The 288,358-nt window shown below is 35.9% G+C and overlaps 2 protein-coding genes and 1 long non-coding RNA gene across 8 annotated transcripts; 1 reads left to right on the top strand and 2 right to left on the bottom strand.

Moving 5' to 3' along the window:
• The first annotated feature begins 2,857 nt into the window (after window positions 1-2,857).
• On the top strand, window positions 2,858-191,349 carry LOC149530858 (uncharacterized). Of its 6 annotated transcripts, none has more exons than XM_089809043.1 (10): window positions 2,858-3,124; window positions 3,201-3,235; window positions 84,813-84,929; window positions 85,389-85,526; window positions 85,745-85,861; window positions 105,185-105,262; window positions 189,183-189,290; window positions 189,377-189,488; window positions 189,593-189,686; window positions 189,835-191,349. In XM_089809043.1, exons 1-10 carry the CDS (start codon window positions 3,081-3,083, stop codon window positions 191,095-191,097), a joined length of 2,106 nt encoding a protein of 701 aa, XP_089665169.1. In that variant the 5' UTR covers window positions 2,858-3,080; the 3' UTR covers window positions 191,098-191,349. The 6 variants fall into 6 exon arrangements, with proteins under 6 accessions (XP_089665169.1, XP_089665173.1, XP_089665172.1 ...); XM_089809042.1 differs by having other exon boundaries at window positions 2,912-3,124; window positions 84,801-84,929; XM_089809044.1 differs by having other exon boundaries at window positions 2,912-3,124; window positions 84,873-84,929.
• LOC149530859 (uncharacterized) lies at window positions 38,511-39,423 on the bottom strand. The gene is made up of 2 exons (XR_016359102.1): window positions 38,748-39,423; window positions 38,511-38,622 (listed from the first exon to the last, which is right to left on the bottom strand). It is a non-coding gene; the product is annotated as an uncharacterized LOC149530859 (long non-coding RNA).
• Window positions 149,366-150,131, bottom strand: LOC149530860 (uncharacterized). Its single transcript, XM_089811154.1, has 2 exons — window positions 149,880-150,131; window positions 149,366-149,746 (listed from the first exon to the last, which is right to left on the bottom strand). The coding sequence occupies exons 1-2, from the start codon at window positions 150,129-150,131 to the stop codon at window positions 149,366-149,368; spliced, it is 633 nt and encodes a 210-aa protein (XP_089667280.1).
• Window positions 191,350-288,358: the final 97,009 nt, after the last annotated feature.

Genomic DNA, 288,358 nt, shown 5'->3' on the forward strand with positions numbered 1-288,358 from the left:
ACCCAAGTTTCCAATTACAATATGGAATTGCTATTCAACTGTTCAAGATGATCTTCCAAAAACCAATGATACTATTGAGGAATGACATAGATGATTTGGTGTATTTCTTCAATCATTGCATAACTTAGTTTGGAAATCTATCAAACCATAAAAAAGAGAACAAGGTTACTAACAAAATAAAATAGAGAAATATATGGCCAGATACATTGGGCAACTAAGCAGGAAAAAATACCATGAACTCAAAGGAAGACTACAAAGTTAGTTTATGGCTATGACAACTATGATATTTTAGATTATATAAGGGGCATTGCTTGTAATGTCCCCTTTTTAGCATTCATAGCATGATGTTGTTGTTAGCCTATTTCCTCACGGTCCCGTAACCAGGACATTAAAGGGGCTTAGAGGCCATTTGGCCTAGATAGTTTCAGTTGCAGGTCTTTCTGAGGGGTTTCAAGGCAACTTTAGGCATACTTACTATTTATAGTAAGTCATCTTGGATATGGTCGGACATCCAGTGGCAGCGATATGTCGATGGTAATTGTTTAAGATCAACAAGAAGACTTGTTTATCATTGATAAGATTTGTTATGCATTGATAAAGCTATTTTATAAAGTTAAAATTTAAATATTTAACTTTATTAATGCATAGACTATAGTTTGTGGGAAATATTTAAATTAAAAGAGTCCCCTTTATTTTATAACACATTGGAGAGATAAGTTACATAAAGGGAGTGATGTTTTATCTCACATTGAGAAAACGAAGGATTGAGCTCTTGTGAGAACACTATAAAAGAAAGGGAAGAGCTTCTTTTTATTATGCTTGGAAATATCAAAGAAATTGGAATTTTTTTTGGAGATTATGTCTCAATAGTTTGAAGGACGAAATCCCTTCAAGCTAGAAATTTTGACGCCATTGAAAGATATGGTCTTGAGATTCAACATAGTAGCAATCCGAAAAAGCAGATACAAAAAAGCAGTCCGAAAAAGTGAAACCGAAAAAGCAAGCTGAAAAAGTGGGTAAGAAAAAGCAGGCCGAAAAAGCAGTTCGAAAAAAGCAAAGCAGAAGGGGCAACATTGAAGGAAATTATTACAGCCATCTACAACCAGGTTCTTTTGTTAGTATTGCTTTTTAGGGTGTTATAAGCTTTCAGCTGTAAGTGTGCATTATACCAGCATTATCATTTTGTAATCCATGTAAATGCCAAAGCCTTGGCCATATTTCATGAGTATTGTATTTTTCATTGCAATTAAGAAGATAATAGTTGCTGGTATCATTTAAGCAATTTAATATCATTATTTATCAGCTAGTTAGTTTGCATACCAACTGTTTGTAAAAATGCCAGTTGGCTGTAGGTGTTCATTTCTCATGCTTAGATCATATATATGCACTGAATATTGTCAAAATTAGTAGCACACTCATGTTAGGTCATTGTGTAGTCCATTGTAGTCTTCTAGCACAAGATTCTCATTGATGCAAATTGAAGAAAAAGTCATTTGAAGCTAGTTGAAATACTATATCAGTCATACGTCCCTTGCATGTGAATTGTTTGATGAAATTCCTTGAGCTTTCATCAACATTTTTTGGAGGCAGATTTGAGGAGGGTTACTACATTGCTCATATTTTGTCACTTTAACTGAAAATTTGAACAATATTTTTGTAGGAACAATATGTAATTTATAAATTCTATTTTCCTTTCTCTATATTCTTACAGGGATATTATGTCCATGGGTTATTTTGGCTTGGGTTATTATGATTCTGGGTTATTTTGTCCTTGGGGTATTGTGGTAGGGTCATTTTGGTTGGGTTATTATGTCTTGTAACCGCCCAAAACCTCTAATGCTAGCTTTCTCACACCAACCAATCAAGGTTCACACTAGCACACACAATCACATACATCCCTACAATCCTAATTACCCAACACCAACACATTTGAGTTGACAACTATGAACAACTAGCATAGAGGAATCATTATGCATCTAATTGGCTATATAACTCTAGCAATCTACTCCCATATTTCCTGCACCAAATAACAGATGAGACAGTGCCTAAACAAGAAAAATATTTTACCAAAATACTTTATTCACTTCTCGAGAAGATTCATGCCAATATATGAAGGTGGTGGCGACTAAAGTATGCACCCAAATATCTCTTTATCAAGGTGATACATTCATGCCTCCATTGACACAATAATGTCACCCAACACAAAATAATCCAATCTCCCACACTTTGTCTTTCATTTTACCGTGATATCTATATTCTCTAGGAAAATATGGAATCTTAAAGCTTAAAAATCTAGCTTGGAATAAGACTTCACAAATTTTGTAATCTTTACTTGTTAAATCTAAATGTGAAAATGAGTTGCTCCACCTACAACTAGTGAGGAAAGGGAAGCACAATTGAAACTAATTTTCCTTAAATTTTTTTGTGAAGATTTTGCTCTACATGAAGCTCTCAAAAGCTATAACAAAGAAAATAGAACCAAACATAGACAAACAAACTTCAAATTGTGCTTTTATCTTTTTTTTAAAAAACTTTCTCAAAAGTCTTTTCATATTCATGTTTAAAACATTCCATCTGAACTTCAATTTTAGAATGACATATATATATATATATATATGAAATTAAAATTAAAGATATCTCTAAAATATTATTTTTATTAAATAATTTTAAATAATCAAATTAATGTATTTTTTTATATATTAAAATTAATCTTATGAAATTAAATAAGCTAATTGATTAGGAAGAAGGAAAGAAGGAATATTAATGACATTTGTAAGACCAAGCAATCTAAAGAACTTAAAGTAAAAGCCACAGCTTTAACAAGTTTACAAAATCTCTTTCCATGTAAACTCATCTTAATGAATCTTGATCTAGAAACTCCCTAATTTGTGAAACCTTGTCTCTCTAAAATTTGAACTAAACCACATTTACTTTAAATGAGGAGTATCCTCAACGCGGGAAAACAAAATATTGGAAAGTGAAGCCGAACTGCTCGACATAAATAATTTGTGGTTTTAAACAAGAAAAAGCCCGAGAAGAGATCTGTCAGGGTCTGGAATCCATCTGGCCAGTGCAGGTTGATGTCATATGATTGGAAATCAAAATTGACCTCTCAGATGAAAAGGTAGGCTATTCTATATCAATGATGATTTGAATTTGTACAATTTCTCTTCATTTATTTATCAGCATTTTCATTTCAGAAAAATGCGACGAAAAGCGGAAGATTCTTCTAAAGGTACTACCTCAAATTCAAAGCGTGTTCATTTATTCCTGTGAATTGCACACGCCACTGAAAATTATACGTTAATGAAAGAATCTATCAGTTTGAAAATTTATGATGCCCAGTCACGGTTGAAGTTTACTAGTGAACTTGGTCAAGATATCATAGCCCAGGAGTATTAACTCGACCAAGTTGGTTTTTGGTTTGGATTTTAACTCAAAAGTACCTTTGCCTTTTATGCAAGATTCCTGACGAAACTTGAATGGTGTGGATTCCAGAATGTAAACTTAGGAGGAAAATAACATGTTCCCATAGGAGACAAACGTCATGCTTAGAATATCCCATAATTGAGGTTAATAAGAACGCTTATTCCTCACTATACTTACGGAGAACTGGAATGCAACGAATTTTTTAAATTCTGGGAAACTCCTTATTTTCGGGTGTAAAGCTTGGCTTGGTAACCATGGCCTACGGGTTTTATATTATATCAAATTCATCGAGAATATGTGCTGGACAGTGTTGCTTGGGAATGCCGCACCCAGCTAGTTGGATGTGATATTTTGCTACAAGACTCTATCTTTCTTCAAGGGATTACAATTGTACCTTTTATTGTTAAACTTCGATTCTTTTACAACTTAAAAGCTTGTCCAATTGAAAAGGTATTTAATGTAAACTTCCAAGTTGAGAGAGTTGGATGTGGTGTTTTACCCGACTTGAACTCTTTATCATGTCTCCCTAGATTTGAATAAGGGCTCTCATGTTGAATTCCCAATGCTTTAACCTCCTAGGCACACTGATCTCATCTTACTTGACATTTAAGAATATGAATTTCTGTACCTAGCGAGTTAGATGCCATATTTTACCAATTTGAAAAACTTATCACATCTTCTTGGGTTTGAACTTGAGGCTTCATAATGGGAGTTCCTACTTTTACCACTAAGCCAATCCTATTTAAGATGGTAGAGTGTAATTTTTATCACTTGTATCAAACAAAAATATTATGTTTAATAGTGGGAAAATAGGGCACACCATGCATATTCTTTAAGGACTACAAACAAACAAATGAGTTTGAAGGAATGTGATTTTGCAATAAAAGATCATTATGTAATGTTGTTCATGGTAATTTAAATGAAGCTAAGTTGCTGGTCCTAGCATGGGAATGGGTTTTGGTATGATAGTTTCTTTTCCTTGGGTGTGGTTTGTTAAGCATGAATGCTTGATGTTGCTAGAAGTATGACCATATGGGAGAGATTGTCAGTATGTTAGAGAGATGATTGAGTGCTTGTGTTGTATTCATGACTTTGTTTGTCAGTGATGTCAACATATTAGTTTTCTGGATAGTTTAGTTAGAGTTGCAGAGGAAGATTCATTCGACGAGATTCGTGGTTAGAGAGTTATGTTCTGCGCACTTAGAGGAGAATTCAGGAACTTGTTCTGATGTTGTGTCTATGTTCGGGGAAAGAGATTTGTTGATTTGCGTGAGTAACAAAAGATTTTGTGGAGACTGCTCTCATAGTGAATTTCTAGAAAGCGAATATTGGTAATTGTGCTGTATCTTTTTTGTGAGGTTGAAGATTGTTTAGCGGGCTTGGATTATGGTTGAAGACATGTTTAGGATGCTTTGGTTAACATGGCGGGATTAAATGTTCATTTTGTAAAGATTTGTGATGTTTGTTCATTATATTGTTCCTAGGAGGCCGACTTGTTAATATCATTATGTGAAGTGTTATTTGTAATGTAGCGTGTAATGTAATATCTTAGTGTGGTCTTGTACTATTAATTGTAAATTGAGAAAGCCTCAAGGCCGACTCAATGCTTGTTTTAGGACTTGGTATAAAGGAAAGTTTGTTTCCTTGGTAGTAATCATCAATGAGATCATATGTTATGTTATGCGAGCTTTGGATGCAAATTGTGTAAGATCAAAGCAAAGATTGATGTACTATGAGCTTCAAAGGAACTATATTGGCAAAGGAGTTGTTTAGTCGGTTCATATACTTGGATATGTTATCTTGAAGATTGTTTAGTAAAGACAGTCTTGAACTAATTTGGACAGTGGGTTTAGTTGTCTTCCTATCAACTCCTAACAAGGTTGGCATAGCTCCTAACAGGGTTGGAATCTCTTGATAGGGATTCAAAGTCTCCTAGCAAGGACTCACATGTATTGATTGTATTTCATTGGCTCCTAACAGAGTCTATCCATTCACAAGGAACTTCTATATTAGTACATCATCTTGTGAGCATCATTCCCACTGGAGTTTTCCCTCTTATCAAGCATTTCCCTAGTTAACAAATTTGGTGTTATTGTGCATAGTTATCTTTCTATGATTGTTGCATCTTTTGATTACATGTTTTAGATTTGATAAAGTTATTAAAAGTTGTTTTAAGCACATAACTAATTCAGCCCCCTATCCCTACTCTCAGTTGTCTTGGTGGACTTTACTTTCTAACAATTGGTATCAATGCTTCAGGTCCTTGAAGGAAAATTCTAACAACTTAAGGAGATCCATGGCTTCTTATTTCAGGAAAGAAAATTCGAAGTTTGATGGAGTGAATTATGATAGATGGAAGGAAAAGATGAAGACAAACTTGATGTGCATGGGTCTAGAATTTTGGTTGGTCACATTCAAGAAGAAGGATGCAATAGATGAAGATAAGCTTGATTCATGCGAACAAGATGCTAAAGACCTATTCATGCAAAACATGCTTGCTAAAGAAGCACTATGTTAGCTCTTCTAGAGTTTGAATATGCAAAGGTAAAATTCTTAAAGCTTGCACATGAAATTTGGATTACATTGCAGAATTTATTTGAAGGTGATGAATATGCAAAGAAGTCTAGATTAAAGAGTTGGATATGTATGTTTCAAAGTGTTAAAATGTAGGAAGATGAAACTATAAGGGGATATTTTAGTAGGATATCTGAGATTGTTGTAGGAATTAGAAGTTGTGGTGGAAGCAAAACAAAAGATGAGATTGTGTGGAAGATTTTAAAAACTGACACCTTATCATCAGAAGGCACAAATGATTGAAGAAGTTATTCCTCGCACACCTAGCTTTTCTAGAGAAATTCTTCTTGAAAAGTTGCAGGCATTTGAATTATGATGAAACATAATGAAGGATTACGTAAGGTTGAGAATGCTTTCAGTGTATAGAGAGACAAACCTACACTTACAAGGCATGCGAGTAGAAGTGGAATTGTGCTAGAGAATGGATGATAGAACAAGAAGAAGACAAGAAGATTGATGGACTTACAAATCTTATAAAGAGGGAACCAAAAGGTAAGAAAATCCTTGTTTGTTGGACATGTAAGGAACTTGGTCATTATTCATCTAATAGTCCTAAGAAAGAAAAGAAGATAAAGCTTAAATCTAGAATTCCAAAAGATTGCTTCTTTGTTACTGAAGATGATGAACTTGATTTTAAGATGGTAAATTTCCTAGATGATAGTGATGATGAGATAAGATTTGTTGCTATTAAGGAACAAAGTTCTGAAATGAAGAAGCAAAGGAAGAAAAAGCCTTAGTATCACATGTTGAAAAGAAAAAGTCTAATTGGATTATAGATAGTGGATGTTCTCATCATATGACTGGAGATATGAATAAGTTTGTTGAATTGAATAGTTATGATGGAGGAATAGTTATAGTTGGAAATAATGCACCATGTTAGATTAAAGGAAAAGGATCAGTTACTCTTGATGGAAAGACTAACATTGAAGTTGTTTACTTTGTAGATGGATTGAAACATAATCTCTTAAGTGTTGGACAACTTGTTGATGAGGGATATCAATTGTAATTTACAAAGAAGACTTGCATAATAAAAGACAAAGATGGCACACAAATTGGTACATGTACAAGGACTAAAGGAAATGTTTTTTGGTTGAATCCCATTGAGATGACATGTTTGGTTGCTAAAGTGGATGATAATTGGTTATGCTATAAGAGATTTTGTCACATTAACTTTGACAACACTGTGAAGATATGTACAACACATGCAGTTATAGATTTGCCTAAGATTGTAAAACCTTCTAACATGATTTGCACAGAATGAGTGATGGCAAAGTAGAAGAAAAGTTCATTTCCAAGCAAAATATTTACAACTACAACAAAGTTGGAGATTGTGCACACAGATTTGAGTGGTACTACGAGAACAAGAGCATTTCTTGGTGAAAGGTACTTTATGCTTCTTATTGATGATTTTACTAGGATGATGTGGGTAATATTTCTTAGAGAGAAATCTAAAGCTTTTGAGAAATTCAAGATATTTAAGAGTAGAGTTGAGAATGAATTTGGCTTGAAGATTAAGTGTTTGAGAGCAGATAGAGGAGGAAAATTTATTTCAAATGAATTTAACATATTTTGTGAGGACAATGTTAGAAAGAGACAACTTTCAGCTCCTAAGACACCACAATAGAATGGGATAGCAGAAAGAAGGAACAAATCAATAACTGAAGCAACTAGAGCAATGATGTTTGAGAACGATATCTCATATATCTTTTGGGGAGAAGCAATGAACATTGCAATATACACAATGAATAGAGTACATATTAGACAAGGCATTGGTAAGACACCTTATGAACTTTGGTATGGTAATACTTTAGAATCTTTGGAAGTAAGTGTTATATTAAAAGGGATAATGATATTGGGAAGTTTGATTATAGAAGTGATGAAGGAATGTTTCTTGGATATTCATTAAAGAGCAAAGCATATAGATGTTTTAATCAAAGATTGAAGACTATTGTTGAGAATGCTAATGTGAGAGTTGATGAAAAGTTTAGAACTCAAGAGAGGATACTTGATTATGATTATGATGGAGAGACTAATCAAAGGACTAACAATTAGAATGTTGAGTAGGAATTGTTTTATGAAATTGACCATGATATGTAGACTGAATTATAAAGGGAAGAACAGAGAAAAGAACAGGGAACTGAACCTATATCGGAACGAAGAGCAGAAATCAGAATTGAGTAGGGAACACCTAACATAAACGTTGCAAAGAATCACCCTATAAACCAAATCATTGGGAGTGTAAACAAAGGAATTATGACAAGAAACAAGCTGAGTGAAGAATTATGTTTAATATCACAAGTTGAACTTAAGAGTGCTGATGAAGCTTGTAAAGATGAGTTTTGGACAAAGGCTATGAAAGAAGAGCTTGAGCAGATAGAAAAGAACAAAACTTGGGAATTAGTTCTTAGACCTAAAGACGAACATAATTGGAACAAAGTGGGTATTCAAAACAAGATGAATGAGCAAGGTGAAGTAGTGAGAGACAAAACAAGGTTAGTATGCAAATGTTATTCACAAAAAGAATGAATTGACTTTGAGAAAACTTTTGCACCTGTTGCTAGATTGGAGGCAGTTAGAACGTTTTTGGCTTATGCAGCTAATGAGAATTTTAAGGTTTATCAGATGGATTTTAAGTCAACTTTTCTTAATGGAGAACATTGAACAACTTGATGACTTTCTTTTGATAGAAGAAAAGGATATGGCTTACAGATTGAAGAAAACATTATATGAACTAAAGCAAGCACCAAGAGATTGGTATGCAAGGTTGGACACGCATTTGATTAGTTTGGGATTTGAGAAAGGTAATGCAAACAATAATTTGTATTTAAGGAAGAATGGAGGCAGTTTATTGATTATTGTAGTATTTGTGGCTGACATCATTTTTGGAGGAAATGATAAAACTAGTAAGACATTTTTAGAAGAGATGAAAGAATTTGAGATGAGTATGATTGGTGAGATGAAATATTTCTTGGGATTGCAAATTGTTCAGAATAAGGATAACATTTTCATATCACAAACCAAGTATGATTGGTGAGATGAAATATTTCTTGAGATTGCAAATTGTTCAGAATAAGGATGATATTTTCATATCACAACCTAAGTATCTTAAGGACTTGTTGACAAGATTTGGATTGGGAAATTGTAAACTTGTTGGAACACCTATGGTGACAGGATCTAAGTTCTCAGGGAAAGATGAATCTCCTAGTGCATTGCAAACAAGATACAAATCAATGGTTGGAGGATTGCAATATTTGACACATACTTGACCTAATATAGCTAATGTAGTTTGAATTGTTGCAAGATTTCAAGCAAATCCTAAAGAAAGACATCTGTAATAGTAATTTTTTTTCTAGATACTTGAAAGGAACTTCAGATTATGGGCTATGGTATGACAAATTACGTGATTTCACATTATGTGTAGACATTGATGCAGATTGGGCAGGAAGAGTAGATGACAGAAAGAACACTAGTGCCAGAGCATTTTTCCTTGGAGGTGGATTGGTTTCTTGGCTAAGCAAGAAACGAGATTGCATTTCACAAAGTACAACAAAGACATAATATGTAGCAACAACAAACAATTGTAATGAGCTAATTTGGATGAAGCAAATGTTGAAAGATATTAGAATTGAGTTTATTGAGCCTATTATCATACATTGTGATAACACAAGTATAGTTAGCATGTCAAAGAATCTAGTGTTACATTCAAAGACAAAACACATTTGAATTAAGTATCATTTTTTGAGAGAAAAGGTAGCAAAGGAAGGAATCAGAATAGAGTATGTACGAAGGAGCAAATAGCATACATATTTACAAATTCTTTAGCTAAGGATATATTTGAGTATCTAAGAGGAATGCTTGGGGTTATGTCCCAACCTTCTTCAGAGTAGTTGATTCAAAGATTGCATTGGTCTAGTATGAATTAGAGCACTATTCTTTTATCTTGATTAAATGCTTGATACTTCTCCTATTGTGGAGTATCTGTGTTCAAGCTAAGTCATTAAGGACTCTTGGTAATCATGTTCAATAGTGTCTTTGGACACTTGAGCTTTTGCAGATTAGTTCAGAGATGATTTAGAGAATTGACATAATGACACCTTTTGTAATTGATGTTAATGGGGGAGAGTATTACATGAAAAACACCTTTTAGAGCTAATGGGGGAGAGATATACATTATTGGGGAGATTAGACAAGAAAAACTCTTTACATCTTGTTTGTAAGAGAGAGATATGCTTATACATTCATGGGCAACATGAATGGGGGAGTATAGGAAGATGAGGAAGAAATATACTTCGGTATTCATGGTTCTTTGATGTTTTTCATCATATGTTGCCACTAATGCCAAAGTGGGAGATTCTTAAACATGAATGCTTGACGTTTCTAGGAGTATGACTGTATGGAGGAGATTGGCAATATGTCAGAGAGATGATTGAGTGCATATGTGTTGCATTCATGACTGTGTTTGTCATTGGTGTCAACATATTAGTTTTGTGGACAGTTTAGTTAGAGTTGCAGAGGAAGATTTGTTTGGCGAGGCCCATGATTAGAGAGTTATGTTCTGCGCACTTAGAGGAGAATTCAAGAACATGTTACAGTGTTGTGTCTATGTCTGCAGAAAGAGGTATGCGGATTTGCGTGAGTTATCGAAGATTCTGTGGAGATTGGTCTCATAGTGAGTTTCTGGAAAGTGAGTATTGGTAATTATGCTATATATTTTTGGCGAGGTTGAAGATAGTTCAGTGGGCCTGGATTATGGTTGAAGACATGTCTAGGATGCTTTGGTTAACGTCGGGGAATCAAATGTTTATTTTGTAAAGATTTGTGATGATTGTTCAATGTATTGTTCCCAGGAGGCCGACTATTGTTAATATCATTATGGGAAGTGTTATTTGTAATATAACGTGCAATGTAATATCTTAGTGTTGTCCTATACCATTCATTGTAAATTGAGAAAGCCTCAAGGCTAACTCAATACTTGTTCTAGGATTAGTATAAAGGAAAGTTTGTTTCCTTGGTTGTAATCATCAATAAGATCAAATGTTATGTTATGTGAACTTTGGATGCGAATTGTGTAAGAACAGAGCAAAGATTGATGTACTGTGAGCTTCAAAGGAAGTGTATTGGCACATGAGTTGTTAACTCAATTCGTATACTTGGATATGTTATCTTGAAGATTTTTTTGTGAAGATAGTCTTGAAGCAATTTGGACAATGGGTTCAGTTGTCTTCCTATCAACTCCTAACAAGGTTGGCACAACTCCTAACAGGGTTGGAATCTCTTGACAGGGATTTAAAGTCTCCTAACAGGGACTCATATGTACTGATTGTATTTCATTGGCTCTTAAAAGAGTCTATCCTTTTACAAGGAACTTCTATATTAGTACATCATCTTGTGGGCATCATTCCCACTGGGGTTTTCCCTTTGATCAAGGGTTTCCCTAGTTAACAAATCTGGTGTTGTTGTGCATGGTCATCTTTCTATGGTTGTTGCATCTTTTGATTACATGTTTTAGATTTGATAAAGCTGTTTTAAGCACATAATTGATTCGCCCCCCTTTCTTGGTTATCTTGGTGGACTTTACCTTCCTAACATGGGTCTTGGTCCATCCATTCATTCATTGATGCATAAGAGTTCTTCTAGAATGAAAAACTTAGTAGAGTGATTTTTGGTTAGTCTAGGTGCAACCCGGGAAGATCTTAACCTATTTGGAGCAGCCAAGAAAAAATTCAAGTAGATACAAAAGCATTGAGTGTATGAAGGAATTGCACAACATTTCGTTGAAGTTCGGGAACTGCTACCAAACATTTAGTTGGGCATGAATGCAAAAAATCACTGTATAGATAGCTTGCAATCACCTTATGAGACAATATGGCTCCTTCTATGGTTTTCGTCCTAGAAGGCCTCTTGTGCATACATAACATAAATCAAAACTTGCATGTCTTCCATACATTAGCCACCCGTATAAATACATGTTCTCCTAAGGGTTGGGTTAGGGGAAAATAACTACTCAAAACAAAACCAAGTCGACCACAAGAAAGGAACTCATGAAAACATGTCAGCTTCTTGAGTTGAGTTATTCAAAATCATTAATAATTACATTTATTTGTAATTTTAATTAATTATTTATTTAAAAATTCATTTACCTATTATTAAAGTATTCAAGCAAAAAAATATGAAACATCATGCGCCACCCGTCCCAGATGTTGCTTGAACTCAAGCAACTCTAGACTTGGATGTCTTGCTTCTACTCCTTCCTATGTTGCTTCTTTAGTAACCTCAGTGGAGATCCCCTCAATATAATGTATCTAGATTTCCCAAACCCCTGTGACCTGGTTGCCATGATTGCCTGTATGCGAAACTTGCTTTTTTTTCTTCACAACTCACTCTTAGACATCTTGACTAAAGTTTTCTTATGAAGTATCATGTTTTTCTAAGGACATTACTTTAGTAGCATAGGAGATGCTTTCTTGGAACTCAACATTTCCTTGGTCATTGAATCTTTGAAACTTAAAACCTACTCAATATCATCTTGCACAGAGCTTGGATTAAACACTCTTCCTATAAGGGGTCTAGCTAGGTCTTTCACAAAGAAAGATACAAGCCTTATTTATAATACACCTAAAATCATCATTGTAAGTCTTTGAAATTTTGCAACATAATCTTCCACCTTACCCTCTTGCTTTACTAGTTCCAATTCTCTAAAATGAGTCTTAGAATCATTCCTATTGAACCTCTCTACCAATCTTCGACTGAAGACGTCCAAGGTGGTAACAAAATCATGTCCTAGGGTTATCATGCCATGGATGCAATGTTGTGACTTTGATGGCTTCTTGTTCAAGCTTTGGGCTCAATGAGAGATATGTATCTAGTTTATGCAACCAAGCCCTTGTTGATGAACTTCTAGATACATTGAAAGTTGGGATGGCAATCTTCGCTAATCAGTGTTGAATGTCCTTCCTTCCTTTATACCCTTTCCTCCCATGCCAAGTTGCTTCATCTCATAATTGTCCTTGAAAGTTGGATCTGCATGAATGACAAGGCTAAGATATAGTATGCGTCATGAAATCTTGTTGTGTCTTCCTTAGCCCTAAAGGTAATTGTACCATCACTAGTTGAAACTTTTGCTCCACTATAATCGTTGTTATCAGCACTATTGATACGTTTGTCTTGGCTGTAAGTAGAACAAACACAAGTTATGGTCATATGACGATGAGATAGCAAAGAGCACCAGGGTGGTGTGATTTTCATCAAGCTTGCTTGCCTCCATCTCCTCAAAACACTTAATCTTCCAAGTGTGCTCACTGCAGAGAGTGCCGAGCATGAGCGTCATGGAGTCAATAAAGAGGTGTAGACAATACCCCAAAGAGTCCCGTGTCGTCGGTAAATATTGTGTAGCCTATAGCCGACAGGTTGATGTCGTCAGTAATTGTTATGTAGCTGACGGACCCCTTCGGGAAGGTTATTGTTATGTAGCCGACGAACCCCTTCGAGAAGGTTCTTCGGAAAGTATATGTACACCATCGAAGAGCATTGTAATTATCATTGTAAGCATTATGTAATCTCTTTGGCATATGTGAATAATAAAAGGAGTACTGTTGTTCTTGTCTATTGTTTGTATGCATTAATCTATTTACCCCATATGGTAAACATAGGAAAACCCTTTTTCACCAAGCAATGCGACTGTTGGAAATAAGACGACTGTCTAGAATAGTGCAGGTGTGCAGAACAACGCGAGTGTGCATAACAACGTGGGTGTGTGAAACAACGCGGGTGTGCATAATAGCGCGAGTACACACCAAGTACCTCCAACTTGAATAGTAATGGCTAGACCAAGGGAAAAATTGCCAAAGTTTGATGGTGATGGAATAATCGATCCAATCAGACATTGTAAGACATGTGAAACAATTTGGATGGCAAATGGCATAGTCGACACAAATGAATGGGTCTGACAATTTTCAGCAACCCTAAGCGGTATAGTAGTTGACCGGTTTGTCGATGCCGATCCCAAAAAATTAAACACATGGACTGGAGTTAAAAAAGAGTTTATCACCGAATTTCAATTGCTGCGAGATGACAATGAGATCGTAGCAAAAATATACACCACAAAGCAAGGGAAAAATGAAACCATCTGTGTCTTTACTAGAAAGCTAAAAGAATTAATAAATAAAATGGAAAGTAAGTCGACAAATGGGCTGAAAAAGAGATGGTTCATAGAAGGACTACGCTCGGAGTTGAGGAAGAAAATGAAGATTGTGCCGCCATCATCATACACCGAAGCATATAGTTGGACGATGGACTTAGAGAGTGAACAAAAAATGAAAAAGAAGCAGAAAAGTAGCTCATCCAACTCAGATGACGCGTCTTCGAAAGAAGATAGCAGTGATGACAAAAAGGGCAGCAAGAAGGTCTGAGCTCTCCAGAAGGATATGATTAGAATGATGAAGGAATTTAAGAATATGTAAAAAGAGACGAAGGGAAACGAGCTATGGTGCACAAAATGCAAGACAAAAGGTCACACGAAGGGATCCTGTCCGAAGAACCAGTTCTGTGAGATCTGCCAAATTATGGGACATTCCTTAAAAGAATGCCCCTTCAATATGAAAACAAGAGGACATCAGCAAGTGCTCCTGACACAAAACACGTCAGGAGGGAACGAAAACACAAACAATGATGGTGCCACTTCGTGTGGGTATAAAATTATTAGCAGAGGGCAAAACAACAATACCAACAATAATACCAACAATAATAATGGGGGCCGTAGCCGAATTCAGTATGATGCGAATGGTCGCCCGATGGTTCAATGTCGAGCATGCAATTTGTGGGGCCACTTTGCACGGAATTGTACATCAACCAACGCACCAAAGTTGTTATGTAGATGGTGTGGTCCTAGAGATCATGAAGATGACAAGTGCCCGAAATCCTTAATAAATTTGATCAACATCCGGACGGACAAAGAGGAAGTTTTGACAATCACACGGAAATAGGCAAAACTGTACCCAGACCCTATGGAGGAAAATAAGAGATTGGAAGAAGCACGGGCGGAAATTGAGAAAGCAATGTAGGCAAAGAAATCACAATTGAAGGACACTACCGGTACCTCAACATGGAACTGCACAGAACAAAACATCATACGACAGATATTACAAACTGAAATACCAGTGAAGTTACATGATCTGATCCTCACAATGCCTCAACTACGGACAACACTCACAAACATAGCCCCAACTACTAAACTAACAGGAGAACATGGAAGGGAAAAGGAAAGCGGAGCAAGTGCAACGGACCCAATATTGTTAGCCCTCACATTCGGACAGCATTCGACAGTCGTTGAAATGGGTATATTAGGAACGGTCCTTTCAGACACAATTGTAGACGGAGGTTCAGGGGTAAACGTTCTACCAGAAGATACCTGGAAGAAGTTGGGACAGCCAATGTTGTAGCCACCTACATTCCAGTTGCTCACGATGGACCAACACGGCATTAAACCTCTCGGCGTCTTGATGGCACAACTAGTGACTATTGGAACACAATCGTTCCTACTCGATTCCGTTGTCATTCTGTTGAAGAGGAGAGGATATGATGCCATTCTGGGCCGTGGATGACTCGTACAAGCAAAGGTTAAGCATGATTGGAAGAAGAATACACTATCACTAGAAAGCAAAGGGCAAAAATTCGTTATTAATTTACGCACACAAATGGCGGGCGAAGAAGCCGTATCATCTGATTCCAAAGCAGAGGATGAAGGAAAGCAACGATTGGAACCCAATAAGGAAGGAGTCCTATGGTTGGAAGGTGGATTGACGGACACGATGATTTGGATTCAGTGAACGGCCTTTTCCACTGGTAGATGGAGGATTACGAGCTCTTTCCGAGTTGTAATATGTGAAGGGTCAACAAAGGTGAGAAAGAAGAGGGAAACGAATATCCAAAGGAATACAAAGAAGAGGAAGAAGGAAAGTTGGTTACGACAAAAGCTTAAGGGAAAAACATACAGTACGAACCCAAAAAAAGGAAAGATTCCACTGTATGGTGCACAATAAACAGATTGCGTGGGAAAAAAAGTTACGTTGAACCACAGATATAGTAGAAAGGTGCCGGCAGCAAGAAAAACACATCATACGGTCTACATAGGAAACAAAGAGTAAGGGTTTAATAAAAGTTTCAGCAATACGGAGTGAAAGTTCTAAAATCAAGAATACAGTTATTGACGGCAAGGAGTGGCAGCCGACGGAATTCATGGTACCGAGCTTCGGGAACAAACTGGGCAATATGAAAAACTTGAGGGAGAGATCGTGTAACTTAAATAAACATGATGAGCGACGATTGCAGGCACAATGGGCCATGGGCGTGACACAGAACAGGTGCAAAGCGTGACATGATAAACACCTAAAACTAAACAAGTTTCAACTGAGACAACTGGTGTTGAAATATAACGGGCAGAATGAAATCAAACTTGGCAAGTTTAGAGTAGGAACATGCAAGATACGGGAAGTTGGTGATAACGGGGTGATGAAGTTATGGACACTCGACGGGAAGGAAGTACCAGACACGGTGAATAGGTCAAAGTTAAAAATCTATCATGAAGGGAATAGTCCCTCGTTGACGAACAATTATTTAAAATATATATACATAAAAGAAAAAAAAAGAGAGTGAAAAAAAAAGAAAAAAAGAAGGAAAAAAAGTGAAGTATTTAAAGCCACTGTACGGTGGCTTCAACAAGACATTGGTCGTCGTATGGCTTTTTTAAGAGCCTCATAGCCGTACAGATAACACAGCAAAGATTTTATTATTTCACCCTACGGATTTTTTGTTATTCCACTGAGAGGCAATCAGAGGTTGAAGAGTGACAGTATTTGGCAGGCACCGTACGCTCATCTTTTTATTTCATCGTACGACCTTTTAAAGAGAGTTTCATTGCCGTATGACAAATTATAATCTTGCATTGGCATCCTACGACAATTTAATACAGGCATCGTATGACGATGTAACTTAGCCACCGTACGGCAAATTGGGAGAAAGATAGGTGATAGACGAAGTAATCTGTACAGTAACTTGAAGCATAGCATGTGTTGGTAAAACCATCAAGCGGCGTATTATGTGGTGTGCTCGTACAGTGTACGACTCTTGCAGGTAGCACTTTCAACGCATTCATGGCAACGCCTTCCTCCATCCAACCACAACACGACCATGTTTAGGGGTGTGCGGGTACAAACGTCGAAACTCATCCAATGCAGAACGAATTAACGCCTTTGAGGGATGGGCACGGAAATGAGACTTCTTACCATTGGGCTATTTACCACGAACTCTTGCAAGCATTCACAGTGATTTGTCTGAATTGTTTAACCATATAAGAGAAGCTCACAGATCAACAGAAGGAAGCAGTCAGAAGAGAAGGCAGAAGGAAGCAGTCAGAAGAAAAGGAGCAAAAAAAAAAAAGACGACAAATAAAAAATGTTTAGAATGAATAATGTGTGATGCCGAAAGGGAAGGGAAAGACATAAACAAGTAGAAAACACAAGCAATTGCCAGAAAGAGTGTGGAATTAGAAAAAAATCACAAAAATGGTGTGTTCCATGGAGTTTTGTGTGGGTTTGAGAGTGCTAATTTGGTCTTGGTGGCGGGGGCACTGCTCCTCGACCTTGTCTTGTATCGCGACTGGGGCTCTGCCCGAGGACCTCGTGAGGGCATTGCCCCTCGACCTCGCTAGGGGCAATGCCTTGTAGACCCACAGTCGGTTTAGTTATCAGTTGTGGGAAGTGTGACCAGTTGAGGAGACTTGGCGCTACTGCAGGCATAGTATGCCAGAGGTAGAAAGATCAACGGAGCAAGCCTAGTGGTGAGTATTCCTGCCTATCACACGGGTGACCTGGGTTCGGTCCCTAGCAACGGTGCCAAATGTTTACCGTATGGGGTAAATCGTTTAATGCATACAGACAATAGACAAGAACATGTAACACAAAAGTATTCCTTTTCTTATTCACATATATGCCGAAGAGATTACATAGTGCTTCCAATGATGATTACAATGCTCTTGGATGGTGTACATATACTTTCCGAAGAACCTTCCCGAAGGGGTCCGTTGGCTACATAACAAGAATCTTCTCGAAGGGGTTTGTTGGCTACATAACAATAACCTTCCCGAAGGGGTTCGTCGGCTACATAACAATTACCGATGACATCAACCTATCGGCTAAAGGCTAGACAATATTTGCCGACGACATCCTGCCAGTGCAACACATGGCAGCGCAACAAAGTTCTAGCATCTCCACGTAAATTTTCCTCTCCCCAATTTTCGTCATGCCAACACATGACCAGGCCATGGTCACGTAATGAAAAGCATGGTAGGACCCACACTCTACAAGAAAATTGCTGCTTCTTCAATTAGTGGCAGATCCTGACATGGTTTTCAGATCACTGGAACATCTTCCCCATCATGATGGCGAGAATTACAAATAGGCGTAGGTGGCATTCATGTCGTGCACTGGAAAGAAAAGTATTGATTTAAAAGGTAGTGTATCTAAATGGTTGTAACGACAAGCTAAAACCACAATGATTTCCCCACATAGCACAATTATAGGCCTCTCCTTTCAATGTCTTCGAGATTCAATTCAAAGATTTCTTTCTATAGAAGGCTTGCATGCACTTTGTAATAAGGGAGACTTTTGGAGAGCTTAGTTAGAGCTAAGGTTTCCGCTCTAGGAGTTTTTTTCACTAGCAAAACATTCAAACATAACTGCATTTGCATTCTTCTGACCCTAGTCTTGTAAGTCTCTGCATATTCAATAGAAGAAATATATTGGACTAAGCCTAGCATTTCTTGTTCTGTATGTTTTTCTCTGTTTTGTGGATGGTTTTAAGGTTCCGTGGCATTTCTAAACAAATATAGCCATCATTTGTTACTTTTAGGATCTTATATTCTACTTTGGGTTGTTAAGCTGTTTGATAATGTATGCTTACTCTTTCAATGCTTGAGGCCTAGGATTATACCATGCCATTATTGTGAGCAATATTTTCTAAGGATAGTCATTTTGGTGGGGTAGTAGGGTGCTTCCTTGTGAGCCTTGACAAGTGCTTCTTATGGGAAGATATAAATGCCTTGGCCTGTGTCGAGGATCTTTCCATGGTGTTCTCCTCCCAACGATGAAGATTTTGTGGTGTCTTGTGCTCATTTCTAGGGCCTAGCATCTTCGTTATTACTGATGGGAGTGTGGAGTGTTTCACAATCACTAGCGCTTGGCCTTAGTTTTTGTTTAATTTTCTTCCCCTTTTCTCAAGAACCAAGAGAAGAGACGACTTCTATAAAACCTTGGAGGTTGTTTCGCTTGGTGCACTTTGTCGCAACTTTGCGAAACTTTCGGACTCCCCTCATTTGGGCGGGAGGCTATCCTAGATCAACAAGCACCATTTCAAACGAGCCTCCATGTACTTGTTGCTTCTTATTCCTCTTAAAAGTTGAATCATTTCCCCCATACCATCCCTTATGCTTGCATGAATTTCTCTCCCTAATGAACTCTTGGGGGTTTGCCTCATCTCTATCACCCATTGCCTTCTTTTCTCTTCGCTTATATCTTTTATACCTATCACTGATCAATCCGCAGACTGGCGGAACACCCAGTTCTGATACCACTGAAACCAATTTAAAAATGTTTTTGCAAATCTTATTGTTAATTTCTAGGATCATTTCTGCAAATGTAGAATCATAGCCATTATTGATGATCTCCATATGCAGATTTGGATCTCATATAAATATGAGAGGAGACATGTCTCTATGGTGTAATCATCTTTTAAATAATATTATATTAACATGAAGAATAATAATATATATATATATATAGGAAATGATGATTACCAATAACAATAATGTATATCAAATCGAATCAGTATGACTGAAGCTACAACTTTAACACTCCCTCTTAGTTAGGGAGGATTGGTATAGAACACATTATGCTCTCAAGTATATCAAGAGATATCATCTCACCTTTTATAACACACAATTGAAATAAATTCCATAACTTTAATATAAACTTAAACACCACCTTAAGTGTGGTCTATAATAGTAACTATGTCATGGTGTTTGACAAGATCCGGCCCAAAGAACCATAACACATTGGTTATCATGGTGTCCGGAAAAATCCGGTCCAAAGAACCATGATGAGTTTGTTATCATAGTGTCTGACAAAATCCGGCCCAAAGAACCATGATAATAGGTCTACCATGTATAAGATCGCCACCCTAGAATGGTTACCTTCTATCTGTTCATTATCATGACTTCCAACACTCTGGGACAACAAATTAATGAAGTCTGTCACGATAACAAGTCTACCATTTATAAGATTGTCATCTTAAAATGATTACCTTCTGTTTATATAAGTCAATGAAAGATCATCACCTTTCATTACATATCATATGTGAAATAGTAACCAACATGAACCCAGTCAGAGGATGGTACTGTTGTTCATTTTTCACACATGTTCAAATGAAGGAAAATACATATTACTTTCAAGTAATTTTCAGAAATGCATCAAAGAAAAAGTATTTTATTCGTTTTGAAATAATATACAATGTTCGTATGATGGAACAAATCATGATGGAAATAAAATGCTGAAAGTAAATTTCTCCCACACATCTGACTGTGAAAGTGGTCCCTACGTACTGATATACACCTATACTATACTGAAATCAGTAACGTAAAAGAGGGGAAAAGGGAGAAAAAGGTCTTGGGCACCAGTCATTGCCTGTAATGACTGGTGAAGTGGCGTCCATTTGCATCCACCGTCTTGCTGTTCCGGATCTCGCCCTTCCCGTGCTTCCAATCCCTGCATCTATAAAAGAGAATGGGTTAGATCCAATGGATCTAAGCAATGCTGATAGCTCACTTTATCTCACTTTCATCATCCTACACGCTATTCATCTCAGTAAAATACAGACATACATCAGCAGATAGAGAGGTCGATCATGAAGTGCAAAAGTATTAAAGGGACAATTCATTTTCGTTTTGAAACCTTTTACTTATAAAATTTGGTGAAAACAGGATAGACATAGCAGATGGAATTGGTATGCATACAAGTAACAGCAAATGAAACATTAAAGGGACGAACTTTCAAAGTTTTGAAACTTTTTGTTTCGCTCATATAGCAAGAATGAAAGCTACAGCAGGAGGTCTTCAAAGGAAAACAAAAGATAACCATTTTCAGTCAGTGAAAAGAATGCATCATACAGGTCAGATTGCAAACAGAAGCAAGATAATACTCATAAACTTACAACACCACCAGTGTAGGCACAACGTTTAGAACAGAGATAAATGTGGCAAGTGTTACAACTTTCAGCATTCAGCAACTCTCATGAAATCACAGGTCTGAATAATAAAAAGAATGCTATTTAATATCAGAAGGAAAAAAGGGAGAAGTACGTTACAGCAAGATACTATTGATACAATGTGATGCTCAGAATCTCTACTAAAATCTTTTATGGCGTAAAAAATTCATACACAGCAAAGAGAGAAAACATCAAATCTGGTATGAACGATTATTTTCAGCAAAGGAAAAACACAGTCTCCAGCAGTTTAAGCAAATACAATCAGTACACAACTTCATGAATCTTTTGCAAAATACATCAGTAGACAGGCAGAAAAAGAATTCATTATGAAAGAAAATGTAGCCCAGATTTCATGACATTAATTCATCAAGAAAAGGTTGCTGTAGTTGAATGCTTGTTGTGCCAAGGTCTGGATAGTGAGCTCATAGATTGGGAGGCCATAGCTGATTAATCTTTGATGCAGTCAAGTTCTTCACAAGTGACTATGGAGATATCACAACTTTCTTTAGAGAATCGATCTCAAACTCCTAAACAGCATGGAAGGGGAGCATTCACTTATGGACAGCATGCTCTTTATAGTGATGAAACTAATGAAATCATAAACAAAGAAAGCGCCCCAAGACCTAAGACATCTGAAAAAACGGCACAAAGGATAATTATGGGAGCTCTGCAAAGCCAAGGACTTGTGCAAAAATCACACATCAGATCCAGTTATAGTGATATAAAAAGCAGGAGGAAAGAAGGAATAGGATACTCATGAGACAGAAGTTGAGAGATGAAGCTTGGGGTCCAGATGATTAGGAATAATATGTGAAGGGATTCTATTCTCATTTCAAGGAATGAAAATAAAAGTTGCGCAACACATCTTCTTTTCCAAATGACATGGGATCCGTTATATATCACTATATCAGGTATTGAAATACAAAAAAAAATTGGCGCCCAGTGATTACAAATTAACTTCCAGAAAAGAGGCAAGACAAGTAGAAGATTTCATTACAAAACCATAGAAATTTGCATAAAATGGCATCTATTTAATAGCTTTCAGCAAAGCAACCATTATCTGCAGAAAATCTTGCGCACATCTTCATGGAAATTTCGTGTACAGCAAGAGGAAAAAAGGAAAAAGCTGGAGTCGTTTTCATGCTTACCCATATAGCAAAATAAAAGTGAAATGATGGAAACCCGACAAGCAATAAGAAAGCCGCAATAAAAAACGCAGGCCTAGCTTTGAATGACAACAGACACCAGTCAGCTCGCCTTAAAAGCCATGCGTTTTTACCATAAGTCTCAAAAAAACTCCATGGTGTCCAAGAAACAACAAACTCTCGGTCGGCAGCCAAAGAATTCATGTATTTTCATGCCAGTGTTCACGGATATGCCATAATAGAGATCAGCAAAGAGCAGGGTAAAGAAAAATGATGTCTACAGCAAAAATAAAAAGGGAAGCACAGGTTTGAGACGTGCATGGTGGCTAGGGTTTCAAAACGACCTTGCTCTGTTTTGTCTCCCATAAAATGCATTCGAATGATAAACTAAACCCTCGCTTTCCTTTTTATCAAATCTTGAGTTGATTTGAATTTAATTTCGGGTCCATACATTATGCATGTTTATGGAGTCTTTTTTTTTGTTCTTTTTCATATATCATAAAATAAATTTATCAAAATAATAATAAAGACTCTATATCTTAAGTGTCTCTATTGTTATTTTAATAAATTTATTTTATTTTATTTTTTGATTTTATTATTCATTGCATTCAAAAATTAAATGTTATTATTTTTGTCTTTAGTTGATATTTTATAAATCAACTATTAGATAAATATAATCATAAATGCAATAAGTAATAAATTAAAGGGAGAGTTTGATTTTTAGAGAGAGGACTTTGCATTGTAATTTCAAGTTCAACTAGGTGTGTCCGGCAGTTGAAAAATGGTTATTAGTATTTAAATGCCAAAATTCAAGGGGGCAACTTCAGTTGATATATTTAGAGGCATAGTTCAGACTGAAGACTTTAGAGTGCATTATGGAGTGATTTATGGTAGTTTGGGGGATTTTTTTACACTTTTCTTATGCATGGTTGGTGGAACCTCAGTTAGAGATATTTTGAGCATGTTTTTGGGCTTTTTAGAGGTTCTTAATAATGAGTTAACTCATTATTTCGACCCAGCTCTCCTGTTTTGGGACAGTTGTATTGTTGATATATACTCCTCTTATTTTTGAGGAAGGGGTTCGGATTTTGGGAGAGGATGCTTATGTGATTTTGTCCTTAGTGCCTTTTTCTCCATCATTCTGATCCATTATGCAGATGTACTGTTTTGGGGCCTTTGATCTAAATAAAGTTTTCATTAGAACCAGTTTTGGAGTTGACCGATTTAGTTGTATGCGTTAAGGTGATTGATATTGTTCAAATTGTGTTTTAATAATAGACCTTTCTGAATGATGTCTTATCTTGTATCTTCTTTATCTAAAATGCTGTTCATAGGTTTTGAGTTGTGTTTTCATTATTGATGTATTCGATTGTGATCAAATTCCTTTCGTATATTTTCAAGTTCATAAACCTTTTCTTAAATTATTGATATGAATTAGCGGATCTTCAAATAAGGTTTCTTGTGATTGTCTTGTCAAAAACTTTCATTGTGTCTCAGGTATAGCAGTGCTTTGTGTTATCAATCTTGGTGTATCACCTTATTTCTTTAAGTTTTTCGTGTTTAAGGTTCTCTTTTTACCCTTTTCCGTCTAAATTTTTCATTTTTCCATTAGTACAAGTAAGGTATAAGATATATCATACAGGAACCGGCCTAGAATCCAGAGGTTCAGCCAAGTTATAAGTTACCCACAACTTTTGGCTGATCTCATGTTTCTCCAAAATCGCTGCAAGTTTTAGAACTTAAGGCAAATTTTCAGGGTGCAGATTTTGGAGATAACAGGTACAAAGGCTTTCACCTTAATTTTCTCTCACAGAGAAGAATGCATTACAAGGGGTTTCACTTAGAATTTCTCCTCATAGAGAAGATATCATTGACAAAGGATTGCAGTTCAAAAAAATCCCCCTTTAAACAATGATCCTGGGAAGTCAGGTCCGGTAGTTACTCCCTTAGAGACTCTCTTCCCCAAGGATTCTTGTCAGACTCACTTTGAATTTGATATCGAATTTTCTGGTGATAAGTCATCACTTCCTCACGATATACATAGGAGTGGGCCCATTAAAATCATGCAGTTACACAAATGTATTTCTAGACTCCCTCTAAGTATCAATCTTCTAAGTTCCTACGTTGCCTTAGAAGAAGTGTCATATTCCCTCTTAATGTAGAAGAATCTCATAATCTCAATCATCAAAGATGTTTGCTTCAATAGCCTCACTTTATCTATCTTGATCATCAAGGTCTTTGGAGCTACTATCATTAGATTGAGTCTGCACAATATTTGGTAGCATATGTAAAGTACTAACCTTCTTTTCCTGTATGAATATCCTCAACATAAAGGAAAAGATCGAAGAAAATAACCCTTATAGTATGTATAGAATTACAAATAAGAGAAAGACTACAAAGAGTAGATAACTATAAAAGATAAAAATACTTATCTGCACATGAAGATTCATAAATTGTTTTTTTAGATTATTTGAGAATGAAACATCTCCCCTCTACATAAGGTTCAAGTGGGAATGGAACATTGACTATTATTCCCCCAACAATGTAAAATTTCCATTCATTCTTAGATTGTTGAACAATTTTGTATCAGATATGACAACTCCTTTCTAAGTTCCAACTTGCTCTTTTCGTCCATAGAAGGTCCAAACATTCATTTATGTAATGTCCCTTGTGTAGGAGTTGATGAAATCCAACTCCGTAGTCGCCAAGATCACCTACATGCAAAATAACCCGTCGAAGGGAAACCAAGAAGGAAGAGGTGAAACTTGAAAAAATCCTAAACAGACATGATAGAGAAATAATGCAAAACCATGAAATTGTATTTACAATGAGAATGCGTTGTGAGATACAATGAGAGAGCCTAATTATAAAGGCCTCATGGAAGCTTGTAGAACAAGCCGGAAGGTGGTAGAAGATAAGGTTGACAACCAAGCATCTACAAAAAGGTGGAACATGCTAGAAGGGAACAAACTCCTGTGTTGTCAACAACTCATCACTACATGCATTAAATACTAAATATTAAATAAATACATTAACCTAAGTAAGCTTAAGTAAATAGAATAAATAATTAATTATTTACTCTAACACCCCCCCTTAAGTGCAACTTAGGGGAATGCCTTAAGCTCACAAAACTAAGATGAAAATGCAGAATGGGTCCCGACAGTGAGGCCATGTTAGGTACCCATGTACAATGCAAAGAGATGCAACCTCTGTAAATGGAGAAAGAGAGAAAACCACGTGGGAAAAACCCTCCCCTCAAAAAGAGGTAAAAACCTAGTGAAGAACTGAAGAAGCCTCCAACTAGGAAAATGTCTCCTAAAACAAGAATAGGGAGTGATCATGAAGAGCATCACTGAAGCATGAAGAAGTTGCAAAATCTGCCATCAGAAAGAAACTGCTGATCTGAAGAACCTCCATGGAAGAAGAAGGCACAAATCAAGCGTGTCTATATGGTAGACGATCCATCTCACCGAAATGCATAGGTAGCCAGCCACTGCAATTACCTCGTTTATAAGATCAATCACTGAATACATAGCTCACATATCGAACCATCGAACCAAGGATGCATTAGAACAATAGCATAACCCTCCTTTAATGCAGATGGGGTGAGATGATAGGCAACTGAGAAGGTGGGCCAAAAATCTCTTGTAGACGAACCAAGAATGATGAGAGAGGAAGAGGTCCAAACACCTATAAAGACACGGTCACAACGATGCTGCATGGGGCTACTGTCGTGGAAGGGACACTCACTTGACAAATGGAGAAGGCCTAAAACAACAAACTATCCCCCCCATGGTGCTTTATAAAAAGAGTGTAAGTACAACTGACTCAAAAAACAACGTTCATGAACCCGAATGCAAAAGTGGCACTTTATCTCAGTGCATACACAAAAGAGCTTACAAATGATGTCTACAATGATCAGAACAAAGAAAAAGCTGACACAAAAGAAAGTATAGCCTAAAACAAAAGAAACCATGCTAGGAAAACGATCCTCGGACCTAAAAAACCCAAGATATCCACCATATAGCAAAAACACCAAAAACATGATAGAAAGAGCATGGGCCAGAATCTAAGGAAAAAGACTACATTTCTAAAAAGGTGACAAAACCATCTTTCCAAAAATATAACATTTTCAAAAAACTGACATGGGACGCAAAAGATATGCATGCAGGAGTCAAAAAACAGAACTTTGGACTTCAATTGAAAAAACGGGCAACAAAACTGCATCAAAACCTAAAAATACCTGCACCAATGTCTCCGTCTCGGAACCAACTTTCCGATGCTTCTTTCAGATTGGAAAAATACCTCCGTATGCTCAAGTTATGGCCAAAAAACCAAAGGTAGGTCAAAATGACCTTGGAGAGGTGCAAGAGGGTGATGCAGGATGACGTATGCAAAACACGGGCCTAAATTTGACGGCCCAGTAGCCGTCGGCGCAACAAAGGAAGCCACGTGGCACGCCACATGGCATATGGCTGACGTGGCAAGGTCCACGTGGCACCCCTGCCACGTGTCACACGGAAAGTGGCTGCAGAAACCCACGCGGATTGGACAGGTCAGATGCTGACTAGGCTGGACAGTGTACAAAGCTGCGGTTGAGTTGGTAGAAAACTTTCACGCGGTTGGTGCAGTGAGTGACACGTAGGCTGGAGCGCAGAACAGAGGTGGAGTGGAGGGATAAGGTGGCGCTGTGACAGGGACCACCAGCAGATGTTGCGACAGAGGGTGGCGTTGCCTGTCTACGGTGGCTTGCCGACAGCGGCCGGGCTCGAGCTGCTCTGTTGCGGCACGGTGGCTTGTGAGTGGCGCCCGAGTGGTGCGCTGGCGGCGGCGGCCCCTATTTATATTTTTTTAAAAATGCCGGTTGTCCGTACAATCGTATGGAAGCCCCCCAAACTAATTTTTTTTTGCCTCTTGGAGCCCTGTCTCCAAAATCGGAAAGTTTTATATGAATCCTGACTGCAAACGGCCTTCTGGATCCAATGGCAGCGTCCGTTTGGGCCCAATGTGCTCCGAAAAAATGCTCTTCCCCCGGATTGAAGAAAAATGCACAAACAAACTAGGGTTTGTGTCTCCGAATCACGGCTTGAAAAAACCTTCGACGAAGTAGCAGCAGGGAGGCTTTGATACCATGTAGGAGTTGATGAAATCCAACTCTGCAGTTGCCAAGATCACCTACATGCAAAATAACTTGTCGAAGGGAAACCAAGAAGGAAGAGGTGGAGCTTGAAAAAACCCTAAACGGACATGATAGAGAAATAATGCAAAACCATGAAATGGTATTTACAATGAGAATGCATTGTGAGATACAATGAGAGAGCCCGAATAAAAAGGCCTCATGGAAGCCTGTAGAACAAGCTGGAAAGTGGTAGAAGATAAGGTTGACAACCAAGCATCCACAAAAAGGTGGAACATGCTAGAAGGGAACAAACTCGTGTGTTGTCAACAACTCATCGTTACATGCATTAAATATTAAATATTAAATAAATGCATTAACCTAAGTAAGCTTAAGTAAATAGAATAAATAATTAATAATTAATTAATTATTTACTCTAACACCTTGTCCGGCTAGTATGTTATGTCAAGATACTCTACTTAAAGTTGAAGTATAAGTATATAAATTGGCACTCAATTATCTATTAGAAATTGTAATGTTGGCATATGTACTCTTATAAGGATTGAATAAGTTTTCTCAAGCTCAAGGGTTTTTCTTTGTTTCCACCATTTATTTGATTCTAATGTATGCATTTAACATGACTTGATAATATGTATAGTAACAAATCTTAGTGCGAGGTGTATGCACTATTAATTCTAATATAATTATAAGTGAAATAAAATCAATCAGAACGTATACGGAGTTCCAATGTTTGATACCAATCTAATTATGATAGTAATTGTTGGTATAAATATTGATCTTCCTTATAAGGATTGTATTGATCTTAGGTTAAGAGATATAACTATAAAATATTGATCCAATATAAGATTGATCTTAAACAATGTAAGAGTGCTTATAGCTTGTTCTATATGACAATGTAATTGTCATTGGCTAGTTTAGTAGACAATAAAAGTGTTTTATATTAGCTTACTTGATCAAAACTTGTTAAGTGTCTATGATCTAATGATCACTTGAGGCTAAGGAATATAGAGTAATATAATAAGAACGAATTATTGATCTTCCTAAATCTAAAGAACTTATTGAGCAATGTCGATATGGGTGATTTCCTGATTGGATATTGACTATTGACTGTTCAGGATAGATATAGAAATGTGATTTGATCATTGTATGAATGCTATCCGACTTAAAATGAATCATTCGTGACACTATTATTTTAGGCCATGGAACTTGATTTCCTAATTGTTAATGGGATGGTTATTGAATCCTTTGTATGAATTGTTTATATATATATATATATTCTTTATATTCTTTTCTATTTATATTAGTTTTATATCGAAGATATTCTCTCCATGTTTTGATGCCTTCTATGAATGGAAAATATCATCTATTTTGCATATATGATTTGTGGTTGTTTACCAGTTATGAACAATGCTATGTGTCTCCTCTATTGGTTCTTAGTATTTTTCAATATCCTTGTGTGGATATATACAGGCCTAGCAGGCTGAATGTGCCCATCAGATGTCTATGTTAGATATGGTCCTTTTTTATGATGATTGTCAAGATGTCTTTCCAGGTCACTGGGCTACCCATCCTACTTGGAATGTTCCTTATATCTGTTAAATGTTTTCTCATTGGTCCCCTTGCCGTGTGGGTGCTACGTGGCAATGGCTTTATTTTTGTCTTATTATAATTTCTCTTGTTACGTTTGGAATGTGAAGTCGGTAAGTCCTCTTATTTTTCCTCCTCCTATGTGATGCTTCATGTTCCTCTCACTTACTCTCCTGCTGTTGAATATTCTGCTACCCATGATGCTGGAGCATATACGTTGGCTTATTCTAATCGTTCTCCAAGCTTTGGTGAATGGCTCTATTTCTTATGGGTTACACGTCACTAATGTCTTGACTCTCCTTTGGATGTTATGCCTTAGTGTTTGATGTTTGACGTGCTTCCTCTACTGTTCAACATCTGCGCTCAGACAATGTCAAATTCTGATGCGGATTATATGAGTTTTTGCGACCACCGAATATGCTTCATCACATCATTAATTCTTTGTTGGTATTATGCGGAATGCCTAACCGTAGATGTAAACCCTTTCCTTATATTGTATAATTGCCAAGTTCATGCCCCTTCGTCTGTCTGGTCCATTTTGTCCCCATTTTTGTATGCTCTCTCGTCTTTCCCTCTCTCTCCTCCGTCAATTCTCTTGGATGTCTTTGTCGGTACGTAGATACTTCTTTCAGAGTCCCTGTGCTTTCCCCCCTCCATTGCCCGGCTGACTGAAAACTCTTATACCATTCTGATAGCTTGGATGAGTCGCAACTCTTCCCATAGTTATCTTCATGAAGATCAGTTACATCCAATCGTTGTCTCTGGTTGAATATCCGACTAAATATTATTGCGAATGGTTATTGATGTGCATACTTAGGAATCAATGAAGGATAGGATAATAGGGATTTCTATATTATTTAGGGTATGAAAATTTAATTAATAGATTTAACATATCTTATTATTATTATTATCATTTCTTTCTTTATTTATTTCATAATGTTTTATGGATTGGATATAATATAATATTATATCAATTTGATATAATGTAACAATAAATGATATATATTTAATATTTGTTAACTTATTTATTTCTTATTATTTTTATTTTAATATTGTTTATTAAATTCAATCAGGTATTATTGTTTATTTACTTTTATCAAATGCAATCATAATTATATTATATTTATTGATTTATTTATCTCATATGAAATTTATTAATGTTATTATCAAAATTGATTTTGGAAATGGGGACATTACAATTTAGTTGAACACATCCTTCCATTTTATCAAACTTGATCATACTGCACTAATATCTTGATTAAGTATGATTGTGCCACATGAATGACTTTACAACTCATATGTCAAGTTTCATTCATCAAGGAGAGACTTGTAGATGGTTCAAATGAATTCTTAAAAACTTCATTAACGTCTCACAACAACTCAAATTTCCTTTCAATAACTTATGCAAATATAAGTTACATCATTTAGAAGTCATCACTTCTTCATGATGTACATAGGGGATGAGCCCATTAAAATCACATAGTCACGATGTATGAATTATGGTCCTCTTGATAGTGGCAATTTATTGATCACTAGGGAAATCAATCTCAACACTGTTTACTCCCTTTTAATCAATAAGACCGAGATCATTGAAGGTTAACTAGATCATATCCTTTGTCTACTCCCTCTCTTTCAAGGTTGCCTCTAATGTAATGTCAGGCTCCCTCTAAATCTCGATCTCCTACTTCTAGCAATAACATTCTCGGAGGAAAAGATCAAGGCACATAGCTCTTATAGTATTTATAGAAATACTAATAAGAATACTAACATTAGTTAGGATGTTAGTAATTTAATTCATGCTTATTACTAACAATAACATAAATAACTCTTTATTTTATCTTTCCAATAATAGAAACATAATACTTAATCTTTGCCTTTCATACTCTCATAATGGACCTCTTTATATTTAACAAACATTATGTCAAATTATTAAATATCATTTTGAAAGAATGCGTATAACTCAAATACAATTATACATATAAATGAATACATGTATGCAAATCTATATATATATACACACACACATATGTATCTATCTGTACACTATCATTTAATATTATTAGTGACATTGAATGAGGCTATTTCTTCTTTTGTATCAAATTATGTAATAGGTGGTAGAATCTATAACATGAAAATTAATGTTGAGAATGTAACTTGGATAATGCTACAGGTCTGTTAGTACGAGTTGTACATTCTTCTATGGATAATATATCCAATGATTGACAATTAACACATTTGTACCTTCCCTAGAGAAGCTAACGATTTCCAAAAGGTGTTCTTGTTTTGCATTTAACTTAACTAATGCTTAGTTTTTTTAATTATATTTAGACTCCTTGAAATCGGCGATTTAGGGATAATCTTGTGTTATTGTCAAAACTAATAGTCATGCCATTTGAGGGACATACCCTCTAGATGGGATATATGTAGGGTTGAGAATGTAGTTTGGAGAACACACATTACAAAACAGTCTGATCTACAAGCATTCTCCTTCCCACGGATACCTAGCAAAGATTTTTTTTTTAATCACACAAGTTTGAGCATAGAGGACTGGACCTGCAGTAAGCACAAAAGATATCTGCCTCACAAATCTGAATATACATTTGCAGAAGATCCATGTAATTAACATGGTATCAGAGCCATGGTATCAGCCATGGTCAGTTCAAATGATTTGGTGCTCTATTTGAAGGGTCATGGTTCGATCTTCACTCATTGGAAGCAGATCTATCTTGCTGCCAGATCAAGGTTACACCCGTTCACTATTCTGAGCTTATCGAATTGCCTTTAGAGGCTCGAACTTGACTAAAATGTTGAGGAATGAATTTCTTCATTATATTGCACATGGACTTGGAATTTGGTGTTGAAATAGCCATAATGTTCACCAGACTTCCGTAGGCGGATCACAGAGAATATTCTGGAAATATACCATCATGTGTGAAGACACTTTGCAGCCAGATCTCAACACCACCTGTGATCTTAATCTTCCCACATCGAGTCAAGTAAGCAGGATGAAAGGAAAACCAACCTGGACAAGATTGTCAAAGATTAGATTTGAATCCTGGTGGAACTTGTTTGATATCATCAATTTTGTGCATATACAAATGAGGAATAACAAACGGCAATTTTAGGAGAGAATGCATGTTTAGTTTGCCACCATTAAAATAGAGGACCACAGGTTCATTCAGGAAGGACTTGGAGCTTGGTTCCTTCTTGTTTCATAAGTTGATATGGGAAAGTGGCAATATGCATGGCATGAGAGCTCACGAGTTGTGTCACGTTACAAAAAAGGGTACAGAAACTCTATAACTCCTGACGCACTCACTCTCTAGCAGTTGTTAAATTTGTTAAAATTTCATGGCAGCCAGATCGTTAAACTTCATCTCCATGAAATTAGTCTCATTGAACTTTTGAAGGCAGTTGAAAATGAAATCTGCAAATGCAGGAGAATTATCTCCCTGTTTTAGTGTTTTTGCCTTGTAACCAAAATCGAAATCGAATAGCAGTTATTTGAAAGGAAGTGGCATATATGATTTAGATACGTCGATCAAGAATAATGAATCAAACAATGGGGCTCACAAGTTGTTTTCAAGAAGAGGGCTGTTGACAAATAATATAGAGAGATTTGTAGCAGATTGACTTAGTTTCAGCAGTCACAAGGCTCACAATTCAGATCACAGACACTCATTGGGACCCGGAGGTAGATCGCAAGCCTGCAACCTAGGTTGGTGTGCAACTTCAGACACCTATCTGGGTCGTGCATGGTTTGGAGATGACTAGACAACTAGGCAGCTATATTTGAGAAATCATTAGTCAAGCCAAATATTGCTTGTGGTTGATAAGGAACAATTTCTGGTTTCCCTATCTTGATCTAGTCTGGATTCAAATTAACCTCGAAGTTGAATTCATTTGGATGGAAGGATTCCTTTGGCTTATGAAATATTAGAAACTCTTGAAGCAGCTAACGTAAAACCCTTTGACCCATATGTTTTGATTGTTACATTTGTAAATTCACAAACAATCTCAGAATAGCAGCAGTTTGCAAGTTTTGAGTGTCAACAGGCAGCAGGGGTCACAAATGAGGGGTACCTTCGATATCCTTGGAAGTCTCAGTACTCTGACTAGCAACACTTTACATTTTAATAAAGACATAATGAACTGAGATGGGTTTGCACTTGAAATTACTTCAAGATCAAAGGATTTCAGAATATACCATGGACTGGAGCTTGTGATCTAGTCTGACTTTTATGTTGTTGAATGCTTATATCTGTTGACTGCGGATGGACCAAGAAGTACAAAGAGATAAGTATTCTTTATGGTTGAATAATGCTCATCAATCCTTCATGTTGTTATTAATTCATGCTATATTATTTGGATAATGAATCATGAATGATTCAAGCATTGATATTTCTCTTGGACTGTTATTAATCTCTGTGAGAAGCTGTCAGGATGGCACCAAGGTTAGAGTACCAGATGTATCTAAGTATTCTTCTACCAAGGAGCAATTACTTTTCATAAGAGGAATGCAATGGGAAGATGAGAGATATGTAGATTGCTTCATTGATACATTTAGTTGTATCTTGCACCATCTGTGGGCAATGCTAGGTAGATCCATCCTTTGCGAGTATGCAAGATGGAATCATAGAAAGTCCATAATGTTCAATATCACCCTCTGAGAATGCCATAGTGATTATTTGAATATTTTGAATGTTTTGAATCCTCCCTAGCTAAGAGGGAGTATTGAAATTAGCTAAATCGGATTCTAGCATATTTAATTCTATTGTATTGGCCAGAAATGAAGGTTGTGATCTCTAGATGGGAGATACATTTGATAAGGCTTTGTCAGGTCGGAAATATTAAAGGAGGATACATTAGGCTGCTGGAAACTATAGTCAAGCATAAAATTCATTGTAATATTTGGTGACTATCTACCATTCTGGAAGGCCATTACTCAAAGAGTATTTGGTGAATATCGTTGATATTCTAGGAGGCCAATACTCATGATATCAGATGCAATATCAAAACATTTTACTCAAGACATTTCTGATCTTTCCTCAAGTCCAAGAGGGAGTGTTAATGATTGTGGACTTAGAAAAGATGAATTCTATATAACCTTATGACTATTCAGATTATTAGTATTGGTTCTCTTAGAAAGAAGGGAATAAAGTGACATCATGTTGTGACACTAAGATCATTAGCATGGTATGCCTTCTTGACAAAAGGAGAAGCTAAATGATCTGCAATGATGAATCTTGACTCAGAGGGAATAGACCATGCTTTATTTATTCCCGAGTAATAAAGAATTTGTAGCAAAAAATCTAAGTATCATCTTATAAGAAGGTTATATGTCAGAGAAAGTACTTAGAAGATCGAGTTGACTCCCCAAGTTTCAGGTTATACAAACTCAGACCGAGTGTATCATGTCAAGATGGTGTATACTCACAAAGTACAAAAGCTTTCATCAAGGTTATGATGGAAAGATAAGTATCTATTGTACTTGAGCTCGTCTTTTGCCTTTTGTTTATAATATTTTTCATTTGTATTTCTTATAAGAAGAGTATCTGCCTTGATTTTGTTTTCTGAAGAATGTTCTTGTAGGAAAGAAGTTTGGATTCAGAGGGAGTCCGACATCTAATCAAGGCAACCTTGAATAAGGAGCAATCATCTGATGGGACTACCTTTATAAACATCATGGTGTGGAAGCATTTTTCAGCAAGCAGTCTTGCAACATCAGTTTGCAATAATAGAAAAGAATCTTCCAGCACAAATTTGATTTGATAGCAAATGATCTTATGGTGTTTTTTTCAGTAGAGGACTACTGGCAAATCTTGAATAAATTCAAGATTGTGTTGTGAAAGAGACATTTCGATGTCTATGAATCACAACTTGGATAACGAGAGAATTTAATTATTCTCTAGACTTCATCCTTAATTAGAAAGCAAATATTCTTATTAAACCTCTCTGAGAGTGATCATCTCAGGAAAGATCCAGGTATGATTGAATTATTTTGTATTCTTATGGCTATTGACTGTTATGGTCTCCACCATGTGTAATCATTATTTAAGAGGTGACGATCTCTGAAATAATGAATACTTGTGTAAAAGGCATTATGAGAGATGAAGATCTCTTAGATAATGTACTAAACAGTAGATTTTACTGTAAGATCCAGATGAGTTTTAGATCGTCTTGTGACATTGACATTGCTACGTTCATGGTTCACAAATTGGATTAAGGAAGAATTTTAGAAATTCTCCGGGTTTATCCTGTATTCTGGTAGATCTTAAACTCAAGATCTCATTGTGATATAGAAATACCAGTTTCTATGAGTCGCAACATGTATCTTATCACTAGTAGCAGTGATTTGTCATATCACAGGTTTAGTAATATGACTTTGTATCATGTGTTCTATGATACTACATACTAAGAAGAGACAAACAGATATAGAGTATTAATTCTTGCTTAACATCTGTATTGATGTTGCTAGATATGATATATCTTTGTAGGATTATTAGGTTAAGAGCGAGTGTTGAGAACGTAACCTGGATAATGCTACAGGTCTGTTAGTACGGGCTGTACATTCTTCTATGGATAATATATATCCAATGATTGACAATTGACACATTTATACCTTCCCTAGAGAAGCTAGCGATTTCCAAAAGGTGTTCTTGTTTTGCATTTAACTTAACTAATGCTTAGTTTTGTTAATTATATTTAGACTCCTTGAAATCGGCGATTTAGGGATAATCTTGTGTTATTGTCAAAACCATTGATGTAAAAATCGCCTGAGGAGATTAATCGCCTAGAGCTGAAAAAGTTTAATCGAGAAAAATCAGGAAAAAATCGGGAACTAAAAAACCACTAAATTTTAATAAAAAAATGCGATTTTTTTACAGAATTCAATGTTTTTTTGCATCTAATGACTTAATTACTAACAATACATAAGAAACAATCATGTTTAGATATATATCAATGCAAAAAGAGTTATTAATCGGTAAATTACTAACAAGTAAGTAGTGACAAGTTGTAAATTACTAACAACTAACAAGTTCACAACACATGAGAAGTATTCTCATAAATAAAGTGTCAAATGTAAAGAGTTCAAATAAGCACATCAACATGACTACAAATAAGTACAAATGTCAAATACAGGACTACATCTTCCTCTTCCCTGTCGCTTTACTAGCGAGTGCGGGAGAGGGTAAAGCTCTAGAACTAGAACCCCATAGGGTTTGTGCCCGTGTCTGTGTCTGTGCCAATGCAGGAGATGGTGTAGCTATAGAACTAGATGTCGGTAGCTCCACATTCGCTGCGCGCAAGATGTCAAGGTCCTCTGCAGTAAGCTCAATGTCTGTAATGTCCCCTCTTTAGTTCGACATGGCATTGATCATGGATTTGCCTATTCCAGACTCTCGTAGGCAAATGGTGTGGAGAGAGAGTCAATTCTGCGGATCAGATGGTCATATCTTGCTCTTGAAGAAGTGTTAAGAGGTTATATTTTATTATTATGTGTTATTGGGGCCTACATGTTATAATTTTAAGTTGAGTTGCACTTTTTATTTTATAAAATTACTTTATTATATAAAGTGCATTATAATGAGATTTTATAAAGGATGTTTCTAGAAGTTCTAGCAACTTCTTAGAAAAGTGAATAAATAGAGGGCTGGGCCTCTCATTTGGACATGCTTGGATTTGAGATTTCTTCTACTTCTTCCATTGTGGAGTAAATTTGTAGTCTCTTGGGTCTGCAAATTATTATTTGATCTTTGGGAACGAATCATTCCCTTGGATTGGCGACTTTGAGGGTGTGAAATATCACCTGAATTGTTGCATTTGAGGAGTTGGTAATGCAGCCATCTCATTCGGACTTCATTGAGATTCAGTTATAAGGGTTTACTTTGGTTGGAATAAAGGTTTCAGTTGTGCCCTAGCATTTGTGGATTGATTAACAGGGTTTGAAGACACAGTTGTGCATTATTTTCAGACTGCCAGTCCAGGGTTTGGACCGACGTTTTTGCTCATAACTCCTAATTAGCTTGACGGATGAATTTCATATTTTAGGGGGTTATTCAGCAACCCTAGGCGCCCAGATTTATTGCTTTTGGAGTGACAAAAAACGCTGCAATATTTTTATCTAGCAGCCGTACCAGGCCGTACCTGTACGGCCCTGTCAGTTAGGCAGCAGCAGCAATTTTGTGAGTCGGTTTGGGGCAGATTGTGAGGTCTTCGCGTGGCATTAATCCAGCATTCATATCCAGCAAAATTGGAGCTATTCCAGGTGCACAAAATATTGATTGCCAAAATATTGCATGTTAAGGATTAGAACAGTCAGCACTGTCATTGCATAAATAGTTATTTCCAGTCATTAATAACTGTTGTAAAAGTTTCGTCATTTGCATTCCAAATCTGAACTGGGTTATTGTTCATGTCATAACATTGCATTGTCAAGAGCTTGATGTATTAGAAGTGCATAGTTGTGACAGTCTCTCATTGTAATCAGTTCTATTTGCTGTCATAAAATCAAAATTGCATTGGACTTCATATTTGAGTTTCATATTGTCATCTATCTCTTAGATTGGTAGTGTTATAATCTGGAATTGTTGTTAATACATTATTGGCATCATATATTGAGGTTTCGTTGTACAACAATTAGTAATATTGCAGCCTTATTCGGTTACATGCCAACTGTTTGACAAAATTCCTAAGTCCAGTTTGAGGGTTTCAGTGGCCTTTATAGTAAGGGTCATTACAATGTCATCATCCTCATCATCGCCCTCCTCGATGTCATCCAAATCGATGTCATATCCAGTTCCACCCCCTTCCTCCTCCGCAGCCTCCTCCGCGGCCTCCCTCTCCAAATTGGAGATGTCCACCTGTGTAAATAAGGGAGCCTGCTCTTGTGCCGTCCAATCATAATAAGGATCTATCTCATCCAAATCGATTGGCCCAGGAGGATGTTGTTGTGCCTTTTTCATGCGCAATTTAAGATTATATTGCACATAGACCATGTCATTCATCCTCTTTTGGGACAACCTATTTCTCTTTTTTGTGTGGATGGCCTCAAACAAACTCCAGTTGCGCTCACAATGTGATGCACTGCAAGGCTATGATAGGATTCTGAGAGCAAATTTTGCAAGATTTGGAGTGCTTGCACCCCAAGTGGTCCATCGTACAAGTTAGAAAATACTAATAGACAACAAAAAGTGAAACATAAATGTTAATTTAGCATTTGAGATTCAGAAGTTTGCAAATGTATTACCTAGGGTTTGTGCAAGCCTTGCTCTCTTGCAGAGAGAAGTGGAGAACACCTTGCCCCCCGCTGAAGTGAAGATCTCCTACTCAGCGATGATTTTATCTCTTGTTTCCTCGCTAGTTACTATCTTTTCGACGCACTCACTTAGGCCTCTGATGACCTCTCCATCAGGATCTGCATATGTACCATCAGCCCTAAAACCAAAAACCAAAAACAAATAAGTCTTGCAATTTTAGTACACACCCAACACCCTACAAAAGCAAAATGAACTCAAGTCTTCGTTAACTTAAATTTGAGTAATAATAAGCTTACGGTATACCTAAAACGTGGGTTGAGGAAATATCCTGCTGCATGAATGGGTTGGTGGAGCTGATTATTCCACCTTCTATCAATGATCTGCCAAATGGGTTCATATTTGATGCTTTCCCCCTTGTAGTAATTTTTGACAGATTCTTTGGCCTTGTCCATGGCCTCATATAGTTCACCCATTGGCGTTTGGTCTCCATCAACCAAATGCAAAACTCTGACTAAAGGCTCAGACACCTGCAATATAAATTTGAAATTAGTTGACAAGTTACAAAATTATTATTTACTTGAGTTACAAACTTAGTATGTTATAAAGTTGTAAAGTGTAAACTAAAACTTAAAGTTTTGTAGCTACCTTTACTATTTCATCAGCCTTATCTTCGAAATATTTATCAAACACAATCCACACAACATTCTCTCCTTCACTCTTCTTTGAAAATGTGGAAGCAAGCCATTTTTTGGAAACAAACATTTGCTTCAAAGAAGCCAAATTATCGAGAATGCTTTGCAATGTCAAAAAAATCATTGCAAACCTTGTGACGGCAGGCCTGACAATTTCTTTGCCATCAGTGTGCTCTCTCATCAGGCTAAGGACCCATGGGTGATTGTATATGTATTTTGTCACCCGCCTTGCATCCTCCACAATTGGAGTGACCCAGTCAAGTTTGCCCATGTCCTCCAAAAGAAGGTCAAGGACATGTGCTGCACACGGGGTCCAAGAGAGAGTGGGGTGCCTCTGTTGTAGGAGTTTTCCTGCCAATTGTAAAAGAAAATACTAATTAGTTTCCAACTTTTCAAAAATATCAAACTATTAAAAATTCTTCTTGTGAAATTCACAATGCACATGCAACATAAAATTACGGTTTACTTGCTAATACATATGCAGCAGCATTGTCTGTGATGATTTGCACCACATTTTCAATACTAATCTCTAAGACCATGTTCTCTAACATCAATGCCAATGTCTGAGCATTTTTTACCTTGTTGGAGGCATCGATTGATTTCAGGAACACCAATTATCATTACAGCAGGCCAAAAAATTAATTATGGTCCTGCTCTTCCCATGCGTCCACCTGTCAGAAAGAATGGTGCAACCAAATTTTGTCCATTCTTGTTTCTGTTCCTCAACAAATGCTTTGGCCCTCTCAACAGCATTTCCAATAAGCCTACAAAAACAAAATTTAGTTATGTCTTAGATTCTTAGTAATTTAAAATTGATATAGACTTTAGTAATCAACATTCTAATTTCTAGATAAATTAATTAAAATTTAGAACTAAGTAAAAAGTTCAAAATTAAAAAGAAATCGAGTGTAATAAAATTATTTGCTTACTTGCCACCCAACACAAAACGAGAAGGGGACTTGTACCCCTTTCTTGCAACTGTCAGCCCTGTGGCCAAAGCCTCCCAATAGGGACTGTCAACAACACTAATAGGAAGGTTGTTGAAAACCTAGAAATCTGCTAGTGCATTGTCCAACTGGTCATGGACCTCCTTATTCCATCTAGTGGCCTCTAATGAAGGTTGTGCACCAGGTGTGTGCCTCGGCACAAAATAGCTCCCTATCCTAGAAGCACTTGCTGATCTTGATGGTGCGGAAGTGCTAGGAGGTGTAGGAGTGGGAGTGGGAGCAGAACTCGTGAAAGAAAAACCACCCTGTTTGCGGACACGCGGCCCACGATAAGAGCCGGCCATGCTCTCAATGGCTGCCTCCTCCTCCTGAACATCAACGAAACTGCCTTGGGTCTCTGCTATGGCTGCCCTGACATGCAATTTATTCCGCTCTCTTTGCAATTTTTTTTGCTCTCCAGCTGCGAGCAAGGCATTTGCAAACCTTTTTATTTCTTCTGTTGTACTCTCACAAGGATTCGTATCATGTTTTGAGATCCCTGCGATGTGATATTTGAACCGATAAATGCCCCCGGATATTACTTTTTCACATCGAATGCAAATCACTTTGGTTGGTTCATCGGGTGCTTCATAGGCATATTTCCATGCCTGATCTCTTGCATTCTTTGGCCTGGTGCTAATGTAGCCTGAGGGGCATGGAGTCAATGGCCATTTGTCTACCATTTAAAATTGCTGCGGGCTGCCTACACATACAAATTTAAAAAAAAAACTATAAATAAATTATAACAAGATCAAAGTTAACAGTTAAACAAAGAATTCAAGCAACATTCCAATAACAGCGCCAATAAATTGAAATCCAAATAACATTCAAACAAACTAGCTGCTAGGGTCTCAAATTTTTCAAAAAACTGCAAATTTCTAGCATAAATTCGATCTAGAATGGAAAAAAATGCAAATGAATGCATTTAATCTTGCTTACATTCATCAAATGTATTCCTAACTAATTAGGAATGTATTTTTATCCATTTACATGCAAGAAAAAAAATACAATCTCTTGCAAAAATAAAAAACATAGATTCAAATCACTTACCTAGAAACGAAGAAATCGAATCAGAAGGCCTCCAAATGCACTCGATTCCGCTTGTTTCTTGCCAAGAACTCCTCCTCTATCCTCTCCTCTCCAAAACGCCCTAAGCAATGTAAAAACAGAATGAAAAAAATGTGTTTTTTTGTCACTTTATGTGACTGCCGGGCGCGGGCAATTTTTTTGCAACAAATCACGATTTTTAGGCGATTAATTTGCGATTTTTTGGAAAATATCTGCAAAAAAAAATCGAGATTTTTGGGGTGACTAAATTGCCGGCCCCAAAAAATCGCGATTTTATCTCGTATCGCCGATTAATCGGCGATACTCACATCTATGGTCAAAACTAATAGTCATGTCCCTTGAGGGACATACCCTCTAGATGGGATATTTGTAGGGTTGAGAATGTAGTTTGGAGAACACACATTACAAAGCAGTCTGATCTACAAGGATTCTCCTTCCCATAGATACCTAGCAAAGATTTTTTTTTTTTAATCACACAAGTTTGAGCATAGAGGACTGGACCTGCAGTAAGCACAAAAGATATCTGCCTCAAAAATCTGAATATACATTTGCAGAAGATCCATGTAATTAACAATTAATCCAAAACTTTGTACTAATTGTATTTATATAATTGAATATGAATATATATTTATAATATTAGAAATCTTATTTCAAAATAATATTAAAATAAAATTTGAGATTGGTTCTTTCCCAAAGACAATATTGGTGTCGTTAAAATTTGAACATAGTATCATTTAAGTTTAAACCAATAAAACATATATCTAATGTTTGAAATATATAAACTAGCATCACATTTAGATTCATAATATCCATCTCTATATATAAATGAAATCACAAATGTAAATAACACATACCTTATCCGTTGTCCTTTAACATACCTTCCTAAACTCACGAGGTATCCCCAATCATAAATATTATTATAGGTCATTCACATGGCTATGTATTTTGGTGGAGTGGTACATTATTGCATTGGCGATGTATGTGTTAGGGTGCCGTTCATACATTCACTTTGGTGTAGCTAATAATCCCCTTTATCAAACTTTCTTTAGTATTCTTTGTCTCTCGATTTATGTCGGGTCCCTTGCTAATGTGATGTATCACTTGATTGCATAATGGTCGTTGTGTTGTTTTTTACCAAATTCATCCCATGCCAGTTAATACTTGGTTCCATTAGAAAGTATTGAACACAAGTTTCTAAATGAAACCCAAAGTGATTTCAACAATGTAAATAATGACACATATTTACTTGTCCAACAATCTCAGAAACATTTTATTTCAAAATTCAATTAACTCACCACGTTTTCTCATTTTCAGAATAACAGATTTATATATTAGTTGTAAAAGAAATACGATTACAAACATATAAATCTCACATGAACCAGTATATATTCCGTAGGATTTGAGTGCATACTGCTGCTTCAGATGCACATAAATCACTGCTTTGCTTACTTTATACTGTTGATAGACACAGTAAAGTAGAAGCAATCACAGTGTCTCAGCAGGTGACTGCAAGCTGTCCAGACTCGGATATTTCTATATTCACACCCAGCTACAACTTCGGTGGCGGCTCCAGGACTTGAACAGAATGTTGTGTGATTCCTCCTGATGTTCAATGCTTCCATATCTTCTTGAAATTATTCTTGGCTGCTTGAAATCAGTTAAGGACTTTCAGGATTGTGTCTGGACCGACCTCAAATAGTTCCTCTACGGTTTTTGTCTTAGGGGACTCTTGTGCATATGCAACATAAATCAAAACCACATGCTTTCCATACAATAACCGCCTTTTAAAATGTTTTTCACTTGGGGGAAAATAACTGCTCAAAACAAAAATTCCTCCTAATGTTCAATGCTTCCATATCTTCTTGAAATTATTCTTGGCTGCTTGAAATCAGTTAAGGCCTTTCAGGATTGTGTCTGGACTGACCTCAAATAGTTCCTCTATGGTTTTTGTCTTAGGGGACTCTTGTGCATATGCAACATAAATCAAAACCACATGCTTTCCATACAATAACCGCCTTTTTAAATTTTTTTCTCTTGGGGGAAAATAACCGCTCAAAACAAAACTGAACCAATCTCAAGAAAGGAGCCTTCCAAAACAAAACTCCAGTCTTAGGAGCCGACTTAATCAAAATGATCGGTAGTTACATTTATTTATAATTTTGATTTACTTATTTATCTAAAACTTTCTTTATTTGTTATTAGAGAACTTAATCTAAAAAGAGTAGTGGACTTGTCCCTAATTGGAAAACATCTCAGTTTATGTATAGGCTTTATAAAATTACATGATGCCTATATACCTCTTAAATATAAGAAATCTAATATTGAACTGAGAGACTTGAACTAGATTAAGAGATAAATCCATTTGCAATCATATAGTATAACATCTCATATTATGATATTGTTTACCAATTATTTCATATTTAGTTATAAGTAGAAAGAGCAAACATTTCATCTTTCATGAACTAGACTATCTTAATAGTATTGGATTTCTCCAAATGACAAATAATATTAAGAGCTTAAGAACATATTATTATTATTAGATGTATATCTTTGATGTCAATCCAATAAATATGGTGTTGCATACCATTTGGAGTTGACTTATGTGTCAACCGCACATAGAGTAAGTATATAACTATTGTGCTATGTTATCGAAAATTCAAACATTGTTTGTATGGCTTTTTTGAGGCATGGCATGTTCTAATGATGATTGATGTAATAAATTAGTAGGATCATGATGCTTGATCATGTTAGAATAACATAAGAGCCACATTGGGGGTTCACATGATTGTTACATTATTATTAGATCTTGAGTATTCCTATCCTTACTGTTAGTAAATTTTATTGTAATTGTGACATTTATTCCACTTGGTTATCTCATATTGTTGAACATTTTGTCATTGGTGTCAAAGGTAAGAAGATTACTTGTCACTAATGTCAAGGGCATATGGATGATATTATCATTGATGTCAAAGAACAAGTCGTGGTGAAATTGATGGAGGTTAGCTTTTGCGAGGTTTATGGCATTATATTCAAGACATCATCATGCAAGGAGAGGACAAGTAAATTGCATATTGCTTGCTGAGTTTAGATCTGCAAAATATTTAGAAAAAAAATCGGAGGACCCTTTCATGGTGGCAACCCAATTCATGGAGATTAAAATATCAAAAAAAATGATTGATTAAAGAATCTGATCTCTCTTATTTTGGCATGCCTAGGTCGACTTCCTTGCTATGAGTGCCCACCTTGGGGAAGCAAAATTAATAATAAAAATAATTTATATGCTGTTTGGGCTGTCCAAGTTGGAATGTTGCATCTCTTGGTTGGAGGGACATTTTGCAAGGTATAAATTTATAAATAGTAAAGGTTTATTAGTCAAACACTAACAAGTATCTCTATTCATAGCAAAGTTAAGAAGCGATGTTAGCGAGATTTATGAACAGATCCAAAGGGATTTTGTGAGCTGATCCTTCAAGCATATTAGAGCAGATCTGAGCAGACCTTCAAGGCAGATCTATAGTAGATTTTGAAAGGATTTAAGGGATATTTTTTGAAGGGTTAATGAGCAGATATATAAGAAGAATTAGGAGCAGATGTGAGGCAGATTTAAGGCTGAATTCTGAAACATTTTGGAGCAGATTTATGAAATATTTTATAGCATACGTATGAACCATGTTGGAGCAGATCTGAATCAGAATAATTAGCAGATCTACAGGAGACTTATGAGCAGTGTTTGTAGCAAATTTGTGAGAAGAATTCAAGAGCAAGAAGAGTTTGTGAAGGCAAATTAGATGTCCACCATCTGTTCTAATTTGGAAGTTGGTGCTTTCCATAGGAAGAGATTAGTGTCTCTTGCTGAGTTGGTGCTCAGTGGTTGGGATTGATATCTCTAGTGGGATGGTGCTTACGAATCATCAAGAGGGGATTATTGTCTCTTGTGGGTTGGCACCTACAATGTTTGTAAGAAGAATGTTATAGAAGCAACAGTTTGTCATGTTTTCTCCTACAAGGGTTTCCACGTAAATCGCATGTTTGGCTTATTCCTTATTGCTAGCTCTTGCATGTGTGTTATTGCTATGGATGATTTAAGTTGTATAGTATTACAATTGTGGTTGATTAAATTTTGAATGTAAAAAGGTTTGTTGTCATATTGATTCACCCACCCGCCCCCCAACATAACTAAGTGCTCTTCAGTTGGTGTCAAAGCAAGTTACTTTGGATACAGCGTTATTGCTCAAAGGAAAATCTAGAAGTGCACATATGGATGGGCAAGATGGATATGGTTTCTCATAAAAAAGGGCAACAATGTTTGATGGAAAAAATTATGCCTTTTGGAGGATAAGGATGGAAACCTCTTTGAATTCCGTAGGGTTTGATATTTGGTAATCAGTTGTAAATGATTACATGGACCTTGCAACTCTTCGCAATGGATTAGGCAGGAAAGAAGGAAGGTGAAAGCAATGTGATGATTTTGTGTGGATTACCCATATTGGAGTTTATAAAAGTTTTTCTTTGCAAATCAGCTAAGGACATGTTGGATAAGTTGAAGAATATCTATCAAGGAGATGACAAAGTGAAAATAGAAAAGCTTCAAACCCATTGAAGACTATTTGAAAGCCTTAAGATTAAAGAAGAAGAGAACATAGCCTCCTATTTGCTTCTCATTGATGCGATCGTGAACACAATAAGATGTCTTCGTGGAGAGGTTGAAGAAGTGATGATTTTACAAATGATTTTAAGGTCCTTGCCTTTAAAATTTCCATCCAAAATTTTAGTGATTGAAGAATTGAGAGATATAGCAAATCGACAAAGGATAAGTTGCTTGCGATTTTTACTGTGCATGAAATGAGTATTGAAAGCAAGCCATCAAAAAGGGAGGCAACTTTGAATGCATCAAGAAAGGAAAAGAATAAAGCATATGAACCAAGTTATAAGTCAAGCATTGAAACATATGATGAAGACGATCAATATGAGAAAGCTATAGAAAAGGATCTAACAAGTGCCAAGGTAAATTACCATTTAGATGTTTTAATTGTGGTAGAATAGGTCATTATGCTTCTATTTGTTTGAAGGGTTAGAGTTAAAGCAACAAGGATGAAGAGGATCACTATATAAATAAAGGGAGAAGATATCAACAAAAGGAGGGCTACAACCAAGGTCAATATGAAAAGAAAAAGAAGGATTTCTGCAAGTACAAAAAGGTACATATTCAAGGGAAGAAAATCGTTTATTCAAGGAAAACGGTAAAGAAATTTGAATTGCTAATAAAGAAGAAATGCCTCATTCAAGGAAAACGGAAAAGAAAACTGAAACACTGATAAAGAAGAAATGCTTTTTGTCCAAGAAAAGATTTAAAGTAAGTGCATAGAGAAAACAAAGAGGAAGTGGAACTTGAGGAAGATCTCCATTATGCCTACATAGTGATCAAGAAACTTAAGAAAAGCAATCGGAGACAAAGATTATGAATTTAAGAGGATAGTAATGACAAAGAAAAATTAACACAAAATCTTGAAGAATCAGAAATATTGATTGCAGATTTGAAAGTCCAAGTAAAGGAGGCAAAAAGGAATTGAAGAGGAAATAAAACCAATTAAAGGTAAAGGAAGAAAATTGCGAAAGTTTGGAATTTGAGATTGTTTTCATAAGAAAAGAATCGAAAAGGACAATGGTTCAATTAAACAGAAACTTGAAGAACAGGAAGAGATTAGAAGTTTTGGATGACAACATTATTTCTCAACAACACTTGCTGGATAAGATTGGTGTTGCCTATAAAAGACAATGCTCTAAATAATTGAAGAAATCCAATGAAGAAAGGAAGTATGCTGGTGTCTTTAAAATAGTCACTTCTCTGCAGACACATATCATCGTTGCCCAATAAAAATATTATCAGCCCCTTGCAACAATTGCCCTCTGTTTTCCATGGATCGAGCCTCCATAATCCTCTTCAGGGGACACTCAAAGCGAACTCATTGTGCCCCTATTGGTGTGTCTTTCACGTTGGCCTATGTTGGATGTGAGCACTTCTACAAATCGACCCCCTTAATCAGTTGCTCAAACATTGAGCCTCTCCTAACACCCACGTAAGAAGTTAGTACATCTCCCCACACTCTCATATCAGATCTTGCAAATACTTCATGGGAATCGGGCAAATTGGCGAGCTGCCTTGATGTATATAGTGAGGACATTTAAAATAATGCATTTGTTTCCCTGTATTTTGGTGAGCAGATTGGAAAGAGAAATGCAATATTGGAGCGTCTTAACTTTAGGTACATTCATGGCAAGATGCACAATTGCCCTCTGGATCGGGTTCTAACTCACTGGTGAAGAGTTCTTAACACATTATCTCACGAGAATGGTTTTAGAAAGCAGTTTCACATGAAGGGTCAATGCTGAAGTAAATCTCAGCAAGAGTGAACTGTGGGACTCCCTTGTTATGCTCAATTCCCTCCTTTATTTTTTACTCTGTGTATAATCCCACACACCCAATTGATCTCGATTATGTCAACAAATGAAAATCCATTTGTCACTTACGACTTGATTCAACAATTATACTTATTATTTAAAATCAGAATAATTTAAATAATAAGATGCAATATTCTTCGTAAGGGGCAGTATTCTTATAAGTCAAGTTGGGTCACAAGGTGGCCCGTTTAATTTTTTTTTCAAACTCGAACACCTGTACCCTAGAAAAAATCTTTGAATACTTCCTTGCATTGACTGAATTCAAAATGGACAATTGGTTGATCACTTAAAATCCATTTTTCACCTCTTCTGAAAACTCTCACCTCTGCTGATAGGCCCCAAAACTGGTTTTAAAAATTAACAAAACCACTTGATTTGACCCTGATATTCAACACACCTATTGTCTGGTCCACAAAGATCTTGCCTGTAAAAATTTGGCTCCTGATAATTATCTGGTGAAAAGATTTTAATCTCTGAAGTTTTTCATTTAAAATTGTCTGGCAACTGAACGTGTCAAAAACAGATAATTGCATTTGGATTTGGCTTTGAAATATAGTGAAACAGTCAATTGAAACTTTGGACATAGATTCACTTTGATATGGAGAGTATGGAGGAAAAATTTGGGCTCATGACAAATAACTGGGCACATTATACAGGCGGGCAAATTTGGCTTTTGGGATTTGTAGAACTGGATAAAACAAAGATTATTGCAAATGAAATGCACCTAGAAAAGTGTGCAGATGGATTCGTGGAAAATTGTAAACTGGCATGGGGCTAGTATTTTTAGTGTAGATTGCAGGGGTATAATCAGTTTAGGCTCATCTATTGTAGGTTCCAATTTTTAGCAACACAAACATGCCTCCTGATAATTCTGTGAAACTGATCTGCATCAAAATGTTTAGAAATTGCATACAGAATCTCGTTTAAAAACTGATCAAACAGATTTGTCAAGAGCTTAAACTTGGAACATAACATATCACTGACCTTTTCAATGCAGTGGAAAAAGAATTTTATTAGTAGGGTCAATTGGGTCAAAATTATTCAAAGTCAAATAGTGCTTCTTGGATTTTTGAATAGAGTTTGATAGTAGGACAACATTTAGCAGCCAACTTTGGGAAATTCAAAACCCTATCAAAACATGTTGAAATGACTTGAAATTTGAAACATATGTTCTTTGAAATAGACTGAACAAATGACAATCACCATCATGCCAACTCTGCATTGCCAAAAATTGCAACTGACCAAAAATAGACTTACTAAAAGTAGCAATTCTATAACTGAGACCCTCAAATCCAATTGTCAACTCACGAGGGTTGCGATGCTGAGCTGACCAACCCTGGCTCTTGGAAATTGCTAATTTGGGGACTTTAGAGTCTTGCCTCCCCAAGATTGCTTGTCCCCAAGCAATTGCAATCTGGGGTGTTGAAGAATATCTTCAAGCTTCCAAGTAGCATCCTCATTAGGTAGGTCGTGCCACTTGACTAGAAACTTTCTGACAAACCTTGTCCGCAATTGTCTCTCCCTGGTATCAAGAATCATCTCAAGGATCAACTCAAGTCTCCCCTCATCATCTAATGGTGGCAACATAGGAGATGGGACCACATCTCTGCCTAATGCCTTCTTGAGGCATGAAACATGGTAACGCATTATGTACCTTGCTACCATCTGGCGAATCCAGCTCATAAGCCACCTCACAAACACGCCTCACCACACGGAATGGTCCATAATATTGGGGCTCGAGCTTCTCAGCTACACTCTTCTTGATGGAAGATTGTGTGTACAACTACAACATCAAATAAACCATATTACCCACCTGAAAGTAGCTAGTTTTCCTTTTTTGATCACCATACTGCTTCTGCTGATTTCGTAGCCTATGAATATTATTTCTCAATGACCTCATAATGTCTTGACTATCTTGTAACATATCACCTGCGTTGGGCACTTTGCTGTTGTTGCACATCAAATCCATGAAGCTTTGGAGATCATATCCGTACAAACTTTGAAGGGTGTCATATGTATAGTCATATGGTGAGTGGAGTTGTAAGAATACTCGCACAAATGAATCCACTTCACCCAAGCTCTTTGTTGAGAAGAAACATAGTTCTGTAGATAGCTCTCTACCCACTAATTCAGATCGTAGTTTTACTGAGGTTTGGTGGTGGTAATTGGTAGTCGGAGTCAACTCCGTCCCACACAATCTTAGAACCTTCTGCCAAAAGTGACTCATAAACTTGCTATCATGGTTGCTCACTATAGTCTAGGGTAAACCATGCAACCTAAACACCTCCGGAAGATCAACTCAACTATCTGCACAGTTGAATATGTAGTAGTGATAGGGAAAGGTGAGCATACTTAGTCGGTCCACTACCACATAAATGTAATCCCTTTCTGGGCTTGAGGCAAGCCCACAATGAAGTCCATGGATATACTCTTCCACTTCTGCTAAAAAATGGGAAGTGGTTGCAGCAACCTTGTTGGGTAAGTATGCTCCTATTTGTTCTGATGACAAATATAACACTCTTGAACATAACGTTGCACATCTGTCTTCAAGCCTTTCCAAGTAAACCTCTTCCACACCTGCCTGCATGGCTTAAAGAACTTGGGATGACCAGCCATAGGAGAATCTTGAAAGGCTTGAAGAATGATCTCACGGACACCTGATCTTGGAATCAAATAAATTCTTCCCTTGTAAATGATCAACTCTCGGCAAGGGTATCACCGCTGTCCTGAATATTGCCACCAAAACTACCAGCTACCCATTGATCCCTGACATAGCTATGATCATGTGCCTCTAATCCTCAACAATCTTAGTAACCAAGCATAAGTGGGGTCGCCTACAAAGGGCATCAACAACAACATTCGGTGTCCCCTTAATATAGGAAATGTCGAAATCATAAGACTATAATTTACTGATCCATGTTTGCTGCCTCTCATTCATATCTCGTTGTCCTAGGAAATGCTTCAGGCTATTATGTTTTGTCTTAATACAAAATTTTCTTTGTACTAGGCACTGCTTGAACTTGGCCAAAGCATGCATAACGGCCAACATTTCCTTATCATAAACATTGAATGATCTCTCAGGATCTCATAGCATCCTGCTCTCAAAAGTTATGGGATGACAATCTTGGGACAATATTGCTTAAATACGTTCTGTTGAGGCATCACCATGCAAATCAAATGACCTTGAAAAATCCAACAAAGCTAAAATAGGCACAAAGTCATGATAACCTTGAACTTCTCAAAGCACTCCCATGCCTGAGGAGTCCATTGAAAGGCACCCTTACAAGTCAAATCCTTAAGGGGAGCTGCATGTCTGGAGAAACCTACCACAAACTTGCAGTAGAAAGCACAAAGTCCAATGAATTGTCTCAACATAGTGTCAGGTTCTTAGGTGTAGGCCACTCTAAGATAGCACAGATCTTATTAGGATCCATGAGAACACCCTTTGCATTGATAATATGTCCCAAATAAAGCAATTGTGTCATATCAAGTGCACACTTGGACTCCCTGGCGCACAAGGAAGCCTTATCCAAAATATCCAGAACTGTATCATGCTGAGCAACATGGTCATCTCAAGTCTTACTATAAATCAAGATTTTGTCAAAGAACACCAACACAAATCTTTTAAGCTGACTGCAAAACCCCTTGTTCATCGTAGACAAAAAAATGACTAGAGCATTCGTCAAGCCAAATGGCATGGCTAGGAACTCAAAATGTCTGTAATGGCACCTAAAAACATTCTCCTCTATTTTCTACTCTCTAACACGGATCTAATGATAACCCAATCTCAAATCTATCTTAGAGAAATACTTTGCTCCATGTAACTCATCAATCTAAGGGATTGGATAGCAGTTCTTAATAGTCCTCTTATTAAGCATTCGATAATCTATACACATCCGCAATGTGCCATCCTTCTTCACCAACAAAACTAAAGAAGCAAAGGAGACTTATTCCAGCCTAATGTGTCCCATATCCAACAACTCTTGTAAAGTCTTCTCAATCTCATTGTTAAGCCGCTTTGAGTGCCGGTAAGGTGTAATCATGATGGGTTTAGTGTCCTCCTCCAGCTCAATTATATGCTTAATCTCTCTGTCAGGTGGCCTGCTAAGTGGTAAGTCACTAAACACTTTCGAGTGTGTAGTCCTCAATTGCTGAATATCGGGATGATATGCTGGCTTAGTTGCATTATCTAAAGTAGGCATCATCTTGCATTCAACGATCCAATCAATCACATCCTCATGGCGTACTAAGTGCTACATGTGTCTAAGAGAAATTTGCTTAAGATCATCATTCCTAATAGCCTTAAGGACCTGTGGTTTACCATCCTTAACAAATCTCATCTCCATCCTCTCTGTGCTGATATAAATGTCCTTAAGGGTATATTACCATGCCATGCCAAGAACTATATAACTGTTGCTCATATCAACCACATCAAAATGTGCCTTGAAAGCATAGATATTCAACTTAATTGACAGATCCGAAATCATCTTGTTACATTGAAGGGTGTAACCATCAGCCACTTAAACCCATAGTCCCTCAAAATCCTCACTCTGAATCCCTCGTTTAGTGACCAAACGAGCATCAATAAAATTATGTGTGGCATCTATATCAAATAGAGAAGTCACATGTTGCCGTGCTAAAAGCCCATGCATCCTAAAAGCTCCTTTCTTTCTCATGCTAGAAAGGTAGGCAACCTTGAGGTTGGAATCATCCACCTCATCACCATCATCTACTGTAGCTCTATAAGAATCATGATCATAATCAACTAGCTACTTTGTAGGATCAGAACTATCCTCATCATCGTAAAACCTCTCCATCTTATTCTTGCCCTTAGGATTCATGGGATAATCATGAGTAACATCATACATACCTCAACAATAGAAACATAACTTCTTCCTCCTCAAATCATTAATTTTCTCCCGATCCAAAGGTGCTGCTATAGGACACTTAGAATATGATTTCTCTTCCCTCTTAGGTGTTGTCTTATCATAAGAACAACTAGAAGGCTTTGAGACAAACTTGCCTCTAGATGTAGATGACTCCAAATTCCTAGCCTTTTTCATAGCCTCTTGTAGTTAATGTGGGTCTAAGGATTTAACTCAACCTCTAAGTGGATTAGCTAGGCCCTTTGTAAATAACATGACTCTCCTCTCCGATATATCATACACCATCATAGAAAGTCTTTGAAACTCATTGATAAATGCCTCCAAACTAGCTGTTTGTCATAATTGAGTTAACTCTCGAGAGTAGACCTCATGATCCTTCCTATCAAAGTGATCTATCAACCTATCAATGAACTCCTGTTACAATGTGATTTGATCATGGTGGAGGGATACCAAACCATGATATCACCAATCATGTGCAACTTTGTCAAGGTGTAGTACTGCAAATCTAATAGCATCCTCCTTAGTCATAGGACACAAGGCTAGGTAGGTGTCGAGTTCGTGAACCCAAGCTCTAGCAGTCACTCTACCACTCCCATAAAAATGCGCCAATGTCATCTTATTGGCCATCTCCCATAATTCAGAATGCCTAGGTCTTTGTCTATTAGGAGTAGACTTACCTCTGGAATGCTTGCGCTTTTGAGTTAAATATCTATCAAAATTCAAGTTCTACTTTATGGCCTGTGGTAGAACATCCCACTTAGTGAAATGAGCAACTACATCATCTGCAAAGGGTGTTACCTCAGTCTTAATACTGGCTACATCCATGTCTAGTCTCAAGAAGGTGGGTCTTTGTGGTGTACCATAGGCTCCAATGTATCTTGTCCTGTCCACCATATCATCAATCCTAACTCAATCCTCGGCTTTATATCTAACACCAGCCCTGGACCTGTCCTCAACTGGAGATTGATGAGAACCAACATAATCATCTCGAACGCTCTCCCTACTCCATCCTTGAGGGAGTGCTATCTGCTGCAGAGTGTTAGAAAATTGCTACAACACACCTACCACTTGGTGTTGTCCTGCTACCAAGTCCTTGAGTGTCTGTCTGGCTTCTTTGTTGACCTTGGAACCAGTGCCAACATCTCTAAATCTTGTACTGGCTGAGCCACCCGAACTACAAGCACCCTTGTCGCCTACATAACCAAACTATATCTCAGGCTCTCATCCCTGTGGAGAGCTACGACCTCTACAGGCATAATGCATAACCAACACAAATCCCCCGTCACCATCCATGATCATAGAATACAAAACACTGAATCCATTGCTGTCAATCTCAAAACATTGATCAACTGACAACTCAGCCCAATTCTACAGGTTGGTAGGAATCCACTTTGATAGCACTGTAAAGATCGTCAACCCTAACTGCTAGTATGCTGATGATGCTATGATGTGATTTTTTGTGTTTTTCTCTGCTTTTTGCTTTCTTTTTGTAATTTTTGAATGTAATTTTTTTTTTGTTTTTTTGAAATATAAATGCTTCAAACTAAAATGCTGAAAAAAAATATTGAACTGAACTATTGCTTCCAAGATTCCAATTGTGCAATTAAATTATGCATCTAAAGAACTAGAAATTACATGAATTCAATGAGGAACCTGGAACTATGCAAAATAAAAAATTTGCCTTGGCTTTCACTGCTGGCCAATTGATCACAGCTCTTTGGAGATTAATCAGGTCTCCTATATTCCAATGCAGGCCTGAAATAACATATCTGCAAGCTTTCCTTGCAGATGCAGGGCCTCAATAAGCAATCATAGCCCCAAAATATTAAAATCGTAGGCTTTGCGAATTAATTATAGGTAAAGTAGCAGATCGCAGGGCTTTGGCAAGTCGATCACATGCCTTGAATAGGTAAAACAGACCCTTAGAATTCACCTGCAACCTTTCTATAGTCATAAACGACCCTCTACATATCACACCATTGCCTTAATAGGTATCGACACTCTCTCAGTGTGCACAAATGACTTCCAGAATAAAACATAGCTATTGAAATAAGCTCCAACACTGCTACCAATGGATTTTGCCGCCCTCCAGCAGTACACTATTCCTTCGATCATATTGTAGGAGTAATAGATTGATTGCAACAACAATTCTGTCCAGACACAAGCAATTCCCTTCAGCATAAACCACTTCTCAGGTACAGTATAAACCATTAGAGAAGCAATGGCAAATTATCATACCTCAGCAGTAATTTACAACTCAATTCTCAGACTTCAAAGCCCTCAGCTATGATCAAAAGCAAATAAAATTCGTTAGTTGAAAATTCTCAAAATAAGAATCAGTTATAATCTTTTTTGTGCAACTTGCTTCAACATTACACCTTTCACTAAAGAGGCTTTAACTATACAACATCACTTCATAACATAAAGTGCATTATTAATTATAAGTACTTTAATAATTATAAAGCCTCATAACTAATGTAATAAATATGACTCCCCATTAAATAATTGTTACTAAAATTTTGCACACTTTGAAATTTTAGTATGAAGGCAAAATGCATGAGTGTTATTCATTGTGTGCGCAAAGAATATAAATGTCCTTGTATTCTTTATTTTCAAGAAATACAACTGATATTTACATAGAATGAAGTGAATATAAATGCTGGAAATGGAAATCTCACACAAGCCGTGAGTCTGACTACTGCTTCTATACATACTGAAAATAAGAAAAATATAGCATAAGGAAGTAGAGTCAGAGGTAACCAGTCATTGCCTTTCAGCCTTTGACTGGTTATGTGTCTGTTGTTGCCACTCCTGGTCCAGCTCTCGATCTAATGGCTCCGTGATGTTCGTCCTCCTGCATGGGAAAAAATGGGGTTAGATCTTAAACGATCTAAGCAATAACTGGTTATTACCAACTATGTACCCACACATGCTATATATTTCCTATTCTGAATATATATAAAAATAGCAGAATGAATTCTAAAGTGCTTTAATGCAAAAAGCGAAAAAGATGATGTTAAAGGGACATATTAACTCTAGTATGAAACCTTCCATTATAGTCAAGAGTATATGCAGATCACAGAAGGGTAATTTATGGGAGTCAAGAGCCCGTGCTCGAACCTCATAAAGTATTCTTTCAAATATAACAGAATGGGATAGTCCAGCAGAATGTTAGTTACTCCAGAAATGATGAAGATTTTGCATAGCTTGCTGTAGTGCTTTTCATGTCAAAGAAAATCAGAGGTCTGAAATAAAAGGTGCTCAAGATTCATATTCAGCAAGAACCAATAATCAAATCTGGTATGAATGACACTTTCAGCATTTAACAACCCTCATAAAATCACAGTCTGCAATCATTCTAACAGGCAGAACCCATCGTGGAGGAAGTACAACGGCATTCCAACAAGTAAATGATGTGAAAGAATAGTACTATTGTGGTATCTATTTCATTCCGACAAAAAGATAGGAACATTAAAGGGACATGTATTTCATTACATGAAACCTTTTGTTTCATTTCCATCAGCTACATAATGTTATGAATACAAATCAGCAACATGCTAAAAAACAGAGAGAACTGTACATATGTCTTCTACATTATTGAAGTATAACGAAGCAGAGCATGGCTATGGGTGTTACAAGACAATATAGATCACAAAAGCACTCCAAGTTATGCATGCTACAGTTGTCAAAACGTACAGTGTCATTGTTAATACAAGTCTGAATTACAAGAAACATTAAAGAGACTGAAACTTTCTGACACCTTTTGTTTCAATCAAAGATACAATGTCAAGGAGGGCTATAATTTCCACAGTGGCCACTGAGATATGAATCCATAACAGCATTAAGGAAGACTTTGTTACAAAAGAAAGTGGAGTTAACAACAGTATGTTTTGCTTGGAGTGTCTAAATTCAGAAAGTAGCAGTCCAGAAAATGAGCAGCATTTCTTCTCAAACTCATGACTTACAAATCAAATAAAAAAGGAGCAGATCAGAAGGACTTAAGAAGTTTTTTTATTAATCAGCCATGGCATTTAATCAAAGTGAATCACGCTGACCCAGTAAATGACGGCTCCAAAATATCATACACAGCTGCCAAATGAAAGGATGATGCTCACGTAAAATCAATCATGAGCAACTACAGGAAAGATTACAAGAAAAAAACTCATAGCTTCACTCATTTTTGCAGCAGAGAGATGTAATACCCAGACAATGAACACGAACACGAACAGCAGAACTCTTATTATTATTCGCATATGCCAAACAGTACATTATGCTTCGATCATAAGATGATTACAATGCTTCCCGAAGGGGTTATAAATACTTTCCGAAGAAATTTCCCGAAGGAGTTCGTCGGCCAGATACATCATGTTTACTACAAACTATTTACCCGTCGGCTATATAACAAGAACTTTTCCGAAGGTACCCGTCAGTTGATACAAAATTGTTTCCGAAGGGTCCTGCCGGCTGATACACAATTTCTACCGACGACAACATCCCCCCCAAAAAAGAAAATTCGTCTCCTGACGACTAGCAAGATTAGGAGACAACCCACAAACAATAAAAGAAATACTAGAGAGAAGAAGGAGGTGTCCCAGAAGAGAGCTGTTGACGACGTAACTCATACACCTGGTCAGTCCAGATGCGCAGATCTGTCTGAATCTGTGAATTAACCTCTACGGCCTCCTTCAGTAGAAGCATAGCATTCATAGCCTGTCTCTTGGCCAACTGCAACTCATGCTTTGCCGCCTCTTTATCCCAGATAGCCACGTCCTTCTCCTGTACCATTGCTGCCATATCCTTCAATAGTGTTGCCCGCTCTGCTGCCCATGCTGCCTGTTTGTCGGCCAAATCAGTGGCTAACTTTTCTCTTGCCTCTTTTCAACTGCTAGAGATCTCTGAGCTGCAACACTGTTTGCTGCCCTATCCGCCTCCGCGCGCTGCCGAGCATAGTAAACCTCTTTGTATAGTCCCACGATCTCATGTGCCAGCTTCATCATCGAAGTGTCACTCGGTCCCAACTTTGGCTCAGTGGCCCAATCTGCCAACATCTCTGGTGTTTCAACTGTCGGCCAACCTCTATCCACAAAACAAGTTTGAAATCGCTTAGGAAAAATCCCACGAATATACGCTCGGATCAAATGCCGCTCCCTTCGTCGAGTGAGAGCCTGAATCGCCACATCATGCCCCTTCTTCAATGCAGACTTCATAGTCCTGAGGTAGTCCCTGCACCTGTCCTCATTCAACCCGTAATCCTCCTTGGCGAAGTCCTCCAGTGACCATTCTGCATCACTATTGTCGTCCTCATCAGCGGGAGCCATGCCCACATCTGGTGCCGCCTCCTCTGCTGTCGGCGCAATCACGGCATGTGGCATTCCCTCCTATTGAGACTGAGGCTCTGGTACAGGTGCTACTTCGGAATAGCTGGGGGACTGAATGGACGGGCCACGCCTGTCAAGAACGAGTCGGAACTGTTGCCTCAGAAAAACACTAGCTCTATGCATGACCTCTGGTTGTTCGGACTGCGCTGGGTCCGTACACTCCTGCATTCCTCCGTCTGGTACGTTCTCTACTGGAAGTTCCTGAGCTTCTGCTGACTGTGCTACGGTAACAACTGCTGCTGGCTGACTTATGGCAGGCGCCACGGGTGTTGCTACCGGAAGTGCTTCAGCAGGGGCAAGGGCTGAAGAAGTCTCTCGGGTGACGGGTGCTGTCAGTTGGGCAAAGCCTACCGCAAATCCAACTCCCCGCCGAACAGGAGAAGGCCGTACCCCGTGTTGCCATGGTGCAGCTAGTGTGATTGTCTGGTGGGATCCTCCAATCATCAATATCGGTTGCCAAGTCTGTCCAAACCCAGGAATGTGAGCCATGTGTAGACCTCGTGGCACCAACTCGGAAGTCACAGGAACTGTAGCACGCGAAAATAGCAAGGGGGTAGCTATGACAATCTGAACCTCCTCATCATCCTCGCCTTCCCCTTCTTCTTCCTCCACACTGTCCTGCTCAGAGGATGTCTCCTGTCGGCCGCTTTCAGTATCACCTGCCATGTCCATCCGGGGCCTCTTTTGGCCTGTTGAACCCTTCTGCCCAGTGGTTGTGTCCAAGTGCTTCCACCGCATGATAGGAAGTTCTCTTGGGGCCAGTGGTCCAGGCTTTGCCTCTAACTCATCCGTTGGAATCATCCGTGCTGCATCATCAAGGAAGAGACCAATGGCATAATGGGGCATATAGAAGGTCTTGTGCTGGAGAGTCATAAACTCATGCATCCGTTCAGCCAGCACAGACGCCCAATCGTACACTTTTCCAGTCATTATTCCGTTCATCATGGATACTTGCGGAAATGTGATATCCGATGCCCTAGAGGATCCCGTGAGCCTGCTCTTGACCAAGTCCATCAGACACCGCCATGGCCCCTCCTGAATGTCGGTTTTCTTTAAACCCCTTCCCTTCGATGTCTTAGCTAATGCCGCCTGCTCTGCTTCAATCAAATCTCCACATACTAATCTGATTAAAAATAGCTTCCCATCCTTTGAAATTTTCTTCGGTTGAACCTTTTTGCCTTGCTGCCCTGGAATGCCAAAAACATGTGTGAAATCGGCTGCCTTGAATGATACCACTAAGTTCCTTCCCAGAAACTGAAATGTGCTCCTCCGAGAAGCTCTGCCATATGTCTCAATCATGGTACGTAGATACCCTTCATAATCTCGAATGCAAAAAATAGGCATTTGAATGGCCCATTCAACCTGTGCTCTTCTGATGCTTGCTTTAATTGGATGATCATCAGGGGTTTCTTGCCACCATTTCCGGCAATCCGTTCCATTCAACCCTTCAAATTGTATAGTCTGTGGTGTGACTTCAGCTACTGCAGGTGCTGTAGTCTTACGCTTCACCTTGCACTGCTCGAACCTTCATTTAGGTTACCTGTACCTGACATGCTCTTGCCTTCCACAACTTTAGACTGTGTTAATTGTTTTTTCCACTGTCGTTTACCTTCAGACTCCATTAGTTATATCTTTGTCTTTTCTTAACGGTCTTCCAAATTCGTATAGTGGAGAATTCTTCCAAATACGTACGGTGAATTGCAACCTTTGGAATGAAAATCCGTACTTTGGAAAAGTCGGAAGGAAAATCAAATAACAAAGCCGTACCACTAGAAGACCATAAATCCGTACAACAATTTCCCTCCCCAAATCCGTACGGTGGTATTTTCAATGCCCTTCATTGATCAGCTGTACAGGGACCATAGTATGCTGATTTCGACTAGGACTGATATACTGCAAGTACCGCCTTGCTTACTGCTGAATTTCGTACTTTACCCTTCAGAACCTGTGATGTCATAATCCCACTGATAGGGATGGAATCCGTATAATTACCTAGCTCCAGAATTCTGTACTACAGAAAAGACCATATACTGCTTTGATAATAATCCGTACCTTGCATTCCCTGTACACTGCTCTTCACAAGGGATCCGTACGGCTTCAAACTTGACACTGCCTGTTGATTAGATATGGATGGAATCCTTACACTGCTTTGCACAAGGGATCCGTATGGCTTCAAACTTGACATTGCCTGTTGATTGCATATGGATGGAATCCGTACACTTTTTAGTAGACCAATTGTGCTGTTTGCAAGGCAAGGCTTGGGATATTTCTTGGAGTTGCACGCACGGGGGTTTTGATGAAACAATTTTTAAGGCGTCTTCCCTATTTAAATCTTCTGGGAAAGCCGTACTGCCATATCCACCAAGTCTGGCAAAATCTGTACGTTGGAAATCAACAAAATTTTGGCTTCAATTTCTGTACGCTAACCTTCTCTATTAAAATCTGTATGGTGGTCAATATGCAACTCTTTTCCAAACCGTACACTGCTAAAAATCGTACCACTAAAACTGTACACCTTAAAAATTGTACTAAAACCCGTACTACAACAAAATCGTATACCAACCTTCAATATGGAAGCCGTACGGTATTCTTCCCTTCGACTATGAAATCCATACGGTACTGTTTTCTTCAATATGGAAACCGTACGACACTTTCCTTGAATTATGAAAACCGTACGACACTTAAATTATGAAATTTTTCCTCCAACCATGAAAACCGTACGACACTTAAATTATGAAATTTTTCCTCCAATCATGAAAACCGTACGGCACTTAAATTATGAAATTTTTCCTCCAATCATGAAAACCGTACGACACTTTTTTCTCTCCCTTTTTTTTTAAAATTTTAATATTTTTTTTTTAATAGTTTTTTTGAAAATGAATAGCAAAGTCAGTTTTCCCTTCGATTGTCGTCACCGTCGGTCTGCAATGACGAAGGGGTCCCTCGAAGGCCATTCTGTGATGCAGAAGTCTTCCGGCCGTGGTATATCTTCAGCTTCGAGCCATTCACCGCCTGCGGCACTTCCTATCCATCCAAAGTCCATAATTTTATTGCTCCATTGTCCCCTACTTCCCGGATTTGATACGGCCCAACCCACTTAACTTTGAACTTGCTTGGTTTGATCTCATTCTGGTCGTCGTACTTCAACACCCACTGTCCGAGTTGAAACTTGCTACGCCTGTTCTGTGTCATCTTCATATCGATTAGTTTGTTCCCGAAGCTCGCTACCATGGACTCCGTCAGCTGCCCCTCTTGTCTGTCAATAACACATTCACTCTGTACTGCTACAACTTTTATTGAACCCTTCATCTTTGTTGCCTATGCAGACCATATCGTGTGTCTTCCTTGCTGCTGGTACCTTTCTGCTATATCTATGGTTCGACGTAATACTTTCTTCTTGCACAGTCGTACGGTAGAATCTTTCCTTCTTTTGGGTTCGTACTGTATGTTTTGTCGTTCAGCTTCAGTCATATCTGCGTTTCTTTCTTCGGCTTCTCTGTGTTGCTTCGAACATTCATTTCCTCCTTCGGCTTCTCCATGTTCCTTCGGACATTCATTTCCTCTGGTGGCTTCTCTGTGTTCCTTCGGACTTTCATTTCCTCCTTCGACTTCTCTGTGTTCCTTCGAACATTCATTTCCTTCTTCTTTCTTACCTTTGTCGATCCTTAGCATATTACAACTTGGAAAGAGCTCGTAATCCTCTATCTGCCAGTGATAAAGACCATTTACTGAATCCAGATCGTCATCTCCTTCCAATTGTAGGACTCCCTCCTGATCGGGTTCCATACTCTGCCTCCTCTCATCCTCTTCTCCTTCGAACTCTGACGATAGGGTTTTTTCCCCGACTATCTGAGTGTGCAGATCGATGACATACTTCCGGCCTTTGCTTTCGAGTGATAAAGTATTTTTCTTCCAATCGTGTTTTGCCTTGGCTTGTATCAACCACCCCCGGCCTAGAATGGCATCATATCCTCTCCGCTTCAGTGGGATAACGACAAAGTCCAACAGGAATGGTTGTGTTCCAATCGTCACTAGTTGCGCTGTGAGTACTCCCAATGGCTTGATTCCATGTTGATCAGCTGTTAACAACTGGAAGGTAGGTGGCCACAATGTCGGCTGTCCCAACTTTTTCCAGGTATCCTCTGGCAGCACATTGACACCAGACCCTCCGTCTACGATCGTGTCCATTAGCATAGTCCCGAGAATGCCCATTTCAACAACCGTCAGATAGCATCTCGATGAAAGAGCTAACAGCATCGGATCTTCTACACTTGCACCACTTTCCTTCTCCTTTTTGTCCACTGTACTTGCTCCACTTTCCTGCTTCCTTCCATGTTCTCCTGGTAGTTGAGCAGCGGGAAGGATGTTTGTGAGTGCCGATCGGAGCTGAGGCATAGTGAGCAACAGATCACTTATCCTGACGGGCATCTCGACTTGCAATATTTGCCGTACAATGTTATGTTCTGCGCAGTTCCGTACGGAGGTACTCGGCGTGTCTTTCAGGTGTGCCGTTTCTATCTGCGTTGCTCTCTAGATCTCTGCTCGTGCTTCCTCCAGTCTCTTCTTTTGCTTCATTGGGTTAGGGTATAGCTTCACCTGCTTCCGAGTGATTGCCAAAACTTCTTCCTCATCCATCTCGACAGTAATCAAGTTGACTCCGGACTTCGGGCACTTAGCATCGTCATGATCGCCAGGTCCACACCATCGGCATAACAACTTCGGTGTGTTCGTTGTTGTGCACTCTCGGGCGAAGTGACCCCACAGATTGCATGCGCGACATTGAACAATTGGCCGACCATTCGCATCGTACTGAATTCGACTCCTTCCGCCATTATTGTTGTTGCTGCTATTGTTGTTATTGCTATTGTTGTTTTGACCACGCCAGTTATTTCTGTATCCACCTGATGTGGCACCTTTCGTACTTGTGTTCCCGTTCCCTCCGGACGGGGATGCCTCCTGTGTCAGGAACACTTGCTGCGGTGTTCTTGTTTTCTAATTGAAAGGGCATTCCTTTACCGGGTGTCCCATAATTTGGCAAATCTCACAAAATTGATTTTTCGGGCATGATCCCTTCGTATGGCCTTCTTTCTTACACTCTGTGCACCATAGGTCATTGCCCTTAGTCTCCTTGTTCATGTTTTTGAACTCCTTCATCATCCGAATCATGTCCTTTTGGAGGGCACGAACCTTCTTGTTGCTTCCCTCGTCATCGCTGCTATCTTCTCCTGAAGATGCATTGTCATCTGAATCGGACGAGCTGTTCTTCTTCTTCTTCTTTGTCTTCTGGTCACTTTCGAGATTCATTGTCCGATTGTACGCTTCATTGTATGTTGATGGTGGCACGATCTTCATCTTTTTTCCCAGCTTTGGGTGAAGGCCTTCAATGAACCATCTTTTCTGGAGTCCATCTGCCGGCTTATTCTCCATTTTACTGATTAAGTCCTTCAATCTCCTGGCGAAGACCCGTACTGTTTCATTCTTCTTTTGCTTGGTATTGAATATCTCTGCTACAATTTTATTATCATCATGCAAAAGTTGAAATTCTGCGATGAACTCCTTCATAATGTTATCCCAACTGTTTAATTTTTGTGGATCAGCATCAGTAAACCAATCAATCGCAACACCCCGTAGGGTAGCAGGAAATTGTCGAATCCATTCATTTGTATCTATTATGCCATTTGCCCTCCAGATCGTTTCACATGTTTTACAATGTCGAATGGGATCAACTGCTTCATCACCATCAAATTTAGGCAACTTTTCTTTCGGACTTGCCATTATCACTGTATGTTGGGCGTTTTGTTGTGTACTTGCGCTGTTTTGCACTCCCGCACTGTTTTGAGCACTCGCGCTGTTCTGAGCTCCCGCGCTGTTCTGAACACCCGCGCTGTTCTGGACACCCGCGCTGTTTCCAACACTCGCGCTGTTTTGGACACCCGTGCTGTTTTCTACACCCGCGCTGTTTTCAACACCCGTGCTGTTTTCTGCTTCCGTGCTGTTTTCAACACCCGCACTGTTTTCGACTTCCGCAGTGTTTGGTGAAGAAGAGGGTTCGTCAACCGAAGTTGTTCGTTCCGGAAGTATATCTCGGACGAAGAGGTCACTTCACGCTCGTGCTCCCTCGGCACTCCGAGCCGTGCAAGTCGATCTCCTTCCGTCAGGATTCTCTTCCTGTGGTGTATGCAGGTTCAGAAACTCCTCCTTCGCTTCTTCCACTAAATCAAGTCGTTGTCGAGTCCCCTTCAACAATCCTTCCGCGCTCTTGTTTCCGTCGGCAATCTTCTGAAATCTCCTTCGACGCTCTGTTTGCTGAGCCATAATTAAATTTTCCTGCGCAACACGTATGTCATCTTTTTCCTTCAACTTATTCTTATCTTTGTTGAACTGATTCGACATTTAATTCATATCCGCCTGCTTGCGTACCAGGTCCATCGGGCAACGGCGCCAAATGTTTACCGCATAGATTAATTAAGAAACGCACCTAAACAATGAACATGAACACGAACAACAGAACTCTTCTTATTATTATTCGCATATGCCAAACAGTACATTATGCTTCGATCATAAGATGATTACAATGCTTCTTGAAGGGGTCATAAATACTTTTCGAAGAACTTTCCCGAAGGAGTCCGTTGGCTAGATACATCATGTCTGCTACAAACTATTTACTCGTCGGCTATATACTAAGAACTTTCTCGAAGGTACCTGTCGGCTGATACAAAAATGTTTCCGAAGGGTCTTGTCGGTTGATACACAATTTCTACCGACGACACTTACGTATTAGCAGTCATGTGTAATTTCAGAAAATGACACAAGCAAATAAATGGGGTTTGCGTTTTACCAACAGCCATACACATTTCTTCATAGAACTAACAGATGTAGACGCAGATATTGAAGAAATGAGTGATGTAGATACAACAAAATACAAGTGATGCTGGAGTATGATGCCTGCAATAAAAATCATCATGAAATTACGCATGGGAAGCCCCACTCGGGTGTAGAGTAAAGACTGATGCAAATCTAGCTTTCACAACAACAATAAAAAAAGGCAAAAACAGTATACAACAAATACAACATGAAGTTATGCGCAGGATATCCCGTCCGAGTTTTTACAAACATAATAACTTCAAAATCTTCCATGGCAGCTAGATTTCGTTTGAAATATATAAGAAGTATACCTCTCAGGCTTTATGAATGGTGTCCAAAACCATAAGACTCAGCAAAACGCATAGAAGGTGGATGAAAAAGCGCAGCGAAGGGGTCTGGTTTTCCTCCCCAAACCCTCGTCTTTCCATAAGCCACAGCTCTTCATTTCGCCCAGCAAGAAAACCAAATGAAATGTGGCATGCATTTAGGGTTCGAAAGGCATTTATCATGACACGTCTAAGAAGGGGTGTTTTTTGCCTTTTGTTTAAAGTTCCACATATTTTCCAAGCTGGGCGCCCATGCTATGGGTTTGTAATGTTTTAAAACAAAGACTTTTTTTTTACCCTAAGACTCAACACTTAGTGTTTAATTTTTGCAGAGCTTTGTTGTTATTTAATTCTTTTAAAAGGTTTGAAATTTAACATTTATTTCTTGCAAAAATAAATTATTATAATATAATTCATTCTTATTATTTTGGTAAATACTAATTATTCTAATAAAATATTGAGTTATTAAATGTTATCACTTAAATATTTTATATGAAATAATTAATACTTATTAAAACAAAAAGAACAAACCATATTATAATAAATTATTATTTAATAAATATTAAATGCCTTATATTTTGTTTACGAAATATAAATCATTTAATAATTATTATTGGGCAAAGAAATAAATGTTTAATTTTCTTTTAAAAAGGTTAAAAACACATATTTTGCAAAATCATTATGACTAAGTGTTGAGTCTTAAAGGTGAGGATTTTATCTTTAAAGAGGAGTTATTGCAATTTGGAGATCTTTTGGAGTCTGCTTGGAGATGTGACTGCAGTTATGAGGGGCAGTTGATGATATTATCAGACCATGCCTTTTGGGCTATTTTGTACACCTTTTTGAAGTCGTTTCAAAGACTCAAGTTTGGCCTCAAGGGTTGAATCTGACCCAACATTTATGACTTTCAAAATGCAGTTGGATGAAAAGTGCATAAGTATGAGTTGAAGGCTCATTTTGTGGAGGTTCTTTTTCTTCTCTGCCTTGTTGTTTCTTGTAAGTTCTTCAGACTTCCTGACAGGAGCAGACACCCTTTTGTAACCCATATTCAGAGAGATATACAGATTTGCAACACTTTGGACAGGAATTTCAGCTTATCCCTTTTCTTTTTTTGTGTTTGTGTGTCATGTTGATGCCTTCTACAGGATTGTTTTAGTCATTTGCAGATTGAAAGTTGTGTTACAGAGCAGTTTTGGATTGTGAGTAATTTATTCTCCTTTTAGAACCTGTTATTTTAGCCTTCTTATCAGTTATTGATGTAAGGATTCTGATTATTGAGTTGTGCAAAGGAGTTTCGTTGTTACTGTTTTAATATGTGCTGATTATCTGTTAGATCTTAAAGATACTTTTCTGGTGCATCACCCTTAGGATTTAGTTTTCATTTTCTGTTATCCTTCTTCCCTTTTCCTCCATAAAAAGAATCAGTTTCAGGTAGTATATAGTGATTTACGAGATAGGAAGCCGACCTAGGATCTAGAGATTCATTCCAGCCACAGTTTACCCACAACCTTGGAATGTTTCCATGTTTCTCCAAAAAGTTAAGTTTTTTGCAAACTTAATAGGGCACAATTTTGGTAGATAACAATAATCTCATCCTGTGCAGAAGATTGGACAAATGACAATCACCACTGTGCCAACTCTACACTACCAAAAATAGCAACATACCAAAACTAGACTTACTGAAACTAGCAAGTCTACAACTTGTTGGTTCACAAAACTGTAGATTGGAAATCCGAGAGTTTGCCACTTCTCCGATAGGATTCCATAATCAGTTTTGGCCAATGAACGAGAATGCTTCTTGATTCCCTTGCACTTTAGGCTCTACCACACCCAGGCGGGTAGACCTTCACCTCAAATGCTGACCACCTGGTTCAAGGCTTTTCTATAGCAAATTTAAGCTTGGTGAGTTCCTCCGCTGGCAAGGTCCTCGAACTCAAACAATACGAAATTATGTTGAATGCTTAAAATGGATGTTTTGTATAAGGTTTTTAACAATGGATTCGAGGTTTGAGAAGGAATTTATAGATTTTTTGACTTCAAATATAAATCCAATACTTCAATGATAAAAGACCAATGCTTTAGTTTATGTCATGCCCAAAATATAGGGCAAAAATACACCAACAATTTTTTTTATTTCTTTTAAAGTGATAATGGGATTAAATTTAATAAATGAGTATTCGAATAAAATCACTTAACTTCCTCATACACGTATAACTATGAAATTTAAGCATAACTCAAATGCAAATTTTTTTTCTTAACATATTTGAACTTGAAATTTGCATAATTGAACATCACCATTTTATCTACTTTTCAATACACATGTGCATAAAACTGAAATTACGAGAATCTCATAAGAAAAGATATCACTCAATCATTTTTTAATTGACAACCTGATTCAAGGGCTCAGTCGAGAAAGAACCAGGAAGAAAACTCGGTGTTATTGCCATTACAACAAAGGTTTTTAAATACAATTTACACAGGATTTCAATCCCAAAATTTCAACAATCAAATTAAATTTCCTTCAAGTCCCTTATCAAGGGATCAATATCATTTTCTGCAACACATTTCTAAGAACTGTGGAGGGAACAAAATCTGATTAGGTGATAAACAAACATGACAAGGAACAAAATCAGGCATTCATTTCCATACTGGGTTTTCACAACAGGATTCAACATTGAATAAAAACTAGGGAAAGGTGGATTTTTCCAACAGGAGATGTCAGACACAACACCAAAACAGGTGCCCAATCGGGGCTATAACTCAAGAACTTCCGTTCTTCCATTCTTACATGCCAAAACTCATACATGGTTTGTGCTGACAGGTAGGGGCCCATAACACCCTACCCTCTCTCTCTCTTCTCGTCCTGAGAAGAGACTCTACACTGTTGAAGTCCAACTAAAAAGACTTTTCCCGAAATTGGCCACTTCTGCCCTCTCCAAGGGTGAGTGATGCCAAAACACCCATACAAGAAAACTTCAAAATTCAAGCAAAAACATGAAAGAAAGCATTGAAGAAAACATGGTTTTCAATCCTTCCCAAACATACACAACATACATACAAGCATCCAAATAACAACACCATAGCATAAGCATGAAACAAGCATGAAAATCTGAACAAGGGAGATGAAAACTCCTACCTTCACAAAGAGGTAATGATAAATGAACAAATTTGAGTAGAGCTTTTCCCTTCCTTCCTTCAATCTTCGAAGTCTCCTCTCTAAAAGTAGAGATTGGGTAACCACCTAAGCTACTCCAAGAAGGGCCTCTAAATAAGACTCAAACTCAACCACCAAAAAGGCAATAACTTCTCCCCATTCACCTACAAATCTAGAAGTCTCTAACTCAACACACACTAAGGTTAACCACTAAGTGGAGTTGAGGTGATGCAACTCATGGTAGCCACTTGCAATTTTCGCACAAAGGCAAAAATAGACTTTTTGAGTGACCTCAAAAGTCAATAAAAGGGGCTTAGGGGTTGGAAAAGACCCCAACCCATACCCATATCCTTTGGGTATAAATATTTCATGTTTTAAAGCCTTAGGAATAGCTTTGGAACCAAACAAAAGCTAGGAAATAATTAGGACCAACTAACAACTCAAAAAATGCAGATTAAGCATTAAATCGGATTAGGGGAGACTAAACTCGATTAAGAACCAAATTAGCAAAAGACACTAACTTAATCCGACTCAGGTCCAAAGGTTACACAGCTAACCCTAACTAGCATGCTAGAATGCATAAACAATTCACGAGTGTCAAGTGACACTATAAGAACACAGTTACGAACACATTAACATTTACTAATCACGGAAAGATACATTCATACATCTCACAATACAATATGATACGAACAACATGGTTTCCATGAATGGCACATAGGGATCAGTTTCGCTCCTCCGTCGGGTTTCTCGGCTAAAAATCCTGCACACTTATTGCACACATCAATAGCCCAAAAATCACATGCACATATATTCAATGCTTATTTGGATCGTTACATAAATTAAAACATGAATCTCTCACATAATTAATTGTTTAATTGATTTCTACTCACATTTAATCATCAAAAATCACATAAATCAATAAAACATAACTTATTCATTAATTTAGATTAAAATGCTAGAAAAATCATTGTTAGGCATGCATATACCTAACATCATAAGCATTGCCATTTAAGGAATATTGAACTATCGCGACATAAAACTTAATCATTGGGATATAAAAATCAACACCCTTACCATCAGGTGAAAATGCCTCGTATCATCGTTAGAAAAATCTTAATGTTTAAACAGTCGAGATAATGTAGTTTTTTCTTGAATTATTAATTTATTTAAAACATGAATGTATTAGGATCTCATTCTTATTAGGACATCTAAAACATAAAACATTATTTCATATCCATTCTAATCGCCTACAAAAATTTTAACAAGGAAATTCATATTTAATAAGTACATTTGAGGAGGGACCTTACAGCTTATTCAAGCAACAAAGTCAACTACAATGAAAATTATAACGTACAAATTTATAATGTTCTATGCACATAAACTATAAATAGTTTAATAACCAAGACTTGATAGATCAAATACATACATACATATTTATATATACATATGTATGTATATATATATATGTATGTACATACATACATACATACATACATACATACATACATACATACATACATATATATATATATATATATATATATATATATATACATGCATACATATACATACATACATATATATATATCCACACATTTCTAAATTAGTCCAGATTACATTTGAACTCCTAAGGTTGGGGAGATAGACTGGACATAGATTCAAAAACAATTAAATATTTACAATATTTGTGATAATCATGTTTAAAGTGCCATTAATGACCTTTCAACTTATTTGACATTTAAATTGTTTATAGAGTTTAAAAAATGATTATAAAGGACGAGTCAACGGTAGTTTAAATCTCCACGCCTTTTAAATAAAAAAGTAAAAAAGGCTTTTATTAATCATAAAAATATAATTTTATATTAAAAAGTCATATTCTACTCCTTATTCGTCCAGATTAATAATATATGACTGTTGAATGTTTTTCCCCGAATGTTATCCTTTTTGTTCATTATGAATTACATATATATATCCCATATGTTTTGGAAGGAGACTTTCCAAAATGGGAAAAAATATTTTATAACTCTTTTGAGTTTAATAAATCACTCCTACTTTCTTAATTGCGCCTCTTAATATTGCGAAAAATGTTTTGAATACTCCTTTTCATATCTAATGCAGTTTATTTAGACTTTAATTTAATCCCTTCGAAAGTTGAAGTCTATGGTTTGTACAAGTATGTCATTATTGATCCACTAATTCTGAGTGGTGTATTTGCACTTATAATAATCTTTAGTTGCCGGTAATATTTTGATGCCATCATATATTACGAAGCCTTTATTCCATCATTACCAACAACAAGTAATTCACACTGAAATTACTCATTTATGTGAATGACATGTCATCGGTGTTTTTGGACAAATCACGTGATTCCATTGGAGCGAATATTTACGGGCTGGAGATATTCATGGTTGTTCTTCTCTTGTATCACATTTGTTTAACGATGATCTGTATCATTTAAATTTTTTAATACTATACCCTTTTTTTAATTGTTGACGACACAGATAAACTTTCTTCCTCTCATCCTGTAGTTGATGATATGGCTTCATCTCTTGTCTACTTGAGCATTGGTGTCATGGTTCATGCCTCTTATAGCCGTAAACGAAGATGAGACATTTGGAAATTATGGCCTCCTCAGCGTTTTCTTTGGCAAAATAAGTACTTCATCCTTGTCATGAATCTCCATATCATTTTTGACTTATATTTGTTACATCTTCGCTCGTCCATGCAACAGGAAGCCTTCTAATTCAAATCCTTATCATTTTCAAATTGACTTCTGGTCAACAACGTAATTCTCCCACTCTTTTGATTCGGTTTGATATATGATAATATCCATGGTATGCTTCGTTGTTGGATTTCGTCTATGTGTTCCAGGCTTGTGATTATGACTTACATGTATTTGCTATTGACGTTTATTGCATTAATTGGTATCAATTGTTATTGTAACGACAGACCCTTGTTAGTCTATCTCTGATACGAAATGTCTTGGCTCCTCTTGCCAATGGGCTCACTTTGTTACTAGTGCACACAAAATTTTTTTCAAACCATAATTGTTGTTGATTTCATATTTGATTCAAACTAGAACTATCATCGCAGATGGCTCAATTTTATAGTTTATCATTTTTGGGTTTTGGTGGGCTATCATATGCATGTTTAATTTTGAATCTAACCACTCATCTTTATGGATTATGGGTTGATAACTATAGTCTCATAAACTATTTCTCACTGTTTGAGACCAAACACACACACACACACACAGAGACACATATATACATATCATTGTTTGAGACCAAACATACATATATATATATATATATATATATATATATATATATATATATATATATATATATAGGAACTTTGTGATTACTAAGTAAGCTGTTACTCAATGGATCTTGATTATAACTGATAAAAATTGTCCTTGTTGTACCATGCTATGTATCTCTTTTGCTCATGTTTGTAATCAATGGCAATATGCCATCTGGTCTCCATCATTATTTTTCAAATGGAGGCTTTGAATTTTGCAAAAATTTGGTCTCAATCACAACTAAGGCCCTCAAATCCAACTGTCAACTCATGAGAGTTGGGTTGATGAGCTGACCAACCCTGACTCTTGTAACATTCTAAATTGGGAACATTACATCCTCTAAATTTTTCAAGATAACTCTTATGTATCTATCCCTTCCTCCATCCAACCTCCTACCTATCCTATTTGCTTGTTGAATACCACTTGTGAACTTCAACTTATCTCTAAGAAAGTCCCTTGCAAGAATGTCAGTTCTCTCTATTTCCAACTTTGTCCTGTTTCTCTTGTTCCCCTTTTTGAATTTTGATTTTTTGTTCGGTAATTCTCTATTGTTTGTTTTTTGAATTGTTTACCATTTTTGACTCTATAATTTCCTTTTGTTCATTCTATGTTTTCTAAAGCCGATTGAATATCTTTCAATGCTTTTCTGTTCACTTCTTTTCCTTTAATTGCCTTTAATCTCAATTGTTCCAATTCTTCTTTGATTACCCAAGTTATTGCTGTTCTGTTGGGTGGATATTGTGCAACCGACAGTTTTGGATAAAAATCCAGTCGCAAAATAGGATGACCAGCCACAATGTGTGAGACAGAGTCTTTCCTACCTTTAAGGGAAGGCTCCCCCTTCTCATCGTTCCTTGAATCTTTGGCCATCTTGAGAAGTTTCTCCTTTTATTGTCTAACCAATATTGGTTGAAACACTTTTGATAATCACCTTTTTGCCAATTCCAGCGTGCCAAAGATGATTCCTTGGTTAAATCTGCACACTCTACTTTATGTGGTACTTTAAAGATCTTCTCAATGACCTCTGGATCAAGGCTAATGACAACCTTTCCATCCACGTCCTTGGTAGACTTTGATTTTGGAGTAAAACACCGTGCACAACAAAGAACAAAATCAGGTTTCATGGCTGCCATAGGAAATGCAAACACTAAGTGAATGTTACTTCTTTGGATGCGCTTCATGTCGTGACCAATAGGATTTTCAACTCTTCGCAAAAATCAGCCATGTCCGCATGACCAATCATTGTCCATTACATTATCAAGAACATATGAAACTGATGACGGAGTTGCATGAGTCAACTCTTTATCGTATTGATATTTCATCTTTTCTTTGGATTTTGATGATGAGTGCATCTCTTGCATTTGTGCTGCAACACAAAAATCCCAAAACATAAGCACATCGTCAAAAGGAATCACCATACAAATTGATTTGGAATCAGCAACAAAGGTTCGGAAACAGATTGGAGACTTTGTAGATCCGATGAAACAATCTCAAAAAGAAATCATCATGCATATGCAGTGAATGAAAATGAAATGAATGGAATGCGGAATGAAGTGTTATGATGGTGGAAAATGGAAGATGGAATGAAATGAAATGAAGTGAAAAAGTGTGAAGGTGGAATGCATGGGAATGCGTGCGAATGAAGATTGCTGATTTCGAATGTGACTTAGGGTTTTCAAGGCATTATTGCATAAAAAATGAGTACATGTAAGTGAAACATGTAACGGGAGATGAAAGGTGAGATGAGATGCGAATGTCAATGGAGGATGCACTTTACCTGCAAGTGCAAATGGAGGATGAGGTACAAAGCATGGAAAGATGCAGAAACATATATTTGCTCATGAAGGTGCAAATGCATATGGAGAGATGAAAATGAAAAATGGAAGAGGGATAAAGAGCTTTATAGTCATTTTTGGTGAAAATGTGAAGTCAAAGTACATGAAAGATGAAAATGACATGTTTTTGACTTTTCAAAAAGTGACTTTTAGTCAAAATTGGACCTTTGAGATGCTATTACATGTAAGACTTTTCGTGTAATCGTGCTGTGCGAGTGGATGGAAAAAGTGAGATGAGTGTGAATGGAAGCGGAAAATGGGATTACATGCATGTGCAAATGGTGAATGAGATGAAAAACATATAATCACATTTGTTGGATGAGATGCGAAGTGTTGTGACATGGAGGATGGAAGTGAAATGTGATGATGCTTTTGCATGAAGTGAAACAAGTTCTTGGGAAAGAACTTGTAATTTCTCCAAAGTGGAGAAAACCGACAAGCAAACACAAAGCACAAAAACTCAAAAGAAAAACGTACTTTTAGAAAGTGACTCAAACATGTCAAGATGCAAAGCACTTCAACGCACAAATTCGAATTTGGAAACTGGGAAAAACTAAAAACAAGAAAATGAACAATTTCTTCATTTTTAAAAGAAAAATGCACCTTCCATGGCATTGATTTCAACAAGTGGCAATCATCAAACAATAATGTGCATAAAATCAGCAAGATAAGCACAAATTAAATAGCAAGAAAGAATAAGTCCATTTACATGAAGATTAAGTGCCAAAAATGAAGGAAAAAGATGCTCCAATGTTTGAAATTATCTTCAAAAACACTTAGACTTTTTTCAACTTTGCAAATTCAAATGGGAGAGGGCAACAAACAAGGAGTTCTTGTTGAAAATTGCCAAAACGTGCCCTATTCATGCTCCATAATCCAACATTTTTGGATGCTCATGCTTGAGGGACGTTTTTTGGTGAAAAACCTGTTTCACCAAGAAGCATGATCAAAATGTTTTGATCATTAAAGGTCAAAACGTGCATCAATATACAATGCAATCACCACAAAACACCAAATCGATTCATCATTATGCAAAAACATGGGTTAAAAATGGATCTATTTGGAGTTATTTCCAAAAATTTGCCCTAGGATAGAGCTTCCAAAAACGATTTTCAGCATGATACATCCATTCTTGATGTTCGAAAAACCATTGCCAAGCAAAAACAACCCTAATGGGAAAGATCTCATGGAAATCCACCAAGTAAATCTGTCACAATGAGCAAAATCGGGTTCTTGGTGAGCAAATGCACGTGTTCTTCCAAAATCAGACCTTTTGGAGGGCACAACATGTTTTCAAATATGCCTTTGGTCATAATCAGACCTTTTGGAGTGCATAACACATTTTAAAAACTCTCAACAAAAAAAATTGGACCTTTGGGAGTGCATAACACATTTTAAAACGTGCATATGGTTAAAATGTTACTTTAATGGGACAAACAATATTTGTATATCATATTAAAAATATCACAAATAAATATCAATTAAAAAGTAACATTTAAATGAACATTTGATTTAAAAATAAAAAATTAAACTGAAACTATATAGTTTATATAGCAACTTTAAGTGAAAAATGAAAAAGTAACTCAACTTAAAATTATAACATAAAGTGCACTATAGTTACTTAAAGTGAAAAATTTAATGGTAAAGTAACTAAAAAACATAACATAAAGTGATATTAAGTTATATTTTTCAAATAGTGAATGTCAAATTGAAAATATAACATGATATTTTTAATTCGTGCTATTGCACCAAAAAGGTCCGCTTTTGAGGCACGAAAATGGCCATATCTCTTGACTGACAATTTTGATTGAGCTCTAAGTTAGATTGAATCGAAGGGGAAAGCGAAAGCCATGAAATGAGCAAAACCAAAGGACTAAAAACCAACATACGCAAAGAAAAGGACGATGAAAGCCTCAAAAATCAAGCAAAGGCTTGACAGAAAGCAAAACCACAAAAAGACTTGACGAGAGCCTTCAGTAAAACAATTTGATATACAAATCGAAGTTGATTGATCGATCAACATTAAACAATTGAATATCAAAATCAAACTTAGAGATACACGAAACTAGCTTGAAAAAATTTCGTGTTGTTACCAACATTTTCTGGTGACAAAATGCAGGACAACATGTCCTATATCCATTTTGATCTGCATGCTTGAGATTTTTGTTTTCTCTTTCTATTTTGCTTGTGTACTTGTTGCCCCAATTCTTGTGCTGTCGAAATTCTAAAAATTTCATCATCTTGAGTCAAAAAGAGTTTAGTGTGTTGAAATTCAATCTTTAAACAAATATGTGATTCATTGCATTCTTAATAATTTTGAGGTTTGGATAGTTTCAACTCATCCCCAGCTTCGCCTAAGCACTTCGAATTTTTGAATTCTGGTGCCCAAACCTCAAGTTATTGCAGATTAATGAAAGATGTTAAAACACGTGTTTTCATCCACACCATTAACCTTTAATCTTTAAGAGGTTAAGGTTCGGAGTACAAAATATGTGTTTTGATCCAAAATCTTAACCTCTCATCTCAAAAAGAGTTAAGATCAAGTTCTCAAACACGCATCCGTTCCATTAACCTTAACCTCCAAAATAAAAAAAGGTTAAGATTGGAGTTGGTTATTAACCTCTTTGACCGAAGCTGATATAGGATAATAATCGAAAGTTGGATCAACTCAAAGGCAAGTGTAAGATGGAAAGATGTGTATCAGCCATGAAGGAACGTGATCAATGGTTTGAAGGTATTCTACAAAGAATTTGAAATCTACGAAGCAAGTTTACATGCATCGTATGAGAATCAGGTCACATCATCATGGCTTGATGCAACTTGAGACGTAATGTTGGGAATTAGAGTCAGAGATGTAATATTCAAGGCATCTGTGAGAAGAAGTCTAAAACTTAGGAGAATACATGTAATAAGCCACACCAACGCCTTCTCTCCAGTCGCGATACATTATATGGTTGATGAGGTCTCGGTGAGCTGCACTTTGATCCATGCATGTTCATAACAAAATTATTGCTCCAAGTGTCTGAGGGTCATTGTAAATGCTGCCATAGCAGAGATATGGATGCTTGTAAACTGTTTGACAAAATTCTTCAACTCCCAAATCAATAACGTGTTAATCTCCAACCCTACTTAGACATCCCACATGATCAAGAGCGTTAGAATAATATTGTCCATAAGAGAAAGACAGTGCATGTATGCACTTGGGCATAGCTAGATATGTCAAGCCATGTGCAACAAAAGTTTTGAGCCTTGAATGAGATACATGAGCATCCAAAAAACGTGCTTCCTAGTTCTTGGCTCATCACAAAGATGTGAAGAGGTTGATAACTGGTTTTACAACCAATTTAATCACTCCACATGAGTTCAAAGGTGACTAATCAATGACATAGAGCCATGGCATTACTCAAGTAAATCACCATTGTCCACAGGTCTCTCGTTATGATTGAAATTGAGCCTTCTCCTCGCATGGTTGTGAGGAAAATCAGGGAGTTTGATGCCATTCTAACTACAATTAGTTTTCTAAGGTAATGGTAATGTTGGTGATTAGACAAAAGTTGAATGTGGAACCAATGAAACTTTCTCTACGGAATGCTTCTAGTTATAAGAGCTTGCAAGTTGGCCATGTACATGATCACAAAGGAGATGCAAAGCTTCATGGATAAAAGCACAACAAGTGTTTGACTAAATGCTTTGAAAGAAACGATATAACATGTAACAACCGCTAGGATTTTCCTTCATCTACTCTATTTGTGCGTGAGATTGGAGCATTCAAAGTTGGATATAGACATAGGGAAAGATAACTACTGTAGAAATTCGGTTTACAAACAAGGTAGAGCAACAGACATGGAACGTTTTGGTGCCTCGACTGTTTGACATTTTTCTTTGAATGTTGGCATAGTAGAGATGATAATGCTCGCAAAATGTTTGACACAATGCTCCAACTCCTAGCCTGTGGCACTTTGAAAGTTTGGTTAGTGAATGAAGTCAAATATTTTGTGGGAGAGAGATCAATAATGCAAGTCCGCGGTGAATTATTGTTCTACGCAAGTAGAGCAAGCTTCAAAAGCAGATGCTATAAGGAGAACATCATCCAAATTTTATTTGATGAAATATACATTAAAGATGCTTACATCTCTCTTTCCTTGCGCATTGGATGACATATCAACTGAGTTGCGTTAAGTCAGAGGTTGTTGGGTGTTTGCTAAGTGACATCTTCTATGAAGATCACTGCAACAATATAAAATGGTAGTGAGAATGAAAAGGCTTCAATCAATCACATGCTATACATGAAAAGAGAATGCTTTGAAGAATAAGTTCGTAGCCCGCCACTTCACCATGCTCACGAACTTCAAGCTTGTTCCTACGTTGGTTTTCTAATGGCACCATATCTCATGGTACGTAAACTATTTGACATAATACCTTTGACAAGAAAAAGCGTAGCATTTGGAATGCGCAACCAAATGTGGAGAAGGAATCAGATTGAGGTTAATGAAATGTGGAACATGATAATCATTGGAAAATAGTAGGCATGCGAACTATTTGTTAGAATGCCTCAAGGAGTGTAGCCTTTCTACATAAGAATGTATTTTATCATTTAAGAGCTTGGGCCATGATAAAAAAACCACTCTTTGCATCCATTTGAATATGTTAATGGTGATCTATTTTATCAAGGTTGTAGATAGAAATGCTCAGATCGATAATTTGCTAAGAAGCCGGATTCGTCCCTTGCTGCCCGGATTTGGGTCCGGGTCCGCACGGGTCCCGATTCGCCCCCGGGTTCATTGCGGGTCCGGGTAGGATCCTTAGTTTTGATTGTGGATTCATTCGGGTCCTTGCTGGAGCGAACCCAGACGAACCTACAACGAACTGAGGGCTAAAAAAACTTTATAGAGTGTTTTTTTAATTGTTTTCTTATGTAACTCTCAAAGGAACTTAATAAAAAACATTTCACTTATCTAATCCCTTATGTCAAGGAGGATGATGATGATATAGCAACATATGGGATTAGTGGAACGACTTTGGGTTCCAATGATGAAGATCTAGATATAGTTGCAGTTGGGGATGAAGCTATTGATCCCTCATTTTATGATGATCCATTTGACCCTTGAAGGGCATTTGATACTATGATTATTGATAAACTACTAAACACTTGTCATCTATCATCATGTTTCAAACTTTATTATTTGATGAACTAGTCTTTGTTTTGCAATTTAGTAATTCAATGTATTATTTGATGAACTAGTCTATGTTTTTCAATTTCATTTTGAAATTTAGTAATTCAATGTATAATTTTCTTTACAATTGTGAAGATAGATTAATGAGCGAGTATTTAATGTTTATCGTTGGCATTTGGCATTGATCAATGATCAAGCAACAATTGTTCATATTGTGAAATGACTTTGTTTTGCAACTATGCATGTTTCTCTTGTCTGTGTGTGTGTGTCTATATATATATAGAACCCACCCATGAACCCAAATGGGGAAAAAGAAATTGCCTGAACCCACGAACCCGAACCTCGAACCCGAACCCGTCCCCCAACCCGAATCGGCAACTTAGATAATTTGTAATCACAACCCGCACATACTTTTTAAGAAGCTTCGTCCTTATCATGCGCACCTTTCAAAGCATAAGTGGGGAGAACCCCAATTAGGTGTCATATCTCCAATTTCCCTCATTGCGAATATGGAATCACTGAGAAAATAGTTTCTTGTTTCAAATGGCACTTCTTCGCTTATTAAAACGTACTATCATGGACAAGATATGATCTATTAAGAAGGAAGTGCACATAGGGTTTCAAGTCACCACCTTGCTACAACCCAATCAAGTGGTAGAATACAATGGTAGCACAAGCTAAATGTGAAGGTTGCTCTGGTAGATCTATATAGAGCCATGAAGTTATTGAACAGGGGAGGTGGCAAGCGTGAAGCTAACCTACTACCTTGCCACAATCTGTGATGCCTTGAGTCGAGATAACACGAGGACAATTGTTTAGATTCCAGATGCATCGACTATAAGCTCCATGAGGGACAGGTATGGCAGAGAGATAGTATTAAATAATGTTATGAAATGCCTCAATGAAATCTCATTTCGAGGAATTATACATCAAGCACCAACACATACCTTGGAGTAGAAAGAGCTTCACATTATCAAGTGGACAAAGACATAGAAAAAGGGTATACTAAACATCATATTGATGATTTGGCTAGTGACGAGATGTAATTTGAGCATGGTGTTTATCTTTGTATGTCACCAATACCTATGTGTTTTATAAGTTCTCGTGCTTGTTCATGGCAATACATTTCTCGAAGCTCGATCTTAATACCTTCTTCTTACTTTTGGTTGATTTTGTTGAGGTTAATTAACCTCTTCCAAAATGTGTAATTGGGAGATAGTTATTAACCACAAAGGAGTAGTTCTTAACCTCAATGTCTATATAAGGGATCATTTTTGCTTTGTAAATGGAGTTTTTGGACTTTAGAATTTGGGAACACTCTTGTTAGAATTTTAATGATAAGACAATTTTTGGAAAGTGTGTACAAATTTTGTCTTTTTAATTGAAAATTCCTCTTATGTTCTTGGTGCAAGAAAATAAAGGAAAGCGCATTTGAGTTCTTTTTCTAAAATCTGAACTGGTGAAGTGTAAAACTGTTGATCCTCTTTGCAGTGAGTGTTTTCATGGTATTGTGCAAATGTTTATAAACCGTGAATCAGCATGGTGATAATGATCATCTTCAAGCGTAGTTCTTGATTGTCTTTATTATCAGTTTACGTTAATCTAAGGAAGCTTTGAAGTTGTTTGGTGCATTCGTTGTTAGTAGCTTTCTCTCTAACCTTCAAGTCCAAATACATCTTTATATTGAAAAATCAAAACTTATATTATAAGAGTGAGCTGCTCCTCTCAAACGCAGAGGAAGATTGTAATTTGATAGTGATCGGTTGCAATCTCTCCAACTGTTGGAATAGTTGTCACTCTTCCTAGGGCGAACAGGGTCAGTTTCAGAAATAAGTTCACAGTGACAAATCTGTTTATCAACAATACTAAGTGACTTCATATACTTTGTTCTTCTCTTCCCAATTCCTTGTTTCTATAGTTTTCATCCTCTTTTTCAAGTTCATGAGCTCAACTACATATAGCTATGAAGACCACAATAGCGATGTTCTCGTTGTACTGTAAATTTTTTTATTGTCTTGTTTATCTTCCCCACTGTCACATTTGTTTGTTTACCTTTTCTTGATTGTTTTCATTTGTACTTGTAGTCCTTCATTTTCCTTTTCTTTCTGTGTTGTTTGGCTCACATTTGATTGGTAGGTTTCGTCAAGGATTTCGTTCATTCTTTGCAAAATCATTGGAAAGCGTTTTTTATTCGTTTATCTAAACTTTTTGGTTCTGTTTGTGCCTTTGAATATTTTTGTAATTTTTTTTTGTTTACTACTATCAACCTTTCACATGTACTACTTGCTTGTTTGAGAAAATTTGTTATAACTGAACCCGAAGCCCTTGATAGGCTCTCTAAAGTTTTCAAATATTGAGGTACTAAATGCCCATTTGCAATTTGGTTCCAACCCTCATGATATAAAAGGTTTACCAATGGGCTCATTAGTTGGGTTTAAAGACTCTAGTTGAATTCTACCCCTTCCCCCATATTCGAGTGAAAAATATTGTATCTAGTGGAGAAACAGGACCTCTTCATAGTGGGTCCATGGCTTACCATCAATAGGTTTCTATCTGACTCCATCAAGGTTAGGCCCCATAGTGTTTAGAAATTAAAATATTGTATCAGTGCTATTTTTGCGCTTGGTTTTCAGTTTTTCGATTTTTAGTGCCGAGGTAAAGAGTGAAGTATTATATGCCATTTGCCTTATAAAAGTGTAGATAAAATAGACCAAAGAATTGAAAAAGACAAAGAAATACTTGAATGGCCCACCTTGTCACTATCTAGGCTTGACGAAAGCTTCAAAACTGCCGCAAAGCCCAAGTGTTGTTGTTGGCAAAAAAAAAAGCAATCTCGTTGCTGGTAAAAGCCAATTAGAGGAGCTCTCGTAGAAGCTATAGGGTAGTCCTTGGTAACCCCTTCGCTCAAAATGCCCCATCGTTCATCATTTTTCTACTTCTGCTAACCCTCCATCGTTGCTCTTGGTTGTGTGTGATTAAAAGATTGTTTGGAAATGTTGTTTTCAGTCATCTTTCAAGGAACCTTAGTTTCTAGTCATGTTGTAGTTCACATAAGTGTGTGTTTTATCATTGAGACATTTTGTTACTTGAACTTTACATATTTCTGTTGCTATTTAATTTTTTTATCCAAACAATTGTCTTAATAACATTAAATGATAAAATCAACAATTATGCACATGAACACAATAACACAATATTTACGTGGAAATCCAATGAGGGAGAAAACCACGAAAATAAATGCTTTTATTTAAACTTGTTCTTTTACAATGTTTTGTAGTCTATGACCAACTAGAGGCTCCAACCCCTATGTTTATGAGCACCGACTCACTAGAAGCTCCAACTTCCACACTTTGCAGGGAACGACCTACTAGAAGCACCAATCCCCCACTACTATCTTTGTGAGCACCAACCCACTGCAGACAAACTTCTTTTCCACCTTGGCAATGTTGCTTACTCAACTGATGATGGATGCTTTTTTTACAAAACTTCTTTTCCTCAAACCGATATTTAACTTTTCTTTGATTTCATATTTACCTTTGTAAATACCCATCTTTATATTATCTTTAATAGAACATCAATTCTTTTATTTCTGCAAATAAATATATGTATATCTTCTATGATATTTTTATATAAACTTGCTTTAACTTTATTCAACATAAGTCATTAATGCCATACTTGACTAGTATATTCCTTCTTTTCTTTTAGTCAAATTAATATATATCAGATTAAAAAAGATCTACATATACGACACATTTGTTATTTGCACATTTCTATATTTCTTCACACTTGTATGGTTCATTTCCTCTGCTCAACTGATCTTCATTACATCCTCTCTCATTTTTTTAAAATAAAGTTTTAGATCTTCCCTTTTATATCTTTCTAATAACCTTTCATAAAGAAGTTGTGACTCTTCATTAACAACTCTCAATTTCAGTATATTTTGTAATCTGTCATTCAAATCCTTACGCTATTTCCTCTAAGATACAGAACGGAATATATTTTAGCATTGTCTGTTACTCTTTTATTCTTTCCATCGCTGTTTGCAATAGGCGTGCAACCCACGCTACTGCTCAGACTGTAGTTATCGCTTACCTGTTCATTGAACATTATCGGCACTCAAATATACAATATCTCTCTGTGTTATTTATAACCGTCTTCCATCTTATAATGAGCTGTAATCCTCTTAAATTTCCAACACTACGTTCAATGAAAATAGGTTATGTAATCTTTATACTATTCATCTTCAAAACCACGATACTCCATGTAAAGGACAATATGTATCTATTGCTGCATTAGAATTAATTATTGCACTGACTGGATATTCATATATGTTATTGCTGAACCAATCAATATTTCTACTGCCGTCTTTTCTTGTTTTCATCTTCCAACTTTGCATTTTTCCTTCATCTTGTTCTATCCGCTGCACACCATTACATATTGCTCTCTGTAGTCACTAATTTAGTAACACCGACTCCATATATTGTGACGGAACATGGTCTTCTTCTATTTCTGCATTAGCTCCTGGCAACAGGCTTCACACATATCCAAGTTTGAACAACTCTTTTATGTCCTTACTTGTAACATATTATTGTCCGGTTCTTTCATGATAGTCATTGTAAATCCTTGCAATATAGAAGATACTATTCCATCATTTCTTATTAATATATTTTCTTTATTTTATTGGGCTTTCTGAAAAGTATATCGGGTGGCACATGATCGCTGCTATTTATCTTGTTGTTTGAATTCTCATTTATCGTTGTTCTTCCATAATGAATCACTGTCTATCGTATGTTACTGTTGCCATATAAATAAAGTCTCATTCATGTGTCTTGTTTGGTACATAGTGTCTTTTATATATGCACTGGGTGATATTTGGACCATCTCTATCTGACTGATCATCGTTCTTGTTTGATTATATTTCTGTTGACCGCATATGCTGACATATACTCCCCCTTACCATACGCGAATGGAGCTTTATAATCATATTCTGTATGATCATGTTGTAGATTTCCTTTGGTCTCTTTAGATACGTGGCAAGCATAAGTCTTTGTCAACAATGGTGAATGGAGCTGCTTTTTATGGATAGAATAAATATTCCATCATATATATCATTCTCATATATTTCCAAATGTCATTTTCTGATAAATGTCGCTTAGGGAATAACAATTTAATGTCTTAAGCAATATAAGATATGATTTCTTTTGCTTGGATCTTTGACTTACTCTACAATACTACTCATTACCTTATTGACATCAATGACAACATTAATCAATCTGCCTCATTAGCTTTGACATCAATGACAATAGTTCCATCAATTTCTTCATAGAAGCACACACTATCTAATGAGCCAACAAATTTCTTCAACTTTGTGAAGTTTTGATATTTCTCCATTCTTGAAGTCTGATCTTTGCCTTGCCAGCCCCACTGGAAAGCTCATTTTGTTGGCCTTGGAAAGAAATTGACTAGAGACAACAAAAAAAGCAAAGACTACATTGAATTTTTTTGAATCGTGAGTCATGATTGTAGAATCAAGGTCATTTAACTTCCAAAAACATGATTCAATCCTATTATTTTATGATGGATACAATATAACCTATTTTCTTTTGAATATCCTTGCTAGGGTTTCCACTGCAGAGAGTTTAACACTTGGATATAGGATGTTGCTTGATCTATTACTGCATATGTTGCATTAGCATTAGATATCTGACAATTTCCTGTACATCGACACATTTTGTGTCCTAAGGGTAAACACTCATAACCTGGCTCTTAAAACTAGGTTCCAGACTGTGAAATGCTAATTGCCATTAGAAGTTTGGAGAGATCTATATTAACGAGTTAAGTCAAATCAATCAATAGATGGGTAGGGATTTTCTTAGTGAGATTAACTGTTTTGCAAACTCTCCAAAAAGGCTTCCAATTATCCAAAAAACTCAACTGCACACACTTAAGACTTTATCCAAATAATTTAACCTGCACATGGGATTTGTTGTCATTACCTAATCTTGATCTAAATTTTCGTTAATGGGAGTAAACATAATGTTACATTCTTTATAAACCAAGTGCCCTGTTAATAAACTTTGTCTCTTCGAACTCTCAAAAACGGCAATGAAGAAGCCTTTTGTAAGGGAACTTTTTTCATCATTTCACTGAATGGATTTTCAAGAGTAATATTTATTTTGTCACATTGTAAACAGTTCATAGCTTTTTGAGTCACATTTATATTTTAGTCACATCTGCAGAGGATACCAGGTCCAGAAGAGTGAAGTTTTCATCTTTGGACACCATTCACACTTTTGCAGATGAATCGGCTCTTTGTCCTCGTATTGCTGTTGATAAAGCAATGCCACAGAGAACTGGTAAGTATTTTCATTTAAGTTTTGAGTTGTCGTATGTTCTATGAAAAAACGAATACCTTAAATCAGATACTTCACTCATACATCGATTGATGATCGTATCCTATAGCAGTAAACAATTTTTAACAAGTATTAAGATGATTTGCTGTATTTGTACTCCTTTATTCTTATTTTTTGTTTATTATTTATTATTCTTTGATTGTTTTGTTGTGTAATAGTGTTTATTTATTACCAGACTGAGCATGTCACATAAACATTTTTGTTAATTTTAGAACAAACTAATTTGACATTATTAATCTTATCTATTTTTTCAGAGCTTTTAATGATGTGTTTTGTAGCTAGAATGAGATGTGGAATTGAAGGTTTTAATTTATTGTTTTGACTTCTGTAGGAGATGGTTACTCTAGTTTCTCTGACATTGATATTTAATTTATAAAAACTTTGTACCCTGCCTGTTATTAGAGGTGGAGAATCCAAAAACCTCTGAATATAGGTATTTCAAGAAGCTGAAGACATTCAATGATCAAACGCTAACTTGCTTACAGAGCTCAAAATCAGAAAATGAACACCAAGGATTAGTAGCATACAAGCATTTTTCAGGTGAGTTTACCTATGGTTAATCATCTTGATCTGTTAAACCAAGTTCACTTAATTATATCTTCCCCCCCTTGGACTGGTCACTAATAGACAAATATTGAGTTTCAAAAGTTGTGCTTTGCGATAAATGAATTGGGTCTGCCTCTTAAGATTCATAGCAGGAATATTAATCTTTTTTCACTTTTCAGAGAGTCACTAAACTTAACTTCCTTTGTTTGCAGAAGTCATGAATGGAAACATAACTGACAGTGGTGACAAAACTAGGAAATCAATCCACAGTCAGACATGCATCTCACCTTTCCTAGAAGAGCAGCCTTTGGATGTTAGAGCAAAAAATAGTAGGTGCTGAATTTTAATTTTACAAATTGCTTGAATATTTCAGTGTAATTTTAAGCATCCTTTTTTCCTCTCAATTGCATCTGTTTAGTAGGGATGTAATGGTGTGTGTTTTATGACACATACAACTTATAATAAAATACTTAGGTACTTTATCCTCTCCTGAACAATGTTTCCAATGTGCTAAACAAACAAATTGTGTGATTGAAAATGTTGTCTCCAAGGTTCTAAATGCGTGTGATTTTTCTGTTTAGGATAGGTTCTCATGGTAGGATGATTTGCTGAAAACCTCCAAGGGGCATGGATACTCAAGATGTCATCGTTCAAGTTTTGAATTTCTGTTTTCTATTTGTTTTTGGATTTAAGGATTTCTAGAACAAAGTGCAAAAGAGGAGGGTTTAGGAAGTTAATCTAATGCTAAACTAATTCTATACTAATCCTATAAACTTGGGAGACAAGATAGTAGATCTTGTTGTCCTCAATTTTGACATCACAGAATTGTGGCAACCCTATGCATTTGTCTCATGGATACATAGGTGTATCCTCTATGTTCCAACACATTCTATGTTTCAATGCATTCGTCATCCTTGAATTGTACTTTGTGTAGCCTTGTTTGGGTGTTCTTTTTGAAGGTTTCCATTAAGTTAATCTCCTTAAATACTTGTTAGAATGAGTTTTTTTTGTGACCTGCAAACACTTGATATTCGATAATCTTCAAGTTTCTTCTTCGTTTTTCCTTTTCTTGCTAGTAGTCTTCATTCTTGTTTTTCTCTTAGCTTAATAGCCCTGGAAATCCCACTCATTTCAAGCTATCTTAGATCTCAAATGAAGTTGTCTAGCCCAAGTTATGAAGGAAAAGATGAGATTTTTTAGGCTGACAAAACACATTATTAAAAATCCTCCAAATGTGGGATTTTTATAGGTAATTGCATAAAATAAATTATTATTAATTTATAATGTGGATTTTGACCCCCATTTTCAAATTTCAATTCATTCTGAGTTGATTTGAGCATGGTTACTAATGTTTTAATGAAATGGCTTTTCGAGTCTATTTTCATGTTACTTAGTTGAAAACTATAGTTATATATAAAAAATAAACACACGAGACACTTTAAATGCATAATGGTGGAGTTTTTATTACTCATTGCATATCATCCACATGCAAATCACCTTCTAAAAACCAAACACCAATAAAATCAAGTCTTAAATGCATAAATTGGGGTTTTAAATACAACTGCATATTTATGTCACGTAACATGTGCAAGTGGGTTTTTTATATGCATTTGCATGAAAATCTTGTTATTATAAACCTTTGATAACTTAAAGTCTTATAGTGGGTAATTTGAACCCAATAAGACATGCACATGCATTTTAAAAACCTATTATTGTGTATGTTAACTTGAGTTATGAATTAAAAGCACAAAAGTAGGGATTTAGAACTCAAGAATACATGCTTTGGACATAAAAAAAATCTTTTGTAGCGTATTATACCTTGCATTTGGTTATAAAACATATGGTGGCGATTTTTGGGTTGAAAGCACATGTTATTGATACTAAAATGCCCATTATTGTGCATTTTATCTTAAGTTTTCACTCCAAAAGACAAGGTTGGTGATTTTTGACTCAAAAGAACATGCTTCTGACTCGGGAAAACCTTCTTTTGCCCTTTCTTTTTGAATGTTTAAAGCTAGACGGTGGTTTGGGGCAGCATATCCATGTGATTTGGTCTCCAAAAACAATGTTTTTCTTCCTACACTTGGCTATTTTTTCTGCATATCTCAAGGCAATTTTTATTGCACAAACACATTGTTTTCTTCTTTAAACAACCTGTTTAGGGCACATTTTTGCTAAAAAGTGGGCTCTTTTTCGCCCTTTTCTTCCATCAATTCCGAATGTTTACTCTCAAAGGTGGGTTCTTGGGCATTACTTTTCATTTGTAGCTTGTTTATCATTCTTTCCAAGTTGTTTTTAATGCCCTAGATGCCATTTTTGATTGCCATTGCACATTGCTTTTGATTTAGTCAATATGGTTGCTATTCTTAGCTTTTTAATCTTCTAACTTCCCACACTTGGCAAGGAACGAATCTTGACTCTAAAATGCATTCATTTTTAGAGGATTGAGCCAATATTAAAAATCTATATGTTTCTTTGCTTCAATCTTTTTGAAATCCAAATATCTTATTGGATTTATTTCAGATTTTGCATAGAGATTTGAAGAGACTACTTCCTTTGTTGTTGATTAAGTGAAAACAGGTTTTGATGGGACCCTAAAAACCTCTTACAATAAGATTTTGAGAGGGATTTGAAACCCAACAAAGACGAGACGCTGCCGATAGATATTCAAAAAAAGAACAACAAAAAAGGCCATCCAGGGGCCATCAGAAGGACACAAACAAAAAGATAGGGAAAACGAAGCTTCAACTGCAAACAAAACCCCAACAAGTCATACTGAGACCCTACGAGGTCCACCAAATCATGGGGAAAAGAGGACTCCCTCCCAACCCCAAAACCTAACAAGAAACTTAGAACACATTATGATCAGCCTCCTGAAAGTGCCTGTCCTTGAGCCAATTGAAACCATAGGGAGAAATGTTTTCTCCATACCAGATTTCCTAGCAAAACTCTCTTCCACCTCAATAGGAATATGGGTGGAAGTACCTTCCCGAGTAAAACCCCTTTTGAAAACACCCCACTATCCCAAGAAGGCATGAGGAGACAACGTATCCATCAACCATCGACTTCAAACACACCAATTATCACCATCTCAATATATGATAACTCCACTTCAATAAGAGCAATGTGTTCAAGAGACAACATTAAAAAACAACCCTCAAACCAAAAAACCTGCTAAGGGTACCGACAAGACCAAATAAAGAATTTCACCTCAATAGAAGGGTTATCACCTAAAACTTCACTCTTGTTAAGTTTGACAAAACTTAACATTTCAAGGAAACATTGAAATACTTATAAGCTGTGGGTTGCTTGTAAAATGGAGCGAATTTCTGGATAAGGCAAGCTCGTAGTTGGTTTTCACTCTAATTTACTGAAATTTCTAGAAAAAGGGATAGAGAAACTTGAAATGAAAAGACTTATAACTGAAAGGACATGACACTTGAATTTATTTTACTGCATGAACCTATAGTAAACCAACTTTGTAGAAATGAACACTAATCCACTTGCAGATGATAATCCTAGAATTAGAACTTGTTATGAACCTCTTACACATAAATATTTAATTAAATAATTGTAAATGATAGAAAACTGAAAAGGAAAAATGACTTCCACAAGACAGTTCTTGAACATTCAAACAAAAATATAGTCAACAACCTATGCAATGATCACTTACAACAAGAAGCAAATACCTGAGACAAACTAAATAAGGATTGACAACACTCCAAAATTCCACCTTATTAATCACTTGATGCGACTAAATTGCAATGATAGGTAGGACAAGACTTGATGATCTACAAATGACAGGTCTTCAATTCATTCACTTCAAAACTGAGTACAGAAAAATATGAGGCTAAAATACCAAGTATAGGAAAAAATCAGTAAGTCTTTTTCAGTCAATAATAAGTTCAAAACTCACTAAGTACAATCTTCCAACCACTTGAGTCGGATCCATGAAAATAGCGAGCAAAAAAAGGGACCTAAAAGCTTCCAAAATGAAGTTTCAACACTCCTTTGACCCCACTAAGCCATAAACACACCTATGACTCACTCAAAATTGTCCACAAATCGCTCCAACTGGGCCCAAAGAGCTTTCTGTTTACCGTATGGGGTAAATAGTTTAATGCATACAGACAATAGACAAGAACATGTAACACAACAGTACTCTTTTTATTATTTGCAAATAATTAATTCTACTCGTTGGCTATATAATAATTATCGATTACATGCTAATCTACCCATCGGCTATTTTATAATTTTACCGACAACATCATCCCCCCCAAAAAGAAAAGTCGTCTTCGAACGACAATTACAAAATATTTGAGATAGATTAACAAAACGGTATACATTAACTGACTAACTATAACAAGATAGATATGTTTCCCTCACATCACTTTCCCATTCGTTCTGTGCCTGCACCAAATTGGTCTCCAAAACACGTTGCATTTGTAGCCTCTGCTAACAATACTATCTCCTTAGCCAAGTTGACTTTGATAGCCACCCATGTCGCCTTCTCTGCTTCCAACTCCTGGGTACACCAATATAGGTTTTGTGGCTAATCATACCTTCAACCCTTCAAATGACTCATCCTATTCTTTGTCCCATTTGAATGGTTCCCCTTTGCATGTCAATTTTGTCTAGCGAGTATGATACTTTGGCGAAGTTTTTGATGAATCTTCTATAATATCCTATGTGTCCCAGGAATGACTTTACCTCCGCTACATTTGTAGATGGCTGCATTTCCATTATCACTCTGACTTTGTCTGGATCTGTTTTCAATCCCTCCTTACAGTCTACATGTCCCAGTAATTTTCTCTGCGGAACCATGAATCTACATTTCTTTGGATTTAAAGCGAGTCGCGCCCTTCGACATCTTTCCATGCATTCGCCCAACGCCGCTAGATGTTTGTCTTCGGTGTTGAATATGGACCAATCATTCAAGAATGCTTTGAAATTTTCGACAGACATTTGGTCGAATGTGTGTAATAGAATTCTTTGGAATGTAGTCGATGCATTGCACAGGCCAAATGGCATTTGGTTGTATGCGTACACCCCACCTTCTACCGCAAATGTCGTTTTAAGTTTGTCCTCTTCTGCTATGCAAATTTGATTATATCTCGAGAACCCATCCATAAATGAATAAATCTCGTGTCCAGCTACTTCCTCCAATATATTGTCTATGAAGGGTATCAGGAAGGGGTCCTTGATTGTTACTACATTGAGACATATGAAGTCGACACATATCTTGATTTGGGTGGTATCCTTCTTCAGGGATATGACTATGGGTGACACCCATTCACTTGTTTGAATCTTAAAAATAATACTAGCCTCCAGCATTCGGTTAATTTCTTCTGTAACCCGCGTCGCATAATTTTTATTCATCTTGTAAGGTCGCTTTCGTACAGGCACTACACCTTTGACTAGCGGAATGCGGTGAACACACAGCTTCGACAGTACTCCTTTCAAATCCTTGTATGTCCAAGCAAATGCATCTTTGTATTTTAGAAATATTTTAAATGTCGCTTCTTTTAGTACTAGATTCCAGTTATCCCCTACCAGTATGTTCTTTGGTTCGGCCTCATCTCCTAGATTCATGGTTTGTACTGTAGCTTCGTCATATTTTATCGATTTTCCCTCACTGAATACATGTGCAGGTGTTTCATCCAGCGGTGCGTCCCCTTCTTTTATTTCCCTAAATTCTTTTGGAAATCCATCTCCGTTGTGCCCTTCCTCTATTGTTAGTGTGTTGTAGCTCTGGAATAGCTCATAATCCTCCATCCGCCAGTGAAATAATCCATTCACCGAATGCAAGTGATCGTCTGTCGATCCACCTTCCAACCATAGGACTCCTTCCTGATCTGGTTCCATTCGTTGCTTTCCTTCGTCCTCTTCTTCGGAATTAGATGATAGAGCTTCTTCACCCACCATTTGTGTGTGTAAATCAATAATGAATTTTCGTCCTTTGCTTTCCATTGATAGTGTATTCTTCTTCCAGTCATGCTTAACCTTTGCTTGTATGAGCCATCCTCGGCCCAGAATGGCGTCATATCCTCTTCTCTTCAACGAAATGACGACGAAGTCGAGTAGTAACGATTGTGTTCCAATAGTCACTGGTTGTGCCATCAGGATTCCCAACGGTTTGATCCCGTGCTGGTCTACTGTGAGCAATTGGAATGTAGGTGGCTATAATGTCGGCTGTCCTAACTTCTTCCAGGTATCTTCTAGTAGGACGTTTAGCCCTGAACCTCCATCCACAATTGTGTTTGAAAGGACCGTTCCTAATATACCCATTTCTACGATCGTCGGATGCCGGCCGGATGTGAGGGCTAACAGGATTGGGTCCGCTGCACTTGCTCCGCTTTCCTTTTCTCTTCTATGTTCTCCTGGTAGTTTAGCAATCGAGGCTACTTTTGTGAATACTGTCCGTAGTTGAGGCATTGTGAAGATCAGATCATTTAACTTGACTGGTATTTCAGTTTGTAATAGCTACCATATGATGTTTTGTTCTGTGGAGTTCTTCGTTGAGGTACCGGTAGTGTCCGTCAATTGTGATTTCTCTGCCTGTGTTGCTTTCTCAATTTTTGCCCACACTTCTTCCAATCTCTTCTTTTCTTCCATTGGGTCGAGGTGCAATTTTGGTTGTTTACGGGTGATTGCCAAGACTTCTTCTTCGTTTGCACCGATGCTGATCAAATTCACTCCTAATTTCGGGCACTTGGCATCTTCATGATTTCCAAGACTGCACCATCTGCACAACAACTTTGGTGCATTTGTTGATGTACAGTTCCATGCAAAGTGGCCCCACAACTTGCATGCTTGACATTAACCATCGGGTGACCATTCACATCGTATTGAATTCAGCTGCAGCCCCCATTATTATTGTTGGTATTGTTGTTTTGCCCTCTTCTATTATTTCTGTACCCACCCGAAGTGGCACCATCATTGCTTGTGTTTCCGTTCCCTCCTGACGTGGAAGCCTCCTGTGTTAGGAGCACTTGTTGATGCTCTCTTGTTTTCATATTGAAGGGGCATTCCTTTGTAGAATGTCCCATAATTTGGTAAATATCACAGAATTGGTTTTTCAGAGAGGACCCCTTCATGTGACCTTCTATCTTGCATTCTGTGCACCACAACTCGTTTCCCTTCGTCTCTTTCTGCATATTCTTAAATTCTTAAATCATTTTGATCATATCCTTTTGGAGAGCTCGGACCTTCTTACTGTCCTTTTTGTCACCATTGCTATCTTCTTTCGAAGACGCGTCATCTAAGTCGGATGAGCTACTTTTCTTCTTCTTTTTCATTTTCTGTTCACTCTCTTAGTCCATTGCCCGATTGTATGCTTTGGTGTATGATGATGGCGGCACAATCTTCATTTTCTTCCTTAACTCCAGGCATAGTCCTTCAATGAACATCTCTTTTTCAGCCCATCTGTTGGCCTGCTTTCCATTTTATTTATTAATTCTTTTAGTTTTTTGGCATATACATAGACTGTTTCATTTTTCCACTGCTTTGTGGTGTAGTTTTTTGCTACTATCTCATTGTCATCTCGCAACAATTGAAACTTGGCGATAAACTCGTTTTTAACTCCTACCCATGTAGTTAATTTTTGGGGATCTGTGTTGGGAAACCAATCAATTGCTACATCCCTTAGGGTTGCTGAAAATTGTTGGACCCATTCATCCGTGTCGGTTATGCCATTCACCATCCAAATTGTTTCGCATGTCTTACAATGTCTGATTGGATCGGCCGTACCATCACCATCAAACTTTGGCAATTTTTCCTTTAGACCAGCCATTACTATTTGAGTTGGAGGTACTTGTTGTGTACTCGCGCGTTGCTTTGCATACCCACGTTGTTCTGCACACCCGCACTGTTCTGAATACCCGTGCTGTTTCAGACAATCGTCTTATTTCCCATAATCATGTTATTTGGTCAAGAAGGGTCTTTGTTAAGTGAAGTTGTTCGTTTCGAAAGTGTATCATGGATGAAGAGTTCACGCTCGTGCTCCCTTGGCACTCTGAGACGTGCGAGTTAATTCCCTTCCGTCTGGATTCTCTTCCCTCAGCGTATATCGGTTAGGAAATTCCTCCCTTGTTGCTTCCACCAAATCCAACCGCTGTTGAGTCTCTTCCAACAATTCCTCGGTGCTTCGGTGTCCATCGGCAATCTGCTGAAACCTCCATTTGCGCTCGCCCTGTTGTGCCAAAATTAAATTCCCTTGTGCAGTGTGTATTTCATCTTTTTCCTTTAGGTTATTCTTATTTTTGTTCAGCTGATTTCGCATTAGTCTTTATTCCTGTGCCTTCATTCTAGGTCCATGGGGCAACGACGCCAAATGTTTACCGTATGGGGTAAATAATTTAATGCATACAGACAATAGACAAGAACGTGTAACACAACAGTACTCCTTTTATTATTCACATATATGCCGAAGAGATTACATATTGCTTCCAATGATTATTACAACAATGATGCAAAGTCCATTCCGGACGGTGTACATATACCATTCCGAAGGGGTAACTCAACCGTCGTGCCCATTCAGATATAATTAATTCTAGTCATCGTCTATATAATAATTATCAACTACATGCTAATCTATCTGTTGGCTATTTTATAATTTTACCGACAACACTTTCAACGGCCAAGATATAGCTTGAACAAATTTCCACAATCATTCATAGTAGGATGCATATTTTGGATTCAATGTGTGCCAAGATATAGTCAAATTCGACCTTGAAGCTCCCATATTCCATCCACATGTTTCCAAACTGATTTAAGTGCTTGGTCAATATATAATAACATCTTTATCCTTTAGGCTTTACTTCCCATGACACATCATCTTTGATCTAAAGTCGATCATACCAACAAGATGAGGAGACATTTGGAATAAAATGACAATTGTGGCTAAAGGTTTGCATTTAGATTATAATAAAAATATAAGATAGTTCATAAAGAACACTCTCATATATTCTCGCTTTACATATAAATATGCAAACAACTTGTTGCCCCCACTTTTGTTCTTCCCATGATAAAACAAGTGAACTATAGATAGAAGTGGTATTCTTCTATTTCTCTTATGGTGAGTCTAAGTCTAGTTTTCCTTAAGCTAGGAGATCTTTATCATGTTTCCCTCATTTGCCTTTTCTTCTAATGAACCAGGTGGGTTATCCTAAATTGATGTCTCATAATGGGTAAGTTTAGTATCTAACCTGATTAAGATCATGTTCCACTCACTCACGACATAATATAGATATTCAAGGATGATTTTAAAATTCCCATTTTTTATTTTGAAACTTCTACACGAATTTTCAGTTTGCCTTCTTCTCAGTGGGTTTTGGTCCATGAAGGTGGATTTTCAATTGAATGTAAAAGTGACAACAATAATGTTCAGGAATGATCAATTTGCTTAAATAATGGTGAAAGAACCTAGTCAAAGGTGGTCCAAATTTCTTTGAAATCCAATCGATAGCTTTTATTTAATTCGCGCGTCTATGTTGCAAAGTTGACAAGTCAAATGGCTCAGAGACTAGATTCAGATCGTCAGGTGAAGACTAGATCGACGGATGGCAGTTTGAGATGAAATTATAATGGTCCTTAGAGATGTATCTTCCTAGCCATCAGATCTTTAAGATCAATGCTCGCCCCACGTTTGCAAGTGATTAAGGATAACCCACAGTTAACCTAGCGAAGCTGTGAGAAGTAACCAGAGCATTCAAATATTGAACAGTCACATAGTCACTGGTGGTTAGAGGTAATTTAGAGTTAAGGCAGTAATGGAGCGAAATAATAGAATTAAAGCTTTTCGCGTGATCGCAATTTGAGAAAATGCTAAGGAATAAATTGTAGAGGAATTTTCAGTTTGCCTTCTCCTCAGGGTTTCGGCCCATGAAGGTGGATTTTCAATCGAATGCAAAAGAGACAGCAAAAATGTTCAGGAATGCTCAATCTGTTTAAATAATGGTGAAAGAACCTGGTCAAAGTTGGTCTAACTTTCTTTGAGATCCAATCAATAGTTTTTATTTAATTTGCGCGTCTACGTTGCAAAGTTGACAAGTCAAATGGCTCAGAGATTAAATTCAAATCGTCAAATGAAGACCAGATCGACGGATGGCATTTTGAGATGAAATTATAATGGTCCTTAGAGATGTATCTTCCCAACTGTCAGATCTTTAAGATCAACTCTTGCCGCATGTTTGGAAGTGATTAAGGATAACCCACAATTAACGTAGCGAAGCTGCGAAAAGTAACTAGAGCATTCAAATATTGAACAGTCACATAGTCACTGGAGGTTAGAGGCAATCCAGAGTTAAAGCAACAATGGAGCGAAATAATAGAATAAAACTTTTTCACGTGATCGTAGTTTGAGAAAATGCTAAGGAATAAATTGTAGCGACAGTGCGAAAGACAATAAAAGTTGAGGTGAATAGTTTTCGCAAGGTCGCCAGCTAAGAAGGATTCTAGACATTTTAAGTTGTGAGTTGGTGAATATGATTACTGAATGCTTACATTTCTTCATTCGCTTGGTTAAGTGAATGAGAAGTATTATGTCAGCGATTGAGCGAAAGCAGTTAAAGGTGAAGTTATCATAACATCGTAAGAGAATGAAATGTTAAGCCTTAAACCGCAACGAGGATGCAAGATGGTCAATTTAATAGTCATCACTAGATTGTAGCCTGTTCTAGTCAAAAGAAAAAAAGGGTATGAAGTTGTGACAAAGAAAATAGAATGACACGTGTTCAGGTGGGCCCATCATATTCTACAGTCATCAAACTCTCTAGCTAATGAAATAGCACCACTTGTCTGTAATGTCCCCATTTGTTGCCAGCATTAGAATTTCAGGGATTAGCCTAATATTGGATCTTGGTAGGCTAATAAGGATGGTTAGAGGGTTTTCTGAGGGTTGATTCGTCTCCAACATTCAAGGATTTATGGATTTGGCCTTTGTTGGATATCTTTTGGACTCCATTTGCCATACTACATATAATCAGTTAGGTGTAATAGAGATGGACCATTTCTATTTGTAGAAAGTGTATTTGGTCACATGGGGAATTATGAGGAGAGATTCCTATTTCAGATGACATGACAATCAAACAAGTATTTCAAGAAATATTAAAGTTCAAGTGACTAAAGTGATTTATTTAAATATTTTGATGTTATTATAAAGTTATAAAGTCACTTTATGACAAAATGACTTAAGTGACTAAAAGATGAAATAGTCTTTTATCCCACATTGCTAAGTTGTCCGTACCTCTCCTCTTTTCGAAGTTATAAAGGAAGGCATTTGCATTGGGATTGGGACAACGAATATATGTTATTTCCTAAATCCCTAAATGGTTGCTCAAATCTGACTGGATTTTTCCTAAGGACAAAACCCTTTAAGGAAAGTAGTGAGGCTAGACGCAAACCTAGTACTCACGTTGCATATTCAGAGATAAGAGTTGAGTTGATGCATTGATTTTCAGACTATTGGAACTCCATGGCAAGTTTGGGTATTGAATTCTATAGAGTATTGGGCACATTTAGGATATCAGACAGAGCTGGGTATTATCGACAGATAATGTTGGCCGACAATCCTATAGTGGAATAGGAGCAATGACAGAATAACTTCTTTCCAATCGATCAGGACAAGGATACTAACAGGAACAAGATGTAATAAGGTGATTGCTAATCGTCTAAGAACAGGTTAGAGACTCACGGGATTGCACATGGCATTGAGGAAGCCGACTTCAACATTCACAGGCCATGGGCAGCTAGTAGGGCTGTAGTTGTATGAAATTTGGAAGATTCGAAGGGAAGTCTAGTTACAACAGGTTTAATGCAAGTTACACAACAGTAGACGACAACCTGTTTGAGTGTTTGGAAGTGAAGATGGGATGAGTTCTCACTGTATAATCAGACCTTCATATCGGCTCACATCAATAATCACGGGTCTGTTCATTATTTGTTCCTTCCGCATTTTTGGTTCTGCATATTTGTTAATCTTTATAAGACTAGAACTTTGTCACCAACATATTGCATAGTAATTTTAGATTTAATGTCATGACTGAAAACATTATCACCATTTATGTGTTCAAGTTTTTGATTCTGTGTTTACTTGAGTTTTCAGTATCATTGGTTGACATATCCATTTCATAGCATTAGTTTCAATGAAACAATAAAGTGATGTTACAATATTAATCTTTGCTTAAGGATTTGATTATGTGACAACTGTTTGACGAAATTCCTGTTAGTACAACTTCGAGATTTTTGATCAAACTCAATAGAGATCATTATAGTGGTATCAGAGCTTAATACCAAGGTTATATTCCAACTGTTGGACAAAATACCTCAAGTCCATATTTAATTCATTTTGATCAGATTTAATTCTTTACACACTTGGGCACTTTTGGTAGTTATTATAAGAAAGAACAATCTGTTTACCAACACAACTGTTATAAGCGCTAGAAAGCATTTAACCCATGGTCATAATTATGAAACAAAAATGAAAAACTAAAACATCCCACCAAAACTTTTGGACTTCAAAAAACATTAGACATTTATTTGGTGAGCATATACATTGTGGGTCCAACCCTAAATGCATGCATTCTTTCACTTTTTCCATTTGAAGTCTGGAAGGTTCATGAACCTTTAGCCACCTAGGGTTTGCTGGAAATTATTGAGTACTTTAGCCTCCATTAGTCTTCCATTGTTGCTTTTGTCGTTGAAGATATTCGATGCCAGCTTCATTTTTCTTGCAGGTGAAATTTTCTTTGCCTCAATGTTGGGTTCATTGTATGAATTCGTTCAAGACACTTCGCTGGGCATGTCAGTTGGATAAAAATTTTGCTTCTCTTGTCGCATTTCATGCGGAGAAATCTGGAATGTTTTTTGGTACTTTTTGAAGGAATACTATAGGTAATTGTTATTTCTTAGCATGATATCCTTCATTGTAAGATATATTTAAAAAATTTGAATGCATTTTGCATAGCTCGAACCATTATTTGAAGAATGAGAAAGAAAGTTAAAATTTTGTCCTTATTTCTTCTCTCTGTGCTTGCTTCTACTTCTTCTTGATACAAAACGCATATCCAAACTCCCTTTTATTGTTGATAATGATGTGTATGCAAGGTTTGCTCCTCTCATATCCAATCTCTTCACAGGCTTTGATTGCTTATTGTATAGGGTAAATGAATACTTATCACATGTAGTATAGTAAGATATAACACAGAACAAATACTTTATTCATATATGCAATATGCACTCAAGTACAATGCTTACAATAATGATTATGATGTTGCCTCAATAGTCCCTTTCGGATGATGTACATATACTTTCCTGAAGGGGTGACTCAACTGTCACGCGCCCTTTCGGATACAATTCTACCTGTCGGCTATAATATAGAATTTGTTGACAACATCATCCCCCCCAAAAAGTAAAGTCGTCTTCAGACAACAAAACAACAAAACTCAAATCAAACAACTAATTACATCAATATTTTGATACTAACAAGAGGGATGGGTCCCTAGAGTAGTAGCCGTCCCCGCCCTAATTTCATTCAGCTCTGCTTAGAGCTTATGCACCTGTGCTGTCCACACTTTCAAATCTAATTCAGTATCCATCTGGATCTCCAAGGCTGATTGCATCATTTCAGCAATCTCTCCAAGCTCTCTCTCTTTCTCCTCTGTCGGGCTAACAATGCTGCCCTCTCGGATTCCCAGGCTGCCCTCTCCGTGGCCAGCATTGTAGTCGACTCCTCCCGAGACCTCTCCGCCGCTACCTGGTCTGCCTGGCTCCTCTGAAGGGTACAATACACATCCCTCTGTATCTTGACTATCTCTTGAGTCAAAGCCTCTACGCGGCTCTCCATACCTGACTCTCGTGGTGGCCCAATCTTGTCGCATCTCTGCAGTCCCTATACTTGGCCATCCACGCGCCTCAAAACAAATTGTAAGGTCGCCGGACATCGCAATCTCATGAAAGATATCACATTCTTCAGCTCCTTTACTACTGAATCCAAGGCCTCTTATCTCTGCAGAGGCCAACACTTGGCGAGCCCGAGTGCTAGAGTCACTACATCAACAAAGAATGCCTCTCTAGCCTCTCTTGTCATTGATCCTACTAGCGCTACTGGCGGCTACTGCTGGGCTCCCATCGCCGTCTCTACCGCTTCTGCCATCTGCTCAATAGCACTATGTGGTATCCCCACAGTCTGTGTCATCGGGTGACTCTCCTCCACCTGTGTCTGTAGAGGATCTTCTTTTGGAGCTACTTCTCTCGTAGGTGTGAGAATGCATGTTGCTCACGGTGTTGGTATAGGGCGAAACCTCGTCCTCAAGTACATGCTCAACCTCTGAATTCTACTCTCTCTGTTTGGTTCCTGAGGGGATGGTAACAATGTTGTATCCACTGTAACCACTGCATCCGATCTTGCCACATCCAAGTGGACACCCGACGTCCTCACATCATCGCCTACCAGTATCTCCATCACTCCCTCTTGAGTGTTTGTCTCCTCATCAGGTACAAGTACCTTAGTCCTAGCCTCTGGTATGGTTGGCAAAACCTCTCGAGCAGGCCCATCGTCACCTCCGAAACCACTGTCACTGTTGGTGACAGATGTGCCTCTGCTAATGCCTTTGGAATGGATAGTGTCTCTGCAACAGCCTGAATCGCAACTGTAGCCAGAGTCATCACCGTTGGCTATCTGAAGTGGCCAAACCCCAAGATGTTGTGTGTACCTACTTGAACCAAGTGTGCTGTCGCTAAGAGTGCAGGCCATGGAAATCTCGATGGTGTAGCTGTAATTACTTCCACCTCCTCATCCTCGTTGGTCTCACTCTCCTCAGCAGAAGTCTCCTCGTGACCACTATCAGTATTTCGTTCATCCGGTTTGAATACTCTCTCTTTATCAGGTTCCATTCTCTTCTTTCCCTTGTCATCCCCTCCACCTTTTCTTTTGGAATCTGACGATGCTGCCTCCTCACTTATCATGTACGTGTGTAAGTCGATTACAAATCTTCAGCCTCCACGTTCCATGGATAGGGTATTTCGTTTCCAATCATGTTTCACCTTCGCTTGTACCAGCCAGCCCTGTCCAAGGATGGCACGAACCCTTTTATTTTTAACAGAATGTGCATAGAATCCAATAAAAATGGCTTCTTTCCGATGGTTACAGGCTATGCCATCAGGGTTCCTAAAGGCTTGATTCTGTGCTGATCGACGGTGAGTAATTGAAACGTAGGTGGCCACAACGTAGGTTGTTCCAACTTTTTCCATATATCCTTCAGTAATATGTTTACTCTTGACCCGTTGTCTATGATCGTGTTTGTGAGTACGGTTCCCAGGATACCCATCTCTACTACTGCCAGATGTCTTCCCGTCGCGAGTGTGAGTAGCATTGGGTCTATTACGGTCGTTCTGCTACCATCCTTTCCTATCTCTTCTGTTGCTTTCGGGAGTGGTGTCATGTTCAATATCACCAATCGCAATTGAGGTATTGTAAGAAGAAGGCCATTTAATTTCATAGGAATTTCCATTTGCATTACCTACCTTATAATATTTTGTTCTGCCAGGTTTCTCTTCGAGGTGCCAACAGTGTCTTTTGTTTGCAATCTTTCCATTTCCATTTGTTTTTCCAACTTTGTTCGTGCTTGCTGCAACCTCTTCTTTTCTTCCTCTGCATCTAGGTACATTGCCTTTTTTGCTTGCTCGCGAGTGATGGCTAGTATCTCCTCACCACATGTTTCGATGCTTAACAGGTTCATCGCCTGCTTACGACATTTTAAATCCTCATGGTCTTCTAGACCACACCATCTACATAGAAGCTGTTGCGTTCCTTCGTGGTACAGTCTGTAAAGTGCTCCTAGAGGTTGCACGCACGACATTGTATTATCGGTCATCCACTCGAGTCATGTATCCAACTTTTGCCCCCATTATTATTATTATCATTGCCACCCTGTCCATGTTGGTTCTTGTTCTGGTACCCACCTGATGTTATGTTATTATTTGTGTTCGTTCTTGCTCTTGCGGTGGACACTTCTTGCATTAGTAATACTTGCTGATGTCCTTTTGTCTTCATATTGAATGAGCATTTCTTGGTGGAATGTCCCATGATTTGGCAGATATCGCAAAACTGTTTCTTTGGGTAGGAGCCCTTTGTGTGGCCCTCCTTAAAGTCCGTACACCACAATTCCCCTTTCATCGAGTCAAGATTCTTTTTCAGATTTTTAAACACCTTCACCATCTATAACATATCCTTTTGCAATGCTCGAACTTTGTTTCTTGATTCTTTGTCGTTGCTGCTACTTTTGGAAGATGAATCGTCTGAGTCTGATGATTTTTGTTTCTTCTTTTTTCTCGTTATCTGCTTACTCTCTAGATCGATCACCCGATTATATGCATCTATGTATGACTCTGGAGGCACAATTTTCATCTTTTTCTTCAGTGTTGGTCGTAGCCCTTCAACAAACCATCTTTTCTTTAATCCGTTCGCTAGTTGGCTCTCCATTTTCCCCATAAGGTCCTTCAACCTTATTGCATATCCCTGAATTGTTTCGTTCTTCCCCTGTTTCGTACTGTATATTTCCACTACTATTTCGTTATCACCCCTTAGTATCCAGAATTCTGCTATGAATTCTTTCTTAAAGTTCGACCATGTAGTTAATTTCTGAGGATCAACATTTGAAAACCAATCAATCGCTACACCCTGTAGGGTCGCTGGAAACTATCAAATCCAGTCATCTTGGTCCGTTATAGTGTTTTCCATCCAGATCGTTTCACATGTTTTACAATGTTTGATTGGATCGATCATCCCATCACCATTGAACTTCGACAATTTTTCCTTTGGTCTTGCCATTACTACTTTCTTCTAATTCTGTGGTACTTGCTATGTACCCGTGTTGTTCTGAGTACCTGCGTTGTTATGAGTATTTGTGTTGTTTTGAGCACCCGCGTTGTTCTGCACAACCGCATTGCTTTGGACAACCACCCTACTTTGGACAACCGCATTACCTGGTGAGAAAAGATCTTCCTTAAGTGAAGTTGTTCAATTCTCTACCTGTATCCGCTCGTCGGGTGTATTGGGAACAAAGAGTTCACTCTACGCTTGTGCTCCTTCGACACTTCGAGCTGTGCGAGTTACGTGCTTTTTGTTCGGATTCTCTACCCTTGGTGTATACAAGTTAAGGAACTCTTCCCTTGTCTCTTCCACCAAATTCAATCTTGTCGAATTTCTTCTAGCAATTCCTCGATACTCCTCAGCCTGCTAGGGAATGCACTCCCTCCGTCTGTGCTCCTTCACTCCCTCAGTGTCCATTGGTAAGCTGCTGAAACTTCTATCTACGCTCCACCTATTTTGCTAAAACTAATATTTTCTGTGCTGTGCGTATCTAATCCTTATCTTTTATCTTATTTTTATCTTTATTAAGCAAATTCGGCATTAATCTTCATAACACTTCCTTTGTTCTAGGTTTTACTGGTAATGGCACCAAATGTTTACCGTACAGGGTAAACAGATACTTATCACATGTAGTACAGTAAGATATAACATAGAACAAATACTTTATTTATATACGCAATATGCACTTCAAGTACAATGCTTACAATAATGATTATGATGATGCCTCAATAGTCCCTTCTAGACAGTGTACATATACTTTCACGAAGGGTTGACTCAATCGTCACGTGCCCTTTCGGATAGAATTCTACCCATCAGCTATAATATAGAATTTACTGACAACATTGATCTCTGAAATTTTAACAATAATATCTCTTTGGCAAGATGTGGGTTTCTATAAAAGGTATTCTGAAAGTCATACCCGAATTGGGTATAGCGAAAAACATGAAGTTAATTGCATAATTTCCTTTCATTTTTACATCTCTTGGATGCCGTGACTTCTGCATTCTGTGTTTTCATAGGTATTACTTTTCTTCATGCATTTAGAATTTCTAACCCTTTTCAAGTAGAATATTTTGCAGATTTTACACTTTTAGTTGCTGGTTGTAAAGCTCACTTTGATTTTTTTAATGTATCCCATTCTACATTTTGCTTTTCAAACCTGACCTTGGTTAAACATCTGGGCACCTGAAAGTTGCATTATAGATTTGCAGAAATCTGAAGTAATTTATTCTCAGTGCTCTTCACAAATTTTGATGATTAAAAATTACAAGCATTTCACTTGAAAAAGTTTAGAATCTTTTCTGTCTGTATGCAGTTCATTGACTGAGTTTAGATGATCATGTTTGCAAAAAGAAGAGAAACCTCCATTTTCACATAATCTAATCCTTTTCTCTTCTTGTCAGTGTGTTAAATTAATAGCAATTCTTGCGGTAGAAGCACTAGTATCATTGATTTAGCTAACTCTTGACCCATCAAATCTGAATCCCCCTTGTCAATCTTACCATCTGATGATTGAGTTGTACTATATTGTAATGTTTTACAAGAAACTAAAATTGCATTCCTTGGACACTACTGGCTTTATCAGAGGAGATTCAAAATTAGCTTTGAGAGGAGTCACAATTTCTGATAATGTTATTTACCTGTTACACAACACTGCCTTTTGCTCTTTGACTTTAATGTTGATTAGCACCCATTGCTGATCACTTGCTGCTGTAGGCTGAAGAGTATGTTTCTTTGACATCTTCAAACCATTTGAGTAACCTCATTTGAGTAATCTCATAGACATAGACATCCTCCTAATCAACATGATGTAAATAGCATTTGTCTTGGTCTCATTTGCTTAACAGTATTTATGTTTGCTGTTGGAGCTTGATTAATAGATGATTTCAGCTGTAACAGTACAAATATTCACTTCTTTTTTGGAACCAGTGCTGAAGATTCTTATGCAAATGACTTGACATTCACAATGTTTATGAACTCATTATGCACATTAATGAACCTCTGAATTTTTTTATAGCTGATTGCTTGTTGCCATTCTGAAAATATTCTTTGAATCACATTGATTCACTGGTATTTCATTGCGAAATAGCTCAAGAATATAAGTATTATTGATTTTACTGAAGCTTGCTCTCTTGATGAATTTTGGTTTCTGCTGGTCAAATAGCTTTTGCTGTAGATTCAAGAAATCAAAATTGTTTGCTCTGTTTACTGTTGAAAATAACTCTTCGTACAGCCTGTTAGATCCTTTTAGCATTCCATATACCCTCTATGTATAACTCATTGCAATCCATGGCACTGCATCATGCATGCTAGATTATACAAATCTGCCCAGATAACTCATGTGTTTGTCTTTAAATGTTTGTACTTACTTCAATCTCTTTCTCATTTCACGTTGCATTTTCTGCTGTTTATGTTATGTAATTCCATAAACTGTAAGGTTTCAGGCTTTCAGCTATTTGAAAGCCGTCCCTTAAACAGTTTCATGCCTATTTTGTATGATTATAATAAAAGGTTTCATATCATGAATCAATATGTCCTTTTAATATTATATGTTTCTCTTACTGCTTTGCTATCTGTTGATCAATGATACGCTGGGCACGAACCCTTCTGGGAGCCACATATTACATCCACGTGTCATTGATCATTTATTGCACGACTCGAACAATTAGAAAATAAATTAGGGTTTAAGGTTTTGGATATGAATGCATGTGCAGGACAGAGGGTGAGTTTGTTGGCCTTTGCTTAGATAGTTTCGATCTAATTCTTCTGTTTTCACTTCCAGGACATGGAGCAGGAGCATGGAAGAGTGAAACAACGAGGACAAGTGCGCAAGAAACCAACAACATGCCAGTCATTCTAGGTAATGGCTGACACCTATGAACCCCTTTGCTTTCATGTTTTCTTGTTCCACATTTGTATTTATGCTCAATATCACGCTTTGTTTTTTTTTTTAAGAGTTAGTTTCACGGCCTGTGTGGAACATGATGGACACCTCACGAATAAAGTTACATTTTCAGAAAAGATAGTATATGATATTTGTTTTACTTCATGAAATGTTGCTCTATTTCATCATAAAATGTAACTTATATGCACAAAAAAGATTAAGTGATTACATAACCATATGCTTTGAACATAAACATTCGATAACCAATCATTTTCAGCGAGCATGGCTCTTTTTGTTTGAGCAGGTAGGTCAAATAGATAACAAGAAGTCTCAAGGGGATAAAGAAAGCTCAGAGTCCACCAAATGATAGAATAATTTATCCACCATACTCTAGCAGGAGAAAACTCCTAGAAAGGAAACTTTCACTTACTAGAAACAACAGGGAGCCAAGGAGGGCCAAAGAAGACTATTAGCATCCTCCTGACATTGAACCAGCAAAAACTGCATGCAAATTTGAGCAAAATGCTTTCACAATTTCAGAACTTGGAAAACCCTCATACCAATTGCTCTCGAGATACTTCCATATTGAAGGAATCTACTCCAAACAATCAAACGAATCCCAAATGTTGGAGTTGCCACAGAAACCCATAACCTAGGACTTGCCAAAAAGGGAAGCAAAACCAGCCACGTACACCAAGATCCATCCTCCCCACACACCAGACTAGCACATCCTAACATAAACTCCAAGGGAGAGGTGGGAGAAAGACCCTCTGCCACACACGAAAAATCCAGGGTCTAAGTAGAGAATAGGGGATGCAATAGCAATGCCCAACAACAACATACAACACATAGGGGAAAACCAGAGAACACGCAAGCTCTCCGACCCAAGATGCAGGAAAGTGCCCATACACCAACGTAGGGAAAACCCCAAGGTGGGTCTCTTCCAAAAGCTAAGGAAACAACCTCTAGGCAACTATCATGTCCCCTCCTCAGCGCTAGTGTTTTGGCGCCAGGTTAATCTATCTCCACATAAGGATAGATAAATGGCATTATCTAACAGGATGCCTACCAGTCACAATGGAGAATTAATTTTATATCTTTTAGAACTTTATTAAAGTGTGTGGAATAAAGTCACTTTATATTATAAAGTTATTTACTTTATAAAGTGGCTTTAAGTGACTACAGGACGAAAAATGTGTTTTTATCCCACATTCCTTGCTCCTTGTGTTTTCCCTCACTTCGAGGTTATAAAAGAAGAGCTTGTATTGGGATTTGGACACACACAAGAATTTATGAAGAGAAAGGATTTCAAGTTTTGGTTGCTTTGATGTGAGTGTTCTGAGACTGTGAGGACGAAACCCCTGAAGTCTGGAAACACTAAGGGAGTTGGACGTTACCCCAATCTTCCCTTATATTTCAGTTTGTGTTGGTTTGGGCAGAAGTCGGCAAAAACATGAGGTTCCAGTTTAGGCAATAAAGTAAGTACAGTTGGTCTATGCATTTGAAATGGTTAAATATAGTTGAGTAATTGTAGGTGGCTAGGCAGATAAACTGATAGCAAGATAACTCCTTTATTGGGCTGAGGAAGTGGCTAACAAAATGACCCTTGCAATATTCCTTACGTGCTGAGTTTCCCTTAGTCGGTTTCACCTTTCACATGTTAAGGAGGGAACACAAGTTATCACCGACTGAGCCTAAAAATTCTTGGGGCCACGGCACAAATACAGGGTCAGGTTTCAACATGGAGGTCTCTATTACTCACGTCCAATAGGGTGAAGATATTACGGGTTGAGGAGAAGTATTTCCACAGTCGACATTCCCAACATAGTAGATTGTGGGCCAGTTATACCAGGCCGCAGTGGCTTAATATTCTCTGAAAAAAGCAGTTGGAAATACGTGGTGTTGTTTTCAAACAATATTGCCCAGTCAGATAATGCAACTGGCAATCCTGGGGGGACTTACTACTGCTGTGGATGCCAGTACATGCTCGTTACGACAGTCTCAGAAAACGGTCTGTCACTGCTTTGCCTTTGAAACTCCATTTGAAATTGATATATGTAATACTCGGTTTAATTGGTAGGCAATCAGTTTAAGGTTAAGTCTGCGTTCAGATTCAAGACTGGTTAAAACAATTGAATACATTGATATCAAGTTTATTATATCTTGGTATTTTACTTCAAGAATTGGTAAAGATATTTATATATTTCCAAGCTATTGTTTTGTTCCAACAGTTTGATGAAATTAACTTCTGCATTAGCCCATAGTTTTAATTAAACAATACAAAGGGTCAGTACAGTGGTATCAGAGCCACAATACCTGCCATCTTGTGGGAAATTTTTTTTTTTTTTGTGGACCTTTATCACTGTAAAATGACAGCCAGGAATGAATAGAAGACAACATAAATTCAGTCATGTACCAGCTAGAACAAGTAGACTCTTCAGTACATATTGACATTGAAGACAGTTTTTCTGTTGATGAGGAAGTAACTTTTGGAACAAGAGAACAAGCTGATATTACTCAACAGGTTGATCATTTGGGACAGGCTGAACCAAAAAACAACGTTCAAATGGCACGTAATGAAGATGAATAGGACAGGGAAGTCCGGGAAGCATTACAGGCTATCAGAGATGGGCAGAACAATATTGCAAATGCTCTTCAGCAATTAGCCAGTACTATGCAACAGTTGCTTCCGGCCCATAGAAGGGCTCCTAGCCATCACAGTGGAGGTGGTAGTATAGTTGGATCTCCCCGAGCAACTAGAGCTCCCACACGTAACATAGACAGGCCCTTGATGCCGGTTTTTAATGTAGAAGAAGAAGTTGTATCACCAGCAGCTCCAAATTTATTACTAGTCAATGTGATGGCAACATGTGATGAGTGGGATTTGTTTTTGGATCCAGTCAAACAAAATTTGACCTTCGTTCAGTATCTAAATTAGAGAAGAGAGGCTGATAGGCAGTAGTAGGATTGGAGACCGAGAGCACCTAACAGGGATCTAAAACATGTTATGAACAAACTAACTCTGCCCACTTTTGATGGCAACGGTCAGACATCCGCTAGAGCTTGGATTCACAAGTTGGATACCTATTTGACTCTTAAGCCCATGGCTGAAGCGGAAGCCATCAAATTTGCGACTATGCACCTAGAGGGAGACGCGTACGATTGGTGGCATCATGGATTAGTCACGCAGAATCATGGCCTCGTAACTTCATACGAGATTTTCAGCTCCAAGCTGATTACCCGCTTTGACAAGAAAGATGTTGAAGTCTATTACAGGGATTTGGCTTAGTTACGTTAGAGTGGATCTTTAGATAAGTTCATTGATGAGTTTCAACGTATATCAGTTATGGTGCCAGACATTTCAGAGCAGCAAAAAGTGATGTTATTCACAAAGGGGTTACAGGACAGGTTTAGGGGTTTGGTTAAGGTCCTTAAACCAAACACCCTGGATGATGCGATCAAGATAGCTCATGATTTGGATTCACCTTTATCGATATTACAGCCTCCCAAGAAACCCTATAGGGGATCTACATCGAGCCAAGGAAACAAAAACCAGCAGAAATGAAATCCTCCCAGATTGGATTTTGAAACGCGGAATGAACTCAGGAGGAGGAAATTGTGCTTTATTTGTAGGGAGCCTTGGACCCCCGATCACAGATGCCTTGGGAAAGGCAAGATACATTATGTTTTGGTTCTCTCAGAGGATGAAGGGGAGCAATAGGAAGGGGAAGATGTTGAGGACGATGAGGAAGAAGAAGTTGAAGAGCAACCCCTTAAAGATAAGAAGAAGAAAAACATCACGGAACAGCCTCCAGTTATAGCCACTCTTTCTAGTGATTTGACATGTCATCCTTTTAGAGTGAGGGGGTTGGTTAAGGGACAGTGCATGGTGTGCCTCTTGGATACATGAGCCTCTCATAATTTTATTAGTACATAGATGGTATCTAGGAGAGGTTTGCAGACAGTTGACATTCCTGAGTTCGAGGTGAAGGTAGCAGGCGGTGAAGTGTTAAGGTGTACGGAGAAAGTAGCAAGTCTTCAGATACAGTTCGACGATTATCTTTTGGAGACTGATTTCTACGTTGTTGATTTGGATGGTTTGGATGCCATTTTGGGTAGACAGTGGTTAAGGACTCTTTGCAGGTACACTTTTGATCACGAGACCATGTAGTTGGAATTCTCACACGATGATCGGTTAGTAGTCCTAAAAGCCATACCAGATAGTGGACCCAGATTGATTACAGCTCATCGGATGGAGGCCATTTTGAGACATAATGATATAAAGTGGGCGACATAGTGTTTGATCTCCTCAAAGGAGACACATGATACAGGGCAGCAGTATAATTATGACATTCAAACAGTTGTAGATAAGCACAGGAGAGTGTTTGAGGATATACCTCTGGGATATACCTCCGGGGATTCCACCATATAGAGGGTTTGAGCATATTATTGGGCTAGAGGAGGGTGCCAAACCCGTCATTACTACCCCTTAATCACCCCAGGCACTACAAGGAAGAGATAAAGAAGACGATCAAAGAGCTTTTAGATATGGGGCATATTAGACCTAGCTCTAGCCCTTTTGCCTCTTCAGTGGTGTTGGTTAAGAAGGACGGCACCCTTCAAATGTGTATAGACTACTGCGCCCTGAACAAGAGAACCATTAAAAACAGGTATGCGATTCCTTGCATTGATGAGTTATTGGATGAGCTTTATGGGGCAATTTACTTCTTGAAGATAGACCTTCTATCAGAATACCACTAGATTCGAGTCCAAGAGGAGGATGTGCATAAGACAACTTTCAGATGCCACTATGGACACTACGAGTTCTTGGTGATGCCATTTGGGCTCGCTAACGCACCTGTCACTTTTTAGTCATGCATGACCCATATTTTCAAAAAATAGCTACGAAAGAGTGTGTTGGTTTTCTTTGATGACATCTTAATTTTCAGCAGGACTTGGGAAGAGCATTTGCAACATTTGGATGAGGTCCTTAGTCTCACGGAGGAACATTTCTTATTCGCAAAAGAGTCTAAGTGTGAATTTGGGCTAATTGAGATTCTCTATTTGGGGCATGTAACTGGTGTCAAGGGGGTTAAGGTGGATCAGGAGAAGATACAGGCAATTCTGGATTGGGCACCACTGAGAGATGTATCTGAGTTGTTGGGTTTTCTTGGTCTTTCTTCCTATTATTGGTGGTTCGCCAAAGGTTTTTCTTAGGTAGCAGCACCCCTTACTGATCTGACATGGAAAAGGGGCATTTAGTTGGACAGAGGATTCTGAGGCAGCGTTTGATAAACTGAAACAGGTGAGATGAGTACATGTCCAGTACTAGCACTACCTGATTTTTCTAGACCCTTCGCATTAGAGTGTGATGCTTCGGAAAACGGAATAGGGGCAGTATTGATGCAGGATCGTCATCCTATTGCTTTTGAGAGCAGAAAACTTAGGGGCAGCAAGTTACCATAGTCCACTTATGATAAAGAGATGCTGGCTATAATGCATGCATTGGCCAAATTTAGGTAGTACTTGGTGGGAAGTAAATTTACAGTAAAAATCGATCATAATAGCTTACGCTACTTCCTGGAATAGAAGGAGTTGAATGAAAGGCAGTAGAAATGGGTCAGCAAGATACAAGCTTACAATTTTGACATTGAGTATGTCAAGGGGAAAAATAATATAGTTGCTGATGCTCTTTCTCGAAGACCCTCAGTGCTAGAATGTTATGCCATTTCTGATATTTCAGCAGATTGGAGGTCCCAGCTTTTAGTGGAGTACTCCAAAAATGCTCTTGCTTGTTAGGTTATGGATGGTATACTCCAGGACGAGTGGTACAAGGTAATGAATGATGTTATATATTACAAAAATAGAATCTACCTAGTACTTGAATCTAAAATTAAGGGGGATATTATGCGCACTGTACACGATGCACCATCAACAGGGCACCCAGGGTTTTTTAAAACCTACAGGCAGATCAGGAAAGATTCTCTTGGAAGGGACTAAAGGACGATGTATTGCAACATGTGAGAGAGTGCCAAACTTGTCAGCAGAACAAGTCTGACCAGGGCTTTCCTGCAGGTTTACTACAGCCTCTCGCTATTCCAGCTCAGAGGTGGGGGAGTATCTCCATGGATTTTATTACTGGGTTGCCTAGGGTCCAGGACAGGGATTTGCATCTTTGTAGTGGTAGACAGATTGACCAAGTAGGCGCACTTCTTCGCGATCGCCACAGATTGGTCAGCCTCTCAGGTAGTTGAGTTGTTCTTTCGAAAGGTTTTCTGACTCCATGGGTTACCCAGGACTATTGTGAGTGACAGAGACAATAGGTTTCTCAATACCTTTTGGCAGGAGATTTTCAGATTGATAGGTACAAAGTTGACTCCCAACACTAGTTATCACCCACAGACGGATGGACAGACCGAAATAGTGAATAAGTGGGTGGAAGGGTACTTGAGGAACTACATTGCAGGCTAGCAGAGAGCTTGGGTTAAGTGGTTGTATTTGGGAGAGTATTTTTATAACACCACTTATCATATGTCCATTCGGATGACTTCTTTCCGTGCCCTTTATGGTTACAAGTCCCTTTCTTTTATTGATTTGGCCTTACAGGACAATAGGGCGCCATTGGCCAAGGACTGGATTATGGACCAGCAGGATATCCTTCAAGCTCTCAGGGATAATATTCAACAGGCACAGAATCAACAGAAGCTATACGCTGATCGGCATCGTATTGAGTAGAGTTTTGAGGTGGGTGATAGACTTTTTCTTCACCTACAATCATATAGACAGAGCTCCTTGAAGAAAAGCAGGTTAGAGAAACTTAAGCCCAGATTTTACGGACCTTATTATATCACTAGGAGGGTAGGAGAGGTCGCTTATGAGCTGGATTTGCCAGGTGATAGTGGAATCCATAATGTTTTTCATGTTTCATGCCTCAAGAAGGCCGTGGGCCAGCAGATTGTACCCTCAGAGAGTTTGCCCCGCTTCATAAAGTGGGAAAGCTTATTTTGGTGCTAGAGGAAGTGATTGAAACCTGGGAGAGGAAGTTGCATAACAAAACCATCAGGGAATATTTGGTCCGATGGAAAGACTTACCATATGAGAATGCCACTTGGGAAGGTGAGTCTATACTGCAACATCAAGTATTGAGATTGCTTGAGGGCAAGCAATCTCGGGAAGGGAGGACTATCATGTCCCCTCCTTAGCATTAGTGTTTTGGTGCTAGGTTAATCTATCTCCACATCTGGATAGATTAATGGCATTATCTAACAGGATGCCTACCAGTCACAATGGAGGATTAATTTTATATATTTCAGAATTTTATTAAAGTGTGTGGAATAAAGTCACTTTATATTATAAAGTTATTTACTTTATAAAGTGGCTTTATGTGACTACAGGATGAAAAAAGTGTTTTTATCCCACATTCCTTGCTCCTTGTGTTTTCCCTCACTTCAAGGTTATAAAAGAAGAGCTTGTATTGGGATTTGGACACACACAATAATTTATGAAGAGAAAGGATTTCAAGTTTTGGTTGCTTTATGTGACTGGTCTGAGACTGTGAGGACAAAACCCTTCAAGTTTGGAAACACTAAGGGAGTTGGACGATACCCCAATCTTCCCTTATATTTCAGTTTGTGTTGATTTGGGCAGAAGTTGGCAAAAACATGAGGTTCCAGTTCAGGCATTAAAGTAAGTACAGTTGGTCTATGCATTTGAAATGGTTAAATATAGTTGAGTAATTGTAGGTGGCTAGGCAAATAAACTGACAGCGAGATAACTCCTTTATCGGGTTGAGGAAGTGGCTAATAGAATGACCCTTGCAATATTCCTTACGTGCTAAGTTTCCCTTAGTCTGTTTCACCTTTCACATGTTAAGGAGGGGACACGGGTTATCATCGACTAAGCCTGAAAATTCTTGGGGCCACGACACAAATACAGGGTCAGGTCTCAATGTGGAGGTCTCTATTACTCATATTACTCATGTCCAACAGGGTGAAGACATTACGCGTTGAGGAGAAGTGTTTCCACAGTCGACATTTCCTAACATAGCAGATCGTGGGCCGGTTATACCAGGCCGCAACGGCTTAATATTCTCTGAAAAAAGCAGTTGGAAATACGTCGTGTGGTTTGCAAACAATACTATCTAGTCGGATAACGCAATCGACAATCCTGGGGGGACTTACTACTATTGCAAATGCCAGTACACGCTCATTACGACAGTCTTAGGAAACGATCTGTCACTGCTTTACCTTTGAAATTGCATTTGAAATTGATATATGTAATACTCGGTTTAATTGGTAGGCAATCGATTTAAGTCTGTGTTCAGATTCAAGACTGGTTAAAAACAACTGAATACATTGATATCAAGTTTATTATATCCTGGTATTTTACTTCAAGAACTGGTAAAGGTATTTATATGTTTCCAAGCTATGGTTTTGTTCCAACTGTTTGACGAAATTAACTTCTGCATTAGCCCATAGTTTTAATTAAACAATACAGAGGGTCAGTACAGTAACACCTTGACCCAGGCCATGGGAAATTCGGAAACCTCCAGGGGAGTTCAACCATCGTACAAACAGCTTTGAAAACTGCTGGAAACACTATCCCCATCAATGGAGGGCAAACATCTAGCGATAAAGCAGGTCCCAGGCCTGTAGAACCAGCAAGGCACACCCCCAATGTCTTCGTCGTCCTCATCATATGCATTGTCTGGATATGCTAGCCTTCTATAGACCCTGCAACAACCCTAGCTCCAAATTTCAAAATCTGTGCACTATGCATTCTCCCTCTGTCATGTCCCCAAATTTCTTATAGTAGAATTTAATAAATAAATTATTGAGATAATATCAATGACAATAAAGAATAATAAGACAATGATAAGATATACAATAATATTAGATAATTTTATTTCATAAGTCATTAATAATATAATAATATTTCATAAGACATTGTTTACTGTATGGATTAATCAAGCGACGCACACAGGAAATGACACGAACACCGACCAACAAACAACAAAACTATTATTATTATTCGCATATACCAACAGTACATTATGCTTCGATGATAAGATATGATATGATGATTACAATGCTTCCCGAAGGGGTTATAAATACTTTCCGACGAACCTTCCCGAAGGTATCTGTCGGCCAGATACATCATGTCCGCTACAAACTATTTACCGTCGGCTACATAACAAAAACTTTCCCGAAGGGACCTGTCGGCTGATACACAATTTCCTTTCTGAAGGGACCCGTCGGCTGATACACAATTTCCTTCCTGAAGGGACCCGTCGGCCGATACACAATTTCTACCGACGACATCATACCCCCCAAAAAAGAAAAGTCGTCTCTTGACGACTATAGAACAAAACTCAAACAACTAATACAACAACATTGATCTGCCATATTACTTTCACATTCATCCTGTTGCATCTATAGCCTTTGCTAACACAATACTGACTCCTCTAGCTGACCTTGATAGCCACCTGTGCTGCTTTCTCTGCTTCCAACTCCTCGGTACCTTGAGCCAAGTGTTGCTGCACTGCCTCCAACTGGATGATCAGCTCCTCCCGAGCTCTCTATGCATCCACCAAGATAGCCTCACAGCCAACACCTGCTCCCACTGCCTCTGGTAGACAGACACTCCATGCCTGCAGCAACTTCAACTCTTCTCAATTGGTCAGACTCCCACGACTGATATCTGCAACGACTGGGGGTCCAGGGGGCAACGCCCCCGGCGGGGTCGAGGGGCAGCGCCCCCCGCCGCCAAGACCAAATTAGCACTCTGAAACCCACACAAAACTGCACGGAACACACCATTTCTGTCATTTTCTGCCGATTCTACACTCTTTCTGGCAATCGCTGATGCTTCCCCTTCCTTATGGCATCATCTGATACTCATTCTGAGGAACTTGATTTTGTTCGTTTTTTTTTTTTTTTTTTGATGAAATCCGTACGGCTTCAATCTTGACACTGTCTGCTGATTGCATATGGATGCCTCCTTCCTAGAGCTGCCAAGCACACGGGTTTTGATGAAACAATTCTGAAGGCGTCTTCACTATTTCAATCTTCTGGAAAAGTCGTACTTGCCTTAAAAACGTACTTCAAATTTGAAACCCGTACCTTGTCTTAAGAAAAACCATACTGCAAAATTCGTACTTGCAAAAATTGTACTCCAAAAACCGTACTACAAAAATCTTACGGTGGTGCTCCTTCTTGCATATACTAAATACCGTACGGTACTCTGCCTTAAAATCGTACGAAACTTTATTTTTTAAAAACCGTATGCCATTTTACATCTTCAGAGAGATCCGTACGGTAGATGTGTGAAATTCGTACGGTGCGCCTTCATTGTGAAATCCGTACGGCACTATGAAATCCGTACCTTATGGAAAACCGTACGGCACTATGAAATCCGTACCTTGCTTATGAAAAACCGTACGACACTATGAAATCCGTACCTTGCTTATGGAAAACCGTACGACACTATGAAATCCGTACCTTGCTTATGGAAAACAGTATGGTGCTATGAAATCCGTACTGTACTAATGGAAAACCGTACGGATGGAAAACTGTACGGTGCTTTTTGTCGTTGTTTTTTTTTTTTTTTTGGTTTTTGTTTAAAAAAAAAAAAAAAAACAGTCAATTTTCCCTTCGACTGTCGTCACCGTTGGTCTGCAGTGACGGAGGGGTCTCTCGAAGGCCATTTCCTGATGCAGAAGTTTTCCGCTCGTGATATATCTTCAACTTCGACCCATTCACCGCCTGAGGCATTTCGTGTCCATCCAAAGTCCATAATTTGATTGCTCCATTGTCCCCTACTTCTCGAATCTGATACGGCCTGACCCACTTAACCTTGAACTTGCCTGAGTTGATCTGATTCTGATCGTCGTACTTCAACACCCACTGTTTGAGTTGAAACTTGCTACGCTTGTTCTGTGTCATCTCCATACTGCCCAGTTTGTTCCCGAAGCTCCGTAGCATGGACTCCATTAGTTGCCCCTTCTGGCCGACAATACTCCGTACTGCTGCAACTTTTATTAGACCCTTCCGCTTTGTTTCCTGTGCAGACTGTATCGTGTGCCTTCCTTGCTGCCAGTACTTTTCTGCTATATTTGTGGTTCGACGTAATACTTTCTTCCTGCGTAGTCGTACAGTAGAATCTTTCCTTCTTTTGGGTTCGTACTGTATGTTCAGTCCTTCTGCTTCAATCATGCCCGCGTTTCCTTCTTCGGCTTCTCTATGTTGCTTCGAACATTCATTTCCTCCTTCGGCTTCTCCATGTTCCTTCAAACATTCATTCCTCCGTCAGCTTCTCTGTGTTCCTCTGGGAATTCATTTCCTCCTTCAGCTTCTCTATGTTCTTTCGGACATTCATTTCCTCCTTCGGCTTCTCTGTGTTCCTTCGGACATTCATATCCTTCGTATTTCTTACCTTCGTCAATCCTTAGCATATTACAACTTGGAAAGAGCTTGTAGTCCTCTATTTGCCAGTGGTAAAGACCATTTACTGAATCCAAATCGTCATCTCCTTCCAGTCGTAAAACTTCCTCCTGATCTGGTTCCATAATTTGCCCCTTTTCATCCTCTTCTCCCTCAGAATCTGACGAGAGGGCTTCGTCCCCGACCATCTGAGTGTGCAGATCAATGACATACTTCCGGCCTTTGCTTTCGAGTGATAAAGTATTTTTCTTCCAATCGTGCTTTGCTTTTGCTTGTATTAGCCATCCCCGACCCAAAATAGCATCGTACCCCTTCCGCTTGAGAGGAATCACAACGAAGTCCAATAGGAATGGTTGTGTTCCGATTGTCACTGGTTGTGCTGTGAGTATTCCTAATGGCTTGATTCCATGTTGATCGGCCGTTAGCAACTGAAAGGTAGGTGGCCATAATGTCAGCCGTCTCAACTTTTTCCAAGTATCCTCTGGTAGCACATTGACACCGGATCCTCCGTCGACAATTGTGTTTGTTAGCACAGTCTCGAGAATGCCCATTTCAACAATCGCCGGATAGCGTCCAGAGGAAAGAGCTAACAACATCGGATCTTCTGCACTTGTACCCCCCTGTTTGTTGTTGTCTTGCTCTACGGGTTGCTTAGCACTTGGGACTATATTTGTGAGGGCCGTACGGAGTTGAGGCATCGTGAGCAACAGATCATTTATTCTGACGAGTATCTCAGCTTGCAATATTTTCCGTACAATGTTCTGTTCTGCATAGTTCCTGACTGAGGTACTTGGCGGGTCCTTCAGGTTTGCCATTTCTGCCTGTGTTGCTTTCTGGATCTCTGCCCTTGCTTCCTCCAGTCTCTTTTTTTCTTCCGCTGGGTCAGGGTATAACTTTGCCTGCTTCTGAGTGATTGCTAGAACTTCTTCCTCGTCTGTCCCTACAGTAATCAAGTTTACGCTGGACTTCGGGCACTTAGTATCATCATGATCTCCAGGTCCACACCAACGGCGTAGCAGCTTTGATGTGTTCGTCGTTGTGCACTCCCAGGCGAAGTGACCCCACAGATTGCATGCGCGGCATTGAACAATTGGCCGACCATTCGCATCGTACTGAATTCGACTCCTTCCTCCATTGTTGTTGCCACCATTGTTGTTATTGCTGTTGTTGTTTTGACTGCGCCGGTTGTTTCTGTATCCACCTGATGTGGCACCTTCCGTACTGGTATTCCCGTTCCCTCCTGACGGGGATGCCTCCTGTGAGAGGAACACTTGCTGCGGTGTCCTTTTTAAATTGAAAGGGCATTCCTTTACCGAGTGTCCCAAGATCTGACAGATTTCACAAAATTGATCTTTCGGGTAGGATCCCTTCGTATGGCCTTCTTTCTTACATTCCGTGCACCATAGGTCATTGCCCTTAGTTTCCTTGTTCATGTTTTTGAATTCCTTCATCATCCGCATCATGTCCTTTTGGAGAGCACGGACCTTCTTGTTGCTTCCTTCATCATCGCTGCTATCATTTCCTGAGGATGCATCATCATCTGAATCGGACGAGCTGGTCTTCTTCTTCTTCTTTGTCTTCTGGTCACTTTCGAGGTTCATTGCCCGATTGTACGCTTCCTTGTAGTTGGATGGTGGTACAATCTTTATCTTTTTCCGCAGCTTCGGGTGAAGGCCTTCAATGAACCATCTTTTCTGGAGCCCATCTGCCGGTTTATTCTCCATTTTACTGATTAAGTCCTTCAACCTCCTGGCAAAGACCCGTACAGCTTCATTCTTCTTTTGCTTGGTATTGAATATTTCTACGACAATTTCATTATCATCACGCAAAAGTTGAAATTCTGCGATAAACTCCTTAATATTATCCCAACTATTTAATTTCTGTGGATCGGCATCAGTAAACCAATCAATGGCAACACCTCGTAGGGTTGCGAGAAATTGTCGGATCCATTCGTTTGTATCTGTTATGCCATTCGCCCTCCAGATCGTTTCACATGTTTTACAATGTCGAATGGGATCAGCTGCCTCATCACCATCAAATTTAGGCAATTTTTCCTTCGGACCTGCCATTATCACTGTATGTTGAGGGTTTTGTTGTGTACCTGCGTTATTTTGCACTCGCGCACTGTTTTGAGCAGCTACGCTGTTCTGAGCTCCCACACTATTTTGAACACCCGTGCTGTTTTGCACACCCGCGCTGTTCTGGACACCCGCGCTGTTCTGCACACCCGCGTTGTTCCGCACACCCGCGTTGTTTTCGGCTTCCGTGCTGTTTTCAACACCCGCGTTGTTTTCTGCTTCCGCGCTGTTTTCAACACCCGCGCTATTTTGGACTTCCGCGTTGTTTTCAACGCCCGCGCTGTTTGGTGAAGAAGAGGGTTCGTCAACCGAAGCTGTTTGTTTCGGAAGTATATCTCGGACGAAGAGGTCACTCCACGCTCGTGCTCCGTCGGCACTCCGAGCTGTGCGAGTCGATCTCCTTCCGTCAAGATTCTCTTCCCGTGGCGTATGCAGGTTCAGAAACTCCTCCCTTGCTTCTTCCACCAACTCAAGCCGTTGTCGAGTCTCGTTCAACAATCCTTCGGCACTCTTGTTTCCGTTGGCAATCTTCTGGAATCTCCTTCGGCGCTCTGTCTGCTGAGCCAAAATTAGATTTTCTTGTGCAATGCGTACGTCATCTTTTTCCTTCAGCTTACTCTTATCTTTGTTCAACTGATTCGGCATTTAATTCATATCCGCCTGCCTGCGTACCAGGTCCATCGGGCAACGGCGCCAAATGTTTACCGTATGGATTAATCAAGCAATGCACACAGGAAATGACACGAACACCGAACAGCAAACAACAAAACTATTATCATTATTCGCATATACCAACAGTACATATGCTTCGATGATAAGATATGATATGATGATTACAATGCTTCCCGAAGGGGTTATAAATACTTTCCGACGAACCTTCCCGAAGGTATCCGTCGGCCAGATACATCATGTCCGCTACAAACTATTTACTGTCGGCTACATAACAAGAATTTTCTCGAAGGGACTTGTCGGCTGATACACAATTTCCTTTCCGAAGGGACCCGTCGGCTGATACACAATTTCCTTCTTGAAGGGACCTGTCGGCTGATACACAATTTCCTTCCCGAAGGGACCCGTTGTTAGAATCTGAAAAGATTAATAACCCAGAAAACTAGTGCAATGAGTAAATATCTAAACTATGAATGCAAATGATACAAAATCAAAATAGCATCATAGAGTTAGTCTCCAAGAGAGTAATGCAAATGCTTGAAGCAAAATAGCATTAAGAGGATGCAAAAAATAAGAGATACAAATACAAGCCAGGTAGCATGCTTATATAGGCTAGGAAGAGGGAGGAGGTGGCAACACCAACCAATGAGGAGCAACCATCTATTGGACTAAAGATAGCAAAGTATCTTCCCAAGATAGCTAATGGATGCTCACATGTAGGAAGGTGACACCTCACAACCATTCACCTAATAAGACATGCTTTATTAACCTAAGCAAGATTATTAAAAGTGTAGGAAAAACCTATCAAAATAGGAAAAATAAAAAACTACACTAACACCCCCCCATAAGCGAAGCTTAGGTGGATGTAGAAATGGGTCTCGGCAAGTCAAGCCTGATGAGGTACCCATGTACATAAAATTCGGCCAAAAGAGAGAGAAAAGAGACTCCCCAAAGAAAATTAGGACTCTAAGTGAGAGGAAGCAGCCCCCCCAAAAGATGAAGCATCCCATACCCCCAGCAAAGCTTGCAAATTTTGTCCGGTAGATCCACTTACATCGAACAATTTTTCTTCCCTTAGAAAAAGGGACAAGATCCCAAGTGTGGTTCCTCATCAAGGAACTATACTCTTCCTGCATAGCTGTATCCCACTCAAAAATACTAGAAGCCTCATGAAAGGACTGTGGATTTGATGCAGTAGCAATGAAGATATGTAGAGCATCCTGGAATTGTGAACGAGTCTGCTTGGTGTCTGATGGATCTCCAGCCCAATCACCTACAAACTGCAAGGTCTGTCTAGCCCAAAGTGGACCAGAAGATGGAGAATCAAGAGAAGAATCATCAACCTGTAAATGATGACTAGGAGAGGAAGGAGGTGAGTCCTCTGAATCACTCTCTGCATCAAAAGTGGAGGTAGAAGACTGCTCAAGTGAATCTGACCCATTAGAAGATCTATCATGTATTCCAAGTGACTCCAATGTCAAAGTAGAAGGCAACCCTGTGACCATGCTTTGCTGGTTAAGCTGATGCGAGTAGTGGAAGTTAAGATGGCCAAACCGCTCATGCCATAATCTGCTCACATCATTAAAGTGAGTGAAACAGTCAAAGGAGGATCAGGAACAAAGTGAGAAAACATATAGAGTCGTGACTGATGATCTGCTCTCCCAACTGCAACTGTAGAATCATTGTGCAACTCACATATCTCCACTGAACTAGGAGTGAACTCAACCCGCTTGCCTAAACCCGTGTGAGTGATCTGGTGTACCGATTGGAGATTAGTTGACAATGAGGGTACATAAGGAACATCATGGAATGTACCGTCCCCCACATCAACAGACCCTCTCCCACACACCTCAACAAGAGTGTTATCACCCATCAAAATAGAAGGCATAGTACACGGCTCCAAGGATGCAAGTTCTTCCTTAGATGAAGCCATTTGGTGTGAAGTACCCGAATCAAGAACCCAAGTGGATGGTGAGGAAGTGACTGCAAAAAGGGCCTTGCCCTTTCCTTTCCCCTTGCTATTTTCTTTTTCCTTGTTAGACCCTTCATTAGAACTTTGTTTGATAGACTCAGGAACACTGATATTATTCTTCTCAAGAATGTATGTCAAGTGATCAAGTTGTTTCTGCAAACATTTATGTTCATCATGACCAGGTCTTTTACAATAAGCACATTTGACCTTTTCTTTCTTAGGCTTATCGCCCTTGGAAGATGGTGTATCAATAGTTGAAGAAACCGGCGTCGGATCCTTCTTCTCCTCGCTATTCTTTTGTTTCTTGTCTTTACTATTGTTGTTACTACTTTGTCCTTGTTGTTCTTTTGTGCCTTGGTTAGCAGCCAAGGCATGTGACTTAAAGGACTTAAGAATGCCCATCTGGATTAGCTTGTCCTGTTCTCGAGTGAGATTGATAGCAAAATCATCTAAAGATGGCATGGTGAATTGAGTACCAAGTGCACCCTTAGTAGCATAGAAGGTAGAAACAAACACAGAATATTCTGAACTTAGCTTAGAGAGAATACTAAGAATCAGTTGTTCATCTTTCTTTTCAATTCCACATTGTTTTAACTGCAGCCTTAGTGATTTCAATTTGGTGAAGAAATCTTGAATTGTGTTGAAATTGCCTGGACTCAAACTAATTAATTCATTTTCCAACATATGACCCCTCATTGAATCTTGTGTGCCAAATAGTGTTTCTAGCTTTGTCCATACTTCATTTGGTGTATCCAAAGACTCAATGTGAAATAGCAAGTCAGGAGAAACAGACAAACACAATGTTCCAAATGCCTCATCACATTTGTTAAACCACTCAGGCTTATCTTCATCTTTAGCAGGTTCAGTTTCAAGTCCCATAGTTATCCTATTTAATCCAGCTTTCCTTAAGTGAATTATCATGCGTGATTTCCACTCAAAGTAATTGTATGGAGTTAGGATGGGCATATTTGTTTGATCCATGATGAAGGAATGCAAAAAAATGCTAAAAGGAAGAGAATCCAACGACGACAATGCCCCCCCCCCCCCCTCTTTACTCAATCAAAGAAACCCCCCCCAAATAAATATTATTTGGCACTTTATTTTAGTGCATTTACAACTACCACTAGAAAGAGATACTTAGTGGTCTTGATTTCAATGCATTACAAACCCGAATGAAGAGCATATGCTAAAAGTGAAACTTGGGCACAATAATCAAGGAAACAAATAGCACCACTGCGATCTACGCAAAAAATCATGCACTTTCAAAAAAAGAATCGCCTCGATACGAGGTCGTATGAGAAAGTTATGATCCTCTGAAGTTTTTAAAACGAGAACTGTGCACAGTCACGGCTAAGAATCTACAATTTTTGAAGAATTCATGCATGAAAATCAAAAACTAACTCCATTAGTGGATAGAGCACAAAAAAATAGCCAAGTTCATAACAAGAATCATCAAAATCGGAGTCCGTATGAGCAAGAACGAGACATTTGAAAACTGCATTCAAATCTGCGGCTGCCAACGGAAAGGGGTATGGCTGTAGCTTTGCATGCTCGATTCTGAAAAATATACAACTTGCATGCAAAATCTAAAAGATACCCAGATGGTTTTTTGGGGCTGCGAACAAAACCCAGAAAGCATTTTTGTTGCTGATGAACAGAAGATGTTGCTGTAGTGTAAATCAGACGCCTTTAACAGTAAAAAACGGCTCCAAAAATCAGAAAACGACCCCAGCAACCAAAATATGACATGCAAATGCTGGATCAGCTTCTTAAGTCCATCAATGGCATGTTGGAACCTGCAAAACTGATTGAAAACTCCAAATATGCAAGTTGGTTGTCAAATTTGAGATTGAAACCCCAGAAAAAAATTGTTTTTGTCAAAACTTTTCTGATTCTCAGGATCATCCAAAGATGCAAGAGAAGAGCATACTTTGTTTTTCAAAAAACTACAATAAAGTTTATTTGCCCCCCCCCGAATCTCTCAAATAAGGAAACTAAAATCTACTCTTGCACATAGAAAAGCTCTGATACCATGTTAGAATCTGAGAAGATTAATAACCCAGAAAACTAGTGCAATGAGTAAATATCTAAACTATGAATGCAAATGATACAAAATCAAAATAGCATCATAGAGTTAGTCTCCAAGAGAGTAATGCAAATGCTTGAAGCAAAATAGCATTAAGAGGATGCAAAAAATAAGAGATACAAATACAAGCCAGGTAGCATGCTTATATAGGCTAGGAAGAGGGAGGAGGTGGCAACACCAACCAATGAGGAGCAACCATCTATTGGACTAAAGATAACAAAGTATCTTCCCAAGATAGCTAATGGATGCTCACATGTAGGAAGGTGACACCTCACAACCATTCACCTAATAAGACATGTTTTATTAACCTAAGCAAGATTATTAAAAGTGTAGGAAAAACCTATCAAAATAGGAAAAATAAAAAACTACACTAACACCCGTTGGCCGATACACAATTTCTACCGACGACAGTCATATAATAATATATTATATCATTATAATGTAATATATTATATTAAATTTAGAAAATATATGATTATCCCTGAATATGGAAATTAAATCAAAATATTAAATGATAGATAAGGTGACTCTAAGAAGAGTCACGTCTATTCAAAGAAATATTTATATAAATAAGAGGGAGTAAGGAAGTTATGTGGGGAATTTAAGGAGGGGAAATATAATATATCAGACAGATAAGGGACGAACATTGGAAGAATAAGTAGACACCTAATGGATAACAAAATAAGGAAGTGACTACATATTTTCATGCAATAGCATCTCGGAGGAGAGCTCTCAGAAAGAAAGGACAACAGATATGAGGCAGTGATAGGAAAAACTTAAATATTATATTATATTCTGGAGCTTCTGGCAGCGATTGTACGTTGAAAAAGGATAATAAATCCATCTGTAATAACTTATGTTTGGTGCTGAGAAAATCATTGAGCACGAGGCATATTGAGGGAAAGATATTCGATGCTTGAAAAAAAGACAACAATAATATAGAGAGAAGCTATGGGAGGAAAAACAAGGAGACACTGCGGAGGAGTAAGGCCAAATGGAAATAATACGGGCTGTCTGTATCCTCCAGTATTAAAAAATGAAACATACAGGCTAGGGATTAGATAATAGCATTTGAGAAGACATGGAAAAGGAAATAGCAATTGGGAGAGAGACAAGTGTTAGCATAGGATGGAGTGAATGAATAAAGACAGAGTAGATTGGGAAAAGAAGGAAGGAGGATGATGGGATAAGGAAGTTTGATAGCATTCGGCAATCAGAGGATACTATTTATGTACTACTAGAAGGGAACAAACCTTCACATATAGAAATAAAATTCAGAGAGACACGGCAGTTTGAAATAAAATTCAGAGAACATAGAGATAGATACTTGCTTTGATAACTACAGTGAGAAGGAATGTATGGAAGAAATCGAAGGAGTAATACATATGGACCGAGTCATTAACAAGATGTAATGTAATTGGATTATATGGAAATGCACAAATGTAACAGAGAAATAATTTGATGCACAAGATGAAGTTAAGTGGTTTGCGATTCATTCAGTCTTGGTAAGAATATTATTAGATTATAGATAAATAATACCATCAATTAAGCATTCAAGTCAACTCATTGAAGTCCAATTGACAGTGAACATAGAGAATAGAAAACAATGACATTTAATGAAAGATAATAGCATATATAAATTAAATATGAAGGAACATTTTGGAATGGTCATATTTGGGATATACTCACACCAGTCAAACATGTATTTGGTGATTTTGAATCAAGACAATATATCACAAAAGACATCAAAGAAGCATCAATACCTATTCGATAAATTTACAACAAAGAAGAGCATTATACAGGGACAGTAATATAAGCCAATGTGTATCAGAGCCAGCCAAAGGGTGTACACGGTGAAGCATATGTAGATTAAATATAAAGAATCATCATCAAAGATCCCATTCAGACATCAAAGATCCCATTTAGAAAAATAAGGAAAAGGAAAAGAAGGCACCAAAATCATGAGATAATGAATCCAAGACATGATTAGGAGATACTTTATGAACCTAGTATATATAGAGAAGAAAGAAGGTTTTCCTGAGTTCTAAAGTAGTACATGATTAAGATTTATAAGGGAGACAACCAGAAAGAAGAGCATCCAATCAGTACTCAGAATCTACAGTTATAGAAGCTATAGAGGGAGAAAATTCTAGAACTGAATTATGTGCAGTGAATAATATATGGTAGACGGAGAGAATTGAATATATCGAACAGGGAGATATACAACTAGTTATATATCCAAATAGTTTATAAGAGGAAAACTTCAGAAATAATGATATATAACAATCAGAAATTACATTGAATAGATCTTTCATTGGAGAACAAATAGGAGATGATATATAGATAAAGGAATAGCATAGCATATATAAAAACAATATTTAATCAGACATGGGTAAACTCATTATAAATATTCCCATTCCTCCATTCATATGCAGCCAGTAAACTTTTTGTGAGGAGTCTTGAAACAGTCAGAAGAAGAGGACACAGTCAACATTAAAAGAGATATACAGTTATCTTTCGTAATACAAAGTTCTGGAATAAGACATGATATAAAAAAAAGGAGAACATTACACCCTCCCATCGTGCTCTATGCTTCGGGATGATTTTCCAACTAGTTCCAAATATTACTTGGTTTTTTGTGGAAAAGAGGTAAGATTTCTTGTGATTTTCATAGGGCTAAGTTGTATATATTTTTGTTCTTTTTGTTTTTGCAAATCTCTTCATTTCATTTTCAAATTTGCATTTGTTTTGATGTATAATATGTGCTGCTATCTTTTGTCTCATTTCTCCAAGTCACATATGCAAATGGTTCATCTTGCTTGCATATGTAGTTGGGATTAAAAAACCCGTTCTTGAATGAAATTTACTAATGCGAGCAAAGTCATGTTGCAACATGAGTTTTCATCCAAGAAGCCCACTTTCATGCTTACATACAATCTATCTGTGCTTGTTATATCTCTGCCATGTGACTTAAAACTCATGATGGTGGTTGCTTGCACACTTGCTTATGATGAAAGCATAACAATTTATTATAAGTAGATGTTATGCCACCCATTTTTTATACATTATTGACGCGTAAAGCTTGTTGACCGCACATGTTATTACCCTCCAAAAACCCATTTTTTGGCTTTTCCACCATATAAGCACATGCTTTGAGCTCAAACAAATATGTCCATTTGCTGTCTCATATGTTTCCAGCCATCCTCCATATGCAATGCTGCTAAAAGATCCTATTTTTGAGTTTTATTTCTCATTTGAAGAGTTGGTTTTGCCAAAAACGTTTCTCCCTTTGTTACTCAAAGGCCTTCCACTTATATCATATACACACTTTTCCAAATATGCAAAGTTCAAGACCGAAAGACCATGCTATGATATTTTCTGGTGACGAAAGAGCAACAACATACAAAGAAAGTGATGAAAGATGGAATGATTGCAGACGTAGAATGTTAATGATTGGTAGCATCAGTCGAATTAGTCAAATTGATGAATTCGTCCTTGATCAAACACATAATCAACCATGTACATTCTACTCAAAGTTATTATGAGTATTGTTGATATGATAAATTTCTAATAATTATTTATATAACACTTTTGTAATTATACACACACACACATATTTAATATTTCTATATTAAATATACATACATACATACATACATACATACATACATACACATGTATATTGCTATTAAATAATTATTAATCATATCATATAACTGAAACTGATAATATATATCGATTTATTTTGAGTAAGATAATCTCTGTTTTTGATTCCATGAAATTGATGAAATCTGTCATGCACATTGTTTTGATGTCAACCACCTTAGTTGATACTATTCATGTTGTATTATTAACAAACTGCAGTCATGATGAAGCGACATCATTATAATCGCATAAAACTGCAGTTTGAAAACAAGACGAATATATTGGAAGTGTCAGCTTCGATCGGGTGAGATGTGTCTTATTGAGAGGCATGCAAATGTCTCTTCACAAGACGTGTCCTATGAACTAACTCTCTCTCTCTCTCTCTCTCTCTCTATATATATATATATATATATATATATATATATATATATATATATATATATATATATATATATATATATATATATATATATATGAAAACAGTGTGAATCTTGAAAAGCACCGAAAGGCATTAGTGTGCATACAAGTATATATATATATATATATATATATATATATATATATCAAAACAATGTGAATCTTGAAAAGCACCGAAAGACATAAGTGTTGGTACAAGTTACAAAGGCAGCAATACTTACTCAGTAATAATATTATACAAGTAACAAAGGCAACACTACTTACTCAAATCTGTTTTGATATTTTATTCTAGTTTGGCGACCACAATATTGGTAACAATATCAAAGACATTATAATCAAGATAATATCTTGAAATAAATTAAAATTCCTCATTACCTAAATCTGATTTAAATTTAACATGGTATCAGAGTCAGGTTAAAGAAGAATCCATATCAGATTTACTAAAGGATCATTTAAAACTGCGTTTGGAATTTATCAAATTTCCTAAAATATACAAAATGGTGAACGATGTTAGATTTGAACATCGACTTGAAGGAGCATCAAACTTTGTATCTTGGAAATTTAGAATTATGCTTGCCCTAAACGAAAATGAGTTAGAATCCCTTGTGAAAGAAGAGCGCTCTGTTCCTAATGAAGAGAGTATCAATGGATGAAAACAATTACAAAGCCATGAAAATCTCAGTAGATGCTGCTAAAGATGATATAGTTCTAGTTATATCAAAACATAACACTACATATGACATGTTTGCATTCCTAGAGAACATGTATAAGATAAATAATACTAGTAGAGCCCTTGCCTTGCAACAACAACTGCATCATGTCAAGATGAGCAAAGGGGAAATTATTACATCATGCTTCATAAGGATAACAAAGTTAAGAGATCAACTATCCACCATCAATCATATGATTCATAACAAAGAATTAAAGATGTTGGCTCTAAATAGACTCCCTACATCTTGAGAATCCTTCATTCAAGGAAGGAAGCGCACGATCTAAACTCCCTAAGGGGTTGTTTGGTTGCAGGCATAGGAATTGAAGATTAGAATTGAAAATGGGAATGGGTATGGGAAAGGAGAATGAAAATGGAAAATATGTATTCCAATTTCGTTTGGTTCACTTGGAATTTGTTTGAGAATATGTTAATCCCTTGTTTGGTTGTACATAATTGGAATACATATTGCGAGAGTTAAAAAACCCTTGAAAAGAAATTATTTTGTTACATTTTATCAATTCATCAATTGGAGGAATCGAGAATGGTATTTCAAACACCCCTTTGAAGCATTTCATTGTAGCGCTTAAACGATTCAATTCACTCTGTTTTTAAATCATGTGTAAATTTTTGGACGAACGCCTCCGCAGATTTATCGACATCAATATCATGAATATCAAACTTCTCTCTTTTACTAATCTTTGAACTTTCCCCAATTCTCTCTTTCATTTTCCCATTTATTTTCGCTGGAGAAGTAGCAAGGGATTTGAGCCTTTGGATTTGTAAATCCTACTGAAATGTTGTAATAAATGGCTTTGCATCTCTGTCAATTCCATCTTTATCATAAATTTCACTTGCCATCACGATTGTATGGTTACAATTATCCTGCAAATATTATCAATTACGAACAGAAATTGAAGAAGTGATTAAATTTCGGCGAGAAAGAATGTTGGAATGGAAGAAATTGTGAGTATTTTATAGGAAGGAAAATGGACATGAATGCCAAATACACGCAAAACCCCACTTTGTCGCTACTCACAATGAAATTGATCTTGTGAAATGGTGGAGTGAAATGGGAGAGTATGAGCGGGAGTTTTTTTGACCAGCGTAAAAGGCTGCCACGGATGCGACGAGTTATACATTTTGCCAAATTTTGGGAAAGCGGGATAAGGAATGGGATTGGCCCATTTCAATTACAAGATTTTTTGGAATGGATAAAATCCCATTTTGGGCTAAAATAGGAATTCATAATCCTATTCCCCATTCCCATTCTGTGCACCAAACAAAGAATTAAATGCATATTGTAATTTTCTAATCCTATTCACATCGTATTTCAGCAACCAAACGGGGCCTAAGTTTGATCGTTTGAAAACCTACTACATGCAAAAAGAATCTAGATTTATCACTAAAGGCATTGGATTGAACTCTCAAAACAATGATATGCAAGTTCTATATTCTCACACACACAAGAAAGGAAAGAAAAAAAACTTCAATAGGAAGAAAGGAAGGGACACAAGAGGAAAGCATTCCTTTAAAAGTTAGAACGATCTATCTAAATTACAATGCTTTGGATGTGACAAATTTGGACATCTTGCAGTGAATTGCCCTAACTAGTCGAAACCTTATGCTTTCATTGCCGAAGTTAATAGAGTAAGCTCAGATAAGGAATCAAAATGACTTAGGTTTTATTCAGCCCTTTCAAGCTAAGTCACCACCAATCTAAACAATTGAGTATTAGATAGTGGAGCATCACATCACATAACAGGATTCAAAGAACACCTAGATAGCCTTATAGAAGATTTAGACTAGGAAGTCACCATTGGGGATGATTCTAACTATTGTGTGAAAGGAATTAAAACTTGCACTCTACAAATGAATTCATGCATCTCTCTCCAACTAATTGGTGTATTATTTGTACCAGACATCAAATGGAACCTGGTTTCCATTTCAGCACTTGAAGACAAAGGATATCGAATTTCCTTTATGGATGGTAAACTTCTAGCTTAGACTAAAGTTCAAACATTAAGAAAGCTCACACTATAGGAGTTTGACATGGATGTTTATATAAGCTTTGTACTTCACCTTCTCACTCATTAATCCATATATCCTCAAATTCTTGTGAAATTTGACACAAAAGATTAGGACATCTTCATTATCGTGGTCTACCCTCAATGGAAAAATTGGGAACAGGGCTACCAAAAATATAAACAAGAGGTGTGACTTGGGAAAGAACATCAAAAGCACATTTCAAAGTAGTGAAATTAGATGTAAAGATGTATTATAACTTATTCATTCGGACTTATTTGGCCAAATGATAGTAACCTCGTTAGGAGGAATTTTGTAATAGGTTATCTTTGTAGATGACTATTCTGGGAAAACTTGGATATATTTGTGAAATATAAAGTGTCTGATAAAGTACTATTGAAGATCAAAATATTCAAGGCTCTAGTTTAGAATATGTCGGGTAAAAGAATCAAAATACTAAGATCAAATAATGGGGGAGAATACATCTTAAATAACTTTAAAATCTTATATAATAATGTTGGGATTAAGAAGGAGTTTACTATTATTTACAATCCTCAACAAAATAGGGTAGCAAAAAGGAAAAACAAAGCAATTGTAGAAGTAATCAAACCCATGCTCTAGGAACAAAACCTCAATACTTCTCTTTGGCTGAAGTTTCCAATACTGCTGTCTATATTCAAAATAAATGTCCTCACTCCCTTCTAGATAAATAACTCTTGAAGAAGCATTCTCAAAAGCAAAACCTAATACAAGCCACTTGAGAATATTTGTTGTCCTATCTATATTTCATATACCCAAAGAAAAGAGATCGAAATTAGAACATTAAGGAAAAAGGGAAATATTTGTAAGCTATAGTGAAACATCTAATGCTTATAGAGCTTACAACCCAGGACAAATATTAATTGAATTAAGCAGAGATGTAATTCTTGAAGAAGATAATGCATTCAAAAAATCCAAAGACTCTTATGATATAGACATTGAAGATCAAGAAACTCATCAAAATATGGAAGTAGATCCTACTTTTGAGATTCAGAGGGAGACCCATGAACACATAGATAAGATAAGATAAGATAAGATAATGATATTAATGTCCAACAAAAGACCAAAAAAGGTCTATGGGACTAAAAGATTACAAAAGTGAGGCAAATACCAGCAGGAACACACAAAGGTGTCTGAAAATAAATGACTAAAATTAAAGCAACAACAACAAAGAAAGAGAAAGAGACAGAGAAAATGCTAAGAGAGACTAGGAGTCATTCTTAGGCGAGAAGAAATCAGTCACTGAATGATACACATGCCGATATGTAGAGGCATTGTAACTGGAGCGAGATCTGACACATCTGGATAGCCCAGTAGATCTAATAGAGCTAGAAGGCCTTTTCACACCATGCAAAGGAGATAATGGTGTAAAAAAGGCAGTAATGAGATGAGTAGACGAGTGGCGGTGTGGAAGCAGTGACTCTTTAAACAACCTCTTTGGGCAAGAAAGGTGATGCAAGAAGCTGAAAACCATGCAGCCCCTAAAGGGACATTCAGGGAAAGCAAAAGACCACAAAGGTACTCCAACTATGTTGCTCTTATGAATGAAATTACCAAATCAGATCCTTCTAATGTTGAGGAAGCCATTAAATGTCAAGTTTGGAAAGATGCTATTACAGAAGAATACCGATCTATGCTTAGGAATGATGTCTGAGACTTTGTACCTAGACCTGAAGATAAATAAGTGGTTTCATCTAAATGGCTCTTCAAAATCAAAGATGTTGCAGATGGCAATATTGAAAATATAAAGCAAGATTTGTTGTCCAAGGATTTCTTCAAAAGGAAGGAATTGATTATGAAGAAACTTTTTCTCTTGTTGCTTGATATGCCTCTATCATAGTTGTGATTATTAATGTTGCATCAAAAGGTTGGAAAATTCATCAAGTGGATGTGAAGACTGCCTTTCTTAATGGTGTAATAGAAAAAAAAGTCTACCTAGAGCAATCTGAATGGTTTGAGATTCATATTAATAATGTTTGCAAATTAAAGAAGGCCTTTTATGGACTTAAACAAGCCCCCCAAGCTTGGTACGAAAGGATAAACAAATATCTTTTGGAACTTGGCTTCTCCAAAAATGATATAGATCCAAACCTTTATTACAATTAATGGTGATATGTTAATTCTCATTCTTTGTGTTGATGACTTACTTATTATAGGTGAAGACCACCTTATCACCCAATGTAAACAAGACCTAGCATTTGAATTTGACATGAAGGACTTAGGCCATCTACATTATTTTCTTGGTTTAGAAGTATGGTGGCATGTTGATGACATTATTCTGAACCAAAGAAAATACACAATCGACATTTGGAAAAGATTTGGAATGATGGATTGCAAACCAATGTCTACACCTATGGAGACAAATTTACATAAGTTATAAGAAGCAACAACAAACGAAGAATTGGTAGAGTCATCTCTCTATAGGTAGATGGTTGGATCCCTAATGTACTTAGTCAACACTAGACCAAATATTTGTTATGTAACAAATAATCTTAGTCACTTCATGTGTGATCCAAGACATCTACACCTAGCAGCAGTAAAACACATTTTGAGATATTTGGGTGACACAATAGGGTATGGATTAAGATATGATAACAAGGACATAAATCTACATTGATATACTGACTTTGATTGGGTAGAAGTGTAGTTGATCGCAAGAGATCTCAGGATGTTTCAGCCAGTGATCATCTATGATTTTCAGGTTAAGTAGGAAGCAATCTTTAGTTGAACAAAGTTCTACAGAAGCAGAGTACATTAAAACATCCATGGGAGCTGAAGCAGCTGTATGGATGAGAAAACTTCTACTAGGGTTATTTGCGGAATCTTCACCTCCCACCATCATTCACTATGATAGCCAAAATTGTATTAAATCTTTATGAATCCAATATTCATGACGGATCAAAACATATTGAGATACCCTTCCATTATGTTAGAGACATGGTGGAGAGAAACACCATCTAGTTGAGATATATTAGCACAGAGGAGCAAACAACAAACATTCTCACCAAGTCACTCTCCAAAACAAAGGCAGTATTTGAGAGGTAAACTTGGTATTATAAAAATGTAATTTCATTTTGAGATTGAGTCTTAGCAATATTGTACTAATATATTCTAGATGTTTTATGAGAAAACTCTTTTATTGTCATTGTTGAAGATAATAGCTTTGGTCAGATTAATGATAATCAATAGCATGATCAATATATGCATATGTGTGTGTGAATACACACACACACACACACACACACACAAAATTATTATATGACTTAAAATAATATTGATCCCATTGAAATTGATTATCATTTATATCAGATCATAAAACCTCTCGAACCCAAGAATATTACCGATCTATACTTGCAGATTCTATCTATGAAAATGTTATTTAATGTTCTTCACATTTTGAATGAGCAATGATCAAATGCTTGGCTGAATGAATCAGATTGAAGTCTGATTATTCTTCATATCAGATCAGAGATATAATATATATTGGTTGAGTGCAAACAAGTGTTAATTTCAATTAGCTTTCAGGCATGTTTATTTGGTAAACAAATTGTTATAAACGAAGAGGCATGCCATGAATGGACATGCCAGCACTCTGTGGAGACATGTCCATTCATCGACATGACTCTCCCTTGGATTATATTTACTCAAACCAATCAGGCAGAAGAGCATCAAAATCAATTAATGCTTTGCCCTTTGGATTTCGGTGACAGGAAACATGAGATTTAGAATTACATATTAATGTTGAGTATTTATCAATATTGAATTGCTATTTGCATACACAGAATAATAAGTGCCAATACAAGTTAGAGCAGAAAATTATAATATCCATGAGATCTTTAATATGGTACTAGAGCCAAGTTTATGTACCTCAGAACAATTCTGCTCTGTAATATCTTGTTCCTTTCAATCAATAAAAAGGAACTCTTGTGGCAGTTTCCTGTAAAATACAGATAACCTTGCCAGTAATGTAATTAACTGACACCGATTGAGTTCTTGGTGAAAGATAGTGACTTAATATTGTTTTCGTCTGAGCCAACATATGTGGACAACTATATGATATTTAAGGGATTTGTTAAAATGTAGTCACGTCTATATTCATTTTGTGGAAGGGTTTTGATATTGATTTGGCACACAATACTACTAATGCTCAGAATTTGGCAAATATCTGAGGTTTGGAAATAATATTTATTGGCTGTTGTGAATGATAAAATTGCTATTTCTTGATAAATATTCATATCAGGGGATTGTTCTATTCCAAAATTGACAATTCTTCTCGGCCATTGGCAGAATAATACATATTATTTATTTTGTATTTTCATGGCATTATTGTTTGGGAAAATTGTGATACTAACAAGCCTTACTGTGAATAATTTCTTAATGTTGTGATGATTTTTATACTGTCAAGGGAGACCTTCATATGGAGTTCATGCACTATAGATAGAATAATTGATTCTCTCTGTAAAAAATAAAAATAAAAATCCAGAAAGTCTGACTTGAAAATTTGATGTGAATTTCATTGTAATGATTCAGTGTTAAAAAAAATTAAATTTTTTTAATTTATTGGTGGGCCCCTTATGCTCTCAGAGGACTATAGTCAGTGGGGCAAATATTTTAAAATTCTTTGATTGAACCATTATTGTTCCAAGCTAAATTCTTTGAGCGCTGAGCACAGAATTAATTTTTCGTGTCAAGTTTGGAAGGCTATGTTGAAGGTGAAATATTAAGTTGAGCACAAGATAAATATTATCGGGGCAAGAGTATTGTTTCAAGCAAAATATTGAGTGGATTCAATGTTTTTTTGAACCTAATGAAGCTGAATGTATTACGAAACTCTGTGGTTGAATATTGACGACATTTAAATCTCCGGTGGTCCAGTTAACATAAATAAATATATATACACACGTTTACAGAATGTATGGGCTGTTAGAGTTATCGTATTAGAAAGGTAGAAATGCTCAAAGCTATCAAGCCTGTAAATAGAAACATCTGGGCTATTAGTGTCTTCTCTGGAGAAGGTATTGAGTTTCAAATTCATACTATTGATTCAAGGAAGTTATAGAGATAATCAGTTGTTCAAAGATGAAAGAGAAGGGGATCTGATTCTTTTCACAGCAAAGACTTTGGCAGGAATTTCTAATTTTATGGAGATGTAGACCAATTGAATTGTGATGCACATGGATACTGTGTACATCTGATGCTATTGCTATGGGAGAAGCAAATAACTACTTGCGAAGATTGCAATAGCGAGAGTTGCATTTGATTACAGCTTACCAGCATAGCATTTCTCATTGTCAGGCCAAACCAAGACCAATTTTAGGTTAGCTGGTCATAACAGGCAAATAGGGGTAATCCCATGTTGATGCCATTTTTGCTGGAGCATGTTTCAATGACGAGTATCCTAGTGCATTTCTAATCAGGACATCAAATAACTCTGAGAAAACAAACAACACTATATAAACCACATATTTAACACTTTCCTCATTGCTAAGCTAAGATGCACAACCAAGAGGTTTGAATCGATAAAATAGAGGTATCTTGCTGAAGTAGACAAAGTGTTAGCTGGGCTAGACTTGGAGATCGTAGTGAAAAGTGTACCTAAGCTGGCTATTTGTTTTCATCACAATGGTGTAGTTCAAGACCATGAGTTTCTAAAAGATGAATGATATTTTATATTGAAAGATCCTTGATGGATGCCCTTGCTGATCTGCTGTAGTTTTTAAATTAATAAACTATATTTTCCTATGATTTCTTTGATAGTCTTTGAGAATAGACAGAAGTTGCAGAAGGTTTTGTTTTTGTTTTGTGTTTTTTGATAGTTTTCACAATAGTAATGAATAATGAACAATAAACATGAGAGGAGACTGAAAATAAATAAGAGCATAGAGCCAAATCAGAATTGCTATAAATCGTACTAGGCAGATTTTTGATTTATAAAGCCAAATAATAAATCCAATGCAGTTCCAAAGAGCTTACATCCAACAATGATGCCAAACTGCTGCAAATGGTGGCCCTAAGACTGCAAGGAATCACGTCCCAGCTGAAAGAATCAATCTACAATGCTGAAACCATAAATCTGCAACTTGAATCCACAATAAAGAATGGCGTACTCTATCCCTAATAGCAATGCACATTGTTTGAAGAATCCAATGCCAATAACTGCTGAGGGCTACATCCCAGCCAATCCAGAACCTAGGGTTTGCGTCCCAGATGAAGAATTGCTCTCTCAAAGCCAATTCACAAAAACAAGTTTTTCAATATGTAAAAGATAATAAGGAATTAGGTCTCCATCTCCTTATATCCTCTTCGAACTGTAAATCGAACCCTAAAGGGAAATTACACTATGCCCTTTAAATAAAATATAATAAAATAACATTTTCCCAATTAAAGTCGTCCATGCTATAGGAAAAACATTACTTTATTAAAATTCCAAGCTGAAGGCACCAAAAAGTTTACAGATAGTAAAAATCATGTATAATAATTCAAGACCTTTCCAATGAGCTATAACACATAGGTGTACCTGATCAACTGAAGTCAAAATCCCCTATTACTCCAAAATGGTCATATTATTAACCTTATTTTATTTTATTTAATCACCAACTTAGGAAATATTTAAATATATTAAAATATTTCCCAAATGGTCCCAAAAGGCCCAAAATGACCAATCAAACATGAACTTGACCTTGTCACCTGTTTGTGACTGATGCTGGACAAGATGTGTCAACTGGTAGTCCATCCCTAAAATCTAGGGATGCTCCTAAAAAGTAGGAGACAACCCCAATCAACCAAAATTGAGTCCCAATGACTCCCCTGCTGTGTGCACCTCTGAGAGAACTGTCACTGAACTGGGAGTTCCTCCTAAAAAATAGGAATGCCTCCTAAAAAATAGGAGACGCACTCTAAGTCTCCAAAACGTTCGCCCAGGTCTCCAAATGCCTCCTAGATCACTCCTAGTCAATCCCTACAAATTAGGAATCCCTCCTAAATTGTAGGAAACTGTTGTCTACTGCTCCAAACTACTTGGGAAGCTCATGCATGACTCTCAAACTCCTTGGGTTGGTTCCCTCTAGGCTTTGCTGGCCTATGGGAACCAGATAATAGACTAACCCTACTAGAAATGTTGTCACTAAGGAAGGGCAGAAATTGGGGACATGACATATATTGAAAGGTAGCCAAACTCCAAATTAAGTACTATGAAGAGTTAGATTCAGCAATGTATATTTTCTATCTGGAGAATAAATCATCTGCAGTTGATGTTGTAAAGATGTCATCCCTGTAACTATCATCGATATCCTCTAACCAAATTATCTGGGAACAATCATCTGCAAATGATGATACTGGCTCTTATTTCATCTAATAATGCTTTCAATATTGTTCAGAACTCATTTTCATATACTTTGGAGCCTAATATCAGCTTGGAAGTTGGAATTGATTTTACTACAACAAAAGTTAGAAACGTAGGAAGAAGTGTCAAAATTACACCAAGTTCTAATAATAAAGAAAATTTAATTGAATGTCAAATTAGGAAGTTTCTCCATATCTCTTGAGATTGTTACTGATCCTATATATCTGCAAAACTAGTTGCTGTGCATCATATTGTGGATTTTCTATTAGTACGACAGTAGTATCAGATGAAGATTTTCATCCGTTACATCCCAATATGGACATTTAATCATTCAAGGATGACTTTCGTGATTCGGTCGTTCCTAAACTTCTTGATAATTTAGCATTGGGATGCCTAGCAAAAGTATCTCATGGTTATCATGGGCTGTTGCAAGTTGTGTATTAGATGGTAAAATTTAAACTCAGAGTATGCCTAGTTCAAAACTCAAGAAGGTTGGTGTAGTAATTGGCTATTTTTGTCCTAATAAATCAATAAGTGGGAATTTTACATTGTGAGGGGGTATAATAGCCAATGTTCGATTCCCATTGTTTGACAAATGCTTACATGGAGGCATTTTATGATTTGATGTATATGGATCTTTGTTGGAGCAACTTTTATCAAGGGTGTTGATGTGCAGAAATTTTTTTTTAATCTACTCTCTCTCTCTCTCTCTCTCTCTCTCTCTCTCTCTTTTATTTGTATTTCTATATGGAGTATAAGAGCTACATGCCTTGATCTTTTTTTCCTTTGTCTTCGGGGAAGTTGTTGTAGTAAAAGAAGTTTGGTACATTATGCATGCTACCAAATATTTTGCAGGACTCAATCTTATTACAGTAGCTCCAAACAAGTTTCGTTCTAGGATTTATTGGTCATCTGATGATCATGTTAGATAAAGTGAGGCTATTGGAGCAAGACATCCTTGATAATCAAGATTATGAGTATGGACCTATGTTCCACGGGGACGCGTACGCGGCCTAAAAATAGGTGTTCGGAAACGGAAATGTCTCGAGGAGGGGGGACAGGTATGGGATGTCCCCTAACCATCCCCAAAAAGGGAAAAATTGCAGGGGATGTCTTTGAAACTCGGGGATGCTTGAGGAAGAAAGGGGGACAACTGCTGTACCTAGTATGGTTAGGTACAACCAGCTGTCCACCTTTTTTTGTATGCATCAAATTAAAAAAGTGAACATAGAAATATATTTTGAAGCCTCCAACTAGGTCATCCAGGTGGGCCCCACCCCTCCAAATGCCCTAAAAGGTTTAAACTCACCACATTTTAGTTGTTTTGTCATTTGTTTGGTTTTCATTTTGTGTTGCAGCTGGCTGGAGTTTCATTTTGCAAGAAGAGGAGGTGATATTTTTGCTTCTAGGAGCTTGACCAAGGGTTTGATCTTCTATTTTGTGCACCAAGTAAGTATGAAACTCTTTATGCTTTCATTTATCATTTTTAAAATAGATTTGCAGCTTCAAAACTTTGATTTTTAAAATTATTTTTTCAATGTTTCAGCTCATATATCTATTGCATATTTAAGCCTCAAGAGTCAAAACAAAGCACAATGAGCAGCAGTGAGAGTACTAGTAGTAGTAGTGATGAAAAAAATGTGGTTGGGGTTGATGTTGCTAGTAGTGAGACTAGGAAAAAAGCCGATCCTAAATCTGATTTGTTTAAATGCCCTTCCACTATTATGAAGAATTTTGCAAAGGGTCCTTTCAATAGGAAAAAACTTCTTCTCCAATATGTCACACCTAGGGCAAAAGATAAAAATAATTCGGAAGGGACTAGGGTGTGGGATTGCCATGTTTGTGTTGATGATTTTAGGGACACCTATACAAGGGTAACTTAGATGCCATTCTAAAATAGATGCCAAAGATTGCACTTAGAGGCTGAAATGGAGGGGCACAATTTGACAATGACATCACTATCTATTCCCTGACAATGATATATGTCATCTACTATTGGTACTAGTGCCAGCCCTACTGAGTTTAGAGGGAAGAGAAAGATGAGTAGTTGTGAGAAGCGCTTGGTGGAAAGTATGTTTAATGCACAGGCAAAAGAAAAGTGTGAGGCATTCATTGGTAGATTCTTTGTTGTTAATGGTATCCCATATATTGCAACTCGTTCCACTTACTATAAACAAATGGTGAAAGATATTTTGAGCACGAACTCCTCGTTTGTACCCCTTGGCGAGCATAAGCTATGAACCACCATCCTAGATGAAGAGTACTCAAAGGTTGGTTTGTTATTTGAGGATATGAAATGCACTTGGGTTATGATGGGCTGCTCTATTGTGATGGATGGGTGGACTGATGTTAGACATCGGCCGCTCATCAATATCATTGTCACATCCCTTGCTAGCTCTTATTTTTTGAAAGCCATAGATTGCTCAGGAAAGAAGAAGGATGCAGAATTCTAGTTCACCATTTTGAAAGATGCCATAGAGGAGATTGGGTTGTCTAGTGTTGTACATGTTATCACAGATTCTACACCTGTGTGCAAATCAGCTGGTTTGATGATAGAGGGTACTTATATGCACATCTTTTGGACCCCTTGTTGTGTTCATTCCTTGAACAATGCATTGAAGGACATAGGGAAGATTGAATGGGTGAAACAGGCGGTGCTAGAAGCTAGAGAAGTGCAAATGTTTATTTGCAACCACCACACTACACTTGCTCTATTTAGGTCCTCTAAGAAGAGTTCCCCAAACTAGCCGAGACAAGATATGTCAATTTTAATTATAGTTTACTTTTAGTTTGTTTTAACTTAAGTTATTTAAATTTTTTATTTATAAGTTTACTTACATGTGATGCTTTTAGTTTTAATCATTAATGTTTAAGTTTAAGTTTATTAATATTTTAATTTATAATTGTTGCTATAGGTATTGCACATATTTCATCTTGATGGAGAGGATGATTGAGGTGTATGAAGCCCTTCAATTGATGGTGGTGAATCCAGAGTGGGGATGATGGTCTAATTCTAAGTCTTCTGAAGGAAAAGCAGTGAGGCAAAGGATCCTTGATGAGAGTTGGTGGTCCACAATGAGGTAAGTTGCTGATTTTTAAATTTAATGTTTGTTTTTTGCTTGCTAATTTTCTTACTAACAATCTGAAATTTTTTTAAAATTCTAATTCTGATTTTAATTTTTGTTTGCATCTTGCAGATATATTTGCTCTGTCATAGCACCCATTGTAGATGTCATTAGATATGCTAATACTGATGCTCCTAGTTTGGGAGAGATCTATGAGACTATTGACATCATGTTGGGGAAGATGAAGAGTATTATTGTAGCAAAGGATCCTACATTGGTCTTTTATGAGGAGCATATTAGGCCTATTGTGACATAGAGGTGGAAAATAATGAATACCCTGCTTCATATGACAACCTTTGCTTTAAATTCCAAATGATATGCACAGTTGGGTGGAAGGGGCCTGCCATGTGATGATTTTGAGGTATTGGATGGCTTCACGAGAGCAATTATAAGATGTATTCAGCTCAAGATGCCTCTACTCTTGGTGCACAATTCCTAGACTTCACAAACCTTTGTGGCCCAAACTTGGGTAAGCCACAAGCAAGGTTGGATAGAGTTGTTTTGACACAAAGAGATCCTATTGGATGGTGGACCTAGCATGGGAGAGATACACTTGAGTAAAAAATACTTGCCAGTCGCCTCCTTGCATAGGTTGCTAGTTCCTCAGCTGTAAAGAGGAATTGATCCACCTATTCATATATGCACTCTATCAAGAGGAACAAACTTACCTCTAAAAGAGTGAAGAAGTTAGTGACAGTGCATCATGCTCTTCGACTTGCAGATCGTCAGACTCCAGAGTATAGACAGACACTAGCTTTGCGGTGTGATGTTGAGCCTGAGGATGTGGCCAAGATAGATGAGGATGACATAGCGCTAAGATTTGTTGGGGTTCCATTAGATGAGACTACGCTTCCTGTGGATGGTGATAGTGAGGAGGACTCTGATTTTGATGCCATGGCGGTAGAGGTAGAATAGGAGCAACAATCTGCTTCATTTTTCTATGTTTTGTTTTTTATGTTGAGCATGAACATGATTATGATATATTGATACTTATTACTTTATGACAACCCTCTACCCTTTGGGCCTATAACTTTAGGCATGTTTTGATTTTCAGATTTATCATTATGACATCATGATATTGTTAATGTCCACTAATATTGATATGCATTTTGACAATTTGGTACTGAAATCAGATATTATTTCCTAGATGGCATTCAAATGTTGTATGTTATGGTTTTATAATGTTTAAATGACATGCTTTGTGCTTAGTTTCATATGAATGACATGTATATTTGCAAATTTCAATGTTTATTTAAAAATTTCCCTATAAATTTATAGCCGTCCCTGTTTGTCGTCTCCCCCTGTCCCCAAAACCAAAAAAATTTGCCGTCCCGAAAACCCGTCCCGCTGTCCTCATACCAGAAACTCAGGGGAACATAGGTAGGGACTTCTATATTAAGAGAGTGTGGTACATGCATCAAAAGTAAACTTGGAAGTCAACAAGTATATGGCGCTTCAGAATGGCTCCACATTAGCATGATGTCAAGTATAACCAAACATGAGGATAAATTCATAGTTTATTACATTCTCTCATTTTACTATGAAATCAGACAAGAAAGTTTCTATGCTAGAGACTACTACGAATGATGTTGTGATTAGAATAAAAGAGTTGCCTGAAGATATGCCAAGTGGATCTTTGATCATGGTGATTAAGAGGGAGTAGATCATGGAGATGGTAGACAAGTTACATTATCACTAAAGAACAAACAATTGATATTCTCACCAAGTCTGTTGCCAAAGTAAAGTTTGTGCATTTGGAGACTAGCTCGGAGTTATGAAGAATTAAATGCTTGTTGAGAGGGAGTCTTGGCATCAACAATTTCTTGAAATGTATATTATTGGATTCTTCTATGTGAGAGAGAATCTTAAAATGGAACCCTTGTTTCACCCTTTGGGAGTAGTTGTGATATATGTACCCTTTGATATGGTTCATGGTGGATGTCATGTGCGTGATGCCATGACAACACCATGTGAGAGAATCTGTGGTGACTTTGTGTAAACCTTTTGTCATATGCGTGTCTATGATTTGATAGCGCCCTTGTGTATGTTACTGAAAGGTGATGATCTTTTAGATAATAAACACTTGTATCTAACATTGTAAGGTGACGACTTTACACTGAATGGTTCACTATCATGACAGATATCATGTGACTTGATATTCGTGGATATGTCATGATAGTTAGTATGTCTTGGACATTTTGATAGATATCATGAGACTTGATATCAATTGAATATCTTTATGTTCCTTATGAGATAATCATGGTGGATAAGTATTTCCGTGGATATGCCATGATTTTTTATGGTAGAGATCATGAGACTTGATGTCAGTGCACATAACATAACTTGGATATATATAAGAAGAATGTCATTTGACTTGATATTCTTGAGCATATTATATCCTCTGATATTACGAGTTAGGTGATATCTTTTCTCAAAATAGATGAGTCTATTCTTATATGTACTTGGTTAGATTCTTTATCTTCCCTAGCTAAGAGGGAGTGTTGAAGATAATAACTTCGGTTAGACTAATGATGTTCAATAACATGATCAATATATGCTTGTATATATATCAATATGTAGACTAATATAGATATATAATATGTATACACACATACATAATAATATGACTTAAAATGGCCCGTTCATGGGCATGTTGGTGTTAATCCTACTTTGAAGAGGGCAACGATGTTTTGGACACCTCCAAAGGATGGTTGGATTAAGATTAACTTTGACGGGGCAACCAGGGGAAACCCGAGTGTTTCAGGATGCGGGTGCATTGCAAGAGACCACAAGGGCAACATTCTCGCTTTTGCAAGCAAATGTTTGCAGGATGAAACAAATAATATTGTAGAATGTTCTGCAGCCAGGGAAGCTCTGGGCTAAGGAGCAAAACTTGGCTGTAAACGAATTCATTTGGAAGGTGATTTGCAAATCATCATAAATGACATTAAGAGAGGAAAGATGGAGGCATGACACCTGGATCAATGTATACAACAAATCATAGAATTGCTTTTGGATTTTGAGAATTTTAAGGTTTGACATTCATTTAGGGAAGCGAATAGGGTGGCGGATATGCTATCCAATATAGGTGCCAATGTAGCATTGGGTCCACAAAATGAAACCTTTGAGGACTTTCGTTAGCTTAAATTAGAATAAAGAGAGCACTATTGTTCGACTATTAGGCTCATTAATGCACACATGAAAATTTAAAACTAGATGGTTTAAGGGAAAGGCATCATGAGTCCAACTTCCGATGACATTAAATCATTCCACGATAAGTAGAGATTTCCAATCTAATGATGTATCCCTCGCACATGTCAAATGGAGTGGTTTGGTTTGCCTTGGTACTTTGTTCTAGAGAGTTCTAAGGCATATATATTCAGTTTGAAGGTAGATCAAGTTCATTTGTTTTCCATTGTGACAAAAATGGAGGCAAACTTTTCTCTGGGCTCAGATTCTCAAATGAAGACCTACGAAGGCCAGATTACCACGTGGCGTCTCAAACACATATTTGTCTTTAACTACTTGGCCTTTCTGGAGGTCGTACAACAAATGCTAGGGCCAAAATATCTGAACGCATTCTGGAAGAGGAGATCAAATTTGGATGTGGCGTCGCTGTTTATTGCACTCGCATTGATGGTGGGGGAATCGAAAGAAGAGGTTTGCCAGGTTGATGCTGCATGTGTGGATAGGCAGTGGCTTCAAGGGCTAGAGGACATAATTGAGAGAGTTGGTTTGGGTGTAGGTATTGAGATGAGAATTGAGCCTTGGAGGCTAATTGGTGGAGGGGACTCTTCGATTCAGCCACTAGTTGTGTGGCTATCCTCAAATCCGCAAGGCGCTCATATCCCCAAAGCAGAACAGGGGTGGATTAAGATAGTGGAGTTTTTGATTGAGCACATTTGGGCGCCGGAGGAGCATGAACGAGACTTTATGAAGGCCACACCGAGAAAGAGCATGCTTGCTCTTGGAGAACAAATTCATCACCAAATTGCGAAGGAGGGTGCGTCCACATCAAAAGGAGTATGGGTTGATGCCTTGTTGCTAGTCAAAGAGGGGGAGGGCAATGGAAAGCAAAGTTGGGGGAGGCAAGTGAATTTAGTGATGGATGACCACTCAACTCCAACATTCACTTGGGAGGAAGCTGCTCGATGGTTCAAGGAGTAAGAAATCATAGACAGTGGAGATCACAAGGGCTCTATTGTTTTTGTTTTGATCGATTTAGCATTTGGGTTGGGTGGATTTGTCTTCTTTAGAGTGTTCGTACTCTGAATTTTTGTCTAATGACATATGTATGGTTAGGGTATGGGTAGTATAGGCAGAAATACATTTAGCCATACCAAAACAATGTATCTCTCTTTTTATCAATATAATACAAAATGTTACTTGTAAAAAAAAAGACTTAAAATAATATTGATCTCATTGAAATTGATCATCATTCATATTGAATCACAACACCTCTTGAACCCAAGTATATTATCGATTTGCACTTGTAGATTCTATTTATGAAATTTTTATTCTATGTTCTTAACGTTTTGATCAAGCAATGATCAAATGCTTGACTGAACAAATCAGATCAAAGTTTGATTATTCTTCATATCGATTGGAGATATAATATATGTTGGTTGAGTGCAAACAAGTGTAAATCCCGATTAGTATTTAGACATGTTTATTTGGTAAACATTTGTTATAATCGAAGAGGCAAGTCATGAATGGACATGCCTCCACTTTGTGGAGACATGTCCATTCATCGATAGGACTCTCCATTTGATTATATATACACAAACCAATTAGGCAGAGGAGTGTTGAAATCAATTAATGTTCTGCCCTTTGGAGTTTGGTGATTGCAAACATGAGATTTAGAATTAAATATTAATATTTAGTATATATAAATATTTAATTGTCATTTGCATACACAGAAAATTAAGTGCTAATACCAATCAAAGCAAAAAATTATAATATCCATGAGATCTTTAACAGTCATTTATGACTTTATGGGCCCCTGAGATCATCATTGAAAGGTGACGATCTTACAATGATGCACTTTTTATGTTTCTGGGTTATATTGTAAGGTGACAACCTTACAGTAATCAAACCTAACTATCATGACAAATATCACGTCACTTGATATTCATGGATATGTCATGATAATTAAAATCTCTTAAATAATGAGTACTCAATATCCTAAAAAATCAACATGGTATTTATGGGTAATCACATAAGTTACTTTAAAGAGATATTTCTGTTAGAAAGTCAAGTACACTAATATAAGTGGGGTGAATCAGTTATGCACTTTATATGGCTTTCCCAACTATGGATATCATTTACAAATCTTAAACTTGCATATGTGAGTAAACTAAAAAGTAAAACCATGCACACCATAAAGAAACTCATAACTTCATATTTTGTTAAGTAGGGAAACCTTGGCCTAGGGAAAACCCTAGTGGGGATGCTACCCACAAAATGATCCACTAATCAGAAGTATCTTCTAAAAGATATTGACCCTGTTAGGAGTCTATTACATGCATATAGTGTATTTGTCCTTGTTAGAGGACTAGGTCTTGTTAGAAGCCTCTATCCTATTAGGAGTTGTAAGTACAATACAAATTACAAGCTGAGCTAACTGCCCAAACAAGTATATACAACTTTACAAGTTATATAGATAGATACCCAAACCTTAACTGTACTGATATCTTGAATATCTGATAAGTCCTTGTGGTCTCTTGCATACAACATCCTGCTTTGCTCTGATCATCAATTTCACATCTATATAATACCATCTAAGTGCTTGCATAACAATTATATCATTACAATACGATTGCATACTTCGCTTAACCAAACAGTTCTACCAAAAACTTTAATTTGTCGGCCTTTCACTTCTTTACATGTTACCAAAGCTTAATATTAAATTCTGCCACGTGAGGGTTAACATCTAGGATGTCATCTCTACCTTGTCAGGTTCTTGATTTTACAAATCAAAACAATACCTTGACCAAAATGCCAATATACTACTAACTGCTTTGTTTCTGTGATATCAAACCTGTCTCTGGAAAACATATCAAAACATATCCAAATCTTAATACAGTAAGTTCGTAAGTGTGTATCTTCTCTCTGTAAATTTTGTCGAACAAAATAGTCTTCCTATGCATTGAATTCCTGCTTCATACTTAATCAATTTTCTAAGTATCCCAATGTTGGATTTCTTCATTTAGCAACCTCTATACTATATTATGTTTCCATTAATGACAACACCTATCATATTACCTTAGCCAAATTGCCAAAAATCTCCCCCTTTGGGATTGATGGCAACATAGGAAAAATTGGTTAACTATAGAAGATATACACAAAATTTGAAAACTTCAGAAAATTCAAAACTTGTGACCAATACAAAATGTTTATATTCCAATCTAACCATACAATCTATACATATTGCTCTACTTTCCCTTTGATAATACTCTATATCTGTAAGTTCTCTTTGTATGTACATTTCATACTTACAATTTTTGTTAACTCCTCCCCTTTTGACATCAATGACAAAGGAGAGACAAAATTTGTTATGTACATGTCAAAAATTTGATTCTTCAAGCTGGGTGCTTTGCCAAGAGTGTCATGCAATTTGCAAAGTTGGTATTCATGTTTGCAAATTCTATATCCCATGTAGACTTAACTATCTCTCCAACACTGATTACTGCATAGATGCCATAAGCAGAAACCTCAGCTCTATTAAGTTCCACCGGAATAGAATTCTCATAAGATCTCTTAGCCTCCGCAAATGTGTTTTACTGCTTTTTACCAAATCTATCTTTGGTCTCAAATGGTCTCTGAAAGAGTGTAGTGACCCCTAAGTTAGAGGCTGTAAATAATCAAAGTTTGACATTCATTACTAGGCAAACAAATCAATTAATTACAAATAGGGACAAATATATCTCTTAAGGCTTATGTTTCAACCTTGATCCCTTACTTCCTTCTTATACCTATCCTAAGGAGAGCGTGGATTTACTTCTTGTAGGGCGCTTGACACCAGTACATCCTTTGGTTTGACTCCGCCTTTTCCTACACAACACCATCTATCAACTCCTAGGTGTATAGTAAGAGAATTGGGAAATTGGTTGTAAACATCTAATTCCTTTGCAATACGTGTTAAATATATTCACATAGAATTCATAGACATATTTAATAATCCCTATAAGGAATTAGATTCTATATACATATTTTTCTATATCAACATCATGTGCATATCCTAAATATTTGACCATACATAAGAGGTCCCATCCCAACATATGTATATCATATACCTTATCCCCAGAATATGCATTTAATATTTACTTTATCTCATACCCATAAATATTCAAATGACATCTAAATTAAGTGAAGTAAATATATATTTTCTTCAACCTTTAAGGATAGGGATATTAACCATGTGTTGATCGTGTGTCTCCCCGTGCACGAGAGAGGACTGTCTTGGTTGGTGAAGAATAATTATTGGGAGTCGTAGCTCGTCCACGTTGTAAGAATCTTCTTCCTTAATCCCAAGTGATCGATCCACGTGTGATGATCTTAGCTGGCAAAACTGTTTCTTCCTTTGTTTGCTTTAACCAAGAGCACTTATGCTCCACATAACACCCTTCTCAATCCGTCCAAATAGATGCTTCTGCCAAATTGGATTTGAGCCCATGGATGCCACAGATCTTGGTAAGTTATTTTATTTTCCTTATTCGATGCCTGATGTGACATTAGGCCCGCTTATAAATAGGCCAATGTAATCCTATGAGAATTCGTTCCTCGTATGTTTACGTGACCCATGAGAGGGATACATACTCCAATGATTTGGTTTATGAATGCCATTTTATTAATATTATTATAGAACTATATATACTGGTATATGATATTATTAGTAAATGATATTATTAGAACTATACCAAGGATGATGAAAACGTGAATTCCTAGCCATTCATTTATTAAATGTATTCAATACTTTATTGATTTTTTATTGACTTCGTTATATACAATAGTTATTTGGATTTATTATTTTTACTTCTATTCAATATTAATTATCTAAGTTACCGATTCGGATGTGGATTCCGAAAGCGGATACGGGATGCGGGGATTTTTTATTTATTTTTGGATGCGGATGCATGAGGAAATATATATATATATATATATATATATATATATATATATATATATATATATATATATATATATATATATATATATATATATATATATATATATATATATATATATAATATGCAAAGAAATGCAAGAAATATCAAATATACTTATATATGCAAAGAAATGCAAGAAATATACAAAAACAAATCATTTGATAATATGACTATGAATCTATGATACTTAACCCTTTATCAAACTTAAAGATATTTCAAAATTCATATGATATATCAATATCAATATGTGCTTGTCCAACATTAGCGTTTAGTCTTAATGTTTAAACAATAAGTTCAAATAGGTCATGTTCAAGATTCCAACAAAATAAAAACATAGTTAATGATTGAAGTCTAAAGATTCAATCAATAAGAGTCTGGCTCTGAATCATAGGGATTCGCAAGAAAATCCAGATTCTCATCATCATCTCCAACTGCTGAAAGATTATTTGAACCAAGCATGGTTCCACTTATGCTAGATGCACCATGTGCCATGCTATCATCATCATCGTCTCCAACTGTAATAAGATCATGAAGTGTTGCATCCAAATTTGCACACTCAGGGGCTACATCCCAAAGCTTTGTTGCGCCTTCCTTGTAATGATCATTCTTATGTGACAAAAGACGCAAGTTGGTGTGGACAAAGACCAAGTCCCCAGCTTTCTTGGAGCCCAACCGGTTGCGCTTCACTGAATGGATAAAGGAGTATGTACTCCAATTCCTTTCAGCAGCAGAAGAACTAGCAACCTATATAGTTGTCACAAAACATACAAATGAAAAATAATTTAATTTTAAAGAATGTATGAAACACTAAATTCTAAAATGCAAGTGTAAACATAAAAGCTTAAAACAAATTTAAAAAACAAAATAAAAAACTTACTTGTGATAGGACCTTGATTGCAAGAGGTTGAAGATGCTTGAAAGGTTGACCATACATGTACCACCATGTGATAGCTCCCATTCTATTTTGGTCCTTTAGTGTAGATGGAGAACGCCTTAACCCCGAAGCAAACAACCCAAATTCTTTCCTCACTTTTTCATGCATTTCTTCCAGTGGGAAGAGTCTTGTAAGAGCTTTGTGGCACCCCTTAGCAAACTCCTCATCCACAAATGGTGCAACTATACTCGGCATATCAACTACCTCCTTACTATAGTACCTAGGAGATAAGGCATATGCAAGGAGGTGCAATGGGGTAGTCATCTTATTCCAACGATGGTGGATAATTGCTTGCACTTGTGTGCATAAGGCTTCACATTGTGTGGGGTCACTCTCATGTGCTTGTATAGAATGTTTTACCTTCTCAACCATGGTGTTCATGCCATCATACACATCCCCCAAGCAAGGTGTATCTGTATCAGAAAAACGGAGCATAGTCATGATGGGCTTGGTGAAATCCAATACATATGCCACACAAGCCCACCAACTCTCACTCAAGATCAAATCCTTGATCCTTTGTGCTCTTTCTGAATTTGAGATCTTCCATACATCCTATTGATTACCGATGACCATTTGGCCCAATGCATCTTTTACCTTCAGGACTCGTCTCATAACAATTGTATGAGATGCAATATAGGTCTTAGCAACCTAAGCAAGTTAACAATATGTCAATCGACAATATAATTATAAATTTTAATTTTTAACTAAATTACAAAACCATGAAACTTAGTAATATAAAAAATTAATTTACCTTCAGCAACTCCAATTTGGAGTTTGTTCTAAAAATGGACTGTGACATGTGGTGGTTGGTCACAAACATTTGCATGTCCTTCCCCTCTTCATATATTTTTTTCACCCAATCTACTTCAGTGCCAATCCTCTGCATGATCAAGTTAAGGGAGTGAACAGTGCATGGGGTCCAAAAAAATGCTCATATCGACTCTCAACCAAAGCACCCGCACCCTTGCAATTTTTGGCATTGTCTGTGACCACCTGTACCACATTCTCACTACCCACCATCTTGATGGCCTTGATGAGAATTCTAGAAATGAATTCGGAATCCTTCACTTGCCCCTCACAATCAATAGCCTCCAAAAACATTGCCCCTTTGGGTGAAACTGCAATCACATTAATTAGTGGTTGGTTTCTTGTATCCTTTCAACCATCTGACACAATAGTTAGACCCGAAGTTTTCCAAGATTTTTCGATTGGTTGAAGGTCTTTCTCTATATGTGCCTTCTCTTGTTGCAATAGAGTTGTACGCACCTTTTCATACCCCGGGCTTGTGTAGTCAGCTGGTGATTCTTTGATTGCTGCCACCATTTCCTTCCAATATGGCGATCTCACCAAGTTGAAAGGAATCCCATTCGCATAGAGGCAACGTGCAATAGCTTCATTAGCGCGGTCTCTTGCCTCATTTTAAATGCGGTGTGCAATGGGCCTCTTTTGCGGGTTGAAATTCCCACTTCTTCCTCATCCTCTCCTGGCACAGGTACTTGCAAGAATGGGTGTTGGGAGGATGCAATTGGTTTAGTGGGTGTCTGTAGCTTGCTCTTTGAGGAAGGACCTTGATAGTAGCTTTTTTTTGATCTATTGATCAATGCATTAGCAGCTTCTTGTTCTCTTACAAATGAAAGTATTTCCGCACTAGTCATCCCAGTACCATTTTTGCCTTTGCACATTCCAAATCCTTTTCCAGCAGGGCCAATAAAATGAAGCTTCACTCGGGACTATGAGCTATTGAAAGATTTTTCTTTGTTACGTTGACAATAATTGCACTTCCAATACTACGAGCCACCTCTTGAAACTTGTGATATCCATGTTATATGTCTCCACAAAGGAGAGCCTACATCAATTTTGAAATTATCAGTCCCTTCCCCTCCTTGGCCCCCCACTGAACTTTGACTAGCACTACCACCGGTAATAATTCTTGCCTAGTTTTTTGCAACCTATTTTATAAGAAAATAAATATATTTTAATTAGTTCCTAACAACTATGAACATCAATGATCATGCATACAAGTGGAAAGAAGTGAGAAAAACTACTAAAATAGATACTCAAAGTTGCTTCTACATATCTTTCAAAAAAAAATAAATTGAAAAAAACAAAAACAAAATTTCAAGAACTTGAAAAAAATCATCAAAAATTCAAAAAATTTCATCTAAATACTCAAGAAAAGGGTTGATCACTTACCTTGAATGGTTTAAACTCCTTTGAGAAAGCTATCTCTCCCTCTTCGATCGATCCTCTTCGAAAATGTTGAACTTAGCTTCACAATGGAGGAGTGGCTGTAGATGCAAACAAAGTTCTAAAATGACTCTTGTGAATGCTTCTATATTGACTTTTAGGGTCGTTTTAGGGTTTCATAGTGAAAAAACACTTTAAAAATTCATTCCATCACATGTCTTATTCTAACTTTAAGTCAAAAAATAATGTTTTTTATTGTTTTTTTTGCTTTGCAAGGTGCTAGGCCTGCAGATGCTCCTGGATGCGCCCGGAAGCCTTGTGGGTGCTGGATGTGCATGGAAGCTGAACCTGTGGATTCCGTCCGCCTCCGATGCGGATGCCCAGCTTGGGAGCCACAAATCGGCTTCTTAGTTAATTATCAAATCAATAATTAACAATAAAATTCCAATCAAATATATCTATTATTAAATTTGCATATGTATTATTAGGGTCCGTGACAAAGAGTTTAACCTGCCAATGACTCTATCTCTATCATTCCTCAAGGCTTGCAATGCATCATAAGCTTGACTTATTTTCTCATCAATTTCAGTGGTACTTAAAACACTGTCTTTCATTTCAACTGCAATCTTCTCTAATTCTTCTTCTTTCTCTTTGATTGTCTTGGTGACCTCTGCTGTGTACTTTTGTGCCTTAGTACATTCAGCATAAACTTTCTTTCCTTCTAAATACACTTTCTGATATCCTTTTACATATGTCAATCACTAACATATCACTCTTGATATTGCTGCTTCCCTGATGAAAAAGTTTTCCTTCATGCTTTGCCTGGACTTTTGCTTTAGCGAATTCTTCAAGATTAGAGTAATGGGCATTGAATTATTCTATTATCTTTTCCAATCGCTTGTCCTTATCCTGTTCTGCAAATTGTGCTGGAAATGGTATAGTCTTCTGAAGTCTATCTAATGTTAGTTCTAAGACTCTTTGTGTGTTGGTTGTCTTCTCCTCTGCCTTCTGAACTGCCTTAGTAAATACTGATGGTGTATCTTCTTTTGACATAGTTAATACTGAAATTCTCACTGATTCTTCACTTCACTGAATGTTATCAATCTGGACATTGATTGCATTGGTTGAATAGTCTACCCAACTCTGACCTCTGTATTGTCATCCTTTGCCTTGTTTGCACTATCAACCTCTTGAATTTGTTCTGCCATTGCAACTGATTTAGAAAAAATGTTGCCAATTTCGCCCAAATTGCTAAGATCAATATTTGCTTGTTCTTTGAATGAGTCCTCATCAGGTGTTGCATTTAGGGTGACTGGGACTCCTTCAACGAAGACATCAGGTTGTTGAAAAGTACTTGCAAATTTCTCAATGTCTTTATTATCACTTGTCAAAATCTTTGGTTCTTCAATTGTTATTCCAACTGACTTAGGTTTCATTACATTTGTTTCTTTCAAAACTGTAACAACTGCATCCTCAATTTCTTTTAGTATTTCAATGTAGTTTCCTGCCATGATTTGGATGGGCCTCATTTCTCTTCTCAATAATGGCTCCATCTTCTTAAGGACATTCTTCAACTGATCTTGACTAATTACTGTGCAAACTTTGCTCACAGTATCTTCTCTCATCTTTCTATCTTCTTCTACTACCCTTAATCTTCTTCTAACTTCTTGTATAGACTATCTGGTACACTACCTTTCAATTCAATAACTAACCTTTTGAATTTCAAAAGATAGCTTATCACAGTGATTTCCAGTTGTCTCTGATGATTCACATCATATTTATCATAGAATTCGTTGAGCTGAACTAAGGTACCTTCTTCCAATATCCTAGTGTTGAGCTTGCCAAGTTCTGGCTTCCAAGACCTCTTTTTGCCAGATACTAGCTCATTAGGTTGTCGTGGTCTTTGTTCTACTTGGTGCTCAACACTTTGCTTTACTGCTTTTGCTGGTGATTCCTCTTCGACTTGATGTGGTGCATCTTCTACTTCATGATTCTTCTTCCCTTTACCTTTAACTGTGATATTTGGTTTCTTGGGTGCAAAGCCGTGTGCCATAGTATCTATTCTTTCAAATATAGTTCCAATTCAAAACTTATCTTGACCTTGCAAAGAAGATAAATGCCTTTTAAATCGTGACTAGGGCATCCACAAATTCGACTCCACTTTAATTCACCTTCAAATCTATTTGCTTGCTCTCTGCTATAGCTTAATGGTCAAATGGCAAGTAATCGATTGCATTTCAACCCTTAAATCTACCTCAAATCGAATTTGCATTAATTGCATTTAGGATATTCACCAAAAAGTTGTTTATGATTACAGTAACCTTCAATTCTTCAGTGGTCTTCATATACTTCACATTAGATTTTGCGCTCTTAGGTGTAGATTCTTGATATTCATTTCATCCTATAATCAATTGCGTGGAAGGGGTTTGATAAATTTCTATTACACTATCCCCTGTTTTGTGCTATGAAATAGTAATTCATGTAGATATGGAGGGTTCAATACTTGGTACTGTTCCCATCTTGTTGTCTGATGATTCTTTTGTCTTCTCTGCCCATGTCTTTGTGTTCGCTGGTGTTCCTTCACAAATATTTTATCAATACTCTCTACTTGTTTCTTATTCACATTATATCTCTTCTCATATTGTTCATATTTCCTCTTGTATTAGGTGTTCTCATATTTGATGTTCTCATGTTGCTATTGAAACCATTAAATCTACAAAATCTTGCTGTGTGACCTAGGTTATTGTAAATGTGACATGCTATAACCTTGTTTCCATTTCTTGGTCTAGACTGATTAATCTGAAGTTTGCAATCTCTTGCAATATGTCCAAAATTGTTGCGCTTATAACACATAACTCCATTAGTAATCATGTTACTCATTTCCAAAGGTCTACTAGCTGCATTGTTAGTCCTTTCATTCATTCTTACATTTGATTTTTGATTAGCTTTTGAAGATTAGACTATTTGGCACCATAATCTTCCCACCACAGATTTGCATGGAAAAAAACCATTTATGATGTGGTAAAGCTTCCAATAAACTTCATGAGCGAAATAAATGGTATGATAAAATTAAATACTTGTTCTTTTTTACTTGGCTGCAAGGTGTATCTCCTACGTTTGCAATCAGGAGAAGAAAACAATGACCCCTCTTCCCTCTTGTACTCAGCAACTCATCAAGTATGAGGTCTTGGAGTTCCAAATCAACAACTGATCTTTGAATACATGTAGCCAATCCAATTTGAACCTTTGCATCTGCTCTAAAAGTGTTGGAGAAATAGTACTTGGGGTTCAAGTAGTAGGCAGTTGCATGAAAATTTTGGTGGACTTGTCAGTTCCACCTATGACTAATTATGTTCAATATGGGTCTATATTTGGTTTCATTTGATCTTTACAAGTGCTGAATGACCTCTTTGGCCCTATTCATAGTCTCATATAGAAACCCCATGGGGTTTTTATCCCATCTGTAGAACCTTCACCAACGGTGTTGACATCTAGACATAAAAAATTATACAAAAACCGACAAATTGCAATATTCAATATTAAAATATTAAATCATCAATCAAAACTTGAAAACTTACGTGAATGATCTCTTCCATTAGCTTTTCAAATATAGCATCAAATAGAACCTTCACAACCTTCTTTGATTCACACTTCTTGGTATAAGAACTCTAACAATTTCACACTTAGAAACATGCACCTCAGGTCTAACAATGTATCGAATATGCTTTGCAAGTTTAGAAAATTAGTACCAAATCGTGTAACGCTTGCTTGTACAAGATCCTTACCATCAGTGTGCTCTCTCATAAGACTGAGGACTCATTTATGATTATAGATGTACTTTGCAATATTCCTTCCATCTTCAACCACCTTCTCCACCCAGGTTAGTTTCCCTAGGTCCCTAAGGAGCAAGTCAAGACAATGGGCAGCACAAGGGCTCCAAAATAATATGGTATGCATCTCCATCAGAAGTCTATTGGTTGACACATAAGCAATTGCATTAGCAGTTACAATATGGAAGACATTAGCCACTCCCACTAACATTACCACCTCATCCAACACATTGTACAAATTTTCTGCGTTTTTTCTTGAACAGGGCATCAAGTGATTGTATAAATACTAACTGCCCCCCTGAGGCAACTACAAAGTTGATGAGTGCCCTATTTCTGCAATTTGTCCATCCATTGGGTATAGTAGTGCAACTTTTTTGTTCCCAAACTTTTCTTTTCTCTTCCACAAGCTAATGAATGGTTTTTACCTCATCCTCTAACAACAACCCACTAACCTCATAACGAGTTGGGGGCTTGAACCCCTTACTAGACAAAGAAATCTAAGTGACCATTGTAAGTTTTCTGCATATTTTGATAAGTCAATACTGATATAATGCCTTTACTCTGGTTGAAGATAGTCTTTAAATATACTAGACCGTATATTAAATATTCTTGCTGTGATGTATAGTTCTGCAATAAAATATTTATCTCTGCTATAAATCATATGAGGTAGTAAATGCTAAAGGAGCAGACTTGTATTTGATGTGTGTCCTTTATCCACATTCACACCCCATATATGTATAACAACCAAGGGGCATGTCCGTAGAAAGGACATGTCCCTCTCTAGGTCGGCCTTAAATTAATCGTTTCCCATAAAATCAACGTCTCTTGTGGATGACCATTAGTTAGTAATTAAACTAACCAAGTTTATGCAATTAGACTTTAACAAAAGTTCCCCAACGAGATGCTGATCACAATGAAGACAATAAACAATTATATAGGCCTGTTCAATTAGGGATTTCATGCATATATTGGATCTGTTCAATTTGCAGATTCAAATCAGTATGATATCACAGTTACCTCATATAAAATTAACACTCCCTCTTAACTTGATAATCATACTGAGAGATAACATATCTAGCAGCATCAATTAAGATGAATAAGCATAGATTGATGCTCTATATCTATTTGAATCTTTTAAGCATGTGCTATCATTTAACACATGATACTATGTCATATTACTATACCTGTGATATGACTTAGCACTTATACTTGTGATAATAGTATTGCATGAAATGCAATATACAAGATAAAATCCAGAGAGTGATTAAATTCTTCCTTTATCCAAGTTGTGACTCATAGGTATTGACAGACCTATATCACAATATGATCCTGAGTTAAGATCTGCCAATACACAGGATAAAATCCAGAGAATGATTAAATTCTTCCTTTATCCAAGTTATGACTCATAGGCATAGAAATGTCTACATCAAAATGTGATCTTGAACTCATCCAAATCTGACAGTAGTTCTCTACTGTTCAGTACGTTATTTTAGAGATCGTCATCTCTCATAATGTCTTTTATATAAGTGTTCATTATCTTAGAGATCGTCACCTCTTAGATAACGAATACAAATGGTGAAGCCCATAAAAGTCAATAGCCTGACAATAATAATTCTAACACAAAATTATTTCATTAATAATTAAAGAATACAAATGTATTATAATTCAACCATACCATGTCTTTTTCTAACGTGATCTATCTTCACTCAAGAGAGAGGTTTGATAAGAGTTTTCATGTCTACCATATCTCTTATATAATGGTAAGGAATTTCAATATGATTGGACCTATCATAAAAAACTAGATTCACAGAAAGCTTGATGGAACTCTGATTATGACAGTGAATAATACTAGGATTCATGGGTTGACCAAATAATCCCACAAGTAACTTTCTAAGCCAAGCTGCTTCCTAAGAAGCAATTGTAGCTGCAATGTATTTAGCTTCTGTAGAGCTTTGTGCTACTGGAGCCTGCTTTTTGCATATCATGATATCATTGTTGAGCTTAAATTGAAACAACATCTTGAAGTGCTTTTCCTATCAGTAACACTTCCAGCTCAATTTGAGTCTGTGAATCCATGTAAGTCCAAGTCAACTTTCTCATACTTGAGCCCAAGGTTAAGAGTACCTTGTAATTATCTCATACTGTGTTGACTACATCTAGGTGAATCTCCTTTTGCTCACACATAAATTGACTTAAAGTATTAACAACATAGCAAATATGAAGTCTTTTATTTACCAAGTACATAAGAGATCCAATCATCTATTTGTGAAGAGTAGAATCTATGAAGCGTAATTCTACTACTGCTTCCTTAAGTTTGTGTAGATTAGTTTCCATTGGAGAAGACATAGGTTTGTAGTTCCACATTCCAAATCTCTTCAAGATGTCTAATGTATACTTTCCTTGATTAAGTATGATGCTATCAGAGTTTTGCCACACTTCTAGTCCTAGGAACTAATGAAGGAGTCCTAAATCTTTCATATCAAATTCTTTGATTAGATCTTTCTTGCATTGATCTATAAGATGATCATCACTTGTTATTAGTAAATCATCAAAATATATTATCAAAATTATCATATCATTTTTATCCCTTTTATAATAGAGATTTGGATTAGTTTCATTCTTCGAGAATCCTAAACAGGTGAGATATGTATCAATTCTTTCATACCATGCCTTGGGAGTCGGTTTAAGCACATAGAGAGCTTTTTGGAGTCCGCAAACAAAGACTTTAGGATTATGAGTTTCAAATCCTTCAGGTTGTTCCAAATATACCTGTTCTGTAATCTTTCCATTCAGAAATGCTGTTTTCACATCCATCTAATGCACTTTCCATCCCTTCGATGCTGCAATAGCTAGGACTACTCTTACAGAGGTGTATCTTGTAACTGGAGCAAATGTTTTATCATAATCAATTCCCTCCTTCTGAGAGAGTCCTATGGCTACGAATCTGGCTTTATATTTTTCAATGCTGCCTTCAGCAACATGCTTGATTTAAAATATCCACTTAGAAGAAACAACAGATTTCCCCTCAGGCCTTGGAACAATTTCCCAAACATCATTCTTAATAATGGATTGGTATTCTTCCGTCATAGCATCCTTCCAAGTTGTATGTTTAATAGCATCTGAAACATTGGTTGGGTTTGGTTTAGATAAATCACTCATGTTTGTTGCATAGCTAGAAAATCTTTTGGGTCTTTTGCTTTCTTTGAAGGGTCCAGATGGTGCAGTGAAGTGTTGTGCTTTGTCTATAGTCTTAATAGCCCAAAGTGGTCTTTTCTTAGGATTTTGAGTTTCCTCAAGATTAAAATTTTGAATTTCACCTTAAATCTCTTCAATGTTCTCCCTCTAGAACTCACATTCATGATTTTCTTTAGAACTAGGTATATGAGAGGGATCTTCAGAACTCAGGGTTCTTTTGAATGCAAGCTCTTCTTCAAAGATAACATCTCTACTAAGTTCAATGTTATTTTGACCAAATATGTAAATTCTGTATGCTTTAGATGTTTCACTATACCCAACAAAAATACCTTTCCTCCTAGAGGGTTCTAACTTAGTTCTCTTTTCTTTTGGAACATTTATGTACATTGGGCACCCAAATATCCTAAGATGACTTATATTTGGTTTAACTCTAGAAAAGACTTCTTTAGGAGTTTTATTTCTAAGGTGGGAATGAGGACTTCTGTTTTGAATATAGATAGCAGTACATGAGGCATTTGGCCAAAGATAATATTCAAAATTTTGAGTAAATATCATAGCTCTTGCTGCTTCTATAATTGTTCTATTCTTCCTTTTTTGTATTTCGTTTTGTTGTGGGTTATAAGGAACAATATACTCTCTCTTAATTCCTGTTTCTTTACAAAAATCTTTAAACAAATTTGAAGTATATTCCCCTCCATTATCAGAGCTAAGAGTTTAATTTTGTGTCCTGATAGGTTTTCAGTTAAGAATTTGAATTCTTTAAATCTCTTAGGTCCCATTTGGTTGCAGGAATAAGATGCAAATAGGATAATTTGTCTATGAGAATTCAAAAATTCGACATTTGGATGCAAAAATAAAAAGTAGAATAGGAATATAGTTATTCTAATTTTATCCCAAAATGGGCATGGCGGACTTCCCACCAAATAGGTGGAATAGGAATAGCCTATTCCTATTCCACTCTTTTCTAAACCAAATTTAATATTTGGTCGGGTCCGCCAACATGCTCAATCTTTTTGGACGGAAAGGAATAGGGTTTGTGCATTGCAAATCCAATCGCGCGTAGAGCCAGAGTTGTTATTGTTGAAGAGCCGAAGCAGAATGGAAATTACCATAATGCACGACAAAAGTATACTTGTCAAGGACATAGGTAAATATATTTTCATTTTTTTCTTGTGTTTGCTCTGCTGTTTGTTAATATATGTTTGAAGGTTTTTCTTCTCCTGGGGATGAAACTTGTTATTCCTCATTTTTCCCATCGGCTCCTCATTTCCCCAACCCCCTGCTTATTCCTCCTTAGCTTTGGGTAGCTAAGGTCTTGTATTTATATATCTTTGAAAATGAGCACACGTTAATAGTTGGCCAAGCGTGGCAAGGCAAGGATTGTATTTTCAGGCAATGCAGTCTCTACCCATTATAGTAGCCCACTTGGGAAGCCTATATGGAGAAATATTGTTGATCCTAGCAAGTCTCTATGTTGTGGATCCCTGAGGCCCAAATGAGGCCTATATTTAGAATTCCTACCGAAGCCTCTACGAACCCCTTCGGTCCCATGGATGAGTACAACGGCCATTGAAGGGAAAAATAGGTCGGATCCCAACAATGAAGATGAATGCCATCTGAATAGGTAAGAACGCCATTTTCTGTCGGTGCACCTGTGGAATTTACCAATATTGTACTCATTTGTATAAGAATAAAGTTCTAAGAAGATGACGCTAGTATTAACGAGAGCCTTCATTAACTCCATGATGGGGTTAGTATAGAGCCGCTCTACTTAAAGGTATATTGTACCGATTTGTATAAGAATAAAGTTCTTTCAGTTTTTTTGTGTGGCCTCCACCAAGGCGGAATACAGTTATCACGTGTTCACAATTCATTAGGTTTTTTCATTCACATTTAGTCATTTTTCATCACATTCAATTATTTACCATTTCTTTCTTAGATCACACTCCGCTATTCATCATCAATATTTTATAGATAATAGCTATCAATAATCCATCTTCAGAATAAAAATAACTTAGTTTTTGTGGTATTTTTGGTTTAATCTGCAGTGTTTGTGTCCCCTCATGAGGAGAGTAGCCTTGTGTTCGACACATTGACATTGTTAAATTACGCATTTAGGGTTTCCCTTCGGAACAAAGCTTTTTCCTTGTATGGTTTAATCAGATTTCACACACTTTGTTAATCAAAGCGTTCATATCCTTGCAAAGGGTTATCATATTTCTCATTTGAACATTCCATTCAATCACCTTAATTAGTATTTTTTTCATAAAAATTATATTCATGACAATTGATTAAAAATAAGATACAATACATAGTCTGAATTTGGGATGGTCTTTTATCATAAATGCCTTGAATGACCTTGCTCTTTCTAATCCTTTTATCCTCTCCAATTTGTAACAATTCTTCAATTTAATTTCTTTTAGAATAGTTAGCTTCGCAAGACTTGGAAGGACTACTAGTTCTGGGCAGTTATTTATGTTGAATACTTACAACGATCTCAGACTTTTTAAACCTTGAATCTTTTCAAGCATGTCACACCTTATCAATATAAACTTCTTTAGAGAGACCAATTATGTAAGACTTGGAAGTCTATCTAATTTTGGACAGTCACATATTTGGAGGTTCTTTAGTGATTTGAGATGTTTTGAACTTTCCATCTTCTCCAACTTTGAGCAATTTTTCAATTCAATTTCTTTTGCTGAAGTTAATTCTGCAAGACTTGGAAGCCTATATAATTTTGGACAGTTATCTATCTTTAAACCTCTTTAGTAATCTTAGACATTTTATACCTTCTACCTTCTCCAATTTGTGGGCTCGCTGAATTACTAACTCTCTTAACTGTGAGCCTACAAGCAACATTCAACACAGTTAACAATGAACATACATCATAATTTAAACAAAATTTTGCTTAGCCTTTTGTAAAAGTAGCAATATGTAATGTTTCGTTCCTACAACTACTTGTAGACAATCCCTTCTTCCGCACAATGTCAGTTCGATGGAGTAGGTATAGTGTTCAGGAGGGTAGTATAGGTGAATTGACCAAGGTATGGGCAAGATGGGAGGTCGTATGGTACAAACCGTACGGTATGGTGTAGGAAAGAAGTTGGCTGTATGGTGAGGTTGGGAGAATGACGTGTGGTTAGCGGCTTAGGCTGTAGGGTGACCAGGTTGTTGTACAGTGACCAAGGAGGCCGTATGGTGTGAAGTAAGTAGTCGTATGGTGGGGTAACCAATGTTGGCTGTACGGTAGCAGGAAAGTGAAGGCCCAATGGTCATACGGTGATGGTATGAGGGAGTTGAGATGTTGGTAGTACAAGGTAATGTAGTCACACCGAGAGATGCACTTTGTATTGGAAGAGGTGTACGGATAGAGGAGTAGTGCTCAAACACACAATAACACGGAGACCTAAATTCATAAGATATAATCAAAATGGAGATTAGAACACAAAACCCTTCAATTAGATTTTCCAAATGATGGTGCTCCAATTTGCTGGCGATAGAATAGGGTGAGGGTTGAATCCCATCGAAACCAGAAATAGCCAAGTAGGGAAAGTCTTTCACTTCCAAAATGGCGAACAACACAAAACTCCAATCAGAATTTGTAATACAGAAAAAAATCCAAATTGCATGCCTAATGACTACATATAAGTCGTGCTTAAATACCTGTCGGGGAAAAACTTCCAAGGGTGTACAAAGATAGTTGATAGGGACACAAACTACGGAAACAAAACAAAAATGGGTCCGAGATATATTAAATCAATCGGTCCATTAACAATAGTTTGATTGATGATTTATTTTATAACGGAAACATTACAGTCCTCCCATCCCAAATTTTGCTTGTCCTCAAGTAAATGCAATGCTAGGTGTTGGAGAATGTGCTCGCCCTCCCACGTTGCATCGTCCAATGAAAAGTGTTTCCAACGCACCAAATATTCCTTCACCGTGTGGTTTTGCAAGGTCTTCTCACGTACTTCGATGATCTTGGCTGGTTCCAATATGAGCTTTCCTTCTTCATTGAGTGACGAAAGGTCTGTGGCTACTATGACATTCTGCACCACGGCCTTCTTCAGGCATGAAACATGAAAAATGTTATGAATACGGCTTCCCTTCGGAAGTTACAACTCGCAAGGGATTTCACGAATGCGACGAGCTACATGATAGGCGCCATAAAATCTTCGCTTCAATTTTTCTTTTCTCTTTTCCTTCAAAGAGGATTGTTGATATGGTTGGAGCCTGAGATAAACCAAGTCGCCTATCCTTAGACTCCTTCGATGTTTGTCGGCGTACATCTTTTGTTGATTTTGTGCCTGTTGTAAGTTTTCCTTCAGGTGTCATAGGATGACCTGTCCCTCCTGAAGCCAGTCCCTTGCCTTTGGTGCACGACTGTCTCCCAGCATTGTGTCGATGCAAAGGTGTTCGTACCCGTATAGTGCTTTGAATGGTACCATCCCAATGGACATGTGATATGTGGTATTGTAACAATATTCTCTTAAGTGTATCCACTTGACCCATGCCTGTTGTTGTGTCAAAACATAGTTTCGAAAGCAACCTTCGAGCTACTTGTTCACAATCTCCATTTGTCCATCTCTTTGAGGGTGGTAACTAGTACTTGGTGACAATTCTATCCCTCCCATTCGAAACAGTTCTGTCCAGAAGATACTGATGAATCGCCCTTCCCGATCATTGACAGTGTTTCAGGGTAACCCGTGCAGAGAAAAGACTTTTCTAAAAAACAGATTGACAACTTGGGTGGCCTGAAAATTTGAGGGGATGGCGAAGAAATGTGCTTGCTTAGTCAATCTATCAATCACCATGAAAATACAATCCTTTCCGTTCACCTTGGGAAGTCCCGTTATGAAATCCATCGAGATACTTTCCCACTTATGTTCTGTAATTAGTAGAGGTTGCAGTAACCCGATAGGTAGAGTATGTTCAGATTTGTTTTGCTAGCAGACCGCACACTCTCTTACATATTGCAAAACTTCTCCTTTAAGTCCTTTCTATGAAACCCTCTCCCAGAGACTTTTGTAAGTTTTGAGCAAGCCCAGGTGTCCTACCAAGGGTGAGTCTTGTACCTCCTTCAAGATTTTTTGCTTCAATTTGGATTCCAACACTAAAAATATCCGACTCTTATAGTAAATGATGGCATCCACCACCTTGTATTGGTCATCTTGGGTGTTGAAATCCAGTAGCTCATAGTCAAATGTATTTTTAGAATATTCTACCAACAAATGTGCCTTCCAATTAGCTGAAATTTGGTTTAGTGAGCAAATGGCAGGTTTCCTAGACAAGGCATCTTGCAACCACATTGCTCTTTCCTTTCACGTATTCAATGTCAAAATCAAAAGCCTGAACCTTGCTTACCCATTTTTGTTGCCTCTCGTTCAAATCCCGTTACTCTAGAAAATATCTCAAACTATTGTGATCTGTATGAATGAGAAACTTGGCAGCCACCAAATATAGGCGAAACTTGGTTAGTGCATGTACAATGGCCAACATGTCTTTGTCGTAGATGGAATATAAGCGTTTTGTTTGCGTAAGCTTCCTGCTCTCATAAGCTTTGGGGTGTCTATCTTGCATCAGTACCACGCCAATGCTTTCTCCGAATGCATCGCACTCCAAAATGAACAGTCGAGTGAAATTAGGTAATGCAAGTATGGGACAAGTATTCGTTGTCTCTTTTAGCTTATCAAAAGTGAGTTGTGCCTTTTCACTTCACTGAAAAGACCCCTTCTTTGTCAGATCCGTTAAGGGTGCGCTGAGCTGAGAGAATCCTTTAACGAACCTCTGGTAAGAACTGCACAGTTTGAAAAACCCTCGCAAATGCGTGAGTGATTTTGGAGGAGGCCAATCAAGGATAGCCTGAATCTTCTCTTGATGAACTTGAACTCCATATTTACGGACAACATGCCCTAGGTACAATATTTTTGTCATACTGAATTCACATTTGGATTGCTTGGCAAACAAAGACTGCTCCTTCATGATCCTTAGGACTTCATCTAGATGCTTTAGGTGCTCCTCCCATGTCCTGCTATAAATAAGATCATCAAAAAATATCAATAAGTACTTATGCAATTGTTTGTTGACGATGCAATGCATGCATGATTGGAATGTAGTAGGGGCATTTGTTAATCCGAATGGCATGATTAGGAACTCATAATGCTCGTAGTGACAACAAAAGGCTGTCTTTTCCACATCTTCCTCCCTCATGCGGATTTGATGGTATTTGGAACAAAGATCTATTTTCGACAAGTAGACTTCATCATGCAATTCATCCAACTCATCTATCCTTGGAATGGGATATCTATTTTTTATTGTTTTTTTGTTCAACGCATGGTAGTTCACACACATGCATCATCCCGTCCTTCTTTTTGACCAACACCACTGATGACACGAAAGGGCTAGAATTGGGACGGATCCATCCTTTTTCTAGCAGTTCCTGAATCGTCTTTTCAATCTCATCTTTGAATTTCTTGGGATGGCGGTAAGGTGTGGTTATGACTAGCTTGGCTCCTGCTTCCAACTCGATAGTATGTTCAAACCCATGATGAGGTGGTATGCTGTCTATAAAAACTTTATCATGTTTACTCAAAATATTTTGGAGATAATTATCTTGGGGAGGTGTCCGTTGCCCTTTTATAGGTTTTGCCAAGACAAAATAATGTGCAACCCAAGGAACGTCATTATGCCCAAAAATTGCCTCCATTTGATGCATAGAAACTTCCATCGGACCTTCATTTGCCATTCCGTGGAGAACAACCTTCTTTTCATTGACAAGAAAATCATCAAGTGTCTCCATCCACTGTATGCCCAAAATAATCTCCATGTCATCAAGGTCTACTATGAAGAAATCCTCGATCATCGTATGATTTTCCATTGTGATACTTAGTTGAGGAACAAGGTGTGTGTAGGGAAGAAGAGTCCCTCCAACAACCTTAACTTGAAATCCTACGTGTGTCTCTGTAGGTAGACCTCTTCGCTTCACCAAAGATGAGTTTATGAAATTTAGAGTGGCTCCATTATCAAGCATCACCATAACCCTTTGACCATGAAGGGTTCCCCGTCGACGAAATACTATGCACCTTGGGCTACTGGTTAGAGTGATAGTTCCTCCGCCATAACAATGCTGCAATTCTTTCCGTACGGTTCGAACTAACCATGTTGGTGTTGTCATGATGTTGGTTGTCTTTGGAGGGTATTTTCTTTCTATTCATCCTCATCATTTGACATGACCTCAGTGTAGTGGTTCTTCCCTTTTCTGAGGCATCTGTGGCCAGTTTCCCATGGTCCCTTTGAATTGAAACATAGTTTTTTCCTTCGGGGCTTCTGTCTGGTAGCTTTGTCCAATGATGGCTTCTTGGGCGGAGGTTTATTGTCTTTGTCCCTCGGAAACACCGGTGGTTTGGAATGTGAGTAACTTCATGAGGATGATGCCAATGATGACATACTCTGTGCCTTCTTAATGGCCTCAGACAGGGTGGCAGGATTGAACGCCTTTACCCAACCTTTTAGTGGTTCTATCAGTCCATCTTTGAAGAGCACTATTCGTCTTCTTTCTAAAATGTTTGTGACTAAAACAGAGAGTTTCTAAAATTTCGCAATATATTGGTCGATCGATCCAATTTGCCTCAGCTGTGCCAAATCTTTGAAATTGAGTTCTAGATCTTTACCATCAAATCGATCTATCAATCTCTCGGTGAATTCTGCATAAGTATTTATTTGATTATGTCCCAGTGTAATGGTGCCATGATGCCACCATTCATGTGCTACTCCCTCCAAGCGCAACGCCACAAATTAAATTGCTTCTTTTTCTGGCATGGGATTAAGTTGGAAGTAAGTATTGGCCTTCATTACCCATGCTTGCGTAGATATGGATCTGGATCCGTCAAATGGAGACAAATTTACTTTACTCAACTTCCTCCTGAGATCATCATTAAAATATCCTCTGTTTTTGCCTCCCGAGTATCTCATTCTCAGATTTGCGTAATCTTTGTAGGATATATCTTCCTCCAAATTTGCATTCTTCCAATTTGCCCTTAGCTATTCTTGCATTTCTTCAAAGGTTGGTTGTTTCTCTTTGTGTGGTGCTTCCATATGTGGAGGAAAAGACAACATGGAAGGTCGTGAGCGTGCTGGATGAGGGTTTGCTCTACCTGACACCGAGTCCGCGCTGTGACTATTTTTTCACTAGATATTTTATTGTCTGTCAACTTCTTGAGAGTTTCTTCCATGAGTCGTTGAGTATCATTGATCTGTGCCCTATTCCTTGCAAGCTCCCTCAATAGTGCTATAGGTTCGACGACTGTAGGTTTTGGTTTGGCAGCCATTCTATCAACGAAATGTGTTCTTCTTCTCTTCCGACTATAAACTCTCATTCACTGTCCACAGGCTGGCTGGATCGAAGCTCTGATACCACTATAATGTTCTGTTCCTACAACTACTTGCAGACAATTGCTTCTTCCACATAATGTTAGTTCAATGGAGTAGGTATAGTGTTCAGGAGGGTAGTACGGCTAGGTGAATTGACCAAGGTATGAGCAAGATGGGAGGCCGTACGATATGGTGTAGGCTATAGGTTGGCCATACGTTGACGGTGGGAGAATGATGTGTGGTGAGCGACTTAGGCCGTATAGTGACTAGGCTGGCTGTACGGTGACCAAGGAGGCCATACGATGTGAAGTAAGCAGCCGTATGGTGGGGTAACCAATGTTGGCCATACGGTAGCAAGAAGGGGAAGGCCTAATGGCCGTATGGTGATGGTATGAGGGCATTGAGACATTGGTTGTATAGGGTAATGTAGTCACACGGAGAGATGCACTTTGTATCGAAAGAGGTGTACGGATAGAGTAGTGCTCAGACACACAATAACACAGAGACCCAAATTCATAAGATATAATCAAAATAGAGATTAGAACACAAAACCCTTCAATTAGATTTGCCAAAAGATGGTGCTCCGATTTTTCAGATCCAAGTCAAGTATTACAGGTGATGGAATAGGGTGAAGGTTGAATCCCATGGAAACCGAAAATAGCCAAGTAGGGACGGTCTTTCACTTCCAAAGTGGCGAACAATAGAGAACTCCAACCAAAATTCGCAGTATAGAAAATAATCCAAATATCATGCCTAATAACTACCTAGAAGTTGTGCTTAAATACCCATCAGTGAAAACTTTTTGAGGGTGTACAAAGATAGCTGACGGCGACACAAACTACGGAAACAAAACAAAATGGGTCCGAGATATATTAAATCAATCAGCCCATTAACAATAGTTTGATTGATGATTTATTTTATCACAGGAACATTACATAATAAGGCTAGATACGTACGTTATGACAATACCACAAATATTGTGGGATTTTTTATATTACTATTTTCTATCATATTTGTGATTCATTTTCGCTAGTCTTTATGAATTCAATTTTTTTCATTAGATTGTGATAATGATTCTTGTTGATGAATCAAAGATTTTGATTGAATGATACATAAAACTTTGACATGATCTCATTTTGAAAGAGGAGCAATCAATTAACCATATGGATTGTGGAAATTTGATATTATTAACAAAATTGTTGCTATAAAGTTTTTGAGGGTAAGATAGATATGTATATCTAATAAGTGCATTGAATTATTTAGAGGTTGGATAAGTTTGTTGATATAGAATATGGTGTGTGTCCCTTAAAAGTGTATTAGTGAGTGAAAAGAGCGAATTTTTTCTTGTAATTTGGGATGATTCATGCAACTTTTGGGGGGCATTAAATGGTGTGAGGAAAAGTCTATTAACCAATGGATAATTATGTGAGTTTTTATATAAGACTTGCATTGAATTGATATCTTATTACATGCAACATTGTAAATTATAGAATTAGTGAAGTTGATTGGTTTGAATTGTCTTCATTGTTTCAGAGAAATAAATGGGGTAGTGGATCGTTTAATGAATGTAAGAGTCTCTCAATTTATTTGAGTTTCAGAGAAATATTTTAGTTGATAATTGATTGAAATGTTTGTGATGTGCATTTAGGTCGTTGATGAATCTTGCTAATGATCCAAGGATTCATGGACTCATTGCTAGGAAGAATAGAATAATTCTTGCTGTAGTAGCAGCTCTCGTCACCCTTGCAATATCTATTGCAGCATTTGTACAAGAAGCTAGAGGAGAGAGGCACAAGCGCAAAAGAGATGAAATTCCATTTTATAAGTGTATCATCCATTCAATTGAAACACATTGTCATGAGCAACTTCACATGAGTAGGACAGCCTTCTTTTACCTAGGTCAAATTCGTAGGAGAAATGGAAGCATTAAAGATACGGTAAACATATCGTTGGAAGAACAACTAGTGATGTTCCTCCATACCCTCAGCCACAATTTGAGGAATTGTAAGATTGCCCATAACTTTGCTCACTCTGGAGAGACAATAATCCGACACTTCCACAAGGTATTGCAGGCTATATTAGCACTACATACTAATTACTTGATACCTGATACAACTAACACTCTTGAAATTCTTGGGAAGGACCATTTTGACCCCTACTTCTAGGTAACTCTCCTATTGGAACATATTTTTTTGTTGGCTTGAAATTCTATATGTGAAAATTTAATTATAAATTCGCTATTTATAGGATTGTATTGGAGCAATTGATGGATCTCATATACCTATTACTGTCGATGAGGACATACAAGCCAAATATCGTGATACGGAAGGCAACCTATCACAAAATATTATGGGTGTGTGTTCGTTTGATTATAAGTTCCAATACATTCTTGTTGGATGGAAAGGGTCTGCTGCAGATAGTCGTGTTCTTGCTTCTGCTCTTTCGAGATCGGATCCACTGGTAGTGCTCCCCAGTATGTGGAATCATCTTGTATTTAACTATATAGTGAAGTTTATAAGAAATGTGTCAAGGTTATAGCATTATACTTTATGTGTGTTTGTGTAGGAAAATATTTTTTGGTTGATGCAGGATATCCAAACGTACTAGGATTTCTTGCCCCTTATTGGTGTACATGCTACCACCTTAAGGAGTTTTGTAGAGCAATTCCAATAAATAGTTCAGAGGAGTTATTTAACCACCGACACTCCTCACTTAGGAATATAATAGTGTACATTTGGCATTTTGAAGCAACGCTTTCCTATCTCGAGGCATGCAATATCTTATGCAATCATGATACAAACAAAGATTGTTTTGGCATGTTGCATATTGCATAATTTCATTACAACAAAAGACGACATTTCATCTAAATTGAAATTGAAGAGGATGATGAACTTGAGGGGGTAAATGTACCAATACTTGAAACATATGGGATGACTTAGTGGGATAGAGACGATTGGGGGAAGTTTCGAGATGAAATAGCAAGGAGGATGTGGGAAGACTATAGACGAGGCAATTAGTTGTACTTGAGACATATTATACATTTTGTACTTGGATGGTATTTGAATAACTTTTATGAATGATATATGATGTTTATGGGAATACATTTGAGTGAATGGAAGAAAATCTAGTTGCTAGAATCTTATTTATGTTTATGTTTATGTTCCTACATAATAGTCTCGATTCTGAATATCTTGAATGAATATCTTAGTTGTGAAGTATGTAGTTCATTTTGCTGCTTTTCTTGCTTCATTCTAATAGATGCTCCATTAGAATTCTTAAAGAACTTTGTACTTTCATCTATTTTCTGAATTTGGTAAAAAATTCTTGTTCTTGAGATTTCAATACTTGCAATTTATTAAGCAGCATTGTTAGACTTGCCTCCAATTCATCTTTTAGTTTAATCTTTCATTTTTAGGGCCTCCTCCCATATCAAGATGTTGTTTGATTCATTTTTGTTAGAAAGATCATTCATAGTTTTAAAAGCTATCTCGCATGTTGCAATGCCAATGTGCTTTTCTTGAAAATACGAGATAACTATGTAAGAATTTGTTGGAGAGAACTTTGTAGCATCATATTCAATGATCTACTAGCAGAATAAATAAGAAAAAAGATTGAAGATTGCAGAAGCTAGAACCTCTTAAAAGACAAATGCAACTTAAAAAATTCTTAACCACCATATTTACAGGCACTGAGGCCTTTAAAATGATTAACGTTGTATTTAGATTACTGTAGAACATCTCATCTCAGATACTATTATACCTTAGCATGTTAGCATAGTTCCTTGCAATGATAACAAAACATTTATTTATAAAACACCCTGCACTTGGAAAAGAAGATTGTTTAATCAATCCATGTTTCAGGCAGTGATTACTTAAGATAATGTTATTAGAAGGGAGCCTCTCTTAATTATTCAACTAGGACTTCCCTGAAGGGTATTGAAGGAGAAAAGATCCAACTTATGCTTAGCAACACATAGCTTCCCTCAATATCTAGAATCGTATTACATTGTAAGAACCCCAAATAGGCTCTACGCTGATCACTGTTTGTTTCCCTGGGTGTAATGATTGTTTTTTGGTTTGTTTTATGAATGTTTTAAGCTGTTTTTGGGTTTTTGAGTTGATGAAAAGAAAATACAAATATTGAAAACTAATCTACCTAAAATTATAACTCAAATCTGATTATAATGCTAATCAAATTCATTTATTCAGATGGCTCCTAATGTTTGTACAATACTTATTGCTGGAAGAATACATTAAAAATATCATCATTAATAGTTGAAAAAACCTGATTTTTCTCTCCAATACGCAACCACGCTGCTGGTTGCTTCCTCCTTGGGCAGCGCCTATCAAAAACCGCGATATTAAATCTCTGATTTTTAATTCACTGTAGCGCTATACTGTTCACAGCACTGTAGCATGTTACTGTTTGCGGTACTGTAGCGCACTGTTATAACCCCTTCCAACCTGTAAACAGATTCATCCAATTCTTTCCTACTAAAACACAATATTGACTCTAGAATGAAGCCAACTCATAGGCAAAATTCAAGTGATATTTCACACCCTCAAATTGCATCAACTCTGAAGATACTACGTCCTCTACAGTCTGAATTCTTCTCAAACTTGTAGAAACCCTTGTTGCCACAACTTCAAGAAATTTCACAAGGCAAAGTTTTTAAGCAATTCTCATAACCTGCTCTTGAAGGAAGACAAGGTTTGTTTATAAGGACTCCTCAACTCCAGAATAAGTCTCTACACTCAATGTGGGATAAAAGATATAATAATAACATAAAAAATGTTATTACATTAAAACTTAGAAAATCCCTTTTAATTTTTCCATAAGCTTGGACTCACAATTAATTGAAACAATGGCCCCTTTTATGATATCATGACCCTCACTTAAGTTATATATTATAACTTAACAATATAGGCTCAAAACCAATAATGTTTATTTTAACTAAATAAACATTAATATCTCCATTATTACTCAACATTTTTGAATGTCGTTTGGACTGGGAGCTAACATGATAGAACTGCATATGACCATACCCCTTTTCTAAAAATAGCAGGGGTCTATCTTTATAACTCCAAAATTGCTAAAAATAGCCTGACCAAGCCAAACTCAAAGCAAAACTCATCATAAACAAACTCTGGCAACCCAAAAGAGTACTCTACTCTGGTCCTTGAAAGATCTCCACACCAAGGTGACCCTCTATCCAATCTCATTAGCCTACAAGGGTCTTTGATAGGCTAATCACCAGCTAAAGTGATGTCTCTAGCTAGAAGGGGACATCACATACATCAACCCTTGTAGTTGTAAAACAAGTACAGTGAGTGATGGAGGAATAGAGTGTAAGTGCGGCAAGGCTCAAAAGACTGAAATTTACTTTTTATGATGTTTTCTTTGTGTCGTATTTGCATTTATTTGCTGGGACCATATGCACAAAAGTCCATAAGTAAAACTTGTATAGGAATTTTCTAAAATGACAAAAAAGACTCATATCATATTTGAGATCTTTTATCAACTTTTATAAAATTATCTTTACAAATAAATCTTGTGTCTAGTTTTGAATTAAAATCATGTTGAAAGATCATTTAAATATGACTTATTTGTATTTTAAAAAATATTTAATTTGATTCTTGATATTTTAATTTAAATTAAGTTGAAAAGTCATGTTAATGCTATCAAAACTATACATTTTAAAATAATAACTTTTTAATTTTTTAAAATAATAAACCAAAATATTTAAAAATCAATTATAAGTAGTTATATGTGTCACCAATTTAACATACCTCCTAAATTGCTATGTTATATGCTGAACTAAGTGTGTTTTAGTTGCTGACTAAGTGTTTTAGATGCTGAGAATACATATTATAGAATGGAAAGAATGTAGAAAGTAAAGTACAGGAATCAGTAAACAGAAAATTGATCACTTTTATTTAGAATACAAGTACCAAAACAATACATTTTTTATTGAAATATCCAAAACTGTTTTGATGACATACAAAGTTTTCAAGTTTTACACAGTACTTAAATACAATGCATTCAGATATCACAAGCATCCTCAGCTCCTAACATAATATCTGAATAAACACATTGTATAAACAAAAAAGTACTGAAAAGAAGATAAGAGAAAAGGCATCCATTGCCTGAACGGAAGATTTGTTGAAGGGTTGAGCCCGCATCTCCGTCTGGGAATAAACCTGCATAAAAATGAAAGAAGAGATGGGTTAGTTCATATGAACTGAGCAATGGAAGTCGTTCCAATCTGTAATAACCCCAGTAGGTTATAATTTCTTCAAACACCAAAAATGTTTATACTTCAGTGGTTTGACATTTCGTCAAACACTTTGCAAGCAAGCTTTGATACCACTGTAATAATCCTGCTCAATTCTGACCTTAAAATGCTGATTGAAGGCTCAAAGAATTTTGTCAAACACTTTGCATACAAGGGGTCATATGATTGATATAACTTTTCAGATGGCTGCAATAACTCTTGTTTCGATTTGCATCAAAGAGAATGCTTACAAAAGACTCGATATTTGTCTAAACAATGACCTAACATGAATGTGCAACTAATTTTGGCAATATTCAATACAAATATGTGACTTAAACTACTTGCAATATGCAGCTACAGCAATTAGTAATTATGACAAATACTTTGGATGCAACCTAGGATGGCATTAATGCACTTACAAACAAGTGTCATTAATATAAACACTTAGTATGCAAAATTATAACATTATTTACGCCAAAAAGAGAACTTATAGCCAATTGATATTTTGTCAAACAATTGGAATGCAAACTAATAAGCTGATCATCAACTCTAGGGTTGCAATATAGATAGTCTAAAAATTACAACGCTCTTTTTATTGTAAAATCCTCGCCTTCCTTTGATACCAATAATGCCAAATGGCAAACAAAGATAAGTACAAGGTGAAATAATGAAGTGCTGAAGCTATATTTTGTATTCAGCTGAAAACCTACATTTCTCAGAAAATATGCCAAATGAGAAGTGAAGAACCTGATTGTGGATGGCTGTAATAATTTCCTTCAATGCTGCCCCTTCTGCTTGCTTTTTTTTTTCAATCTGCTTTTTCCGGATTTGCTTTTTTCATTTTGCTTTTTCGAACTGCTTTTTCGGATTGCTTTTTTCGGAGCTGCTTTTTTGGTGTCTTTTCGGCTTGCTTTTTTTTTCGGTTTTGCTTTTTCGGCCAGCTTTTTTCGGACTGCTTTTTTCAGCTTGTGGACCTGCTAGAAATGACTTCCAATAAGTTCGGCCCTGCTAAAAATAACCTCCTGAAATGCTGAAAATGGCCTTAGGCCCAATGATGCCCTAGCTGAAGTGACTGAAGTATCACCTCCAAATGTGCAACCCTTCAGAAGATATTTCACTTCCTCGGTTATGCTAATCCAAGGGAGTTTTCGTTCCCAAAGATCAATTGACTATCTGAAACCGCTTGGCTCCACAATAGACTATGTGACTGAATCACAATTTGATGTCAAGAGAGAAATAAACAACTGGATGATTAGAATGAAGCTCGGGGTGCCTATTTATTCTTTTTTCTCCACTTTCTCCAGAAGCTTCTAGAACATTATTTTATTTTATCTATTAAGTGACTTTATAAAATATTTTATAATTCAAGTCACTTTATGAAATTAATTAAATATAAAGTTACCTTTTAATATTTATTTATTTGATAGCTTTATAAATAATTAACTTAATACCACTTATTTATTTAATTAAAATAATTAATTAGTCATCCTCATAAAATATTCATTATTTTGGATAACCTAATTAATTACATTAATTAAATCAAATTGCCTCCAAAATGGGGACATGACACAATCATCTATACTCTGTTGTTCTTACAACATGGTTATTCAGATAACTATATTAAAAGACAAGAAGGCAAGAGAGAAATCTGAAAAATAAAACGTGTTTATGCGAATGAGTTTGTTCCATGTGCAGATACAGGTATGAAGTTTGAGGTTGTTGAAGGATCTTGCATAAATTACATGCTTGAAGCTTTCAATTGAATCATGTAGGGGCCAAGACTGAAGGACTGAGGAGGTTGTCGAAGGGACACACATAACTTACAAGCATGAAACCTTTTGACTAAATCATGTAGCGGCAAAGATTAAAGACATGGGGAGACTGTCAAGGGGGCATACATAAATTACAAGTATGGGACCTTCTAGTTGAATCATAGCAGGAGATTGAAGACACAAGGAGATTTTTAAAGGGACGTACATGTGTTATAGGTATGAAACAATTCAATCAAATCATGAAGGACGTATGAAATTCTTAGTCTACAAGATAGAGGGATTATAGCTTCACAAGTATACAGGCAGAACATGGTACGAGATAAGGAACAACAACTAGTCAAGGCAGAGCAGAAGTATGTTTCTACCAATATTTGATTTCCGAACAGCAAGAAAGAGTAAAGTTTCACAGAAATATTTGATTTCCAAACAGCATGAAAGAATAATAACAGGTATGGCATCTAATAAAACCCATTTCAGATTTGGCTAGCTAATAAAGCTCACAATATGGAGTCTAAATTTGAACGGATCTGCCCATAAAATAACTCATGCCGTCAACAACATAACATAAGCTCACATATGTAACAGCGAAAAATTTGGAAAATAAAGATGCAATCAGCTATATCAGGGCAGATCAGTCCATGGAAGCACATAATGTCTTCAGTGGTTTCACAAGGAACAAACAAGAAAAATTGCAGATTTGTTGTAGGTTGGATCAGATAAAAGCATATGGTTTATACTTTTTAATGGAGAAGATTCTATTAAAAGTTTCAAGGTGATACAAAGAGAGATGTATTAAATCCTATGAATCTAAGCAATGTCAGTGTTTGCCTCACCTTAGACATACAGGTCTTATTCCATGATCATGTTTCACACTTGCATAAAATGGAAAAAATAACAGTAGGGAAGATTTGTGCTGAAACTATAATGATTAGCATCAATATTGATAAGAAATCATTGCACAAGAGGATGTCTTCAGAACAACAATATTCTTGCAAAAGACTAGGTTTCAGCAAAATGAAAAGTGAACAGAAGGATTAAATCTGGAAAGAGATCATACTTTCCTACAGCAGAGCATCAAGAGGTTTCAAAAGATAATCGCTAAGAAGAAACCAAACAGCAGCAAAAATACTTGCGATTTTCATCTACAGGAAAAAGTATAGAACTATGATGGAGGCCTTTGATATTGCCAATTCTTATGGTACCTAAAAAAAGCTAATGCCTAATGTTAGTGCCTAACATCAGCAAATTTGGGTACCCAAAATAAATGTGAAATATTTGCCTAAACTTCACTCGTAAAATGCCCAGCTGAGGAGAAGAACATGTCTTAAATTAAAGTTTCATTTTGCTAATGTGCTGCATATTGTGTTAGACACTAGAAACAAGCATATTTGTGTTAAGGCAATGCGCTATTTAGATATATAATTCTCTGTGTATATTCACAAAACTTTCATTTGATGGTATCTCTAAAATAAGATATCATGGAAGGTAGCTGATCACATAAATCCTCAAAATCAGATGGATAATCGACTTTCACATGGGCAAGTGCAATAATAGCAAAGTAGGTGGAGAGTGCAGGGGTAGTCATGGATATTGACATGGTTAGGTACCTCGTGATTCATATAAGGCTAAGCAAGTCAGTTATCTCAAAGGGGTTTCATCTTGCGAATCATGGCAGAATATTTAATCATGTTTAGCAAATAACCAGCATCATGATGACTAAATCAATTAGGATTATTAATCATTTAATGCAAAATGAAACCATAACATAAGCTGGAGTCGAAACCTCATGAATCTGAATATTATGAAGGAGAAAGAGACTTACAGCTAGCAAAAAGAAGAAGCCGTCCAGTATTAAACCCTTGAAAATGCCAACAGTAGATATAAACCAATAAACACATAGCAAGAATGATGTCTGACAGTAGAGAGAAACAACCCAGCATGTCTGGCATCTTGAATAACTCAAAAGAATAATAAATCTGCTGACAAGGCATAGGAAGAAGCCGTCTAACAAAGACATGACTGCCATACAACAAGAACACGTCCAAATCTGCAGTAAAAATGGTGAGTTCACGCCAAAACTTGGCGTCCAAACATACAAAGCAGAACTGGAAACCCGTATAACATTGTTAGTTTTTCTAGTGCTATCTTGAAATGGACTTTTGGTGTTCTTACCTAGAGAGCATTCTTTGCATATGCTCAAATGATCTTTATTCAACTTAGTTAAACTACTAACCATCTTCTCCATAGTTGATAAGGCTTTGAAGTTTAGATGTCCTAACCTTCTATGCCATATTTCGTTTATATGAGCAACTTCATTAATTAAGGTTTGAATAGGTTCTATATTTAATTCATACAAGTATCCCTTTCTTTGACCAATCAACTTTTATTTCTTAAATGAAGAGTTCTTAGACCGGGTCATTACTTTACCGTCCATGAATGCAACCTTCTGTCCATCATCTTTAAGTGTTGTAATAGAGATTAGATTCCTCTTGATTCCTGGTACATAGAATACTCTTTTGAGATGAAGAGAAATACCCGACTTCAGTTTCAAGGTGCAATTCTCAATTCCTTTGATAAAATGAGTGGAATTATTACCTGTGGTAACTTCATGTAATGACCCTTACTATAAAGGGCACTGAAACCCTCAAACTGGACTTAGAAATTTTGTCAAACAGTTGGCATGTAACCGAATAAGGCTGCAATATTACTAATTGTTGTACAACGAAACCTCAATATATGATGCCAATAATGTATGAACAACAATTTCCAGATTATAACACTACCAATCTAAGAGATAGATGACAATATGAAACTCAAATATGAAGTCCAATGCAATTCTGATTTTATGACAGCAAATAGAACTGATTACAATGAGAGACTGTCACAACTATGCACTTCTAATACATCAAGCTCTTGACAATGCAATGTTATGACATGAACAATAACCCAGTTCAGATTTGGAATGCAAATGACGAAACTTTTACAACAATTATTAATGACTGGAAATAACTATTTATGCAATGACAGTGCTGACTGTTCTAATCCATAACATGCAATATTTTGGCAATCAAAACTTCAGTTTATGCACTTGGAATATCTCCAATTTTGCCGGATATAAATGCTGAATTGATGCCACACGAAGACCTCACAATCTGCCCCAAACCGACTCACAAAATTGCTGCTGCTGCCCAACTGACAAGGCCGTACAGGTATGGCCTGGTACGGCTGCTAGATAAAAATATTGCAGCGTTTTTGTCACTCCAAAAGCAATAAATCTGGGCGCCTAGGGTTGCTGAATAACCCCCTAAAATATGAAATTCATTCATCAAACCAATTAGGAGTTATGAGCAAAAACGTGGGTCCAAACCCTGGACTGGCAGTCTGAAAATAATGCACAACTGTGTCTTCAAACCCTGTTAATCAATCCACAAATGCTAGGGCACAACTGAAACCCTTATTCCAACCAAAGTAAACCCTTATAACTAAATCTCAATGAAGTCCAAATGAGATGGCTGAATTACCAACTCCTCAAATGCAACAATTCAGGTGATATTTCACACCCTCAAAGTCGCCAATCCAAGGGAGTGATTCGTTCCCAAAGATCAAATAATAATTTGCAGACCCAAGAGACTACAAATTTGCTCCACAATGGAAGAAGTAGAAGAAATCTCAAATCCAAGCATGTCCAAAATGAGAGGCCCAGTCCTTTATTTATTCACTTTTCCAAGAAGTTGCTAGAACTTCTAGAAACATCCTTTATAAAATCTCATTATAATGCACTTTTTCTAGAACTTCTAGAAACATCCTTTAAAATCTCATTATAATGCACTTTTTATAATAAAGTAATTTTATAAAATAAAAAGTGCAACTCAACTTAAAATATAACCTCTTAACACTTCTTCAAGAGCAAGATATGACCATTTGATCCGCAGAATTGACTCTCTCTCCACACCATTTGCCTACGAGAGTCTGGAATAGGCAAAATCCATGATCAATGTCATGTCGAACTAAAGAGGGGACATTACACTTCATCAGTAACTTCTTCTGATATCGAGTCTAGTACTTCTTTGTATCCTGTAATGTGTCAAGATGATCCACTATCAATTACCCATGCTTTGCTTGATACTTGATTTGATAGCGCTGAATACAATACACGTTTCTTAGGATCATAGTTTTCCTCTTTCCTAGTAACGTTTGTACAGCTTGTTGCTTTGTAGTCTCAGGGCAATTAGATTTATATTGTCCAAATTTTTCACATTTGAAGTATTTTATTTTGGATAAATCTCTCTTAGGTTTGTCATTTCTTTGATTACCTTTCTTCTTCTTGAAGTGCTTCTTCTTACCTTTTTAGGAATTTGTGTTGAGAACGTGAAATTCTTCATCTTCAGTTTTCAATTTTCCTCCTTTCTTGAGTTGCCTAGATTCTTCTTGAAGACAATCTCTTTTAAGTCTATTGAAGTTAGGAAGTTTGTCTCTAGCACTTACTCCTTGTGAGAATGTTTCCCATGAATCCAGTAACCCATATATAGCCATAAGTTATAGCTCTTTGTCTTCAATTATGGTCCCTATACTTGCAAAATCATTGCTTAGACTAACCACCCTTCGGAAGTATGAATTCATAGATTCTCCCTTCCTTATCTTTATATGATTTAGTTGCCTTTTTAGTGCAAGTGTTCTAGCTGCATTGTTAACCTCATATGCATTTAATAATGCACTCATCATAATAAATGCTGTCTGATGTTTCATTAGCATAGGTACTATTTCATTTTTAACTCCATCTAATATGATTTTCATGGCTTTCCTGTTTCCTTTTATCCAGATAGTTTTATGAGGATTAGCATCAGGTTGCTTGGATTCCTTTTCAACAAACTGTATTTTACATCATTGTCTTCAAGAGTCATAAATATAAATATTTTTATCGTACAAGTTGTCTAATCGATCAATATTTGTTCATGAATTTGCTGGTGAATGTGTTTGCTTCCGTGTGTATTCTTGGCAAGGTGTTAAGAGATTGGAAATGGTTCCTTTCCCCTACCTTGCATCAAGTTGTATGCAAATCATTGATAGAAAAAGTGAATTAAGAAACCAGCTTCTTTGTAATTTCAGTTAAGTTCCTATTAAAGCCACCTACGGTAAGAAGGGAGCCTCCTCTATTGCCTAGAAGAGAGAAATCTCATGAGATGTTGTCTAAAGTCATAGTTTTGTAAGTTGTGGTCATAGTGACTTACAAACAATTTAGTTAACAGAACTTGAGTCCAAAGCCTATCATTTGGAATAGAAACTTATTTCTTCTAGAAGTGTTATCATTATGAATTGACTTTCTCTTTTCTATAAGTTTTGGCTTTCTTCTAGAACTTTCATGTGTGAACATACTTTGAAGAATTTCTCTCTTCGGTTAATTTTATATATATAAAATACAACATTTAATTATAGATTTCTTATAATTTAAGTTATACTTTATATAAATATTGTTAGGATGTTTGAGAGTAGTTTCAAATTTCTAGGAGTTATTATGGAGATTCTGGATTTTGGAAAATCCTAAATTTTTTTAGGTTCAACCAAACTTTAGCTATCAATACACTTCCGCCAATGCTCTTTTGCATAGATTTTTTGGACTTTTCCACGATAAATTTGATACTGGAACACAATTTATTTTTGAAAATTTTCACAGTTTTGAATGCTTTTCCTCGTTTTAAAATACATAACATTTCATCACTTTCTATGCTTTACCCACAAAATCCTAGATGAACTTGGAGTTGAAAACATGAATTTTACACTTGGACAATTTCACAACCTTTGGTGTTTTTGAAAAAAAGATATTTCAGAAAAGCAAGGAAGTAACCTTGTAAATTTAGAAAAAGTTAACAAACAAGCAAGTTCTCCATTTGGCCCCAAAATACCAAAAAAAGAAATTTCCGTAAAAGAAAAAGGGCAAAAGAAAACTTTTCTTAAAAAATAGTTGTTAGAATTGACCTTAAGCAGTGCCGATCTTTGTCTCTTAGCTCTTTTGAACACCTCTATGGCATTAGAATACTCATTTGGTCATGCTTTCTCTCTTTCAATTTAATGACACCCCTAAACTTAGATTGAATTCCTAAACCTCACACTAGCAAGAGAGTGGAGACTGAAACAAAAACACTAAAACAAAACCCTAAAAAGTGGGGGTCCCGTAAGCAATTGGGTCATGGGTGATAATGTTACAACATGATCTTTGAAAATTAAGTTTTATTATGTTGGATGGTAACTCTGTTCTTGTAAATGAGTAAAATGGATTGAGAAAAATGTGATATTTGTAGTGGGAAGTACATTGAATTGAAATCTTCTTAGTAGGTTAAATTATTACTAGTCAACATTTGTTGCATTTATGAAATTACCTACGTTAATTCTTATATACATCTAGTAGCAAGAAAATATTGCAGAGCAACTGAAGGCAAAATTCTTGTGCACCATTATTATTGCACAAAATATGGCTATCCATCAATTGAGTGACTAGCTTTTGAAATCACCAATCATGACTACAAAAGCAAATGTTTTGTTGTCTGCAATATGACTGCCCATCACTTGATTGATGTTGCTTGATTAACTACCATTAGGATGATGTGACAAGATTCGTGGTCGTGAGTAATGCTCGTAGTTATTCATGAACACGAGGCAAATGAATTAATCACATGAACGACAAATTAGTTAGAGAGCGATGAGATCAAGGTAATCCAAGTTTGAGTTCTATTAAAATGGTCAATTTGGTGAAAATCATTACACAGGTTGGAAATAGATTTCCCAAGGAAACTTGAGGTAATTGTAAATAAACCTTTTACCATACTAGACATTGCAAAGGCGAAAAGATGGACATTATGGCCTTGCTATTTCAGATGAAAGATGGCAAATGAAATGTGATTAGAACCTCTAGGAAGAAAAATCCACTAGAATACAAATTTACTAGTAAGTTCAAACAAACTTTGGGGAATGTTCAGGGATTTGACTTGTCAAAGGAGATCAGTGAATCACTCAAACAATCTCATAGACATGAGAATATTGTGACAAAGGAAAGGAAGGAGGCCAAAGATTGCAGTGGCCTTGTCATTATAACAATGATGCAATGCTTCATTGATCTCAAGGAAATCACAAAGTGCCTTATTGTAGGGGTATTGACCAATGTAAAGAGAGGTGGAAGAGTTGCTTAGGGAGTTATGGAGCCCAAGATGGGGTTGATGTCAGTTTTGTACCACTACATAACATATGGCAATTGAACACTTGATATGGGATATCAAACACACAATTCCTCTCTTGAAAAGTTAATACTCATGAAGACATGAGAAAAATTCCAATGTTCCTTACACTTGTGGATACTAACTTAGTTATATCGATGTGATTTGCTGGTAATCACATAGGCAGCCTTAAGCTGTTCATTCAAGGATAACTTGGGTTTTGGGATGATAGTGATGATTTTTGTATGAGTGCTTGATGGTGTTGATGGTGATGATGATGGTGGAGGGTGTAATGCCAGATAATGGTGAGGGCTGCGACAATGGGGGCAATAATGCTCTAATGACTTTTACCTTCCTAATTTTCTTAGAATGAAATTCGACTACTCAACTACTTGCTATTTACTCCTACTCCTATGAATGGAAAGATTAGCAAATGGATGGGGATTGAATCTGATGAAAGCTAACTAGTGGCTCTACCTCCATAGATGCAATGATTCAATGGAAAATGCTAGTTTACCACGCAAGGCTTCCCAGCAAGTTGCTAGGATGCTAGTGGCCTAGTTATAGATCCCTATCAAACATCCACTAATATCACCATGCAACTATCCATCTACTCTTACTTAACAACCTTCTTGAAATAAAATCTACTTTAGCAACTTCAAAGGAAATCTAATTCTAACTATTGGAAGTAGAAACCATGCAATAACACCAAATTTTCTTAATCACCATGCAAGTCACAACAATGATAAAGAGAGACAATTTTGGTATTATCTTAGCAACAATTTTCTCCAACCCTTTACAAATGAGAGCAAATAGTTTTATATAGAGGCCAAAATTACAGCCAATGGTAGAGATTAAGAGGCAAAACCAACAATCCAGATTGGATCCTAGAAACCCTAATTAGGATTGCTACCCCATCGGCCAATGAGAAGATGCCACCTCATCAATGGACCGATGAAAAGAAAGGAAAAGTGGCAACCAATGAGAAGGCACCAAAATGGTAGCCAATCAGAATTAGACACCTATCCTACCCAAGAAGTAGAATTTGCCACTTGAGCTTACATCAAATGATCTTCTAATATAGTTCTACCCCTTTCTTTCATCTTTTTAGCCAAAGCAATGAACTTGGCTAGCTTATTGTTGACTTCCTTCATAGGAGGGCAAAGTGTATGTTTCATCTTGAGTTCAGCTGAATTCATCATGTTGCTCACTGCTTGCAATGTTTTCTCATGATCCTTCTCATATTCTTTCGAGTATCCGATAAAGGCATTGAGGGAGGCAAGGGTGGCCAAATGTCATCTTGAGTTCAGCTGAATTCATCATGTTGCTCACTGCTTGCAATGTTTTCTCATGATCCTTCTCATATTCTTTCGCGGATTCGATAAAGGCATTGAGGGAGGCAAGGGTGGCCAAATGTTTCTTCTTGATGGCAACCTTCCCCAACTCATCCAATCTCGATCCAAACTCTGTTTTATTGATGTTCTCTTTGATATCTTTAAAATCAACTGCAACCCCAACATCGCTCATCATGGTTGAAATGGAAGTGTCAACGCCTGGACTGTGCTGTGCAATCTCGTTCTGTACCTCTTCAAGTATTCTCGATCTGATAGTCAAGACAACAAACCAAGACTCCATCGTACTCATTCCTCCTTCGTCTACCAACTTGGTTCCCTTAACCATCCTAGTCTTTTCTAACCTTTCTATTCAAATTTGGTTTGCATGAATAACTTAGCTTGGCCTAGCCTCAAATATTTTCAAATCACTTCCTCCAAATTTGCTCTTCCTTGAAATTCACTGTTCAATTTTAACCGCCTCTAAATCAAATAAAAGAGGTAGGACCCCATATAGAATTACTTTTGATTTTGCACGGTCTTAAGTTGCAACTCTAAATTCTCGCTTATAATCCTAGCCCAATGAAATCTTCTCTTTCCATTTTCAATTTCATCAATAAAATAATACATCCGGTTTTCAAATTGCATACCTTGAGCTAAGCCCATGATCCGGCTGAGAAGCACAATGAGATCACCATACTCTAATTTGAAATCTGACTTGGTGAGCTTTGGTGACCTGATAACTCCCTTCTTGCCTTCATGTAACCAATTTTGCTTTAGAGGAATGAAGTAAGCCTCTTGATTATCATGACATTCTTACACTCTCATCTTGATGATGGATCATGGACTATGATCCGAAACGTTGATGGTAAAATTTTTTTACTCAATCTTGGCCCAAAAAAACAGTTGCATAACTTAGTCACCCGATCCATCATTACCACTGTCATGCTTTTATATTGGGGAATATTAAATACTTCTTCGACCACTTGTCCTCGATGTTGGCCAACACTCTTCCCTTTATCAAAAATGATGGACTTGGTAACAATATCAAATTGGGATGCACACTCCATCATCAATTCCGGACAAGGCAAGGTAGGAGGGAAAGCTGCTGTGTGTACAATTCCGCTCTTGTAGATCTTCTTTGCCATGGGGGATTGTCCTTCCTTCAGTTTGTCCTTTAACTGTATCATGTTCACTGTACTGATATTGGTATCACTTATTCGCCTCACTTTCGAGAAAAAGGTGGTCTTAGGCATCATGTCTTCCTTGTCTTTTTTGGTATTTGTTCCCTTTGGGTTCTTGCTTGCACTAACATCTACCATCTTAAACACTTATTTCTGCTCCTTCGTTTTAAATGATATGGACTACACTTATTAATCTCCAACTTTTTTTCTATCAATGAAATCTAGGTTATTTTTGCCTCGCCAAGTCCTATCTCTACGCTTATCAATCTCCAACCTTCAGCTTAGGGGTGGGACTACCACTTATTTCTGCCTCTTCGTTACCTTAGGATGAACTATACTTGTATCTCCTAACTTCAACTTAGGGTGGTCTATCTTATTTCTGCCTCTCCAAGTGTCCTATCATGAAATTTAGACTTATCTCCCCAAACTTCAACCTATCAATGGAATGATGAAGTGGTGGATGATGAATGCAAGAAGAATATAAGGGAAACGAACCAAGCAAGAACAAGGAATAGAATCCTCTTTTAAACCAATCTTCACCTCCAAAATGAATAGAAATTTACCTTGAATCTAGCTTTACCAATAATCGGGCCCTCTTCAAATTCGGATCCGATTTCGGAAATTTCAAGCCTCCTTGCAAATAATGATGCCCTAGCAAAAATCAAAATTTTGACCTCCTTGAAATTGTCCACATTTGCCAAAATCAAACCCTTGGATCACATGGCCTCCTCACCAACAAAATCGCCCAAATCTGAAAATTGAAATCGCAGCCTTTTGGAAAGAAAATCAGACCTCACAAAATCGTCCAAGCAAGAAAAAATTCAGATTTGCCTCAAAAATCGCCTAAGAGAGAAATTTGCCCAAGATGTAAGAAGAAAAATGCCACCAAGCAAGGAAAAAATCTGCCAAAAAATCACTTAAATCTGCAAGTTGCCATTCTAGAGAAAAATCACTCAACACATGAGGAGGAGGAAGATGGAATGAGGAGATGAGGCAAGGGGGAGCCCCTCTTATACCAAAATTTCCATGTTTCTCCAAGCTAGCCAACTTGCCCTGGAGGAAAACAAAATTAAACTAGCATCTTTATTAATGGCCCAGATTTAAATGCCATGCTAAAAATTACTTAGCTCAAAGTGAAATTAACCCATTTAATTGCCGATTGTGATAAAAAAATGAAAAAATTAAACAAGGAAAGCCTAGGAGATGCCAAAATTTTCATTTAACACTGTTTTGGCAATTAAAAAATCATTAAAATCAAATTTGGCAAACCAAAATCAATTTTCAATTCCAATTTACCAATCTCGTTCAACATTTAAAAATCTTTTATTGAATATTTCAACCAATTTAATGAGATTTTGCAATTTAATCCGCTTTCAATTTTGCAACGCAATTTTAATTTTCAACCAAAATAAATCATTTTTCTAGCATTCAAAATCGATTTTCCAATTTTAATTTCACTATCAAAAAATTTCTCTCTTCACCAGAAAAATCAAGATTTTCCAAAACAATTAAATCTAAAAAAATTCATTTTGAAAATGCTCATGCTTATACAATTATATCAAATTTTCAAAATCCGTCTAAGTCCAAAAATTTGCAAATTTATCCTGTCGAATATTGTTCTAACCATTGAAAAATGTTGTCTTTGAAATTTGTCTGGCCTAAGGATAAAATTACATGTTCCAGAAAATCAAGTTTCGCACCGGGTGAAAAAATAAATCCAACCACATCCCTCCTGGCCTGAAGGTATCCAAGGTGTAAAATTTTCAAATCAGAAAAAAAACTTTGGACAACTCCGAAAAATTTGCCAAGGCGACCAAAAAAAATCCAAAAATCGACGAGAACAGCCAAGGCTTGCCTGAAAGGGGGGTCCCCAAAGTTTTGGGGCGATGGTGTAAAAACCTCAGAACAGATGGCAAGACACGATGAGATCATGGTTGATCCTAAAGTTTATGAGCTGCTTGTTGAATCTAGTAATGAAACAATCAGTCATTTTGTTATTGGGAAAGACAAAAGAGTGAGTAGTGTGCAGCCTTGAGAAGTGCAAGATTTTGGCCATGTCGATGATGCCTTGGCAACAGTAAGATTTGTCCTTTAAAAAGTATCACTGAAACAACTTGAAGATGCATCAAGTTCTGCCACTATATTCGTTGAGCATTCATCTCCAGTTGTTGTTATTAATGGCACAAGGGAAATATTTTTTCTAGCCTCCATAATTTGTCGGTGTCTCTGTGAGTATATTTTCAAGGAATACTCTAAAAAGATATGTTTACATATCAGTGGATTTGCTTCTTGATAAAGCACATGAAAACACATTGAAGAAATAACATTATCACGTGAATGTTACCAGTGTTGTGTTTACCCATTTAAGGTTTGCAGAGCTTGATGAAGTTTCATTGAAGAGGGCATTAAACATTCTACTAAAAATGGCATGTTTTATACATTTGGGGGCGATTTTTATGCAATTTAGTTCTTAACATTTTAGTAATGTATGTAATATTTTTTGTGAGGAGGGTAATATCATTAATTTTATGAGATCAAATCAAATATGTTATGGAGTCAAAGTTTGTAAGATTTTGAAAGTGATAGGAAAATAAATATAAAGAAAAATTATCTTAATTGTAACTCAATGCTAAAATGATACTTTTTTCACCATTTGGAAGACCAGTGACCCCTATGCTTCTAGTGCCAAAACATACGAAGGATCCTAGCAGTATGTGGTACATATTAAAAAATCCAGATTCTATGTTCTTTATTTGCACGTCTCCTCACACCACTCATTTCCAGTTCAAAAATATTTTTTAATACTGAAACTGTTCCAAAATATGTTGGAAATGTTAGAACTCTTTGGAGAAATGCTTTTCAAATAGAAACACATGTTGAAACATTTTCCATTGCTGGTGATTCATTTTCAGCTTGGCAGCACATTCTATTGGATTTTTGTTTTGGACTGTTTGAATTTCTTTTAGTAGACAATTTCAAGAATCCCCATCATGTTAAAACAGATTTTATTTTATGTTGTCCCGCTGCTTTAATGATCTTATGATCATGCATAGAGGAAATGTTTTCAAACTGAAGTAGTCAGGTGACCATAATGTATTTTTACAAAGTTTCAATCCTAACACACATATTCAGGAATGATAAATTCTGATGTTCTCATTCATTGAGAATTGTGCTTTTATGAAGTGATGGCATTGCACTAATGTGTCAAATCAATTGGTGTTTAAAGCCTAGAGTGTTATTTATTGCAAGTATACACTAATACAATTTTTATCTCCTCGTTCTTTGAATTAGTCATTTTCATTGCTGAAGGGTTTGAAGGCCTGAATTTCCAATAGCCTATGTTCCACATGGATGTGCCCCCAATGCTTTGTCCTTCTCCCTGTTTCTCTGCCCCTGTTCCTTTGCTATATTTCTAATTAAATATTCTTTCTGAGATTTGGGGGCTACTTCCAAGTGTTCCTTTCCAGATTCCCTTGTTTCACCCCTGAGAGGGAACTTGGTACAAGAAAGCCAGTAGGTTTATGATTTCAGAAAATATAGCCTTTTCCTAATTTTGTGCAGTATAAGTCTATCTATATTCTACAAGATGCAGCTAATGCCTGTAACAGTTTTGGAAAAATCAGACCTATTTCCAAATATGTTGCAGTCACCATATTGTTTGTTTTTGTGTCTTCAGTAATATATTCAAGGAAGTATCTCAATTTCTATGGATTATTGTTGATGTATAACTGTCAAGCATTTTTGTCACCTACTTTTTTGACTTCAATTTTCTTACTTCGATGCCATGTTGTATCCTGCTTCTGCTTATGAAAAACAAATAGTGCAGTTGCTCTGGATGAAAAAACAGGCCATTATACTTGACTAAACTTCATTTTTGTTGACCTCACATCTTTTTCAGGTACTAAGTATTTATTGGAAAAAGATAAGCTGGGTCCAGCGGCTACACCAAGTTCTCACTGTGAGATAGATGGGAAATCAGATTTTATGTGTTCTCCATTTCAAACTGGTATGAATATATTCTTTGCAGGTAATTTTATAAACATCAGTATTGCTGTGTTAAAGAACTATGAAATAATGTAACACATTTGGCAGATTTCAAGAAGCCAGACAATTATGGAAAAATATTTCACAGGAAAAGAAAGAAATTGCAAGATCTTTGTGCAAGGACCTTGTCAATTGAGAAAGGGGATTTGATTTTATATGGGTAAGATTCATATAGATGCACAAAACAGTAGCATAGAGTTTCTATTAAAAAGTATTTTCACATATCTTCAATATATGATAACAAATTACAAAGATTTTATGTAGGTCCAAATCTGTAACGATTCTCCTCCAAAGACTGAAAGTTCCAAATAATTGCAATATTGGTACCACATCTCAGGAGGATAATCCTGAATGCTCTGTATGTAAAGTTTAATTTTATTTTGTTTAGATTCTCCCAATGATATTGTTATATCTAATCAGTCTTTTGCACTTAAATTAGCATAGAGAATGGAATAAAAGAAAATAATTCTTGAATGTTTGTTCTAATTACTCTAATTGTCTCGTAGAAAGACATATCGGTTGGCATTGAGAAAAAACTTACACAATCAAATTTCCATCCAGAAACACATATCTCTCTAGACTGGAAGTATGATGTAAAGAAAGATTGTGCTGAATTAGACATTTTGAGTAATGCAGAGGGACTTGGACATGCACATGGTGATAAGAATTTGAATACAAAGACTTCTAATTTTCAGCATGAAGCTTTGTCATTAATTTCATGGCGAACAGATAAAGTCCATCAGTATGATTGTGATGCTAATGAATATAGGATTCATGGGTTAGCAGATGTGGATGTGGGAACACATTTGTTATGCACCAAGGAACAATTGGCACAGGAGGCCGGGATTGATCATGGAAACATTCTTGATTCTAAAATTTGGGATTTTTCTCCTGTGTTTAGCAGAATGTGGTCCGACGATTATGATCATAAACATAGTTTAGAAGACTTTCCTCTTTTCACTGACATCCTACAACCTAATAGGCATTTTGTTTTGGATTCATTGCCTGTGAAAAAGGATGAGCTGGGCTTAACACAATGGAATGACTTAAATTGTAAATCCCCAAACTTTTCCTCAATGAATAGTATCAATATGCAGTTGCTAGATCAAGACAGGTTTAGAGGTCATGGGCATGGTTCCTCTCCTGAAACTGGGATGATATTATGGACTTTGCCTGAGAACAAACTTTGTTTCAGTCCACTGCTGACTCATGAAGACAAACATAAGTATTATGAAGAAGAATCAATCCCAGGGAACATTGTGGTATTGTGGGGTTCATCTTATAAGGATATTCCAAGATGTGACGAGATTCAAGATTTTTCTTTCCAAGATATATCTCAGAATTTCAGTCTAGCTCCCTTTGTATGCCATAATAAACAAGATAATGTTGGTCCAGATTTAGGTTTCAGCTTCCCAAGTAAACTGCTGCATGGAACTGACAGCTGGGAATGGAAGGATTCTTCCTTACGTTTTCTGTCTAGTGAATTATATCACTTAGAAGTGCAGCATAAGTTGCTCAATACAGATGATACAGACTTAACTGAACAAGTGCAGGATCCAGGAGTATCCACTTTAATCAGTTTTCCATATAGGATCAGGGAAATTACAGATTGTCCTATGAAACTTCACCTTGAACTAGAAAATGACATAGATATTCCAAACAATTGTGTCACTAAGGGGGAAGAATGGGAGCATTTGGCAGAGCCTATCTACACTTTAGATTGTGGTTATGATTCTTATGCAGCAGAACATTTTGGCCTTAAATTTTAATCCTTGTACTGATTTGTCTGTTGAAAGTGTATAGAAGACAGGTGAAGAAGAGCCCATGAAATCTAGTGGCCAAATGACACATTGCTTCCTTATCGACTATCATCTAAGTCACATATCTGATGAAACATGTAATATTGAAGGACAAGCATTCAGGTTTAACTGTTTTTCATTTGGGAAATGATTTTAGTCCAAATTCTTATACAAGAACATATTTCAAGATACCTATTAATTTTGAAGATTACTTTTTCAATAGTCAGAGAAGTAGAAAAGCTATTCGTGAAAGGAATTATGAAGAAGAGTACTTGTTCTTAATAGACAGGTGCCCATTAATACACTATGTTGAAATTGTTTCTGGTTCCTGGCTCACAGGTACATGGGGGGATGTTTCACTCATATTTGCGAGAGCAAATTAGCTAAAATTTCAGTCCTTCAATTCACATTAAAAGAGGTTATTTTGCCTTTCCACTTAACCAAGGTTGCATGGGTACGGGAATGGGTACGGGTACGGGTACGCATATTTTTCAAAATAGGGGATGGGGGTACGTGTGTAAGCCTAATTTTTTCTATATAATTAATATTTTATAAAAAATAAAAAAATTAAAATATCTATCATGAGTCATGACATTGAGCATTCAAAACAAGAAATTTGAAAATATAAGCCATAAGTCAAATATATATATATGCTATTGCTGAATGTTTAAAGTATTTTTCATAATTGGGGACGAAGGTACTTGGGTATGTCAAACTTACTTAAAAATTACATTTTTATATTTATAAAAAATCTGATTTTATGAGACATGACAATGGTTTTTCAAAACAAGAACAGTGATAAAGTTTGCAAATGTAATGTACTGTTTTTAGTTTCAGATTTGCTATATGTTTGAAATAATAATACATGATAAATGCTTAGATGCATAACAAAAAAGGTAGACTTTAAACATGAACAAGAAGATCCTAACCCATATGACAATTACATATTGCAAATGATAAACTTTTAACTTGAACAGTGATAAAGTTTATTGTTAATGAGTATCAAAGTTTCAAACTGATTTGATATTGAATTAAGTTTGATAAACAACAAGCTAATACAAAAACCAAAAACCAAAAAAAAAAAATCAGAATCTTAATCAAGGTCCTTAGCTATGATGCTCTCCACCGAGTACCCGGTACGTGGGATACATGTACCCGGTACTTGGGTACGTGGGTACGAGTACCCATGCAACCTTGCATTTAACAGTGAAAACTCTGAAATTCAAATGGTAAGTGATTTCTTCTAGTGACTATAATAGTTTATGGGTTGGCTGTTGCCTCCACTATATCTTTCTGTTTTTTATTCTCCCTTTTGTTGGAAACTTGTTATCATCAGATTGCAGTGCATACTGCCTCACAGATGTACTACAACAAACAAGCAGCAAATATCCTTATGTTCACATTATTATGATGACTACCATTTCAAGCCTAATCATAATTCAATGCAATACATGCTTAGGAGGATGATTGTTGTGATTTTTAATGGAGATGAACACAAATTGTAGAGAATTTGATGACTAATCTATTCCTGGTTAATGCTACAGTTCTCCATGTATTTTCAAGTGTCACTTTTATAACATCCCTTCTCAGAGCCCATTCATAATATAAGATGCATAGTTTATTGCCAGGTCAAAGACTTTAATTCAATCTATGTAGGTCTAGTCACCATGATAATTGTTTTGTTCTTCTCTCAATTACACCATTCTCTTGATTATCAAACTTCTTGTGACCATTAAAACATTATTTCATTAGCATTCTTGGTACCATTATGTGTGTGTAGATAGTGTGCCTACATTAAATCCTTATAGTTTCCCTTGACTGTTAAATGGGGAAAAAGAAAAATGCCTATCATTGTTGAAAAGATCTTCATCAAAGGCAAAAATTCCACATTGTACAGGTATTTATATTTAGGGTCCAAATTTGTATGAATAGAAGGAAAGAGCTACAATATACAACCTCATAGGTTTTGACTGGAAAGGATATGAAAAAAAAATAAAGGAATAACTTTTAAGTTTCCAATCCAATAGGATAGCAAAGAAATAAAATCTTGTGAAAGGGGGGATATATGCAAACTCATTATCATATTCTACCCAAGTAATAAAAAACAAATCATATATATAAAGTCAGTATAATAAATGTAGTAATTAATTACACCATCATTTTTTGTTAATGTAACCAAAGAATGGGTTTTAATAAGGCATGCTAGATATGTTAGAATACTTTTAGAATAACAAGGGGGTAGGTTGGGGGATGAATCAGTTATCCAAGGTCCAGATGTATAAATAAATTTTTTCACAACTCAGTGAATTCATAAAACATTTATCTTCATGCATGCATCCATAAGATTATCACTTAAAACATGCAGGTTACTGTTAAATCAACTTGCAAAAATGTAAACATGAAACACAACAGATTCATCAACACATTTGACACAATGATTTATGTGGAAACCCAATTTGGGAAAAACCACCAGTAACATGCTACTCTTTTTCACTTTTTTGAAGTGATGCCTGGTGAAAGGCCAACCTTATTAAAGGTTACAATACACATTGTTAAATGTGACTATGTTCAAATATTTCAATCACCTTGTTAGGAGTGAGTTTTGTTAGAGGACTTTAGAGCATTCACTTGGAATGTCACTTGGTAAAAGGATTAACAAATGACTATTAGGTCAACCTTAATCCAAAGGATTTACCCTAAACTGATACAATTGTTAGAGAGTAACAATAAGGCTTGATCTGATAACAACTTACAACTTCATTTGTAGCTTATAGATCATTTTTTCAGTCCTCCATTCTGCTTGGTCTTCATACATTTTAACTCTGATAGCTTGTTCACCCTTCAAACATTTTTATCTTTAAGCCTTCTTGTTTAACATGCCAATGCAGTCTCTTTCTCTTAGGTCACTTGATGAAGCAAAACCCTTGACTCCTTGTCTTCCTCAAGTTCTCGCAGATGACACTTTTGCTTCTGACCAACCATTCTTATAAATAGAAAATTAAGATCTTTTTGCTGCTCATTTTTCATCGTCCAATTCAGGGTTAGGACAGATTAGGTAGGATACAATGAATCTACCCCACATTCTAGATCTCTTCTAGAAACTTCTTCCTTGAATCCTCTTTGAATTTGCCTAAAATCATATAAGCAGTTGTCTTACTAGCAAATAGCATATTTGGCATTAATGACAAAATAATGATTGGAACATACAATCTCCTCCTTAAACAATATAGTCTTAACAATCTCCCTCAACAATGATCTTTTTCAATCTGATCTCAACAAGATAAGCATGTATAATTTGAGAGATTCAATGTACAAAGAAAGTGTACTTCAAAAAGTAATTATTAGTAGAAAATTTCATCACACTGAGATTTGAAAAGTATGACAAGATAAGATCTTTGGAATCAATGGTGTCTTAAAAATCTTACAAGATAAAGTTCGTGTATGCCTCCATAATAAAGGGAAAGTCAATGTGGAACATTGGATGGCAAGTTGTAGTGTTTCTATGTAACAATTGATGCGTCTTTCTTTTGAAAGAAAGGGATACTAAGTTGGTAACTTTTTCAGTTATTTTTGCTTCCACTCAAGTGAATTGTACAAAGGAACTAAGAAATACTGATTTGAAAGCTACTCATATGTCTCTACATTGATGTCCAGTTGTGATTATCTCATACAAAAATTTGAGAATAGTGATAACAAGGTTTGACACTTTAAGTGATTTGTATCAAGATGTGTCATGATAAGAGCAGAGAGAGAGAGAGAGAGAGAGAGAGAGAGAGAGAGAGAGAGAGAGAGAGAGAGAGAGAGAGAGAGAGAGAGAGAGAGAGGATCTAAAGCTGAAGTTGTCATTATGTAATATGTTAATAAAGAGAAGAATATTGTTTGCAATGTTGTTAATATCCCAAATGTGAGATTCTTGACTAAGTAGATATCTCAATGACTGTGTAGAGGATAATTTGTAGTAGTATGCAAAGAAAAGATGAGGTATTTTTCAATGTAGTAGGAGAAGGTAGTAGAATAATTATGACACAGAAGGTGTAGGAGATGAAACAACCATAGATCTCTATGTGACATAACATTTGAGACTTTTCCACTAAGCAAGTTCCTTGTTAACATCATCATCATAGAGAGGATTTCAAAAATCATAAAGGAAAAGGAATATGTGTAGAACAAGATCATTAGGGAATGAAGGTTGTTGAAATCTTTGTATATCTCCCATATTCTGGTCCAAAGATTGGAACACTCAATGTGGGATAAAGCACAATGTGTGTGCTCTAATACTAAGACCAATTAATCTTAAGCCTATCTTTTCTATTTGCCATGCAAATTTATATTGCAAGCATTTCTTTCAAGAAAAATCATACAAATGTAGCAAAAGATGAATCCATCTATAATGCTTTAGAATGCCAATACTTGTAGTTTCTTTGTTCCAAGATAATGCCAAAGGGATGATTTGTTATACTCTTCAGTGACTTAAATAGCTTAACCTCTTAGTAAATTTAAAATTTGTTGAGCATCAATTTTACACAAGACAATGACTAGGAATTCGAGTTGCAAATTCCCATCTTGAAAGTATAATGAAACTATTCCCAAGGTTCATTTAGGTTGTTTTCCAACCACTTAGGTAGCTCAATTGAAGACTGATGTGAATGTTCACATGGAGGGTTTTGTTGGTTCAAAAACTATAAGCTACAAGACAATTTAGTAACACCATCTTTTTGGTATTTTAGATGTTCTCAATGACAATGGAATTCTACAAAATGCAAATTATTCTATTTCTAATTTGAATTGTTATTTTAACCATTTTTTTTTAAATCACAAAATTGTCGAGCAACAAGAATCAAAACAAATTACTGAAATTGGAAACGTAATTGACATAAATCATCACTGTATCATCTTGTGAATTAAAACACTAGCAAGATGAAGAAACCCACAAACTACAAATCAAAATTACTCAGAACTCCCACTTCGTAGATGCAATCACCAATGACTTTTTTTGAAGATGTATGATTTCTCAAAATTCACCAAATCTTGAAGTCACTATGAATCTGCTTACTCACAAGACACATTTATTATAAATATCAATGAAATCTTCCAAATGATTCGTTACGACAAGATAATTGCAATAATAATAAACTCCAAAACTATTAGTTCACAGATATAAATCACATCAAAGCACACTTGACTCTTTATATTTTATAAATTAGCAACACTGAATCATAAAATTTGTATAGGTAGCAGAAAAATCACATCATAAACGAAGCACCAATTGCATACATATTTAATGAATAAAATATGGATCCTAATTACATCATTTGATTGTGTTTATATAACTATTCTACGTAGAAATAAAAGAACCTCCAGCTAGGGTTTCAACAACACATGAAGTGGACAAATTAATTCTATTATTTTACAATGCAAACTACTCCTAAATTGAATGCTAACTATTATGCACATGCTTACATCTATTTATATCATGATTTCATGTAAATACAAGAATAAATCCACCCAAAGATGAAAGAAAACATGTTGCATTTCCACTACTCTTTAACTGGTGTTCAACTTGACTTTGGAAATTTCACCTCAAATCCTTCATTTGAATCCTTCTTTGTGTATGTGATCGATTGATATGCCTAAGACATGCAAAAGTGACCTCAAATTTGCATGCAATCTTCCCAAAAAGTAGAATAGATACATGTAGATTTATAAAAACATGTGATGACTAAGAAATTTTGAACTTTACCCTATGTACAAAAAATACACGCTAAAAAAATGGCCAAGACCACAAAATTGGTATCCAAGAATTTTAGAGGTATAATTTTTTTTGGTCTTTTGGAGTACGAAATTCCAAAAAACCTAGGACCAAAATTTGATAAGTCCACAAAATGATTGTTCAAGAATTTTGGAGGTAGTTTCATGTCCAAAAATTCCAATTCTGAAAAATGGCTGTGTCAAAAAAATTTGAACTTTCAAAATTGATAACTTAGTGTTCTCTAAGAATGTTAGAGTAAACTTTGCAAAACCTCTCTATTACTTCTTATAGTTCCTCATATTTTGGCAACTCCATGGTTGCCAACTTCCCTTTTTGCTTCTTTGTAAGCCTCAAAAGGTGTACGACAAACTCCTACATGCAAAAACAATTGTCAACAATGTTTTATTGAAAAAATCAAAAAACTACTTTGAGCAATTAATCTAATTATGAGTCTATTGGAAATGAAAATGAAATGTTTAAACAACATTTAATACAAAATAAACTACCAAAACTAGCAAAACTATTCAAATCCATATGCAAAATTTGGTCTATATCGAGAAGTCATATCTTCCAGCCCATAGCTCAAAATTGTGGATTGCTTATTTTGCTGGAAAGGTCTTTAGGAGTTCTAGACCTAGTCCTACTAGGGCAAAGCTAGAGGCTAGTCTTTCCCAAGTTTTTATGCCCTAAAATGCCTTGAAGACCTCCAAAAATGAGAATTACTAGAACACAGAAAATATTGAAAAACTTGAAATTGGATTTTTCAGGATGTCAAACCTTCATAATTAGAAAGAATCTCTAGATTGCAAAATTTCGAAAACCTAATGCTAATATTCTTGCTAGTTTGGAGTTTCCATGTAAAGCAATTTTTTTGACGTTGCTTAGTGCAAACAATTGTAGAGCATGAAGACTATGAAAGTTGTGGAATTTTCCAAAATTTGGGCATTAGATGGTTAGAGTTGGTAACTTTTTCATCTTTTTAGACTCATAAAGTTCGAAAAATCAATACCCATGCCTTAGTTGTTTTAGATGTTTGGGATGATTGGTGCTTTTGCACTTTCGGAGGTTTAGGGGACTTTGAAGGTGCGAAAGTGCAAAAAAAAGGCAGAAAAAGGGTAAGTCCACAAGACTTAGATAGAACTCACTAACAAAGTAAACCTACAACCAAAAAGACAAAAAGGGACGAAAAGAGATCCAAAGGGAAACTTGAGAATAATGTCCAACTATTGGAGCCACCCCCAGGGGGGCCACAATTTGACTCACCAAATATCGGGTCAAGGTCAACTCCACAGACTCTAAACTACAAGAAAGTTTGGAAGACACTCAAAAAAGTGTCTCAATTAGGCCCAACGACTGAAATGGGGTGTGCGTTGTGCAACCACATCAAAAATTTATTTAAGTTTGCATGTACAAATTCATATAATGAACCCCTCCAAGACTACTAGATTGAATGCCATTATATAAGTTGAGTTTGTGTGCATGAACAAGTCATTTATGTGACATTATAATTTAGTGCAATTACAAGATTGCTATGTTTCAAGAGTTTTATGATATTTAATGGATACCAAAAAATTTAAAGTATAATCAAATCATTATGAAGGAGAAAATAAATTGCATTTGCATAATTATCAGAGCTCGAGTTTCAACATTGGGAGCTCTGGGTATATTGGAATGTTACTAGTTATTAACTAGTTGAATAAAACGAAAACTTAAAACTATCATGTGTATCTCTTTCAAACTGAAAATTTGAAACTAGGTGAACTGAAAACAGAACTTAAAACTGTTACTTGCATATTTTAACACTTAGCTTTCAAAACTAAAAATTTTACTGAAAATCTAAACGAAGGCAGAACTAAAAAAATTGAAACTCATTCTAGCTGCAAAACATGTATCTTTTATTTATTTTGTAAGGTAGTAAACCTCTGTTTATCTTTGCAATCATTAAGTTGCTCTTGTTTAGAATGAATTAAGGGATCTATTTTAGTAGTTGTTAAAAGAATGAATGTTGGATCGATATGGTTTTCGGTTTACCATTAAACCAGAATCATATTGCTCTAAGGGTGTTGTAATATCTTCAGTGGAAACATGTTTCCCTACAGAGGGAAAGGGTTCAATGGGACCCACATAGTGAGTATCTTAGTTTTTCATTCATGTAGGCTTCCAGGAGTAAGCCTAATCCCAGGGGGGGTGTATGTAGTGCTTGCCTCTCGTTCACATTTTGTTATCGTTGCTGAACTCTTTTAGAACTAGTTTTATGTTGTTGGTTAGCAACATTCTTTTGAGATTATCAGATATTGTGCTATGGATTCAGTTTATTATGTGATGAGATTATTTAGACTCTACATTTCATGTATGTATGATGATTATTTTTAGTGTTCACAATTATTGATGATGATTATTACATTGCTTTCAATTATTAATGATGATTAGTAAGATGATTTATTATCATATGTGCTTTCTTATGGATACTTACCCCATACTTGCATGTGTATGGTGTGCGTGTTTACCTTGCGTGTTTGCTTTTGTATGGCGTGTCTGATGTGGCTAAGGAAGGGAGTCGTAGTCACCTGCTAGTCGAGATCTACACGATGCACCTCTTTCTGCTATTGTCTGTTTAGCTTAGCATTATATATTGTATGTACATGCATGGTTGCAGGTATCGGGTATCGACTTCTCTGAATTGCCAGGATGAGCGTACCCTATCACATTATCTCAATGATAAGAGAGGGGAGATAAATTCTCAAGTCCAAATCCCAACCCTTTGAGCCATTTGTCCTAATTGAAAAATTATGACAAGTATCTGAGTTGAATACCCACCGAATGTGTCGGATTACATATTTCGTGATTTTTAACCCTTTAGATTTATTTTGTATGATTTGTTCTATGATGAGTTTTCATATTTTATCTTGGAGGTTTATGGTGAATTTTTCATTAATTAAGTCTTAATAAATAGATTTAATTAATAAATTATTTATTTGAGAAAGTTAATAAAATATCATGATCTTTGATATTTTGATTGTAATTAATTAAATGTGAATTATTGGGGAAAAAAAATTAAATAAAAAAAAATTAGAAATTAAAATTAATAATAATTATAAAATAATAATAAAGTAATAAATAAAATAATAATAATAAAAGTTATAAAAATTAAAATGAAAGTTATAAAATTTAAATAGAGATTATTTAAAAAGTAAATTGGAGTTATAAGCTTACATGAGAATTAACATGTGTCAACAACACGGGGGTTAGTGCATCAATTAAGCACAAGGTGTCTACAATTCTATGACTCATAAAAAAGAATTGGAAAAGACCCATGCTTAGTTGGTAACACCTTTCAGCGGTTTCAAGAAGTATTCCAAAGGTTTCTTGAGAGCTCTTCATATTCAGGCATTCATAGAAGCTTAGATATAACGTGGAGAGCAATTGGGGAATGAAAGCTACAAGCTACAAGCTTAAAATGGAAGCTTCAAAGCTTACATGCGGGGGAGGAGATTCATATGCTCATATATTTTCTACTTGCTTCTATGCTCCTTCTAGCACTTCTAATCACTTGGAGGATTCGATCGGCTTGGATTCTTGGAAGAATTGCGAATGATGGAGAAGGAAGGGATTTTCTATGAATGTCTGAGGCATGGCAAATTGGCATCAGTGTCCAGGTGCACTCGTGATATTCTCATATTCCCTTTGCACTCTTTCTCTTCTTGTCTTCATCATATCTGTTTTATGTGTCTGAATACTCTCTGTGATTGAATCTACTATTTGAAATTGGAATCTAGATATTTTATTTGGATGAAAAGAAAAACAATAGAAAAACTCTAGTTCCAAATGAGAAAAAAATTAGATTTTAATCGGGTTTGGGTTCGAATTTATATTAAATTAGAAAGATAAGATTTGGAATTATAATAGAAATTCTAAGTTGAAAATTTGAATGGAAGAATTGCGAATGATGGAGAAGGAAGGGATTTTCTATGAATGTCTGAGGCATGGCAAATTAGCATCAGTGTCTAGGTGCACTCGTGATATTCTCATATTCCCTTTGCACTCTTTCTCTTCTTGTCTTCATCATATCTGTTTTATGTGTCTGAATACTTTCTGTGATTGAATCTACTATTTGAAATTGGAATCTAGATATTTTATTTGGATGAGAAGAAAAACAATAGAAAAACTCTAGTTCCAAATGAGAAAAAAATTAGATTTTAATCGGGTTTGGGTTCGAATTTATATTAAATTAGAAAGATAAGATTTGAAATTATAATAGAAATTCTAAGTTGAAAATTTGAATGATTAGGTGTAATCTTTCTATCAATTATATTTTTAGATACATGTGAACAAACCCTTTTATGGTTAAACTTAGAGAACAATTATTTTAAAAGGAAATTCCTAATTCTTCACAATTTGTCCTGTCGCTACCCCTTGGATAGACCCGAATTCAGTCATTCATAACTTTTTATCGTGATCGAATTTATTTAATCGCTCCGGTCAGAATTGGCGCAACTTGACCCTCTCCAACATATTTAAATTTCAGCCCAATCCAACGGTTCATTAGGGAGATATGACCGTCGTATTGAGACTGTTTTATTCAAGGACAGATATTTCTCCATTTCCCATAACCAAGAGTTCTTTATGCTTAAACTTCACAAAAATAATATATGAAAGCATAGAATGAATTAATATATTATTGCAATCTTCCCTTATTAGAATCTTATTAATATGCATTAGTTTTATATGGTTTATTATCTAATTTAATTAAATCAAATTTAATTAAGATTAGTTAATAGTAGAAGAAGTGTAATCTAAGTAAATGGATTTTTAAATGAGAGAAATTAAAAGAAAAGAGATACTAATGATTTAGTTGTTATTCATTGATTGGTTCGAATATCAATCATTATAATTGAATATTGAAATTATTAGTGAGTTATTATTTATTAATAATTGTTAAGTTTAACAAATTATTAATGAAAGCTAGTATAGGTAAGTTTATATATAGTTTCAATTAAGTTCAATCTAATTGAGATTAGTTAATAATTGAAGTATAGTATTAAGAATTTAGTTGAGATCAAATTAAGGGGGGAAAAATACAATGGAAATGAATTCATCTTATCATGAATGAAATTGTGATTAATGAAATTGGTGATCATTATACTTAGAATCATCAAAGATTATTTTGCACAAATGATTACCTATTGTTTATTGGTAAATCTTATTCAGGGAACGATTCTTAAGGTAGTTATATTTTAATTTACTAGTGACATCGTTGTTAACAAAAATAATAAAGAATCTGTTATCGTAGATTTATTTTAACTTGTTATTAGTTATTAAACTATTACTAATCCTAATGTTAATGAAATGGAATATAGTTGATTGATAATTAGTTGAATCAAATGGGGTTTAACTGAATGATTATCAATAATACGGGTTTGTCAAGGAAAAGTTAGTTTTCATTGATAGTATGACGAATGTGGTCATTATAGCTAAGATTTCCAACATAGTTTGTTATTAAATATTAACAAGTTATTATTATTGAACTATGAATATGAATATTTGTGTACTAGATTATAGTTGACCTTAATCTTACAGAATTCTAGTTAGTTATTAGTCAACTGATATTAATTGGAACAATGCTATGATTATGCAACTATTAATTAAATCAATTAATTAGAGTTAATTATATTTAATTAATAATTAAGTTATGAAATAAAGTTTTAATTGATATGCTCTTCTAAAAAAGTTGTGAAATATATCAAAGTTGACAAGTCGTACTCTCATGACTTAAATAATGACTTTAGATATTATATGGTTGTCAACGATGATAACGAATTAATTAAAAGACTCAAACTTTAGTAATACTTAATTAAGTTTCTAATTGAAAACTAATAGAATGTAATAGGTCATGGATGGTGTACCTATGTTAATTGATCATTTTAATGAAGTTATAATCTTCTTATTCGAAGATTGATAATTGGTTCTTTTATAAATGAATAATGGTCCTTTGATTATGTTGAAATGTAGAAGTAACATTAAGGAAGAGTTATCCAATTAGTACTATGGATCTTAACAAATAAAGAAAATGATTTAATAAGTAAATATTTATCCTTAGGTTATTCTTAGAATGTAATTCTTAATAATAGAAGGATAATGCTATCGGGGAACAAATGGGTTGACTTGTAGGTCAAATGATGAAATTTAAAACATTTGAAGTATACTTGCAAACAGAAAACTGGAAACCCCTACACATTATTCAACTATGTGAATTTAGTAAACCAAAACATGTGTTTGCATCGTGTATTCTATATGCTTCTTGTTTTGGGTTTTGGGTTGACTAGTGTTGACCAGTCTTAGGTTGTTACCAGAGGCTCGGGGGTTATGAGATGTGATGGCATGTTGATCTTATTTGGTCTTGATCTTTATAAGCCCAACCATGGTTATGTGATCGTATGCTCTATGAAATGTTTGTATTTGTTCTTCAACCTTCATGTGTGAAGCTGAGAGGTATGTGTATGAGACACTTGAGCTAATCATTTTTGAGTCATCGATCAATTATCCTTGGATTATTTTCTAGTCGCCATGATGGGATTGAAATATGGATTTATTTCTTGATGATGTCATGTTGTGACATGTTTGACTCAACCATTTTTGAGTCTTCGATCAGTATGATTTTTGAGATATTCTTGGTTGCTTGTTGAGAACCATTTATTTTGAGATATATTTTGGTTATTGAGAACCAATTGATACTTATGATTATCAGTGATGCCTTCAGTTGCCAATAGAGAACTGTTGTGGTCATGATTTTCTATGGATGCTTTTTCAGATGCTCATGGAGATTTGATGATTCTTATCTTGGAGATTTGATGATTCTTACTATGGATATTTGATGCTTTTATGCATATTTGATGATTTTATTATGGATTATCTTTTATGATTTTGAGATTTATGATTCCATGAGCTTAGGGTAGGTAATCTACTTGTAGTGTCGGAAAGTGGCTTGCAATGGGGGCCGGGGCCCTAAGTGGCTGCCAGGGTAACTCATTGTAAGTTTGGTTAATAAATGATAACATTTACACACTAAATAAGGATTAAATGAACCTAAAAAGATAATTGTTTTGGTTCTTGCCCATGCCTTGAGCGCTTGTACAAGCTAGGATGAGAGTAGTGAGAATGCATGGTTGCGACCGTGCATTCTGTAGTATGCCTCGTCAGTATGAGAGGATACTAGTGGCCGCATGAGATCAGTATGGACCCGTGGAGTTTAGCTAACTGCCAGGGTAACTTGTACGTGATAATTGCGATCACACTTTCCCGCTTGAATAGTAGGTTTCCTACATGTCATTGTTGTGCCTCTGGGAATTAGATGTCGGTTTTGTTTGTTGGAACCTTTGAGTTAGTATACTTTTAGGATTCTTGGACTATAGAGATTTGTGCTATGTGTTATGGATAGCCTGTTTGGGACTTGAGATTATCTCCTCAGCATGATGGGAGTGGACCACTTAGGTTCCACGCGGTCGGGTGGTAGTGTATTTTCACTCTTATCATTTGAGATCCGTCCGAAACATCGTGGCTGGAGTATCCTTGGTTGGTATTTATTCTTCATTATGTTCTTGGAGCATTATGATAGATAATATACCTTATGATGGATGTATTTACTGGTATGTTTTTTATATTGATGATTTGCTTTACTTTGCATATGTTAGTTGATGATTTATTATGCTTTACTTTGCATGTTAGTAGGATGTTTTAGGAGTGACATTCCTACTATGTTAATACCGATGATCTCTTCGGTGCTTTGGAATGTTACGCATGGAAGGATGGCTAGGATTCACGATGGTCTAATGATGCTATTTACGGTTGGGAGGAACCGTGCACTTAGTTATTTATGTTTGTGATATATGGTTATCTTTTGTGATGGATGTTTATATCTTTTGTGATGATGTATCATGTATGATATGTGGTTTCATTTATGTTATTGCATCATGGATTAATATTAGATGATGATGATGTACTTTATTTACTTGGATGTTTATTCTTTTAAGCTTTTCATACCCTGTGATATGTACAGTGGATGATTGAGCTAAATTAAAATATAATTACAAAATGACACTTGTATATTGTTTAAGTACATTGGATGTATCATTGTTATTTCATAAGGATGTGATGTTAGATGAATAGTTAATTTAGATGTGATACAACGTTAAGGGATCTTTAAACAATGTAGCCTGTTATGTATATATGTTATGTTTATTTTCATTTGAATTATTGCTATTGCTTCCGCAAATGTTATGAATGGTTTTATCTTTCATGTTTAAAAAAAAAAAATTGTTTGGCAAACTTAGTAAAATTCTTTGGATCCCTTGGCGGGGCTTTACATTTGGTATAATAATAAAGTAATAAATAAAATAATAATAATAAAAGTTATAAAAATTAAAATGAAAGTTATAAAATTTAAATATCTCTATTTAAATTTTATAACTTTCATTTTAATTTTTATAACTTTTATTATTATTATTTTATTTATTACTTTATTATTATGTTATAATTATTATTAATTTTAATTTTTAGTTTTCTTTTATTTAATTCCTTTTTCCCAATAATTCACATTTAATTAATTACAATCAAAATATCAAAGATCATGATATTTTATTAATTTTCTCAAATAAATAATTTATTAATTAAATCTATTTATTAAGACTTAATTAATGAAAAATTCACCATAGACCTCCAAGATAAAATATGAAAACCCATCATAGAACAAATCATACAAAATAAATCTAAAGGGTTAAAAATCACAAAATATGTCATCCGACACATTCGGTGGGTATTCAACTCAGATACTTGTCATAATTTTTCAATTAGGACAAATGGCTCAAAGGGTTGGGATTTGGACTTGAGAATTTATCTCCCCTCTCTTATCATTGAGATAATGTGATAGGGTACGCTCATCCTGGCAATTTAGGGAAGTCGATACTCGGTACCTGCAACCTGCATAAAAACCATGCATGTACATACAATATATAATGCTAAGCTAAACAGACAATGGCAGGAAGAGGTGCATCGTGTAGATCCCGACTAGCAGGTGACTACGACTCCCTTCCTTAACCACATCAGACGCGCCATACAAAAGCAAACACGCACACCATACACATGCAAGTATGGGGTAAGTATCCATAAGAAAACACATATGATAATAAATCATCTTACTAATCATCATTAATAATTGAAAGCAATGTAATAATCATCATCAATAATTGTGAACACTAAAAATAATCATCATACATACATGAAATGTAGAGTCTAAATAATCTCATCACATAATAAACTGAATCCATAGAATAATATCTAATAATCTCAAAAGAATGTTGCTAACCAACAACATAAAACTAGTTCTAAAAGAGTTCAGCAATGATAACAAAATGTGAACCAGGGGCAGACACTACAATAATGGTCAAAAAAATTCAATTGAAGAAATATGACACCATCCAAGCCTATTAGTAAAAGTCATAATATTCCAATGCTTTAATTTTTTTGATTAAACAACAAGTTATTAGACAAATTTGATCTTCTAATAAATATAAGAGTTGAGAGAAATTGATACATTATACAATCATGAAATTCACAAAAAATAGTTCAATTAATTTTTTTATGTAAACAAATACCTCTATTTGGAAAGATATGGCCTTTTGAACTTGGCCTCTAAACAAATACCTACATTAAAGAGGTGGATCCCTAGTTCAATGGTAGTTAGGTGGTATAATGCAATGTTGCTTAAGGAGGCGACAATCAAGTGGTACATTGAGGGAGTGCCACAAGTGGCTAGTTGGTGGAGTGGTAGTGGTAATTTAAGTGGTTTTAATGGAAATGCTTGGTTTGGTGAAAAAGCTCCAAAAAAGGGCACATTGGAGTATTCTTGTAGAGCTTTGATAGCATTCAATCTTTTAATAGTTGTACAATGATATTGGTTAAGATGAGAGTAGTAGAATTTTGTTGATTGATGAGAGGGGACAAGCTCTTGACCTTCCCACCTTTTCTATTACAAATGTGTAAGATACAGATTGTCGTATGTCGAGTATATAAGTGATTTGAAAGACTTTAAATCTTTTTATTTTATTTATTCTTGATAAAGCAGGAAGTGTAGAAAATATTGAAAAAAATCATACTTGTCATGTTATTGTTGCCTTTGGTAACATAAATTTGGTTTCCTTCCTTTTCTATTACTAAATTGTTTGCTATAACCTTTAATGATAAAGCATTGCAATGGTACTATTCTTTGCCTTTGTTCTCCGTTGATATTTTTCAAAAAATCCTAATGCTTTCATTTAACAATAGCAAAATAATTTTGGTTCTCAAATTTCTTTGATTGACTTAATGCATTGTAAATAAGGAGTTAACGAAATGATTAGTAACTTTTATTGATTGATTCAAACATTTGCATTCTCAAATTTCTTATCATGTTTTTTTATGTAGATATACAGTGTATACTCATTCCTAATTTGTGAAAGGACATTAGAGATAAGGTTCTTCTTCCTGAATTTACTTCTTTTCCACAATTATGTGCAACACTTCATTGATATCAACTACAAGTGCGTCAGTTTGAGATCAACACTCCAATGATCTTGTTAGCATTGATGCAAGTGATGTTGCATCTCATCCTAGTAAATTTCACAATCCTAATAATTACATTGAGATCAAAAAATTATCTAACACAATAGATGATCAAGTGGTAGAAACATCCAAAGGTGTGCCTCCCTTGTTCTCTTTTTTTAGACCTGATTGTACTTTTACTTCTTTATTTGGTTCTTTGCATAATTTGATGACAATGTTGCTTAATGCTAACTTTATTAAACTTCCCATCATTAGACCATTGGGAACTAGTAAACCTTTTCCTAAATCTTATAATGCCAATGCTTGTTGGCACTATTATCGTCAACTCAGTCATGACATTGATAAGTTTTATTCTTTGAAGAACACTATCCAAGATCTTATTGATTCTAAGGCTATATTTGTTATTCTCATGACAACAAATATATGGCTCCTCCTAATCAAATTTGCAAACTTACAACAATCCTTTACCATCTCACTTTACCAACACCATTGTCCAACCTTCTTCATTTGCAAAACACATTGGTGATAATGATAAGATTGAAGAAGTGAATCTTGTTGTCAACCATAATGCACACGTTCAACCTAATCTTCCACATAAACCTCAAACTTCATTTAAACCAAAACTTTGTATTACCTTTGATCCAAATGAGATGATTAAAGCAACTAGTGCTCTTCTTTACATTACTTCTAGGGTAGCTCATATCCCTTACATTGGTGTTTTAGTTGACTCTTATTCGATGGTAAATATTATCATAGAAGAATATATTTTAAGTAAACAATTGCATACAAATTTTAATGATTCATTTGATGTGTGGTTTCAAACTTGTAATAGCTTTCTTTATCTCATCATGGTATTGTATCTCTTCCTGTCACACTTGGTAGTAAAGTTATGGATACTACACTTATGATTATTCCTACTTTAGATCAATTTTGAGTTAAGCTCGGTATTCCTTGGCTTTCTTCATGCAAGCTATAGGTTCTCCTATTCACAAATATCTTAAGTTTCCTCATGATAGAGAAATCAAAACCATTAATAATAGTCTTTATTACCCCACTAGGCCTTAGGAATTTTCTAATCTTGATTTCTTGGGGCCTTATCTTAATCATTGTACACCATGATGTCCCATATATATTTTTCATTATTATCAATCTTTTAAGGTCCAAAATATCAATGAACTTAGCGTCCCTATTTTTTATCCTAGTAATGGTCTTCTTCTAATACCATGTGTTCCTCCTTTATCCATCTCTCCACCACCTTCTTTTCAACCCACTTTTTGTTCATCATAAGTGAATGGAAAGAAATTGGAAACCCTCTTCACAACCCTAATTTTGAAAAGGAATGATCCAAATTGATTAAACACAACAAGGTGTTCAATGCAAAAATGGATCATGTCATGAAAAATAGGGAGAAAGAGAGGGGGAGGAGTATGTGTGATCTTTCTATAATGGGAGAGTACTTGCTTAAATCTTGAAATATATAAAAGACAAATACTAACTTTGAATCTGGAACATGTTGATTTCTGATGTTTGTATGAATTTTGTGGAAAATTTGCAAGTGGTTCCGAACTGAAAATGTTGAGACAGAGAAAACCTAGAAATATTTTATCTTTTTGAAGGGAGGTCGACCTTGACCCTATTGGCGGGGCACAATCTTACCCCTAGGCACAATTGTACCCCAAAAAGTCAACCTTGACTTCCATTGCTCTGATGAAATTTCTATTCGCAGATCTCACAAGTTCAACGAAAAGGGTATCCAAATCTACTGTTTGATTCACTACTCCACACCTGTATATACCAAAAAAATGATTTTGTTTGTTGGATGGGGGGTTTGTCTCAAGTGAACCCCAGTTTGGAATTAACCTTTAAATATAATTGAAACAATATATATGCATAAACAAAGTAAATGGAACCATTCACCTTGCTTATGTGGAAATCCTTGTGTAGAATTCAAATCCTTGAATCCATAAGTATGATGCTCCAAATATATGTAGAATGCATGTAGGATGTCTCAAATCATTGTCATTAGATCTTCAATACTAGTCTTGAATATATCTTTGCATAGAAGAATGCTTGGATGAATGTGGATAGAGAAATCTTCAACAAGAGGGCTCCATAGAGATTGAATCCTTTAATGGCTAGCAATGGATCTCCTTGATGAATGGGATGCTTGAACACTTGAATGCTTGATAGAAATTCACTTCATGGAATAATGAATATAGAAAGGCAATAGTTCGCCCACTATCACAATGCGTCTTCTCACTTAGAGAAAAATGAGAGGAGGCTTCCCTATATAGAGATCTAGGGCACTAACTCCTAGAGAAGGCCAACATAGGAGCATTAAATCCCATTTAACCTTAACCCTTAGGAATATACCTAGATTAAATGTAATTTAAGAGTCTACCATTCTGAACCTTGAAATGACTGACGCAAAAGCGGGAAAAGAAACTTTCCAAAGCATGAGGTCCCAAAACTTCCAAAAATTAAAAATAGGACCTGGGGTTAGGGATGAGGTTGACCTAGTCTTAGGTCAGGATTGAGGTAATCCTTGACCTAGGTTAAGGTCGAGGTTGACCTTGACCCAGAAGGTCATCATTGACCCAGAGGCCAAAGTCCTTAGTTTCATAGAGCAATTTATCATAAATACATTGGAAAATAGAGAGAGAAGCAAAACAGGGGGAAAACTAACAGATCCATGCAAAGACCCATTCAAGGCACTTGACATGACCCCAGACCACTTACTCAGAGGGCTAAATGCTCTTAACATGGAAGTGCTTCCATTTTAAGACAATACAATAAGGTGATAGTGAACCTATGTTAGCTGACCCTTACATTCCTAAAGCATCTTTCAAAGTTGAATGTAACTGATGTTCTTGTAAACATCATAAAAAATGCCAAGCTAAAGCCAAAGCTCATACACGTGTTTCTCAAAATGCTTCATCATCTAATATACCTTCTTCTTTATGTGTTTTTGATCAACCTATGACTTCAAATTGTTGATGATAAAATTCATGTCATGGATTCTATTATGATTAATTTAGATGAAGAAGATACTCTCGATGATGTTATTGATGCTAAAAATGATATACATTCTAGTGATTCTAATAATTTATATGAAACTATTGATCTTGATCATGATTTACCCAAGATGCTTTCTACATAATTATTCCTTCCTCACGAAGTGACCTAGCTTTTCAACATAATCCTTGTTTGGAACTAGATATTGTTCCTTCCACCATTCTTGATGTTTCTCCCCTTGTGATTCTCCCACCTTCCCTACATGCTATAGATCAAGATGGGTGGAAGGTGATCTGCTTGACTAGCTTCTCTTGCATAGTGGTCTTTATGTGCTTGGTGGCTATAATGTGCTTCTCCCATGATGTGCTACTTATTATATTTGTTGATATTGTGGTGACTGATCATGTAGTGGGTGTTGATGTTGTGATCTAGTGCCAAATGTTTTTGTGTTTTTTCGGGAAAAGAAAATTGACAACATTGTAAAACCCTAAAATGACCAATTTTAGAGGTTTCCCTAAAACAATGTTATAAGTGATTGAGATGTATAATGCATTGTAATGTTGGTGTACATTTTTGCTAGATAATAGAAAAGTTTAAATCTGTGTAGGTGGATGTAGCCTAGGTTTTGGGCGAATCACGTTAAATCTCTGTGTTATGCGTGTTCTTTATGTTTTCTTCTTGTATTTCTTCATATAACTATTTATTCTTATATGGTCCAGATTTGTCAAACCCTAACAATTGGTATCAAAAAAAGGTTTGTTGCTATAAATTGACAAGACTTTCAGATTTGAGTGGGAACAATGGAGGATTCCAGATTCAAGATTGAAAAATTCAATGGCCAAAATTTCCAATTCTGGAAAATATAGATGGAAGATTATCTGTATCAAAAGGATTTGTAGAAGCTATTAGAAGGAAAATGCAAGAAACACGAAACTATGATAGAGGAAGATTGGGAGATCTTGGATAGAAAGGCACTAGGATTTATTTTATTGTGACTTGCACCATCTATAACTTTTGACATATCAAAGGAAAAAATGATAGTAGAGCTGATGGAGACATTGGCTATGTTATACGAGAAACCCTCAACTTCAAATAAGGTATTTCTTATTAAGCATTTTCTAATATGAAAATGGGTTAGGGAGGATCTATAGCAAATCATTTAATTAAATTTAACAGTCACCAGTTAGTTCCCATCAGTACAAATTTCATTTGATTAAGAGGTTAGGGCTCTCTTAATCTTATGTTCTTTGCCATAAAGCTAGAATAGCTTGGTTATGGCTATAAGTAACTCTCTCTTTGGTTCAAATATTTTGAAATTTGATGAACTTTTTGGTGTTATCCTAAGCAAGGAAATGTGACGGAAAAGCATAGGTGAAACTTCAACATCATTAGGTTTTGCTTTAAACGTGGAGAAAAAAGGAAGAAAGAACAAGAGAAAAAGGAAAAGGGCCTTTGCATGACAAGTCATGAGGGAAGTTAAATAAAGGACATTCTCAATCTAAAGGAAAGAAAGATTGCTGGTGTTGTGGAAATCTTGGTCACTTGAAGAAAGACTATTGGTCTTGGAAAAACAAACAAGGAACTGAAAATGAAATTGACAATAAGGAAGCTAATATTACAAGTTATACTTTAAAAGATGCTTTAATCTTATGTTTGAATAATATTAATGATTCTTGGGTCATAGATTCCAGGGCTTCATTCCATGCTACACTCCATATAAAATATTTTCAAGATTATGTTCACATTGATTTTGGACAGGTATATTTGGGTGTTGATGAACCTTGTCCTATTGTTGGAAATGGAAAAATAAAGATCAAGTTGCCAAATGGAAATGACTGGATACTATAAGAGGTAAGGCTTGTCCCTAATTTAAGAAGAAATTTATTTTTTGTAGGACAATTGGGTAGTGAAGGCTGCATATTCATGTTTTCGGACAATATCTAGAAGGTCACTAAAGGTTCATTAGTAGTAGCTAAAGGTGCGAAGGTAGGCACATTATATGTGTACTAGTAACACTTAGTCTACCTTAGCTTCTACTATTAATGTTAATGTAGGGAAAACTACTATAGATGTTGCAAGAACAAATTCAAAAATGTGGCACTAGAGGCTTGGGCACATGAGTGAGAAAGGGATGAAAATCCTTCACTCTAAAAATCTATTGCAAGGACTGAAAAATACCTATTTAGAGTTATGTGAATCTTGTGTTTATGGAAAACATAAAAGAGTCAGATTTCTCAGGGTTGGGAAAGAAAAGAGGAGTGAGAAGTTAGAGCTTGTGCATCTTGAAGTATGTGGACCAACTCAGGTATCATCTCTTGGTGGCTCTCATTATTATGTTATTTTGTTAGACAATTCAACTAGGAAAACATGGGTATATTTCTTGAAACAAAAATTTGATATTTTTGAAACATTTAAGAAATGGAAAGCTTTGGTTGAGAATGAGACAGGAAAGAAATTGAAGTGTCTCAGATCTGGTAATGGAGGTGAGTATTATAGCACAACCTTTGAAGAATTTTGTTCTACTAATGGAATTCGAAGGAAGAAGATAGTTCCAGGAACCCCACAAGAAAATACAGAGTTAGACAGAATGAATATGACAATCATGGAATGTGTAAGGAGCGTGAGATTGCATGTTGGTTTGCCTCTTCCTTTCTAGGCAGGTGGTGCAAACACTATTGTTTATTTGATAAACAGAGCACCTTCAACCCCTTTGGATGGTGGTATTCCAGAGGAAGCATGGATTGAAAAAAAGGTAAATTATTCATTTTTGAAAATTTTTGGTTGTGAAGTTATTGTCCATGTTGATAAAGAAAATAGAACCAAGCTTGATGCTAAATCTCTAAAATGTACCTTCATTAGATATGCAATAGATAACTATGGTTATCGATTATGAGATTTTTAAAATCTTAAAATAATTCAAAGTAGAGATTTTTTATTCAATGAGAAAGTAACGTATAAAGGACATTTGCAGGAAAAGAAGCATGAGCAAGTCAAACAAGAATATGTTGTGTTGGATGAGACTCCTAAAACTAGAAAGCCATTGGTACCTGATGCCTTACAAGAACATGTTATGACACAAACTCCTGTAAGTGTTAGATATTCTACAAGGTCAAGTAGACCTCCTGAAAGATTTTCTCCTTCTTTGTATTCCATTTTGTTGACTGATTCTGGCAAACCAAAAGAATATGAAAAAGCAATGCAAGTGGATTGCAAACAACAATGGAAGTTGGGCATGAAAGAGGAGATGGGCTCCTATTTGAAATAGTCCCTTTACTTGAAGGAAAAAGAGCCTTTCCTAACAAATGGGTTTATAGGCTGAAGGAGGAAGATGGAGGAAAGAAAAGGTATAAGGCCAGACTTGTGATAAAGGGTTTTGCACAAAAAAAGGGTAAAGATTTTGATGAAATATTCTCCCCTATTGTAAAAATGACTTCAATTAGAACTGTACTAAGTCTTGTGGCTGTAGATGACTTGTGTCTTGAACAACTAGATGTCAAGACAACTTTTCTCCATGGAGATTTGGAGGAAGAAATTTACATGCAACAACCTAAGGGATATGAGGTCAAGGGTAAGGAGAATTTGTTGTGCAGGTCAAGGAAAAGTCTGTATGGCCTAAAGCAGGCACCTCAACAATTATATTTAAAATTTGATAGCTTCATGGCTGAACAAGGTTATCATAGATGCCATTCTGATCACTATGCATATTTTAAGAGATTGAATAATGAGAGTTACATTATCCTATTACTCTATGCTGTGACATGCTTGTTGCTGGGTCTAATATGCAACAAATAAATGAACTTAAATAGAAATTAGCAAGGTCATTTTCTATGAAGGATTTGGGTGCTTCTAAGAAAATCCATGGCATAAGGATTACACGGTACAAGAAAAAAAGAATCTTGAATTTGTCCCAAAGTGAGTATATAAAGAAGGTGTTGACAAGATTTAATATGTAGGATGCAAAAGAAGTCAGTACACCTTTGGCTAGCCATTTTAAATTGACTAAGGAAATGTGCCCAAAGGCACATGAAGAGGTAAATAAAATTTCTAACATCTCATATTCATCAGCTATTGGTAGTCTAATGTATGCAATGGTATGCACATGATTAGATATTGCTCATGTAGTGGGAGTTGTCAGCAAGTATATGAGAAAATCAGGTATGGAACATTGGAATGATGTCGAATGGATTCTTTGATATTTGAAAGATACTACTACAAAGGCATTATGTTTCACAGGATCCAGTTCTTCTATGAGTAGATTTGTTGACTCTGATCTAGCATGAGATATTGATACTATAGGGTATGTTTTCACTATAGGGGGCATTGTAGTCAGTTGGATCTCTAGATTGCAGAAGGTTAATGCACTTTCAACCACTGAAGTAATGTAACTGTTATGGAAGCTAGCAAGGAGATGATTTGATTACAATGTTTTCTAGAGGAATTAGGTTAGAAACAAGAAGATCTCCCATTTTATAGTGATAGCCAAAGTGTCATTCATCTTGCAAAGAATTTTGCTTTTCATTCAAGGAAAAAGCACATACAACTTAGGTACCATTTTATAAGGTTTGTTTTGGAGGATGGCTAATTATGGCTTGAAAATATTCACACAATTGAAAATCTTATAGATATGTTCATGAAGGCAGTCCCTAAGGAGAATATTTTTTTCCTCAGCTTCTATTGGGCTTCTTGACTGATGATCGTGGAGGTAATACACAACAAAGTCTTTTATTCAGTGGGAGTTGCACATACTACATTGTCATCTAGTTTCAGTCCCCAAGTGGGAGATTGTTTGCTGTAGAGCTTGATCAGTCTCCAAGTGAGAGATTATTGATATTGTGGTGTAGCGCTAAAGTTTTGTTGTACTTTTTTGAGAAAAGAAAACCAACAACATTGTAAAACCCTAAAATGGTCAATTTTAGAGGTTGACCTAAAACACTGTTATAAGTGGCTAAGATGCATAATGCATTGTAATGTTGTTGTATGTTTTTGCTAGATAATAGAAAGGTTGAAGTCTATGTAAGTGGACATAGCCTAGGTTTTGGGTGAACCACGTTGAATATGTGTTCTTTATGTTGGCTTCTTTTGTTTCTTGCATATAACTGTTTATTCTTATATTGTTCCAGATTTGTCAAACCCTAACAATATTTTATGTTTGCATTTCTTTACACGACCCTTGTTTCTTTGTTGGTGTAAGGTGATAAATTAACAAAAATTACTATATTAATTTCTCTATTTGTACCTATCTTCTTCCATACATTGTTACATATGTTGTACATGTGTTATTGTCCCTAAATGTGCCTTTGTGTAGTACACTTGGGATGTTGTGACATAGTCACACCAAATTATTGTTGATCTCTGTCACGTTGACCTAAAAATACTCTTCTTTGTCTCTTGTATATTTTTCTTCCATTGTGTTTTATTCTACTTCCTTTGGGGGATGATGATATTTCATATTTGACGTAATATTTTATATATTATCATATGATATACTAACCCTAGAGTTGGTAGATTCCTTTTGTACTCCTTTTTGTAATGTTCTCATTACTCGTGTTATGCCCTTGCTTAAGGAGATTTCATAGTGGAAACTTATTTTATGGATGCATGTACCATTCCATTAAAGCCATTGCTCTCATTAAGGCTTTATAAATCTCTTTAACATGGGGGCATACACCTTGCTCACATTTTGCAAGCACACACTATGATTGTCTTTATATTTGGATCCCTTCTTTGACTTTTAAGAATTTGTAAGGCCTCATCCTTGCATATTTGGATCCCTTATTTGAGTATTAATAGTTTGTAAGGCTAGATCCCTACACTTTTGGATGCCTCTTTGGATTATTAATAGTTCTTGAGGCTTGATCCCTGCATTTGCATTTTTTGTCCCTTAAGAATACACACATTCTTATGTCGATCATTTCTTTGATTTTCCTTCTTGTGGACATGAGTCTCTAACTGAACAATGAAGAAGTAAAGTCCACACACAACTAGTGGGGCAAGGGGGAGGTCTGAATCAAATGTGACAAATTAAACTTCATTCCAAATTTATAATTCTAAACTCCAAAAATTAAAATAATGATGCACAAGATGACTAAATAAACCCTTGATTAGAGGAAAAATATTGGTGGTGATGGTAACCACAAGATAGGGTACTAGTATATAAGCTCCTTATGAATGGATGTGACCATCTTAGGAGCCAATTATAGTTCATTTAGTAAAACTTTCCTTGTTAGAGGACAAATCTCTATTAGGAGACCTTGTACCATTGTTGGAAGGTTCTAGCCTGTTAAAAATTGATAAAGAAAAAAATAGACCCATTGTCTAAATTCTCTATCAGTTCCCATGCATTTTGTACCAATAAATTCTCTATCAGTTCCCTAGACCTAAATTGTTAAAGATTGATAAAGAAAAAAATAGGCCCATTTTGTACCAATAACATTATTATTTTAGGTCTAGGGACCAATTCCCATGCATTTTTGTTTTCTATTTGCTCAATTTCTTCTTTCATTTCATTTATCCAAAATTCATCTTTACATGACCCATTATTAGTCTTAGGTTCAATCTATGAAATCAGATAAATTTCATCTCATACCTTTCCTTTTGTCACTACTCCTCTAGTAGCATCTCCAATGACCTGATTATTAGGATGATTCCTTGAAATACATTTAGATGTTCTTTAATATTCTCTAGGTTCTTCAATTTGTACCTGTATTCCATCATCCATTTCAAATACTTGTTCTTGTTCTTTATTACGTGTTATCATTGGGTTCTGAAGTATGCTAGCCTGAATTGAATCATCATCAAAATCATATTCAAATTTTCTTTCTTGTACCCAAAATCTCTCATCAATCCTAACTTTTTCACTCTCAACAAAATTATTTAGTCTTTAATTATAACCTCTATATCCCTTACTCTTAGTTGAATAATCAAAAAATATTCCTTCATCACTTCTAGGATTAAATTTCCCGATGCAATCTTCTATTTTTTTGTAACATTTGCTTCCAAAATTTTTGAAATATTTAACAATAGGTGTATGACCAAATCATAGTTCATAAGGAATTTTACCCGTTCGATGTGTGATTTGAATTTTGTTCATATTATATACTAAAGTATTAACTACTCCTCTCCAATTTACATGTGATACCTCACTGTTAAGAAACATCGCCCTAGATTCTTCTCTCACTGTTATGTTCCTTCTTTCTACTATAGCATTCTATTATAGTGTCTTGTGCACTAAAAATTTCCTATGAATACCATTATCCTCACAAAATACATTGGTCTAACTAGAAGTAAATTCTCCACCTCTGTCAAATCTCAAACATTTGATTCTTACATCGGATTCATTCTCAAATTTTGCCATAAATATCTTAAACTTATCAAAAGCTTTGGATTTCTCTCTCAAATATGTAACCCACATCATTCTAGTTAAAACATCAATGAAAAAATAAAATATGTCTTACCATAGAAAGTTCTAGTCTTTGTAGGACCATGTAGATATGTATGAACAATTTTCAATTTCTTGTAGTAAATGTCTTGCTAGGAAAAATACTCTTCTTTTGTTTGGCCATCACACATTTGGTATACATCATGTTAGCAAGTTTCACAAGCTCTTGTAGTACTCCCAAAATATTATTATTACTAACCTTCACTATGTTATCAAAATCAATGAGGCAAAATCTTCTTTTCCATAACCAACTATCGTTAGCTTTTGTATCCAAACAAATGATCTTAGTAGGACTCAATTGAAATGAATTAAATCTCACTACTACATTTGGGGTCATTTTTTGATGGATAAATGTTGATATTGTGATGCTAAAGCATCATAGATCCAATCCATTATATCGCCAATGTTTTACAATAGGTATTGCCATCACATTTGCAACACCAAAATCCATTAGAAATCCCTTGTACAATGACCATATTATGTGACACAAAATTTGTTGCACAAATATAAACATTCATCGTTATTGTGATGGCTAATCTTTTAGATAATTGGAAGCGGGGTGTGCATCAGTTATGTCCAATTATCTCACGGTCCTTTCAAACATTTCATCACCATCAAATAAACATAAACATTAAAAAAAATTCAATACATTCAATCACTTGATAGACACATCCAACATAAAACTTAACTCATAAATCAACTTCTTTCCAAACTTTTATCAAATGGTTCCTTGCATTACTGAATGTTAGTTAATTTCTAGTAATTAACTAGTGATAACTTAGTTATTACCATGTTGCAAGAAACTATAAAACATCTAAATCAACTCGCAACACAAATAAAATTTAAACAATTTTGACACCAATATTTAACATGGAAACCCTTTTAAGGGCAAAACCATGTGGGACAGACAACCAAAAAATTTCACTCTTTTGAAGCAATATTTGTTAGGAGACTAACTTGTTAAAGGTTACATAGACTTTGTTAAAGTGACCTTGTTAGATGATTTTACCAAAAGATCATCTAGACCTTATCACTCCCTGTTTAGGACTAAAAAGAGTGACTTGATTTAAAGGACTTACAAACACCACTAATCAATGTTACCATATGGGATTTCATAGACTTGTTAGGTCCACTCGGTGCTTCTAATATTTTATGCTACAATGGTCAAACTGTAAATAGTGTAAAGTGATCTGTAAGAATAGCAACTACTTTTTCTTGATTAGATCTTGTATCTTTCTCTTTCTCTATCTTTTACACACTTGACTGATTCTATCTTCCACAAACTCCTTTCTCTTATCTTCTCTGCTCGACTTGACTCAATTGGCTCAACTCTTTCTTCTTCACCTTCAACAACTTCCTATTCCACATTAACCTTCAATTCGATCTTTAATTTTTGCATCAACTTGAACCAACAACCTAAAACTACCATTTTCTCCTCAAATAGATTTCTCAATACTTCTAGATCCTTCCATCTTGTTTCTCTTAATTAGAATCGTTGATTTTAAGTTTACAACTGAATTCCTTCATACAATGAATTTGGACACATAGAAAATATAACTTTACATAGAACTTTGTGTCCATCCTTATCCTTCTTTAATTTCCTTCATTGGATCCTTCTAAATTTTTCTCCATCATTGATCTTACAATAAAATTTAACTCTCACAATAGATCTTCTCAAACATTCCAAATTTCCATTAAAAGTCGGCCTCAGATTCCAATTTCTCAAACTTGTTCATTTAGCTGTCACTCGATAAACATTACATTTAATTGGGCAACATATAACTCGATTAATACTAACTCACTTGAGAAACACTGTGTTCTTTATTCATTTTTGCAATTGCTTGAGCAATATTGTAGTCACTCGGTGAATAGTCTCCCTTCGTTAACCTTGTGACTCAGTTAAGCTCACGGTCTTCAACATATTGCAACAATACATGATTGTAAAAATATCAAAACAATATTACATGATCATTGTCTAGCTAATTCAAGTGCCCATTGAATACCTTACATATCAACTCTATCTTCATCATACTTTCTTCAAATCCTCTTCATCAATCAAATGATATGGTATTTTCCTAAGGTATAAGGTCTAGGCAATTAATGTAAATTTTAATGGATCTTGCTTGCTGGAGACTTGTTAATCAGTTTTAGTCTAGGTTATAGTATATCAGATTGGTATCTTTCTTATAAATATCCTTGATTCCTTAATTATATATAGGTAGTAGTACTCAATTCTAATGTGAGACATGTATGTTGCTTTATTGATATGATTTGCAAATAAGGTTGGAACTAATATATATACATATTGAAGCACAACCAAGTAGGGGCATGATGCTACATGGTCATGCCTCAATATGCACATATATTAGCACTGATTCATAATGATTAGTTAACCAATAACAAATACAACATATGCCACAATAATAAGTAGACTTGATAACGATGCAATACATAATATAATGTATGGGATGTCACTTGATAATACAATCAGTGTGACTGAGATTGGATCCCATTCGATAGAAACAATTTATTACTTATCATCACCAATATTGCAATTAATCGATTGTAGACAATTATCTAATGTAATTGATATTATCCAAATGCATAAGATTAATATGATAATGTATTTAATAATGGATATATTTTAATATATAGTGACGGTAATATATATATATATATATATATATATATATATATATATATATATATATATATATATATATATATATATATATATTTCTAAATTTTGAGTAGATGTTTCAATACTTAACTGCTAACATTCTTAACACTCCCTCTTTAGCAATGAGGGATTGAAAATTCTTCATACAATTAAGTATCATATAATTTTATCTGATAAGATATGGTATTCAACAAAAAATTGGTCTAAAGAACCATAACTTATTTGCATGGTGTCTGACAACATCTGGCCTAATAACCGTGATGTATATCAATGTTTTCGGTAGGGTTCGGCCTAATAACAATGACACCAATCATTTTCATGATTCCTAGCAAGATCTGACCTAATAACCATGATGGGTATCAATGTGTTTGGTAAAATCTAGCCTAATAACATTGACACCAATAACCTTCAATACTTTTGGTGTAAGAAGGTTGGTTATCTATTGACAAGATCATCTCCTTACAATAGAGACCTTTAAACACATATAAAAATCATCACCTTTCATTTAACAAGTTTTCAAACAATATAATTTAATATAGTATTCATGAATAAATTTGCAAAAATGTAATTACAGATGGGTGGGTCGTACTAATTTTAGTTCTAAAATACTCTATTTTCACTCTTACAAGAGGTTTAGTGAAAATATCAGCATTTTGATCATTTGTGTTAATATAGATCAGCTTGATCACATTCCTGTCAACCATGTCTTTGATATAGTAGTAAGGAGTCTCAATGTGCTTTGACTGCTTGTGGAACACTGGATTTGCAAAAAGTTTGATGCAACTCTGATTGTCACAATGGATCACAATAGACTCTAACTTCTTTCCAAATAATCCAAATAACAACTTCCTTAACCAAACCACTTCATGTTCTCCCATGGAGGCTACCATATATTCTACTTCAGTAGAGCTTAAAGCAATTGTAGGTTATTTTATACTAAACCATGATATTATTGTTGATCTGATATTGAACAAACATTCAGTGGCACTCTTACAATTTATAGAACAACCAACCCAATCAGAATTAGTATAACCCTCAAGTTTGATTTCAACATTTTTTGGCTTTAGTCCAAGACCAGTAGTGCCACATAGATATCTCAGAACATGTTTTAAAACCATTACGTGTATTTTCTTAGGCTCACACATAAAATGACTTAGTACATTTGTGGAATAACAGATATCAGGCCTAGTGTTTACCAAAAACATGAGAGATCCAATAATTTGTCTGTAAAGGGTAGGATCAATAGATTCTGAATGTGTTGCTTCCTCTTTTAGCTTGTATAGATTAGTTTCCATTAGTATTGTAAGTGGCTTTTTTTCCGTCATCCCAAATCTATTCAGAATATCCTAAGTATATTTTCCTTGATTTAAGAATATGTAATCTTCCTTTTGACATACTTCTAGACCCAAAAAGTAATGTAGTAAACCTAGTTCTTTCATGTCAAATTCAACAACAAGATCTTGTGTGTATTTAGAAATAAGATAATTTTCATCTGTTATTAAGAGATCAACAACATAAAGAACTAATATAATCATATCTCTATTCGAAATTTTAGAATAGATGTTATGATCAACTTCATTTTTAGAGCATCCTAATTTGGCGAGATAGCTGTCAATTCTTTCTACCAAGCTTGAGGTGCTTGTTTAAGGCCATACAAAGCTTTCTTTAGTTTACATACACAAATGTTTTCAGTTTTTATCACAAAACCTTCAAGCTGTTCAATATAAACTTCTTCATTTATGACCCCATTTAAGAATGCAGTTTTCACATCCATTTGATGCACCTTCCATCCTTTTGCTGTTGCTAATGCAAGAATTGCCTTGACTAAAGTGAAATGTTCATAATCAATATCTACCATTTGTGAAAAAACCTCGAGCAAAAAACCTTGCTTTATGTTTCTCAATGCTCCCATCTGCTACATATTTGATTTTATAGAGCCACTTTGAAGAGACAAAAAATTTGACTTTAGTTCTAGGTAAAATATCCCAAACATCATTTTGTAGTATTCATTGATAGTCTTCAACCATAGCATCTTTCCATGCTTGACAAGATAGAGCTTCTTCAACAAATGTAGGTTCATATTTAGTAAGCTCAGTTGCTAGTGTAGTATATCATGATTTATTTATGGTTTTCTTGACTTCCTTAGTAATTGCATCTGGTTCAATGTCATTTTCTTCAAGCATTTTTTTTGCCCATAAAAGATCTCTTCTTAACATTAGAGATACTACTATTTTCCACATCTTGTACTGGTCTAGTTTCTTTTGATATATTCTCCCTATGAATTTTAGATTGAGGACTTTCATCTAAGTCTATAATGGGCTCATCATCTGTATTTATAGATAATTTTAAGGCAGCGTTCTTCTCGAATATGACATCTCTGCTCACTTCCACTGATCTTTGACTAGGAACATAAACTCTTTATCCTTTCGAGTTTTCACTATACCCAAAACATATTCCTTTCTTTCTAGATGGTTCTAACTTAGTTCTTTTTTCTTTAGGTATAGGTATATACACTAGACAATCGAAAATCCTGAGATGACTTAAGTCAATTTTATTTCCTTTAAAGACTTCTTCAGGTGTTATATTTTCTAGAATGGAGTGAGGAAATTTATTTTGTATGTATAAGGTCCCATCTCTGGTCCCTATGGTGATAGATTTTTTTAGATTTGAGTTTTTAGGCCAGTACTAAATTGTGCTTCGTTGAATGCAACTTTGAATCCTTCATCAATTAATCTAGAGATTGAAGTGAGATTTCTTTTTTATGCCAGGTACAAATAGAACAACTTTCAATTTTAATGTAACTTCAGTCCTTAATTGAATTGAGTAGGTCCCAATACCTTTGACTATAGAAGTTGATAAAAGCCAACTTCATAGTGTGCCAAGATAACTTGCATGCAAATAGCTTGCTAAAGAGAAACTGAAGAAGAAGGAACAAGAGCTTGGAGCAATTCAACAAAGTGAGAAAAGATATTTCACAATAAGAAAATGAAATTGCTATGTGAAAATGATATGAATTTACAATGAGAGACCAAATATAAAGGCCTCAAGGAAGCTTGTAGAACAAGCTGGAAAGTGCTAGAAGATAAGGTTGACAACTAAGAATTCATCCACAAAAGGTGGAATATCCTCGGTCAAGGTGAGGAGATAAGTATGATTTTAAATAGGAACAAACTTCCGTGTTGTCAACAACTCCTAGACTACAACTAATAAATAAATGCATTAACATAAGTAAACTTAAGTAAACGAATAAATAATAATTATTTACTCTAGCACCCCCCTTAAGTGCAACTTAGGGGAATGCACTTAAGCTTACAACAATTAAGATGAAATGGAGAATGGGTCCTAACAACTAGGCCATGTTAGTTACCCATGTATAATGCAAAGAAATGCAACCTCTGAAAATAGGGAAAGAGGGAAAACCTCATGGGAAAAACCCTCCCCCCAAAAGAGGTAAGTACAAACATGCTGAAAAAATGAAGGAAGGAAGGAGGGAAGGCCTCAACAAGACCCCCCAAGGAAAACTTCCACCAGAAATGTTTAAAGAGACTCTCTCAAAACCATAAGTACAACTAGCCCCCCCATGAGGGATAGAAAAGATGCTAAAGCCCCCTCAGAATAATGAAGCCCTTGGAGAAAGAATCGAACCAATGAAACTCCAATGCGGAGTAAACAAGGGAACCCTTAAATGAGAGGGAAAACTAGAAGGCCTAACTGATGCTCAAACGAGAAAATATGAAGATCTTGAAAAGGAATCCCCAAGGCAGGTGTGATGATACTGTCATGAATGTCCACTGTAGAATCTACAATAGGTGCACCTGGAGGCTCGATGAATGGAGCTGAAGGATCAAGTAGAGAAGAAAAAGAATCCTATTGAAGAGAAAAAACCTCAACTGGATGTGGTGTGGTAGTCAAAATAGGGATCTTAGGAACAATACAAAGGTTCAAGTATCCTAATTGCACCACATGATGCTCTTGTGAAAGAGAAGCAGTGTGCTCCGAAAATGGAGATGGTGGGCAAAAGTGCGAGAAGGTGTAGAGATAGGTGGAAGAATCACCTATCCCTATAGCAATAAGGCCTCTTGTAGCATGATCCCAAATGAAGACTAAATCTATAGTGAGCTCAACTGTCTTCCCTGATCCATTGTGTGTAATCTGAGAAAGCTAGAGAAGGTTTGCAGATAGAGATAGAACATACAATACATTATTGAAGGTGCCATCCTGAATGCTAACTGAACCTTTCCCACAGACTAGTAGGGAAGTGTTATTCCCCATGCGAATATGAGGAATAGGAGAAGCCTCAAGAGTAGAGAAGACATTGTGAGAAGATGTCATATGGTGAGAAGCACCTGAATCCAGTATCTAAGGGACTTGGGAAGGGGATGCAATGGATGCTTGTAATGCATGACCCTGTCCAAAATATGATGTAGAGGATGAAGATATGGAAGAAGACTGAAAGGAAGACCCCTGTGAGGTAGACAAGGATGGAGAAGAAATGGTGCTCTTTTGAAGAAGAACCTACAAATCTGCAATATGTTTCTCATAGCCATCAAATCTTTTTTGAAAATAATGTGCCTCATCATGAGATCCTTTCCAATCATGGGAACAAGTAGGAGTCTCAGTCTTCTTTTTCTCCTTCTTCTTAGAAGAAGATGATTAACCAGTAGAAGGAGAATCTGATATCTGCTTCAGTTTTTGCTCTTGTGTATCCTTGGCAAGCAATGTGTGTGATTGTGAACTTGTAAGTGAATCCATCTGATTAATCTTGGACTGTTCATGAGTTAATTGATCAAAAAATGTCTCAAAAGATGGCATTTGATGTCTGTTACCCAAGGCATCCATAATAGAGTAGAAAGTGGAAGAGAAGATTTGATACTATCCCGTCAACTTTGAGAGTATCAAAAAGATACACTCATCATCTATCTTGGTTTTCTCACATCCTTGCAAAAGTGTACACAAAGATTTGAACTTCATCAAGAAGTCCTCAATGGTGGAAAATATGTCATGTGGCAAAGAAGTCAACTTTCCATCAAGCTACGATGCCCATAATTCATTCGCTATGCCAAACAAAGATTGGAATTTCATCCAAAGAGCCACGAAGTGGTCAAACCATCTAAGTGAAATAGAAGACTCTATGAGATGTTCAGTGCAATCAATCCCATGGCCTCATCAATTTAATTCCTATGCTGAAGAACCTTAAAAGGGTGCATTAGAGCAGGTTGGTTCTCATCCAAACATGACCATAAGCCACTTGACATGAGAAGCCTAGTCATTTGTGCTTTCCAGGTGTGATAGTTGTGTGGCGTGAGCCAAGTCATAGATGGATCTGACATTGAGAGAAGAAAATGGAAGCAGAAGGGGCTTATTTTGAAGCAAATTATAGAAAAGAAAATACCCGGCCCCCCACCCCCCCAACTGATAAAGATATCCCTCAAATACCAAACAACTATAGAAAGCATAAAAAACGAGAAAAGAACCTAGATTCTGGATACAAAGAGGGAGGAAACTAAAGCCTCTACTTCAACACCAAAAATAAGAGCTCAATATTACTCCAAACTAATTCTAGATTTGGAAAGTAGACAATAAATCATGCACTTTTTTAAAAAATAGCATTGAAATATGTGTCCATATGAGCCCGAATGAAGCCTTTGGAATGTGCAAAAAATGGAATTTTTGAGTTGTATAAAAATTGAGGAATAGAGATGTCAAATTTCTTGCACCAATGTGTAGATCACGAAATTCTACCCCAAAACAAAAAAAAATTGCTCAAAAAAAAGAGTCTGTATGAGGGAGATATTGTTGTTTGAAAATCACCTTTGTAGTTATTTTTTCTGAATTGTTGCCATTGCACCTCCAAAAAATAAAGAAAAAAGCCCAAAAAATGTCAGATCTGTTATGTCAAACCATCTTTCTCCTTTTTCTCCAAATACTGATAAAATGGTCTCCTCTTGATTGAAGAAAAAATCACAAACAAACTAGGGTTTGTGTCTCTGAATCACGACTTCAAAAATACTTCAGCCAAGAAGCAACAAGGAGGCTCTGATACCATGTAGAAGTTGATGAAAGCCAACTTCACAGTTCACCAAAATCACCTGCATGCAAATAGCTTGTTGAAGAGAAACCAAAGAAGAAGGAACAAGAGCTTGGAGCAATTCAACAAAGTGAGAAATGATATTTCACAATAATAAAATGAAATTGCTATGTGAAAATGATATGAATTTACAATGAGAGAGATCGAATATAAAGGCCTCAAGGAAGCTTGTAGAACAAGCTAGAAAGTGTTAGAAGATAAGGTTGACAACTAAGCATATGTCCACAAAAGGTGGAATATCCTCGATCAAGGTGAGGAGATAAATATGATTTTAAATAGGAACAAACTCTCGTGTTGTCAACAACTCCTAGACTACAACTAATAAATAAATACATTAACCTAAGTAAACTTAAGTAAAAGAATAAATAATAATAATTTACTCTAACATTGACTGGATGAGTGGAGTTGTCTCTAATAGTAACTCCTTCAGATCTATAATTTTCATGTCTTATGAACTTATCATTGAATCTTGTTAAATGTCAGGAAGCACCACTATCTATTACCCACACACTTTCATTAGAGTTTATCTCACTTATAAAGAAGTGTAGAATAATAGATTTTCATCTTTCTTACTTTTGACTAAAGAGGCTAAGATTCTTTCCCTTTCAGGACATTTACTAAAGATATGTATGAATTTCTCACACTTATAAAATTTAACTTAGGTAAGGTATATGATTCTTCTTAAAGATCCTGACCCTTACGTAAGTAAAAATTTGAAACTGAATAAAGGTACAACCATACCGATTCACCTTCTCCCAAACTTCATCAAATATCCTTTTAATGAACAAATTTCTATCAAACAGACATCAAGAATACCCAAAAAATGCATCTTGAACTCTTCTGTAATGGTACTTACTACTAGTTAGAGTGGAGAAATCAGTTCTGTTGAATTTATTATTCTTTTTCTTATAGTCATGTTTCTTTCCTTTAAATTTTCTCTTTTTCCCTTGATGATTAGGTGCTAAGAAAATGGCTTGATTTTCTCCCTCTTGATTTGATGTAAATACCTCTGGAGATTAATCTTGTCTCTTCTGATGTATAATCACTCTTTAGTTGATCAAATGATGGGATTGAAGGTCTATTAACAACTTGAATGAGTGCTTCCCGTGATAGTGGTAATCCTCTAAGTGCTAATATAGAGAGTTCTTGATCTTCTAATTTGTTCCCAATGGAATTTAGATGATTTTTAATTTCAGAGATCCTTCCAAAATACAATGAGATTGTTTCTCTTGTATTCATTTTAGTATTCACCAGTTGATTCTTCAGAGTAATCAATCTGTTTGAGTTGTTGATTTCAAATGCATTTTTTTATTGTTGTGAATACTTCAAAGGATTTCTTCAGATTTGATATGGAAGGGAGTATGTAATCCTTTATGGAGTCTACTATAATTTTCTTGGTTTTATTGTTACACCTTTTCCAAGTGGCTTTTTTTGTTTCATCTGTAGGAATTGGAATATCAAATTCAATAAAAGATTCTAGCTCTATTTCTTCAAGAATCATAGTAATCCAAATTTTCCATGAAAATAAGTTTACAACACCTTCCAGTCTCTCTTTTACTCTTACAGTATTTGACATATTTGATTTAATAGTCTCTCAACCAATTAGGCTCTAATACCATGTAATAGATCTTGGTTGGTGGATACTTATTAATTAGTTTCAGTCTAGTTTATAATATATCAGGATGGTATCTTTCTTATAAATATCCTTGACTTCTTAATTATATATGGGTAGTAGTATTCAATTCTGATCTAAAACTTGTATGTTGCTTTATTGATATGTTTTGCATGTAAGATTGGAACCAATACATATACATATTGAAGCACAACTGAGTAGGGGCATGACCCTACATGGTCATGCCTCAATATGCACATATACTAGCACTGATTCATAATGATTAGTTAACCAATAACAAATACAACATATGCCACAATAATAAGAAGATCCAATAACAATACAATACATAATATAATGCATGTGATATCACTCGATAATACAATCTGTGTGACTAAGATTGGAGCCCATTCAATAGCAACAATTTATTACTTATCATCACCAACATTGTGGTTAATCGGCAATAAACATTTATGTTATGTAATCGATATTATCTGAATGCATAAGATTAATATGATAATGTATTTAATAATGGAGACACTACACACACACGCACGCATGCACGCACGCACGCGCGCACACACACACACACATATCAATTACTAACTTCTGGGCAAATGTTTCAATACTTAACTACTACATTTTTAACAATTAAGACTTTGACATCAATGACAATATAACAACTGATATGAATCTTTTACATACATTAATAACATCATCAATTACAATATTAGTTGGGGCTAACAATGTCCCCCTTTGGCATTGGTGGCAACACATATCATAAGATTTTACATTATAGAACATTATATAAGATAATAAAATATATGCATTGTCAACAACACAACTTTGCAATTCTAGCACTTCAAACTCATAGTTGGTCTATATTTTTAGCAACAACAAAACTTCAACATGACTCCCCCTTTGATTATGATCTCCTATTTTGGTTCAGTTTGTTGAAGTTGATGAAAGATCAATCCCACAACTCCCAAGAATCACCTACATGCAAACACCTGTCACAGAAATAGAGAAGCAAAAGCTATGGAGGTTGGAATTCCTAGATCTATAAATGAGACATTCTTGATGAGCAAAAAGAGAAATTGTTATTATCAAAAGTGAATTAATTAATAATTACAAAGAGAGACCGTCCTTATAAAGGAGATTGAAAACCTAAAAAGCTCTAACCTAGGTTGCATAATAATAATTAATAAAAAAATTAATTATTATATGCCTAAAGTTTATCTTAAGTAGACTAGAGAAATAAGTGACTTAAGATCAACAACACAACTCGCAAGAATCATCTGCTTGCAAACACCTCTCATAAAAAGAGAGAAGCAAAAGCTATGGACATAGGACTTCCCAGATCCATAGATGAGACATTCTTTATGAGAAAAAATATAAATGGCTATTATCAAAAGTGAATTAATTAATAAATACAAAGAGAGATTGTCCTTATAAAGGAGATCAAAACCCTAAAAAGGTCTAAACTAGGTTTCTCATGCCCAAAATACGGGGCAAAAACATGTAATTTTTTTTTTATAAAGAAAAAACATTAATACAAAATTAAATCTTACATGATAAAAGTAATATATGTTTTAATTAAATTGAATTAATCTAAAACGATATATTATTACTTTAAAAAATTTCATACGTAAAACATCAATTACACTAAACCTACTAGTAAATATGAATTGCAGGTAGAGTTAATTTTAAAATATAATTAGCTTAACCATTATAATATTATCTAAGAAAAATACTAATTATCAACATAATTAAATTACTTTACTAATTATTTGATTCTAATTCTTACTAATCAAAATATTAAATTTAAACAAAATAACTAACTATACTAGTAAAATAGACCTTAGTAGTCTACTAGCATCTTTTAATTAAAATAACAACTAACTAATTTAATACAAGACAAAAAAAATATTAAAGCTTACCCATCTTAACATTGAATATATTTACAACTAACCTGAAACTTACCACTTAAACTTATAACCATAAATCCCAACTATAAATTTTTAACATGATCTAAAAGAAATTAAATAAAGTAATTTAAAATTTTAATTTAAAACTTAAAAAAATATTTAAAACAACATAATAGAACTACTAACAATTACCACTACCAAACTCAACTAATTAAAAACTTACATGTTCTAACCACTAACATTTAATATTATCTAATAGAACTACTAACAATTACCACTACCAAACTCAACTAATTAAAAACTTACACGTTCTAAGAACTAACATTTAATATTATCTAATGGAAATCATATCCCACCCCTTAACAATTAAATGAATACAACTAACTAATTACTTCTACTAAAATATTAAAACAAATAATAAAACTAACGTTTAACAAAATCTAATTAAAATTTAATAAAAATCTAAATACAATATAAATTTAACACTAATCTTAATATCTTATTAATAATTAAATAAATTATAATCCTAAAATACTAATTACTAAATTTTTTCTTTATAAAATAACATTACAATTTAATCTCTAACTCCACTAACTATCTTACTAAAACTGACTTTAACTATGCTAAACATATTCTAACTTTTACTACTAACTATCCAAACAAAACATAAAAAAAATACTAACTATAGATATTATCCAATAATAAAATTAACAAAGTCTAATACTAAACTATTCCCACTAACTCCCACCTAACACTTTACCCTAACCACCCTACACTCTAACTAACCCAATCAAACTTACCCACCCCTTCCTAAAGTCTTTGGCCGATTCCCTAGACTCCTCACGTGGACCAAGATGTAGAGGCAAGGGAGGGTGGTGTCAGCAAGACATGATGGCAATTTTTAAAAAAAGTTGACTACAACATTGAGTTTAATATTTTGTTTAAACAATCATGAAAGATTGTTTTTCTTCCTAATGATTCATGATAATACAAATGAAGACTCAATCAAACAACAAATTTTATTTAACATATTTTGAACTTAAATTGCAAAATTATATATTATCATTTTATCTAATTAACCTTAATCAAATAAATACGATTTTAAAAATAAGAATGTCGTAGGAAGGATGAAACATCACTTTATCCATTTTTTGATACACAAATACTTATAACTATATTACAAGAAGAAAATCATATGAAAGAATACTACTCATTTTTTTTTATTGAACCACCTGATTCAAAGTTTCCACTAGGAAAGATCTAGGAAGAAAACTTGATATTGTAACCATTTCAACAATAAGTTTAAAAACTAACATTTTTATATAGGATTACTATCCCAAGGGAAAATCTCCCAACACAATTAATTTTACATAACAACTCTGAATTTCTTGCTTGGCTCCACAACTGGGTAGCCATTATGAAATTTGAAACATATCCTGATTTCTAATCAGATTTAATTTTTCATAACTTTCAATATATAACATTTCTTCCCAAACCCTTTGGAGTAATTTTTCCAAACTAGGTATAGTAAAACATATTCAAAGATGATACCCATCCAATAAACCAATTACAAGTTATGGTCTTTGTATCAAGACCCATTTTCTCTGTTATAAACCAGAAACAAAACTGGTAACCCTACCTAGGGCATCAAATATCTTTCACAAAAAAAATTTAAATAATCTCAAACCAATTCCACATTATCCATATATGAGTCTAGTTTCCAAATCTATAAGCCATTTATTTTTTCCATTCATATATAATTTTTCAAGCACAAATCCTTGCCTTCATCTTGAATGGATATCTTTAAAAACTAGTTTCCACTAAAATTTCACAAATCTAAATTAAAATGATCCAAACCAGTTGGAAATGAAAGTTAGTTCACACATCTTTCCAATGAATATTATTAGAGGTCTCGAGTCTCCAAAATTTGTCCGTAACACATGCTGCAACATGACTATATTCAGAAAATCTTAAATCTGCAAATACCCATTTTCACCAAAATGCCCATAACTTATTCATTTCTTCATAAAATAAATCCAAACCAAAGAAAAAAGAAAAGTTATTCACTGATCTATCCAAATATACAAATTTTACATGGTTTCCATGCTGTAAATGTCCGTACAAGACCTGGAACCAACACTAAAACTGAAAACCAATCAAAATAACAACTCAGAATATTACCAAATTTCTTTCAAAATGTATCTCTTCCATTCATTAATGCTTTGGTTTGACCTTACATCCATTTTTATAGATTTTGTAGTTGGTTATAACTTTCAAACCACCCTTTAAACTAACCCTTCACATTCTTTTGACCCTTTTGCATTCTTGACAACGTTTTAAGCATTTTATGCATTTTTTTTACATTACAACTTTCACACAAACCCAACCTAGACCAACATTATGATTCAAATGACGTTAGATGGATGCTAATAGATCCATTCACCAATTAAATAAATATTTTTACATTACTTATCATATTAAGAACTCCTTTGACAACTTATTACAAATGGCTTCTCTAGCTTTTATATCTTTGCCTTCTTGAAATTTAGGTGCCTTTGCACCATACTCCCAACCTTGAAAAGTTTCCAAGTCCTTTGGAAACATGGAATCAATAACCTGTAAGAAAAAATATTAGATCAAAATCCTCATATTTTCCTTTTCCTCTTCATGCCTTTATCACCATCATCTTTTCTCTTAAGGACACAAGACTGTCCTCAAAATCATCTTCTCAAATACTCCTTTTAGTGGAGCATTAATGGCTACAACTCTATGGTGCCTTATTAGTAAGAAATCCATCATTACCATTGCTACTTCAAACTCACCATAAAAAAATCTCCCCTATGCCTCACCTAGGAGTCCTCCTCTTTCCCTCGCTCCCTAGTCTCTTGGCAATCAACTAGACCAATCCTTAGCCCTTGACCATTCATCTTACGCAATAGTAGATCCTGGAAGATGCCTCACCTTCTTTGTGCCATGCACCTTCTACCTAGCTTTATCTCCATTGGAAAATGGTTATGACAAACCTTCTCTTGTCTGCCCATACATTCCAACCTTCATATGCAACAAGATGGATAAGCACCTACAACCAAAACTTATCAACAAAACAAATACCAGTTCTTCAAGGTCCTGGTGTGGATTGCCTCCCTCAGCGCTCTACCCACACACTCAAGATCTTCAAGCTCTGATACCAATTTGATGCAGAACATCTTTCAGATAAACCAAATAATAGGATCCATGCCGATCCCTTCAAAATCCATCAAATAAACTCCATAATTAGAGGCATCTTACAAGGTAAAACAAAACATTTTCCAACATAGAAATATCAACCTTACTCCATTCACATATGCTGATTTCTATATCAGATTTAATTTTTCATAACTTTCAATTTATAACATTCTTCCCAAACCCTTTGGAGAAATTGTTCCAAACTAGGTATAGTAAAACATATTCAAAGATGATACCCATCCAATAAACCAATTAAAAGTTATGGTCTTTGTATCAAGACCCATTTTCTCTGTCATAAACCAGAAACAAAACTGGTAACCCTACCTAGGGCATCAAATATCTTTCACAAAAAAAATTTAAATAATCTCAAAAAAACTCCACATTATCCATATATGAGTCTAGTTTTGAAATCTGTAAGCCCTTTATTTTTCCCATTCATATATAATTTTTCAAGCACAAATCCCTGCCTTCATATTGAATGGATATCTTTAAAAACCAGTTTTTACTAAAATGCTCATAACTTTCACAAATCTAAATTAAAATGATCCAAACAAGTTGGAAATGAAAGTTAGTTCACATATCTTTCCAATGAATATTATTACAGGTCCCGAGTCTCCAAAATTTGTCTATAACACATGCTGCAACATGACTGTATTCAGGAAATCTTAAATCTGCAAATACCCATTTTCACCAAAATGTCCATAACTTATTCATTTCTTCATAAAATAAATCCAAACCAAAGAAAAAAGAAATTTTATTCACTGATCTATCCAAATATACAAATTTTACATGGTTTTCAGGCTGTACATTTTCGTACAAGACCTGGAACCAACACTAAAACTGAAAACTAATCAAAATAACAACTTAGAATATTACCAAATTTCTTTCAAAATGTATCTCTTCCTTTCATTAATGCTTTGGTTCGACCTTACATCCATTTTTATAGATTTTTTAGTTGGTTATAACTTCTAAACCACCCTTTAAACTAACCCTTCACATTCTTTTGACCCTTTTGCATTCTTGACAACGTTTTATGCATTTTTTTTTACATTACAACTTTCATACAAACCCTACCTAGACCAACATTATGACTCAAATGACGTTAGATGGATGCTAATAGATCCATTCACCAATTAAATAAATATTTTTATATTACTTATCATATTAAGACCTCCTTTGACAACTTATTACAAATGGTTTCTCTAGCTTTTATATCTTTGTCTTCTTGAAATTTAGGTGCCTCTGCACTGTACTCCCAACCTTGAAAAGTTTCGAAGTCCCTTGGAAACATGAAATCAATAACCTGCAAGAAAAAATATTAGATCAAAATCCTCATCTTTTCCCTTTCCACTTCATGCCTTTATAACCATCATCTTTTCCCTTAAGGGCACAGAACTGTCCTCAAAATCATCTTCTCAAATACTCCTTTTAGTGGAGCATTAATGGCTGCAACTCCACAGTGCCTTATCAGTAAGAAATCCATCATTACCATTGCTACTTCAAACTCATCATAAAAAAATCTCCCCTATGCCTCACCTAGGAGTCCTTCTCTTTCCCTCGCTCCCTAGTCTCTTGGCAATCAACTAGACCAATCCTTGGCCCTTGACCATTCATCTTACCCAATAGTAGATCCTGGAAGATGTCTCGCCTTCTTTGTGCCATGCACCTTCTACCTAGCTTTATCTCCATTGGAAAATGGTTATGAAAAACCTTCTCTTGTCTGCCCATACATTCCAAACTTCATATGCAGCAAGATGGATAAGCACCTACAACCAAAACTCATCAATAAAACAAATACCAGTTCTTCAAGGTCCTGGTGTGGATTGCCTCCCTCAACGCTCTACCCACACACTCAAGATCTTCAAGCTCTGATACCAATTTGATGCAAAGCATCTTTCAAATCAACCAAATAATAGAATCCATGCTGATCCCTTCAAAATCCATTAAATAAACTCCATAATTAGAGGCATCTTACAAGGTAAAACAAAACATTTTCTAACATAGAAATATCAACCTTACTCCATTCACATGTCTTGATTTCTATATCAGATTTCATTTTTCATAACTTTAAATCTATAAAATTTCTTCCCAAACCCTTCGGCAGAATTGTTCCAAACTAGGTATAGTAAAACATATGCAAATATGGTACCCATCCAATAAACCAATTACAAGTTATGGTCTTTGTATCAAGAACTATTTTCTCTATCATAAACTAGAAACAAAACTGGTAACCCTTCCTAGGGCATCAAATATATTTCACAAAAAAAATTCAAATAATCTCAAACCAATTTCACATTATTCATATATGAGTCTACTTTCCAAATCTGTAAGCCATTTATTTTTTCCATTCATATATAATTTTTCAAGCACAAATCCCTGCCTTCATTTTGAATGGATATCTTTAAAAACCAGTTTCCACTAAAATGCTCATAATTTTCACAAATTTAAATTAAAATGATCCAAACCAATTGGAAATGAAAGTTAGTTCACATATATTTCCAATGAATATTATTAGAGGTCTCGAGTCTCCAAAATTTGTCCGTAACACATGCTGCAACATGACTGTATTCAGGATATCTTAAATCTGCAAATACCCATTTTTACCAAAATGCCCATAACTTATTCATTTCTTCATAAAATAAATCCAAACCAAAGCAAAAAGAAAGGTTATTCACTACTCTATCCAAATATACAAAGTTTACATAGTTTCCAAATTGTACATGTCCGTACAAAACCTAGAACCAACACTAAAACTGAAAACCAATCAAAATAACAACTCAGAATATTACCAAATTTCTTTCAAAATGTATCTCTTCCTTTCATTAATGCTTTGGTTCAACCTTACATCCATTTTTATAGATTTTTTAGTTGGTTATAACTTCCAAACCACCCTTTAAACTAATCCTTCACATTCTTTTGACCCTTTTGCATTCTTGACAACGTTTTATGCATTTTTTTTTACATTAAAACTTTCATACAAACCCAACCTAGACAAACATTATGACTCAAATGACATTAGATGGATGCTAATAGATCCATTCACCAATTAAATAAATATTTTTACATTACTTATCATATTAAGATCTCCTTTAACAACTTATTACAAATGGCTTCTCTAGCTTTTATATCTTTGTCTTCTTGAAATTTAGGTGCCTTTGCACCACACTGGACCTTAACCTAGTCCAACTCTCGACCTTGAAGAGCTAGGGTCTGTCGAGCAATAATACGGATAGGCTCCAATGCTAATTTCTCGTTTGACTGCACCTGCAAGGCATTCCAATCTATAATGTGAGACTCGTCATAAATGTATCCTCTAAGTACTAAAATGTGAAACACATTGTGAATGCGTGATAGGCTAGGTGGTAAAGCTAGATGGTATGCGACTGGTCTTATCTTCTCTAGGATCTCGAATAGTCCAACGAACTGGGGTGCCAACTTAGAGTCCTTTCTGAATTGAATTGGAATCTTGTGTGGTCGCACCCTCAAGAAGACTCTATCTCCAACCTGATACTCTCGATCAATCCTCTTCACATCAGCATGCTCCTTTTTCCTATCTTGTGCCTCTCTTAGACACTGTCTAATCAGGGTCACTTGCTGTGCTATCTCCTTTATTAACTAAGGACCAATAGATACTCGATCCCTGATCCTATCCCAAATCAAGGGTGTTCTGCAAGGTCTTCCATACAAGGCTTCATAAGGTGGCATACCTATGGAGGAATGGTGCCCATTATTATAGGCAAACTCGATAAGATGTAAGTATTCCTCCTATTTGACCTAATAATCCATCATGTACATACACAACATGTCCTCCAATACATGATTCACTTGCTCGGTCTGACCATCGGTCTAAGGATGGTATGCTGTACTGAAATTGAGCCTAGTGCCTAATGTTGCTTGCAACTCTCTCCAAAAGGATGAAGTGAACAATGAGTCTCTATCAGAGATGATCTTATAGGGAACACCATGAAGTTTGAAAATGTCTCGCAAAAATAATTGAGCTATGTCTCATGCTGTGTATGTAGTATGCACAGGTGAGAATTTGAAAACCTTGGCCAATGTGTCAACCATCACCAAAATGGCATCATGGTAGCGAGAATACATGGGGATAACAACAATAAAATCCATAGATATTGCATCCCACTTCCACTCTGCAATCTCATGAGGCTAAAGAAGCCCATTGGGATGATGGTGGGTGCTCTGTGATGCAGAGCCACACCTTGGAAATCTCAGGAGGAATACTCACTCAACTGAGTTACTTCAAGGGGCATGACATCAATCAACCGGGATCGAACTCGAACCAAACTCAAGATTGGATTAATCAGAATATATAAATCTCCATAGTTCATCTTCACCCGCACACCAAGATCTTTAACACAGAATGTCCTCAAAGAAAATATATTTGCACTTTGACAAGAGAGACCAAGATCGAATTGCTGCCAAACTCCATAGTCGATTATCTATATCCTTTCTAAGGAAAAAATTGAAACTTTCTCTATTACCCAAATTCAAATGTTTTCTTACATAGCCGACTGGCTCACACTTAAAACTGACTTTCTTTTTCCTATTAAAGGATGTGAAATGTTTTCTTCTTATTTTAGAAAAGAAGAACGTCTTCTATCCAAAAAAAGGATAAGAATCTGAAACGTTTTTTCTACCAATATTAGACAGTCATTTTCTAAGTCAGAAATATTCCAAAAACTGCCTACTACCTATTATTGGATTCTAAAAATCATTAAACACTCCACCTACGAACTAAAAAAAAAATTCTAATTTAAGATCCACACACTTGGTCCTAGGTGGCTATATCTGGAGAGCTTATCGAACTGCTACTCTAGGTATGCCACCACATGTAGGACGTTATTACAAACTTCAAAAACTAAAAGCATTTAAAACATAACATTAAATTCCCTATTACATTTTTAACAATGTTGCCTCCTATAGCGTTTCTCTTCTCTGCCACTGCAGCATACTCCCCTGTAGAATGAATCTCAATTCCTCTTGAGATGATGTGTTGTAGAAATGAATCTCATTCTTCTTTCAAACTTTCAAATTTCTTTGAACTAGGATGAGCATATCTACAAGAAAAACAAAAATAATATCCAACTTCTCCACCTTATAGCTTTGATTTTTTAATGTTGTAAATGTCATAGAAAATTCTCCAGCATGATTCACTATACATGAAATCTGCATCCCTGCATAAACATTATTAGAAGAAAACATATCATCAGCATTAAGATTATTTGAGTTCTCTTTTTGAATATGAGCTTCCTTATACACCATGTAATGTGCATCATATCTATCTTCATCAATAGTAACCATAAACTTATCTGCTTCTTGACTATCAACCATTTTCACATCTTGAATCTTAAGAATCGTATTTATCTCTTCTTCCTTTATTAAACATTTATCATCATCTTGATCTTCTGTAGTAATCTCACTTTCAAATATCTCTTTCTTATTACAACTTTTCTCAAGAACAATAATAGTATTGCACTCTTTCCTTTCTTCTTCAAGCTAAGTTTCCGTACTACTGCCATGCCTTTTCCATTCTCCCACAATGGCTGCAAATTTTTCCCATAAATCAGATTCTTCTTTAGAACTTGATGTTACACATTCCTTAGCTTCATCTTCATGCCATTCCGCTTGACATTTTTCTTTATTATGCATATTTAAGGCTTCATCAGTTGCCTCCAAAATCTTTTTCGTAGGAGTACCTTCCAACATTGTACTCTTCTCTATTTTCAAAGGACATGTTACTGTTCCAACCACAAATTGTTCACACTCAAATCCCATAGGACTTGTCTTGTTACCTCTCTCGTCAAGAGATACTTGCTGCACTTCTTTCAACTTAGCTTTATTCTCTTTCAACTTAGAGTCATTCTCCTCAAGTCTCCTTCTCAAATTGTTTATCTCCTCTTCTATCTTGCTTAGCTCTTCTCTTTGTTTTCTCCTTTCTTCTTTCTCTCTTTTCTTCTTTTCCTCTATCTCCTTCTGTTTAGAATCTTTTCTCTGCCGATACCTTCTAAAAAGATACAATAAAGCTGCTTCTTCTTGTCCCATCATTCCTCAGCTAGGTTATTTTCTTCTTATCTAGTCTCCTGGACTTCTTCTCAGACTATTTCTATCAATCTTTCACAATCACACAAACATATACATAACTACTTTTTCCCAAACCTTTTGCTGAGCTCTGATACCAAAAATGATGCAGAGCCACACCTTGGAAAGCTCAGGAGGAATACTCACTCAACTGAGTTACTTCAAGGGGCACGACATCAATCAGCCAGGATCGAACTCGAACCAAACTCAAGATTGGATTAATCAGAATATATAAATCTCCATAGTTCATCTTCACCCGCACACCAAGATCTTTAACCCGGAATGTCCTCAAAGAAAATATATTTGCACTTTGACAAGAGAGACCAAGATCGAATTGCTGCCAAACTCCATAGTCGATTATCTATATCCTTTCTAAGGCAAAAACTAAAACTTTCTCTATTACCCAAATTCAAATGTTTTCTTACATAGCCAATTGGCTCACACTTAAAACTGACTTTCTTTTTCCTATTAAAGGATGTGAAACGTTTTCTTCTTATTTTAGAAAAGAAGAACGTCTTCTATCCAAAAAAAGGATAAGAATCTGAAACATTTTTTCTACCAATATTAGACAGTCATTTTCTAAGTCAGGAATATTCCAAAAACTGCCTACTACCTATTATTGGATTCTAAAAATCATTAAACACTCCACCTACGAACTAAAAAATTTATTCTAATTTAAGATCCACACACCTGGTCCTAGGTGGCTATATCTGGAGAGCTTATCAAACTGCTACTCTAGGTATGCCACCACATGTAGGACGTTATTACAAACTTCAAAAACTAAAAGCATTTAAAACATAACATTCAATTCCCTATTACATTTTCAACAATGTTGCCTCCTATAGCGTTTCTCTTCTCTGCCACTGCAGCACTCTGCTTTCACCCTTTGACACTCAAGGCATATTGCTACAATGCTAGCAATCTACACTCTCATGCCTGGCTAGTGAACTAACTGCCTCAGATCTGCATGTAACTTCTTAACACTAGGGTGCACTGCATAAAGTGCTTTATGAGCCTCAAGTACAATGAGCTCGCACAAGTGCCCAATGGAAGGTACATACATACGTCCTCTATGACGTAAAAATCCATTAGACTCCAAAGAATACTTTGAATACTTCTCTTCCAAGGGTCTCTAATAATGCACCAACTGACTAACTTTTGCATAAAGCTTATCCATTGGTAAATGATGTAATATACGCTCTCTCAAATCAGTGTAAGTAGTCACAGATGAAAGCTCATGATGCCTTATACTTAAGGCATTTGCAATCACATTCGCCTTTCCCTTGATGTAATAAAAATCAAAATCATACTCACAAAGGAACTCCATCCACCTTCTTTGCCTAGCATTAAGGTTTGGCTGAGTAAATATGTACTGCAAGCTTTGGTGGTCAGAATGAAGTTTGAATCTATGACCTAGAAGGATGTGTCACCACTTCACTAAAGCATGAACCATTTTTGTCAGCTCTAGGATGTGAGTAGGGTAATTGAGTTCATGAGTCTTCAACTTTCTAGACTTGAAGGAAATAGGTCATCCATCCTGCATAAAGACTGCCCCTATACCATCCAAAGATGCATCTGTGCATGCCACAAAATCCACAAAAGTATCTGGCACTTATAGGATTGGTGCACTCATGAGGGCTCTTTTGATCTCTTGAAAATCTCTATCATACTTCTTTATCCACTCGTACTTCTTCCCCTTCTTTTGAAGAGATGTGATTGGGTGTGCTAATCTAGAAAATCCTGCAATAAAGCGTCGATAATAACCTGCTAGTTCCATAAAGCTCCTCACTTCAGTGACATTGGTGGGTGCTGGCCAATCCATGATGGCCCTAATCTTTGGTGGGTCTATTGAGACTCCATTGTCTGATATGACATGACCCAAATAATGTATCTCAGGTCTATAGAATGTACACTTCGACAAGCTGCCATACAACTGATTATCTCTCAACTCCTGTAACACTTGTCTTAGGTGTTCTTCATGCTCTTTGTCATTATGAGAATAAATCAAGATGTCATCAAGGAATATGACCACAAGCTTATCCAAAAAGGTACAAAATAATCCATTCACGAGGCTCATGAATATAGCTAGAGCATTCATGAGGCCAAATGGTACCACAGTTAACTCATAGTGACCATACCTCATAGGGAATGCAGTCTTGGGGATATCACTATCCACAATTCTCAACTGATGATAACTTGACTTCAGATGAATCTTTGAAAATACTCAAGTACCTTGCAATTGATTGAAGAGATCATCAATCCTGGGAAGTAGGTATCAATTCTTGATGGTTACTTTGTTCAACTGCCAATAATTAATACACAACCTTAGTGATCTGTCTTTCTTCTTTACGAAGATCACTGGTGCACCCCAATGTGACAAACTAGGTTGAATATGCCCTTTCTCTAAAAGTTCCTCCAACTGAGTCTTTAGTTCATTAAGCTCATGAGTAGTCATCCTGTATGGTGCTCTCAATACTAGCTCGACTCTTGGCACAAGATCTATGTGAAAGTCCATTGCTCTAGGTGGAGGCATACTAGGGAGCTCTGAAGGAAAGACATCTGCAAACTCCTGTAGGATTGAAAAATCATTGAGGGATGGCTCTCCCTCTGAACTTCCCCCCTATCACTAATGGTGATAGCAAACAACTAACATCCCTTCCACATGCACTATCTCAGCTACATAGCGAAAATCATATGAAGGGATACTGGTCTCTTTACTTTGAAGATCACTCTAGATATTCTATATTCATCCACACATTCTACCCTCTTCTGTTGACAATCCATCTTGGTGTTGTGGGCATAAAGTCAATCCATGCCAAGGACAACATCATAAGAACCTAGAGGGGTAATGCGTAGATTAGACATCGTGGTCAAGTATCCAATCTGAATCTAGCAATTATTCACCATGGAACTAATTGATACTTGGCTCTACTTCCCAACTGACATCCTAGCTAACTGCCACTAGCCTACAATGCTCCATTACATATGGAGATATAAAAGAGTCAGTAGCTCTAGAATCAAATAAAATAGCAACCATACAACCTTGAATTATACCTATAGCCTCGATAACTATAGTCTAATGCCCAGCCTGGCGGTTGTCAACCGCTACAAAAACTCTGTGGGATCTGCCCATATCACCAACTATCGGCTCTAAAATAGCCCATCTCTGATCATCAAATGACTGTCCCTATGGACTTTCTCTAGCTATATGACCCATGCCGCCACAAGTGTATGGTCCTCAAGTATAAGACTATACACTAGACTTCTATGGGCCCCCTAACCTACTAGATCCATTGTAACCACCCATGGAAGACTACTGAGTCTTTACTAATTGTGATTGTGGGGCTTTTACCTTTTGATCCTATGACTGCCACTGCTTGGGCTTGGAGCCTTGATAACCTTGTGAGAGTTTTTGCTACTACTATTGCTGTGGTTTCTACTGCTGAGATTGTTGGTCCTTAGAGGGCCCTAATATATAGTTCTGATTCCCTTTCCAAGGGGGTTTATGCTGGGTAGAGTTTTGGTTCTGAGACCAATCTCGTGACTCCTATCTACTCGATGTATAGTTAGCAACTAGTGCTATCTCAACTACCTGTCTGAAGGTGGTAGGAAAGGCCAAACGAACTGCACCCTAGAGTGAGAAATTTAGGCCCATGATGAAGTGATTTACTTGCAGTTTCTCATCCTTCATGTATTCAACATATGGAAGGAGCTTGAGAAACCAACTCTCATATTAAGCTACAGTGAGGCCCCTACGATGTAGAGAATGAAATTCCTCTATTTGCTTCTATTTGAAGTGCGTAGAAAGGTACCTCTCTCAGAATCTAACAAAGAATGACTCCCATGTGAGGGTATCCATCCTCACTCCTATAATTTCCTCTTGATGCCACCAATTGGAGGCATCTCGCCTTAGCTGATGGATTGCTAGATGTGCCTTTAGATTAATTCCATAAGGACATAATCCAAAGCACCGTTGTAGACTCTGTAACCAGGCCTCTGCTACTATTTTGTCAATGGAATTAGTATAGAATGGCGGTTGTAGTCGTATCAACTCCTTGATCTCATCTCCTACATGTCTAGGAGGTCTATCAAGTGGTGGTCCTCTCTGATGTATCGACTCACCCTCATGCTCACCCTGTCCCTCTACCTGCCTTGGTGGGGGACTCCTCCTCTCTCTAACACCTACTTTGCCTCCTTTGGGTCCTTGTGCTTCCTCTTTGAAAACTCGCTGCTCTGGATGAACTATGGGTGGTGGCCTCTGTTGGACTACTCCAATCAGTGTCTAAAGGGAATCCAAAATATCTTGATTCAGGTTTAGTGGTGGTGGTAGTGGTGGTGGAGGTGGAGGTGGTGGCACATCCTCTTGTTCCGCTCTACCACCTCTTGCCCTACGACCTCTGCCTCGTCGGTTGCTTCGTGTAACGAGAGGCATTCTTCACAATATTTAAAGTTTAGATTAAGTTGAAGTGTAATGGTTTTAGGTTCTTTCTATTGAAACATGAGCTCTGATACCAAAATGTCATGCCCAAAATATAGGGCAAAAACACACGTAAAATTTTATTTTTATTTTAAGAAAAAAGATTAATACAAAATTAAATCTTACATGATACAAATAATATATGTTTTAATTAAATTGAATTAATCTAAAACAATATATTATTTTTATTTACTTTTAAAAATTTCGTACGTAAAACAACAATTACACTAAACCTACTAGTAAATATGAATTACAAGTAGAGTTAATTTTAAAATATAATTAGCTTAACCATTATAAATATTATCTAAGAAAAGTACTAATTATCAACATAATTAAATTAATTTAATTCCAATTCTTACTAATCAAAATATTAAATTTAAACAAAATAACTAACTATACTAGTAAAATAAACCTTACTAGTCTACTAACATCTTTTAATTAAAATAACTGCTAACTAATTTAATACAACACAAAAATAATAATTAAAACTTACCCATCTTAACATTGAATATATTTATAGGTGAGGGCCCTAGCTCGGTTGGCTAAATCTTCCCTGTTGCAAGGGGTTGGTCACAGGTTCTAGTCTCCTCCGTCCTCGTGGTACCGGTGGGCGTGTCACGCCAGCGCTACCGGTCACGTTAAAAAGTTTGCCAGGCACACTGTAGTTTATAGGGGGGCCGTGTTGCACCAATTCCTGCAGTCTAAAAAAAATAAAATTGAATATATTTACAACTAACCTCAAACTTACCGCTTTAACTTTTAACCATAAATCCTAACTATAAATTTTTAATATGATCTAAAATAAATTACATAAAGTAATTTAAACTTAATTTTTTTAAAAACAACATAATAGAACTACTAACAATTACCACTACCAAACGCAACTAATTAAAAACTTACACATTCTAACCACTAACATTTAATATTATCTAATAGAAATCACATCCCACCCCTTAATAATTAAATGAATACAACTAACTAATTACTTCTACTAAAATATTAAAAAAAAAAAAAAACTAACGTTTAACAAAATCTAATTAAAATTTAATAAAAATCTACATTCAATATTAACTGAATCTAACACTAATCTTAATATCTTATTAATAATTAAATAAATTATAATCCTAAAATACTAATTACTAAATTTATCTTAATAAAATAACATAACAATTTAATCTCTAACTCCACTAACTATCTTACTAAAACTAACTTTAACTATGCTAAACATATACTAACTTTTACTACTAACTATCCAAAAAAAAAAAAAAAAAAAAATACTAACTATAGATATTATCCAATAATAAAATTAACAAAGTCTAATACTAACCTACTTCCACTAACTCCCACCTAACACTTTACCCTAACCACCCTACACTCTAACCCACCCAATCAAACTTAGCCACCCCTTCCTTACTCCCTTTCCTAAAGTCTTTGGCCGATTCCCTAGACTACTCACGTGGACCAAGATGTAGAGGCAAGGGAGGGTGGTGTTAGCAAGACATGATGGAATTTTTTTAATTTGAAGTTGACTATAACATCGAGTTTAATATTTTGTTTAAACAATCATGAAAGATTATTTTTCTTTCTAATGATTCACAATAATACAAATGAAGACCCAATCAAACAACGAATTTTCTTTAACATATTTTGAACTTAAATTGCAAAATTATATATCATCATTTTATCTAATTAACCTTAATCAAATAAATACGATTTTGAAACATAAGAATGCCAAAGGAAGGATGAAACATTATTTTATCCATTTTTTGATACACACATACTTATAACTATATTACAAGAAGAAAAGCATATGAAAGAATACTAATTTATTTATTGAACCACTTGATTCAAAGGCTCTGTCAAGAAAGAGCCAGGAAGAAAACTCGACATCGTGGCCATTTCAACAATAAGTTTAAAAAATAACATTTATACACAGGATTACTATCCCAAGGGAAAATCTCCCAACATAATTAATTTTACATAACAACTCTAAATTTCCTGCTTGGCTCCACAACTGGGTAGCCATTACCAAATTTGTAACACATCAAGGAATTCATGGAGAGAACAAAACTGATCAGGAGACAAACAATTCAATATGAAGACAAAACAAACATTTACTCCCATCTAGGGTTACACAATAGGTTCGTTATTGAACCAGACTAGGGAGAAGGTGGACTTTTTCAATAGGAGACGTCAGTCACAACACTATAAGAGGTGCCCTTTTGGGGCTATAATCACAAGAACTTCTATTCTTCCATTTATTAAAATTCAAAACTAGAAACATGGTTTGTGCTAACGAGTAGGGGCCCATAACACCCTACCCTCTCTCCCTCTTCTCATCCTAAGAAGTGATTCTTCACTGTCAGAGTCCAACTAAAGACCTCCTCCCGTACATGCCACTTCTTCCCTATCCGAGGGTGAGTAATGCCAATACAAACCATACAATCTTTTCAAAAATCAAAGCAAAATATTAAGAAAAAATATTTAAGAAAAATCCATTTCAATCCCTCCTAAACATATTCATCAAACACACGAACATACATATGCAAAAAAACTACTTAAGCATAAAACAAAACATGAACAAAATGAGCTTGAAGGGTTCCTACCTTCACAATAAAGTTATGGCAACTAAAATTTGAGATGAGTTTCCCTTCTTTCTCTTTCAATCCTGAATTGCTTTTTAAAACTAGAGGTTGGGTGAACACTCTTCCTCTCTCAAATTTTTCTCTAAATAGGATAGTAACTCAACCACCTCCAAAATACAATAACTCCCCCACTTGCCTAAAAGATTCTAGAGTCTTCTAACTCAACTTGTCATAAGGCTAACCTCAAGGTGGAGTTTAACTTATCCAGCTCATGGTGAAACATTCAATTTTTGTAATAAAGCAAAAATGAGATATTTGGGTGACCATAAAAGTCAACAAAAGGGGCTAGAGGGGTGAAAAATGCCCCCAACCCATACCCATACCCCTTAGGTACTTAGTTTTCATAATTTTTGGCCTCTAGAACTATTTATGGACCTATCAAAAAGCTTGAAAGATTATGGACTTTCTAACAACCCTAAAAAATGCAAATTAATCACTAACCTTGATTAGGGTAATTAATTTTGATTATTAATTGATTAGTAAAAAGGTCACTAATCTAGTCTAACTTAGATCTTTAGGTTACTTGGTTAACCCTAACTATCAAGCTAAAATGCATATACGAGTCACGAGTGTCAAGCGACACTATAAAATTACTGTTACATAAGATTAACATTTAATGATTACAGAATGATACATTCATTCAATTCACGATACAAATAAAATATGAACAACGGGGTTTACATCTTTTATTAGACTCAACCCTGGTTGAAACAAATGGTACATAGGGTCCAATTCTGATTCTTCATTAGATTTCTCGACTAAAATATCCTACACACTCATTGCACACATCAGTAGCTCAAGAAAATCACATGCACGCGTGCGCGCGTGCATGCACATGCGCACACGTGCGCACACACACACACACACAACTTATCAGGGAAATCACATAAATTAAAACATCCATCTTTCAAATAACTAGTTGTTTATCTCATTTCTACTCATATTCTTAACGATTGAAATTGCATAATCAAAGTGTTAATCATAGTCCTAATTCTGCATTCACTTTCCATACTACATCATCAGTATACATGTTCATGAAACATTAAATAATATAATTAAACATCTAAAGGTAAAATATCACACAACATAAAATAATATAATAATTTTTTGTGTATCTAATAGTGTCTCAACATATCGAGTCATGAGTATCAAAATAATTATATATCTACTATGCTAAGATGGGTCAGGGTGAGGCTTCACAAGGTTGCATAATAATAATTAATAAAAAAAAATTAATTACTATATGCCTAAAGTTTAGCTTAAGTAGACTAGAGAGATAATAAGTGACTTAAGATCAACCTCACAACTCTCAAGAATCACCTGCATGCAAACACCTAGCATAGAAAGAGAGAAGTAAAAGATATAGAGGTTGGAATTCTCGGATCCATAGATGAGACATTGTTGATGAGAAAAATGAGAAATTGCTATTGTCAAAAGTGAATTAATTAATAGTTACAAAGAGAGATCATCCTTAAAAATGAGATTGGAACCCTAAAATGGTCTAACCTAGGTTGCATAATAATAATTAATAAAAGAATTAATTATTATATGACTAAAGTTTAGCTTAAGTAGACCAAAGATAATAAGTGACTTAATAATTAAATCAAAACAATTTAATTAATAAGGTAATATATTATTACTCTAACACAATCTTTTGTTTCTTCATATGATTATTAACTTTATTCAACATATTCTCCCCTTTTGATATATTGTTTCCTTTAGTCACACTTATCCCTCTTTCTATCTTCTAGGGGGTGTAACTTTCTCATTTTAGCTTTGTTTTTTGATCTAAAAGAAGCACCAAAAATATCTTCTCAAGCCCTATCCAGATTCTTTGTTATTTTCAACTGCATGTATCAAAGGTACATGCGATTCTTAAACTAAAGCCTTTTCTCTCTCTTCTTGTTTACACATTCCTTCTAGCTGCTAGGATTTGATTTTTTGTATTGGGTTGTTTTGTATTATTATTTCTATTCTTTACATCAATAAACTAGAATTTAAAATAAAATAAAATTGAACACCTTCTAAAACAATGGTCGAGACCTCTTCTTGTCTAGTACTTCTATACCCACACAACTATCACACATGGAAATCTCATATGCAATGACTTCTCCATTCAAAGGGTTTGTGGTCTTGTTTAAATATAGTGCAACTAATGTTTTAGAGTCAATATTAGACTTTGAAGCACATAAATAAGATGGATGAAGCCATGGGTTTGATTTCTTTGAGTGTTTTAGGTAGCTTATAGTTTAATCTTGATGAGTGTTCCACTCCTAATGAAATGTGGGACACACTCAATGACTTGTTTGGTACTGTTGAGCTATCATTTTTTACGATGCTTAACGACATGAATCCTTTCAAACTCCTCTCTTCAAAAGCTGATCTAGGATGAACTCCAAGGTTCCAGGTGATCTTGTGACCTACTGGAATCTGCTCAATTAAAGGTAAATGTGTTTGTTCATGAGGAGGCCTTTGCTGGTTCGAACCAATTTTGGATCAAATGATCAATTTGCTTTCTATTTCAAATAAAGAGATATGTTTTTTAGTATTTTCTATTTTGTTTTAGTGAATGCAATCTAACAATGCAACTATATGAATTCCTATTTTAACCGAGGGTTAGCAAAACAAATAACAAAGGTAAGGTAACAATAAGTTTAAGAAAATAACATGAAAGGGAAATTGCTAATGGACATAAGCCACAAAAACAACACGTCTGTGAGTTAAACCTTTGAAAAGATCAGTAGGTAACCAATGAAAATAGGAGCAACACTTCCTTAATCCCACTGATGGAATCATCGATGGAAATTTAGTAACCATAAGATGTTTCACTTTTCATCAAATCACAAGGCTATGGAAAGTGTGCTCATGCGAGACAAAAAGCTATGCAAGAACAATATGGTGATCTCATCTTGAACTAAGTACATCAACAAAATTTGTAGACTTGTAGCAAACACCAGAATTAAAAGATTACACAATCAGAACAATGCAACAAAAAATTTAGCTCAATCACACTTCATGAACATACACTTACAAAATATAACACACTTAGGCAATAACTACTATACCCCAAATGTGAGCACCAAAAACATATATTATTGCATCAAAATAATGGTGGCCTGGAATACATATTACATTCCTACATTTATTAAAAATCTTCTCCTCAATTTGTGTTGAGAGTGAGAGATATTTTTATGCAATCATATGCTTCTAAACTAGTAAAAAAAATCTATTTATGTACAAACTGACTCTCTAACTGGTGCTTAGTAGGATTCCATCCATATTTATATCATTAATTGGATGCATGAGCCTTTATATGTCTTAAAACAAAAAAGCATGAGAGAACAAGAAGAAGAAAGCTATTAGATGATGAAGTGTTTGAGAGTGCCAAGAATAAAAACTCCATCTTTGCTAGATGTTTAAAGGAGGTAAACTACCGTCACGATGCATTTTCAGTGCATGGAAAGCTCTAAATTTGGAACTAGTAGTTAACTATTGGTGCACCTATGGATAATCACACCTTAAAAGAAGCACACCTAGCACCAGTGCACCAGTGCACCTACGCACCAATGCACCTGCACACCTACATGAAATTTGTGCAAGGTGCTCAATTTGCCAAAAAATTAAAGTTCTTAGTTTTGAAAGCAGTTTCTGGAATTTTCTCAGATGAGGTCTGGGAGCACTCTAGTGTACTTATTTTTCCCATTTTGATGATTTATACACTTTTTGTAGCCAAATTTTTTTATACATTTGAACTCCTCCTTCTATCTAAAATCCCAAGGCACCCGTGTTGAATCTTGTCATTAATAATTGCATAAGATGAGAAACCTGTTCGGGTTCATGTGTCCAACCTCTATATCTTTGATCTTTTTCTTCTCTTCAACTACCCTATCTTTCCTAATGAGAGATCAGGTGATCTAGATTATCCAAAATGATTAAATGTTTGAAACTTTTTCACAAGATTTTCTAAGAATTTTTAACTAGCTTTTTTGGAGGTCCTTTGCACAAAATTTCAAGATGAAACTTTCATTGGTCCCTAAAACTAGGCAATCAAAGACTCATTATTTTAGAGAATAAAATTATATTTTTAATTCTTCTTTCCAGTGGTGTAAATGGTTTTGAATTCTGAGCTCTAGGTCAAAAGTTATGACCTTGACAAGTTAAGGATGCCCTTTTTATCTGTAGAAAGAAGCAAACATTAGTCTAGAAAGTTCGAAATCAAACCTTAAGCAAATGCTAATTGTGAAAAAAAAATGACCCAAAAATCAAAATTATTAAAAAAATCTAGAAACCATAAAAACCCTCAAAAAAACATAATAGTGCACTTGGTGCACCTCAAAGGTGCGCTAGGTGCACCTTTCCCTTATACAAACTCTTAAAATATGAGAGTGTGCACCTATCGCACCTCATGGGGTGCACTAAGTGTGTACCCTTTAACCCATTAGAAGATTTTTAGATAATATAAAGGTGTTGTGCGTAGGTGGCAGAGGGTAGAGTGAACGCATTGGTGCACCTCAAGAGTTGTGCAGGTGCACAACTGCACACTTTCGATGGAAGTACTTTCATTAATGACTTAGCACACTAGGGCACTTGGTGAGGTGCATTAGGTGCACATTTTTACTTGCAAAAAGAAAGACTTTTCTTCGCTAGAACACAATATTTTGGGATTTGGGTTTTTGGGTAGAGACCTAGATTAGCTAAAACACAGTAGGAAAAATCCTAAAAAGACTTAGACCCTAGACTAGGGATTTGGAAAGCTAAAAAAATAAAGTAGGGGTCCCCATTTCTAGGCAAAATGGGGCATGCATTGTGAAACCACAACAAGTACCATCAACGAGTTCAGAGCACTTCATATTGAGGCAGCGATTACCTCTCTTGTACTAGATTCTTTTCCTTCCATTGAGGACTTCTTGATGAAGGTCAAATAAAAAGGATCTTTACTGCAGGGTTGCGGTAAAATCAAGATTGACACTGAGTGCATCCACCTAAATATTTCTAAAATTTGTAGAAACTTTCATATTTTTTATTCTACCTTCTATTCCACTAAATATGCTTTGGGTAATAGATTTACCATGCCATTCTTTGATGTTTTTTGTGATCATTTGACTTGAGAGAAAGATAAGTTCTCTTAGTTGGATTCTCTCATAGGATTACATACTTATGCATTGGTAGCTCGACCATCTTCTGGGATTAAGGATGTTGGCCCTATTTTTCATTCCTTGCCATATGTTGAACTTCATAATAAAAAAACCTAGGATCATATTTGAAAAATTGGTAGTTCTTAGTGAAAAACCCTAGTTCAAATTTCCTAAAAGATAAAATAAAACCTAGTTATGTGCCCCAATTTTAAAAGAGGTATTCATTTTTAAAATAGCACGGGATATAGTTTACCCTAAGTTTTCTTTTTATAAAGATTACTTTATTTTTATTCTTCCACAAATAAACCTCTTATTTTATTAATGTGAAACTTTTTAAGCTTTAGATGAGCATCTTTGGCTAGCTGTCAATCAGATCTATGGATGATGCTTACCTGCTTTTAGAAGTTGCAAGTTCTTTAATTAAAGCAGGGAAGTGCCATTGAGACATGTAGCATGCAATGATGTCATGGACCCACCCTTTGCAAAGGTAATAATGAAGTCTCTAATGTGGAAATTGTTAGTACACATTGGCTAGAAAGAAGAAATGCTATTGGTCAGTTTAGTTGATTTGATGCAAAAAAGATACAAATTTTTGTGATTGTCGATCTGCACAGGATTGACGATTGACACTTACCTGCATTGTGAAGTTGCAAGGTTTTTAAATAATGTTGGGAAGTGCTAGTCTTCCATGTGGCAAGGTGGGACTAGTTATGACAGACAATTGCTGACTTATGCCAGGTTGGAAAAAGGTGCTGATGTGGAATGCTAGTTGGGTCATGATATTAAAGTGTCTTATTTGTAATATGCTATGAATTTTCATCACCACTAATCTTTAGGAGATCGATGATTAGAACTTACCTGCATTATCAAAATACTCAAACTTTAAGCAAAGCAGGGAAGCACCTGCTTGACATGTGTCCAGGATATTAAAAACTATAAAATAGTTTTCCTTTTTAAATGAAGTAGTCTGATATCATGAAATTGATAGATCAAATTCAATCTTGAAGCACAAAATAAAATTAATGACTAAAGGAAATTAGTACTGCTTAGAACTCCTTCATGTGATCTTAATGCCTCGGTGAAATTTATAAATTCACAATTATTAAACCGCACAATTGTAAAGAATTCTTAGAGTGCAAGGGTTTCCAAAGCTAGGGCACAAAAAATTTGGCAAAGTCTTTAGAAAATTACAACATAATTTACAGAGAAAAGGAAGGATAATTCAGCGGGTAAGTAGTCTGTAACAGTTTAAAATCAAGGAATTAGAACTATGTGAAGTTAAATTTTTCAAAAATGCCTCCACAAAAGGAATTCTCTGGTCACACTAATTATCTTAAAAGATCTGTTCACGATCATTTTCTTGAACAATTCTTGCCATCTGTACATGAAATAATAGTAGGCAGGGAGTTTATTCTAAAAAACCCTAGGTTGGTTGTGGGTGAGGGTTTTTATGACAAAGCTAATTGGTTGAGAGATGCCCAGGTTTTTGCAAGAGGGTTATAATTGTTTAAAAAATGGTTTTATGAATGCAACCAAGACACCCCTCTAAGCAATGTTTAGGAATTTGATATTGATAAATTGGTGGTCCTAGGGGTTTTCTTTGATAGTGATCTATTATATGATATAGCCAAAAAAAAATGACCATATCACTAGATTTGTGAAGAATTATGCTGGAGAAAATCTTTTTAGGGTTTTTCCCGAATTGATTAGTGAGGTTTTTAAGCTCAACCCTAACCATGCAGTTCATGAGCCTATTGATATGGATGATCTTCAGGCAAGATATGATGCACAAAGAGTATATCTGAGAGCTGGGTCATTGCAACAACATTTTGCTAAGATTGGGTCACTACCCTTGGTTACACCAAGCACTCCAGAGCCATTGATGAAGAAATATTTCAATTCTAGGGCCCAAGCTTTATATTTCACTCTCTACAAGATATTTGGGATGGATGAGGAGGAATACATCCAAGGTTCTATTATTCTCATTATGGCTCAAACATTGTAGTTTGGAATGAGCACCATTCTTGATTTTTCCAATTTTCTTGTAGAAGAAATTCATAATGGTTTGGTGGGAATATCTCAAGGTAAGGTAAATAGAACTTTTTGTTGGTACTCCTTGCTTATTCACATATGTCTCTATAAGGGAGTTACCTTTTTCTCTAAGGGACTAGAGCTATACCAAGATGGTGAGAAGCTACCAATCTAGTTATGGAGTGTTGACATGACTTGGGGCATTAGAGATGCCAACTATATCAGTTTGACAGATATTTTGCATCAAGGCTCAGATTGCTCTAGAGAGGGGATAGCCCAAGAATTCCACAACCTCTACTAGAATTAATTAGATTAAAGGACCATGCTAAGGGATTTTTGGTCAGTCATAATTGGGGGGATATGATCCCATACAATATCTCTACTATGATTAGAGTTTATGGTTTTTTAGGAAAAGCTCATGTTTTACCTTTCCATGTACCTTTGAAGATAGGAATTACAGAATTATTGTGGCAAATTGGAACCATTAAAGAAAGGGATATGATTGGCATAGGTAAAGGCACTTTCTTTCCTACTGTCACTGTGGCTCATGATTTTGTTTTTGTTAAGAAAGGCTGGAGGAATCTCAGTTTATTTTTGAATAAATATCACATGGAAAAATTCCATGAAAGGTATATTGATCTAGAAGGATTCTATAACATCCTTAGGGAGAGGACAAAAGCTAAGAGTATTACACAATATGTATACTTCCTTGAAGATGTTATTAGAAATATCTTTTTATTATAGGAGCAAGAAGTTAGAAAAGAAAAATGGATAGTCTTTAGTAAAGTCTTAGAATTCATTAATGCTTTTGACCTTGATTATAATCCTTTGAAATATGAGAAGTATTGGGGGGGCCAAAATGCATGTATTAATGAACAATTTTTCTACAATAATGCAAACTATGAATGAAAAGAAGGCTACTTTTGCTAAAGCATATCCTGATAAAGCAGCAGAGGTGGAGAGAAGAATAAATAGTAGAATAATAGTTGCTCCAAGCTAGTATACCTTACAAAGGAGGGTGGGATATATTGTGGTTCAAAATATATAGCATGTTCCCCCTCATAGAAGGCCAAGACTAGAGAATCCACCTGCTACTAGTGCACCCAAAAGATAGAAACTAGAAAAAGGATCCTCTTCTGATATGGAAGAGTATTCACCAACCCCACTCCAAATAGAATATGAAGCATCTTTACGAGAATAGTTAAGAAAAATGGGTGGGGAAGGAGATATAGTTGTTACTACTGATGATATGGAAAGAGGAGTGCCTCAGGAGCCTTTTATGCCCTCCTTTGACCTCACTATTGCTGATTATAGAGGTAAGGAGATAGATCCTATTATTGCTCAAGCCTCTCAAAAATTCATAGATTATGAGAATTTTGTTAAATCTATGACATTTACACAATTTTTGTGGAGACAAAGTATAGGAAATTTTGAGGAAAAATGTAAGAAAATAAACGCAGAACAACCAAATAAATCAGACTCTAACATCAAGGAAGATGTGAAGGCTAAATTTTTGGAGGATTTTGCAAATTAACACCTAAGGCTAGAAGGCAATTGTTCAGGGAGTCAAGAGTCTTGGTTTTGCATGAATGGGACATAGCTAATGCTATGATTTTTGATTCTACCAGAAAAGAAAAACATGTGTAGTATAAAATAGAGGAAGAGATATTACAAGCACATAGAGGGGTTAAATTTAGTAATGATTATCAAGCCCTTTTCATATGGTCAATTTAAAAAAGAGACAAGACTAGAATGGAAGAAATTTCAAGTGCAGAACACATTGGTGCTCTTACAGTATACAGGGTTGATGAAGTGGGCAGTCAACAGGTTACAAGAATGGCCAAAGAAATATTAGAGTTTGGGGATGTGGTGGAAGGAAAAGAACAAAGTAGATTCTTAGAACTCAATGCCAAGTTTGAAGAAATACTTAAGGCATATGACGAAAGAGGAAAACAAATACAATTACTGGAAAACCAAGTATCTCAAATGGACAAACAACTTGGAGAGAGGAAAGTAGGAGAGTCCAGTAGGCCAAGAATTGTATATCCTTATCTGCCAGTTGAGCCATTTAAATCCACCCCCATTATTGAGTTACCAAATACTCCAAAAAGACTTGAGTTCTATATCGTTGAAGAGTTTGAAGAAGAAAAAACCAAGTTATATGAATTGTAGATTAAATTGAATAATTAGTATGAAGAGAAGCTTAGGCAAACAATTTTGTACTTAGCAGATAGAATTGAGTGGTCAACATTTTATGATCAGTTGGCAAGAATCTAAGATATATGAGATGAAATAAAGAGGGATGAAGGCAACTTGAAGCCCATTGTGTAGAAATGGAGTGAAAGAAATGAGGATATTACTGTTATGTCTATTTTCATTATCCAATTACCTTGTCATCAAATAGAGAAGATTTTTTATATACTTAGTAATTTGTTGGACTTTGATGAGAAATGGATTTCTATTTAGAAGAGAATCAAAATTTGTTTTTCCAAGTGCATAGTAGAGAAGTTTGACCTTTTTCCTAATGCCCTTAAAAAGGTTGACAGAATAAAAGAAAAAGAAGAATGGGGAAAGGAATTAGATGGACTACTATGTCATAGAGTGAATAATGTTATAAATGAAAGGGGCATATATTATGGGCAATGACTAATGAAGAGCTGGTCAAAGTGAAACTATTTTACAATGTTATCAGAAAAGATCTTTGTTGAAATAGAAAAAGTTGGAAATTTTGTAATAAAAGTGTAGCGGGAAATACTAAATTTTGATTGGCCTGATGACACTATTTTTAACAAGTGGAAAGAAGAATTTGCGCCTTCAAAAAAGGTGATAGAGGATGATGGGGTAGATGAGGACATAGAAGTAATTGTTACCTTAGCAGTTCATGATGAAGACAATGAAAATCCCCAAGTTGAGGTTAGCTTGCAGGTACCAAAACAAGACACATCATTAGCAAGCCTAATAGCCACATACTCTGAGGAGTTAGAGTAATCAAAGAATAAATCATGGAATGCACAACTTTGGAATTGTAACAGAAAAGTGGCCCACCTAAAGAATATTTTGATGTAAATTTTTTTTTGTTACACACAATTTTGTCTTTTGTGATAGCTACAAAATGTAAATATCTTTTGTCAAAAGGACAACTACCAGTTCTCTATGCCTGAAGCTTGTTGCATCTCACACTATATAAGTGAGATTCCAGGGCTAGAGAAAGGTTCTGAATAGTTGCATCATTTTTAGCTTATGTTAAATCTACCTTTAAGGTCTATTTGGTCCAATATCTTGATGTGAATAATTTATGATATATTTTCTATATAGGTTTTTGAGAATGCATCAATTTGATAGGATTTAGATGTTTTGTCTTGAGTCATTCTGAGTCTTGTTCAATTGTATACAATTATTTTCAAAATGAAAATTAATATAAAAGATGAATTGTCACCACATCTTTTCTGGTTGAATCTGGTCTTCATTTCTTTTACCTAGTTATTTTGAAGTTGTATAAGCAAAGCTTGTCCAGTTGAATGCAATTGAATCAAATTATATATCAATTCATAGTTGCTAATAGTTCAGTGAATTAAATAAATGATTTAGTGGTATTGATAGGGTTTCCATGGTAATAGGAAGGATGTCTGTTAGTATGTTTTTTAGTAAGAATTGTTGATAATGTTGATTGTAAAGCAATCATTCAGATCTAGGAATTGAATGGACTCTGAATCCCAATGGATAAGACACTAATCTATTAAATCCAATATATATGTGAAGAAGTCATATAAAAGCATCAAACTCAAACTCAAAATCAATTTTTACTTTACTATTTGAAAGATCTCAATGCTGGTCAACACTTGTTTGCATTTGATCTCTAAGTCTTAGTTAGCTACTATTGCTAGAAATATTTGCAAATCTGAGAAGAATTGTGACCAAATATGCTTATAAGGAATGTGTATTCTCTTAAGGTGTCATGGAATGAACAAACTATGCATATGTCAGAGATAGGAGATGAGAATCATAATGAAACTAAGAGATTCTTACTTAGTAACATTCATTTGAACCATCCCTCAGGTATACCCACCTTATTCTGCATAGCCTAAAGAGTAGGAAATCTTTCATGATTTTGTTGTAGTTGGGTCTAGGTAAGAAAAAAATTAAATTGTTTATAGGAAGTAGCTGATCCTTAGATTGCTTGTGCTTTCATTATCTTGGTATTGAGTATCTTATTACTTAATAGTTGAAAAACACCAACAAAGGAGAAGAAACGTAAGTCACATCCTACAGAGTCTTAGATTGATTCTAGCCCTCGTAGTTATTTAGGGCCACCTCCTCCTAAAGGAGATAAACCAAATCTAGAAAGATCGAAGTGTGCTTATTATAATAAGCCCAATCATAATGAGTCACATTTCTATGAGAAGAAGTTAGATGACTATGCCAAATAGGTTTTAGATTTGATAGTTCTTCTTTAGAAGAGAAACATTGATATTCCTTCTACTTCTCACAGATCTTCTTCTTCATCATCATTTCTGTTTGATGGTAAAGATATAGGAAAGGGTGATGAACTATGTGTAACTTCTACTCCACCCTCTTCTAGATGGTTACTAGATTTATATGCTTCACACCATATGTCATCTTCTCAAGATTTGTTCTCTTCTTTTGAGGCTTCTCCTACTCCACACATTTTGATAGGGAACAAAACTATTATGACTGAATGTGGGAAAGGTTCTATTGACATTGATGATGGTACAATTTATGATGTACTATGTGTTCCATCTTTGTCCTCTAACATTCTCTCTATTTATTAAATTACATATAGTGGAACAAGGAAGATAGTTGAGTTTGCACAAGATTCAGTGCACATTAGAGATAGTGAGACATGCAATATTATTACTACATGGATTGTTGATCATTCTTCCCACCTATACTCCTCCTCTCATTTTGGTCCACCATCTCCACTATCAGAGACTCACTCTCCTTCTTCACAAGAGACTACTGAGGTGAAGTCAAGTCACTTGAACTTATGTGTTGTTCCTAAGACCAGTGTTGTGACTTATACACCTCCACCTCATGTTCAAATTCCATCCATTACACATGATTACTCTTTAGCATTTCCTACCATTGTAGCTCTAGTCATTGAGCCACCTATTGCACTTGTTGAGGATATATTAGAGGACACACATATCCCCTCAGATGATAGATTCAACACACCTGTTATCCTACCTCCATTGGAAAATCTATTATAGGATTCTCATGCATTCTCCTTTGAGCATCATCTAGGATTTCTAGCTTCACCTTAAATTTAGGGGTTTCACCCTCCTTATCCACTGCCTTTTTTTCTTTCAGATTGGAGCTACATTGGAATGTTAATTGAAACAAAATTTCTACCATTCTAGGGGGGCATATGGAGTCTCAAGCTTCTATCATGGGGGGTTTAATTGTACTTATGGTCTTGAGAGAGTCTCTTGAGATATTTCATTTGTGCATCCTTTTCTATCTCTTTTTGGAGTAGGATTTTTCCTATGTGGTTTTCCTTATTTCTCTGTGTCATAGAGATTTGGTTGTGATTGGGTACCTCATCAAGCCTTATTTCTAGGACCCAAGTTTTCTTTCAATATTGTAATTTCCTTACCTTTTCATGCATTATTTGTAGTTACATTGTTGCTCATTTTAAGGGGGGGGGGGGGGGGGGGTTAGAGTAAAATGTTAATTTTATTTTATTTATTAAATTACCTTTACTCCCTTCTTAAGATTTCCCTTTATGCACTTGTATTTCTATCTAATAATTAATTAATAATTATCAAATGTCATTTACCTCTTAGCGTTTCCATTTTATGTTTTTGATCTCCTTCATAAGGATTGATCAATTGTAAATTTATTCATTCTATTTTGCACAAGTAAATACAATCTTCTTTTTTATTGAACAAACCTCTCTCTCTCTCTCTCTCTCTCTCTCTCTCTCTCTGCCTTTCTTACTTCCTTGTAATAGGTTATTTGCATGCATGATATCTAGGTATATGTGGAGTTTTTCATTATCAATTCCTACATAATTTTCTCCTTAGAATTTACATACTCAAGCCTCACTTGCTTTTCTTGTACTTGCTCCCTCAAGTAATGAAAATTGATTGATATGTGCTTTGTCTTTGCATGCATCACTAGATTTTTTGATGTATTTATAGCACTTGCATTATCACGGTAATAATGATAGGCTCAGTTACTTCTTCTTGCATTCCTTTGAATAATTATTTGATTCATACAATATTTGAACAATTGATTACAACGCCAACATATTTAGCTTCAACAAATATTGTGAAATACAACTTTGTTTCTTATTTATCCATGTGATCAACTTTTCTCCTAAAAATAATGCTCCTCCACTTGTGCTTTTTCTATCATCAACATTTTTAGCCCAATCAACATTATGTAGACTTTAAGATTAAATTCATCTTATTGTTTATACAATAGGCCATAATCTTCAATCCCTTTGAGATATCTAAATATCCTTTTCATAGTAGTCAAATGTGTTTCACTTGGATTAGATCCAAACCTTGCAACTATTCCAATAACTAGGGCATTATCTGGTCTACTATGTACAACTTATTGTAGCTTTCTAATCATAGATGTGTATTGTGTTTAATCAACCTCACCAGTAGTGTCTTCTTTTGACAATTTTACTCCAATCACTATGTTTGTACCTATTAGTTTAGACTCAACCATCCCCAGTGTTTTCAAGATTTCCTTCACATACTTGGATTGAGTAACATAGATATCTTTTGGTGGTTGACAGACTTGTAAACCAATGCAATTTTTAAAAAATCTCTCCACACATTGATATTTCAAATTTAGTACTCATTTGATCAGAAAATGACTTACTCAACATATAATTTCCTCAAAATATTATGTCATCAAAAAATATTTTAGATATTAACACCATATCTTGTGCTTCATTTTTCAAATACAAATTACTATTTTTACTTTTTCTAGTGAATCCTATCTTAATCAGATAAGAGTGTAACCTTTCATATCATGCTCTTGGGGCTTTTCTCAATCCATACAATGCTTTGTTCAACTTGTAGACCATGTCCTTCTTTCCAGGTTTAACAAACCCTTCTGGTTGTTCAATGTAAACTTTCTCCTCAAGTATTTGATTCAAAAATGTAGATTTAACATCCATTTGATATCCCTTGAATTTCTTATATGTAGCTTAAGCCAATAGAGTTCTTACTCCTTCTAATCTTGCAATAGGTGCAAAAGTATCACCATAGTTAATTTCTTCTTGTTGTGTATAACCTTTGTAGACCAATCTAGCCTTGTTTCTTACCACTTTTCCATTCTCATTCAATTTGTTTATGAAAATCCACTTGGTTCCAATCAAATTCTTATCAGTAGGTCTTGGTACAAGTGTCCATGTGTTATTCTTATTAGTTTGATCAATCTCCTCATTTATAGCATTAATCCAAAATTCATCATTCAATGCACCTTTAACTAGTCTAGGCTCAAAATTAGATATTAAACATGTACCTTCTCTTATTTTTCTTCTTGTTTGTATTGTAGCATTTCTATCTCCAATTATTTGTATAGGTGAGTGATTCTTTCTCACATATTTGGCTAATACGGGTTCAATTCTTTGATTCTCAATATTTTCTTTGCTTGGTGGGAGTTTAACTTGCTACTCAGGTATAACTTTTTGAGACTTGGTAACCAATGTCTCATGCTTGAGCATAGCCATGATGTTCAAGCACAATTGGATATGACTGGGATGGTACTATTTGATGTGGTCTGTGTTGTAACTTGGGTTGAGTATTTGGTACATCATCATACATATAAACAAAATTATTGTAATCTTTAGGTTCTTTCTTTCTCTGCAGGTCATTCTTCTTTGAGAAATCATCATATCTAACATTTTCATTTTCAATCATCTTATTAGTAGCCTTTTTCAAATATTTGTAAGGATTTCTCTTAGATGAGTATAACATATACTTCCAATTTTTTTGAAATAACTTACATTTGGTGTATGACCATACCATAGCTCATAAGGTGTCTTTTTTGTTCTTTTCTTCAATTGAACATGGTTGGGTGTGTAAACAATAGTTTTGATTTCTTCTTTTGAAAATATCTGAGAGACTTCCTTCTCAATCATTAGTGTCCTTGCACAATCCATGATATATCTATTTATCCTCTCAACAATACCATTCTATTGTGGAGTTCTTGGTGCAGATAATTATCTTTTGATACCATTTATAGAGCAAGAGTTAATGAATTTAGTAGACATAGATTCACTACCTTTATCGGATCTTAAACATTTCAAAGGTTTTCCAGTATCTTTTTCAACTCTTTCTTTGTACCATTTAAACATATCAAAAGCACATGATTTCACTTTCATGAACATTACAATGATCATCCTTGAATAATCATACACAAATAATATAAAGTATCTATTAGCATAATAACTAACAATTCCAATTGGACCACATAAATCTATTTGCACTAATTCTAGAATATCATTAGAAGTGTGTGACTTGCTAGAAAAACTAAACTTTCTCATATTACTGAGTTGACATTCTTTGCACATAATATTTTAGGTTATTGTAGTTTCAATAAGTCTCTCACTCTTTTATTTCTACTGATTGTCACCATATTTTCAAATTTTACATTACACAACCTTTTATGCCATGACCACACATCCTCAATTCTAGTAAATAAACATATATCAATCATAGGATCAAGGTGAATAAGTTACCTTTGGTTTGTACACCTATTCCAATTACATTACCTTCACCATCATTGATTTTGACCTTCCTTTTCTCAAATTCCAACTTGTGACCTAAGTAATTCAGCTAAGATAAACTCAAAAAATTATATTTGAGTCATTGAACCCAATATGCATCATCACATCTAATCTTTCATTTAGTATTAATGATCCTTTACCTTTCACTTTGTATGGAACATCACTACCAAACTTAACAGTTCCATCATCATCAATTTCTTCAATTTTTTCAAACTTACTTAGATCACCAATCACATGATGTGAGCAACCACTATCAATAATTCAAGAATAATTCTTTGTAATATATGAAATAAGAGAAATTTCATTCTCATAAATTTCACCATTTGGCTCTTCCTTGATTGCAACATAGACCATTTCAACTACTTCCTTGTTATCATCAAAACTTGTCTTGGCATGCTCTTCTTCAACAATGTAGCATACCTTCTTGCCTTTGTCTTTGTAATCCCTATTCTTGTTGTACTTGTAATATTTCTTATGTTAGGACATTTAGCAGGAAAGTGACCAACTTCATTACATTTGAAACATATCAAGGGTAGTTTACCTTTGTATTTACCTTTACCTCTTGATAATCTTCTTCCAAGCTATGCTACAATCACATCTAGATCATCTTCAGTTTCAGATTCACTTTCTTCTTAGGATTTCTTCTCTTACTTTGAATTGTTGATGGTTAGTGAAGACTTAAAAGAATTTCCAATCGTAACTATATTGTTTTCATAATTGCTCAACTCAAATATAGTCAACTGACCAACTAGACCATGAAGTGTCAGATGATTACTAGACATAGCTCTTACTTATTGAATAGCAAAATGTTTGATAGAATAAAGAAGAAAAAGAGTTCTCAAATTTTAGAATCCAAGATTTTTGCTCCAACAACTCTTATTACAGTCACAACATCCTTGATTTAGTTTACATATTGTGCAATATTTTCACCTTCTTTCATTCTCATGTCATCGTACTTGCCTCTCAAGCTCTTAACTTTATCTCTTCTTACATTGTCATCTCCTCCATAGAAAATATTTAGTTTATCCCACAATAGCTTTGCAATGGTATCATTCTTAACATCATTAAATTTAGCATCAGTTAGAGGAGATGCAATATCACTCATCATACTATTATGATTTCTCTCCTCATTTAGTTGATCCATAGTCAAAGGAATAGAATGTGTGATATATTCATTTTCCAACCAATGTGTGACATCATCTTCAATGCTTGAAAGATGTAACTTCATTCGATCTTTCCATGAGGAAAAGTTCTCCTTGTTCAAATTTGGTGGCTCTCTTTTATGCATCTTGATCTTTGTCTTAATTTCCTTTAAATTTTTTCCTTCAAGCACTTCGAGCTCTAATACCAAATTATTATATAATTGGGGGGTTTGGGGGGGTGGGGGTGAATCAGTTATGTCCAATTATCTCATAGTCCCTTCAAACATTTCATCACCATCAAAGAAACACAAACATTACTAGTAATATCTTCAATACATCCAATCACTCAATAGACACATACAACATTAAACTTAACTCATAAATCAACTTCTTTCCAAACTATTCCTTCCATTACCAACTGTCATTTGATTTCCTATAATTACCTAGTGATAACTTAGTTATTATCGAGTTGCAACAAATTGAATAGCATCTAAATAAACTTGCAACACAAATAACATTCACACAATTTTGACACCAATATTGAAAATAAAAACCATGTTAAGGGTAAAACCACCTAGGACCAACAACCGAAATTTTTTACTCTTATGAAGTGATCTCTATTAGGAGACTATCTTTTTAAAGGTTACATATACTTTGTTAAAGTGACTTTGTTAGAGGATTTCACCAAAAGATCATCTAGACCTTATCACTCTTTGTCTAGGACTAAAAATAGTGGTATGATTCAAAGGACTTACAAACACCACTAATCAATGTCACCATATTGGATTTAACAAACTTGTAAGGTCCACTCGGTGCTTCTGAGATTTTCTACTACAATGATTTAACTATAAACAATGTAAAGTGATATGTAAGAATAACAACTACCTTTTCTTGATCAGATCTTGTAACTTTCTCTTTCTCTATCTTTTACTCACTCGACTGATTTTTTCTTCCAAAAACTCCTTTCTCTTATCTTCTCTGCTTGACTTGTCTCACTTGTCTCAACTTTTTCTTCTTCACCTTCAACAACTTCACATTCCACAACAACCTTCAATCATGATTCCAATTTTTGCATCAACTTGAACCAACAATCTAAAATTGTAATTTTCTCCTTAAATAGATTTTTTAATGCTTCTAGATCCTTCCATCGTTTATCACTTAATCAAAATCATCAATCTTAGGTTTACAATTGAACTCCTTCATACAATGAATTTAGACATAGAAAATATAAATTTTCATAGAAATTTGTGTCCATTCTTATCCTTGTTCAATTTCCTTCATCAAATCCTTCTTAATTTTTCTCCATTGTTGATCTTGCAACAAACTTTAACTCTCACAATAGACCTTCTTGAACTTTTTGAATTTCCATCAAAAGTTGACCTCAGATTCCAATTTCTCAACTTAGTCATTTGGATATCACTTGGAAAATTTTACATTAACCTAGGCAACACATAACTTATCTAATACTAACTTGCTTGGGCAACATTATGTTCTTCATTCCTTTTGCAATTACTTGAGCAATACTATAGTCACTCATTTAATATGGTCTCCCTTCATTAACTTTGTGACACAGTTAAGCTTATAATCTTCAACATATTACAACAATACATGATTGTAAAATTAAAAAAACCAATATTACATGATCATTGTTGAGCTCATTCAAGTACCCATTGAAAACCTTACATATCAACTCTATCTTCATCATACTTTCTTCAAAACCTCTTCATCAATCAAATGATATGGTACTTTCATGAGTTGGCATTATATCTAGCCAATTAAGACTTTGACATCAATGAGAATATAACAACTGACATGACTCTTTTACATACATTAATAACATCATCAATTACAATATCTACTGGAGCTAACATAAGTGTCACTCCACTTATGATGTTGAGTGAGAATTAATCATTGATGGACTTGGCCTTACGACAACATAGCTGACAATGATGTTGTACAACCAATGGAATGTCATTAGATAGTTGCAACAATTTTCCATCAATTATGTTATGGATAAAAACAAATTTAAAACTATTTGGATTGTATATTGCATGATCATGATCACAATTAATAGCTAGGCCTAGGCCTGTTCATGCCCATCATTTGATCATGTAGAAGGTTATAAAAATAATCATTCATCATCCTTTTTCCATCAATTGTTAATCCCTAAAGCAATCAACCAAGTAATCATTCAGAAAGATAACATCCAATCATCAAATCCACATCATGTTGTGGCTTTCACAATGCATGCCCCATTTCGACTAGAAATGGGGGACCCCTACTTTTTTTTTGGCTTTTCAGAGCCCTAGTCTGGGGTCTGAGTCTTTTAAGGGTTTAGTCTATTATTTTTGGTCAAGACTAGGTCCCGACCTAGAAACCCAATCTTAATAATCAAGTTTTGGAGGGATTAAGACAATTTTGAAAAAAGGTGCACTGGTGCACCTTGTTAGGTGTGCTAGTGCACCAAAGTACTGACTAAAAAAAGTGTTCCCCCTTTGGTAATGTATAGAAGTGCACTTGCACAGCACCAAAGGTGTGTGTGGTTCCTAACTCTATAAAACCCAAGGCCCCCTTCTCCTTCCCATCATTTTCTCTTTCCTCCAAGCATCTGATTGCAACATCACACCTCATTAGGTGCACCTCCACTACTCCCTTACCTACAAATAAACGCAGAAACAATGTTAAAATTCCAAAATTAGGGTGCACAGTAGTGTACCTAAGTAGGTGCACTATTGTGCACCTTTATTTTCTCAAAAACTTTAAAAACATACAACAAATTTTATTTAAGGCATGCAGTAGTGCACCTAATTAGGTGCGCTATTGGTCACCTTAAATGCCTTTTTTCAAAACTTAAGTAAATATAGATTGTGCATCAACACACCCCATGAGGTGCACAACACCTCACACTTTGCATAAAGAAGGCGCACTAGGCACACCTATCAGGTGTGGCTGGTGTACCATTTTTTGCATTCTAGGGGTATAAATTAGGTTTTCTAGTGATTTTCAAGCAAATAAGGTTTTATGGTTTTCTTGTGTCAATTTTAGGGTTTGATTTATTCATTTTTCTTTGACTTTAGACTAATGTGCATCATTTTTGTGTAGATTCAATGGCTTCCTCATCATCCTCCCTTATAGAAAAAATGGTTCCAAAACTCATAGTGTTGAAGTTTTAAGGCATTCCAACAAAGTCACGATTTGAGGATGATTACCCAGAGATCTAAGACAATGAACTAGGTCACAAAAATTTGGGTGCATTCTTGACACTATGCAACAAACCAATAGAAAGGTCTTCCATGATCTCCTCCCTGATCTGATTAGGAATTGTTAATGCAAAATTGCATCTCGTTTCAATGAAGTCCTTAGAATTGGTCATGACACTAGCGGAGATATATGTTCCCAAAGAAAGGGTCATCAAGAGAATAACTAGAGAGATCATCTTGGATCTCTAACCCAACAATATAGAGAAGGTATTCCATCTTCCAAGGGCAGATCAATTTATTATATTGACCTATCACCAAGCTAAGAGATGGTACAAGGAACACATCAATGAAGCTTCTGAGATCATACAATGATCATACCTCATATAGAGGACTCCCCTAGGACAAAAAGTAGGTAAAGTTGACATGACAAGAGGATATATGAAGGAGGATATGGGATATTCAATCATTCTCTTGAGTAGAGTCATGGGTTTACTTGCTTCTAGACACTTGAACATATGGATGGTCCATTTCATTGAAACTATCAAGATGATGAAGATATTGATTGATTGGGCCTCTATCCTTAGCAAGAACTTGGGTGAGCAATTGATGATGGCGAGGAATAAAATTTTTTTTTACATGACATCATACTTGGTGTACTTTTTATCTTCAAGGATGATGGATTATCCTAGGCTCTATAAGAAGGTAACATGCAGGATGCAAATGCATGGCCTTACATTGCATATCCTCAACTGGTAAAGAAGAAGCTTTTAGAGCAAAGAAAGGAATATAGGATTATGAGTAATGCTTTCATATTTGCAATAATTCAGTTCATATAGGGGGATTATGTGAAAAGGATGTCATAAGAGGCAGCTGCCAAGATATCAAAAGTTGGGGCCTACTACATCTAGTTCTAAATATTCATATTTGAGAGTAGTGGGTACAACTATCAACCCTAAGAAGCTCCCTAGGTTTCCTAGTGACAAACTCATTCTACTAGAGATTTCTCGACAACTCTTGTCTACATATGACAGAGTCAAAAAGCAACACAAAATATGTTGGACATGGCCTATTACCATAGGACCTTTTAGTGTGGTGTGAAGACAAGACATTCTATCTTTTGAGAGTGAATGGGATCAAAATCCCTTGGAAGAATACAATTCTCCACTACCTTAGTTTGATAATACCGAAAGAGTACAACATCTAGCTAGTAAGACATTTCAACATGAGGATGCAGTTGGAGGATCACTGGATGAATACAACATGCATGAGGGATTATTGTAGAATGACTTTGTATTTGGTAGAGAGTGCTTTGAAGGTGAAGATTCCATTGAAGATTATGCAACAAGATATGGAGGATCTGCTCGATCCATTGTTCAATAGGAACAAGATTGGTGACTAGCTTATTATGAATGTTGAGATTGACAAAGAAGAGAACTTGGACATTAACCATAGGGCAAGACATGTCATCAAATTGACAAAGGATTGGATCAAGAGACCTTTCAAACTTGATCCATTTCCTCAAAAAATAGTCTTCCATGCTCAAGCCCACCCAACTAAAGGTCGAGGAGCTAAGGTCATTGTACCTACATTTATAGCCCAGTCACTAGTGAGACCTGAGATAGTAAACTAGCTAGATAGACTAGTTGGATATTACATGGCACAAAAGGGTAAAGGGGAGAGGAAGAGAACTTCTCCTCAATGGGCAGAGCTAGAAGAAGAAGCAACTTAGGAACCTCCATAGTAGGGAGAAGAAAATGTACAAGGACTGGGGAATGTTGAAGCTACACAAGCTCAAGTGGATCCCCAAGTGCCACCAGCTAAATAGGGCCAAGAAGAAGGAGAAACTAAAGTACAAGAGGCATCTCCACCACAATAAGAGGTACAAGCCTCCCCCTCTATGCCTAAGAGAAGAAAGATTAAGACTTCGATAAAGAGGAGACAAAAGGTCATTAGGAGAGTGATTCCTTTTCCATCAATCCATGAACCAATCCTTGAAGAGGAGGAAGAAGAGGACTATGAGGATGAAGATTATAATCTACCTTTGAACTAGAGGACTTGACTCACAAGAGCTAAAAAGTAAAAAAGGAGAAGAAGCTCTACAATCACATTTCCATCTGTTCTTAATGAACCCATTCAAACTACAACATCAAAATATGAAATGCAACAGTGGATAGATGAGCAAGATGTGGAGAGTAATAATGTATTTAGATGTCAAATTTTGATTTCATGCCCGTGGGTATCGAATTGGTCGGGGATAAGATAAGAGATACTCCAACCAATCAACCTCGATAGGAGGATTGGAGTCAACTGCCACCCAAACCACAAGGACCCAAGGTAGCTCCATCATCCCTAGTACAAATCACATTCTGTATAGATAAAGGATCAGCTACCCCTCTTCCTCCAAGCACTGAAGTAGAACAAGTCCAAATAGAGCAAGTGGAAGAGCCACAACAAACACCTACCGAGGAAGTGTCAGAAGAAGGGAAAATAAGTGAACAACCTTAGCAAACTTCCCAAGACAATAAGGTAAGGATTGTGGACTCTATAGACATAGAGACTCCCAGTATAGGTCTCATGCAAAAGGAGATGACTCTAGAAAGGGGAGATAAAGGAAAAGGCATAGCAAAACATACTCCTTTGCCCTCAAAAGGAAAATCTTCATTGGAGCATATCCCAAGGTGGATGAGGAAAGAAGTAATAAGAAATAAGAAGCAACAATTCACCATAGAGGGAGATGATAGGATGGAATTTATTGAAGTCTTAAGAAAATTTGAATCACCCCCAAAAGATGCATGGGCATTAGCCTTTATCATGAATGATCAAAACCAAGACCTATTTTCTCACATAGCTATCCCTCCTCCACATTCTAATGTTGAAGAATTGACTCCATGAGATTACTAGATCAAGGAGGTTATTCTTAGGAAGCCAACTTTGGATATTGCTAAAATAATGGTTACAACAGGGATTAAAGAAGTATTTAGGAGCTTGGAATAGGATGGGTCATAATTAATAACACTTTGGCAACAAAATGAAATCCTAAAGGGATATCTAAGCAAAGTTATTGATCCCCTAGATCACACAAACCCTGAGAAAACCTTGAACATGGCAATCAAGAGAAGAGATAGGGGTATAGGCCAATTGGATCCATTTTTGAGAGCTTGTTAGCAGTGGAGAGAAATTTTTGAGGAAAAGGGTATACAGATCATTTAAGGAAATATGAAGTTGTTACACGTTATGCAGGAAAATGTGGATAGGCTAGTAGCCATTTCAAATCAAGATTTTGGTCTGATGGATGAAGTACATACCTGGGGCAAGGATTTGTAGACATTATAGGCAATTAAAGGCCGAAGGTATCAGATGCTGATGGAGATATATACAGATGAGGAGTTAGACAAGATTGACGATTGGATTGAAAAGATTGCAGATGGTAATAAAGTAATGGAGACATTACATGCAAAGATTCATAGGCTCAAGGATCAAACCCAAGAACAAAGTTTGGAAGTTGAGAAGCATTATAGTGATGTGTGCTTAGAAATTTTTGAGGATAATGCATGAGAGAAATTAATAATGGTAGAGGTAGTAGTGGAAAATTTTTGGAAAGCTTTTGAGGAGACTACTAATGATGATGACATTAGGCATGCATTTAGGAGGAAGAGGCGTTGTTAGATTTGGATGTCAAATTAGTAGATTTTGCGGAGACTCATATTGAGGTTGGTAACTACAGGTAGAAGGTGAAAGAAAAATATGAGGCCTTAGATTTTCTAGATGTGGCTCAAGTCATTGAGATAATCAAGAAATTCAAGGGAAAATACCCAAACATAGCTTTGGTGTAAAGGGTATCAAAACCTAGAAGCTAAAATTTCAATTTTGAGACTTAGTGAAATTTTACATATTTTGGAACTTGCCTCTAAGGTGCACTAGTGTGCTGCTATGCCAAGTGCACCAGGTGCACTTTTTCAATGGTGTTCTGGAAGATTTTAAAGAAATAGAGGTGCATTGATGGTTAATTGCTAGTTCTAAATTTAGATCTCTCCATGCATCAGAAACACATTCTGACAATAGTTTAACTCTGATATATGCCTAGTAAAGATAAAGCTTCTATTTTTGGAACTTCCAAATACTCCTACATCGGCCGATGGCTTTCTCTTTTTTATTTTCTCATGTTTTCTTTGTTTTAAGACATGTAAAGGCTCGTGCATCCAATTAATGATATAAAATGGATGGAGTCCTACTAAGCACCAATTGGATAGTTAGTTTGTACATAATTAGATTTGTTTTATTAGTTTAGAAGCATATGATTACATAAAGATATCTCTCACTCTCAACACAAATTGAGGAGAAGGTTTCTTATAAATTTAGGAATGTGCTATGTATTCTATGCTGCCATTATTTTGATGCAATGATATATGCTATTGGTGCTCGCATTTGGAGTGTAGTGATTCTTGCCTAAGTATATTATATTTTGTGGATGTGTGTTCATGCAGTGTAATTGAGCCAATTATTTTATTATGTTATTTTGGTTGTGAGATATTTTAATTCTGGTGTTTGCTACAATTGTAAAAATTTTGATGACGTACTTAGTTTGAGAAGAGATCACCATATTGTTCCTGCATAGCTTTTTGTCTCGCATGAGCACAGTTTTTGTGGCCTTGTGATTTGATGAAAAGTGAAACATATTATGGTCACTGAATTCCCATCAAAGATTGCATCAATGGAATTAAGGAAGCGTTGCTCCTATTTTCATTGGTTATCCACCGATATTTTTAAAAGCTTAACTCACAGATGCATTGTTTTTGTAGTTTATGTCCATTAAGATTTTACTTTCATGTTATTTTCTTAAACTTCTTGTTACCTTCTCTTCATTATTTTCTTTACTAATTACATCAGTGGAATTAAGCAAGTGTTGCTCCTATTTTCATTGGTTATCCACTGATATTTTCAAAAGCTTAACTTGCAAGTGCATTGTTTCATAGTTTATGTCCATTAAGATTTTACTTTCATGTTATTTGCTTAAAATTCTTGTTATCTTCTCTTCATTATTTTCTTTACTAACCCCTTGGTTAAACTAGGATTTCATATAGTTGTATTATTAGATTCCATTCATCATTAACATAAAATACCAAAAACATATCTCTTTAGTGGTGAATTTTGAAACAACAAGTAGATTGATTTTTTTTTTTGAATTATTAAACAAATTGGCAAAGACCTCCTTCTGAACACTCACATTTATCTTCAACTGAGTAAATTTTAGTAGGTCACAAGATCACCTAAAACCTTGGAGTTGATCCCAAATTAGCTTTTCAAGAGAGGAGTTCGAAAGGATTCCTACCATTAAGCATCATGAAAAATGATAGCTCAACACATTAATCATCACTTTATCAAATCAATGTTCTTTCAATCATCATCCACTAACTTATCAAACTAACATTCATATTATCATCACTCTTTAATCATCCAATCATGATTACTTAATCATTAATCACCAATAACTTGAATCTTTAAATAAAATGAATTGATTTAATCAATCAATAAGTCAACAAAAATCAAGTGAGAAATGCAATATGGACATCAATAAGCATCAACAATTATATAACATCAAATCAATCAGATCTAAATTACACTAATCTTACTCAGCTATATAGAATCTGAATATTATATGTATAGATTGGTATGAAGTATCAACTCCTATAATATGATGCATATGAATAATTTCTTGTTTATGAATAATGTATATGTATATGATATTATTATGTCATCTTATATTTGAAGAATACATGCAATAATGTGTAACTCTATGCATTTGTTGTCATCAATAATGGTAAAAATAATAGGGCGAAATGAGGTTGACACCATTACAAGGTCCTCTTCTAAGAAAATGACCTCATGGTGATGAATATTTATCCCATGAGGTTTAAGTGTGTGCAAGGCATATCCCACCCATGTGCTTAGAAGGGAAAGATTCTTTGGATACTTTATTGCAGTTTCCTCAAACCTATAACTTGGTTGACTATTATATTAAGGAACTCTAATCATAAGGAGCATGATAAGGTTGGCAATGGAAGAGGGAAACAACTATAAGATTACTCACTAGGAACATCACCTCATATTGATGGAAAAGGGCCATGTAATGGCCAAAAGAGATAACTATTTCAATGACTCCCTCAAATGTTGCAAGATCTCAACCATGTACGTGAATATATTCTACTTCTTTTTCTCCTTGGAATTTGTGGCTTAGAGAAAATACAAGGGAAAAGGGAACATTAATACACACATTACCAATACTTTGAGTTCAAACAAACATAGGCACATGGCTCAAAACTCCAAAATTTGACCTTACTCTATTTTTTCTACGAACTCCATGGAGGAAGAAGAAACTCACTTGTGACACCAATCAATCTATGTGATCAAAAAGATGTTTAAGGATGTAAATACAATCAATGAACTAATATTGAGCTATCTATGAAGAGCACATAACATTTTTCTATCCTATATAAGGAAGGAGAAAATAAGAATTCTAAAATTTCCTTGAAAAAAAAACTATCAAAGGCATTTAAGCTAATATCACATTGAACCAACACCCTGAAAACAAGGGAAGAAAATTTTAATAGATCAAGTGCATATAAAGAAAGAGCAGATTGAAAAATATTTACCTCATAAAATCTCCTAACAAATAACAAAGGAAGATAAAATGAAGGATGCCCAATATAGAATGGCAAATTTGACCAAGCAAAACATTTTGTCATGTAAAGAGTATTAATTTTTAGACCATCATAAGAAAATTTTGCATCCAGATAATCTAGTCCTAAACTTAGGAATCTTGAAACATAAAAAATTCAATCAAAACAATAATATATGGCTACCATAACCCACGAACACGTACTGGTCGTTGGAAATATTCAAGACTATGCTAAGTTACTGAGAGGGAAGGGGTAAATTAGTAACTTCTAGAACTTCAAAAATTTCAAATCTTAATCCAACAATCCAATTAGTAATTAATCCATCACATATAATTTGATCTAATTGCATGCATAAGAAACTAAAAACATGAAAGCATTCATAACACTGTGACACAAAGATTTGGTGACCCAAAAACCTTCCAAATTGAAAGTAAAATTTGGGTGGGGATGACACCTACAAACTTTAGTACTGCAGTATAAAGTTAGCTTGTTAAAGCTTACATTGATCACTTTTGATGATCTACCCTATTAGGAGCAATAAGGACTGCTAGGTCCACCTTGTGAAAGGATTTACAAACATACAATTAAGTATGCACTCAGTAAAGAGATTTACAAAAGACTGTTAGGTCTACATTGTTAAAGGATTTGATTGATCCACCTATTAGGATGAAATAGTAGATGATCTCTAAACTTAAGTATGCACTCGGTAAAGAGATTTACAAAATATTGTTAGGTCTACATTGTTAAAGGATTTGATTGATCCACCTATTAGGATGAAATAGTAGATGATCTCTAATTTGCAACTTGGCTTGCTTAATGAGATTCCTTTAAGTAAAAATCACCTTGCTATGATAGATATGACTTTGCTGCTCCTTATACTATTGTAGCCTTTGTAAGTAGCTCTTTCTTCTCTTCTTTGATTATATTCGCTTACATTGCATAAAAAATCACATTCCTTACTCATTTTTGGATATGGTACAACTCATTATATATGTACCAATCTAATTACACAAATTACAAAGTCAGCCACAATAGAAGTTAACACAAATATTACAAAGTCGACCCACATGAAGACACTCAAGTTCTAAACACTGACTTGGTGAGGTTTTGATACTCGACATCCACTATCAATGCTTGACATCATCATGCACTCGGTAGACCTAGAAGCTCAGTCCATACTGATCACTTCCAAGTAGTCTTGAACTCAGTCTGCACTGGTGACTCGGTAGATATTGTGAAACTCGTCATATAAATTGAGTCTCTTGGTTTACATTGTATGACTCGATAAACACTATAACTTCGAGCTTGGTATAAACTCAGTCTCTTGGTTCCACTAAGTGGCTTGGTTAACACTAGACTCACATCACATACATTGCAAACTTGGTGAACACTGCACAACTTGGTTTGCACTGGTAAACTTGGCATACACTAAGATACACAATTTACATTGCTGATCTTCACTGTAACTATGACTGCTCAGTGACCACTGAGATTTATTGAAAGGACTTGGTAGCAACTGTAGAACTCGACAACAACTGAAATGCTTGGAAAACATTGATAGCTATACAATATGCTTGGTAGCTATATACAATCTAAATAAGTGTGTGTCACTAATAACAAAATTGACTGATATGTCAACAATCTCCCCCTTTGGCATTAGTGACAAAAACACTTATCAACCAAAATTGATTTCAAAAAGTTTCCTAAATACCTTTTATCCATCACCTTGTGATAGTAGCTCATTAGAGTATACTATTTTTGAAATTTTTCAAAATTGATTTTGTAAGGTATATATTTGTATATGGTAAGGTTCTTCCATACATTATATTATACATCTTTTTGTTATATACAACATATCTTTCTGTACATATCTTACTCCCCCATCGATTTTTCAACTTATTGCATTCTCTCCCCCATAACATATGTCTTTCTCCCCCTTTTTGAAACTATTGCCAAAGATTTATTCTATTTATTTACATAGTAACACCAAAATGAGATAAAAATTTTGAATGTACCTTGAGAATGATTGCCATGGTTTTATCCTAGTTATCTTGCAGGACCTTACATGTGTGAAGTGCAATTTGGACTTCTGTTGACAATTCTATCATATGGTCCACAATGGAGAAGCTATTGTCATGGATGAGAGTTTTTGAATGTACAATATGTTTCTACAGTGCATCCATGATGGGAAGAATCATATTTTTTATATCTATAAATGTGGATCTAACCCTTGCTTCTTCTTTGAGCAATTCTTCTTGCATATCTGACAAAAATCTTATTTTCTTGAAATGTGCAGAGCTTGCACTAGGGTCAAGTTATAGCTGCTAAGCACTAGCCTTCAAATCTTCATCTATTTTGGACAATTTGTCCTTTATTTCCTTAGTAAACTTAGAAATATTACATAGCTTTCCAAAAAGAGATGACACATTTGTACAAGATGTTTCTAAATTTCCTAAAATTGTAGAAAGTTCTACTTGTTAAATAGCTATATGTTGAGCAATGTGCTCCAACACTTTATTATCAAACTTCTTTTTATCTTTTGCACTAGCTTATCTTGTCCCTCAGTATCTTCATGAAATTTTTGTACTGCCTTTGCTATCTAAAGAAAAATTGGTTGAGAAGAATCAACTTCAATACCTATGGCCTCTACCAAAATGTTCTTTGCATTTTCAATGATTTTAAATTTCTTATCTCTCTCCTCTCTTAGTCTTTTCTATTTATCCTTGTTCTAGAGGAGTTCACCAAATGAATGCATTTGGTCTAGAGTAAGCTTGGAAATATCCCAATTTGGGATTACAATTTCCTCATCTAGATCAATTTCTTCCTCTAGCTCTTTTCCTTTTCCCAAAAATTTTGTGCTCGGTTGAACCTTGGGCTTAACTATCCTTACACTTATTTCTTTTGTACCCAAAATAGAAATAATAGTATACATGCTAGGACTTGCTGTAAAAATTGATACTGTGCTTATTGAAGGAATATTTATAGAAATACCTAAAGAATCCAAAATTGATGTGCTCAAAACTAAAGTACTCAAAATTGGTGCGCTCAAAACTGAAGTAGCCAACTCGGTTGATGAAGGAAGAGTCTGCAGCTTAGTAGATGAAGTGGAGGTCACTTTTGTCAATGATGTGTTAAGCTGAGTAGGAGCAAAGAGTGATTGGATGTTTAGATTGGTACTGGTGGTCATAGTCAAACTTACTGGGGCTACCTTTGTGCTTGATGTTGTCATTGGTTTTCTTGGAGAGTGAGGAAGTGAGGCAATAATTGCTGCAGCTAGTTTCCTCATCATCTTGCTTTGCTTCCTCAGTAGCCTCTTGTCCTTGATCCTCTTCATCTTCTTCATTGTCAAAATGAGTTGCTTCTTCAATATTTTCTTCTTCATCTTTGTCCTTGTCCTCTTCATCATCATCATCTTTAACATCAACTAGAAAATCACTTGGTTTGTGTAATAGATATATATTCTTCCAAGTGTTTGTTACATTGTTTACAACATGTTCAATATCTTTCATCAAAATCAAATAGGTATTAAACTTTAGAGTCAATTTTTGTTCATTTTTCTTTAGTGACTCTTTTACCTCTACATCTAATATGTTGGCTTATAGCTACCTCAAGGTTTTTCCATATATGTATTTCATAGTTTTCATAGAAAATTCCTATCTTGGCTTTATCTTTTCCAACAAATCATTAGGAATTTGAGAAGCAAGCTAGTTAGGTGAGTATTTCCATTTTCCCATCTTATCCATCATCAAATCTTCTATCTACTTCTGCTCCTTTGCTATCCTAATTTCATACCTTAATGATTTAAAATTTGTTATTCTGGCTCCTAATTCCAGATCTTTTAATCTATCTTAGAAGGTGGGTGGAGGTTTTGAGAATACAACGACTCTTCCTTCCTTGTCAGATTTCTTCCTTGAAGATCTTCTTGTGAATACTATAGTGGATGGCTTTTGTGGCTTGGTGATAATCACCTTGCCTTTCTTCCTTAATGGCTCTTCTTCCTTATATTTTTCCTCATCCTCTGCTTCCTCATCCTCACATTTACCTTCAGCTAACAAAAGTGTAGAACTAGTTTTCAATTTTGCATTTCTCTTCTTTCATTTATTTACTGCCTGAGGAAGCTTCATTTCAAGTTCAATCTTGGCTTTTGCTTCATCATATGTGCCAAAATATGCTGCTTTAGGATCAACTAGATCATTCACAAGAGCTTCAATGATATCTTTAGTTTCATCAATATCAACCTCATAACCAAGAAGCTTTACCAACACAATTCTAGGCTTAACTACCTAAATGTAAACTTTTTCACAATCCACCATGAAACATACATCATCCTTATAATCTTCAACTAGTTTCTTGGGGATTCAGTATCTATTTTTCATTTTCTCCTTAAATGTATCAAAATAATTGTCCATAATACTATTATAGTTTTCACCCATTTCAACATTAAATTCATTTATCTGATATAACATAGGCACATCTTTTCTCCAAACAACAGTGCCTTTTGAAGGGAAGAATTTCTGAACATAAAAGAATAGACATGTTAAAAAGGAACCAAACTTACATAGGTTATTCTTTGATGTCCTTATTCTCTCCATATTTTTGTTGAACTGTTTCAATAATAGCCCGGCAAGGTCAAAAGATAAATTATTCTTTACCACCTTGTATGCCAAGTCCACAATATCACATGACACACTATTCAACCTGCTAGAGCTATATATCTTATGTGCAATGGTGTGAATACCAAACTTCAATTCCATATCTAAAACACTGCTAATTTTCATTCCTCTACCATCCCATTTTGCTAGGGTTTTCTTTTCAAGTTCTGCATGACCTAGGGTTTTTGTCATTTTGGCTTTGGGTAGCATTGGGAGACCACTGATTCGATGAATCATCTTCTTTGTGATCAGCATTGGTTGATCCAACCATAACTATCCATTATGCACCCAACTAAGGATAAACCTAATCCATTTAACTTGAAATTCATGGGGCATGTGAGGGATGTGAGTTAAACCTTTGGTTTCTAGGTGTTGGTGCTCAGGTTTCAAAACACCATTTACACATAGTTGGCCTAGGGCATCATCCATTTCTAATGTACTAATTTCTTGAATAACACATTTGAAATGAGTGCAAATATCATTGAACAAAAGTACCTTTGGAGGGATTTGCGATTGTGCTCCACTTGGATCTAGGGTTTCAATGATTGCAGGAGTGAGCTTGAAATCTGGTGCCTCCGATTCTACTCCATGAACTAACATGTCAGATCCTCGCTTAACCTTGCTGCTATTGGATACCATCTTCACTCAATAGGGTTTGAGATAATTCAAAAACTTTCACTGGAAATTCGCTAAAATTGCTTGGAAGCTCTAATGATCGCACTTCACAATAGCACTCAAAATTTCATGATAAGAAATGACTTCAATTTCATGCCTTTGGTTAAAATTTTTCCATAAATGCTCAGTACAAAAGGTAGATCAACTAACATCATGTTGACAAACTGTCATCCACTACTTTGCATTGAACACTTGGCAAAGTCTTCATGATTTGGTAACCATATGCATCTTCATTACTCTCAACCTTGCTCGGTAGAGTTTGTGACCCAACCTCACTCAGTAGAGAAGATAACTTGGTAGACACTTGTACTTGGTGATCCCTTTGTATCCTGAATATTGATTTGGATCATTTTGTTCTCTTAATCTGGAACTATTTTGGATGTCTTCTTTGATAGCATAGTTCTAGTTTCTCCTTTGAGAACTTAAGTAGAAATGGTGGAGTCACCCAATTCTTGAGTGACTTGATCATCATTTCTTGGGCTTGTATCCTTAGTAGACTTAGGAACCCATTGTTGCCTCATCTATTTTTGGATGTTATCAGCTTTTTCCTTTTTCTCATCTTCAATTCCACCAGTATTCATGCGATTCTTAGTAAGATTCCCAAGTTATGTATAAATAAAACATCTTTTAGTAGTATCTCTTTTTCTTAAGTGATGCTTTACAAAATTTATACCAATGTACCAAATTCTCCACAATAATGACATCCACACTAGGTGTTGTAGTCTCAACCAAATATTGCATTCATAATTTGCTTTGTTGGATTTAATATCTTGGTTTGGCATTCAGATGACTTGTGTCCTTGTTTCTTGGATTTGTGACATTTGCCTTCAAATTTTGGTTTCTCTTTGCATTCATTAGCCTTATGACCATGTTGATTGCAATTGTAGCACATTCCATTGAATTTTTCTTTTCTATTGTTCCAACATTTGTTTGATGTATGACCTATCTTACCACAGTGATTGCAAGTAGGTCTTTGTTTCTTTTTAGCTCATTTCTTGGATGATTCTCCTTCTTCTTTATATCCAATTCCTACTTTTCCTTTTTTTCTATAGAGATTTTTCTCATTCAATTGATTCATGTCTACTTGGGATTTCATCATTCTTTCATTGATTTTCCTTTCATAGTTCAAATCATTTTGCAATCTTTCATTGATTTTCCTTTCAAAATTTAGATCATTTCTCATTCTTTCATTTTCAAATCTTAGGCTCATGATTTCCTTATTTGCATTGGAGAGCTGATCAATAAGGTCTACATGCTGAAGGGATTGGTTCTGGATTTCATTGTTCCTTCCATCTATTTCCTCTTTTATCTTCTTCTTCTACTCCATGACTTCACATAACCTTACTACTTGAAATTCTTGCTCTCTTTTAAGCTTTCTTACTTCTTCTTGTAGGGAACCATTCTTTTCTAGGAGTTCTTTGATTACTTCATTGGCTTCATCTGAATTTCCTGAATGAAGGTCTTCAATTCTTTCTTCAATGTAGAGATGATCATTCATTTGAATTGTAAGTTCTTTTCTTCTTTTTAGGGATTGAGAGAGTTTCTCCTTTTCTTTCTTGAGTTGGGCAATGGCCATTTCCAAATCTAGCTTCTCATTATCAATAGCTTTATCAAGTCTAAATATCTCCATGGCCTTGATCTTTTCTCAAGCTATTAAAATTTTATCTTAAGAACCACAAAGCTCTAATACCAATTGTTAGAAATATTCAAGACTATGCTAAGTTATTGAGAGGGGAGGAGTGAATCAATAACTTCTAGAACTTCAACAATTTCAACTCTTAATCCAACAATCCAATTATCATTTAATCCATCACATATAATCTAATCTAATTGCATACATAAGAAACTAAAAACATGAAATCATTCATAACACTATGACACAAAGATTTTTTGACCCAAAAACCTTGCAAATAGAAAGTAAAACTAGGGTGGGGATGATACCCACAAACTTTAGTATTGCAGTATAAAGTTAGCCTGTTAAAGCTTACATTGATCACTTCTAATGATCTACCCTATTAGGAGCAATAAGGACTACTAGGTCCACCTTGTGAAAGGATCTACAAACATACAATTAAGTATGCACTCAATAAAGAGATTTACAAAAGATTATTAGGCCTACCTTGTTAAAGTATTCGACTAATTCACCTGTTAGGATGAAATAGTAGATGATCTCTAATCTGCAACTTGGTTTTCTTAATGAGATTCCTTTAAGTACAAATCACCTTGCTATGATAGATATGACTTTGCTGCTCCTTATAATATTGTAGCCTTTTTAATTTGCTCTTTATGCTCTTCTCTAATTATATTCACTTACATTGCATTCACATTCACATTCCTTACTCATTTTTGGATATGATACAATTCATTACATACATACATACATACATACATACACACATACATACATACACACACATATATATATATATATCAGTCCAATTATATAAATTACAAAGTCAGCCACAATACGACTTAACACAAATACTACAAAGTCAGCCCACATGAAGACACTCAAGTTCTAAAGACTGACTCAGTGAGGTTCTAATACTCAACATCCACTATCAATGCTTGACATCGTCACACACTCAATAGATGTAGAAGCTCGGTCCATACTAATCAGTTCCAAGTAGTCTTGAACTCAATCTACACTGGTGACTCAGTAGATATTGTGAAACTTGTCATATAAACTGAGTCTCTTGGTTTACATTGTATGACTTGGTAAACACCGTCACTTTGAGATTGGTATAAATGAGTGTCTTGGTTTCCATTAAGTGGCTTGGTTAACACTAGACTTGGATCACATACACTATGAACTCGATGAACATTGCACAACTTGGTTTGTATTGGTAAACTCAACATACATTGAGATGCACAGTTTACACTACTAATCTTTACTATAGTTGTGACTGCTCAGTAACCATTGAGATTTGTCCAAAGGACTTGGTAGCAACTATAGAACTTGGCAACAACTAAAATGCTTGGCAAATACTGATAATTGTACAATAAGCTCAGTAGCTATATACAATCTAAATAAGTGTGTGTCACTAATAACAAACTTGACTGATATATCAATAGTGGTGAAAATGGAACATCAAATACAGAATAATGAATTCTCAAGCCTGAAACTATCTTATTAAAATCTAAAAAGATATAAATTACATTGAAATAATTTTTTAAAGGAGACTTTACATGCATCGTGATTAAAATTAGAATATGTGCTCTTTAAATATACAAGTGCACTATGAATCTAATTGAGGAAAAAGTTATATTAATATCAACATGTGTCAGTATACAATAGGAAGTTGTAGGAAGAAAAACCTTATAGAGATCCAAAAAAGGTTAGTAAAGCTCTTAGTTAAGTGTACAACTCACTGCAGTCACACTCATGACAATACAATCAAATAATGTGATTAAGAAATTAACCTACTCTAGCAACAAATAATCTAAGAGATTACTCCCTATATAACTAAACCCTCTACCTGTTGATTACTTTGTTGTACAAAGACCTGGATCTACTATTATAACTATTGTGATATCATTATAAGAAAATTAAAGAACTAAAGGTGAAAACCCTTAATAGTCTCCTTTACAAGGATAGTGTTTTCTACCAATTGAAGTATTGTCTTCTATTTGAACTTTGATGGTTTGTCAAAGATTTTGCAATTTGAACTTTGATGGTTTTTCAAATATGTAATGTTAGACTTGTTAATGTAGAATGTCTTTTAAGAGAACATAATGGATTTTTCCTAGCTACATCATCTAGCCATCATCCAAGAAGAAGAGATACTGATGCAAAAAAAAATAGACTTGTTGAAAGTTTAAAGGTGATTTGATTTCAAGGGCATATGCATTTACTTGTAACTAATGTAATGATCATAAGATTGACACCCAATTGGAAGTTTGAGATCCTTCATAAGAAAACCAAGTATCTTTAGCCTAAATTCTTTTCCATCCCATTTGAACAATATTGCTACATTGCTTCATTCTTATGAAACACAAACTAGTAATTTCCATGTGACACCTGTGATTGTACACTATGGATATCTCCCATATGCCTATGGGTGTGGTTCAACTATAATATGTATAGGTAAAAATATGCTAAACTTAATGTCAATCCTAATTACTTCTAATTATAATTATTTCTTTTAGTTGTAATAGTTTTTTTAATCATTTCTTGAGCATAGAAAGGGTCACTATCAAGAGTTTTGTGTTTATTGACATTCTTCATGATGCATCCATCATTACTCATAGTTTCTTTTATAAATAACATTGGTGATCACTACCTCTTGTATTATGATTTGTGTTTTTGGTGATGGTTTAACTCTACTTATGCCTACTCTTATAACTTAGAATATTAAGAGGCATAAAAAAGATTTTTTTTGAGAAAATTTAAAGGTAGTTGGAGAAAAGATATAAGGTGATCTCAAGAATACATTGAAGGAGAATTATTGTAGTTGCAAAGACAAAATTTGAAGATGAATAATTGAAAACCTATGTAGTGTCCCTAAGATATTACTTGTGTGCATGCCTAATTTGTTTGTGAAAATCATTATACACTAAAGATGTAGTCCAATGTATGTGGCTTAAATTAACCATGCTTTAAAAATACTTAAACCCAACAATTATTAAATTTGTCTTTGGTTGTAAAGATGTAGAGATCTACAAAAAGGGATATGTATTTAGTAATTTTGTAGTTATAATAAATCATTGGTCTATTACTTGGACATGTTTTAAGTTTAGTATAGGTTAGTTTCCCATGTCACTCACGGTTTAGTGGCATATACAATGTAGTGCAAGTGGCTAGTAGGAACAACAAGAGGCTAGGTCAATCAGTAGTAATGGTAGTAATAGTAATAGTACTTGGTAGTAATAGTAATAGTACTAACTATATCATACTATACTATGCAAAGATAAACTATACTATGATTGTAAATAATTCCTTTTTGTTGTTCATATGCCACACAAGAGTTCATGCTTATATATATCAACTAATAGTAAATCAAAGATTTTTGTATTGTATTGTATTGTATTGTCAGTAATGGTATAAAGTAAGTGAATTCAAAATTAGGTCACAGGGGAACAAAAATGAGTTTGTGGGGCTATTGTTAAGATCAATAAATGATTATTTGGATTCTCTACTATGTGATCATATGATGAGCATGAATAGGCCTAGTTATTATTTATGATCATAGTATAGTCTTCCTCTATATGGTATAGTATGGTATAGTTAGTACTATTACTACTACTACTACTAATCTGTGTAAATTTTATTACTAAATATACATAAAAATCTATGTATATGCAAGAATAAATATTACTAATTTGTTTAACAAAATTATGTATGTACTTGAAATATATAAGGCCTTGTAGTGAAGCGTAAAATGTCTAGAAAGAGGAGTGCCAAAAGAGCCTAAATGTATTTTGATAGATCAAAAATAACCAACTGATTGGTCAAAAATGAGTTTGTGAGGGGAAATGCATCTATTGTTTGTAATTTGGAGCAACAATTTTAAAGGAAATAATAAACTTATGCTTTCACTTGATAACTGCCCACTTTTGATTGTAAGTCATGATGAGGCTCTTTTTGTGTCCAACTTATTCCCCCTCATTGTTCTCCAACCTTCATTGATGAGCCATGTCATGTTAATACAGAGATGATCATTACAATGTCCAAAAGAATATCTAAGACTATTGGAATTACAAAAAAATAAAAGAAGCCATTGCCATTACCTTCCATCCCATTAACCTTAACCGTGATGATGGATGGTCCATCAACCATACGTGGCACCCCTTGCTCGATTCTCTTGGCAACCCCCATTCTGGCATGCTTGGTGGACCCCTCCATCCTTGATTCTCTAGTGGTTCTCCTTTGTGCTCTTTCTTTTGTTTTTTGTCGCAGTGGTGTTCCCCCTCTTCCCCACCCACCCCCCCCCCCCCCCCTCTCATTTTTGCTCTCCCTTTCTCCTTGGTTTCTCTTGGTGATCTCCTTCCTGGGTTTGTGCTGATCTCTCTCTCTCTCTCTCCTCCTCCTCCTCCTCCTCCCCCTCTCCCCCCCTCTCTCCCTCTCTCACAGCCTTGCTCGCCCGATCCTTGCTTCTTGATTGCTCTTGTTGTCCATTCAGGTTCATTTTTTCACTTCTCTATTCCTTTTCTTCCTCTTCTGTCTTATCAATTTCCTGCTTATGTTGTTTTCTTCTTGGTATTTAGTTGCCTATATATATATATATATATATATATATATATATATATATATATATATATATATATATATATATATATATATATATATATATATATATATTCTTGCTTATACTTTTGTTTTATAATTGTATTTTCTAATATATATGCATGCATATGTATTTATAAATATAAATATGCATTTTTTCATTATTTAGATATATACTCATGTGGGTATATAGATATATATAAATAGATAAATTTATTTATTTATTTATATATGTGGGTATCATTATATATATATGTGTGTGTGTGTGTGTGTGTGTGTGTGTGTGTGTGAGGCCTCGCCCTGACCCATCGTAGCATAGTGATACATTACCCTTATTTTGTTATTCACGACTCGAGATGTCGAGACAGTAACTGATGCTTAGAACATATTTTATTATTTCATGTTGTGTGATGTCATTTGCAGATATATTTGATGATTGTCATTTAATGTTCATGTATATGTATGTTGACGAAATTAGTAAAATGTAGGATTAACACATTGAGTTGGAATCTTTATGATTAAGGATATAAGTCGGATGCAAGAAACCTGATTTATGTATGTTTCAATTTATGTAAATTTCTGATACGTATATATGTACATGTGATTTTTGGGACTACTGATGTGTGCAATGAGTGTGCAGATATTTTAGTTGAGGAAACCGACAGAGGAACAAAATTGATCTCTATGTGCTAATTTTTGGAAACCTTGTTGTTTGTAATTCATGTATTGTGCTGTGAGATGTATGTATGTATCTCTCTGCATTTGGGAAAGCGCAGGGCTAGGCAGTGGGGGGGGGGGGGGGGGGGGGGGGCAGGCGTTTAGGGGGTAGGTGGTTTTAGGTATTAGGTTAGTATTAAGTTTGTTTAGTTAGTTTTATTTATTTTTTTAAGTTTTATTAGATGTGTTATTATTATGTTAGGATGTTAAGGGTTAGTTTAGATATTAGTTAGGATAGATTAGTTGTTTAGTGGTTAGTTTGTTAATTTAGTTTGGGTTTTAGTTAAATGTTAAATATGTTAGTGAGTTTATTTGTTTAGTATTATAATTATTAGGCTATATTTTAGTAAGTGGAGTTAGCATCTAGTCTTTAGTTTTTATTAGTTTAAAGTGTAAATTGAATAAAGTATATTGTTTAAATTATATATATATATATATATATATATATATATATATATATATTGCTTTAGTAATGCTAGTTTAATTTCCTGTTTAAATTAATAGTTTTTAAATTGTATTTAAATTGAAAAGTTAAGTCCTACCATCAATTACATTAGTATAACTTTAGCTCTATACTATAATGATTTTTAACTAGTCTAAATGTAAATGTATTATTAATTCATATCTAGCTAGTTTTTGTTTCATTAAATTAAAATTTAGTAAGATTTTGATGGTTTATTAATATGTTAAAATAGTTGATTTTGATTATATATTTCCAATGAATCTAAACTTGAATACATTTCATTGTCTTTAAATTATTTTCGCATATTGTTGTAAGTTAATGTAATGACATAATTTTCGTCAATATCAATCTTGTAACAAAGGTTTTCAAAATCTTAACGATGTGATCATTCTCATGTTATAATCTTAAGACGTAATGTAGAGAACCTGTGCTAAAACTCTTATCTCAATCATATAAAACGTAGAGCATGTTTAATTATTAATTATTATTTAAAAATTGTGTGTCTTTTTTCCCTCGTAGTCTGGGCATGAAATTTTGGTATCAGAGCCTAGTTTCAACACTAGGAACCTTAAACCATTATGCTTCCTAAACTTAACTCAAACTTTTAATTGTGTAGATGCCGCCTGTTACTCGCAACCGGTGAGGCAGAGGTCATAAGACTGGGGGTGGTAGAGTGGGACAGGAGGGTGGACCACCACCACCTCCACCACCAACTCCACCACCACCACCTCCCACCACCACCGAACCCAAATTAGGACATTATTGATGCACTACAGACTTTGATCGGTGTAGTTCAGCAGAGAGTGGTACCTATAGTTCAGCCAATCCAGCAGATTCCAGTAGTGGAAGCAGAGGGACCCGGAGGAGGCGGGCCCAGAGTCAGAGAGAGGACTAGAAGTCCCCCACCGAGACAATTAGAGGGTCAGGGTGAACATGAGGAAGAGTCCATACACCAGAGAGGACCCCCTTTTGACAGACCTCCTAGACATGTAGGAGATGACATCAGGGAATTGATTCGACTTGGACCACCATTGTTTACCGGTACCACTGAGGGTTCAGTAGTAGAGGCATGGTTGTAGAGCTTACAGTGGTGCTTTGGGTTATGCCCTTATGGGAGTAATCTAAAAGCACAACTAACAGTTCATCAGTTGAGAGGGGATACCTCCAACTGGTGGCATCAGGAGGAGATCATTGGTGGAGTGAGGATGGACACCCTCACATGGGAATCTTTCTTAGAAAGATTTCGCGAGAGGTACTTGTCAGAGCATTTCTGGCAGAAGCAGATAGAGGAGTTCCATTCTCTTTATCAGAGAGGCCTTACAGTGGCTCAGTATGAGAGTAGGTTTCTCGAGCTCCTTCCCTATGTGGAATACATGAAGGACGAGAAAACTACGGGTGCATCGCTTTATCATGGGTCTGAATTTCTCTCTTCAGGGCCCAGCTAGGATGGCCTTCCCTACCACCTTTAGACAGGCAGTGGAGATAGCACTAGTTGCTGAGGATACTCGAGGTAGGCAGGAGTCACGGGATCGGCCTCAGAACCGAAACTCCTTCTAGCAGAAACCCCCTTGGAAAGGGAATCAGAACTATATAACAGGGTCCTCTAGGGGCTAGCAGTCTCAGCAGCCAAAACCTCAGTAGCAGTAGCAGAAACCTTCTCATGATTATCAGGGCTCTAAGCCCAAGCAGTGGCAGTCACAGGGTCCTAGGCAGGAGCAGAAAGTACAGGTCCCACAGTCTCTGTCAGTGAAGACTCAGCAGTCTTCTAGGGGAGGATTCAGTGGATCTAGCAGATCAGGAGGTCCACAGCAGTCTGGGTCACAAGGTGCACGATCTTATACTCGCGGACCATGCTACACTTGTGGTGGCATGGGTCATATAGCTAGGGAGTGTCCGCAGGGATAGGCATCCAGTGGTTAGAGCAGGGCTTTTTCAGAGCCGACAGTTGGTGACATGGGTAGATCCCATAGAGTTTTTGTAGCGGTTGACAACCACCA

This window comes from Cupressus sempervirens, chromosome 11 (genome assembly GCF_028749045.1).
Source record: "Cupressus sempervirens isolate cs-2001-9-10 chromosome 11, ASM2874904v1, whole genome shotgun sequence".
Taxonomy (NCBI): Eukaryota; Viridiplantae; Streptophyta; class Pinopsida; order Cupressales; family Cupressaceae; genus Cupressus; species Cupressus sempervirens.

What these genes read in the sequence shown, in the direction of transcription:
- LOC149530858 (XM_089809042.1), top strand. Translation starts at nt 3,081, where the DNA reads ATGTCATATGATTGGAAATCAAAATTGACCTCTCAGATGAAAAG. An exon ending in GGATGTTAGAGCAAAAAATA is followed by an intron (nt 85,862 to 105,184) that starts GTAGGTGCTGAA and finishes TTTCACTTCCAG; the next exon opens with GACATGGAGCAGGAGCATGG. An exon ending in CAACATGCCAGTCATTCTAG is followed by an intron (nt 105,263 to 189,182) that starts GTAATGGCTGAC and finishes CATCTTTTTCAG; the next exon opens with GTACTAAGTATTTATTGGAA.
- LOC149530860 (XM_089811154.1), bottom strand. Translation starts at nt 150,131, where the DNA reads ATGCCGAGTATAGTTGCACCATTTGTGGATGAGGAGTTTGCTAAGGGG. An exon ending in CAATCAAGGTCCTATCACAA is followed by an intron (nt 149,747 to 149,879) that starts GTAAGTTTTTTA and finishes ACAACTATATAG; the next exon opens with GTTGCTAGTTCTTCTGCTGC.